Here is a 286,398-nt window from a genome sequence, read left to right on the forward strand (position 1 = left end):
CAGTTCACATAGCAGAGTTGAGACATGTGACCACTTCTCATGGTTAGTCCAAATAACTGTGCTCTTGGATCCCAGTTGCACCAAATCTCCTAGCCTTTCCAGTTTTCAAGGATCAGTAAGCTCAAAATTAAGTAGTAAATACTGACTTGATCCTGAGTACTGGACAGATTTATGGAAATAACTTGGATCTTGGAAAAGGCTACTCAAGGATCATTAAAGTTCAATAATGAATGTGTTGACAATAGTACTAAAAGCTTTGTCCTCTTGGCCATGTGCTAGCTTATCTTGGCTTCTTCATCTGTAAAATGAGAGGAATAACTTTTTTATTCCTACCTCATACGGTTGATTGTGGGTCAAATGAGGTTATATAATGACAAGTACTTTGTAAACTATAAAGAATACTACAAGTATGTCACTTGTATATTTCATGCCTCATCAAGCTTTGGTACAAAGAACTATTTCATATAATACAATGTCAGTTAAGTTAAGAACAAGTTCATTTCAACAAATGGCACTGGAACAACTGGACATCAATATGCCAAAAAAAAAAGTACAAATATGAGCATGAAATTAATCATAGACCTAAATATAAACCTAAAACTATAAGCCTTCTAGAATAAAATAGAGGAGAAAATATTTGTGAGTTAGACAAAAATTTCATAGAGAAGACATATACAGCATGAACCACAAAAGAAAAAACTGATAAATTAGACGCATTAAAATAAGAATGATGGCGGCGGGGATACCGAGTTGGCATTTTTATCGACCACAGCCTTGTCTTTCTAGGTGCTGGTAACAGTAACCTGCTTTGCTTGTCCACTCAAAGGTCCAGCACCTTCTCTGGGGCCCAAGAATGATTTGAGGGAAAGTATAAGCTGTATTTCTGCTCAACTTCAGTCTGAAGTTAGAGGTCTAAAGAACGAACAAAGCATGTATAATGGAATCCAACTCTTTGAAGACGAATTTTCAAGCAATTTCTTGTATAATCTAGCTGTTCAAATTTTCAAATAATCATTTCCGTCCTTAAAAATAAAGGTTCTTTTTATCCTTCAAAAAAAAAAAATAAAAATTTCCTTTCTTGAAAAGACACTGTTAAGAAAATGAAAATATAAGACACAGATTGGAAGAATATCCTGCAAAACACACATCTGATAAAAGATTTGTATCCAGAATATATAAAGAACTCTCACACTCAGTAATATAAAAAAAGCCCAATTAAAAAAGGGCAAAAAGGTTTGAACAGACACTTCACCAGGGAAGAGGAAAAGATAGTAAGTAAGCATATGGGGGGAAAGTTCAACATCATTAGCCATTAGGTACATGAAAAATTATAATGAGATATCACACTACATACCTATTATAATGACTAAAATAAAAATGAACAAATTGACCATATCAAATGTTGTAGAGGATACAGAACAACTGGGATGAACTCTCATGCATGCCGGTGGGAATGAAAAAATGGTACAGCTGCTTTGGAAAACAAATAGGCAGTTTAGAATAGTTAAACATACATTTATCACATGAGGCAAATATCCCACTCCTAGGTATGGAGTCCTTACAGATGAATAAAAATATATCTCTGCACAAAGACCTATATGCAAATGCCTATATCAGCATAATTTATAATTGTCAAAAGCTGAAAACAAACCAAGTATTCTTCAACTGGTGCATAGATAAAGACATATGGTATAGCCATACAGTGAAATACTATTCAGCAATAACAAGGAGCAAATTATTGATACACTGACATGGATGAATCTTAGATAAATTGTGCTGAATGAAAGAAGCCAGGCTCCAATGATTCCATTGTTGGACATTCTGGAAAAGTCAATAGTGTAGGAACGGAAATCAGATCAGCAGCTGGGAGGGGCAAGGGGTAAGAGTTTGGCACAGACTGCAGAAGAGCATGTGGGGACTTTTTGGGGTGGTATCTTCATTGTGATGGTATTTATGTGACTGCATATGTTGGAGAAAAGTCATATATCTGTGCACCTATTCCTTAATAAATCTGACTTTTTTAAAAAAAGAACAGTTTAGCAGGTCCTCAAAAAGTTAAACATAGCCCTGGCCCGTGTGGCTCAGTTGGTTGAGCATCATCCCATGCACCAAAAGGTGGCCAGTTTAATTCCTGGTCAGGGTACATGCCCAGGTTGCGGGCTCAATCTCCTGGTCAGGGTGCGTGAGGGAGGCAGCCAATAGATGTTTCTCTCTTTCTCCATCTCCCTTCCCCTCTCTCTGAAATAAATACATACATACATACATACATACATACATAAAACACATTTGGAAAGAAAAGTTAAGCTATATAGAATTAGCATATGATCTGACAATTCCACTCCTAGGTATACACTCCAAAATAGTGAAAGCAGGTACTCAAATAGGCATAGCAGCATTATTCACAATAGCCAAAAGTTGGAAACAACCCAAATGTTCATCAGAAGATTAATGAATAGCCCAAGCTGGTTTGGCTCAGTGGATAGAGTATCAGCCTGTGGACTGAGGAGCCCAGGGTTCGATTTGGGTCAAGGGCACATGCCCTGGTTGCAGACCTGATCCCCAGTAGGGGGCCTGCAGGAGGCAGCTAATCAATGATTCTCTCTCATCATTAATGTTTCTATCTCTCTCTCCCTCTCCCTTCTCTGAAATCAATAAAAATATATTTAAAAATAAAAATGGATTAATGGATTAAAAAAATTTGGTACAGCTCTGGCTGGGTGGCTCAGTTGGTTGGAGTGTTGTCCCATACACCAAAGAGGTTGTGGGTTCCATCCCCAGTCAGGGCATGTTCAGGAGGAAACCGATCGATGTTTCTCCCTCATATCAATGTTTCTCTGAAAAGAAAGAAAGAAAGAAAGAAAGAAAGAAAGAAAGAAAGAAAGAAAGAAAGAAAGAAAGAAAGAAAGAAAGAAAGAAAGAAAGAAAGGGAGGGAGGGAGGGAGGGAGGGAAATAAAAGCATTAAAAACATATCTTAGGGTGAAGATTTTAAAAAAGTGGTCTATACATTCAATGGAATTTCATTCAACCATAAAAAATGAAATTCTGATACATGCTACAACATGGATAACCCTTGAAAACATTATGCTAAGTGAAATAAGCCACACACAAAAGGAATATCATATTATATTAAATATTATAAAAGTCTATTGTGCTAATTTGATATATGACAAATGGGACTTCATAGTCCCTCTATGAATTTGTAATCACTTTTAGTTTGTTTGTTAATGTTCTTTTTTTTAAAAAAATATTTTTATTGATTGATTTCAGAGAGAGGAAAGGAGAGGAAGAGAGAAATAGAAACATTAATGATAAGAGAGAATCACTGATTGGCTGCCTCCTGCATGACCCCTACTGGGGATCAAGCCCACAACCCGGGAATATGCCCTTGACTGGAATCGAATCTGGGACCCTTCAGTCCGCAGGCCAATGCTTTATTCACTAAGCCAAACCAGCTAGAGCTTGGTGCATTTTTCTATTGCTGTATTTATCCTTTCCTTGTTGATTAGTAAGAGATATTATTTGTCTATGCATATATTACAAATATTTTCCCCAGTTTGCCATTGGCATTTTAACTTTGTGGTGGGATTTGGCATAAAGAAATATTTTGTTGTTTTTTTTCCAATCAGAACTGTTTCGTTTTTCTTCATGCTTTCTACCTTAAGGTCATATTTAGAAATTCCTTCTGCTCCCCAAGATTATAATAATATTTATTTTTTTTCTTTCTGGAACATTTATGGTTTTATTTTACACATTACTTTGTATGTGATTTAGGGTAGAAATAATAACAGCTAATATTTATGGGGCACAGTTTGTGTAATAGGTACCATGTCCTTACTTTTTAGCATCCATTATCTCTTTTAGTCCTTACAACAAATGAAGTAGGCACTTTTACTACCTTGTTTATAAATATGGGAGAAATGAGGAAGGTTAAGTATCTTACCTGCAATTACATAACTAATCAGTGTCAAAACTGGCATTCAAACCCTAAGTCTCTTTACTCTCAAAAGATCTTATTTGCTGTATGTATTTTCTTCCTTCCACAAATATCAGAGTCAAATTTTCAAATATCTTGCCCTAACCAGTTTGGCTCAGTGGATAGAGCGTCGGCCTGCGGCCTGAAGGGTCCCAGGTTCGATTCCAGTCAAGGGCATGTACCTTGGTTGTGGGCACATCCCCAGTAGGGGGTGTGCAGGAGGCAGCTGATCGATGTTTCTCTCTCATCGATGTTTCTAACTCTCTATCCCTCTCCCTTCCTCTCTGTAAAAAATCAATAAAAATATATTAAAAAATTTTTTTTTCAAATATCCTGTTATAAAATCCATCGCTGATCAAAATGCCACTCTTATCATCTAGTAGCTTTTGCTAAGTTCTTGGGTCTATTTCTGCCCTTTTCTATTCTATTGATTCTTTTGTCTATTCATGTGCCAGTGACATACTGTTCTAGTGACTGCTGAATTATTTATACATTCTATTATCTGGAAGGCCAAGTCATCCCTAAATGCTCTTCTTTTTCAAAGTTTTCTGATCTTCTCTTCATTATTTATACTTCCAGAAAAACTTTACAGCTTTGTTGCAAAGTCCCCAAGAAATTCCATTGAGATTTTTGCTGAATAAAGGCGGGGGGCTGGGGATGCCTTGCTTGCTGAGAACTGAGTTCATCAGATTCCTCAGTCATAGCATACTTGGTCTGTGCAAGGCCCTTCACTTCACTTAACCCCTCCCTTAGTCTTGGTCTACACTCTCCTTCCCTCCTTCATAAACACCCACTGTTACATGTTTGAAATGTACCCTTGGATATATATGTATTCTTGTAATATATACTGCTATTTCCAGCCTATATTTTATTTTATTTTTTAAAACATATTTTATTGATTTTTTTACAGAGAGGAAGAGAGAGGGATAGAGAGTCAGAAACATCAATGAGAGAGAAACATTGATCAGCCGCCTCCTGCACACCTCCTACTGGGAATGTGCCCGCAACTAAGGTACATGCCCTTGACCGGAATCGAACCTGGGACCTTTCAGTCCGCAGGTCGATGGCTCTATCCACTGAGCCAAACCAGTTATGGCATTTTAAATTCATAATTGGTCCAAGGATCTTTTCTGTTTTTTTTTTTTAAATTCAACACTCTATTTTTATGACCTATTATATGATGCTGCCTGTAAAAATCTAGCTCATAGGTTCTACTGCTGAGGAGCATTATACAGGACCCACCCAAATATTCCACCAATGAGAGACGCCTAGGATGCCCCCAACTCCTAATTTCCACAACAGAGATGCAGTGAACATTATCCCTTATGGACCTGAGAACTCTCTGGAGTACATACCCCAGGTTGGGATGACTGGTCGTTGGGTCTTTGAATCCTTGATGTCACCAATTCTGCCAAACTTCTTTCTAGGACATCTGTACCAGTTTGCACTATCTTAATAATGCAAGAGGATTATGCATTATGCTCCCACTGACTTTAGAGAGAGAGGAAGGGAGAAAGAGAGGAAGAGAGAGAGAGAGAGAGAGAGAGAGAGAGAGAGAGAGACATCGATTGGCCTTGACGGGAATCGAACCTGGGACCCTTTAGTTCACAGGCTGATGCTCTATCCACTGAGCCAAATTAATTTAGTTACTCTAACAAGAATAAGGTTGTCCAATTTCTCAAAAAGTCCTGATGGCATTGCATTTAATTTATAGATAAATTTTGGGAGTGGGAACTATTTCTTTACACAAACTGTCAGTTAATGCTTCTGTGCTTAGCTCTAACTTCCACTCCCATCTTGAGAGGTATTTAATGCTTCCAGCTTCCAACTTCTGAGGCTTTCTACAGCCATTGTTCACAATGAATCTACTGCGTCTTCCTTCTTGTGGCCTTATTTCTCTGGAGGATGTAGCAGAACAGAGACAGCTGAAACCTAAATCAGTTATTACTAATTCATTCTCTTTCCATCTTCCAAAATGTAGTTAAGATTTTATATGTTTCCTCTGCTACTATTCTCTTTGACCTATGGGCTTATCATAGTTTTAGTTCTTTCCTGTGACTTTAATAGGGTAACAGGAGGAACCATATAAACCTTTATTTATTTTTTTAAAGTTCTTTTTTTTTAAATGTATCTTTATTGATTTCAGAGGGGAAGGGAGAAGGAAAGAGAAATAGAAACATCAATGATGAGAGAGAATCATTGATTGGCTGCCTCCTGCACGTTCCCTACTAGGGATCAAGCCTGCAACCTAGGCACGTGCCCCTGACTGGAATCGAACCTGGGACCCTTCAGTCCACAGGCTGACACTCTATCCACTGAGCCAAACCAGCTAGGGCCATATAAACCTTTAGATTTAATTGGCATGATTAACCAGGCATCCATTATGTTTTCTATTTATCATATACCTTTTTTTTTTTTCCTTTAGTGCTTTATATTGGATAGGCTAAATTCTCTATTGTTGATTTAAAAGATATACCTATTTTTTTATTCTCCTTGTGGTTATTCCTAAATAGTACAGTGCTGGTAAATGTTTACCAATTAGTTCTCTGAGGGGGAAAAAAAACACACCCTGATTTGTAGTGTTTGCCAATTTTTATGGTATAAATCAGTGGTTCTTAACCTTGGCTGCACATTAAAATCACCTGGGAATCTTTTTAAAATCCTGATTTCTGGGCCTCATCCTCCGGAAATTCTGTTTCCTTGTTATGGGGTGGGGCCACAACATTAGTAACAAAAAAACAGAATTTCTGGAGGAGGAGGCCCAGAAATCAGGATGTTAGAAAGATTCCCAGGTGATTCTAATGTGCAGCCAAGGTTGAGAACCACTGGTATAAATACTCCCATCATGGCCAATTTCAAACCTCCAAGGCAGGATCACTGAACCTGGAGTTGGAAAGAGAGGGGCAGCAGCACACCATTATATACTATTTCTACCATACAGACATAGTAGATGTGAATAACCTCACATAGATACTAGTAAATTATAGTTACAATGCATCTTGAGTATTTATTATTTTTAAAAAATTTCCTGCCCTAACCAGTTTGGCTCAGTGGATAGAGTGTCGGCCTATGGACTAAAGGGTCCCAGGTTCGATTCGGGTCAAGGGCATGTACCTTGGTTGCGGGCACATCCCCAGGAGAGAATGAGCAGGAGGCAGCTGATCGATGTTTCTCTCTCATCGATATTTCTAACTCTCTATCCCTCTCCTTCTCCCTTCCACTCTGTAAAAAAATCAATAAAATATATTTAAAAATTTTTTCCTTAATTCTCACTCAAGGATGTGTGGTTTTTCTCCTCCAATTAATTTGAGAGAGAGAGAAAGGGGGAAAGACAGAGAGAGAGAGAGAGAGAGAGAGAGAGAGAGAGAGAGAGAGATAGTCATCGATGTGAAAGAGAAACATCAATCCGTTGCCTCCTGTAGGTGGCCCGACCAGGGATGGAACCTGCAACCTTTTGGTGTATGGAATGACGTTCCAACCAAATGAACCACCTGGCCAGGGCAAGTAGTTATTACTTTTAAAAAATTATAATTAGTTTAATTGTAAGAGTGCATAAGTTATGTTTTAATGATGGCTGTAGTTAACAACTGGCTTGCTCAAAATTTAACTATCAGCTTTCACAAGCTGGACAAGCCAGTTCCAGCACACCACTGCCCTGTATTAGTAAAATCCTAGATTATATTGATTTTTCCTATCAAATTTTTGACCATTTCATTGAGGCATAATTGACATATGCTAAGGTGTGCATGCTAGAAGTATGAAATTTTATGTTTAGACACTTGAACCCAGTGGCAGGAAGCAGCTGCAGAGCCCTGTGGTTGCCGTCTCCCGTGGGCGTGAGCCTCATCTGTGGCCCTGGCCATGCTGGGGCAGCACTCCTGGGAGCGCTTTTCATTTGGCATAAACAGCATTGCATATTAGTGTGGCATAAAGCCCATATATCCATCTGGAACTTTTGCTCAAATGTAGAAATGTGACTCACCTTGCTAGTAACTGGCCCTGACTTCATGAAATACCTAAATAATGTGATGGGACAACTAAAAGATTGGTTACACAAGTGTTCAGCTCAGAAACTGGTGGTAGTCATCTTGAATATTAAAAGTGCTGCCCAGCCGGTGTGTCTCAGTGGTTAAGCAATTGACCTATGAACCAGGAGGTCACGGTTCGATTCCTGGTCAGGGCACATGCCCAGGCTTGATCCTCAGTGTGGGGTTACAGGAGGCAGCTGATCAATGATGCTCTTTCATCATTGATGTTTCTATCTCTCTCTCCCTCTACCTTCCTCTCTAAAATCAATAAAATATATATTTTTAAAAGGTGGTGAGGTCTCTGAAAGATGGAGATTTGATACTGAGTGTGATAAGACGGCCAGAGAAGACAGTATACCCAGAGAAGTCTCAGAAAGCTATCCAAGGTGTGACATGCATTCAGTGATCAGATCACAGCTATAGTGACATTTCTGCTACTGTTGGACATTTCTTATTCATTTGATCTTCTTATTTATGCAAAGATTCATGGTTGTACCTGAAAAGTGGGAAGAGTTGGTACCACAGTTCATTGCGGATTCTGAGCAAGTCCATTGGGTTCCTTCACTACCACAATTCACAAAGTAAACAGCAGAGTAGCCCTGTCCCAGACTGAAGAAAGAGGGAAATAATGAGAAATGAAGTGGAAGAACTAGCAGCTTCTATCAGCCTTCAACCTTCAACACATTAAGTATGAAATCACAAAATTAAGATGGAAGCCTGAAGTTGAAAGAGAACAACAACAAAAAAATGCCAAGACCATTTTTCCTGAAGCTCCCCAGTGTCTCAGGCTCATCAGACTCTCCATAAAAGATCCTTTGTCGAAGTGATTTCCTAGAGGGAGGCTGTGGACAGGGTGGCTCACAGCTGTGGGTCTGGAGCCCAGTTTCTCATTTATTCTCGGCAATGCCACCCATCACAAGTTTCTGGAAGAAGGCTATGGTTGGCGTCACAGCCAAAATGCCCTAAAACGCAGCGGAAGAATGAGGAGGAAAATGTAACAGGGTCTGAAGTACACGGTGCTCAGTAAATGCTGAATTAAAAAAAAATGTTTGGAAGGAAGGATGCTCAGCAACAGTTATTTGTGTTTACCTCTGGTCTGGTCATGGAATTTAGGGGAAACGGGAACTTCCATGATTTCTTATACTGAGTTCTATATTGCTTGACTATCTTACAATCAGCAGAGAGCACTGCTAGTATTGTCAGTTTGAAGACTTTGAAAAGAAAGCCCAAGGTCTAAAACATTACCATCTCATACTATTACTCGTACCCATAAAGGAGGTTCATGGGGGGGGGGGGGGACATTTGTAATACTTTCAACAATAAAGATAAAATTTAAAAAAGAGCTCCTAGTGCAAACGTGGTGTGTGCTAAGCATTTTATAAATATTTAACACATAACTAGGCACAATCATTTTTCTTGTTTAACAAACTAGGAAACCGAGACTCAGCTAGGTTGTTTGTATAATTTGTCCAAGGTGACACAGCTAAGAAATGTCACAGCGAGAGTTTGACTCTAGGTCTTTGGCTTGGGAGTCTATTCCTAATCACTATGCTATACCAAAATACTACTATTAGCTGAGGAAAGGGACAAATATTCCTGGAAATCTGAGAGTAAGGTCCAAACCAGCAAGTGTAAGTTCTTTAAACCTTATATTTTACACTTAAACTTTATTATGTCACTTTCTGTCTCATAATGCATGTACAATTTGTTTGAAAATAAAAGCATGTGAGTTATTTCCCATCAAGTCAAATGAATGCTCCAGGAGGATGCCCCGTGTCTCTGCTAGGGCTTCACGTATCCTGGGCACATCACTGTGTATATCCACAGAGAACTGTTTGCCCCACGTTGAGGATCACAGACAAAATCCCCGTTGCTTCTGGCATTCTCTGGTAGATCAACTAGGTCAGAACGTTTTCCTAAGATCTTGAAAGACATCAAACATCAGTTAACTCTGGTCTTGTCCCCGTTCCAGTTCAGGGGATATATTCTTCCTCTTAAGTAAAGCATACCAAATGACCTGACTGGTGACAGCTGACAGATTGGCGGACCTGCTGGCCAGGGTATGACATTCCTCAGGCCGGCCCCAGCTGACCCTGACTTGGTCAACTGTTCCTCACAGCCCACAGCCCACTTTCTAGGAATTCACACACAGTGGCTGCTGCAATGATACCGTTCAATCCCACACACAGTTGTTAAATGTTTAGTCAGTGCAAAAGTTCATCCACACAAAAAAGTGGGGGGACAGATAGTGGTAATGGTTGCACAATATTGTGAATGTAATTAAAGCCACTGAATTGCACACTGAAAAACAGTTAAAGTGGCAAATTTTGTGTTACATATTCTATCACAGCAATAAAATGATTAAAACACACACACACACACACACACAAATTTATCCACCGGTAAACAATATTTTGTCTGGGCCTCAAGGATATTCTGGGGTGGGGCATGGTAGCTGTTTCAGATGAATGGAACTATTAGCCAAAGGGAGAGCAAATCTAACCCAGTAACCCCTTGCTGAAACCCCTTCAATGGCTCCCCATTATTCTTGGGATAAAGACCAAGTCTTAACAGGCCTATGAGGCCCTATGTGGTCATCTTTCTGATTTCATTTTGTGCCACTTCTCTCCTTGCTTTTCCTGTTCCAACCACCTGGCCTTCCTTCTCTTCCTTTCAACATGCCAAGCTCCCTTCCACCTCAGGGCCATTGCAAAGGGACTTTTCCCCTTTGCTTGAAACCCTTTTACATCCCACTTCATTCTTGGCTCACTCAACTGAAGCATCACTTCTTCAAAGAAGCCCCCCAGTATGGGTCAGATTCCATGTTATATATACCGATAAAACCACATATCTCCCTGTTGTTACTGAAAAATCACAGAAAAACTCCAAGTAACAGTGGCTTAAACAAAAGTAAAGCTCACATGCAGAAGTCCTGGGCTAATCCATGGTGCCTAGAACCCAGGTTTCTTCAGTCTTGTTGTTCCACTACACATGGCTTTCATTCCCAAAGTCGCCTCATGATCCAAGAAAGTAGCTGGAGCTCCAGCCATTATGTCCACATTCCCACAATCAAGAAGAAGAAAGAGGAAAAAAGGGCAAGCCCCCTCCTTTACAGACATTTTCTGGAAGTTATACATATCGTTTCTGTTACTATTGGCCAGAATTTAGCTACATGACTACATCTAGATGCAAGAAGGCTGGTAACTGTATTTGTTATTCTAGGTAATCATATGTTTACTTGAAAGTGGACATTTACCTATGCTACTCATAAAGGGAGAATGGACATTGAGGGACTACTAGAGTATCTATCACAATAGCATCAATCTTATTTTGTAATCATACATTTATTTAAGGTGATTATTCAACTGAAGTATTTTCCCTCACTAGATTATTACCTTTATGAGAGCTGGGCCTTGTCTGCTTTTGTTTATCATTGTATCCCCTGTGCCTAGCATGGTACTTGCACAATAGGCATTCCACAAAGATTTGTGGACCAAATGTGGAAAGCAGGCTATTATATATATATATATATATATCTGAGAGAGGAAAGGACAGGGAGAGAGAGAGAATCATTGATCGGCTGCCTCCTGTATGCTCCCTACAGGGGCTCGAGCCTGCAACCGAGGCATGTGCCCTTGATTTGAATCAAACCTGGGACCCTTCAGTCTCCTGGCTGGGCTCTTAGGAGAGAAGTAGGAAGAGAGAATTTGCCCAGGCAGCTTATCTTGTCTTCCTTAGGCCATCTGCCTCCAATGGGGTTGGGTGGGGAGAAGGTCCTGGATTATCTAGAATAGACATTGTGAGTTTGTCCTGGTCCTGGACTCTTTAGCAGAGGGCCCATGCAAACACCAGGTCCTGTCTGTCTCCTGTACCTCTCCCACCTCCAGCTGTGCCTGGGCAGGATAATGAATGGACAGAACCATACCCTGGGCTCCTTTCCTTCTCTACACTCCCAGCTCCATCCCCTGGCCTTAGGGTTCATGCTGCTGATCAGCCTCAGCCATTCAATTCTCTTGTGAAGCAAACCTCTGCGATGTGGCTGCCTGAGGAAGATGAGACTGTCAGAGCCAAAGGAAGGTGTTGGGAAGTCCTTCCTGATGTTGCAGTCATTCAGCCTGTGCAGGCAAGGTGTGCAACCTGGTCACCGTGCCTGACAAGAATGTGGCCCAACCTAGGCTAGACCAGGAAGCAGGGATACACTTGACATCACCAGGAGAAGAGAAAGCCAAGGTAGTGCCACACCTGTTTTTTGGTGGGTAAAAGGAATTTTTTAAAACTATTTAAAATGTGATCTCGCTCGCTTCGGTAGCACATATATTAAAATTGGAACGATACAGAGAAGATTAGCATGGCCCCTGCGCGAGGATGACACCCAAATTCATGAAGCATTCCATATTTTAAAGAAGTTATCTTTAATAAAGATTATAGATACAGATTTTTTCCTAAAATCTAAAAAGTCAAATAGAAGAAAAAGGTTAAGGAAAAACAGAAGCCCTCTGTTCGCCCTATCCTAGCCCAAATCCAGCTCCTCAGATCCAACACTTTTAACTCCTTTTAGCTGCTTTTTCTGTATTTACACCCATCACCGCCCCTCCACCCATGTCTAATAACAAACTTCTATTGGTATTCCTTCAATGTTCATTTGCAGACATTACTTACCCATGCGCTTCCTACTATGGACTGGGAGGACTTACATCTTACTTCACTCCCTTCTCAATGTCTTTTAACACAAGTTTGGTTAAAAGCCATACTTCATGCTTTTAATATTATGACTATGTAACTATCAATGACCACAGACCCAAGTACATGTCCCTTGAGTTAATTTACTCTTTTTGTCTCAGCTCAGCTTTGTTTGAATCTATGAGCTTCCCACACCCTCCCAGGACTCTGTAAACCCCCCGTAATCCAATTTTCCCCACAGATAATCCCTCACATAATCCCTCAATTTTCTTTTTCCTCGTGCAACCCCTCTCCCCACCTGGACAGGTTGCTCTCTGGTCCTCTGCAAGGCTCCCTCCCTGAGGCTTTCCTTTGCTGACATCCTGGGAATTCAAGAGAATTGTTTTATAACTATTTTTATATGATTTCAAAATTTTATATGATTTCTACTCGTTCACTAGAAAAAATGTAAAGGCACGAGAAAGAAAATAAGGTGATATATTAATTATTCATCTGCACAAACATAACCATTAACATTGTGGCATGTATCTTTGCAATCTTTTTTACACATATTAATCTACATCAAAGAGGGGGAAATACAATCTGGAAAACAAAACCCATGGCTGCTGCATTTCTGCCCCTGGGAGAGAATAGCATGATTCCTATCAGAGCCAGGATTCTCCTGTGGAGGAAAATAGCTGTTGGGCCCCATGAGCCAATGAACATCAAAAGTCCTCCCCCAGAACATGGTTTAAAAAGACAGGGAGAAAATGTTCTTTAAAAAAACAAAGACTACAGCCCTGGTTGGTGTGGCTCAGTGGTAGAGCATCAGCCATGCACCAAAGGGTGGTGGATGCGATTCCCAGTCAAGGGCACTTATGTTCATGAGGCAACCCATCAGTGTGTTTCTCTCATAATCAATGTTTCTCTCTCTTTAAAAGTCAATGGAAAAAATGTCCTCGGACAAGGATTAACAAAAAACAAAGACTACAATAAAACACTCTGTCAGTTGGAGGTGATAGGAAATAAGGCATTGAAAAATGAAATTTAAAAAATTAAGGAATTTTGCTCAGGGAGTGGCTCAGTTGGTTTCAGTCCTCCTGTGCACTGACAGGTTGCTGGTGAGATTCCTGGTCAGAGCACATGCATGCGTTGCAGGTTCCATTCCCAGGCAGGGCACATAAGGAAGACAATCAATCAATGTTTCTGTCTCTCTCTCTCCCTTCTTTTCTCTAAGCATGTCCTCAGGTGAGGATTAAAAAATAAAATAAATAATTTTTTAAAATGCTAATCATTAAAAAAAATAAGACATTGAAAAAAACTAACACAGATAGAAAAGGGTCTATAGCCATGTTACGCAGTGTAGTAGGCACTAGTCTCATGAAGCTATTTAAATGTCATAACATTAAAAATTCAGTTCCTCATATGCACTAGCCACATTTCAAATACTCAGCAGACACATGTGGCTAGTGATTACCGCATTGGACAGCACAAAATAGAACATCTCTGTCATCACAGAAAGCTCTATGGGATTGTACCTAGCTCTAACACAGATAACAAATTTGCAATGCGTGGGCCAAATTTAGTTCATAGCAGTAAAACATGATGATTAAGAGAGTAATCTCTAGAGGCAGATGCCTGAGTTCAAATCCTGCTCTGCCACTTATTAATCAGAGGATTTTGGACAACTTAATCTCCTTGCCTCAGTTTCCTCATCTGTAAAGTGAAGATAATGATAGTAACTACTGTACAGGTTGTTATACAGACCAAATAATTGATACTTACAAAGTGCTTAGGAAAGTACCTGACACATAATAAGTAGTTATTAAATATTTTGATTTGCCTGTTAGTTACTAACAAATGAAATTAAAATCTGAGCCCTAGCAGGCTTGGCTCAGTGGATAGAGCCTGTGGACCAAAAGGTCCCGGGTTCGATTCCAGTCCAGGCCACGTACCTTGGTTGCAGGTTCCTCTTTATCCCAGGCCCTGGTTGGGGCTCGTGCAGGGGCAACCAATTGATGTGTTTCTCTCACATGGATGTTTCTCTCTGTCCTTCCCTCTCTCTTCCACTCTAAAAAGATCAATGGAAAAATATTCTCGGGTGAGGATTAACAACAACAACAATAAAATTAAAATCTGGGTTTCTGGCCTTTTTTTTTTTCCTTTTAGAAGGCCTGCAAGCCTGGCTCACATCATTCTGATATACTTCAATTGGCAAGAACAGAGTGGCAGCTGCCCAGTTAAGATGGAGCATAGCCCTAGCTGGTTTGGCTCAGTGGATGGAGCATTGGCCTGGGGACTGAAGGGTCCCAGGTTCGAATCCAGTAGAAGGCACATGCCTGGGTTGTGGACTCAGTCCCCATTGGGGGCGTGCAAGAGGCAGCTGATCAATGATACTTTCTTATCATTGATGTTTCTGTCTCTCTCTCTCTCTCCCCCTTCCTCTCTGAAATCAATATATATATATATATATATATATATATATATATATATATATATATATATATATATATATATATGGTGTAGCATAAACTCCTTAGTTGCCCACATGTTCTTTTGGGGCAGGTGTTGCATCAGCACCACTCAGAGCAGGCACCTTTTTCCAATTTGCTCTAAGGCACAGATTAGGCTGGTGGGCAGCCCTGGGAAAGGTGGCAAACACAGGGACATCAAGCACTGCCTTAAGGAGGGAGAATGGCAAGTGGTTATCAGGGGCACGGATATCTAATGTTCAGTAGTCAGCTGTCACCCAAATTGTAAAGTGTTCTGATTCTGTGTTTCATATCTTCAATAAGGCCTGCTGCACACAAAGATTGGGGTTAGTAGTACAGCAAGGAACAAAAAATGATGATGAAAACACACTGAAGGCTGAACATTTTGCAGTCTCTGGAACAATGAGCCCCTTGAAAAATCTTATTTGAGGGTGGATACCAGAGTATGGGGAATAGAGGCCAGAACCCTTGCATTTGAATAATTAGGAACTCTGCGGCTGGAAATATCGGCAATCTCCCGAGGCAGATATCTGGGTTACAGACTCACACACCTTGAGGAAAGGGAGCAGAGAATCAGACAATTTGCAACTCTGTAATTTCCTTTCATTTCTGAGTATATCACAGACATCTTTTCATGTCATTCTTCTCTCACGTCAGTGATTCTCAAGGAGAGGAGAGGTCATATCAGAATCAAACCACCCAGGTGCCTCTTCAAGCCACACCGATGTATTTATCAGTCAGGAATCAGGTGAGAGAACAAAATCACTTCCAGGGTTTAAAAACAGAAGGAATTCAACACGAAGACTAGGCAATGACCAAACCCCTGGAAGGGCAGGAGGAGTAGGCTTTTACAAATAACTCCCAGAACGCTCCCAGGGAAGCCATTCCCGTTATGACCTTCAGGAAGGTTGAGCTCCAAGACATGCTGCTCTAGCTGCAATCCAGGTACCAGAAAGCTAAGACCGGAGGCTGCTGCCACCAGCCCAACCTGCACACTGGTTGAATGTGGGTTGCTGCCATAGCTGACGCCAGAATTTCCTCTCAATATCCTCGAACCTGGAGATGGGACATTGGCAATCTCATCTCAAGAATATGGCATGACTGCCTGGCCAGCGTGGCTCAGTGGTTGAGCATCAACCTATGAACCAGGAGGCCACAGTTCGATTCCGGGTCAGGGCACGTGCCTGGGTTGCAGGCTCGATCCCCAGTAGGGGGTGTGCAGGAGGCAGCCAATCAATGATTCTCTCTCATCATTGATGTTCCTATCCCTCTCTCTCCCTTCCTCTTTGAAATAAAAGAAAAAATATATATATATTTAAAAAAAGAATATGGCATGACCTCTACCTCACTTTCCCTTTTCAAATCTTGCAGAAATGCATCTATGTGGCAGAACCTAATTTGCATCCAGAATCGTAGCTGCATGCAACCTGGGAAACATAGCTTCATCTTTTCAGCCTCTGCAGCACAGGAAGACCACCGGGATCAATGCTGACGATCCATCAATCATTCTAGTATGTTGCCTCTAGGAAATCATTGTCTCTGTTTTGTGCAGAGCTATTTTTTCCTCCCTGCGGCCCATGTCCCCTTTTTCTAATAATAGTCCCTGATTTTCCTTTGGAGAATCACCCTTCTCACTTGCACTCCATGTCACTGGGTGAGGCTGAGCCCATACTCCAGTCCCAGGGGAGGGCCCATGTCCCAGCCCTGGGCAACTAGTACACTCCATCTCCTATTCTTGCTCAACGTGTCATCCCTCAGAGAACATGTGAAGGGATGGATACCATCCCCCTGGAGACATCAGGTAGAGAAGGGACAGATAGTTAGTTATCTTGGACTGTTGAGACACTTACCAACCTAGAAGCTGGGGGCAGAATACTATGATTCACTGTCACTTTCTGCTCTAAGATTTGGCAATTGCCTGGCCTATGTGATGTCTACAAAAAAAAGACAATCCTGATTTGAGATATTCTGCCCTTTAATTAAATGAAGCACTAGATCACAGTCTCAATATTTTATTTGGAAAATACGGTCTCCATAACACCTTCACATTCAGCCTAACCCCTCCCCGCCCCTCCCCGCAAGTCCCCACCTTCCCTCTGTATGTGCTTGTGCGCTCGCACACACGTTCTAGCTCCACCTCTCACTTTCTCTTAACCTATTCTTTTTTAGGTTGGGAGCTCTGTTCCTCAGCATCAACATCCACAGATGCTGGGTCACCGTCTCTCCAGGAATTGAACACAAGAACAATCAACTAAAAAATAAATACATAAATAAATAAAAAGGAGGAAAGAGCGGTAGAGATAGTTATCTGCCTAAGAAGTACCTGGTGATTGTATGTGCCTAGAGACACAAGCCTGCTTCCTATGGTGTTTAGTCTTGTTTGGCTGTGGGCCTGGGCCACCTATAATGAAAGTAGCTGTGAATGAGACCAGAGGTTTGGCTCTGAACCTGGAGTCAGGTGACCCTGAGTAATCTCTCTAGGCCTCAGTTTCTCGTTGGTAAAATAAACGGATCAGGCCCATTTATGTTCTAGTTTTGATGATTTACAGTCATACAGCGGGTCAGTGTTGATTTGAAGGTAAGATGACAAAGACACAAGACAGTTTGCTTTAGAAATACCCCACTTGTGAAGAAGATAAGCAGTATTAAAGAGCTCTAACCTAGGAGTCAGGAAACCTGGGCGCTGGTGCTTGCTACATCATACACTCTCCATCAGTGGGCAAGTCGCTTGGCTTCTCTGTGCTATAAAGGGAGATGCTTGGAGCAGATAATGTCTAATGGCCTCTCCAGCTCTGAGGACCTAGACAAGCCACACCATAATGTTTTGCGGAGGAAATAAATCAGAGGGGAATGTGAATGCCCTCAGTGGGTGAAGGGACTGTACTGGAGAGGTTTGTCCTTCTCAGGCATTCACTGGAGTCTCCCCTGCCCTTTGTGTCTCCCTCACTTCCAATGTCCAGGCTTAAGGGCAGGAGCTGGCACATCTGAGGGTCAAACCGGGGAAATGAGCAGGACCTTGAGTTCTGCTGAGTCCTCCCATGGCTGGAGTCCAAGGGTTGAAGACCAGACTTTTCAAGCAGCTTATCAGGGTACATTACTGGCCCAGCCCAGGTGACTACTTGGCAGTGGACTTTGTTTGATCTATTAAGTGTCCCAGAAGTGCCACTTTGGCTGACGCCCTCATCCACACCAGGCCCCACGCTGCAGGAGACTGGTGACCTCCAAGTCTGGCTGAAAGTCAGGAAAGGGAAACTGTCTTTGGAGATCTGCCAGGCTGAGACAGTTCAGAGAGCTGTCACAGGGGCACTTTTGAAAAGAATGTGCACTAAGGAAGCCTGGTGGGAATAGCATAGGGGCTTGTGGGAGGAAGCACAGACAATGAGGGGCGGGTGAATGAGAGTGAGGAATTCTGGAGTTGCCCACAAGGCAGAGCAAGGCTTGAGCTGAGTGAAGTGAAACAGGCCTGGAGTCCAAGAAATCTATTTCAGCACAGCTAGATCTTCAGGTGAGTAACATATTAAAATGTATAAAATAACATTCCAACTAGCCTAATTACATATGCTACCTTTCTGTGTTTCCCCCCCTGATTTTAAAGTAATCCTATATAATAAAAGCCTAATAGGCAAATCAACCAAAGAGTGGACCGACCGATGGAACAACCAGTCGCTATGATGCGCAATGACCACGAGGGGGCAGACACTCAATGTAGGAGCTGCCCCCAGCCCACAGGCCCCAGGCCAGCCAAGGCAGGTGCCAGCAGGGCCCCCCTGATTGCCCCACTGGTTGCCCCACAGAAGGAGGTGACCAGTGGTGGTGGCGGCGGCGGGGGGTGGGGCTGGCAAGCAGGCAGCGCCAGGCCAGCCAAGGTGGGTGCCAATGGGAGCCCTCCAATCGCCCTGCCAGTTGCCCCACAGATTGGCCCTGATCACTGGCCAGGCCTAGGGACCCTACCGGTGCACAAATTTTGTGCACTGGGCCTCTAGTGTAATATAAGGTAAAAAATATGAAAAAGAAGAACTGAGAACAAAAAAGCAACTATTAATTCCACCACCTAGTGATAACCACTATTAATATGTTGGTATGTTTTCTTCTGGCCTTTTTTGCATATGTATACAATATAATTTTTAGAGGGATAATATTGTATTATTGTGTTTTTTTCTAATTTGCTCTTTTCACTGAATATTTCTTCTTAGTCAATATTGATACTTGTCATAAATTTTTTAAAATATATTTTATTGATTTTGTACAGAGGGGAAAGGAGAGGTATAGAGAGTTAGAAACATCGATGAGAGAGAAACATCGATCAGCTGCCTCCTGCACACCTCCTACTGGTGATGTGCCCACAACCAAAGTACATGCCCTTGACCAGAACCGAACCTGGGACCTCTCAGTCTGCAGGCTGACGCTCTATCCACTGAGCCAAACCAGTCAGGGCCAATACTTGTCATAATTTTTAATGACTGCACAATATTTCATCATATGGAAGTACTATTTTTTAATTTAATAATCTTTTATCACTAGGTATTTAAATCATGTCTATTTTTAACCATTATAGACATGCTTCTTTGAACCTCTTGGCACATATACCCTTGCTCATGTGTCCAGTTATTCCCTTCAGATAAATTCCCAAAAGTGGAGGTGCTAGGTCAAAGTGTATTATACATGTTGACATACTGACAAATTTCCCTGCAGGAAGATTGTAGCAATTTATTCTCTACCACCAGTGTCTGATGCTTGATCACCCTGAGTTAACAGCTTTGGTACTTTCTGTATTAAAACTATGGCTGTACACCTCTTCTTTTTTTAAAATTAAATTTATTGTGGTGACATTGGTGTACATCTGTCCTTTAACATCAAAATTATACAAATTTTATTCTTTGACTCAGTAAACATTTGACTCTGGAAAAATGTTTAAAGAAAATATCTAAATTACACATACATAAAGGGGGTAGATAGATAGATTGAGGGGGTGGGGCTGTATCTGAGTAAGCTAATTGCTTTGGACAATCATTGTCCCTGTGGATTGGAAAGGGCGCCCTTAATTGTGTCAGGGCCTTCTCCCTGTCTTTGCTCACTGAAGGAGGAGGGGAGGCAATTATACCCAGTTCCTTGGACAGTGCCACTGTTGTATATAAGGTGGCCCACCTGCTTATACCCTCTCAAGCCTGAAGAACCTCCCCTCACCTTCCCTAATGAGATCAGGCCTTGGCTCATACATAGGGTTGACAGCCCTACCCTGTCTGTCAAAGGTTGCTGGTGACATGTGCCCAAGTCTTTTTGTAGCATTAGTTACAAGAAAGGATAAGATGATAACCAGGGTGATCTTTCCCCTTCTCACAATCCCTTTAAATCCAAAGCCTCCACATTCCTCCTTTTGGATTGTGAGGCTCAACCAGAGAAGAAAGTCAACAAAATCTCAGTTTTTAAACTCACAAACTATGTATTCAAGTATAATACTGAATGAGGTAGGAAGAGACATGTCAAAACAAAACAAAACAAAACAAAAAAACACAGCAGTTTCCCCCACCTCCACTCTGAAAAGATAAGACTTATTAGAGAGGGAAGATAGGTAGAAAGTTTGAAGAAGAAGCAAAACAGTAGGAACTGTGCACCTGGTTCCATCTGAAGTTTAATAAACCCCCTTTAACTGGGGATTGAAAAGACCTTGATTCTACGCAAGGCCTAGGCAGGCAGCAAGCCTCATGGGCAAATCTCCCCCCTTTATGGTGTAGATTCTATGTTGCAGAAATGACAGCGTGGCATGTCTAGGCTTGAGATCAGAAACAGATTCTCCCAGCTTCTGGGGGGAGAAGGTGAGGAGGGGACTCTCTGGGCGCAGTTAGGAGGATACCACATGGACAGATGAGGATGTGGCTACACATCAGCAGATTGTCAGCACAGAGGAGGGTCCCTGCCCAACTTCCACTCACACACCACCACTCCCGCCTTCCTAGGAGCCAGACAGGGATGACTCACCTGTTATACTACAACAGAAGGCTACCATGAGACAAGGCAGAGAAAGCTCAAGAAGTGGTTGTCACCTCCCCATTTACTCCCTCAGCATTAGAGAGGTGAAGAGCTGGGAAGAGCAGAAACATCCTGATCATAATTGAGTTAACCTAGAAGTACCTGATTATGTTTTCTTGCTTCTAGAAATCTGGGGCTTAAGAAGGAAATTAATTCAGTTATAGAAAAATAAAGGAAGTTGTTTTTTCCCCCACACCTGAATTCATGCAACTCTGGAATTTGAACTCCCTTGTACAGTAGTGAAAACACTGCAGCATCCAACAAGAGGGGAAGAGTTGCAGTGTTATACAGTCCTCTAATGTTCATAAGTACTATACAACAATATAAAAATATCTCTGATATAGTGTCAAGTGAAAAGGCAGAATACAAAAATGTGTGTCCTTTCTGATTACCACAATGTTTAAAAGAAAAACTTAAAAGAAAAAAGGAAAACTTAAAAAATATAGTTGAAGCCGAAACCGGTTTGGCTCAGTGGATAGAGCGTCGGCCTGCGGACTGAAGGGTCCCAGGTTTGATTCCGGTCAGGGGCATGTACCTGGGTTGCGGGCACATTCCCGGTGGGAGATGTGCAGGAGGCAGCTGATCGATGTTTCTTTCTCATCGATGTTTCTGACTTTCTATCTCTCTCCCTTTCTCTCTGTAAAAAGTCAATAAAATATATTAAAAAAAATATATGTGTAGTTGAAAAAAATATACAGTTGAAATAAAAACTAGGAAATAAAGGTACAAAAGTATTAAGTGGTTGTCTTTGGATGAGAAAGCTGTGGATAATTTTTTCTCCCTTTTATTTGTTCTGAATTCTCCACCATGAGCATATTTTTTATAATGAAATTTATACATTTAAATATATGTGTGTGTATATCACTTTAAGCATGGCTTGATTCATGGCATAGAGCTTTGAAGAGGTTGGAGAAAAGCGGAGGAAGGTAAAAGGGATCTTTGCAGGCCCTGTTGAACTTTGTTCAGCTCAGTGACTGAGTTGGACATCAGTTGTCGCCTTCTTCCTTCCTGTAAATTAATGTTGGGTGATGTCATGGACAGAATGAGCCAAGAAATGACCGACCATGCTGAATGAATGGGAGCCTCTGTTCATGAGAAATACAGGAAAAGTCATATAGTTTTAAATTTTATGTCAGTGGTTCTCCAAGTATAATTTTCGGATCAGCAGTCTCAGCATTGCTTGTTAGAAATGCAACTTCTCTGGCCCCTTTCCAGACCTACTTGATGATCCTCCTTAGAGAGGAACTCAGCAAGGTATATTCTAACAAGCCCTCCAAGGGATTCTGATGCCTGCCCAAGTTTGAGAACCATTTTCTTTTTCTAAGTTTTATTTATTCATTTTTTTATTTATTAAAATTTTATTTCTCACAATGTGCAGCTGGCGGGACCTGGTGCTCACGCATCTTCGCCAGCAGCTGGGGCGTCCCCACCCTCGGTGTTTCTGGTACATGACTTGAGCTCTGTGCTTTGAAGCTAGGTTAGTCAGTCCTTACTAAGGAGCCCCTAGGGCTGTCCTGGCCCAGGAACTGGGGGTCTGCAGTCTCTCAGAGACAACAGCTGGGGTCACGATAAGCCTATAGTTGGGAACTTCCTTACACAGTTTGTCGTGCGTTGCTTTGTCAAACAAGACTGGTTTTTTGAGTTTTCCCTGAACTTTTCCTTTGGAACACTCCTTCCTTTTGGCCTTGCCCCAGATTTGTTCACTGGGTCTTTGTCTTTCTTGGCCGACTTTCCAGCATCTTTCTTCTTTTTGTCATCCCTGGGCGGCCTAGAGAAACTTGAAGATCAGTTGCTGCCAATGCTGCTTTGATGAGATGTCGGATAAAAAAGTTAATTTATTTTTAAGATTAAGTTTTTTAAAAATAAATGTTTTATTTTTCCCCCAAAATACATTTCTATTGATTTCAGAGAGAGGAAGGGAGAGAAACATCAATGATGACAGAGAATGGTTGATCAGCTACATCCTGCATATCACCTACTGGGAATTGAGCCTGCAACCAGGACATGAGCCCTGACAGGAAATAGAACCCTGACCCCTTAGTTCATGGGTCGATGCTTAACCACTGGGCAACACTTGCCAGGCAAATGTTTTATTTTTAATAATTTTAGATTTAAAGAAAAATTTCAAAAATAGTACAGAGAATTCCATATACCCACCCCAGCTTTTCCTATTATTCACATTTTTACATCAATATGGTACATTTGGAGAACTGCTCTTCTAATGAATAATCACTGATGAGTTCACTTTAGGTAAGTCACTGAGGTAGGTATTAGTCCTGAGGCTGGAAGGAGCTAAGAGAGTTGCTGTGACCACCATCACCTCTGTTCACATTTGAATAAGACTTTAAAACGGGTTATTTCATTTTATCCTCAGTAGATGCCTTTGAAATAAGCTAAGGAATTTATTCCCACTTTACAGATTTAAAAAAACCTGAAGATAAAAAAAAATTAAATGATTTGCCTTTAATAACTGGTATTTATTGTACTTTTCTAATAGACCAAGTCTTATCAATAATATATGAATAGCAAGTATATATTATCTCATTTAAATCTCACACAAATCTTATAAGGTAAGTACCACTGTTATATCTTCATTTTATAGACAGTGAAATGGAGGCACAGAAAGACTAGGTAACTTACTGTTGGACACCAAGGTTTTGCTTTTTTAAAAAAAAAGAGGTTCAAATAGTGTTTCTTTGTTCGTTTTACAGTTTACATCCAATATTATTTTGTAATAGTTTCAAATGGACACACAGCTTTAAATAAAGGAACTGTAATTCAAACCCGGGAAGTCTGACTCTGGGGGAGATGTTCATAACCACCCAGCTATAAAATGTGATGCCTTTGAAATGTTTCAGCTTGGCTAGACTAAGTTACATTTCCCAGAGTTCCCTTTTCAGTATGTTTCCAGTTAGCATGAGCCACAAAAGAGTTTCTTGTGGGAGCTTAGGAAGGTGGAAATGAAGCAGGGGCTACTTTATAGCTGACATATGTTGCGGATTATCCACTGCCTCACCTCACTGACATGAGGCAGCAGCCATGCATGTCACTGCCTCACCTTCCCCTGAATCTTCCTTCAGCTTCTCTGACTTCTGGGCCAGGGCCCTGGCTTCGGCAGGACACCCACACCATCAACACGAGAGGCCACAAGAACTGACATAGGCTCCAGACGATCCTCATGGGCTCCAGATCATGCCTGTGAGTCCCAGCTTATTTTTACTCTCCTCTACTTTATATCCATTTTCTATTCCCAGCTGCCTGCTCTGTGGACTTCAAACTTCAATGTCAGACATGAAGACAACATGTGTGCCCGATGCTTCGAAAGGCCAAAACTCAAAACAATGATTTTTGAATTTGGAGTAAGGCAAGGTTTATTGATCAAGAAGTCACCAGCTGAGAAGATGGGAGACCTAATGGTGCCTTAAATCCATCTTGCTCACTGGAGTAGGTTAAGGGATTTTTAAGGGGCTAGAGCAGGGGTCCTCAAACTTTTTAAACAGGGGGCCAGTTCACTGTCCCTCAGACCGTTGGAGGGGCCGGACTATAGTTAAAAAAAACAAAAAACTATGAACAAATTCCTATGCACACTGCACATATCTTATTTTGAAGTAAAAAAACAAAACGGGAACAAATACAATATTTGTATTTGCATGTGGCCCGCGGGCCCTAGTTTGAGGACCCCTGGGCTAGAGGTAACTCTAGGCCCAGATGGCTTTATTATTGAACTCTACTAAAATATTTAAGGAGGGCCCAAACCGGTTTGGCTCAGTGGCTAGAGCATCGGCCTGCGGACTGAAGGGTCCTGGGTTCGATTCTGGTCAAGAGCATGTACCTTGGTTGCGGGCATATCCCCAGGAGGGGGTGTGTAAGAGGCAGCTGATCGATGTTTCTCTCTCATCGATGTTTCTAACTATCTGTCCCTCTCCCTTCCTCTCTGCAAAAAATCAATAAAATATATTTTAAAAAAATATTTAAGGAGGAAACAATGTTAATATTACACTAACTTCATCTCTAGGCCTCAGTTCCCTCATCGTAAAAGGCAGGTGTTGGACCAGCCAAGTTCAACGTCCATCCTTGATATCTCTCGGAGCCCCTTCTGGCAGGCTCTGGTCCCAGGGTGAAGTTGAGGATATTTGGCTTTAATGGGAAATTATTTCACAATTCTGTGGGTTAGGATCTACTGATCATCATCGGATGAAGGGAGTCACCTGGGCCCTGTTCTCCATGCTCTATAATTTGCTATCGACGTTGGCATTCGAACTGAGATGGGTTCTCTTCCAGTGGTCCCATAATGCTCACCACTGTCCTTTACTCCCAGGGGAGCGTAGGGAACTTTAAAGTGTCCTGTAAGAAGAACCCCAGGAATAAGGGTGCATAGGGTAATGGGCATATTAATTTCAAAACCTCAGACTAAAATATAACACCTCAGCTTTACCCCTGTAAGCATCAAAACTTTATTTTAACCATCTTGCTAAGAAATAGTGCTAAGGATATTATATCCAGTACTTCTTCCTAAGTATAGGTTCACAAACACACATTCTTTAGTTCTTTCTTCAGAGTATGGGGTCATAGTGATGAATATCAGTTATTGCAATCATGGAAAATAAAGCACATATATAGTTATTCCCTCCTACACAGATTAAATCTTTCTAATTTTCTATGATTTTTTATTTTTTATTTTTGCTTTTGTTGTTAATCCTCACCTGAGGCTATTTTTTCCATTGATTTTAAAGAGAGTGGAAGGAAAGGAGGGACTGTGGGGAGGGAGGGAGGAAAAGGGGAGAGAGAGAGAGAGAAAGAGAGAGAGAGAGATTAAGAGAGAGAGAGAAACATTGATGTGAGAGAGACACATTGACTGGTTGCCTCCTGCATGTGCCTGGACCAGGGCTGGGGATTGAACCTGCAACCGAGGTACGTGCCCTTGACCCGGAATCCAACCTGTGACTCTTTGATGCTCGGGCCAACGCCGGTCAGGGCTCTTGTCTACCCTTAAAAATAATGTTTTCCCTACATTTCAGGCTGTTTGCAATCACATTAGGTATTACAAATGTTTTCTTAGCAGCTACAGCTCTCTTTTCTAATGTGCTGCTTCTATTTTTCTGTGAGTTAAAAAAAGAGATTATCAGGCATGTTAATTTTGTGTGTAAACTAGGAGTAAATAAATGTCACTGAAGGTAGAAAAGTTTTAAGTTTAGATATTTACCTATGTACACACTTTCCCCCCCTTCATTCCAGCAGATAATAGGTCTTGTGCTACTAGTCTCATAGAGAATTTGTAGCTCCTGTTGAAGAAATAGGGACTGAGAGGGGTGAATTTCCTCTCACCAGGGTTGTTTTTATTTTTAAAACATATTTTTATTGATTTCAGAGTGGAAAGGAGAGGGATAGAGAGAAACATCAATGATGATAGAGAATCATTGATTGGCTGCCTCCGCAAGCCCCTACTAGGGATCAAGCCTGCAACCTGGGCATGTGCCCTTGACCGGAATCGAACCTGGGACCTTTCAGTCCGCAGGCCAACGCTCTATCCATTAAGTCAAACCGGCTAGGGCTCACCAGGGTTTTTTATGACCTAGCCCTTGAACTTGAATGGGAAAAAAATTACATCTTTATTTTCATTAACCTGTATCTGAAATGTAGCATTTCCTTCCATTATGAATGTAGGCAACCAACCATTGTTGCATTAACAGTACCCATGCCCTCTTCATAAGCAGAAATCAGCTATTTTTCATATCCTATTATGGTTGTTGCAATATGTTGAAATATTGTTTACATTTATCACTACTTCAAAAGTATGAAGTTATTAGATCCATCACCAGATCTTAGTATTCAATTTTTTAAAAAAACCAACCACCATACATTACTCTATCATATCTGTTTTTGAAGTATTTTTATAATCGTACATCAATATTTCCCCACAGGCTGGTGGAAGGAAAAGCAGCAAGAACAGAGAGGGCTGTGAGAGTGAGAGCAGGAGCACTGGGTCCTGGGGAGGACATGGCTACTCACTGCATCCAGGGACTATGTCCCAGGTCACCAAGTTGGGAATAGAAACAGTTGACTGAGCCACTGTGCCCTGTGGGGATCGATGCCTGAGGGCCTGATGCCCTGCCCCCAACAAAAGCCCTCCCAAAACTGTGCACAACTCACAGGGGACGCCCCAAAAAGCCACGGTCTATACAACTGAGTTTGACAACCGGAATCTATGGCTGTTGTGAAGGCTCCTTTAGTGACTAAAAGGCATAGCGTCAATTACGGGATTTCTGTGCATTGTAAGCATGAGCAGCATGGAAAAGGTCAAGCATCTGTCTCAGACTCTAAGGTCTAGCCTGGACTTGCTGTGTATGAACGGAAGGTAATGAAAGTTAACTCCCCTTTGTGTTAAAGTCATGCAGTCTCATATATGACAATTGAATACTTTTTAAAAAACAGCTTTAATCAGATTGTTCAGGGACCTTTGGTGGAATTCCTGAGTAGTGAGTGGCTCTGTTTCTGATGGGGGCTGATGTATGGCAGTCTGCATGTGTGCCAGGGCTGGGAGAGGCCGGGTGTTGTTCTGGTTTCTCCACTTGCTGCCTCACTGTTGAGGGGACAAAAATGGGACCCCAGACATCTCTGCATTGAGTCCAGTCTCCATTGCTCCTATTAGAGTCTATACTCCAGCCTCATGGACCAACTCAGTGCTCTGTCTCACTTTCTCCCATTTCTCCATTTCAAAGATAAATTCTCAACTCCTGGGCTGAAAGAAGGACCAGGCCAAAGATTCTTCCTCCTCCTTTCTACCTTGTCCACAAATTCCCTCCCTAAAATTAAATACCCATTTGGGGTGAGGAGGACTAGCCCTGCTCCCCTTCAACTCTTACAAAGAGCTTGCTTTCCCCCCTTGCGTCCCCTCCGCAGGCCTTTCTTACCTTCAATGTACCCCAACCTCTGCAGGGAGAGGGGGGAGGGCATGAGGGAGAGGTAGGGGTCGTGTCCAAATTTTTGTTATTCCCTGAACCCTGACTTTGGCCTTCTATAGCTGAGCCTGGTGTGGGAAGAAGAGTCTCAGGCCGCAGCTCGCCAGATTGTGCAATGGACCAACTGACAGGCGAGGCAGGCTCCTCCCCGCCCCCAGATAGTGTCAGCAATTTCAAAGGCAACATCTTCTAAGGCTGAATGTCTTGCCCTTGGGTGAAGCTCGGGCAGGGCTAAGCTAGTGGCTATAGATCCTCCTCCCTCATCTCTGCCTCAGCAAGCAACAGGGAGGCAAGGTGATGGGAGAGACAGGAGACCTGGGTTCTAGTCCAATATCTGCCAGTAAAGCATCCCTAGTCTATCCAAGTCTCCCCTCCATTTTTAATACAAGTGGGTGGAACTAGATGAACTTTAATGTCTTTTTCACCTTTTAATGGTCCTTACACATTATCTACATCCCCCAAAACAATACTCTCTATCTCTCAGGCAAACCAATAGGCTCCATGGTGATGAGGGGCCTATCCCAAGCCACACACAGTTAGGCAGGGTGAAGAGGAATTGGAACTCAACTATTTAGGATCTTAATCCACTTAACCGCGTTGTTCAAGTCTAAACCTCACCTCAGGAGCTCCACCCCTCTTCTAAAGATACATGCGAGAGGGAGAATGTTCAAGGCCCAGGACAGCCCTCCTACCTGCTGCTGAGCTCACAGCCAGTGAGGAAGGGAGCCAAAGAAGCTCATGACCAGGGATGCAAAAGGAAGCATGAACAGATGTGAGACTGGCAGATGGAAAGGAATGGGTACTAGAGATGCATTAGGATTTAAAAAAAAAATGGGTGCTAGGATAGCTTGGTTGTTCAGAAAACAATGTCCCAAGCATCACCCTGTTGTTGTCAGAGAAAAATGCCATATTATCTAAACATGCAATCAGTTTGGCTGGGAAAAGAAGCCATTACTTAGTGACAGATACAGTCTACGAGAAATAGGTTGGTAGGGGGCAGAACAGAGGGATGCCTCTATCTCTGAATCATGAGGGAGGTGGTCTGTGCAGGCCTGCCACCTTGCTTCCCGATCCACCGTGCCTGTTGGAATCCACAAAGATGGAGTTCAGAGGATCAATAACCTTGAGACCACAGTAGTGGCTAGGAGTTTCATCTTTCTATTTTTAAAATTTTGCAATACTTGATATAGTCAAAAGAATATATGCTATGATATGTAGTCATGTGCCTAATAATAAAACAAACACCTGTGACCCCCACCACCACACTTAACTACAACACTACTCCCTGTGCTCAAAGATCTCATGCCTTGCCTTAGCCAAAGGTGACTGCTATTCTAAATTTGTCCCACCATATTTTGCTTTTCTTTATATTTTTCTATACATAAAGCACCAAACACTAAATTTAGTTTTGGTTATTTTTAAATTTAACAAGAACGTATTTTGTGAATTACTTTTTTCACTCATAGCTCTCTAATTCATCCATGCTGAGGTGTGTATAATTCATTCATTTACATTAGTATTTCATTGTGTAAATAAACCACAATTAATTAATTTATCCATTCTTTTATCCAAGGGCATTTGGATTCTTTCCAATTTTTTGCTGTTTTGATGTCTGTGTTTCCTAGAGCCCAAGTAGAAGAGTTTCTCTGGGATATACACCCTGAGGTAGAATTATTGGCTCAAATTGTTTTTCAGAATGAATGGATCAATTTATGTTCCACCCATCAGAGTTCCTATTGTGCCACATCCTCACCAAGACTTGGGATTGTTCTCCCACATCCCCTAACCTTGGGTACCTCTGCCAGTGACTCTGAGGTAGGCTGCCACCTTCCCCAGCCAGAGCCTATGGCTTTTTAATGCCCCAGTGAACATGCTGAGCTGTTTTTATGTACCTACAGTCATAACTAAATAACATTGGACACAGGAAGAGGAGGAAATGACAGTTTAGGGATAGACTAGGAAACTTAGTATCTTTTGATGTGACTATCAGAATCATCGGATCCTTTTAGAGAATAAAGGCAGATTTTTAAAAAAACGTTTTTCTTCTATTTTCTTTTTTAATATTTTTATTGATTTCGGAGAGGAAGGGAGAGGGAAAGAGAGACAGAAACATCAATGATGAGAGAGAACCATTGATCGGCTGCCCCTGCGCGCCCCCACCAGGGATCATGCCTGCAACCCGGGCACATGCCCCTGACCGGAATCGAACCGGGGACCCTTCAGTCCGCTGGCTGATGCTCTATCCACTGAACCAAATGGCTAGGGCTCTTCTATTTTAAATTACAGTTAACATTCAATATTATTTTGTATTGTTTGAAGGCAGATTTGTTAGTTCTACCATAATCCAAAGCACACTGGAGCCTGGTCCCATAGGTTGACTGAAGTTGCCTAATTAATTTCCTTCCCTATCAATCCCAGCCCCGCCCCACTTGTTTCTCAGGTGAACACAATTTACCTGCCGCTACTCTCTGTTGAACTCTCTAAGTCAGTATCTCTTCCAGTGTGGTCCACCACCCATATGAGAGTCAGTTAGGGCAGTGGTCGGCAAACTCATTAGTCAACAGAGCCAAATATCAACAGTACAACGATTGAAATTTCTTTTGAGAGCCAAATTTTTTAAACTTAAACTATATAGGTAGGTACATTGTTATTAACTTAATTAGGGGACTCCTAAGGCTTAGGTCGGAAGAGCCACACTCAAGGGGCCAAAGAGCCGCATGTGGCTCGCGAGCCGCAGTTTGCCGACCACGGAGTCAGGGTGCTTGTTAAAAATGCAGATTCTCTGACCCCCTCCTCAGACTGAATCTGACTCTGGGGTGTAGCTCTGGAACCTGATGCTTAACAAGTTCCCCAGATGATCCGTGTGCTCACTGATGTTTGGGAGCTGTTGCTCTAAGCACTGCCATTAGGGAGCTCAGGTCATCTCCAGGTACATTCAGACACTCTCCCAACAGTTCCCCATAAGGAACAAGTCAAATCCCATCTTCTCATGACCTTTCCCCTATTTCCACCATCTCCCCCCTCCCCCCAGCAGGGATAGGAAGACCACTTAAATTGCAGCATCTCTGTATACAAGATGTGCATCCCAGCACTGTTTACAGTAAAGAAAAACGAAACAGCTGCCTGCCCGTGAACTTCTGCTCCAATAATGTAATGGTATATCTTTCCAACGGAATGCTCTGTAACTATTCAAAGTGACTTTTTGTTTTTTGTTATGCCAAGTGCTGAGGTCCTAGAAAGCCTCAGCGTATTGTTTGTGGATTCCAAAGTAATAACCCGGAGGACTGGCTGTGAAAGACACGGGTTTATTAGGACTTACGTGCGCACCTTTAGCCACCGACTGTGAAGTTTACTAGGTGCCACCAGTGAATTTGTCCCACTCAAGTCCCATCTGGTTTGTGGATGGGTCACACTGGCGGCGGCCTAACGGTGCTATTGTTTTGTTGCCGTTGCTCAGAATTTCCCAACGCTGAAAACAGAAAATCAGGGCATGCAGGGGGCGGGGGACGTGCCTGTGCACCAACTGTGAGATCAAAACTCTAGCTACTTACAATCCCGTTCACATCTAGAAGCAGTTTCTCTTTGGCCTTTCTTAGACTGAGTTGCTGGCCAGTTTCCCAAGCTCTCACAGCCCATTTACAGAAGGCCTTCATTATATTTCCACAGGGTGGGAGGAAGAGTTGGAACATGTGAAGGAGCCCATGTTCCCATTTATCATATATTTTTATTATTGCATCTCCACTTCCTTCTTCCTTTCTTTTTTTAATTGATTTGAGAGGGGGGAGGGAAGCATCGATTGGCTGCCCCCTGCCGGCCCCCTAGCCAGGGATCAAACCCGCAACCTGGGTATGTGCCCTGACCGGGAATCAAACCCACCTTTTCATATATACAGTTTCACACTCCAACCAATTGAGCCACACTGTCCAGGGCATTATTTTTAATGTGCCCCAGGCATGAAACAGCTCTGGCCACCAACATTGACATTAAGGTAGGATAAACTTAGGACAGTACGTCTGCCTTGCCCGACTGTTTTAAGAGCGACACCACTAATCAGGTGTCTCCTTGCCCATTGCCAGGGAATCTGTATCTCCGCTTTCACTCAATCTTTATAAAGTATGTTAAATTATACAGTTTCTACTTTTGTTTGAATTTTCTACATAAGTAGTAGCTATGTATATAAAAGCCAAGCGACTGAAGGGCGGAACGATCAGAACGACCAGTGGCTATGACACACACTGCGGCAGCCAACAGGTCTGATCGGGGGTGGGGCCAGCCAGCCAACCGCTGGAGGCCCTCCCCCCTGCCGTCCCTGCCCCCGATCGACCCCCCCCCACCCCAATCACTGAAGTGTGACCTAAGTGATTCTAAGTAAGTAAATGCTCTCCAGCCTTCATAGACCAGGAACCTGAATGACGAGTGATCAGGTGGAAAACCGCTCACAGTCTGGACGTCAGGCAGGTGTCCAGGAGAGGTGCCCAGCACAACCACCATCTTCCTGCGTTCTCTCTCCACTGCTTACTACCAAAGAGGGCAGCCATATCACACCATGGTCTCTCTTTAGAGTGTTTGTCAGCGGGGAACTAAACTGCATTACCTGTCTAGGGGGAGGCTTAGAAATGGAAGCTGTAAGTGTCTCTGACACTAAAGCGCCTTTGAAGCTTCAACTCATCCGAAAGCCAACAGCAAACATGTATACACCCTGCAAAGGTCTTTGACCCTAATAACTCCCCCTGGCCGGCCCTGCCCCCGGTCGCCCCCCTGCCCCGCCCCGCAATCAGGGGCAGGCGGCTGGACCCCACCGGTGCATGAATTCATGCCTCGGGCCTCTAGTTATCTTTATAATTGGAAAAACACAATGAAATACAAAATACAGAAACATCTAGAAGCATTTGCTGGATATTTTTAAAGGAGCTGGTTTAGATTATTCAACAAGTCCTATAACAAATATCTTTAAATTATCAAAGGAAATTCTACAGGAAAATTTTCTAGATCTAAGGGCCTGAGTTTCCAGATTAAAAGAGCTCACCAAAAGGCTAGCACAACAAACGAAAAAAAAAAGCAGATGTTTGTCATTAAATTCCAGAACACCAGGAATAAAAAGAAGATCGTAAGCACTTCCAAAGAGAAAACAGGAAAAACTGGCCAAATACAAAGTATCAAGAATCAGAGCGGTGTTTGGAACATTTGGGAAAAAGTAGTGAAATAGAGAGAAGCACACAGAAAACTAAACAAGTAAAAATATGACAAATGATAATTTCAGGGAAACCAAACAGTTGTTTAAGAAAGAAAACATAATTAGAGTACTGAAGTCAGCATAATGTAATGCCTAGAATTGATCAAATGAAATTGGAGCATATGCATATTATTTAGAAATATGGTTAAAAACAAGGGGAAAAGTTAAAGGAATTGAAAGTAATTGCCTCTGGGGAATGGGACATAGGTATGGCTAAAAGACTTGTATTTTGCCATAGGCCTTGTAGCAGTGTTTTTTTAAGCTATGCACACTCATTATTTTTATAATAAAAGTTGGAACACACATACCCTGCTGATGGAATGTAAAATGATGAAGTCATTAATTTAAAAAGTTAAACATAGTGTTACCATATGACCTGGCAATTCCACTCTTACAAATATATTCAAGAGAATTGAAAACAAGTGTTCAAACAAAAACATGTACACGAATAGTTCACAATAGCCAAAAAACAGAAACAATCCAAATGTCCATCAACTGATGAATGGATAAGTAAAATGTGGTTTCTATATCCTATAGTGGAATATTATTCAGCCATAAAAAGGAATGATTGATGCCGGGCCGCAGTGGCCGCAGTAGTTGAACGTCAACCTGTTCTAATCCAAAATTGTTGAGACCTGTTGTTCTAATGCAAAATTGCTGATTGCGGACCAATAAGAGATGCATAAAAATAACAACAAAGAACAAAATGGGGTGAGCACCTTAATAAAATGACAAACCAAGTACTATGGAGTTTCAAAGGAGGGAGAAGTCACATCTGGATGGAGGACTCAGGGAGTATGGGTGAAGTGGCAATTTGTGATGGAACATAAAGTATGTATAGGTTGTAGACAGCTGAAACAGTGGGATGGAGAAGAGGGGCAGCTTGAGGAGAGAGAGAGGGAGGGGGAGGTGAGGGGTGAGAGAGAGAGAGAGAGAGAGAGAGAGAGAACACAAAGAATGTTCAGGGACCAGAAGTACAGTGAGTTTGGCTGGAGGGTGGCTAAACATGGGAAGAAAAGGGTAGGACTCTGTTCTGAATGGTCTTGTATGCTAGGGTGAAGTCATATTAAATATAAATGGGAAGAGTCAATATTGTAGAGATGCCGATTCTCTCAGAATTGATCTTTATATTTAATGTAATAACAATAAAACATCTCGAAAGGATTTTTGTAGAAAACTTAGTAAAATGGTTCCTGAGTTTATTTGGAAGCATAAACTTGTGAGGAGAGTTAGACAATAAAAAGCTATGGTGCCCTAGCCGGTTTGGCTCAGCGGATAGGGCGATGGCCTGAAGACCAAAGGGTCCCGGGTTTGATTCCGGTCAAGGGCAGGTACCACGGTTGCAGGCTCCTCGCCGGCCCAGGGCCTGGTTGGGGCATGTGCAGGAGGCAACCAATGGATGTGGTTCTCTCACATCAATGTTTCTGTCTTTCCCTCTCTCTTCCACTCTCTCTAAAAGATCAATGAAAAAATATCCTCAGGTGAAGATGAATAAAAAAATCTATGGTAATTAAAACAAATGTGTACATGTATAGAAATAGGCAAACAGATCAATGAAACAAGCCTAGAAATAAACCCAAGCATATATGGGAACTATATAAATTACGAAGAAGACAATTCAAATTGATGGGTTAAAAACAGTGTTCAAATGAAATAGGCCAGTCACAAAAAGGTAAATGCTGTATGATTCCACTTATATAAGCTATCTAAAATGGTCAAATTCATAGAAACACAAAGTGGAATTGTGATTACCAGGACCTAGGGGGAGAGAGACAAGGGGAATTGTTGTTTAATGTATATAGAGTTTCGGTTTTGCAAGTTGAAAGTTCTGGAGATCTGTTTCACAACAATGTTCACAAAATTAACACTACTGAACTGTACAGTTCGAAATGTTTAAGATGCCCAGCCAGCATGGCTCAGTGGTTGAGTATCGACCTATGAACCAGGAGGTCATGGTTTGACTCCTGGTCAGGGCACATGCCCGGGTTGCTGGCTCTATCCCCAGTGTGGGGTGTGCAGGAGGCAGCCAATCAATGATTCTTTCTCATCATTGATGTTTCTCGCTCTCCCTTTCTGAAATCAATAAAAAATATATATGTTTAAAAAATGGTTAAGACAGTAAACTTTATGTTATGTGTATTTTACTACAATAAAAACACCTTAAGGGTAGTGAAACATTCAGCTAGCCATTTAGAAAAGGTTCATATCTCACTAGATTCCAGACAGATTAAATATAACGATAGTGAATATTTAAAGAATGAACACCAATCCTCTTCATACTCTTTCCAAAATATTGAAGAGGAAGGAACACTTTCACACTTACTCTAGATTACCCTGAAACAAAAATCAGACAATGATACCACAAAAAAAGAAATCAACACCAATATCCCTTATTAATATTAATGCAAAATCCTCAACAAAATACTAGCAAACCGAGTTCAACAGCATATTAAAATACAATATGACTAAGTGGGTCTACTCTTGGAATGCAAGGAAAGTTTAGCATATGAAAATCAATTAATATACCACATAAACCGAATGAAGGGGGGAAAACCAAATGTAGACAAAGCATTTGACAAAGCATTTAGCACCACTTTTTGATAAAAACACTCAACAAACTAGGAACAGAAGGAAACTACCTCAAGATAATAAAGGCTACACAGAAATGAAAAGCCCCAGCTAATGGCATACTCAATGGTGAAAGACCAAAAGCGTTTTCTTTAAGATGAGCAGCAATAAGACAAGAATGCCCGCTTATGCCACTTCTGTTCAACAGAGTACTGGAAGTTCTAGCCAGATCAAGTAGGCAAGGAAAAGAAATAAAAAGCATCAAAATTGGAAAGGAAGAAGTAAAATTACCTCTGTTCACAGATGACATGATTTTATATGTAGAAAACCTCAAGGATTCCAACAAAAAGAGGTAGAATAAACAGATTCTGCAAGGTTGCAGGATGCAAAATCAATACACAAAAACCAGCTCCATTTACAATAGCATGAAAAAGTATAAGATACTTTTGAATACACATAACCAAAGAGGTTTGTATAAGTTTGCTAGGGCTTCCACAACAAACTACCACAGACTAGGTAGCTTAAACAACAGAGATTTCTTTTCTCACAATTCTGGAGGCTTGGAAGGCCAAGATCCAGGCATCAGCAGGTTTGGTTTCTCCTGAGGATGGGCACCTTCTTGCTGTGTCCTTTCTTGGCCACCCCTCTGCGTTGTCTGCGACCTAATCTCCTCGCCTTATAAGAACACCAGTCATACTGTACTAGGGACGGCTCTGAAAACTTGACTTGGTCTTTTAAAATTCATTCCGTTTGGTACACAGTGAACTCTTTTAATTTGAAGACTTGTATCTTTCTCAGCTTCAGGAAATTTCTTCCATTCTTTTTCTTTTCATCCTCATCCGAGGATATGCTTTCATTGATTTAACAGAAATAGGAAGGGAGAGGGAGAGAAAAAGAAAAGCATCAGTTTGAGAGAGAAACATGGATGGGCTGCCTGACCTGGGATCCAACTGCAACTTAGACATGTGCCCGGACCAGGAACCGCGACCTGGGCAGGTAATAGACCTTTTTACGTCTATTGTAAAATGGGGAGACTAATGCTCACTCTACGTACCAGAGGGTAAAAATTAGTACAACCGCGTTGAAAAGAAAAATGAAATGTATTTAATAATGCTTCCAGCTCGAGGCAGGTAAAGATACACAAAGAACGTGGACTTGATGTCATCTGGGTGTAAGACCTTGAGCAAACGATCCCCAGCTACTCTTTCCACCTCACAGTTTATCTGTGATGTTTAAATGAGACATCCCAGTAGAGAGACCTGTTGCACAACCAACGCTAATTGCCCGCCACCAAATCTAAACGCCGTCTCCCCCGCCCCACTTCCATCCCTATATTTCCTGACCAGTCCCCGAGACTATGGTTTAGTAAGTCTAGAGTGAGGTCCAGAAAGCAATTTAAAAAAAAAAATCTACATTTGTCAAAAGTTACCTAGCAGATTCTAATGCAGGTACCTCCACCAAGGACTCAGCTTGTTACCACGCCTCCTCCCCACCCCACCCCCGCCCCGCCCCGCCTTTTTTTTTTTTTTTTTTTTGGTCAGAAGGCGCCGCTAACTCCAAGTCTCGCGACAGTTTATTCTTTCTTCAGACTCTACTAGAGATCGCGCGAGATGTTCATCGTCCAATCGCGAGGCTGGATGTCTGTCCAAGATGGCGACGCGCTGGGAGCGTAACATCTGCGTTTCTAGGAGCTTCGCGCTGCATATGGTTTGAGACTAGGGGTTAGAGGCCCGCTCCGGATTGGTGGTTTGGCTGGAACTTGGCCCGCAGAGGTAAGTCACTTACTGTCTTTCCCGATGGTGACGAGTTCACTTAGCCCATGGATCACCCAGGTTCCTCATTCTCGGGTGCTGGACTCCGGGGGTCTAGGGAGAGAGACCCGATAGGGGTCGGGGTGTGTGAGGGGTGAGGAGTTGACTAATAGGATGGAGACCACGACTGAAGTAGGGAAGGCCCCCGGGGCTGAGGAGGTTCGGAGAGATCGGAAACTGAGGCGGGAGGGCAAACCGAATGGCTAAGATGAAGGTGGGGAGCAGTGGGAGAGATGGAGAGCGGGCCGTGGCGGGACTTGGAAGGAAAAGTCGGGTTTATGAAGGAAGGCAACGAGGAAAAAGGGAGATTGGGGCTGACGTGGGAGGAATTTGTTAAGAAGGGATTCGAAATTCTGAAAGCGACATCTAGATTGCGTTAAGGTGCGTGGTAGTGGAAGAAGATTATTTAAGGCTCCAGAGAAACCAAGGGAACAAGTAGCGTCAGGGTTCGACTACTTTGGTTTTTTTTTTACGACCGACTCGGTCAGCCCGGAAGAAAAAGCCCCAACCTTAGGACTGAGCCTCTTTGGGAGTCAAGATGGGCGACTCTTCACCCGAATGAGGTGCTGTGTTTGCGTGAGAAGAGTCACACACCAGGGTTTTCAGTCAGCGAGTACCGAGTGCTTACTCTCCCAGGACCGGATTGCCTAGTTTGGTGCTGGGAAATCGCGTGAACAAGACAGACGAAAGATTTTCCCTCATGAAGCTCACTGGCATGGCAGATTTAAAAAAGAAGAAAAGGGAAATATATGGAATGTATGGAATGCCAAATGGGTAAGTTCTACGTAGAAGTTCGAAGCAAGTAAGGGCAACCAGGAGTGCGTTCACTACTGCAATTTTTAAGTAAAGATAGTAGGAAAGGCATCAGTGAGGTGACAGCTGATTCAGAGACCTGAACAAGGCCAGGGTATCTTGCATGGATGTGTTTCTGGTCGGAGAAAAGTCCACGCGGACCATACAAACACGAAAGCCCTGAGGCAGGAGTATACCAGAATTGATAAACAGCAAGGAGGCCCCTGTAGCTAAGGGCAGGATGGGCCAGGAAGAGGAAAGTAGATTAGGTTAGACTTAGAGAGAAGGAGGTGACCATGCTGATGGCGGGTGAGAGGTGACACTGAACTAAATTGAGGAACATGGTCCATTTAGCGGAGAGCCCGTTGCCTATAGGAGGAGCTTGATTCGCAAAGAAGTGGCTTTATCTATTCATTCTGTTCTGACCAAAAAGGTTGAGTAAGGTAGGAAATGAATCTGCCATATGTGAACGAAAAAGGGTCTATGCAATAAACCTGACAGGCTCATGGGGGCCACATGGCAGGCCTGATAAGCTCAGTCACCAAAATAACCACACACCATGGTCTGATCATAATAAATCCCAATTGGCCAGGTCATAGTGGGTAGTTACATCCCAGGCCTGTAGTTCTCTTTGCAAAGGTCAGTCTTTATCTTCAGTGAGCCCTGTCCATTGGTCTTATGCATTTAGGATAACATACCTTTAAAATGTCAGAGTGAATGAAGGAAAATGAAAAGGCCAGTATGCCTGGAGCACAGTGATGGAAGGGGGAAGTGGCAACAAATGAGGCTGGAAGGATAGGCAAGGCCTAGACCAGCGGTTCTCAACCTGTGGGTCGCGACCCCTTTGGCGGTCAAACGACCCGTTCACGGGTCGCCTAAGACCATCCTGCATATCAGATATTTACATTACGATTCATAACAGTAGCAACATTACAGTTATGAAGTAGCAATGAAAATAATGTTATGGTTGGGTCACAACATGAGGAACTGTATTTAAAGGGCCAGAAGGTTGAGAACCACTGGCCTAGATCTATACCAGTGATGGCGAACCGTTTGAGCTCGGCATGTCAGCATTTTGAAAAACCCTAACTTAACTCTGGTGCCGTGTCACATATAGAAATTTTTTGATATTTGCAACCATAGTAAAACAAAGTTTATATTTTTGATATTTATTTTATATATCTAAAGGCCATTTAACAAAGAAATATCAACCCAAAAAATGAGTTCACGTGTCACCTTTGACACACGTGTCATAGGTTCGCCATCACTGAATACCTTGTTAATAATTTTGGACTTTATCAGCCTAATAGCTTTAGGAAGCCACTGAGGGGATTTAGCAAAGAATATTCAGATTTGTTTGGGATGGGGTAGAGAAGACTTTCTGCTATGTGAAAAGTGGATTGCAGGGGCAAGATCGGTTATAGAGAGATCAGTTACCGTAATCCAAGAAAGATGATAATGACCTGGGTTAGTAATGTGTAGTTGTGAAGGGTGAAAAATTATCAAGAAATAATGAGGAGATAGAGAATATTCAGGACATGGTGTGTTTGGAATTGGGGGGGTGGGGTGGAGAAGATACTAAAGATTTCTGGATTGTGCACCAGAAGAAAGATAGTGGTGTCATTCAGTGAAATAGGGAAGGTCAGATGAGGACCATTTGGGGGTGGGTAGAAGTTATTTAACTTTGGACATGTTGTGCATGAAATACTTTTGAACCATTCAAATGAGAAGTCTAGCGGGCAGTTGGATATATGATTTGGAAAGGTCTGGGGTGAAGACAGTTCTTTTTTGAAAATGGTTGTTAAATTTGCAGTGTAGAAAGCTGTCAAAAAACATTTCTGAAATAGAGTGAACAGATTTACGACTATGTAAAATTACATCTCAAACAAAGCTTGCAAAGAAAAGGTGCTTGTTGCTAGGGGATATGGCTTAATAGGGGGTATGGCTTAACCGGGAGATCAAGGAAGGAAAGACATTCCTGAAGAAGAGATGCTTGAAGTGTGATAGTAAGGATGAGTAGGAATTCATCAGGTGAGGTGGGGTGGGAGGAGATGGGGGTGGGGGGGGAGACATTATAGACCAGCGATTTTTAATTGATGTGCCATGAGAATTTTTAAAATATGTAATACCTGACTATTTAGGTTAAAAAAAAAAAAAGGCAACAGCCCACACAGCAATAGCTGTCCTCTGTGAATAAATACGTAAATAATTTTTTGTCAGATCAGTAAAAAATGTAATAGGTTTTTTGGTGTACTGCAGAATTTTAGTAATTTGTTTAAGTGCCATGAGATGAACAAGGTTGAAATCGCTCTCATAGACAAAAGGAGTAATCTGTGTAAAGATCCTATTGCCAGAGTGGAGGAATAGAAGAATGAGCTCAGGGGTGTGTGTGTGTGTGAGAGAGAGAGACTTAAGCTGATAGTGAAGAAATAGGTGAATCCACACCAGGCTGGACCTAATTTGTATGCTGAAGTAAGGTTTTTTGTTTTTATCCTAAGAGTAAGGTTTTGAGCAAGTGGGCATACGAGGAGGATGTAATAAGGTTTGTGTTTAGAAATGATCACTGCAAAATGGAAAAAAGAATGGAGAGAATAAAAGTGGAGTCAGGGAGACCAATTAAGAGACTGCTATAGCAATCTAGGTAACTTGTATTTGGCTTATATTGATGGAAACGGAAAAATTGATGGATTTGGGAGATTTTTAGTGGATTAAATCCACATGACTGTTATTTCTTGGAATATGAGAGGGATAGAGAGCTATCAGGTGACTCCTAGGTTTCTGGCTTACATAATACTGTTTAGATGAATGCTCATTATAAAAAAGAGTGGAAAATGCAGAATGGTATAAAGAAAAAAAGAAAAATCACCTACCATGCAGAGATATGTAGTATTCTAAAATATTTTTTAAATTACCAACTACTTAGAGATTTACTAAACCACTGGCTTTTCTTCTAGTTTTAATTTATTGCTATAAATACATTCACTTTTTTCCTCTTTATAATCTGGTAGAAGACAAATTATGTTTGTTTTCATTTGGTTTTAGCTACCTAGAAGTGACAAGGCTGACATTTATAAAGGAAGTTGGAATAGAAGATAATTTTTGAAACTTAAGTGATTTTTGGTACACTACAAATTATCAGTCCATGCAAGGCTACTGTAAAACTAACCTCTGATTATAATATTCTTGGCTGTAGATTATAGTACCTTCTGCTACTTTGATATTTTTAAAGGCATAATTTCCAATTTTCTTTCCTTGGTTAAAAAAAAAAAGACTCATCATATGCTGTGTATATTATTGTGACAAAATATATATAACAAAATTTATCATTTTAACCACTTTTAAGTATACTATTCAGTGACGTTAAATATATTCAGTGTTGTGCGACCATCAACACTATGCATTTCTAGAAGTTTTTAATCCTAAACAGAAACCGCGTACCCATTAAAGAATGACTCATTATTTCTCCCTCTCCCAAACCCACAGAAAAATCTATTCTACGCTACCTGTATGAATTTTCCTAATCTTGGTACCTCATATAAATGGGATAATACAATATTTAACATAATACAATACCCCTTTTGGATGTGGCTTGTTACCCTTGTTTTTAAAATTTGTCCATGCTTAGCATGTATCAGAATTTCATTCTTTTTTATGGTTAAACTAGAGGCCCGGTGCACAGATTCATGCACTGGTGGGGTCCCTTAGCCAGCTCTGCACCCTTCTACAATCCGGGACCCCTTGGGGGATGTTGGACTGCTGGGATCCGGCTGAAACCGGTAGTCCAACATTCCCTGAGGGATAAAGTAGTGTGTGAAGCAGCAGGTGGCTGGGGAGGAACCTGGACCTGGCGCTGGGGTGCTCACCCTCATCCTGGCCCTGCGGACCCTGCCTCCGCTGCTTGGTAGCACTGCCACAGAGGCAGGAGAGGCTCCCAGCACTCACCAGCCGTGAGCCCAGCATTGGCACCAGTCAGTCAGTCAGCTGAGCAGCCCTCACTGTGAGAATGCACTGACCACCAGGGGGCAGCTCCTGCATTGAGTGTCTGCCCCCTGGTGGTCAGTATGCATCATAGCGACCAGTCAAACAGCCTACTGGTCGAGAGGTCACTTAGGGTTTTATATATATACAGGAGGCCTAGTGCATGAAATTCATGCACTCCAGGGGAGAGGGTCCCCTCTCAGCCTGGCCTGCACCCTCTCGCAGTCCGGGACCCCATGGGGACTGGGCCTAAGCCGTCAGTCGGACATCCTTAGCACTGCCACGGAGGCAGGAGAAGCTCTCACCACTGCCACTGTACTCACCAGCCATGAGCCAGGCTTCTGGCTGAGCGGTGCTCCCCCTGTGGGAGCGCACTGACCACCAAGGGGCAGCTCCTGCATTGAGTGTCTGCCCCCTGGTGGTCAGTGCACATCATAGTGACCAGTTGTTCCACTGTTCAGTTGATTTGCATATTAGCCTTTTATTATATAGGACTAGAGGCCCAGTGCACAGATTCGTGCACGGATGGTGTCTGGCTGCCCCACCCCAATTGGGGCCAATTGAGGCCAGCTGGCTCGGGGGAGGAGATGTGAGAGGTGGGCTGCTGGGGGAAGGGGTCAGGCGAGGTGCCCGGCCAGCCCTGCCCCAATTTGGCCAGTTGGCAGGCTGCAGTGAGCATCACAGAGACCAGTCATTCTGGTCGTTTTAGTCACTTGGCTTTTATATATAGATATAGATAATATTCCATTGTATGCATATACCACATTCTGTTTATTCATCTGTACAGTGGGGCCTTGACTTATGAGTTTAATTCATTCCGTGACGGAGCTCGTTAAGGAGCTCATTAACTCGAATTACTCTGTCAACTCAAAGCAAAAAATGGGCCGAGAGACGGCTCGTATCTCGGAAAAACTCGTTAGTCGGGACACTCATAAGTCAAGGCCCCACTGTATATGGATATTTGGGGTTGTTTCCACCTTTTGGCTGTTGTGAATATGATGCTATGAACATTGGTAAACAAATATATGTTTAAGTCCCTGCTTTTAGTTTTTTTGTGCATACTTCGGATTGGAAATGCTGGATCTTATGGTGGTTCTGTTTTTTAACTTTTTAAAGAACCACCAAATTGTTTTCCATAGTAGTTGTACTGTTTTATGTTCCCACCTGCAATACATGAGGGCTCTAATTTTTTCATATCCTTTCCAACATTTATTATTTTCTTCTAAAATTTTTTAAATAATTGCCAGCTATCCTAATGGGTAAAGTGGTATCTTATTGTGGTTTTGATTTGCATTTCTCTAATGACAGATCATGATGAGCATCTTTCATATTCTTATTTGTTATATACATTTAAAAATATATCTTCTACTTTCTCACTTGATTGGTAAGGATGTGTTGACTGTAACTGTTGACTTGGCAACCATAGGTTTTCCCCATTAATATATTTTTAAACTAAATATGTTCGTTTTTTCCTTTTTTTTTCTTTTTAAAGATGGCTCTGAGTAAATCAATGCATGCAAGAAATAGATACAAGGACAAACCTCCTGACTTTGCATATCTGGCATCCAAATATCCAGATTTTAAGCAACATATTCATATAAATCTGAATGGAAGAGTGAGGTAGGTAACAGATGAAGAATTCTGGATACTGTATTATTCTAGTGTAATCTGAATGGATACAGTGTAGTGGAAAGTGTACTGGACTGATAGTAGACCTGAATACTAATCCTAGACATTTTATTAAACATCTTATCTGACCTTGGACAAATTATGTACCGCTTTGGATTTTAACTTTTTAATCTATAAGGTGAGAGGATTGGACCAAATGTTTTTTAGTTTCCCCTGGCTTTAAAAAAAAACCCCTCTAAATGTCCAAATTATTACTTACCCATCAGAGATCCCGGAGTAACTGCAGAAACCTTAAAATTGTGCTCTGAAACTTGGTAGCTGGTGCCCTGGTTAGTGTGGCTCAGTTGGCTGGACATTGTCCCGTGCATGCAAAAGTTGCTGGTTTGATTCCCAGTCAGGGCACATGCCCAGGTTGTGGGCTCAATCCGTGATAGGGGACGTTCAGGAAGCAATCGATTGATGTTTCTCTCTCTCTCTCTGTCTCCCTCTCCCTTCCTCTCTCTGTAAAAATCAATTTTTAAAAATCTAAAAAAATAAAATCAAACTTGGTGGCTGGTGAGCGTCTAAAGTCTTTTTTTTTTTTTTAAGTGTGTTATTTTGAGGTAGGAAAATACTAGCCATGATATCAAAACTGTGATTTCACAGATATTATTACTTAGGATGTCACTACATTTAAGTTAAAAAGTTGATTTTAAAAAGTTGAGAAAATAGTATGACTGCTTCAGGAAATGACTAAGATTATAATAATGGTATGGGAGATTATAATAACTGATGTGTATGATATACCCTTGAGAAGGAAACGTTTGACTGCATTCCTAAACTCTATGGGAGTTACAGAGTGGATGGAAATTCCAAGTCAGCCTGGGGAAAGGTGTGGTGATTTAGCTATGGGTGCCGGAGAAGGAGGAACAGGATTTTTGTGGAGAAGAGACAAGGTAAGGAATAATAGGATCATTGTGCTGATCTCTTCCTTTCTCTTAGCAGTCTTCTTATGACTTTAGAAACAGAGGTCCTAGGGCAGGACTTAACCTGGGGACCAAGATACCTTAGAAATCATATAAAAGTATTTAAAAATATATTTATGTTCATTTTTCTGGGAAATAATCCTTAGTTTTCATTTGTCTACTTCATTCAGTAAAAAGTTGACTCACAGCCTCAATTATGAATGCTTGTACTACTTAATATTTATTGATTGACCATTCTGTGCTAAGTTCTAGAAGAGCCACAATAAATAAGAAAGACAAGTGGATGTGTGTTACCTGCTGTTGAGTTGGCTCTGGTTCCTGGTGTCCCTATGAATGAGTGATGTCCACAGTGTCCTGTCCTTAACAAGCCCTGCTCAACTCCACAGACTCACTTCTCTGACTTTTTAGAGTCAGTCCATCTCATATTTGGTCTCCTCTTTTCCTGCCCAGCAGTATTGTCTTTTCCAGAGAGCCTTGCCTCTCCCGATGTGCCCAGAGTAGGACAGCTTCAATTTTGTCGTTTTTGCTTCCAGCGATGTTTCAGGCTTAACTTGCTCTAGGACCCACTTGTTCATCTTTCTGTTGGTCCAGGGCCTTTAGAGCTTTCCTCTAACACCATATTTCAAATGAATCAATTTTTTTCTGTCCAACTTTCACATCCATACATAGTAATTGGGAATACGAGGGTGTGGTCTCTAATGACATTTTGCTCTTGGTGATCTTTCCTAATTCTTCCATTTCTGCCCTTTTGAGTCTCAGTCTTTTCTTGATTTCTTGGCTATAGTCTCCGTTTGAATTGATGACTGAACCAATATAAGCAAAATCTTTAACAATTCCAGGGTCTTCTTTCAAAGTTAAAGTTATGTATTTCTTCTACAGTTTTTCATCTTGATGTTCAAATACAGTCTTGCTTTGGCACTTCTTTCGTTTTCATTGGAAGTTGTTTCAAATCATTGCTACTTTCTGCCAGTAAGATGGTGTCGTCTGCACATCTTAAGTTATTCATAGTACTTCTACCAATTTTCACTCCTCCCCCTGAGTCTGGCCCAGTTTTTCATATATGTTTTGCCTACAGATTAGAATAGGAAAAGACAAAAAAAACACCTATCTTTGCAGTTTACACACCAGTGGGGAAAGTGGACAAATAAACAAGCAATTAACCTTGTTTGCCTCAGTGTGTCAGAATGTGTGGGGTTTGCAGTGGAATCACATAAAAGGGAAATCTGACCTCAGCTTTGGGATTTAGAGAATCATTTGAAAGAGAAGTGGTATCTTAGTTGAGTTCTGAAGAATGAGTAGAAGTTAGCCAGGTAGAAAGAAGAATATCACAGACTGAAGGAGCAGCATGTGCAAGGAGCACTGAGTAGTAGGGGAACTGCGAAGTTGAACATGCCTAAAATGTGGTGGACAAGTGACCGGAGATAGGGCTGGGGAGGATTATGTTTGTCCTTTATAAGGCCTAGTGAGGAGGTTGGAATTTATCTTAAGGACATGGTGTGGAGAGTTCTAGTGTCTTTAGAGTTACCCATCCCTGTTCTTATTCACTAAAGTTTTAAAGTAGGGGAATAACATATTCAGAATTGTGCTTAGGCAGATGTATTCTAGGAGTAATGTGGAGGATGGATTGCAGGGGAAATTAAGACTGGAGGTACAGAGAAGTAAGTAGAAAATGGTTTTAATAATCCAGATTAGATACATTAGTGGCCTAACTAGGTAGAGGTAGTAGGTATAGAGATTACTGGATGGATTTGAGAGAAATTCATGGATAGAATAGCAGGACATGTTGGAAATTAAGAAGTAGGAGCCCAGTATGGTGTTTAGGATTTCAAATTAGCAAGAGGATAGGTAGTAGTGCCATTGCTGAAGAAGGGACAAGGGGAAATGAGCTGATTTGGGGGAGGTGATGTTTTCAGTTTCCAGCATATAGAATATGAGAAGTCTCTGGGATATTCAAGTGGAGTATTTCGTAGGCAATTGAGAACAGAAGTCTGAAGGACACCAGTAATGTGGGGGTGTTACTAGTGAAGGTCCTGGGTCTTTGAGCTGAATGCTAAAGAATGAATAGAAGCAGAGGGAAGAATTCCAAGTATAGAGAACAGAATTTTGTGAAAGGTATGTTAAGTTTGGAGACTTGCATGTAGATAGGGCTAAAGCGAATATAAGATAGCAGATTGGGGAAGAAAAGATGAGACTAAAAGGAAAACAGAACAAGTCACAAAGAGCCTTTCGTAGCATACAAATAGAATGGCCTTGATTGCTTAGACATTGAGGAACCAGAAGAGGATTTTTAAGATGGTTAGATTTTGTAAATGGTTTAAGATTTTTTTTTTTTTTTAAATCATTCAGGCCCAGCTGGTGTGGCTTAGTGGTTGAGCGTCAACCTATGAACCAGGAGGTCCCGGTTTGATTCCCAGTCAGGGCACATGCCCGGGTTGTGGACTTGATCCATAGGCTGCTGATCAGTGATTCTCTCTCATCATAGATGTTTCTATCTTTCCTCCTCCTTTCCTCTCTGAAATCAATAAGAAATATTAAAAAAAAAATCACTTAGAGCAGACCAAACAGATCTGTTAACACATTTCTGAATAGACATTCAATAAATATTTGTTCAGTCATGAGAATAATTTCTCTATAAAATCTATTTTCCTAATCCATTTACCTAAGTCATACCTAAAATAAAAATTACACATAAATGAAAAAGGGATAGGCAAATAAGAGTTCCTTCCAAATCTGCAAAATTAAAATACAAGGCAAAAAAGCATGAAATTGGAAAAGGTGCTTGTTTATATTAATAAAAGAAATAATTTTCAATGAAAATTTTAAAATGAAGACTTAGCGTTTTAAACAATACAGCAGAAATATCTTTTAAAAAGTGTTTGACAATTTGGAGACATTTCTCTTTGTATTTCTAACCAAATAGAAATACTTGGTTAGCAGTGCTATTAACTATTAATCAGACATTATCTTAGTTAATATCAAAACAATATTTTGATTAATACCAAACAGTGTTTGGTTAATACTGTCACCAAAAATAAACTCCAGAGGATCCGTGAATGCTTCGAAGACAATTAGATACAAATACTTTTTTTTAATCCTCACCCAAGGTTATTTTTCCATTGATCATTTTAGAGGTTGGAAGAGAGAGGGAAAGACAGACAGAAACATTGATGTGAGAGAAACACATTGATTGGTTGCCTCCTGCACACACCCCTACTGGGGCTGGCAAACCTGCAACCAAGGTATGAGGTATGGGGCCCTTGAACAGGAATCCCTGGGCCAACGCTCTAACCACGGAGAAAACTGGCCAGGGCTTTTTTCCCCTTTTTATTGAATTTATTGGGGTGACACTGGTTAACAAAATTATAGAGGTTTCAGGTCTGTACACTGTATTGTGTGTTCACCCCAAGTCAAATCTCCATCCATCACCACTTATCCCCCCTATATCCTCCTAAACCTACAAAATGAATGCATATTTTATTACTAGAGGCCCGGTGCACGAATTTGTGCACAGGCGGGCCCCTCGGGGTGGCCTGCAGAGATCCGGCCCCCGCTTGTGCCCCCAGCCTCACAGCCCCAGCCTGTGCCCGCAGCCCTGCAGCCCTGCAGCCCCACAGCCCCGCAGCCCTGCCTGGCATCCCGGCTTGGCATGGTACCGCTCCTTCACCTGCTTCACCATCCTGCCTTCGGGGCCATTGATGGGGGCCGGGCCCCCCACCCAGCTCCCTCAGTGCCTGGGAGCCTGGCAGCGGCCCCGCCCCCTGCTGCCACTGCTGGTCGCTGTCTGTGGGACGATTGGTTCCCCACTCACACCCGCCTTGACCTGGCACTGCCCCCTCACCTGCTCCACCATCCCGCTGTGGTCCTGCTCTCATTGTGTCCCATCAGGGCCAGCAGCATTTCCACTGCTGCTCACTGCCAGCACTGTGTCACCGACGCCTGCCATATTCTGTGCCACCCCCTGGTGGTCAGCGCACATCATAGTGAGCTGTGAAATGACCACCCAAGGGGACAATTTGCATATTAGGATTTTATTATATAGGATTTTAAAAAAAAATTTATTTTATCATTATTTTTCTATATGAATGCATGTTTTTTTAAAAAATAACTTGTATAGATTTATAACACTAAGAGGTGACTTAGAATATGTTCTGGCTTAGTCTGCTGCTTTCCTTATTGCGTTATAATATTCGGGAGAAAAAGAAAATTATATTTTATAGATAACTTGGTTATTGTCTACCTGAAAATACATTTGAGAATTACTTAAAAAATAAACAAATAAACAAGATTGCTGAATGAAATATGCATATAAATATTTAAAACATAAAACATTTATAAGAATCCTATCTAATAAAAGAGGAACATGGTAATTAGCCGTACATCCGCTACCCTTCCCATTCGCTAATCAGGGCGGTATGCAAATTAACTGCCAGCCAAGATGGCGGCCAGCAGCCGGGCAGCTTGAATTGAACATGAGGCTTGCTTGCTTGCTTCAGTGACGGAGGACTCCAACGTTCCCCGCCTGCCGCTGCCGGCCTCTGAGCTTGTAGTTTGAAACATTGTTACAAATATAGGAGCTAAACAAAACCCCAGAAACCTACTTTCAGCCAGCCGGGATCTCAGAGCTGGAGTTGAAACAGTGTTTCGATTATAGAACCCAAACAAACCAGGTACCTGCTTTCAGCAGTGGAGGCCTAAGAGCTGGAGCCAAGCCTCAGAGCTAAAGCTGGCCCAGAATAAAAAAAGAAAAAGAAAAAAAGAAGCGGTTGGGAGCTTCAGTCACTCGCCAGCCTGAAAATAGCCCTCAGCTCCTCACCCAGACTGGCCAGGCACCCCAGTGGGAACCCCCACCCTGAAGGGTGTGTGACCAACTGCAAACAGCCATCATCCTCTCATCCAGGCTGGCCAGGCACCCCAGTGGGGACCCCCACCCTGATCCAGGACACCCTTCAGGGCAAACCAGCCGACCCCCACCCGTGCACCAGGCCTCTATCTTATATAGTAAAAGGATAATATGCCTCCCAGCACCGGGATCAGCAGAGCCACAAGGCCTCCTGGCACTGGGATCAGCGTGACAGGGGACAGCGCCCAAACCCCCTGATCGCTCTGCGGCTCTGTGTGTGACAGGGGGCAGGGCCACAACCTCCCTATTGGCCCTGCTCTGTTCGTGACAGGGGAAGGCGCCCCAACCCCCTGATTGCCCTGCAGCTCTGTGTGTGACAGGGTGTGGCGCCCCAACCCCCTGATCGGCCCTGCTCTGTGTGTGACAGGGTGCGGCGCCTCAAACCCGCCCCCCCACAGGCCCTGCTCTGTGTGTGACGGGGTAGAGCCATAACCTCCCCATGGGCCCTGCCCTGAATGTGACAGTGGCGGCGCCCCAACCCCCTGATCGGCCCTGCTCTGTGGGTGATAGAGGGTGGCGCCCCAACCGCCCCCCACGGGCCCTGCTCTGTGTGTGACGGGGTAGAGCCATAACCTCCCCATCGGCCCTGCCCTGAGTGTGACAGGGTGCGGCGCCCCAACTCCCCTATTGGCCCTACTCTGTGAGTGACAGCGGGGAGCTCCTCAAACCCCTGATCGGCCCTGCTCTGTGCATGACAGGGGGGAGCTCCCCAACCCTCAGATCGACCCTGCTCTGTGCGTGATGGTATGGATCCCCAACCCCTCTGATGTGCCCTGCTCTGTGAGTGACAGGGGCCAGTGCCCCAACCCCCTGATTGGCCCTGCTCTGTGCGTGACAGGGGGTGGCGCCACAACCTCCCCATGGACCCTGCCTTGAGTGTGACAGGGGGCGGTGCCCCAACCCCCCAATCGGCCCTACCCTGAGCATGACTGAGGGTGGCATCACAACCTCCTGATCCGCCCTGCTCTGTGCATGACAGGGGGCGGCGCCCCAACTCCCCAATCGGCCCTGCTCTGAGCCCGACCAGGGACTGCACCTAGGAATTGGGCCTGCCCTCTGCCACCTGGGAGCAGGCCTAAGTCAGCAGATCGTTATCTCCCGAGGGGTCCCAGACTACAAGAGGGCACAGGCTGGGCTGAGGGACTCCCCCTACCCCCAGTGCACAAATTTTTGTGCACCGGGCCTCTAGTCTATAATAATAAAAGCGTAATATGCTAATTAGACCCGACATCCTTCTGGACGACCTTCCAGACAAAGCTGTGGCGGCATGGGCCAAGTCAGAGGCAGCCGCCATAGTGGTGGGGGCCAAGCCCCTTGCACAAATTTTGTGCATCGGACCTCTAGTTTTACATAAAAGAAAATTGATAGTTTTCCAAATACTAGTTAGAAAATATAGTTGCAATAAAAGATTCCATTTACATTAGCAAAGGGAAATAGATTTAGCAAGAAATATGTAAAGATTATGTAAAACAACAGAATTACCATCAGGCCTGGGTTCGATTCCAGTCAAGGGCACATGCCTGGGTTGTGGGCTCAAACCCCAGTTAGGGGCATGCAGGAAGCAGCCAATCAATGATTCTCTAATCATTGATGTTTTTATCTCCCTTTCTTTATGAAATCAATAAAAATATATATTAAAGAAAAGAAAAGAAGTCATTTCATTCGATATTTGTCCTCAATTTGTTGACTGTTGCCAGTTTTGTACCATAAACTTAAACTTTATGTATCCCTATTAAAAGAAAGTCTAGTAGTACTTTTAGATAAATTTTCTTTATTCAAAGCTTAGTCTGGCTTCACCCATTATTTCAAATCAGTTAAATCTGAAAAGGAGTGAAAATTGAGTTATCAGCTGTTAAAAGTGTGTATACATTTTTGTGTGACACCCTGTATTTGAAGATGTTTATCCTAAGGCTGTTATAACAAGGAAAATTGGAAATAATCTACATACCAGTGTGTAGGTTCTTAGAATGATGAGGTTCTGTACCCTGGAATGCCATGTAGCCTTTTTATAAAACATACTTTTGTTTCAAACTAAAACTAAAATATCTGCATTGATATGTTGTGCATTGAAAGGGACTGAAAGGTTATGAGCTGGGATGAAAAATCAAATTTGTCTATGAAGGGATGGGAAAAGGGTGAGGCAAGTTTGAGGAGAACTTCCTCATCGCTTTAAAGATAGGAGCAACATGAGCTTATTTATTAGTTGGCCATATAATATATTTAGGAGGGTAGGTGTAGGAGAGAGGAGTTGTACTTTTTTAATTTTTAGATGCAAATGACCTTGTTGCTCTGAGACATCATTCTCCATCCTGCTTACTTAGGTAGGAGACTTTGATGATTTTCAGCTTTGATAGAATAGTCTTTATTTTTATAATGTTTTTTAAATTAACTCCATGAGATATAAGAAAAAGAATGGCCAAAATATAAACCCACCAAATGATGGGAAAGGAATATCAGACAAAACATTATATTTGAGATGGATTGAAGTGTCATTTGTTTGTTCAACTCTTAAGTGGTCTCGTAAGGGATGCAGGGTGTGGTATAGGAAGAATGGGCAGTCTTAGTCATCCTAAGGACCAGTCTTAAGGGTACCACTAACCAACTGTGAGGTTTTAGATAATATTCTTAGCTTTACTGAGATTGAATTTCCTCATCTAAAAAAGAGGGATAAAAGGCCATACTTTGTTTTTAATATATTTTTATTGATTTCAGAAAGGAAGGGAGAGGGAGAGAGAGAGAGAGAAACATCAATGATGAGAGAGAACCATTGATTGGCTGCCTCCTATATGCCCCCCACTGGGCATCGAGCCTGCAACCCGGGCATGTGCCCCCCACCAGAATCAAACCTGGGACCCTTCAGTACGCAGGTGGACGCTCTATTCACTGAGCCAAGCTGGCTGGGGCAAAGGCCATACTTTGGATGGTTGTCACACAGGTTAGTAATAATGCATGCAAAGTGACTGGCACATTATACTCAGTAAATGACAGGTACTTTTATCATTATTAAGCCTGGTATAATTGATAAGGTGACGAGGATTGCTGATGTGATTGATATCACTTTGTTTTTCTTCCTTGCATCTCTCACTGCTTTGTTTTAATAATTTCTGACCATTGCAGTTAGATTTTAGTTTGTGCTTTTTATAGTTACCAGCCCCATAGGGACATTTTGCAATTTACTTGAGCCCTGTCAGTTGAGTTTGAATAGAGTGTGACACTTAACTGTTTTGTTTTTAAATCAAAGACCTAGAATTGAGGGGCTTTGTCATATCTTGTGACTATACCATTTTTAGCATCTCAGTGAAGATCTAATGAATTGAAATCAATGTTGGAGTAAAATTGGAAGGCTTAGGCCTTTGTTGTTACATCAGGTTCAATGTTAGAATGATTGATATTTTAACCATGTGTCACAGAATGTATCCTTCCAAATGCTGTCTGTAATGGTAATACTGTATTCATCAGTATCTGTGCAGAAGTCATTCTGGGGAAATCTGACATGAGCCTGTTGACAATAGCCTATTTTGTGAAGCTGGGCGTGTTAAACAAACAACAAAGACTGATGGAATAAATTGCTAATTTCCACGTGAGAGCTAATTTTAGTTCCTATGATTTCAGAAATGAGAATGAAAAAGATCTTGCCTATGTTCAGGATTATTTTAATGTCCCAGAGTGCTAAAGTGACCTAGATATTTAACTAGTAAAGTCGGGTGACTAGACTTTGTCCTACAAAAAGATTTCCAACCCTGAGATTAGTGTCTGTATTTTCTTAGAAGAAAATGAACACTTGTTTTTTTTAAAAAAAGTCTAAGAATCAACTCTTGATTTTTCAGCTTACTTTCCTCAATTAGACTAGCCTCTGCTTGATGTATTTTGCTTTTTGGAGATTAGCTTATTAATAAATTGTATGCTCTAGTCCATCAAAGTGAATACATATATATACACATATATACGTATATACACACATATATATACATATATAGAGAGAGTAGCAGAACTGTTTCTATAAACTACTGTTTGAAGACACTAAGAAAAAATTACATTGCTGGTTCTTTGCTCCAGATGTTTCATGAAGCTATGTAATAATGCTCAAGCTGCAGCACTATTTTTTTGGTGATTGCTGTCACGCGGGAAATGTTCCTGTTTGGTCTCCAACAGACTTGTCCTCCTTTCATGGAAATAAAGTACTCTGGAACCAAGGACCTGTTTTCCTTTTTTGAAATTGTTTTTTATTGTACAGACATTTTAGAGCCCTTAATGTGAAAGGACAGAAATATATTTTTCCTAACTACATTTATAATGGTAATGTTACAGACATAAAAGAAAAATGTCACAATTCTTCTACCATAAAAATCTATTTGTGTTTAAGCCCTTGTCCTTATATAGTAATTTTTGTGGTTGTAATTTTGATACAGATACAATCATAGGACTTATTTTTACCACCGCTTGATGACATTATATTATAAACATTTTCCATATAGTTACAAAACACTATTATGAAGGTGATACTATATGAAATGTATTTAGATAATATAAAAATATGAGGAGAATGAAAGTCTTCATTCCTACTCATTTACCCAACCGTTATACATACAGGGTCTTTTTTACTTTGTTTTTGTTTTATTTTTACAAGAATGTTATCATAATGTACATATATGCTTTTACTCAAACTTGTGGCTTTTTGTTTTTAACTCAAGGAATCCTCTTCATACAAGAATATGTGAATCAGCCCAGTCTTATTCCTTTCAATGACTGCAGAGTATTCTCTTGTGTGGATGTATTATAACTTTTTCAATCAACTCACTATTGTTTACTTTTAGGTCATTCCTAAATTTTTTGTAATACAGAACAGATTTATGTAACTGTTTCTCTTACTGTTGGTCTTTTTTTCCTCTATTTTCTTTTTCCCATCACCATTTTTTAAAAATATATTTTTATTCATTTTTTACAGAGAGGAAGGGAGAGGGATAGAGAGTCAGAAACATCGATGAGAGAGAAACATGGATCAGCTGCCTCCGGCACACCTCCCTCTGGGGATGTGCCTGCAACCAAGGTGCATGCCCTTGACCGGAATTGAACCTGGGACTCTTCAGTCCACAGGCTGACGCTCTACCCACTGAACCAAACCAGTCAGGGCTCCCATCACCATTTATTCCCTCTATGCCAATGGTTCTCAATCTTCCTAATGCTGCGACCCTTTAATACAGTTCCTCATGTTGTGGTGACCCCCAATTTCATTGTTACAAATTGAACATAATTAAAGCATAGTGATTAATCACAAAAACAATATGTAATTATATATGTGTTTTCCGATGGTCTTAGGCGACCCCTGTGAAAGGGTCGTTCGACCCCCAAAGGGGTCGCGACCCACAGGTTGAGAACCCCTGCTCTATGCCCTCTTCCATCTCCATTCCCCCTGCCACACACACACACACACACCCTCCCCTCAGGACTTCTTTTTTTTTTTTTTTTTAAGTTTTACTGAATTTAGGGTAAGTCATTGGGTTTTGTTAGAAAATTGATATACTGTTAACTGTATTGGAAAGGATAAGGAGGTGCTTGGATGACCGAGTTTTTTTTTTTCTTATCGTTTGCTCTAGCTAGCTTGGGGAATCTACGTGTAAGAGATTAATCCAGGTAGTTTATTAATATTTTGCAAGTAGGATTTTGGGTTCTTTGGTTAATTTAGGGTTATCAATAATGGTCATTATAATTTTCATTATTTCAGGATCTTTGCTTTTGTATGTTACTATCTAATTGCTTATTTAACTGATGGAGATGTTAATGGTTTTTGGTTTTTTTTTATTCTTAAACTCAGTTGTAGAGAAGAATGAGTTGGTGGAAAACACAATAGAAGGCCATGAGTTTGGCTTTTGGTTCTGTTCAACAACCAAATATTACTACTACTATTATATTCTAATTCAATGAAGTACTCCATCTCTGCTCTGGATCTCATATCTTTCCCTCATCTCAGGAACTTTACACAGCTCAGTATTCCTTCTCTTAAATATTTAATCCCTGTCAACTAACTTCTTCCCTTTGACTTTTTAAAAAATATATATTTTTATTGATTTCAGAGAAGAAGGGAGAGAGAGAGAGATAGAAACATCAATGATGAGAGAATCATTGATCAGCTGCCTCCTGCACACCCCTTATTGGGAATCAAGTCAGCAACCCAGGCATTTTTCCTGACTGGGAATTGAACCATGACTTCCTGGTTCATAGGTCGATGCTCAACCACTGAGCCACACTGGACGGGCCACAATTTTATTTAAATGCCAGTACAAAATAACATTCAGAAGTTGCGGGACAGTAAGTCAATATATGCTGCTCTTAGGTAATATTGTTCATATTTATTTTATAATGTATATAGGTTAAGTTTTTCAATAGGAAAATTCTGAGATTTGACACTTTAGATTTTAAGGCTTTGAACATAGACATTATATTGGTATATACTTACGTATGTTTAGCAATGAAGTTTAGAAGTAGATTAAGCCTCTATTATAGAATAAAGAATGTGAATTTAGCCCAGGTAGCTCAGTTGGTTAGAGTGTCATCCTGAAACACCAAGGTTGTGGGTTCGATCCCAGTCAGAGCACATACAGGAATCAACAATGAATGCATAAATAAATGGAACAAGTCTTTTTTTTCCCTCTCTGTTTCCCTCTCTCTTCTCTCCCCTCTCTTCCCCCCTCCCCTAGAATCAATCAATTAAAAAAAAAAAAAGAATGTGAATTTATTTGAATGCTGTAGTATGATACTCAGATGTGTAAACTTTCCATGTGTAAAAATGGACTCTCATTGCCTGTTGTGTGATTTTTATTTATATGAAGTATCCACAAAAGGCAAATCTATGGAGACAAAGTACATTAGTGGTTGCCTAGATCTGAGGGTAGAAACAAGGAATGACTTGCAAATAGGCATAAGGCTTCTTTTTGGGGCTGGTGGAAGTGTTCTAAAATTGGATTATGGGGATGGTTGCGCAACTTTGTGAATATGCTAAAAACTATTGAATTGTATACTCTAGGTGAATTTTATTGTATGCAAATTGTACCTCAGTAAAGTTGCTAAAAATAGTCAAATTTTAAATTTGATGTAATATTTGTTATATTTAAGTGTCATATTCTATTTTCATTATTAAACATTTTTTCTGCTTTCTACTTTTAAGTTTAATTTTCAAAGAATGTGCTAATGTCAAATCATGTCAATTGATAATAGTAAAAACGGCCAGCATTTCTAAAATAATTAGTATGTACTGGGCATTATGCTAAGTACTTTTCAAGATTATCTCTCAGAAACACTATGATATATGTATCATTATCCCTATTTTACAGTCAAGGAAACATGTGCTCAACTTGTCCTAAGTCACATAGCTAGGTAAGGAGTCAATCAGGCAGGGATTGGAATAGAGACATTTGTCTTTTATCTTTCATGTGTGAAAATGCAATGTCATTGATGGGAATTTATACTGCCATTTGTAAACTGTGTGTTAAACACCCTTGTGTGGATATTCTACACCAAGCATGTCAAACTCAAAGGCTAACACGGGCCAGATAAACAAGGTTTAAGTTTATGTGGGCCGCAAAAAAACAAAAGCTTCAATTTTCATAGAAACGTAGGTTTATTTCGATAGAGACATGCTGAATACAAAGGGCTGAAATAAATGAGTAATTGTTAGCATAAAATAATAGAACCTTTTAATAAAAATTAATATTTTTTTCTTGAACATTAACTTACCAGACACTGAATAACTGCACAAGTTAATAAGCGTAACTCAAATAAACCTATTTTTCTTGTTCTCCGAAAGCGAAATATTTCCTGTTGCGCACACCAAACAAGTAAGTCCAAGACTGAATGACATGGCAATTGGCTGCTAAAATATTCGCTGGTAGAATTAGTGGAGAGAAATGGTGCGCCTGCATGTAAGGCGCGTACGGGAAATGAATGCAACTTGATTATAGTAATCAGTCATTAGCGAATGTTGTAGTTTGTTATTAATAACTAGAGGCCCAATGCATGAAATTCATGCAAGAGTAGGCCTTCCTTCCCCTGGCTGCCTGCACCGGCTTCCCTCCAGCACCCGGGACCCTGGGCTTCCCTCTGGGCCACCAGCAGGCACCCGGGACCCGGGCTTCCCTTGCAGCCCTGGCTTCATCCGGAAGGATGTCCAGTCTAATTATCATATTATGCTTTTATTATTATAGATCATGTATAACCGGATATTGTAAAAATTAAGTTATGAAATTTTTATTAAAACGTTTCTTACATACCGTCATATTGGCTGGGCCATTGAAATATTCGTTGTGGGCCACATGTGGCCCGTGAGCCACGAGTTTGACATGCTTGCTCTATATAGCTATTTATGTGTGATCTATTAGGAAATTCAAGTGAGTGTTCAGTATTGCCTGGCTGCCATAGAGCTTGTACAACATATTGAATCTTACTAATCTGTTTTACTTCTTTTTCTCCACCCCACAGTCTTAATTTTAAAGATCCCGAAGCAGTCAGAGCTCTGACTTGTACTCTCCTAAGGGAAGATTTTGGACTTTCTATTGATATTCCATTGGAGAGACTAATTCCCACAGTTCCCTTGAGACTCAACTATATTCATTGGGTAGAAGATCTGATTGGTCATCATGACTCTGACAAAAGTACTCTCCGAAGAGGAATTGACATAGGTATGTGGTTTCAAATTCTTCTTTTGACTATATGTAAGTCTTATAAAATTTTCAAGGTTGAATTCTTTATAAACTTCTCTTGTATTATGTGAAAGAACCTGACTATGGATATTACTGCTCTCATTTGCTACATGTGGGCTTTTCTGCCATTAATTCCTTTTGAGCACCAAATAGGGAGCAAATGGGTAAGAGAGGCAAAATGAATGAGGCTCTTGTTTTCTTAGCTTTTCAGATTACCATGTTGGTATCTGTGTCTACTGGGTATTATTTTTACTCTGAATTATTTGATATTAGTAACAGAATCTCCATATTGTGATTTTTGTGATAATGGCCAGTTGATAAAAGATTGTGTAGGTCTGAATACTTTCAAGAACCTCTTGGTTATTTGTAGAGTATTTAATCCAGAAATTAAAGATGGGGAAAATCATGAGTCAAAGTAAGATATTCTCTTAATTGCAAATATCTACAATGGAGAAAACTGTTCAATTTGATTCATTTAGGAGAACAAGTGGATATACAAAAGGAAATGAAGCCAAGGTATATTTAGCAATTATAAATGTATTATATGTTTGTAATGGCTAACGTTTTTACGTTTCTCCCATGATGGCATTTAAAAATTTTTTTAATCCTCACCTAGGATATTTTTTCCATTGATTTCTAGAGAGAGTAGAAGGGAGGAAGGAAGAGGGGGAAGAGAGAGAGAAACATCAACGTGAGAGAGACACATCCATTGGTTGTCTCCTGCACACACCCCTACAGGGGCTGGGGAACCTGCAACCCGAGGTACGTGCACTTGACCAGGAATTGAACCCAAGACCCTTTGGCATTTTATATTAAGGAAGAACAGCTCAGCCATTTTAAGTCAACAAACGAGAGTGCATGACCAAAGAGATAATCTTACCTGACAATCACCTATTTTAGTGCTAACTACTCCATGCATGTACTGCTTATCCACAGTGAGAGTAATTCCAAAACTATTTCCCATAAAGAGATTTTCAACTTTTCCTTCTGAATGGCTGATTTCTACAGTGCCATTTAAAAAATAACATACCATGAGTCAAGAGAAAAAGACAGGTTTTTAAGAATCTCTTTTTTAAAAGATAGTTAAACAAAAAAAAGAGATAGTTATATTTTAACTTGGAAAAATAATATATAGAACTTGAATAATTTAAAAAAGAAAAGGAAAGATCTGATTATATTACTAAATATTGTCAGGAACAACTAATACCTGTTTATGCGAACCATTGAAACTTATTTTACTCTTTCTTCTTTTAGTCACTACATGAGGTCCTAGGGCTGATGCTCTAACCATCGAGCCAAAACAACCAGGGTGGTTGTTGTGTTTTTAATTTTTAACTACACATTCACTTACCTGATTGATTAATGTCTTTCTCTACCATTAGCTTGCAAAGTGCAGAGCCTGTTACCTTTTTGTTTACTGTAATAACCAAGGACTAAAAACGGTCTGTTGCTTAGTAGTAGGTATCCAGTTAATAATTCGTTGAATATTGATAAGTGATTCTTTCGACTTTAAAAAATCTGAACACCCCATATAAGCTAAGCCCTATATAAAAATAATGGGGTTTAACAAAAGCTTCTGCCCTTTTATGTTCATGGCTGATGGGTTATAGAAAGCTTAAAAAGCTTGAGAGCCTATTTGGTACTAATTTATTTTAATTATGCCCTAAACCTTCTAAAATAACACTTGGGGATATAGGAGGTTAATGGATTTTAGCTTTTCATAAGGGGCACTGGTGCTGAAATCACATTCATTCTAATTAGGGTTCTATATAAATTCTTCCCCCAGACTCCATCAGTTTGCTCTAATTCCATGATTATACACTTACCATTTTTATTTATTGTTACAAGATTTTTTACCATTTAAGAATGTCATTCAGCTTTCTGAGGGGATTAGGGTTTTAAGAATTGAGAAACTTGATTTTTTTGGCAAAGGACAGGACTTTTACCTTGTTATCCTTGGGCAACTGAAGGAAAGTGGGTTTTTTTTTGTTTTTTTTTTTTTTGTTTTTGCTTTTAAATAAAATTGAAATATGAAGAGGGAGACAGTTGTATGAGAATCAAGAGCTTGGGGATGTATGTGGTCTGATTCCCTGGCAGAGACGAAAGTGCTGCTTGAAATTTCTTATTCTGCATGACTCTCTTACCACAGTGGCTAGAAGGGGTAATAACTGTGGCTTCTGAGAGGAGCTTGAGGACCCTTTACCATCCTTTCCCTCACCACATCACATGTCCCCAAGGAGGTGTTGGTCCAGAAGCATCAGGGCCTGGATGTTATTTGGCAAACATGATAGGAAGTTAGCAATCACTATGACTGTCAAAAGAGCTTAAATGTTCTGGCCATCAGTTTTCGTGTTTTTTTACTAGACTGTTCAAAATACTTAATGAGGAAGCTGTAAGATGAGCCTGGGTTTCCTCTGGGTTAGGAGGAGTTCTAGCCTCCACTCTTCCTGTGCCAGGATATGACCAGAGGAAAACAGGCCTGGCGTGGCTGGTATGGGCTAACTTCTTAGGCCTTTGGGAGAAACACTGGCTTTTTTTTCTCTTTAAGATCTTATTGGCCAAGATTAGTCAGTGGTTGTAAAAAGCAATATTTGAGATTAGTGTATAGTTAGAAGTTCTACATACAAATTTAGGACCAAACCCTGGGTGTCAAAGAATTATCTTTGCCTGGAATATTTGCCTATGAATGTCCCCTTGAAATTTTGGTGGTCAAGCCAGTGATTGATGTGTTTTTTGTTTTTATAAGATGTATTTTTTTAAAATATATTTTTATTGATTTCAGAGAAGAAGGGTGAAGGAGAGAGAGAGAAACATCAATGATGAGAGAGAATCATTGATTGGCTGCCTCCTGCACGTCCCACACAGGGGATCGAGCTTGCAACCCTGACATGTGCCTTGATCGGGAATTGAATCGTGACCTCCTGGTTCATAGGTTGATACTCAACAACTGAGTCATGTCAGCTGGGCGATGTTTTCGATCTGGATCAAATATGTTTCCATGTCTACACATCTAAGATATAAATTTTCTCTTTAAATTTTTTCCCCCTTTTAATTCTGGTTTCCTTCAAGTAACAATTCACAGATATGTGGGGAACTGGGGGAGGGGGTTAACACATTGTTTGCTGGTAGTTTTTATCGTGCGCTAACAGGTGGCACGGGCCATTTTTGCAGTTGAATAGATTGATTACCGTTATATCTGGAAGTACATACATAATTCACCATTGTATGTGTTAGAGACCCAAATTTTGTCCTTTGGAATTCGTATATCTGCATGTTAGCATCCCTTTAGAGCAATAAAAAAGTATAAAAATAAACGTATTTATACGTTACCCGCATTCTACTGCTAGTCTATAAAAAACGTATTAATACGTGTCCCGCGCTCTACTACCAGTCAACATAAAACGTATAAATACGTTTCCCGCATACAATGTGTTAATATAAAATTTCTATGCCCTATGTAATTTTTTCTACTTTTGGGGAATAGGGTATGCATTCATCTATTTTAGTACTGTGGTGATTTAACAATTAGCATTGATTTCTTTTAAGAAAATTAAGATTTGTGTGAGATTTTAAATGCAGAGATTTTATAAAGCAAATTAAATTGTTTTGACAATTTTCAGTTAATCAGTCATGTATTCCTTGATCACCAGCCAATTATACATACTTCATTTTACATACAACAAACATACAAAAAAGAGGTTAGTAAGATTTCTATCCTCTAAGAAATTTGAATCTAATTATGGGATAAGACTAACACATGAAATAACTAGTGGCCCGGTGCACGATTCATGCACATTGAAAGGAAATTAATTAGAAGAAATATTTTAATATCGCTATTTGTCCTTTCTCTATACTACAAGTGTCAAATTCACGATCGACAATGACAGATCGAAACACACACATGCGATTGGCACCAGCAAGAGCTTTATATGTATCCCACATGTGCGAGTCAATGTTTATTTTTAAATTGCCATTGTGCGTCATATGTACTGGCCAGTTGAATGATCGGATGGACGGACGGTTGGTTACTTAGCCTTTTATATTTATAGACTAGAGGCCCGGTGCACAAAAATTTGTGGACTGGGGCGGGGGGGGGTCCCTCAGCCCGCCCTGCGCCCTCTCGCAGTCTGGGACCCCTCGGGAGATAACGACCTGCTGGCTTAGGCCTGCTCCCGGGTGGCAGAGGGCAGGCCTAATCCCTAGGTGCAGCCCCTGGTCGGGCTCAGAGCAGGGCCGATTGGGGAGTTGGGGCGCTGCCCCCTGTCATGCACAGAGCAGGGCGGATCGGGAGGTTGTGATGCCACCCTCAGTCACACTCAGGGTAGGGCTGATTGGGGGGTTGGGGCGCTGCCCCCTGTCACACTCAAGGCAGAGTCGATGGGTAGGTTGGGGCGCTGCCCCCTGTCACGCACAGAGCAGGGCCCATCAGGGGGGTTGGGGCTCCGTACCCTGTCACGCACAGAGCAGGGCCAATCAGGGGGTTGGGGAGCTCCCCCCTGTCACAGAGCAGGGCTAATAAGGGAGTTGGGGCACCGCCCCTTGTCACACACAGAGGAGGGCGGATCAGGGGGTTGGGGCGCCACCCTCTATCACCCACAGAGCAGGGCCCATCAGGGGGGTTGGGGCTCCGTACCCTGTCACACACAGAGCAGGGTCAATCAGGGGTTTGGGGAGCTCCCCCCTGTCACGCACAGAGCAGGGCCAATCAGGGGGTTGGGGAGCTCCCCCCTGTCACTCACAGAGTAGGGCCAATAGGGGAGTTGGCGCACCGCCCCTTGTCACACACAGAGCAGGGCGGATCAGGGGGTTGGGGCGCCACCCTCTATCACCCACAGAGCAGGGCCGATCAGGGGCTTGGGGCGCCGCCACTGTCACAGTCAGGGCAAGGCCGATGGGGAGGTTATGGCTCTACCCCGTCACACACAGAGCAGGGCCCGTGAGGTGGGGGGGTTGGGGTGCCGCACCCTGTCACACACAGAGCAAGGCCGATCAGGGGGTTGGGGTGCTGCACCCTGTCACACACAGAGCCACAGGGCGATCAGGGGGTTGGGGAGCTCCCCCCTATCAGGCATAGAGCAGGGCTGATCAGGGGGTTGGGGCGCCTTCCCATCACGAAAAGAGCAGGGCAGATAGGGAGGTTGTAGCCCCACCCCCTGTCACACACAGAGCTGCAGGGCGATCACGGGGTTTGGGCGCTGCCACCTGTCACACTGATCCCGGTGCCAGGAGGCCTCGCGGCTCCACTGATCCCGGTGCTGGGAAGCATATTACCCTTTTACTATATAGAATAGAGGCCTGGTGCATGGGTGGGGGCTGGCTGGTTTGCCCTGAAGGGTGTTCTGGATCAGGGTGGGGGTCCCCACTGGGGTGCCTGGCCAGCCTGGGTGAGGGGATGATGGCTGTTTGCACCTGGTCACACACCCTTCAGGGTGGGGGTTCCCACTGGGGTGTCTGGCCAGCCTGGGTGAGGGGATGATGGCTGTTTGCAGCTGGTCACACACCCTTCAGGGTGGGGGTCCCCACTGGGGTACCTGGCCAGCCTGGATGAGGGGATGATGGCTGTTTGCAGCTGGTCACACACCCTTCAGGGTGGGGGTCCCCACTAGGGTGCCTGGCCAGCCTGGGTGAGGGGCTGAGTGCTGTTTTCAGGCTGGTGGGTGACGGAAGCTCCCAACTGCTTTTTTCCTTTTTTTTTTATTTTATTCTGGGCCAGCTTTAGCTCTGAAGCTCCAGCTCTGAGGCCTCAGCTGCTGAAAACAGGTATCTGGTCTGTTTTGGTTCTATAATCGAAACTCTGTACCAACTCCAGCTCTGAGATCCTGGCTGGCTGAAAGCTGGTTTCTGGGGTTTTGTTTAGCCTCTATATTTGTTACTATGTTTCTTAAACTGCAAGCTCAGAGGCTGGCAAGGCCGGCGGGGAACGTTGGTTTCCTCCGTCACTGAAGCAAGCAAGCCTCATGTTCAGTTTAAGCTGCCTGGCTGCCGGCCGCAATCTTGGCTGGCAGTTAATTTGTATATCTCGCTGATTAGCCAATGGGAAGGGTAGCGGTCGTACGCCAATTACCATGTTTCTCTTTTATTAGATAGGAGGACTAGAGAACCCAGAAGCCACTGTCAAGGCTATAAGAATTCTAAGAATGGTGTTTTTGCTTATTATTCTCTCCCTAAGGTATATGCAATGTGTTTTGAATTTTTATTTTATTAGGTACTGGAGCATCCTGCATCTATCCTTTACTTGGAAGTACCCTAAATGGCTGGTATTTTCTTGCAACAGAAGTAGATGATATGTGCTTCAACTATGCAAAGAAAAATGTGGAACAGAATAACTTATCTGATCTTATAAAAGGTTAGCTCTACAGAATAAATATTCCTTTTAAGCTTTATTTTATTAACCTGTTTTTCTAATTTAACACATCTCAGTCTTTTGCTTTAATATACAAACTTTGGTAATTTAAAAAATCTGGTACATTGTAATTGAATTTACTGTTTTGTTATCAGAATTAATTCAGAAAGAGGTATAATAAATACAATCAAGCCTCATAATCTGGATTCTGTATTTGTGAATTTCCTACTTGCTAAAATTTGCCTACATGGGGTTATTTTTAACTCCAAAATCAATACTTGTGGTTTGGTGGTTATCCATAGACATGTGCAGAGCAGCAAAAAATTTGGGTCACCCAACATGCATGTTCCCAGCTGAAGTTGAACAAGGTGATGCTCTGAGTTTCAGCTCTCAGACTGTAAACAAGTGTCCTTTTCATGGTCTGTTCAGTGCCATTTTCTTTGCACTTTTGTGCTTTTTCTTGGTGATTTTATTGTTTAAAATGGCCCTAAACATAGTGCTGAAGTCAGTGGTTCTCAGCCTTCTGGCCCTTTAAATACAGTTCCTCATGTTGTGATCCAACCATAAAATTACTTTCGTTGCTACTTTGTAACTGTAATGTTGCTACTGTTATGAATCGTAATGTAAATATCTGATATGTAGGATGGTCTTAGGCGTCCCCTGTGAAAGGGTTGTTGACCGCCAAAGGGGTCGCGACCCACAGGTTGAGAACCGCTGGCTCAAGTGCTATCTAGTGTTCCTGAGTGCAAGAAGGCTGTGATATGCCTTGCAGAGAAAATACGTGTATTAGATAAGCTTCGTTCAGACATGAGTTATAGTGCTATTGACCATGAGTTCAGTGTTAATGAATCAACAATATATATTAAATAAAGTACCTTTAAACAGAAACATAAAATAGGATATGTATTGATTGGTTGATGAAAATGTTGGACCTAACCTACCCTGTATTTCTCCCCAGAGCCAATAGTTCAGTATTCACTAATTCAGTGGTTATGATGACTTTTTATTTTTATTTTTTTAAAAAAATATATATTTTATTGATTTTTTACAGAGAGGAAGGGAGAGAGATAGTTAGAAACGTCGATGAGAGAGAAACATTGATCAGCTGCCTCCTGCACATCTCCTACTGGGGATGTGCCCGCAACCCAGGTACATGCCCTTGACCGGAATCAAACCTGGGACCTTTCAGTCCGCAAGCCGACGCTCTATCCACTGAGCCAAACCAGTTTTGGTGGTTATGATGACTTTATAGAGCATAAATATATGTTCAGATACTGCAAATAATAGAATCAATTGTATATGAAGTAACCTGGTAACCAAGATTTTATTTATTTTTAAAAAATATTTTTATTGATTTTAGAGAAGAATGGAGAGGGAGAGAGAGAAACATCAATGATGAGAATCATTGACTGGCTGCCTCCTGCATGCCCCCTACTGGGGACCAACTTCAAAACCTGGCCTGTGCCATGACCGGGAATAGAACTGTGACTCTGGTTCATAGGTCAATGCTCAAACATTGAGCCACACCAGCCGGGTGTTTTTTATTTTGTTTTATTTTTTTATTTTATTTGTTTTAAATATATTTTATTGATTTTTTTACAGAGAGGAAGGGAGAGAGATAGAGAGTTAGAAACATTGATCAGCTGCCTCCTGCACTCCCTACTGGGGTTGTGCCCGCAACCAAGGTACATGCCCTTGACCGGAATCGAACCTGGGACCCTTGAGTCCGCAGGCGGACGCTCTATCCACTGAGCCAAACTGGTTAGGGCTATTTTGTTTTATTTTTATTAATCACCAAGATTTTAAAAGTAAGAAAACCCCACTGTTGATTAAATTACACCATCTTTTTTTAATTTCAGTACATGGAACTCTGTTACAAATAGTTGAATTCCCTTAATAATCCATTACTTTTTACGTTTGTGCTTATCCTATATAATAAAAGCATAATATGCAAATTGACCAAACCACGAATGACCATTTGGCGGGGGAGCCGGGCCGGCTAGCAGGTGGCGCCAGGCCAGCCAAGGCATGTGCCAGTGGGCAGAGGGAGAGGACCATGATGGGGAGAGGCGGCAGTGACCAGCGGCAGCAGAGAGGGGTTGAGGGAGGGGGCGGGGCTGATTGGCTGCCCGGTTGCCTCCTGCAGAGGGAGGATGATGGGGGTGGCGCTGTACCCTGATCACCTGCCTAGTCGCCTCCTGCAGAGGGAGGCCAGCAGTGGTGGATTGATGGGGGCAGCACCATCACCTGATCGCCTACCCCTGATCACCTGCCTGGTTGCCTCCCACAGAGGGAGGCTGGCAGCGGCAGCAGTGGGCCTAAGTCATCAATAGGACATCCCCTGAGGGCTCCTGGACTGTGAGAGGGCACAGGCCAGGCTGAGGGACCTCCCCCATCTGCCCCCCACCCCAGTACACAAATTTTTGTGCACCGGGCCTCTAGTTTTATATATAAAGGGCTGGTGTTTATTTGTGTTCTTGATTTATTTAAGAGACTCCCATAAAGAGATTCCACAAAGTCAACTTATTATTGTAAGGGGAGATACTGAAGCCTGTATTACTGGCTTCTCCTAGAGCAAATAATTCAGGAGATGGAACAAGGACAAAGCCATATTTTTATGACCGAGCCTCAGAAGTGACATCCTGTCTGTCACTTCATCATATTCTATTCAATAAAAACGAGTCAGTGAGTGCAACGTATACTTGAGGAGAGAGAAATCAAACTCCACCTTTTGAAGGGACTATTGTCACAGAATTTGTGGACATATTTGAAAACTACTACAGCATTAATATTGGTTAACAGTCCTATTTTTTTCCCTAGTTGTAAAAGTACCACAGAAGACACTTCTGATGGATGCTCTTAAAGAAGAATCTGAGATAATCTATGACTTTTGCATGTGCAATCCTCCCTTTTTTGCCAATCAGTTGGAAGCCAAGGTAAAATATCCTCTCCTTTAAAGTAATTGAATATTTATCCAAGTTTACCGTGCTTGCAAAAATAAGAGCAAAGAACAGCTTTTGTTTTGGAAGCTGTATCTGGATGCTTTTGTAATCAAGCACCTGAAAACCCAATTCAGATTGACTTTTAACAAGAAAGAAAATTTATTGGCTTATATATCTGAGAAATCCAGCAGTAGTGTCGACTTTAGGAATAATTTGATCAAGGGGATCATAATAGTATCAAAGCTAAGGCTCAGTTTTTCCAGGTTTCTCTTGGCTCTGACCTCGCCCTTGGTTGTTTTTGTTCTTAGTCTGCTTTACTTGTGGCAGAGTAATATTTGCGGAGGGGGAGAGAGTGGGGAGAGAGCTCTTTTCTTCCCCAGACCATTACACTTTTGGGTTTCTTCTGATTGGACCAATTTAGGTCACAATATAGTCCTGCATTGGGTTTATTGCCTTCAGGAGGAGCTTAACTGTTTTTACTGCCACCTATCATTTGATAGTAAACAAATATCCAATTTAATCTTTCTGACTTCAAATGAAAAATATATTTGCTTATGAATATGGAAAGATACATTGAATTAAAAACAAAGAACCTAATAAAAACAGTACTATAAAATACGTATTTAACCTATTTTCTTTCATCTAGTATTTATTTTTGTATTATTTAATTATTGTGTTATTTTTCCATATGAACAACTGTAAACCTCCTTTTGCCTCACTTAACACTTGTTATTATTTATCTTAATTATGGCCATCCTAGTGGGTATTAAGTGGTATCTCATTTTTATTTTGCTGTGCATTTCTCTGATAGCTAATGATATTGAGAATTTTTTCATGTGCTTATTGGCCGTTTGTGTATCTCCTTTGGAGAAATAACTATTCAGATCCTTTGCCCATTAATAAATTGGGTTATTTTTTTATTATTGTGAGAATTCTTTGTGTATTCTAGATACAAGTCTCTTATTAGATATATTATTTCAAAAATATCCTTCCATTCTGTGGCTTGTCTTTCTTTTTAAGTATATTTTTATTGATTTCTGAAAGGAAGGGAGAGGGAGAGAGAGATAGAAACATCAATGATGTGAGAGAATCATTGATTGGCTGCCTCCTGCACGCCCCCTACTGGGGATTGAGCCTGCAACCTGGTCATGTACCCTTTACTGGAATTGAACCCAGGACCCTTCAGTCTGCAGACCAACGCTCTATCAACAGAGCCAAACTGGCTAGGGCCTTTTTTACTTTCTTTTTTTGTTTCCTTTATTTTTATTATTTTTTCCTTTTTTTTTATTGTTTAAAGTATTACACATATTAGTACATATATCTCCTTTTCCCCCCCCCCATTGACCTTCCCCCAGGCTCCTCTACCCCCTGTCGCCTCCCCTCATCTCCCGCCCCCCCCCCCCCCGCCCCAGTGTCTTGTGTCCATTGGTTGTGCTTATATGCATGCATACAAGTCCTTCGGTTGATCTCTTCCCCCCCCCCCCCCCCCCTCCACAACACTCCCCAGCCTTCCTGCTGTAATTTGACAGTCTGTTCGATGCTTTCCTTTTTTACTTTCTTGATGGTGTCCTTTGCAGATCAGAAGTTTTTAATGTTTAGGCAGTCCAGTTTATCTATTTTGTTGTTTTTGTTGTTGCTTGTGCTTTTGAAACCATTTAAGAAACCATTGCTTAAGCTAAGATCATGAAGATGTATTGTTATGTTTTCTTCTAAGAGTTTTAGCTTTTATATTAGACCTTAGATCCATTTGAGTTATTTTTTTTAATATGGTCTGAGGTGTAGGAGTGAATTAAATTTAAAAAGTAAAATCACGAAAGTACTAGAAGAAAACAAATATTTATCTAATCTTTGGTTGGAATATTTGCTGTACTGATATCAAGACAGAAAACATAAAGAAAAAGTGACAGAATGAGTACATAAAAAGGTAAAATTTTTGTATGTCTAATCACAAAGATGGAAGGTAAAAGATTCTAGGAAGGAATATTTGCATGAATGCAGTTTTTAAAATGTAGTATTGGAATGATTATATGATTTTTAAATCCAAAAGCTAACATGACATTTGGAAACTAGAATTTTGCCTAAGCATTCTTACTTAGAACTAGATTACAGTCAAAGATTTGGTCTTAAGGTGTAAAATTTTTTACCAGGGTTTTTTGTTGTTGTTCAGGGAGTAAACTCTCGAAATTCTCGAAGACCTCCACCTAGTTCGGTAAATACAGGAGGTATCACAGAGATCATGGCAGAAGGAGGCGAATTAGAGTTTGTTAAAAGGATCATCCATGACAGTTTACAACTTAAAAAAAGATTGCGGTAAGTTGGTTATTACAATATGGGAATATTTTCCTCCTGTGTAATTCCAAAGGAAACCATGTCACTTAGAGTAAATGTAATCACAGTTTTCTAAAGAACAAACAAAAATTGAAAAGGTAGCACATCTAACAGTATGCAGAGACCATGTTTCTAAGAATGCTCTCATGCCTTTAATTGATTTGTGTTTCCTGTAGTCATCTATACTACATGGATAGAAAGGAAGAAAATACCATATGATTGCATTGCTTTTATTTCGATACTGTGATGGAATAAAACAGATTCAAATATGGCTTTTGATTAGAAAACAGATGGGTTCAAATCTGCCCCATGAACCAGATAAATTTGTTGCTTAGTCCTTGAAGCAATTATATTCTTGGAATCAAGTCTCCCAAACAATGACAGATGTGAGTATATTGAGCTATCAAGAACTTAATGAAGGGAAACTGAGATGACTAACCAGTTCCAGAGGAGAGTTAAGGCTATTCCTTTTTAAAAGCTAATTATTTAGGGCAACACACCTGTTATTAAACAGCATAAGGTACTCAAAAAGAGCTATTTGTCTCACCTGAATTCTCACCCTGCTAAGTGTTGTTGAAATGATGGATAACGCAGTAGTTCAAAACTAAAAGGTTTTCAACCCTAGAATTTAGCTTTGGGACATAGAGAAGTGTTTTGGTTTTTTTTAAATTGTGGTAAAATGTACATAACAAAATTTAACATCTTAACCATTTTAAAAGTGTACAGTTCAGTAGTGTTAAGTACATTCATATTGTTGTGCAACTAATCTCCAGAACTCTTTCTTCTTGGAAAAGTAAAACTCTGTACACAAACAACAACTTCCCATTTCTCTCTCTTCCCAGCCTCTGGAAACCAGCATTCTACTTTTGATCTCTATGGATTTGACTATTCTAGGTACCTTATATAAATAGAATCAGATAGTTTTTGTCCTTTTATGACTGGCTTCTTTCACTTAGCATCATGTCCTCAGTGTCCATCCATGTTATAGAGTGTGTCAGAATTTCCTTTTTTTAAAAAAAATATATTTTTACTGATTTCAGAGAGGAAGGGAGAGAAAGATAGAAACATCAATGGGAGAGAGAATCATTGATTGGCTGCTTCCTGCATGCCCCACACTGGAGATCGAGCCCGCAACCCAGGCGTGTGCCCTGACCAGGAATTGAGCTGTGAATTCCTGGTTGATAGGTCGGTGCTCAACCATTGAGGCACACTGGCTGGATTTTTTTTTTTTTTTTTTTTTTTTAGAATTTCTTTTTTAAGGCTGAATAATATCCCATTGTATGTATATACTATTTTTTTTATTCCAGTCATCTGTTGATGGGCAGTTGGGTTGCTTTGGCTATTCTGGATAATGTTATTATGAACAGGGTGTTCAAGTATCTCTTAATTCTCTGCTTTCACTTCCTTTGGGTATATTCCCAGAAGTGGAATTGCTGGATAGGGAAAACATTTTTTCTTTTTACTTTTTAGGATTTATAGGTATTTAAAGTGGCTTATTTTAGTAGAAGGCCAATTTCATTTCTTTTTTAAAAATAGATTTTTATTGATTTCAGAGAGAAAGGAAGAAGGAGAGAGAAATAGAAACATCAGTAAGGAGAGAGAATCATTGATTGGCTGTCTTCCTGCATTCCCTACACTGGGGATGGAGCCTGAAATCCGGGCATGTGTCCTGACTGGGAATTGAACTGTGACCTCCTGGTTCATAGGTTCAGCCACTGAGACACGTCTGCCGAGCTAAAAGGCCAGTTTCAAAATCAGATATCCTGATTTGTTAAATGTGAGTTTATTTAAATATCTATGAAAAGCAACTGGATTATTGGATGGTCTGTTATAGAAATGTATACATTATTAAAGCCAAAAGTTAATAAATTGTTTTTTTAAATTGATTTATTAAAAGATCCATGAGTGTATGTAGAAAAAAGAGACTTAAGTAATATTGAGCATTGGGAAGAGTCTGAGTAAGTAAAATAGACTTAAAGAAAGGTAGCAGAGTCTGAAACTCATGAAAAGAGGTAAGCAGGGCCATGTGGCCATTTCAGTATTTGTTATCTTTAGAGGGGACTGGTGCTAACCAGGAAAATGGGGAAGGTTATTTTCAGGAGGCTTTTAACCAGTCTATTATTATTATTCCCAAAGTCTCATTTGACCTACAAAAATACATTATAAAGGAACACCATTCTTAGGGAGAGAAATTGGTCAGTATGTTTCAAGTCTGCCTGTACCTGGCTCTGGTAGCCCCCAAATTGAATGAAAGGTATACATTTGCTAGGAAGGGTAACTTGCTAGAGCTTGTCATGTCTCTAGAGAGTTGACTATTTTGAGGTTGGTGTCACCTTTTCTGGTTATGCTTTATTAAAAACGGGGTTCACGCCCTGACTGGTTTGGCTCAGTGGGTAGAGCGTCGGCCTGCAGAATGTTAGTTGGTGAATCTGGGTGAAGAATATACTGGAATCATTTGTACTAATCTTGCAACTCCTGTACATTTGAAATTATTTTAAAATACTTTTTCTTTTCCTTTTTTTAAAGAGATTGACCTTCAGTAGGGGACATGCAAGAGGCAGCTGAACAATGTTTCTCTCTCACTGATGTTTCTATCTCCCTTCCTTCCTCTCTCTCTAAAGTCAATAAAAACAATAGCAGCATTATTTATAATAACTAAGATCTGAAAATAGCCCAAATGCCCATCAATTGATGAATGGATTAAAAAATGTACATTTACACTATGGAATACTATGCAGCTGTAAAAAGGAAAGATCTCTTAACCTTTGAGACAGCATGGAGGGACCTGGAGAGTATTATGCTAAGTGAAATAAGTCAGTTAGAGAAAGACAAGTATATGATCTCATTTATCTTTGGAATCTAGTGAACAGAATAAACTGATGAACAACAAATATCCAGAGACATTGAAGTATGCAATAGACATGTGTATTTCAGAGGGAGGGGGGTGGGGTGGGCAGGAAGAGATTAACCAGTGAACTTATATGCATATATTCATAGCTCACGGATGAACAGACAATAGTTGAGGAAGGCCTGGAGAGGGGGAGGGAGTGGGGTGGAGGTAGTCAATGGGGGAGAAAGGGGAACATTTATAATACTTTCAACAATAAAGATAAAATTTTAAAGTAATTTTTAAAAAAATACATTTTTATTGATTTGAGAGAGAATGAGAGGAAGGGAGAAGGGAGAGAGAGAAACATTGATGAGAGGGAAACATCTATCAGCTGCCTCCTACACACACCCTACTGGGGATTGAGCCCACAACCCCGGCATGTGCCCTGACCAGGTATGGCACCTGCGACGCCTTGGTGCACAGGACCATGCTCAACTAACTGAATGAACCACACTGGCCAGGGCTCAGAATACTTTTTTTGAAACCTGCTGTTTCAGAGGAATTGCTAAATTCTATAAAGAGTAGAATGCTACTTTCATCATTAAAATAGTATAATGGGGTCAAAGTCTCTTGGGTAACTAGATCTTTCCTTTTGTTCATTTTTTTTTCTACTTGCATTTTGATTAGTTGTCACAGGATGCCTGTTGAGAGTAGCTAGGATCTATTAGAATTTTTAATACACCCAGTTACCTCTGCTTTTTCTATAATTCTTAACTGTTGCACAAAACAGTTAAGTGTATTGATGAGAGTAAATCTTAAAATATTTGTAATGTAGTATTCACCTTACACCAAGGATTTACTTAAATTTTGGTGCTTTTTTTTAAGCATGGTTATACAACCTGTTTTTTTAAATTTATTTTAAAAATATATCTATTGATTTCAGAGAGGAAGGGAGAGGTAGAGAGAGACAGAAACATCACTGAGAGACAATCATTGATCAGCTGCCTCCTGTAGACCCCACACTGGGGATCAAGCCCACAACCAGGGCATGTGCCCCGATCGGAAATCAAACCGTAACTTCTTAGCTCATAGGTCCACGCTCAACCACTGAGCCACGCTGGCCAGCCGGGCATTATTGGCTTTTCTTCATCTCCTGAGGAAATTTATAGTATCTTTGTCCTCTGTTTTAGCCTGTTTCTTGGCTTCTGGTGACTGTGATCTAATCTGTTAAGGAATGTTAATTTAAAAAGAAAGGTGTTAATTAACCTATTTTATACATTACTTTGTGAGTACTAATTGCTCTTAATTTATTTTTCTTCATCTTGTTCCTGACATACCAAAGGCTTTTAAATTCATTTTTATTCTCCATTTATACACTGTCTTAAAGGGAGCATATTCTTTTTTGTCCAAACATTTTAAAACCACCAAATGAAATTGATTATGCTCTAGGTAAATTTACCCAGGTTTTATGTTTAAAATAGTTTAGATAGAACAATTATTTCTTTGTATTTTCAAAGGGAAAAGGATTGATGAAACAAAAATAGAGGCAGTCACCTGTTGTTGAACCCACAAACAATGAAAACAAAATATTGGTTAATACTATACACTCTATTTCTAAAGCAATATAATAATATATCTCCTTAATCTGTAATTTCTCTTTTAAAATAATGTGGTCCTGACCTGTGTTGCTCAGTGGTTAGAGGGTTGGCCATTGCACCAGAGCAGAGGTCCTCAAACTATGGCCCACGGGCCACATGTTTTCTTTCTTAGCTTTTTATTTCTTCTTTTTACACCAATCCCTTTAGCATTTCTTGCATTGCTGGCTTGGTGGTGATAAACTCCCTTAGTCTTTTTTTGTCTGTGAAGCTTCTTATTTCCCCTTCAGTTTTGAATGATAGCCTTGCTGGATAGAGTATTCTTGGATTCAGTCCTTTGCTTTGCATCACTTTGTAAATTTCCGTCCATTCTTTTCTGGCCTGATGTGTTTCTGTTGAGAAATCATTTGATAATCTAATGGGAAATCCCTTGTATGTAACTTTCCGTCTCTCTCTTGCAGCCTTTAAGATTCTCTCTTTGTCTTGAACATTTGCCATGGTAATTATGATGTGTCTTGGTGTGGGTCTTTTCGGGTTCACCTTGTTTGGGAGTCTCTGTGCTTGTGTGACTTTTTTCTTCCCCACGTCAGGGAAGTTTTCTTATATTATTCCTTCGAGTAGGTTTTCTGATCCTTGTTCCTCTTTCTGTTGTTATGGCACCCCTATTATTCATATGTTGTTTCGTTTCATGTTGTCCCAAAGCTCCCTTAGGCTCTCCTCCTGTCTTTTAATTTTTTTCTCCAATTGCAGTTCAGTTTGGGTGTGTTTTGCTTCCTCGTCTTCCAGTTCACTAATTCGGTCCTCCACTTCTAGTCTACTGTTGAAACTTTCAATGGTGTTTTTTATTGCAGCTATATCGCTCTTCATTTCTTCTTGGGTCTTACATAAGTTATTGATTTTTTCATCTGTTTCTTCTTGCTTCTTGCATAAGCTGTTGATTTTTTCCTCCATCCGGTTTATGCACTCTAGGACCCTTAATCGGAATTCTTTTTCTGTCATGTTGCATGCCTCTGTATCACTTAGTTGCTTTTCTGGCGAGGCCTCCTTTTCTTTCCTTTGGGGGTTTCTTTGTCTACTCATGTTTGATCTCACCGACATATCCAGATGTTTAGTAGTTCAGTGGCTGCTCCCTGGGTGGCAGTGGCTCCTCAGGCTGTGGTTGCTCCTCGGGCAGTTGTGGTAGCAGCTGCTCCTCAGTTGGCAACAGCTCCTCTGGTGGGTGCTGTTCACAGCTGTGGTGGCTCTTCTGGCTGGTGGGGGAGGCTTCACGTACAGCTGCTGTTCCTCAGACAGAGGGTGTGGTGATCAGGAGGCTGCTGTTGCTTGGATCTGCTGCGTTGATTTAAAGGCACAAAATACAACACAACACGGCACAATGTACCAGGCACTGAACACAAATGTATTCACGATATTAATTACCCCAAATAAAGGTGACCACCCGACTACCTGAGCTAAGAGAATTAGGGGATAAGGAAGAAAGAAGAGAAAAAGATAAAAAAGAAAAAAGGGAAGAAAAAGGAGTGCAAAAATGAAATTGGGAAAAAGGAGGAAAAAAAAGTAAGAGCAAAAAGAGAGAATGAAGTAGAACAGGGAAAGAGACTATTTCTATGAGGAGAAAGCTCCGATAGAACTGCCACTAATCTCAACAAATTCCAGCAACAGATCCCTGGAGATGAATGCAAACTACAAACAACCAATAATATCAAGCGAGGCAAGGAAACACAGAAGCACAAAAATTACCTGGGGGGTGGGGGAGTGGGGCCAGCAGAAAAATAAAAAGAAAAGGCAAAACAACCTCACAAACAATCCTAAGAACAAAACCAATATACTCAACAATCAAGCAAACAACAACAAAACACTAGAAAGAGAAAAGAAAAAAAAATTTGGATAGTGAAGAAAGATAAGGGAGAGGCGTATAAGAATTTAGAGCAGGGGATTGGAAATAGGATATATAAGTAGGGTGACGTTTTGACAGGGGGTAAAAAGAAGGAATAGGGAAAATCTAAAGCAGGAATAGGGTAAGAGAAACAGGACAACAAAAGGGGAAAAGTGAGGGAGAGGGTTTTAGCAAAGAGGTAAAATTGAGGTAGAGAAAAATGATGCTAAAGGAATGATGAAAATAGAATGTAGAACACTAATCCCAAAATAAAATAAAGAGAAAATAAAATGACACTTTAAAAAATGGTAAAATGGTAGCAGTAATAATACTGGTTAAAAATAAAAATGTAATAATTAAAAAGGTAAAATCAGGTGATGGAAAAAAAGAAAAAAAATGGTTTCTTAGTTAAAAGGTGAAAAAAGAATTAAAAAAATAAATAAAATTTTGCAGTAGTGAAGGTCCTTCGGTTCTTCTACTCTTCAGTCTGGCATGCCTTAGTCCTGCCAGGTATTCAAGAGAATGTTGAATTTCCCTGCGATACACTGTTCCTCCGTGTTGTAAACCACAGTCCTGATTTTAAAGCAGGCCGTATTTTTTCCCCAGACTGTCTTAATTTGTGTTTACCTAAGAGTCAGTTTGTGGCTCAGCCTCTGGGTGGCAGTGTTTCTGGATTGACCTCCGAGGCTATACAGCCTCTCTATCCAGTAGTTAGGGTCTATTTTCTCTATTGCACTTAAACTGGTTTGGGGAAGTCCACTGCCCAGAGCTGCTTCTTTAATCGTTACCCTGCTCTGTGTTGTTGCTGGGACTGAAAGTCCCTGTATAGGCCAGACCCTGTTAACTCTCAGGGACTAATCAGATTATTTTAATCCTTCATCTAGTTCAGGGTGGAATCTGGGTGTGGCTGTGCTCCTTGCCTGGGGGCTGGAGGGAGGAATCCTAACCTCCGGAGAAAATGGCTGCCCTAGTCCTGGGTTCAGGGGTGACTCAGCACTCAATTTGCTGCCACCTCTCCTGGCCCCCCTTCTCTCCTCAGCCTCTCCCCAGATTCCACTCGTCTGCACCTTCTCCCTCTCTTCAGCACAGGTGAGTGTCTGTATCCGAAATGTCCTATGAACAGGGTTCAGTGAAAACAAACTAATAAATGCTGGCTGCAGAAATGGGGAAGGCTGAGTTTCTGTAAGCTCCTCTCTTACCGGCACTGCATGGTCTGGTCAGCGCCTCCGGCTGCCCCCTTTAGGCTCAGTCCTCCGAAATTACGGAATCCAGATCTCAAATCCCCCAGCACCAACAGTCCCGCAGCTCTCCTTTCCCCAGTCAGGGGCTGTGCCTGTCCCAAGAGATGCGGCTGTGTGCCACGCGGTCTCCCTCTGACCCTCTGGGCTCAGAGGTCTGGCAAACTTGCCTGCCCAGATCCCTAGTATTTTACATTTCCAGGGGAGCTCTGCCCTTCCCGGCTGTAAACTGTCTCACCAGCTGAGTAATTTCGCCAATTCAGAGTGGGTGTTATTTGTTTCAGCTGCTTACTCCATTTGCTCCGCGACAAGACCTGGGGCGTGTCTGCCTATACCACCGCCATCTTGAATCTCCTCCTCATTTTGTTTCTTTAAAAGAATGTTGGACTACCCTGGCTGGGTGGCTCAGTTATTGGAGTGTCCTCCTGTACACCAGAAGGCTGGGGGTTTGATTCCCAGTCTGGGCACGTACATTGATCGGTTGCCTCCTGCACGCCACCCCTGGGGATTGAGCTTACAACCTGGGCATGTGCCCTTGACCAGAATCGAACCTGGGACCCTTCAGTCTGCAGGCCCATGCTCTATCCACTGAGACAAACCAGCGAGGGTTATTCTTATGCTTTCTTAAGTTACTTGTAATTAGTTTGATCCTTTTGAGTCTTGCTTTTAAACTTCAGTGGGGTGTATAGAATAGCCTCTTAGCCCCATTACAAAACAGTATGCTTTCCAGAACTCTACCAGATCCCCCTTTTATTTTATTTTTTTTTTTTTTATTTAAAACTTAATTTTTATTTTTATTTTTCTTTTTTTATATATTTTATTGATTTTTCACAGAGAGAAAGGGAGAGAGGTAGAGAGTTAGAAACATCGATGAGAGAGAAACATCGATCAGCTGCCTCCTGCACATCTCCTACTGGGGATGTGCCGCAACCCAGGTACGTGCCCTTGACCGGAATCGAACCTGGGACCCTTCAGTCCGCAGGCCGACGCTCTACCCACTGAGCCAAACCGGTTTCGGCAGATACCCCTTTTATTAAGAAAGGCTTTCTACTCACCCTAGTAGAACCACAAACTAGTCCCAGCTCTGTCTGGGCTCCGTTCCGTTTGCTGCTGTGTGAGAGTTCTTTCTCTAGCTTCATAGAGTTCCAACCCACATGTGCAGATAATAACTATTCTGCAAAATATTCCAAGAGACTCCTCTACAGATGCCCAGAATTCTGTTTCTGTGCAGTTCTTTCCCCTTTTGTATTTTGCTATTCAGATCCTTACCTCTTTGGCCTCTCTGAACTCCAATATCTAGCTCATCAATTCAGCAACATTCTTGGGCTCTGTGTGAGTTTCCTTACCCTGCATTGCAGCTTGGAAATTTCCTTCAGTCAGTGATCTCTGGCAAAGGTAGGACTCCCCCGGATTGTTTCTCTCTGACATCATAGGTCTTTACTGCAGTTGTCCAGTGTCTGCAAAACAGTTCTTTCATATATTATGTCCAGTTCCTAGTTGTTTATGTTTAAAGGGCAATTTCCATAATAATTAATCCTTCATAAGCTACTGGTAAAGAGAAATCCTGTATAAAGTTTATACTTGTCACACTTTTTAAAAATAATCAGAAGAAATAAATTCTGTTCTTTTACTTTTAACTAGTTCACTCCATCTTCTCTGCACTTCCTTTTCTGAATTTGTATTTACTATAGAAGAAATTGATTTCATGTTCTGTTAGAACTCCAATGTAACATGTATCCTTAATTTATTTACCAGTGAGGGCATCTCAAAATACAGGTTCATGCTAGATTTTACAATTTCTCTTTTTTTTTTTAATTTTTTTAATATATTTTATTGATTTTTTTTTTTTTACAGAGAGGAAGGGAGAGAGATAGTCAGAAACATCGATGAGAAAGAAACATCGATGAGCTGCCTCCTGCACATCTCCCACCGGGAATGTGCCCGCAACCCAGGCACATGCCCTTGACCAGAATCGAACCCGGGACCCTTCAGTCCGCAGGCCAACGCTCTATCCACTGAGCCAAACCGGTCTCGGCTACAATTTCTCTTAATAGTGGGAAGGGGTGTTTATACAGCACATGTTTTTTTCTGTGTTTTTTTAATTGAGGTATAATTGATACACATTGTATTAGTTTCAGGTATACATGTCTTTATTAACTAATTTCTGTCCTAAGGCTAAATGGCCTGTTTTTTGAGCATTACAGATGAGACCTCTCTCTCTCTTTCTCTCTCTATCTCTCTCTCTTTTTTTAATCCTCACCTGAGGATATGTTATTGATTTTAGAAAAAGAGGAAGAGAGAGAGAGAGAGAAACATCAATCATTTGCCTCCGGTGCATCCTGACTGGGTATCAAAACCACAACCTAGGCATGTGCCCTGATCCGGAATCAAGGCACATACCTTTTTGGTGTATGGGACGATGCTCCAACCAACTGAATCACTCAGCTGGTACAGACCTCTCTCTCCCTCTTTCATTCACCTTACAAATATAGGGTATCCTGCCCAGTTGGTGTGGTTCAGTGGTTGAGTGTTGATCTACAAACCAGGAGATCACGGTTTGATTCCTGGTCAGGGCACATGCCCGGGTTGCAGGCTCTAGGCAGCTGATCAATGATTCTCTCTCATCATTGATGTTTCTCTCTCTCTCTCTCTCTCTCTCTCTCTCTCTCTCTCTCTCTCCCTCTCCCCCTTCCTCTTTGAAATCAATAAAAATATATTAAAACAAAACAAAGTGAAAAAACAAATAAAGGTATTCCAAAAAGTATATGCATATACTTTGAATGATTATTAAGGCAGTGTTTATTAAAATACATTTCATTTTCAGAATTGAGCTATTAGCGGTTAAGTTGTGTATACATTTTTATGGACACCCAATCACTGGAGAGGCTTAGTGGATTCATGTGTTATTGGTGTTTTTTAGTGTTTTGATTATTATTATTTTTTAGTTGCTTTGTGCTTATTTTCCTCAGCTAGATTTGTTCTTTGTCTACATATAATTCATGTTATTTTCACTTGTAACTTAACTCGGTGTTTGTTTGCTGCTAATTCTCATCTTGTTCACTTGATAATGCGTAATTTAAAAATATAACCACATGGTGGCATAGGTAAACACCTGAAATTGCTGCCTCACACAACCACTTGAAAAATAAAACTAAAAGACAAAACAGACATCATCCAGAAACCCAGGAAGGCTGAGTGGAAATTCTACAACTAGAAGGAAAGAGAAAAGCACACTGAGACTCAGAGGAAGTACGGAAGTAAAGTGCAGAGGTACGGAGGCGCACGCGGAAAGGGTTGGCAACCAAGGACGCGGTTGTCTTTTTCAATCGGGAGGGAGACACAAGCTCCTGACGGCCCTAGACTCCAATTCCAGGCGAGACTCTGGGGACCCAGACTCATACGGGGAGAAATTGGACTGTCTGGCAGCGGGCGGAACTCGAGGGCAGTTTTCTCTCAGAGGTTCTTGCAGCGATTACCGTGGGACACTGAGACCCGGGACCTCTTAGGTCAGGACTGAGGATCAGCCATAGCTGTTTGCTCCGCCCTGTTGATTCCCTGAGACCCCGCCCCACCCAAGCTGTGGCAGAGGCTTTTGCATATGAATGACCTGGCCCTTTGCAATCTACAATTACCTAACAAACTGCACCTGGGTCAGAGAGACCCAGAACATCCAAAAAAAGGCCCAAGGCCCCACAGCAGCTTGCATTGCTTCACAGCTGGGCCTCATCTGGGCACCTCCAAACCCCAAACAAAGAAGAGGAATCTGCAGATCTCTCCATAACTCCTGCTGGGTAGCCTCAGGCAGAGGCTAAATCAGCACCTCCTTAGAGATCCAAGTGCCAGTGCACCCAGTAGTCAGAGTGGGACCATCCAGATTACAACTCCTCAGATCCATAAGGGACACACTCAGGGGGCAGACTCAGTGAGCACCAAAGCCCCACTAAAGCAAGTCTTGCCCCTAAGGGTGTCTCCAGCACAGAAGTTCTCCCACTGCAGACACAGCTGATTCTCACAGCCAGTTGGCCTGCAGGTCAGTTCCTCCCAGTGATACCAACAACAGTCAGGGCTTAACTACAACAAGATTGTGCACACAGCCCACAAAGGGGTGCACCAAGAGTGTCTACCTCAGGTAATTGGGGAGGCTGAGCCACTGGGCTCTATAGGACACCTAGCACAGAAAGCCACTCTATCAACACAGGGAAGCATAAAAAATGTGGAGACAAAGAAACAGGTCACAAATGACAGAAATGGAGGAAAGCAAACGACTGGATATAGAGTAAAAACCACAGTTATAAGGTTTTTCAAGAATTTTCTAGAAACCGCCGATAAATTTAGTGAGACCCTCAATAAGTCTAGTGAGACCCTCGAGGATATGAAAAAGGACCAACTAAAAATTAAGCATACACTGACTGAAATAAAGAATATCATACAGAGATCCAACAGCAGACTAGAGGAACGCAAGGATCAAGTGAAAAGATGTGAAGTATGAAGAAGTAAAAATCACCCAACTGGAAAAGCAAAACGAAAAAAGAATCCAAAAATATGAAGATAGTGTAAGGAGCCTCTGGGACAACTTCAAGCGAACCAACATCTGAATTATGGGGGTGGCAGAAGAAGAGAGGGAGCAAGATATTGAAAACCTATTTGAAGAAATAATGACAGAAAACTTCCCCTACCTGGTGAAAGAAATAGACTTACAAGTCCAGGCAGCACAGAGAACCCCAAACAAAAGGAATCCAAAGAGGACCCCACCAAGACACATCATAATTAAAATGCCAAGAGCAAAAGACAAAGAGAGAATCTTAAAAGCAGCAAGAGAAAAACAGTTAGTTACCTAGAAGGGAGTACCCATAAGATTGTCAGCTGATTTCTCAACAGAAACTATGCAGGCCAGAAGGGAGTGGCAAGAAATATTCAAAGTGATGAATGCCAAGAACCTACAACCAAGATTGCTTTATCCAGCAAAGCTATCATTCAGAATTGAAGGTCAGATAAAGAGCTTCACAGATAAGAAAAAGCTAAAGGAGTTCATCACCACCAAACCAGTATTATATGAAATGCTGAAAGGTATTCTTTAATAAGAGGAAGAAGAAAAAGGTAAAGATAAAAATTATGAACAACAAATACATATCAACAAATGAATCTAAAAATCATGTGAATGAAAAATCTGATGAACAGAGTAAACTGGTGAAATATAATAGAATCAGGGGCATAGAAAGGGAGTAGACTGACATTTCTCGGGGATAGGGGAGTGGGGGGTGCGGGAAGAGACTGGACAAAAATCGTACACCTATGGATGAGGACAGTGGCGGGGGGGGGGGGTAAGGGCAGAGGGTGGGATGGGAACTGGGTGGAGGGGAGCTATAGGGGGAAAAAAGAGGAACAACTGTAATAATCTGAACAATAAAGATTTAAAAATAAATAAAAATATAACCACATAGCCCTGGCTGGGTGGCTCAGTTGGTTGGAGCGTCTTCCTGTACACCAAAAAATTGTTGCCAGTTCCATCCCTGGTCCGGGCAACCAATCAATGTTTCTCTCTCATCAATGTTTTTTTTCTCTCTCTCTCCCTCTCTCTATCTCTTTCTCCCTCCCTCCCTCCTTCCCTTCCTCTTGGTCTAAAATCAATAAACATATCCTCAGGTGAGGATTTAAAAAAAGTAACCACATAAACAGTGTTTTACTTGCCTGACTATCTTTTCCAGGTGGTATAGCTGTATGCTGGGAAAGAAATGCAGCCTTGCGCCTCTGAAGGAAGAACTTCGAGTACAAGGGGTAAGCCTTCTTCATTACTGTTCCTGTGTATTTACTGTTGATGGTAGTTGGAGTATAGGATTTTCCTTTACACCTTAAATCTTTAAATGGGCTTTTTGTTTTGTTTTTGCTTGTTTATTTTTTAATTTTGTGGCCAAAAGGGACTTCTCATAAATTATTTAAATAAGGCCTTGTTTGACAATTGCTTATAACAAAGAAAAAGTGGGAAAACAGGATGAGTATAATGTCAGAGAAAAACCAAAAATTTTAAAAAGCTGATGTTGCCTGGCTGATGTTGCTCAGTGGATTGAGCATCATCCCATGCACCAAGAGGTCACTGGTTCGATTCCCAGCAAGGGCACATGCGTGGGTTTCTGGCTTGATCCTCAAATGAGGGCGTGCAGGAGGCAGTAGGGGGCATGCAGGAGGCAGCCAATTGATGTTTCTCTCCCATCAATCTATCTCTCTTTTCCTCTTCCTCTCTAAAATAAATTTAAAAAAAATATAAAACAACCTGGTGTCTACCTGCCACATCTGACTTCTTTATAACTGCAGAAACTCAAGGCTACGTACCTTAAGAGAATTAAGTCTGGGTTATGCGTCTAGTTATCAAAAAAACACCTAGAACCAGGCGATCCTCAGTACAGTTTGTGTCCCTCTATGGTGCAGTCCACATGAGTTCAGCCCCTTGCTTCTGTTTTAAAAAGCATGTGGCAAATAAATACTACCCTTCTCATAGCCTGTCCCAGTTTATGGTATTTCGGCATGTGTAAGCCTTAGCAGGATGACTTTCCAGAGAGATCAGATGTGGGTCCAGGGGTAGAAGCCAAATTTCTGATTTCTGTTTTCTCTCTCACATTCTACTTACCCTATGTTCCCTACCACACTTTTTCTTTGTTAAAATTATAACAGCTACAAAGCACTTTTGTTTTCTTAAAATTTGATAGACGAAAGGGAGACTATATAGGTGTGTCTAGTCATTTGGTGGCTTGCTTTCTTACAAAAAGAAAACAAAAAACCATTCAAATGATTTTACCAATGCTTCTTTGAAGAGCTGTGTTTTGGAAGTTTCATATATTTGGATCTCAAGCCAGCACCATAAATTTTTTCTAATGGTTTGGGAAAAATGCCACAACTTTGTGAGAGATAATTTATTCATTGATTATTAGGCAGCTATGCATAATTGTTTTGGGACACAATTTCACATGAAGCAGCGGCCAGAAACATATTGGTAGAATGACTTCAATTTGATAAGATGCTGTGTTTGTTGGTTTCAGGTTCCTAAAGTCACCTACACCGAATTCTGTCAAGGTCGGACAATGAGATGGGCCTTAGCTTGGAGTTTTTATGATGATGTAACAGTTCCAGTAAGTACAGACCTTGCTTTAGCTTCTAAAAATGCCAGCACAGGGTGGGTTGTAGTAGGTCATAAATGAACTAAATCTATGCTTTCCTGTTTTTCTTAACTTTGTTCCAAATGTTTGCATCAGAATGGAAAGTGGTTGTAAACATGACAGTCCTGTAAGGCTGACGATGGTAACTGTGGAGCCTTTTTCATGGTTTGGTGCAAGACAGTGATTCTTGCTCAGCAAACATAAATTAATTGGAAATATATATTTTAGGAATTAAAAATGCAGATAATATAACTTGTAGAAATACCTGCAGATATAATTATCCTGTTGGACATTCTTCATAAATTTAAATGGGCCCTGACTGATGTTCTCAATGGTTAGAGCGTCTGGCCCATGCACCAAAGGGCTATGGGTTCGGTTCCCGGTCAAGGGCATGTACCTGGGTTGCAGGTTTAATACCTACCCCCGGTTGAGGTGTGTGCAGAAGGTAACCAATCGATGTGTCTCTCTGAGGTCAATGTTTTTGTTCTCTCTCCCTTTCCCACTCCCTTTCTCTCTCCTTCTCTCCCTTGCCCCCTCCTGCTCTCTCCCTTCCACTCTAAAAACCGGTGGAAAAAAATAAATATCCTCAGGTGAGGATTAACGACAACAAAAATATTTAAGTAGACGTCTGTTTTCCTTTATTCACTGCTGCTTTCCTACAGATCCTATCTCTTCAGGTTCCTGGTTGAATATAGAAATTTGCCATTTGGGGTTTGATGTGTAACACTTAGAACCCTTCACTAAAGTGATCCCTATCTTGGCTTTAAGATTTGCACTAGAATATTGATCAATTTTGAATCTAGATGATAGCTCATTATCCTATTCTTTCTACTTTGTGTATGCTTGAGCTTGAACATTTTTGTAATAGAATGTTTTACAGAGTGATTTGTTCCACAAACTTCTCCTTGTCCTATGTGCTGCTCTATGTAAAAGAAAAATACAAATTCACGAGACTGAGTCAATTCTCTGCGCTGAACCGTGAAGTCATAATAGAACAGCATCTGCCCAGTGGTTCAGTGGTTGAGCATCAACCTATAAACCAGGAGGTCGCGGTTTGATTCCCAGTCAGAGCATAAGCCTGGGTTGCGGGCTTGATCCCCAGTGTGGGTGTGCAGGAAGCAATTGATCAATGACCCTCTCTCCTCATTGATGTTTCTATCTCTTTGTCCCTCTCCCTTTCTCTCTGAAGTTAATAAAAATATATATATATATTAAAAAAAAGAGAGACTAGCACTTGTTTATTCTCACATTTCCCTCATAAAGTGATTGACATTGTTTTGGGGGTTTGTTTTGTTTTCATTTACCAATTCTGTCAGATTTTAATATTTTGCCATATTTGCTTCAGATTTTTTATTTAATTCTTTATTGTTGAAAGTATTACATATGTCCCCTTTTGCCCCATTGCCCTCTCCCAGCCTCTCCCCGACCCCCCCATAGCGTATAGCCTCCTGCCTTAAGTTTATGCGCATTTTGCTCTCTCTGTGCTCCTACTGCCCATAGTATTGACGGAGGCCTGGTACCTGGACCTTCAGGTCTCTAATCCCTTGCCCATACAGTAGGGTTGCTCCTCTCCAAAGGTGTTGGCTGCTCGTGGTCTCTAAAGTCATCTTAAATGTTGCTGTGTCTCTGACCCTCTTTCCCTCCTCTAATAGGGCAGAGGAGTAGAGACATGCAGAAGTACAAGCAGACAATTTGCAGCTGTTTCTGAATACATGAGCTTGAATTTGAAACTGAGCTTGTCCTTCCTAATATTCTGCTGGGTTGAAAAGTTTCCCAGTCAAGTTTGAATGGCCTGAGCCATGGAAGCCTCGACCCGCCTCTGTACAATGACTACAACAGGATATGTAGAGATTAGAGTTTGAAATATTCACTGGTTACAAAGATGTTTCTGCTTTTTGGACCTCCCTCCTTTATCTTTCATCTTCTAGCATACCAGGGCTTTAACACCAGGTTGTTAAAAATCATTACTAATGCCTTGGGTTATTCCTATGCAGACACTAACAGCTGCAGGGAAGTGGAACTGCACCTGCTCCCAAATGCTTTCTGTTTAACTTGCTTCCCACATTTGTTGGCACTGCGGGTGGAAGAGCTAATAATGAGCTCTGGCACTCTTCACATCATCTTAGAGACCAGGGTTGCCCTCGCCTTCTTGGAATAGTAGCTATTTCAGATCAGAGTATCAAAGGGCACTATGTTTCTATGTTAGCAAAACCAGCTGACTTTGAAAAGGAACCTTTTAAGCTTCCCTCCCTGCCTTTCTGTCTTTTAGGCCATTTTTGAGCCCTATTCGTAGTTTTAACCATCAAAGAATGCCTGTTGCTAAGGGTCTCAGGTTTCATCCATGCCAGGGTACTCATCCCTCCCCAGCACTAACCCAACCCAAAGCTGTTAATAATGCATTCCCAAGTGTTCCATTAGGTGCACTTAAACTGCTACAGGGAAAATGGCAATTTCTGATTTGTGGTAACCCAGCAACAGTTTCTTAGCATTGGTGCCCTTGATCAGCAACTGCTTTCCCAGGGGTAGTCCCATGGCACTCATGAGGTTTTTAGTGGCCTGTCCTCTTAGTTCACCTTCCCTCTGCTAGACCTTTCCTCACCCCTTGCTTTTTTGAAGGAGTGACTATCACCTGATTTCCCCCTTCTTGCTCCTATAGGGGTGGGCAAGGAGGAGGATGCTGCTTTAGATGAGGAGGGAAAGCCAAGAACTAGAGCTAGTTAGGCAGAAATATTGACCTACTTTCCAGCCCCCGATCCCCAGTCCGGCCTTTTTAGGGTAAATGTGTGAGTTACTATGGCAACTTCTGTTTTCACTTATCTCAGACCTAACTGACTCCTTTCTGTTGGTGCTGAATGGTGAAAAATTCTAATTCACTGCTGATTCAGTGCCTACACTAAGCCCATGCTTTCGTCTGTATTTATTTTAATAACAATAAGACGAGTCCTAGTGTTGATAGAATTTTTGTACAATCATTTTTGACTGATGATGAATGTAAGGAAGCATCTTTTAAAGACTGCTCTTTACAGAATTTTAACAAGTCACTTAGAAGTCCTCTTTGTCCCAGATTCTCTTCTAATTGCTTCAGGCGTTATTTTAGCTTTGCTTTCAGAAGCTAGACGCTTGTTAAAAGAAAAAGGAAAAATAATGTGGCTCTAGCAAGTTGTGCACTCGTGGTATAAGCATTGCAACTCTGGTTTTAAAAAATTCTTTCTCTGAATTCAAGATATTTCCTGGGACTTTCCTGTCTAGGGAGTAATAACCAGAGGGCCTTTTGGAGATCAGAGGGAGGGAAGGCGTCACATTAATTAGGTAGCCTTGTTAGTGTCAGAGTTTTGGGGTCTCCTGACAGTGCTCTACTTTTTTTTTGTTTTTTTGTTGTTGTTTTTTTTTTAACGAGCACACCAAGTTAGTGGGATGGCTCTTATTTAGAATAGAAGTCCTATGTTTAAAAAATTTATTTTTATTGACTTCAGAGAAGAAGGGAGAGAGAGATAGAAACATCAATGATGAGGAAGAATCATTAATCAGCTGCTTCCTGCACGCCCCCACTGGGGATCAAGCCCGCAACCCCAGCATGTACCCTGACTGGGAATTGAACTGTGACGCTCAACCACTGAGCCATAAAGGCCAGGCTCCATAGGTTTTCAAACTAGTTCCAGAGGGATTAGGGATTCCTTTTAGGTGTCCCAGAGGATGACAGTTGGGGGTAGACATCAGGTTGGTACTTCACACCTCACTCTCATTTTACCCAGAGCTGATCTGCTTTTAGCAATTTTATGTATTGATTATATTTGTTTAAAGGATTCGCTGTTAAGAAATGGTTTGAAAACCAGTACTGTACCAAGTTATCTACACTAATAAAAGAGAAAAATGGTAATTGGCATACGACGATACCCTTTTCATTGGCTAATCAGGGCTATATGCAAATTAACTGCCAACTAAGATTGGCAGTTAACTGCCAACAAGATGGCGGTTAATTTGCATATGTAGGCACAATGCAGGGAGGCGAAAGGGAAAGCAGGAAGAAGCCCCCTGCCACTGACAGTGATCGGAAACCCAGGGGGGAGCTAAGAACTGGGGGGCAGGGCAAAGGCGGCCCTGGGGCCGCCTTTGCCCTGCCCCCCAGCCATGATCGGAGAATCAGGCGCCTTTTCCACCCTGGCCAGTGATAGCAGGAAGTAGGGGTGGAGCCAGCGATGGGAGCTGGGCACGGTCGAAGCTGGCAGTCCCAGGAGCTAGGGGCCCCTTGCCTGGGCCTAAAGCGGAGCCCACGATCGCGGGGCCGCTGCAGCTGTGGGTCCCCGCTGCCCGGGCCGAACGCCTCAGCCAGAGGCATCCTGCAGGGGCAGGGGCGGAGCCCGCGTGATCGCGGTGCCCCCCGCTGCCACTGCAGGTCCCCGCTGCCCGGGCCAGACGCCTAGGCCAGAGGCATCAGGCCTGGGCTGGGGGCAGAACCAGTGATGGGGGGAAATGAGGGTCCCCTGTCAGAGGGTCCCCTGCCCAGGCCTGACGCCTCTGCCAGAGGCGTCAGGCCTGGGCAAGGGGCCGATCCTGCGATTGGAGGGTGATGGGGGTCAACGCCTGAGGGTTCCCAGTATGTGAGAGGGGGCAGGCTGGGCTGAGGGACACTCCCCCCCGCCCCACACCCAGTGCACGAATTTCGTGCACCGGGCCCCTAGTACATTATAAAATAGACTAGAGGCCCGGTGCACAAAAATTTGTGCACTGGGGGGGGTGGGTCCCTCAGCCCGGCCTGTGCCCTCTCACAGTCTGGGACCTCTTGGGAGATAATGACCTGCTGGCTTAGGCCTGCTCCCGGGTGGCAGAGGGCAGGCCCAATCCCTAGGTGCAGCCCCTGGTTGGGCTCAGAGCAGGGCTGATTGGGGAGTTGGGGTGCCGCCCCCTGTCATGCACAGAGCAGGGCGATCGGGAGGTTGCGATGCCACCCTCAGTCACGCTCAGGGTAGGGCCGATTAGGGGGTTGGGGCACCGCCCCCTGTCACACTCAAGGCAGGGTCGATGGGGAGGTTGCGGCACCACCCCCTGTCACACACAGAGCAGGGCCAATCAGGGGTTGGGGCACTGCCCCCTGTCATGCACAGAGCAGGGCCCATCAGGGGGTTGGGGTGCTGCCCCCGTCACACTGATCCCGGTGCCGGGAGGCCTCTCGGCTCTGCTGATACCGGTGCTGGGAGGCATATTACCCTTTTACTATATAGGATAGAGGCCTGGTGCATGGGTGGGGCTGGCTGGTTTGCCCTGAAGGGTGTCCTGGATCAGGGTGGGGGTCCCCACTGGGGTGCCTGGCCAGTCTGGGTGAGGGGCTGAGGGCTGTTTTCAGGCTGGGGGTGACTGAAGCTCCCAACCACTCCTTTTTTTCTTTTTTTTTTTTATTCTGGGCCAGCTTTAGCTCTGAGGTTTGGCTCCAGCTCTTAGGCCTCCACTGCTGAAAGTAGGTTTCTGGCCTTTGCTTACAATGCTGTGATCCTGCTGGCTGAAGCCCAGGACTAAAGCAGGTTTCTGGGGTTTTGTTTAGCTTCTATATTTGTTACATAGTTGCTTAGAGTTGCAGGTCAGAGGCCTGCAGTGGCAGGCGTGGAACGTTGGAGTCCTCTGTCACTGAAGCAAGCAAGCCTCATGTTAGTTTCAAGCTGCCTGGCTGCCGGCCGCCATCTTGGCTGGCAGTTAATTTGCATATTGCCCTGATTAGCCAATGGGAAGGGTAGTGGTCGTATGCCAATTACCATGTTTCTCTTTTATTAGATAGGATGTGATGATTAGGGAGCTGAGCTCTTGAGCAAAACCAAAGCTAAGGACCCTCTTCTTATTTACTTTTCTTATTCACTGTGGTAATACCGAAGAAATGACACCATTTTCTATTCCTTATGATGATTAGTTTTATGGGAGAGAAAAACTTGAGGGATTGATTCAGAATTGTGTGTAAGTGCAAAGATGAATGGTAGGGACCAGAATGGTTGAAAGAGTTCAGAAAAGGCAGCAGTTCAAGCTGGGCTTGTCAGAGATGACTTCATAGAGGAGAAATTGTTGTTGTCTGACTCGTAATTGGTGCTCAGTAAGTATTTTCCTGAATGTGGAAAGGAATGATGTAGAACAAGCATGTCAAACTCACGGCTCACGGGCCGCATGCGCCCCATAACAAGTATTTTTGTGACCCAGCCAATATAACGGTATGTAAGAAACATTTTAATAAAAATTTTGTAACTTAATTTTTACAATATCCTTTTATACGTAATTATTAATAACGAACTACAACATTCGTTAATGACTGATTACTATAATCATGTTGCATTCGTTTCCCTTACACATCTTACATGCAGGCGCACCATTTCTCTCCACTAATACTAGCAGCGAATATTTTAGTAGCCGATTGCCATGTCATTAGTCTTGTACTGACTTGTTTGGTGTGTGCAACAGGAAATATTTTGCTTTCAGAGAAAAAGAAAAATAGGTTTATTTGAGTTATGCTTATTAATTTGTGCAGTTATTCAGTGTCTGATAAGTTAATGTTCAAGAAAAAATATTAATTTTTATTAAAATGTTCTACTATTTTTTGTAAATATTTTATTGATTTTTTACAGAGAGGAAGGGAGAGGGATAGTTAGAAACAACGATGAGAGAGAAGCATTGATCAGCTGCCTCCTGCACACCCCCTATTGGGGATGTGTCCGCCACCAAGGTACATGCCCTTGACCAGAATCGAACCTGGGACCCTTGAGTCCGCAGGCCAACACACTATCCACTGAGCCAAACTGGTTGGGGCAAAATGTTCTATTATTTTATCATAACAATTACTCATTTATTTCAGGCCTTTGTATTCAGCATGTCTCTATTGAAATAAAACTATTAAACCTATGTTTCTATGAAAATTGAAGCTTTTGTTTTTTGTGGCCCACATAAACTTACACCTTGTTTATTTGGCCCGTATTAACCTTCGAGTTTGACATGCTTGATGTAGAACTTGTACTAAGGTGCAACATTGCAAGTAGTACATTAATAGATTTAGTAGATTTGAAACACTAGATGTAGTCTTTGTTGTTTGAATGGTTTACTTCACACACATTGTCATTTTATTGAAAACTGACAACATTAAGTAAATTAGGTGGTATTAATCCTGCTTACTAGATGAGTAACTGGAGGCTCTAAAAAGTCAGGTTGGAACCCAGATCAGTGTGATTTCACAGCCTTTGCTGGTAGTCACTCTGATACTCTGCTTTCCAAAGTACTGCTTTTTGTTTCAGTCTGGCTGTGTAATAACCTGCTCATGTCGGCCTGCATCATCTTGCTTGTAGGCCTCTCTTATAAGAGTCATTTCGGCTCACTCTTTAGCTCACCATTCTGCTCAAAAACTCCTGAGTGTCTACTTACTGCCAGTGGGAAGCATAGCTCACTTGGCTCCTTGGACTTCCCAAATCTGTCCTTTACTTTCCCTTCCATCCTAATCACTCCCTGTTTTTCTGACTGTACTGTCTTCTCCTATATTGGCCTCCGCTGACTTCTCATGATGGCAGAGTCATAGCTCATAGTCTGTTCTCTGTCTGGCCCTTCCCTCAGACTTCCCTCTACTGCAGCCCAGGTTAATTCCAATTTCTGCCTAAAACCTTCTTAACCATTCAGCCCATAGAAATCTCTGGACTTGTACTTACTTTTTTCAGTCATTTGTATTCTCCATAACCTTCTTTATGACATACTTTGTATTGGTAATTTGTTTAACTCTGGCATGGTGGATCATACCAAAACTATTGCGTGGTGTATAGAAAATGCCTTTTGTGAGCCGGCCTCTACCTAGCTTTATGTGGAGCAGGTTACTTAACTTCTCTAAGCTTCAATTTCCTCACTTATAAAATGGGAGTTAAGAAATAATACCTACCACATAGGGTTTTGAGGATTAAATGTACTTAACACAGGGCCTGTAAAATATACTGTATTGTCATTTCCCACCATTTCTTCTCACCCCCCTCCCCATATTTGATGTTCTAGTAATGTTGAGCTACTGTTTTCTGAGGTTCCTTTTTTTTTTTTTACATAAAGAGAATGTCTAGCCCAGTGGTCAGCAAACTCATTAGTCAACAGAGCCAAATATCAACAGTACAACGATTGAAATTTCTTTTGAGAGCCAAATTTTTTAAACTTAAACTATATAGGTAGGTACATTGTTATTAATTTAATTAGGGAACTCCTAAGCTGTCCTTTGCTAAAAACGTCCTCAATCTGATTGAGGTACGTTTGTTGAAGTCGACCCCTTCCAACCACTAACCACTGCACAATGAGACTGCTGAATGACTGGCTCACTCAACTCGTGCATGAATTGCGCCCGCACGCTGTGTATCCCGCAGCCCGCCTGGGCCATGTCTCCGGTCACCTGACCAATTGACACCCCCCACTTCTTCTAACACCACTTCTTCAAAATAGACTCACCCAGACCAAAAACCGACTTCTGCGCATGGGCCACGAAGTTTCAATCGCACTGTACCTGCGCACCCGCACGTGGTATTTTGTGGAAGAGCCACACTCAAGGGGCCAAAGAGCTGCATGTGGCTCGCGAGCCGCGGTTTGCAGACCACTGGTCTAGTCCATCCAGCATGGCTCAGCAGTTGAGCGTTGACCTAGGAACCAGGAGGTCACAGTTCGATTCCTGGTCGGGGCACATGCCCGGGTTGTGGGCTTGATCCCAGTGTGGGGTGTACAGGAAGCAGTCAGTCAATGATTCTCTCTCATCATTGATGTTTTTATCTCTCTTCCTCTCTGAAATCAATAAAAATATTTTTTTAAAAAGAGAGAAAGAGAATGTCCAGATAGTCACTAGATAACTAAAAATTGCCTGGAGATTCCTCTCTGACCATCAGACTCCTCATCTATCAAGTTAGTTCGAATACTACTTTCTGTAAAGCTTGCCCTGACTCTTCCTAAGCTGCTATTGGGATCCTTCTCTTGTCTTCATTATAGAACTTTGTCCATAGTCCCATCATTGTATCTTTTATGTGGCACCAACCTAGCATAGTGTCTGGTTCTCAAATAATTGTTAAATGAATGAAAATAAAAGAACAAATGATGTGGTAAAGTGATTCTCAGACTTTTCCACTGAGGTACCAGCTATAGCAGAAAACAGTTACTGACAAACCCCTGAGCATTAAGGTGGCAATAAAGAAGTTCCCAGGAAGCATTCTATGTTCATGAAGTCTCCTCTTTTTAAAATCTATTTGAATTTTGGCCCAGCCGGTGTGGCTCAGTGGTTGAGTGTTGACCTAGGAACCAAGAGGGTCACCAGTTTGATTCCCAGTTAGGGCACATACCTAAGTTGTGGGCTCTATCCCCAGTGGGGCATTGCAGGAGGTAGCCAATTGATGACTTTCTCCCTTATCAATGTTTTTATCTCTATCTCTCTCCCTTTCTCTCTCTCTAAAAATCAATAAGAATATATTTTAAAAAATAAAATCTGTTTGAATTTTGTATTCTATTCCAAAATATATGTTTTTATTTTCACTATTTAAAAGTTAAACAATTTTAATATTGAGTCAAATTGACAATCTGAGAAGATACACTATATTTATCATTTGGTTCCATTGTTATTTTTACAAAGTATGACAAATAATAAGGTTAATTTTATAAATAATAAAAATGGTTAATTCTATTTTCTTCTTTTTTTTTTAGTTTTACCTTTCTCTTCCCACAGTGCAGCTTACAGAATTAACTACAATGCTACATTAGTATGTAATCTTTTTTTTTCTTCTTGGATTGTCACTTTTTATTGAGTTACAACTTTAAATGTGCAGGTTCAGTGGCACCAGTAACCCCAAACCCTCTCCCCAGGTTAGCAGGTCTTACATTTATTCCGTTGCTGTTTATCAAACCATTTTATTTTGGCTTCAGTTTCTAATTATTTTTAATTCCTAAAGGAACTCTCTTTTTGGAGTTTAGGATTTTTGTTAAAATTGCTTTCAAAGCCCACATAGCTAATTTGAAATATTATCCAAAATAGAATACCTCTGTGCTTTAAAAGTGGGTTTGATTTCTTTTTTTAAAATAGCTGGAAGGTATTTCTTAAAACTGTTATGTGGTTTCTTAAAGTAATGTAATAACTGACCCTTCAAGGTGACTACTTTAAGGCGAAGGCCTTCCCTTAAATGTGAACATATTGCTTGACTTAAATGTTTATTTAAAAATCAAGCTTGCCCAGCCAGTGTGGCTCAACAGTTGAGCATCAACCCAGGAACCAAGAGGTGGAGGGTTCGAGTCCCATTCAGAGCATATGCCTTGGCTGCAGGCTCGATCCCCAGTAGGGGGTGTGCAGGAGGCAGTCGATTGATGATGTTCCTCTCTCATTGATATTTACATCTCTCTATGCCTCTCCCTTCCTCTCTCTCTAAAAAATCAATAAAAACATTAATAAAAATCAAGCTTGTGTGATTCGTTTATACCACAGACATCTTGATTTATCCATTAATTTAGAAGTTTTTTGAGGGCAGGAATCATACATTCATTCATTTATTCTGTAATTTTTTTGAGCAGTGTATGGTAGTTGGCACTTACTATTTACTGAACAGATGTATGTCTAAACTAGTATGCTTTTTTCCTATCCTCCTTCCTTCAGTAGAGAAGAGGGAATTTGATTCCAGGTACTGTTTTGTTTCAGCTTTTTTTTTTTTTTTTTCCAGTTTATTGATTTGAGAGAGAGAGGGGAAGAGGTGGAGAGAGAGAGACACTGATTTGTTGTTCTAGTTCAGTGATGGCAAACCTATGACACGCGTGTTAGAGGTGACACGCGAACTCATTTTTTTGGTTGATTTTTCTTTGTTAAATGGCATTTAAATATATAAAATAAATATCAAAAATATAAGTCTTTCTTTTACTATGGTTGCAAATATCAAAAAATTTCTATATGTGACACGGCACCAGAGTTAAGTTAGGGTTTTTCAAAATGCTGACACACCGAGCTCAAAAGGTTCGCCATCACTGGCCTATAGGGATGACTCTCTAACCAATTGAGCTACCTGACCAGGGCTGCTGTGTGTGTGTGTGTTTCTTTTTAAATGTTTCATTTTGGTAAACATTTTAGAAAATATGGATAATTTTTTTAAGGAAGAAGAAAAAATTACCATAAGCTCTACCACCCGAAGATAACAACTGTTAACAATTTTGAGTATGTGCTTTATATACTCAAAAGAAAGAGTAGTACATAAAGTTACACAGCAAATAGTACAAAAGAATTTATGGTAAAAGTAAACTTAGCCCCATCACAACTTTTTTATAACATCCCACTCCCCAGAGAGAACATATTTTAGTGGGTTCTGTGTCCTATAGTGGTGCCCCCATCTCTCTTGATCTGTGCTGTCCAATATGCTGGCCACAAGCGCATTGACTTTAAATTTAAATTAAATTAAATTAAGTTGAGTTAAATTAAAAATTCAGTTTCTCGACTCAGTCCCACCAGCTATATTTCAAGTGTTCCAATAGCCACATGTGGCTAGAAGCTACCATATTAACCAGCATAGATACAGAACATTTCTATCATCACAGAAAGTTCTATTGGATAACAGTGCTCTGGATAAAAATATGCTTTTATCTTTACTTCTTCATTTGTCAACTTTAGACAGTTTTAATTGCCTTGATTCTGTTTCTATTCATAAATAATTTGGTAAACTTAAAAAATGTAAGATATGTGCTTTTATAAAGTCGTATCTATGTAGATTTAAATCTTAATGACTTATTTACCAGTAACCCAGATTCCTCTCATGCTCACTCCTAATTACTAAACCCTACCTCCTGTTTATAGTATCTGGTTTCTTTTATGCAAATTAACTCTGTGGGATTCATCCACATTGGTGCAGAACAGAGTTTGTCCTTTGGAACAGTATTACTATATCATTTGAATATACTACAATTGATCCATTCTACTATTTAGAGACATTTGAGTTGTTTCTTGTGTGTAGGTATTATGAATAATCTTCTGTGAACATTCTTGTGCATGATTTTACATTTTAGTTGAGTATAAACCTAGGAGTAGAACTGTTGGGTCATAGGTTTTGGGGTATGAGTAAATTCAACTATAGTGTATGTTCCTAAAGGGGTTGTTTATACCCAGCACTTAATATTATAGCAGTAAAATCATTGTGTTTTTAATTTGCATTTCCCTGGTAATTAATGAAGTTTAACATCTTTTTAGATATCCACTATTTATTTCCTTTATGTCAAGTGTCTGCATTTCTTGTCTATTTTATTAACTACATTTTTATTATTGTACTAGAGGCCTGGTGCACGAATTCATGCAAGGGTGGGGTCCCTCAGCCTGGCTGGTGATGGGGGCCGATCCGGGCCATCTCGCCCAGTCTAGGGGGAGGGACCGCAGGAGATTGGCTGGCGGGGGCGGGGGGGAACCGCGGGAGGTCGGCCGCACTAACCACCTGGCTGGCCTCAGGGAGAGACCGCAGGAGGTTGTCTGTGGGAGCGCACTGACCATCAGGGGGCAGCTCCTACTTTGAGCGTCTGACCCTGGTGGTAAGTGAGCGTCATAGCTACCGGTTGGTCGTCAGGTTGTAATGGTTTCTTAGGCTTTTATATATATAGATTATTTTCCGTACAATAAACTGTAGTAAACCTTTTTTTGCCCTACCCTGTATGTTGCTAATCTTTTCTCCCAGGTGTTAGCTTGCCAACACCTTTTTATTTTAAAAATATCATACTTTTAATTTAACCCAGTGTACCTCTCTTTTCCTTTATGGTTTTGGTGTCTTATTTTATTTCTTTTTAAGTATATTTGTATTGATTTCAGAAAGGAAGGGAGAGGGAGAGAGATAGGAACATCAATGATGAGAGAGAATCATTGATCGGCTGCCTCCTGCACACCCCACACTGGAAATCAAGCCCTCAATCCAGTCATGTGCCCTGATCAGGAATTGAACCGTTCATGCCCATTCTTGTTTCATCTGTACTCGTTTCCTCTGCCCTGATATTCTGAAGCATAGTTATTTTATCTATAACTATTTTCATATTTATCTCTAAAGGTAAAGATTTAAAAGATAACCATAATACCATAATCATGCCTAAAATATTAACAGTAATTCGTCATGTCAGCTCTATAGTTGATCCGATGTTGTAAAATTTGTCAAACTAGAATCTTACATTTTATACAGTTCATTGATATATCCTTAAATTGATTTTACTCCATAGTGCGTCTCCCCCCCCCCCCCTTTCTCCTTCTCTCTCTCCCTCTACTTCTCCTTACCCCCTTATCTTCCTCTCTCCCTTGTTTGTTGAAGAAACTAGCCTATTTGTCTTGTGGAGTTTTTTACATCTGGATTTTTCTGAGTAGGTTTTCATGATATTAATTAATGTGTTCTCAGACCTTGTCTTTCCTGTAAATTGGTAGTTAGATCTAGAGAGTTGCTCATATACAGGTTTGATTTGGGAGAGTGGAAGGGCAAGACTGCTTTTTAGGTGGTGTGTGGTATATACTTCCATCAGGAGGCACATAATTTTGCTTGTGTCCTTTTGTAATGTGAACAGTCATTGATGATCTAAAGAGAAACTTGCCTTTATCAATTATGTTGTTACCCGAAAGTTCATCTAGTAAAGGCAAGATAAATGCTTGATTATTTTGCTTTAGTTTTCAATTTTAAGAACGATGAGTTGGTGTTTTCCCAACATCTCCAAAAGTGACCAAAGAGGGTGGTTTAGTTTTTGTCTTGAAAGTATTATAAACTAGTGGATTTTCACGTTCAATATTTTTCAATCCATTACACTTACTATTTTTATGGATGCACAGGATGTCCATCTGTGGCCTTGGGAAGTTTGCTCACGTTGACTCCTGAGTCTTCTTACTGAGACCATTGTAGGCTTTGGTAGCTTCCTTGTTTGTAGTGTGACAGGTTGTTCTGGCTCATATCTTTCTCTATCCCAGACCTGGAATCAACCATTTCTCCAAGGACCACTGGTTGATTTTAGTGGGAAATGGTATTTAGAGCTTTCTGGGCACTAGGTTGGTCATTACTGAATTGGTATTATTTCTAGGCTTTTTCAGTGGATAGAGCTAGGAATTAAAGATGAAATACATTCTAAGTTCATGCTGTACTTTCTATTCTGTTTCTACTTAATATCACCAATTGTCTATATCTCCCACTTAAAAATCCCATGTCAGCTATCTCAGTCATTAGCCATCTACACTAATAAAAGAGAAACATGCAAATTAACCATCACTTCACCACTCTGCTACACCCACAAGCCTCGCCCACTAGCCAATCAGGAGCGCGTATACAAATTAACCCAACTAAGATGGCGGCGGCCACGGAGCTGGAGTGAGCAGGAGGCTTGGGCTGCCCCCGGCGATGGGGGAAGCCAAGCTTCCTGCCTGCCCTGCGGGCCCTGGGCTCCGCTCAAGGCTACAAAGTTTCAATTATAGAAGATAAATAAATCCCAGATACCTGCTTCCAGCCCAAAAGGAGAGGCTGGGAGCTTGGGTCTCCGGGGGGGGGCGTGGCCAGCCTGAAAACGGCCATCAGCCCCTCACCTAGGCTGTCCAGGCACCCCAGCAGGACCCCCCACCCTGAAGGGGCTGTGGCTAGCCTGAAAAAGGCCCTCAGCCTCTCACCCAGGCTGGCCACACCCCCATGGGGTGAGGGGCCCCACTGGGGGGCTTGGCCAGCCTGCAAACAGCCATCAGCCCCTCACCCAGGCTGGCCAGGCACCCAGCAGGGACCCCCACCCTGAAGGGGCTGTGGCCAGCCTGCAAACAGCCCTCAGCCCCTCACCCAGGCTGGCCAGGCACCGCAGCAGGGACCCCCACCCTGAAGTGGGTATGGCCAGCCTGGAAATGGCCCTCAGCCCCTCACCCAGGCTGGCCAGGCACCCCAGCAGGACCCCCCCACCCGTGCACCAGGCCTCTATCCTATATAATAAAAGGGTAATATGCAAATTGACCCTAACAGCGGAACAACTGGGAATGACTGGTCACTATGAACACACTGACCACCAGGGGGCCGACGCTCAATGCAGGAGCTGCCCCCTGGTGGTCAGTGCGCTCCCACAGGGGGAGCTCTGCTCAGCCACAAGCCAGGCTGACGGCTGCCAGCACAGTGGTGGTGGTGGTAGCCTCTCCCACCTCCTCAGCAGCGCTAAGGATGTCCGACTGCAGCTTAGGCCTGCTCCCGCTAGCAAGTGGACATCCCCCGAGGGCTCCTGGGCTGCCAGAGGGATGTCTGACTGCCAGCTTAGGCCCGATCCCCTGGGGAGCGGTCCTAAGCCAGCAGGTGGACATCTCCCAAAGGTTCCCAGACTGCTTGAGGGCACAGGCTGGGCTGAGGGACCCCCCCCCCCCAGTGCACAAATTTTTGTGCACCAGGCCTCTAGTACTAATATAATTACTCATTTCTTTTGACCCACTGATTCACCACAGTTCTCAAAATTAACATTACCAATAACAAAAAGATTTATGAAAATAGATTTCCCCCCCCTTTGGATTTTAAAGTCATTTCTAATGTTTCCTGTTTGTGGGTTCTATTTGTTTGATTTTACTTTATATTTTTAGGGATGGCCTTTTTTGTATTACTTAATTTTGCTTTGTAATTATAAAATATATTTACATGGTTTTAATATCTAAAAGGAGATATAGTCAGAAGTTTGGCTTCTTTCTCTTGTCTCACTCTAATCCCTCACTGCTCCATGGGTTTAACAGTTTTATAATTTATCCTTCCATTGTTTATTTTTTAATATAAGAAAATACACCTGCCCAGCCGGTGTTGTTCAGTGGTTGAGCATCAACCGTGAATCAGGAGATCATGGTTGATTCCCTGTCAGGGCACATGCCGGGGTTGCGGGCTCAATCCCTAGTGTGGGGTGTGCAGGAGGCAATCAGTGATTCTCTCTCATCATTGGTGTTTCTATCCCTCTGTCTTTCTTCCTCTCTGACTGTATTCCCTGTGCTATACTTTACATCCAGTGACTATTCTGTAACTACCAATTTGTAGTTAATCCTCTCACCTTTTTCACCAGTCTCTAACCCCCCTTCCCTCTGGCAACCATCAGTCTGTTCCCTGTATCTGTGAGTCCGTTTCCGTTTGTTTATTTTGTTACGGAATCCGATTCTTGTGCCTCATCCTCCTACACACCACCATTTTTCTTCCTCCCGAGTTTAATAATCATATTTTAAGTTTCTTAATGCAAAGTGTTAGGTTCTCCGTAGACTAGAAATTATGTTTCTTATGCTGGATGATTGAATAATAGAGAAAAATACAGATTGTTACTTACAAATGCTGTCTAGTAGTTTTATAGCATAGAATAAACTGATTATTTTGTTGTTTATGTATGGGGTATGGTGTTGCTGGTTAGTTCTTATAAGACCTCACCCAGTACTTAGACCTTTCTGTGTGTGTATATGCATGTGCTCTGTCACTGTTTCTAGGTAGAATTGAAGTTAGCAGCATAATTATCAGGGACTCCTTTTTGTAGGAAAAGATCTGCAAAGCTAAACTAGGTGTTTCTTTTTTAGCCTTTTTCCTTATACTCCTCACCTGTTTATTTTTACCATGACCTTAGAATTATCTTAATTTTTCTAAAGTTTTGATAAATTTTGTCAACAAGTAGGAGTCTGTCTCTTAAAATAAAGTGCCCATAATATATCTGGTCTTAGCAGAGTCATTTAAAAAAAAAAACATTTAGGCCGAAACCGGTTTGGCTCAGTGGATAGAGCATCAGCCTGCGGACTGAGAGGTCCCGGGTTCGATTCCGGTCAAGGGCATGTACCTGGGTTGTGGGCACATTCCCTGTGGGGGATGTGCAAGAGGCAGCTGATCGATGTTTCTCTCTCATCGATGTTTCTAACTCTCTCTATCTCTCTCCCTTCCTCTCTGTGAAAAATCAATAAAAAAATATATTAAAAATAAAAAATAAAAAAACATTTAGTAAGTATTTACTTTAAAGAAATAATTCCTAGCCGTGTCTTTTGGCTTATAAAATGGAACTTGAGTCCCTCTAGTGGGTAGAGTATAATTCACTTTCCAAGCTTGAAACAGGAAGATGAACCAGCTTTCAAATCCACTGTTCTCATCTGAACTGGTGTCCTCTCTCCCCAGCTAAGAGGCAGTGCTTAGTTGGTCACTGGATTGGCTTGAACATTAGACAAAATTCACTAGTCCTTCTCTTCTGCCCATGTGATCCTGGTTGCACTGGTCATTTCTAGCATGTGATCTCACAAGCTGTGCCTCACCAGCTTCTTTCTTTCAAGCCTCAGCAAGTTTAAACAAATATGGTAGTTCAGGAGGAAGAATTGTGATTATCAGACTACAAGTTGGTGCTTTTAAGCCATGCAGTTCTTTATAGAAAAGAACACAGTGCCTCCAGGGTCTTTGAGTTGCCTTGAAGGAAATAATCATACAGGCCCATCTGGGGCACAACAAGTAGATTAAGGGTATTTACTTATGAGAGGAGTTGTTATGTACTGATCGCCAGAAGCGTGGTATGGCAGCAGAAGGAACCTGGGTTTGGGTTCACATCCTAGCTTTGCAGTTACTACCTTTGTGACCTTGGTCTGGTTATGTATCCTCTGTCTTAGTTTTCCCTTCTGTAAAATGAGGTGGTGTTAAACCTATTTTAAGTATTAAAAATAAACATGCAGCCCTAGCCAGGTGGCTCTGTTGGTTGGATGTCATCCTGTACACAAAGGGTTTCGGTTTGATCCGCAGTTGGGGCACGTGAGGAAACAACCGTTTGGTGCTTCTCTCTCACATGGATGTTTTTCTCTCTCTGTCTCTCTCCCTTACCGTCTTTCTAAAAATCAATAGAAACATAGCATTGGGTGAGGATTAATTTAAAAAAACAATAACAAACATGCCAAAGAAAAGCCTTTGTGTTTTGAGTGCTCTATGATTGATAGAAGTCATGGAAATTTCCCTGAGTTCATTATAATGTATTAAATTATTTCTGTAACTTTCCCCTCTTTTCCCACTCCTTTTTCTTTTAGTCACCACCAAGTAAGCGAAGAAAATTAGAGAAGCCAAGGAAACCCATCACATTTGTAGTGTTGGAGTCTGTGATGAAAGAATTATCCCTCAAAGCATCATCTTTGGGCTCAGGGACAGTGGAAGAAGGCATAGTAGTTGTGACGACATGGATTGAAAAAATTCTCACTGATCTTAAGGTACCTGGTTATATACATTGAAGAAGTACTTATATCTTTTATTTTATTTTCCTTTTTAAAAAAAAGTGGGGGGATGTTTTGAGGGTGATTTCCTATAAAATTCTGTTTTTTTCCTCCAAATAGGTCCAGCATAAACGAGTTCCTTGTGGAAAGGGGGAAGTTAGCCTTTTCCTAACAGCCATAGAAAACTCCTGGATTCATTTAAGGAGAAAGAAAAGAGAACGAGTGAGACAATTGAGAGAAGTTCCTCGAGCTCCTGAGGATGTCATCCAAGCCTTGGAAGAGAAAAAGTTCACCCCCGAAGAGTCTGGCAGTAGCCAAGATTTGGCCCAGGGCCCCCCAGAGAGTGGGCCTGCTCTACAGGAAGGCGAGTCAGCCACTGTTGAGGGCCATGGCCCAGTCCAGGATTCGCTTTTCCAGGAAGGAAACCCAGGACCCATGGAGGATGAAAGGAGTGAGGAAAAGGGAGACATGGAGGTCTTGGAAAGTTGTAAAGGCTCTAGCAATGGAGCCCAGGACCGAGAGGCTTCTGAGCAGCTCATCAACCCAGTGTCTGAAAAAGAGCACCCTCTCCAAGGAGTGGCTGGACGTTACCTTTTCAAGTGTTTGATAAACATTAAGAAGGAGGTAGATGATGCCCTAGTTGAAATGCACTGGGTTGAGGGTCAGAACAGGGATTTGATGAACCAGCTTTGTACCTATATACGTAACCAGATTTTCAGGCTTGTTGCCAGTTAACTCCAAACTTCTTGCACAGTTGGAAAAGTTCTATGAAGCAGCTTGCTTGGAGTGGCCTGTGGGGTGGCAAGAGGAATTCTACCATGGGTCTATTGGTAGCATTATGTGGAATTACCTTTAAAAACAAAAATAAATTAATGCATTTTTAGACCTCCCCCAACCCCCCTTTTTTAAGTTACAGGGCATTGTAGTATGGTAGTTCAGGAGGAAGAATTGTGATTATCAGCATCAACAAAAAGCCATCAGAACACTCATAATGGATTTAGACCTGAATTAAACTGATTACCTTAGCTTTAGACTGCTTCTTTGAGGCTAAAAGGATTATTTTTGGAACCTGGTCTGGGTCAGAACTGTACAGAGCATCCTGCTTTCTCATCCTCCAAATGGAGGCAGTACACCTGGGCAGATAGGCTCTGTGCCCTCTTCTAGTGTCACCTTGAAGACTGAAGACTTTCTCTGGGTACATATGATTGACTGCCCCTGAGTCAGTCCTAGGAAAAGAACTGGCCTGATGTAGATGGCGGGAGAGTCAGGGAGAGGAAGCTTAGTAATGCCAGAAGAGGGGCTGATCTGGGGAGTGCCTGGAAACGTCACATTCCTGACTCATGTCCATTTTGATGTTGCTTATTCCAGAAACAATTAGGTAAGCAAAACTCCCAGATATGAGTGACTGAGACACAACAGAATGAAGCCATACCCTTCCCTCCAACCTGTTGAAAGTACTGTTTGTAGTAGTTTTACTAGTATATGACATTTGAAATGGAGCTTTGTTTTGTTTTTAATATAAGAGTAATTCTGAATTGAAAACTGTCCATCCTGTTTGAATCCTGGGGTTGGGGAAATATACTCTTGAGTTTGAATGGGTGAATGATGATAAAAATAAGAAATGGAGCAAGATAGTTACGTTGCTTAAATTCTCATCTATTGGCAGATCAGTTGTAGCTGATCAGTTACTACTTTGGTGTTGGTTCCTTAGTAATCCCCTCTGTATTTACCTACCTGTTAGCATAGGAGAATTCTGAGGCCAGGATAACCATGTTCTTAAAACATGTTTCTAATTGGAATGTCAGGGTTCAGCAGGAATGCCTCTGGAAAAGGAGTCTCATTTTTTGTTCTCTTGGTGTTTTGGTTACTCTCTGTTGAGCTTCACTTTCAGCAGCCTAGCATTCTATTTAGACTGAATTTTTTTGAGTATGGTGCCAGACAGAGTCCCTTGTTACCTACAAAGAAGACCGGAGCAGAATAGTTAAGCCACACTTTAGAAAGGTGGCTATTGGTTAGGGCAGAATACTGATGACCTTGGCATATTTTGCCAGTAGCTAGGCCAGGCCCTCAGCAAAGATACAGGAAATGAAAATAGGATTATGTTATACCTGCCTGTAGCGATGGAAACAGCTGCAGAAGATAACATAGTAACCCATCAGTGTTCTTAACCTGGTCTGTGAGCCTCAAGAGAATCCATAAACCTCCTGGGTTGTTTGTATTTTATTAAAAAAATTTTTTAATATAATTTTATTGATGTCGGAGAGGAAGGGAATTGAACTATGACCTCCTCATTCATAGGTCGACACTCAATCACTGAGCCATGCCGGCCCAGCCTGGGTTGTTTTTAAAAGCTCTGTGAGCATATGTGTTTTGTTTCATTTTGTTCCTGGAGAGAAGGGTTCCTGACTTAGAGCAGTCAGTAACCCACTCAGGATTAGGAACCACTGTTCTAGTCCAACCTCTCATTTGACAGGTTGAGGAGACCAGTCTTGGCCCAGGGTCACACAGAACCAAGATTTAATGCATAGCCTTGGATTCCTCTGGTCCAATAATCTGTGCTCACCCACACCAGCCTGCTCTATTGACCTCTGATGACACATTTGAATCATATGCCAGACCCAAACCAAGGTAAATTTCTGTCTTGATAGAATTTTAGGGTAATTGAGTTAGGAGGCAACTAGTGGCCAATAAGTATTTATTTTTTGCTTGTTTGTGTCATTAAAAAAAGAATCTAGCATGTGCTCATTAAAGACTTGGAAAAGTGAAAGAAAACGGCAACAAAGTCACTCCAAGTCTCAGCCTTCTCAAACACAACCACTAATGGTGTTTTAGTGTTTCCTTCTAGTCTCTCTTTCTGTAGATGGGGTGTGTGATTGGGTTTAACTTTGGTTGTACTCATGCTGTGTATTTAGTTTTTTTTTTTTTTAATATATTTTATTGACTTTTTACAGAGAGGAAGAAGGGAGAGAGATAGAGAGTTAGAAACATCGATGAGAGAGAAACATCGATCAGCTGCCTCCTGCACATCTCCCACTGGGGACATGCCCGCAACCCAGGTACATGCCCTTGACCGGAATCGAACCTGGGACCCTTCAGTCCGCAGGCCGACGCTCTATCCACTGAGCCAAACCGGTTTCAGCATGTGTATTTAGTTTTATATTACGCTTTTTTCATTTTATACCTTATAAGTATTTTTCCATGTTATAACAGTAGTGCATTTATTTATACTCCTTGCCTGATCAAAATATATTTCAGGCACAGTATTAGCCTTTGTTTAGATCTAGTACTTAGAGAATCCCAGAGAATAAGCTATGTAACTGGAGGCACCAAAGATGTGTGCAAGTTTCATTGTCCCAGGTTTAAGGCTTTGTGTCATGGAGGAGGTTTTATAGGTGTTGTGAATGCACTTAGAGTTTAAAAGATACGTGACAAGGGAAGCTTCCACTGCTAGAGCTGTGTCTTCTTTGCATTTGGATATCTAACAAGAACATTGAAAACATTTTTTAAAATATATTTTTATTGATTTCAGAGAGGAAGGGAGAGGGAGAGAGAGATAGAAACATCAGTGATGAGAGAGAATCATTGATCAGCTGCCTCCTGCACGCCCCACACTGGGAATTGAGCCCACCACCTGGGCATGTGCCCTGACCGGGAATTGAACCATGACTTCCTATTCATAGGTTGACACTCAACCACTGAGCCATGCTGGCTGGGCCGTTGAAAACATTTTTAAAAGACATCTAAAAATTCTTTAGGTATGCATGTACTTTATAATTGTGTGATATGTGATGTGATAGCATATAACTTTGGTATAGGGGAAAGAGCAATTTATTTTCTTTAAACAAATAGGTGATTGCCCTGACTGGGTGGCTCAGTTGGTTGAGCTTTGTCTTGTGCACTGAAAGGTCACCAGTTCGATTCCCAGTCAGGGCACATGCTCATGTTGTGGGCTTGATTCCCTGGTCCTGGTGCATGTGGGATGCAGCCATTCTGATGTTTCTCTCTCTCTCTCCTTTCCTCTCTCTCTAACAAAATCAATAAAAAACATTTAAAAAAAAAAAGGTTATTGACCCATGTATCGTGTTGAATGATACTTGCCTTAAATGTCTGGAGGTCACGTTCATATTGATGGATTGGTATGGAATTAAATCTTTGTGGTATGATCTTAAATTCTATTCTGGTCCCTGGCACTGGCTTCTGATCTCCTATAACTCAAATGGTAACAGAAGCTGAACTTGTTTTCCAAGGAGGACTAAAGCTGCTTTTGTTCTTTGGAATCTGTTTTGCTTCCAACAGTTTGCTTCCCTGACCCCACATCCTTGCCTGATTTTTCACTTACCAGAGCAGTGCTCCATGTCCTAGCAGGGTTGGCATCTCTGTGGTAGAGTTTTCACTAATTTTAAGAGTTCATATTGATTACTTAAAACTTTGGTGTGTGTGTGTGAATATATATATATAACGAAATCTCTCCTCTTGATATAATTCAAAGCTTATGATGTGATTACACCAACTTCTACAAGTAATACAACTGCAAGGTGTGGAAAAGATGGAAAACCCAAGGCCTCTTAAAAAGAGGTAGTAGCGCCCAGCTGGCGTGGCTCAGTGGTTGAGCACTGACCTATGAACCAGGAGGTCACGGTTCGATTCCTGGTCAGGGCACATGCCCGGGTTGTGGGCTTGATCCCCAGTAGGGGGCATGCAGGAGAGGGCTGATCAATCGATCGATAATTCTCTCTCATCACTGATGTTTCTAACTCTCTGTCCCTTTCCCTTCCTCTCTCTCAAATCAACTAAAAAGAAAAAAGGTAGTAGCATTTTAAACTACAGCATTTTCCTCTGTGGCCACACGGGGGCACCTTTGGCCCTTTTTTCATTCAAGCACCTTCACTGCACTGTGGGAATGGATTAAATTGTGCGCTTGGTATTTTCTTGAAATACCCATTTGCTACCCAGATAAATATTTTTATGTAAATAAAATTTGAAAAATAAAAGTAGAAAGAAGAAAAAAATCTATTACCCTATGGTCTTTTTATCTGGACATAATTTTTCAACCTTTTAATGTTTATGGTCACAGTTGACTGTTTTTCTTTCCATCTGTCCTGCTTCTCTAGAATATATCCAAGTAGGATCAGTCCTTTGGATCAAACTTGATATCTAGTTAATTAAGGTGCTGCAGGGGAATGGTTAGTGAGCTTAAACAGTAACTTTTCAAAAGCCTTATGTTATATGAAAAGTAATACAGAGAGTTCTAAGAAAGAAACTGTTTTCAATGTTCTTTTGTCTTCATTCTTTTGGTTTATCTGGCTGGCTGACTAGCATGCATGTAATGTGTTGTTTACATCAGTAGATGGCACAGTTGGTTCTGTGTTGGTATGTATTTTATAGGTTAGCTGGGCCTTCTTTCCCACAAGGGCTGTTTCTGTATAGAACATGTATATTACTAACCCTGGGGCCTGTGTGGGCTCAAGAAGAAGTTCCATCCACTCTTATTTTTATGGCACAGGATCAGATGTTCTGGGTGGCCACCCAACAAATAGATCTGCACATTAGGAGGAAGAAGGCCCATTTTGGGAAACTGAAGAGCCCTCTGGGAGTAGGAAAGTCTCAAAGATAACAGCAGTTTTATAGCCATCCAGGAAGTACCCTAGGAAAGGGACTTGGCCACATTTTTTAGGGAAGTTGGTGCTTGAGAGATTGGATTTGCTGAATGGGCAGTAACCCCAGTAAAACTCAGAGGCGGCTTGCTAGTAGAATAAATTGGCTTCTGCCTCCTGGAGCAGGGCATTCAAGGTCCCGAACCTTTCTAATGCTCCCCAGTACAAATCTCTTGGTGCTCGTGCCAGCACAGTATTAGCCCTACATGGGTCTCACCCCGCTAGCAGCAGGGCCTCACATACATGCCAGAGAGTTCCCACTCTGCTCTGTAAAGGCATTCAGATCCTCTGCTGTGACTCACCCAAATGACTAAAGCAGCAGTTTATTATTTTAATTGCTGGTTGGAACAGCTAATGCTGCCTTTTGGAGGATATGCTTTTACTCCAGGGACTATGTTGTGACTGAGTGAAGGCCTTACACCGCCAGATGCCCTTTGAGGTATAGCCTACCCGCCCATCTCAGCTGCTGCAAAAATATCAGAGACCCTGGGCTCTCCTCTGGGAAATGGAAGAGCCAGGGAAATGAGATAAGAAGGGATGAACTAGAAAGTGCGAGTGAACTTGGCATAATTGGCTTGTTTGTATATGCTGTTCTAAAGAGGGCAAAGGATGTTTAAGTCCTAGGCTTTTTAGCCACCCTAAGGGAATGAAAAACAAAAGAGCACAGGCATCACCGTTCACCAGCCTCAGTTTACATTCCAGTTCCACTTACAGACTAAGTCAATTTCACTAAGCCTTGGCTTCCTCATTCAAAAGATGAGGAATTCTTGCTTCCCAGAGTTACAGCAGCAGTTAAGTGAGAGAAGTACGAAAACATCTGGAAGGGCAAACAAAGAGTGGGCTTCTCAACTTGTTCATTTCTTGGTATTCTTTGAGTTTTCAGTTTCTAGTCAGAAAATCTTCCAGTAACTCCAGTGAAAAGTCCCAAGGCCTCAAGTATAAAATTGCAGGTGTAGACTGTCTCTTTTTGAACAAAAGCAAAAGTGAAGCTTCCATGCACTGCAGAAGTGAACAATATTGATTGGTCGTCTTTATATAAATTGTATCATTTAGTAACCCTGCAAAATGGTATGGTTTCCTTGTGTGATAGCTTTAAAAGAGAGGGAAGCTCAGAGAACTTAAAGTGACTTGTCCTAAATTTATTCACAAAGCTAAGTAAAAAAAATGGTATTTGAACTCAGGTCCAAAGATTCAGGATAACAGATCTCAAGATTTGGAAATAATTTGACCCACCTCTAGGGAAGGAGACATCAATTATTTGACAGGGAATAGACAAAAAGTATCTCTTACCCATTCTCACCGTTTTGCCCTTTGAGGTTATATTATTTTCCAGCCTATGATCAATGAGCAAGATTTAATAAGTGAAATTACTTGTGATTAGTTCTTAATTTATGCTACCAAATTTCCATAGAATTTTGTATTTGGCAGTCGTGCAGATAATTAAGTAGTTAGTGAAACCACAAAATAAAATTCTAGCGCATGTACATGTTGGATCAGAATCAATGTAAAATAACTAAATAACTGATAATTAGGTAATGACTCCTAGACAATACCTAATTGTATAATAAGTGAAGAAGGATTTTTAAAATATTTTTAGTAGACAGCACTAAATATTTCACATGCAGAACACAGAACTGGTGTGCTTTTTAATCTTGCTGAAGAGGGTAGTAATTGTCAGAAAAACAGCAAGTCATCTTCCCTAGGTAGGGTGAGTGAACTCAAAATCTGAAGAAAAGAAAAGGCTGCCTGCCATCTGGTGGAGCTGTTCAGGGAGTGTGGCCTGGGAGTCTAGAAACCAGAGCCAGGAAATTCTCAGCTGGGGGACTTGGCTGGCTCTAGCAGCCAGTCAGCCCCTAGGGAAATGTGCTGCTGCTGCTGTCCAAAAGGGAAAGCCATCCAGAGAGCACTGCTGGGCCGGGGCCGGGGCCTGGGTGAGGCAGGCCTGCTCCCATAAATTGGCTGGGAAAAGGGGGGTTTCTAGTCTGGTCCGACAGGATCCTCAATTCCAACTTGCTTGTCCAGGATTCCTGCCTTGAGAGCCAAAATGGGCATTATGGACCAAACTCTGGCCTGTATTTCAGTGTTTCAGTGACCTAGATGAGCACTAATAAGGACTTTTTCATTCACAAAGGGAAGTACAGTACTTCCTCATCTTCTACCCCAGGGGCCAGGCAACAAGGGATAGCTCATGCTCTGACTAAAAGGAAGTAGCTTTTATTCAGTTCCTGTTGGTTATTGCCATGTAAAAATAGGTGCCCAGTGTTGTTGGATCTTTTCATTTCTTTTTTTTATTTTATTTGGAATATATATATTGTTTATAGTATTACATATAGTATTACATATGTCTCCTTTTCCCTCCATTGACTTCCCCCTGGTCACCCCCACCCCCAGCACATGTCCTCACGCTCTTAGTGTTTGTGTCCATTGGTTATGATTATATGCATGTATAAGTCCTTTGATTGATCTCTTACCTCCCCTGGATCTTTTCATTTCTTTGAGGGAAGTCAGAAATCCAGATTTGTGAGAAATTTACCTAATTGTAAATCTTAATTCAGTATTTTAGGAAAAGCTAGTATGTGACCTTTTCTACCAGCAGGTGTTAGAACTATAAATATTTGCAGCCTTCACTGTCCTAATTCTCATTTACTTCAACTACTGAACTCTAGTTCCTGCCCACCCTCCTTTTTTTTAGAGTTTTCACTCTCTCTAAAATCAGTGGGGAAACTTCAGAGCTAAGCATCAGAAAGATAAGAGTTAGATAGGTTTGAGGGGGGAGATGAAATCTGCTTTTGGGGGTAAAATGGGACAGCTTTCAGAATAAAGACTAGTAAGGGAAGTAGACCCACAGCAATAGGTCGGGTTAGTTGAGAACAAGAAGTATGAGCCCCTGGCCAGGTAGTTCAGTTGGTTGGAGCGTTGTCCTATACACCAAAAGGTTTCAGGTTCGATTTCCAGTCAGGACACATACCTAGGTTATGGGTTTGATCCCCAGTTGGAGCACATATGGGAGGCAACCGATCATTGTTTCTCTCTCACTCTCCTTTTTCTCTCTCAAATCAGTAAAAACAGTGGTTGAGCGTTGACCTATGAACCAGGAGGTCACGGTTGAGCCATCAGGGCACATGCCTGCGTTGCAGGCTCGATCTCCAGTGGGGGGGGGGGGTGTAAGAGATAGCCAATCGATGATTCTCTCTCATTATTGATGTTTCTGTCTCTCTCCCTCTCCATTCCTTTCTCTGAAATCAATAATTAGTTAACTGCCACACGTCCAAAACGGAAACCATCCCCACACGCCACAATATTTTGAATTTAATTTAAAAAATCGATTTGCAATGAATATTATAAAAATAAATATATTACAATTTGGGTGTTCTTGGATAGAAAATATGACCAAGGTCAAATTATGTTCTGTGTTCATTTTTCTATCCAGCTGAAAATTCTCATGAAAAATTATTTTAAAGTTAGGGCTGTCACTTAGGGAAATTTTTTTATTTTTTTTTAGACGCACGTGATGTGTGGGGAAGGTCTGCCGCTTGAGTCTACAGACACTTATGGCCTAAAATGGGTTAAAAAAAACCACACATTTAAAATCAATAAAAGCATATCCTCAGGTGAGGATTAAAAAAAAAGTATGAGGCCTTTCCTGATAAAACACAGGAAAACTTTTTTCCCCTTTGACATAATTTCATTTTATAAAAGTAATGCATTTTCACTATACAAAATTTATAAGATAATGAATAAAGATTTACAATTCCATTACTCAAATGGAATTATTTTACATTTTACCTATCTTAGTGTTTTTATATATGTATATATTTTTAAATAGTAAATGTGGGATCATATTGTATATTACTGTTTCATAATTTTTGCATTTAGCAAACATTATGATAACATTTGCTAATTATAAAATTAGTCTGTGTCAGAAAACTTGTGAAAATAAAAATTACCAGTAATCACACTGCCCAAAGACAATCATCATTAATATTTTGGTTTATTGACAACCTTGTTCATATGCTGTATTCGAGTGTTACTTCACTAAACCAATTGTTTCTTGTTGGAAATTTAGGTTTCCTGCTTTTCACTATTGTAAATAATGCTTTAGTGAATATCTTTATACAAATATTTATTTACTTATTGCTTTAATATAAGTTTATGTAAGAATCACTGAAGCAGCCCTGGCCAGTGTGGCTCAGTTGGTTGAGCATCGTTCCCTGCACTGGAGGGTTGCCTGTCCAATTCCGGGTCAGGGCACATGCCCAGGTTTTGGGCTCAATCCCCAGTAGGGCATGAAGGAGACAGCCAATCAATGTCTCACTCTCACATCGATGTTTTTTCTCTCTCCCTCTCCTCTAAAAATCCACTAAAAATGTTTAAAAAAAAAAATCACTGGAGCAGAGGATATGACTCTTTTAAAGGCTCTTTTAAAAATATACATTTTTTTTTTTTATTGATTTTAGAGAAGAAGGGAGAGGGGGAGCGAGAGAAACATCAGTGATGAGAGAGAATCATGGATTGGCTGCCTCCTGCACACCCTCTACTGGGGATCAAGCCCTCAACCCAGGCATGTGCCCTGACTGGGAATGGAACCATGGCCTCCTGGTTCATAGGTCAGCGTTCAACCACTGAGCCATGCCGGCCAGGCTTTTAAAGGTTCTTTATATATTTTGCTAATTTGCTCACTAAAAAGGTTGTACTAGTTTACATTTTTATAAGTGCTTGTCTTTACCACACGTTTGATAGCAGACTAATTTTTAGAAACCCTTTTAATATATAGGCGAGAATATTTTCATTGTTTTAATTTTATTGTGTTATTGGCAAGGTCAAACATTTTCATATATTTACACATATTTATGTTGTATATATTATTTCATATGTTGTTTTATAAATTTTAAATTATGTTCTGTGTTCATTTTTCTATCCAGTGTTCTTTTTATTGAATTGCAAAGGCACATCTTACCAATATTTTCCTCCATTTTATCATTAACCTTTTCCTTTTATTTATGGTGATTTTGTTTGTTTTTACAGTTAAGGAGCTTTTAGAGGGTTTATGTAATCAAATATGTCAGGCTGTCCCTTTATATTTCCTTTGTTTGCCTTTATGCGTAGACACCTCATTCACCCTAGGAGCAACAAAAATGTCTGCCTATATTATATTATGGCTCTTTTTGGCATTATTTTTTACATTTAAGACTTGATGTTGGTTTATGGTTTGAGGTTTGAGGACCTGTTTAACAAATGGTTGAGAGTTATCACAGAGTAACACATTAGAAAGATGACTGGTCAGCTCCAGCACTGCCATCTGAGGTGTCTCTGATGGGTATGGGGACTTGAGCACTGTGAGGCTGAGTGGATGTACTATCCCAGCCCCCAGCCTGGAGGGGTGGGAGAGGCACAGGCTGACAGTGGCTCCTGGAGTGTCCTGGAGTATCCCTAGCACTGCCCAGTATACACTTTCCCAATGGGCCCAGGGGCCTTGGTAAGAGTTCTGGTTGCAGGCATGGAGCTGAGCCCTGGATCTAGTCTAGGCAGTCTATTCAGGCCACTGCTCTGGACCTTGTATAGTCTTCTGAAAGGGCATCAGTTAGAGTGCAGGCAGCTGATCTCTTGGGTTTTAAAGACTTGATCCTGCAGCCTTGCTTTTAGGTATGAGCTTGGATTGCCGGGACAGTAGAACTTAGTCCTTTCTGGGGGGGCACTGATTGCATTCCAGCCCTGTACCCTGGGAGGGGCCTTCTCTATCATCAACATCCCCCACTCTAACTGATCCAGCTGGCTCTTAACTCATTTTGAAGACTTTACCTTTCTCTACTAACTTTGTCCAGTCTCACTCCATAACCTGAATTAGTTTACTCTAAAGCCACAACTTCCTTCCCCGAACCCCGCCAGAGGACTAACTGAAGCCCTCATCCTTTCCCTTGTGCCTTTTTCCACTTTATCAGCTTCCTCCTTCCTAAGTCATCCACATCCTAAGTCTCTCTGGCTGCATAGTGGCTAGCCTCTTTGGTTTCTCAGAAAAGCTCATAGTGCTGGCTCCTCCCTTTTTGCTTTTGAACTGCATATCTTTCCTTATTACTCAGTGTCCACACCCAGGGCGGTTGCCTGGATAAAAATCTGCCCCTTCCCCGAGTCACCTTTTTAGGCCAGCTCCCCCTGAAGTATCCCTGCCTACCCAGGCCCAGTTAGAAACTCCTAATTCCTCAGAGTGGCCTGAGGCAGTGCAGTGTCCTCTGAGATCCTCTGCTTTGCCTTCTCAGTCATTTGCTAACCTTGTTTATTGAGCACCACTGAGCAGAGTTAATGAGGATTCCTGTCCTTAGCCTGGAAGGAAGAGGTTATTTCCCTACCGTCATCCATTTCTGTGAGGTCTTCAGGACTCTGGACTCACTACCCCAGCTGGCCTGTTTCACACAGTCAAAGGAGAACCAGGCCACCTCTCATCCCAGCTGACACTAAGCAGCTTTGAGACCTTGGATACCTTCTCTTGGGAGTTTGGACCCAGTGATCTCAACTCTTCTAGCTGTGACACGTGTGAGGCAATGAAGAGGGGAAAGTACATAATGGCGAGGTGGAACTTGATTGTACCTGTTCCGTAGGTTCAGGAAAAGTCCTTTGACAACTCACAAGGAGTGGAGGATGGTAGGTAAAGACTTAGATGGAAACTTCGGGCGCTGGAGAGCCCACTTCATTGATGATTGAATGAGTACTCTATAGGATTCACCTCTATTAAAGTAATTCAAAACCCTGGTCATCATTCAGGGTAGGCTTATCAGGAATCAGGTTCAGCTGGCTAACCCTACTTGAAATCCACTTAGTTTTTCTTATTCCTTCTTACAAAAAATATGATTATTGGGGACCCTAACCTTCTAAAATGAGTATCTCTTTTAGTACTTTATGGGCCTTTATGTAATCATATGATCTTGTGCTACATCCAGCACTATGGTAGAGAACAAAGCTAGCCTTTTGCAGGTATTATATGGAGTTCTGCTCTGTGACCTTTACCCCACTCTGGCTTACCAAAGGATCACCTGGCCTTGGCTACAAGGATACCCAGCCCAGTGCTGGCACATGTTAGGCACACAATAAATATTTGTTAAATGAATAGTGTCTGGTGTGTCTCTGGCTGGACTAGTTGTCTGCTCCTTCCTCTTCATCTCATAGCTGACTTTCTATTTCTGGTCTTGTCTTAATTATGATAGGTGAAAAGCTCCCTAAAGCCACTTGCAAAATTTCAGAGGTCAGGCATGGAATGTTAGGACATCTGGGATCTAGTGTGAAGCCTATACATATGGCTTTGTTGGGGTAAATGGGGGGCATGGAAGACAGTGTCATTAGGAAATGTCTAGCTCAGCATATTAAAAAATTGAGGGATTTGATCTGGGCGTTAGGGTGCACACAGCTGGAGAAGGAAGACTGAAAATAGAAATCTCGTGAAAAAGCACTCATTGATGGATGATGTCCCAGGTTTCTTCTGCCTCAAAGGTATTAAACACCTAGAAGGCACAAAGAAACTTTAGAACAGATTTTCTGAGATGCCTGGGCTTTGGATCATTCTCAAAATGTGCTAACCTTTCTGCTAAAACATCAAAAATGTTTCTTTTCCCATTCCGTTGAATGAATACAATTGGCAGCTTCTACCTAAGTTCCACCCCCTTGGAACAGGAAGCTGAGGCCAAAACATTAAACAGCCCTTCTGTTCATTCCCCTCGACTTCTATTCCTCACCCATCACTTTGACAGAGATATCTGTCCATTCCCCAACTAGGGGAATCTTAGTTGATGAAAAAAAGCTGTTTGACCATTTTCAGGCTTCTGTAGGCAACTATAGGCCCAGAAAGAGCCTCCTTTCTAAACCCTTGCTTTTGCCTAACATCCCCTGGCTGCTGTCCCCACATGACCCAAATAAACAGATGATCATGTGAAGCCAGTAAGGCTGTTTGTTTTAAATAGCAAGCATCTCCACTAAGCTCTGGAGCAGATGGGGTATTGGGGGCAAGGGAGAGGCTGGCATTTGAATCTGTTCACTTTTATCTCCTGCTTCCCCACGAAAGGAATAAGTGCCTTTAGAATATTACTTTGCAAAGTGGTGCCTTCAAAATATGATAGAGCTGGCCCTGACAAGAAGAGTCAGGAAAATTGGACTTTAGCCTCTAGAAGAGACTTGAAGAGCTGTATGTGTGCCATGACTCCTTGAGGACAGAAAGGTATGGCAGGATGTAGCTCTGAGCATCCTGGGTCACTGGGCAGAATGGTCCAGTACTTACCCCAAACAAAATGAGAACTTGGTCAGCAACGTTATTTCAGGCCACTATTATATATACTGTTTACCCTCTCTCCTCCCCCACCACACACACCTATATATTGCCTTTAAATTTGCCATTTTCTTCAGTTTTGCAGTTGGCCAGGCCCAATAACACTGGTAGCAGGTTGCAGACACCTCAAAGGAAGCAATGTCAAAACCAGCACAGATGCAGCCCTTCTAGGAAAAGGGTATTTATCCATCCCACGGAAAAGAACTGGGATGTTTAATACCTGTTACTTTCCAGCTTCATCATAGAGCCAGTGGCAGGCATCCAGACATTTTTATGTGTAATGGCCTCTCTATGCTCCGGTGTAGATGCTGGGACATTAACTGTGGAAAGGTCAGAGCCCTTTGTAGACATGCTGGGAAACAACCCCTTTCCTCTTGTTGACTAGATTCTTGATTTCCAGGATCTGTGTAGATTTTTTCTTTTATTGATTGACTTGAGAGAGACATTGATTTGTTGTTCCTCTTATTTATGCATTCATTGATTGATTCTTGTATGTGTCCTGACTGGGGATCGAACCCACAACCTTGGCATATTGGAGGAAGCTCTAACCAACTGAGTCAGGGCATGTGCAGATTTTATTTCCCTAGGATGCACTGTGCCCTCAAAGGTAAGGAGCAAAGTCAGCAAGCATGCATCTGTACCAGCTTTCAATGGGTCTAGCCCTCCACTAGTCCCCAAATTAAGAATGTATTCCCTCAGTGGGGATGGAAGGGAATGGATTGGCAGGGTGGTTGGCCAGAGAGACCTCCTCATAAAGGTTTGCTTTTTGGTTTTGTGATGGTGATGCCCAGGCCGTGGGATCTTAAAACCAAATGGCATTGTCCCACTGCGCTGGTTGGCAAAGAAATAAATCTGTGGCCAGGACTGAGAGGGCCCCAGGCCTGCTGGCATTGGGACAACAGAGCTGAATGTGCACCAGGGTGCCCCAAATATGCCTTCAGCAGGCCTGTGCTTGTGACTACAAACTACCTGGGTTTCTGCAACTTCCTCCAAAGCTGAACAGCAGGGTTTCAGGTAAAGATCTTTGTGGTTCTAATCACATATTAAATGGTCAAACTCCTTCCCATGGGAGCAATTTTATATTCTTCCAGGACTTTTCTTCTAATTGGGGACCCTGCCCTAGAACTGCCTTCAAAGGAGTCATCTTGGGTCAGGAATAAATGCTCCTCCCTACGGAACAACTGGAATACTGAGTCCTTTCTAGTTTCTGGGCCTGTTTCCTTACCTGCAAGATGAGGATTTGGGCAAGCTGACCTCAAAGTTATAACTTTCTGAATGCATCCCCAAACACTAGCGCAGGAAACACCGGTAAGAAGGGTGCCCGCCAAGGTGGGGAGGTAAGGGGGTGGGGGGAAGGCCAGCCCTCTGGGCGACCCCGGTTGAGGCCGGGCCAAGAGGCCCCGCCCCCGAGCCCCGCCCGCGGTCTCTGCCCAGCCGCCAGGAGGGCCGGGCTTCCGCCCTCCACGTTGTTGTTCCCGATTTGGGCCACGCCCCCTTGGTCCGGGCTGGTGATGCCTCGCCATAATCGCCCCGCCCGGGTCCCAGAGTAATGGGTGGCTTTTGGGGTGGCACAGTTTGAGCCTCCACCCACATCAGAGACCAGTGGACAGAGTTTAGGGGAAGGAAAGGGAGATACTTTGTTTTAAAGGAAGGCTAGTGAAAAGTCAAGGCTAAGCCTCAGGGCACAACTGCGGAATTTCACTCCAACGTTCCATCTCCCATTCACACAGTGGCCCCATCCGCACCCGCGAAAGTGACCCGGCTAAACACTGGCCCTTTAAACGGAAGGCCGGCGGTGCGGGGTGTCCATGTGGAGCTGCTCCATGCCGTGTTGTCCTGCCCGCCCATTGGCCCGTGGCCCGATGACGTCGCCTAATAGAATGCTAACGCACTGCGGGGGGAGGAATGGAGACAAAACGCGGAATCGGATCGTCACTCCGCTCCTTCCAAGTTCTCTGGCAGCCTCCGGCTGTCAGCTCCGCCCAGGGGCGGATCCCGGGGCAATTGCGACAGCCGGGTGGTTGCAGGAATTAGGTCACGTGTGGGTAGGGAGCGGAGACCCAAAGATCAGGCCGGTGTCTACCATCCTAATGTTTCCCTGACCTAAAATGTCCTTATTTGAGCTTCTTAAGTGATGAATTTTCCACCTTCCCTCCAGCAGGACAAATTTCGTTGTGAATGATCCAAACACACCCTTGTTCAACTTGTGGCATACAATCGGGGCGGGGCGAGGCTGGAAAGCGGAAATGAAGGGCGCGAACCCGGCGCGAGCTTCCACCCCCACCCAGGCCACGTGTGCTAGCGCCGTAAGTGGGTGGAGACAGCTGCTCCCGACCCCGCCCCTCCCTCCGTGAGGCGCCGCGGCCCTGCGGGTGGGGGCTCCGGTCCGGGCTTTGGCTGCGGCCCCGGTGTAGTAGCGGGGGCGGCGGCCGGGGGTAGCGCGGCTCCTTCCCTTGTTGTGTGTGTCGGTGCCTCCTCGCCATCTTGTTGCAAAGCCTTTTCTTGTCGGCGGGACTCCCGGGGGCCGCGGGGCGGGAGGCAATAGAAGGAAGGAAGAGAGGGAGGGGAAGGAAGAAGGCAGTGCCGCCTCTTTTTTTCTTTGCATCAAATTATTTTAAATTTGCAAATTATATTTTGCAAATATTTTGGGAGACATTGATTTTCCTGCCCGTGCTCCCCCGTTCTTGCCTGAGGAGTGCGCTGCGCCGCCCAGCCCTGTCGCCCCCCGGAGGTGATCCCTCCCTCCTGCCTGCCCGCCAGCCTGTCCTGTGCCTGGCTCGCGGGCCGCAGTCTCGGCCCCGGCGCGCCCCCGGCAGCTCTCAGCGCGATGAGCATAGAGACGCTACTGGAGGCGGCCCGCTTCCTGGAATGGCAAGCGCAGCAACAACAGAGAGCACGTGGTGAGCGGCGGGGCTGGGCCCCTGGGGCACCCGGGAAGGGGAGGCGAGCGACCCGGGCCCCCGAACCCACGCCGAAACCACGGACAAGAAGACCCTCTCCCGGGCGGCCCGCGAAGCCAGCAGTGCAAGGCTCGGCGCAAGAGCCGCCGCCCGGGGAGGGAGGAGTGTTGTGGGCAGGGAAATTAATTAATGACTTCATTAGCATGCAGCGAGGGACCCGGCTCCTGTGAGCGCCACCCCAGCTGCCTGCCACCCCTTGTGCACCTTTTGTAGGGCTCCTTTCGCGTGGGTCAGTGGCACCCTCGGTAGCTTTGAGTATGTGAGAGCCGGGGGTGGGGTGAGCAGTGGTGTTGCGTGGGGGTGGCAGACCTGTGTGTGCGTGCGTGTGTGCACGGGGGATGTGTGATGGGAGCCTGGAGGAGAGCAGATGAACGGACGTGTACATGGGCGAGTGTACAGTGCACACGAGTGGGCGTGTGTGTAACGGAGTGTGGGGTAGAAATTACTCTACGCGGAGCAACTCCCCAGCTCCCCTGGCCCTACGGGGCGGGTGTGGGGGGCACTCCTGGCAGATCTACGCGCCACTGGGGCGGAGGCGGCCTTTGCAGAATGAAATGACATCGCGTGTCTTATGATCCTGGCCAGCCCCGCCTGACCCCGCCTCCCGGAGCTTGGGCTGGGTCTAGCGTCAGGGGTTTGGGTGAAAGCCGGCTGATTGGGTGTTGGAAAAACGGCCCGCAGGTCGCTGGGGGCAGCCCCCGGGCCCCCCTTTCTGCGCCCCACTTTAGCCGGTGTGGAATGTGGCGTGTCTGCGCGTTCCATAGCCGCTTTCGGCTGGAATGCTGCGTGTGTCTGCGTACCAAGCCCGTTGGTTACACCGGCTGGTGACGTGGACGGACCCCGCCCCCGACCACGTGCACCGGGGACACTCCCGCTAGGGACGGCGCGGCCGGCCCCTCCTCGCTGCCTCGCGCTCGACCGGAGGCGGGGTCTGGGCGGGGCTGGCCGGAGGCCTGGCGCCCGGTTGGGCCCTGGCGCTGGGCGCTGATCTCTCTCGGGGAGAGCCTTTTGCCTGCGAAGGAGGAGCCGGGCTTACCTGTCGGTTCTCGCCCCAACCTCCTGTTTTTGAGACGAGGGAAACCCTTAGAATTGCAGAGCAACGGGATATTTAGAGCTCACACGTTCCCACTGACCCCGAAACGTTCTCACCGGGATCTCCTGGCACCATCCCCGGTCACATTGTGGAATGAGCCGGGCGAAGAAGGGGCAAACTTTGGCGCTTCCTGGCCAGGGGAGAGAGACGAAGATTTCAGATGCCCCCCATCCCCACTCGCCCTTGCTGACGGCCCCTAGCTTCAGGGCGCTGCAGAAAAGGGGGCTGGGGAAAGACCTCCGTTTTCCGTGCCGCTCCTAGGGCCTCATCCTCAGCAGTCGGGGTGTGTGTGCAGCAGCGGGGGACTCCTGCCCTCCTTAAGCTTCCCCCTCCCAGCCCTTCAGGCGGGTTGGTGGTGGTGGAGATTTCGCTTCGCCCTCCTTTCCTTTCTCTCTGCCTATTGTTGCTTCAATGATGAGTCATGCAGGAGGTAGTAGTGTGTGTTGTGTGTGCGCGTGTGTGTGCGTGCGCGCGCGCCTGCTGCCGCGCCGCCAATGCTGCGGCCAGCGGGGGGAGTCGCAGCCACCCAGGGACCGGGAGCGGCGGGTCGGATGGCCTAGTTGGCTCCACCGGTCTCTCAAGGTCAAAAGTCACTCGAGATATGTGAGACTGAGATGCTTGGGTTTTTCAGAACGGATGGGCCAGGACATCAACCCAAACGCCCCTCCCCCTTTTCTTTGGGGTCCAGAGTAGGGTCAGGCGGTGGATCGTGTTGGTGGTGACCAAGAACTGCGTGCCTAGAAGCAGGGGGAGGAGCTTGCACAAGATTTGGAGAGACTGAGTCGCCTGCTGCCACCATCAATACAATGCAGTTCAAGAATACCTATTGTGTCCCCATTGTGTACCAGGCACTGTGCTAGAGGTGAACGGGATTGACCCTGACCTTGTCTCAGGGAAACACTCACTTCATCTTTACTTTACCTGCAGGCTAGTTGGTCATATGGGAAAAGGGAGAAGACCCCCACTATTGTCTGTCCACCCTTTCCAAAATAAGTAAATCCACAGCTGACCAGTAAGGACAGGGAGGATGTGTGCAACTCTGTGAAGGAACCTGGGAATGGTTCTCTCCTAAGAAGTTGCAGAGCCCTGCCCTCTCCCCCACATGGTGAGAGCTGGAGGTGAGTTGAAGCCTAGTTCAGCTGCCCAGTCACAGCTTGTTGGTGGGGCAGGTTCTTAGTGGATGGGTGGATGCCGGAAAGCCAAATCTACACCAAAACCTCATGTACAGATGGCTAGATCAGGCCACGGCAATTTACTCTCCAGTGTTCATTTTCTCCTTGATGGCCTGACCTCAGACTGGGAATGGGAAGAATGGGACAGGAGGGGGTGGTGCATGAACCTTCTGATCAACACTGCTATCCCAGGATATGTACATGATGAGCAGCTCTGAACAGGGAGCCTCTTATGCATGCCCCCATTTAACCTCAAGGGCCATTTTCTGACCTAGAGCAGCCAGACTGCTTACATGATGGACCTGAGGACGTGTGTGCCTGTGTGTGTGAGAGAGAGGAGCGGGAAGGGCAAGGCCATCGTGGTGGTTAGCAAGAGGGCTTGGCCATTTCCCAGCATTCATGGAGATGGCTGCACTGGGGGACCCTTTTCTACCTCGATTGGAGGAAGCTGGCCAAGTGTCCAAGGCTTCTGACCTAGCTGCACCCTGGGCCTGCCTTATGTGCCAAGCTCACTGTTAGCATGCAGGAGGGGAGAATGACCCCGCACATTTGGGGTCACCAGGTGTGGATGTCTCAAGCTCCAGCCCTGTGCCAGCTGAGCACCTGGGTCACAGTCACTGGGGATAGCTGAAGGGAGCATAATGCTGGTACACTCCATGGCCCTGGGGATCACCCCAGGGAGGTCATGCTAAATTCCCTGGGGTGGGGTGCGGTGGGGTACAGCCTCTGGAAAGAGCCCAGGGCAGTTACCAGAGTATGTGGGAGTGAGAAATCAGTGCACTCATGGGTGCAGCAGAGCATTATTTTAAAGAGCCTCAACCTATATGCTCCTAGGGAGGCCCCCAGGGACTGCCAGCTTGCTTCCCCTATACTGTCTTCCCCGCCACAGTGCACTGGGAGAGGGTAGCTGCTGGGCTGGGATTGAGTCAGAGGTGGTGGGGAGGAGGCAGGACGCTTTGGTGGGCTGGGTCTGGCCTGGGCTGTCCCCTGTTCTTTACCACCAGTTAAGGTTTTTCATGCTGATCCAGGTGTGATAGAGTTTGGCCTTTCACGTGGGTCCTTTCTGGCACCTGTGAGGCGAACCTGCCTGGCTTTTGAAGAGAAGGGTAGGTGAGGAGGTTGCCATCTCCTGGGTGAACTTTGGAGTTGCTTTTAAAAATGGGGAATATGAGGTTTGCCTTCAGTCTGAGGTCCCAGAGCACCTATCCTTGGGATTGGGGCCCTGTCTCCCCCTAAATATGGGAGAGTGTGATACTAACCCAAGGCCAATGAAAATCTGGGTCCTGGTTCAAAGGAATGGAGGTGGGGACTGTGTTGGGCTCTGAGTGCCAGGCTCTTGTCTTGAGTGTGGGGAGGGGAGAGGTGAAGATGGGTACAGAGAAGTGGACTAGGGATGTCCCAGGCTGGGCCTGAGAAGGGCTCCATAACTGGAACTCAGCAGGCTTCTTTCCCAGTGTGTTCCTGTGGGAAGCTGGAGCAGAGAGCTGGTTTTCTTTGGGGCTGTACCGTAAGTCAGTGCTGGCTGGAAAGGCCTGGGAGAGCAAGGCCTCCCCCAGTTGGAGTGGGCCTGCTCTGGCCCGGCAGCTCCCCTTCCTGAAGGGCAGGGGAGACAGACGCGGAAGAGGCCGGTGCTGACCTGTCCAGCTCCTGAGCTCTGGCTGCTGGGAAACCACTGACTGCTTCCCCTCTCAGAGCACATCCCCCTCTACTTCCTCCTTTGCCTCTTTGTGGCGGGGAGGGGCTCAGAGCAGGCTCTGGCTCACTCAAGTTGTTGATTGGCTAAAGGGCCCTGAGCGCTAAGGTTTTCTGGGGCCCCGGAGCCTGACAGACAAGTGGGGGTTGATGCCCTCCTGCTGAGGGAGGTGGTTTGCCAACCTCAGCCCTCAGCCCCACCCCTTGTGGGGTGGCCTGTTTGGGGCGTGTCCATGCTGTCAGCTGGGTTAGTCTGCATTGTGGTGAATCGGGGCAGGAGGGAGGGCAGGTTGACCAGCCTGCTCCCTGGCCTGGGGGCTGCAGCCGCTCCCCAGGGCCCTGGCCCAGCTCTGTAGCCAGGGGCCCCTAAATGGGGCAGGGTGGCGGTAGAGTGGGGCCTTTGGAGCAGGAGGGGCCGCTCCCCTTAACCCTGTTCCCAGCCAGCTGCTAAAGCCTTTCCTGCAAGGCTTTCTTTCAGCAGAGGTGCTGGACGATGGTGCAATGTTGCCTGAACTCGTTGCCTTGTTCAACCTCCATTAAAAAGGCCACGGCTTTCCTTTCTGCCTGCCTTGTACCTTTCTAGTTTATGCTGCTGGGGGAAGTGGGTGGCATTTGAGGGAAATGAGTTTCAGCAAGACGAAGGACAGAGAAGGACCAATTATGTTTTGTAGGGTCCCTGAGGGAACCAGAGGCTTTGGGACATAGCCTAAGAGTCCCGAGTCCTGAGCCTATTTCCTCATGTGTGAGCTGAAGGTGATGCCCTTGCCCTACCTGTGGTTGGGGGCTCTTGTGAGGACCCAAGTGTGTGTGTAGACACCGAGTGAGCATATGTTGGCACAGTAGGTGCCAGGCATCCACCCTGTGTCGAAGAGATCTGGCTGGGTCGACCCATTTTACCTGTGACTTGCTGTGGACCCTCAGCAAATCACTTTGCCTCTCTGAGCTAATTTATCTCAATCTGTGAAATGAAGGTACTCCTTGCCTTCTTTTATATATATACATTATTGCTTTCAGAGAGGGAGAGGGAGAGAGAGAAACATCTATGATGAGAATCACTGATGGGCTGCCTCCTGGACGACCCCCCTACTGGAGATCAAGCCCACAACCCGGGCATGTGCCCTCACTGGAATCGAACCCAGGACCCTTCAGTCTGCAGGCCGACGCTCTATCCACTAAGCCAAACCAGCCAGGGCGGTACTGCTTGCCTTCTGTTGGTAAATACTGTTGAAGGTCTTGCCCAGAAGCTATGATCTGTCATGGACTGGCCTCTGCCCATCTCATCTATCACCTTTGCTCCTGACCCTTGCTCATCAACTGCCTAACCCTTCAACCTTCAAGTGGCTAAGCCTCCAGCATCCTCTCTGACGCCTCCCACTCCGCCAAGGCCTGTCTGCTCTCCTGGCCGGGATTATCATCCCGTTACCTGTCCCTTCCGCCACCCTCCAGCCTTGGACTCCCCAAAGGCAGGGACTGGGTGTTTCATTTGCTCATTGCTGTGCCACCAGCACTGAGCCCAGAGCCTAGCTGGGTATGGACGGATATTTGTGGCATCTCAAGCTGAGCAGAGGTGTCACTGGGCCCTGACTGGCACAAGGTCAGGGGATGGGGTATGCTCTGCTGAAGGACAGGTGAAGCTGGAGCCCAGGGCTGTTGGTCCCGCTGAGACAATCCTTGTGTTCCCTCTGCGTAGAGGAGCAGGAGCGTCTTCGCCTGGAACGGGAACAGGAGCAGAAGGCCAGCAGCCTGGCCAGGCTGGCCCATGCCCTGCCTGTGGAGGAACCCCGCATCGAGGCACCACCCCTGCCTCTGTCGCCACCAGCACCCCCACCGGCACCCCCACCGGCACTTGCCACTCCCACCCCACTGACTGTCATTCCTATTCCAGTAGTGACCAACTCCCCTCAGCCCCTGCCCCCGCCCCCACCACTGCCCCCTGCCGCCCAGCCTCTGCCCCTGGCACCTCGCCAGCCCACCCTGGTTAACACCCCTGGACTCAGCATTAAGGATCCTGCTCCCCTGCCCACCAGGCCACAGATGCCCACCCCTGCCCCCCTACTGCCGGACTCCAAGCCCACCGGCAGCCCCAAGCCTCTGCAGCCCCTCCCCACACCCATCCTGACCATAGCGCCCCACCCGGGAGTCCAGCCACAGCTGGCCCCCCAGCAGCCACCCCCGCCCGCTCTTGGGACCCTGAAGTTGGCACCAACGGAAGAAGTCAAGTCCGGTGAACAGAAGAAGAGGCCTGGGGGGTAAGTGAGGTGTGGCCGAGGTGGGGCTGGCGGAATGGAGAGAACTGCCCGCCCCCATGGGCTGTGTGTGCCAGGGAAAGCACCCTCCCAAGCTAGCCCTTCAGAGCCATGCCCTCCCGACCTCGCCGACCAAAAAGCGCCCTCCTGAGTTTCACACAGCCTCGCTGTGCCGGCCCTCTGGCAGGGGAATGAGCATTGCCCTCTGCTCTCCGGTTCCGTCCGAGGCCGGAGCTGATGGTATTTGTAGCCTTTGGAAGGAGTGTCGCGTTATGGGTCCCCTGGGTGAGGGCTGGGGTCGGCTCCCTCCCTCTTTGAGTCGGAGGAGCCCTTGTGTCTCAGGCGGGATGGAGGGTTAAGGGGTTGTGAATTATGGGCACACATGCGCCCTCCACGGGGTGCACATCTCCCCCTGCTGCTTTGAGAGAGAGAGAGTCCGGAGGAAAAGCCCGTGGCGTTTGGCTTAGGGGTCGGGCAGGAAGGCCGCCTAATCGGGCCCTCCTCCCTGAGCCTCCGGTCTGTCTGGGTTGCAGGATCGGAACCAGAGAAGTCCACAACAAACTGGAGAAGAACAGGTGTGTGCACGGGCGATCGGGTTCTGCCCCTGGACTCCAGCTCCCCTCGCGCCCCCCACCCCCCCCCCGGCGCCCCCACGCCCCTCGCACGGGCTGACGGGCGCCCCCCTCCGCTCCGCAGGAGGGCCCATCTGAAGGAATGCTTTGAGACCCTGAAGCGCAACATCCCCAACGTGGACGACAAGAAGACCTCGAATCTGAGCGTGCTGCGGACGGCGCTGCGGTACATCCAGGTACAGCGCGCGGGAGCCTGCGGGGAGCGGCCGGCGGTGCCCCGCGCCGCGCCAGCTTCCTCCTCCCCCCGCGGCCTCCGCCCCTCGCGCAGCTCCGCCCGCCTCCACGCGGGCGCTGAGCACATGGCCGGTGACGTCAGCGGGGCTCCCCGCCCGGGAGGGGGCGGGAGGGCGCGCGCCTGCGCAGGGAGGGCGGCCCGCCGGACAGCCCCGCGGAGCCCCGCCAGCTGCCGGGCTTCGAGCCGGTGACTCACCCGCGCCCGCCCCGCTCCGCCGCCCGCCACTGGGGTGGGAAGGGCGTGGGGCGGCCCGCGCCTCCGCCCGCCCGCAGTGCCGGGGCGGAACCGGGTTCCCTCCGAGCCCGGTGGGTGGGTGGGGTCCCCTGGGCGTGGCTCCTTCCCCTCGGCGGCGCGCCGGTGAAGCCCCCGTTTTCACCCCAGAAGGATTAAGGTCAACAGTGCACGAAGGTGCACGACCCGTTCAACCTGGGGTTTGGGAAATGCGGTGACAGCCCCTGTGTCACCGAATCCTTAAAAATGACGCTTTCCTTTCGTCTGGATTGTTCAAAAGCCCTTTCCAGGCGGCCCTCCTGGCTGTGTCCCCTCCCTCCGGGCATTGGCCCTCAGTACGGGGGGTGGGGGAGCGCCCGTCAGATAAGACTGTTGCCATGACGGCCCGAGTTTCGGTTTCCTTGGAAACCGGCCGTAGGTTCGCGTGCCGGGAAGGAGGCTGTGGGGGTGGGGCGGGCCGCCACGCACGGCTGCGGCGGAGACGGAGTCGGAGTCGGAGTCGGCCGTGGGGGGAGTGGGAGGGCCTAGGGCTGCCTGCCCGCGCGGGGCGGGGGCGGAGGCGCCGCGGGTCTCCCTGTCGGCGGGCTCGGGAAGCCTGAGGGCTGGGCTGGAAGCCAGCGGGGGAGCACCCCCTCCCTCAGCCTCGGCCGCGGGGTCACAGCCCTGAGGTAACCGCTGCCTGACTCGCTGAAGGGCGGACGCACTGCCTCTCGACTGCTCCCAGCCGGCTGCCTCCCACCAGCGCGCGCCCTTCCGCCCGCCCTCCGGCAGAGGGGGCGGGGCTGGCGCGCTTCCCAGCGCCCGGGAAGGGCGGGGCCGGGCCCGCGGATTGGTCGGGCCGGGTGGGGGCGGAGCTCCTGGGCGCGCGGAGGTGGGGTGCGGGCCCCGGGTGACACAGCAAAGCCGGGTCCGCGTGGGTGCGCGCGTGCTCCTGGCGGGGCGGGGCGCGGCGCCTGGTCCCGATGGGCTCGGGAGGGGGAGGGAAGCGGCCGGGCCGTGGTTTTAGCACCGTACCCCGGAGGCTTGTTTCTGGGATGTTTTTGCAGAATTTGGGCTTGAATGTAAGCTACTGGTCTTTCAGCCATGTAGCGTGGGAGCACATTCCTGATCAAATGCTGTGTGTGTGTGTGTGTGTGAATACCAGCTTCTTCTCCTGTACTCTGGTGTCGCTAAATAGGAAAAAAGTGTCTCCGTCATGGGAATGTTAGGAGGATTGGCCTTCTATAAGTATTAATAGCAATTATTGAGAAATGGGAATGTTCCTCTTTATAGACACATACTTAGGGAAGGCAGTCTTGCTGGCATGACGTGTGGGTTTGAAAGTACATCGTAGAGATTCAGTGGAACCAGCAAAATCGGGATATTTGCTTGGGCTGAATGGGAAGCAAGTTGGGTGCAGGGTGTCCATAGAGATACTTGGCCCCTGGCTGACAGTGGAAGCAGAAACTTACAAGGCTGTCTAAACCCTCAACTTCACTCTTTTATTTATTCATTCAAGCACTACGGACAGTCCTGTGTCTGATTCTGAGGATAAAGCAGGGAGCAAAGAAAAAAGTATGGGTCTCTGTCCTCCTGGGTTGGGTCTTGTGTTAGATTATAAACAAATAAACCAGAGGACGGTGCCGGAGGGCGTAATAAGGACAGGACTGCAGGATTTGTTCTGGGTGGGGAGTTGTTGCTGAGGACAGAGCATTTGACTTGAGACCTGAGGGTCTCGGGCTGACCTAAGCAAAGCAGAGGTCAGAGAGCACAACAGGCCGAAGTTTCTCCAGCAAGAGGACTGCCATGCAGAGATGGGAGGCAGCCGGGCGCGCGATGGGAGCTGAAAGAGAAAACCGGGGAGGCCACGTAGGTAGGGCGTGTACACCGAGGGCTTCGGTGGTGTGTGAGGCAGGAAGCTGTGGGAAGATTAGTCCCCGGCCAGACCCGGAGTAGCTTGGAGGTGCTAAAGCATTTGAAAAATGACAGTTAAGTGGACAGAGACAGGAAGAGGAGGAGTAGGCAGGCACCAAACCACACATCCAGGTAGTCTTAGAAAGGAAATGGGTTGAAAATGAAGCAATGTGTGTCCAGCTGGTGTTGCTCAGTGGTTGAGCCTCAACCCGTGAACCAGGAGGTCACAGGTTTGGATTCCCGGTCGGAGCACATGCCTGGGTTGTGGGCTCGATCCCCAGTAGGGCGTGTGCAGGATGCTGATCTATTCTCTCTCATCATTGATGTTTCTATCTCTCTCTCCCTCTCTCTGAAGTCAATTTAAAAAATATTAAAATGAAGCAGACTAAAGTTATACCCTGGGGAAACTTTCAGGGGCTTCTAGGCCTGTGGGGAACTGGGCTGGGTGAGAAAAGGAGGGGTGGGCCCCTGATGTTCTCTCTCCCTGCGCCGGAAGTCTTCCTCTCCTGCTAGCACAGTGGTTCTCAACCTTCTGGCCCTTTAAATACAGTTCCTCATGTTGTGACCCAACCATAAAATTATTTTCGCTGCTACTTCATAACTGTCATGTTGCTACTGTTATGAATCGTCATGTAACTATCTGATATGCAGGATGGTCTTAGGCGACCCCCGTGAAAGGGTCGTTCAACCACCAAAGGGGTCGCGACCCACAGGTTGAGAACCGCTGTGCTAGCAGGCAGAGTCCAGGATGGCCACTTGCAGCCCGCAGCAGCCAGGTTGGAGTGAGGGTTGACTCACCACAGGCCCTGTCATTTATGCGGCCTCAACTGATGTCATGTCTAGCAGTCGCCTCTTTGGGGGAGAAGCCAGACAGGTGGGTGTGGGTAAGAGGAGGGGGTCTTTCTGGCAGAAATATGGGGAGAAGCAGGTTCATCTCAAAGCCAAGAAGATAGAGGGGGCTGTGTGGCCTGGGACGGGCTACGGAAGTGTAAAGCTACCAGGTTTCGGGCTGCTACCAAGCATGGCTGTATCTGGGCTTTGTGTTGCAGGCACGAATGGTTTGAGGTATCTCACTGGTGCGGTAAGGAATTAGGGTCTGTAGGAGGGAGTGTGGGGAAGTTGGGCCTAGTTGGTGTGTAGAGTTGAAGACATTGCTGTGCCCAAGAGGGGCAGGTGAACAGTCAAGAGGGGCTGCCCTGAGGAAATGAAATCGAGAAACTCAAATCTAATGGTGACTGTGCTTCTCCTGAGATGAAGGCAGAGGCAGGATAGAGGTGGGAGCTCACACACTCCCAGCCTCAGATTCTTCCCCTGGGCCAAGTGAGACACTGTCCACAGCTCTGTCCTGCCACCGGGGGAGCCGGGGTATGCGCCAACTACAGAGAGTCCTTGCCTTCTCTCACAGGGTCAGACAGGACAGTGTGTCTGCGGTGGAAAACTAAACATGAGATATTTTGTGATGTGAGTCATTGTCTGATTAAGTGTACCCTGACAGTTTCATTAAATGCTCAGGTATGTGGTGTTTGTCAGGAGGATGTACTATTGAGGGCCGTGGAGGAGGTGGGGCCCAAGTGTGGTCTTGGAGCCCAAGCAGATAAGACTGAGAAGGGAGGAGCCACATGTGAGCATCAGGATGCATAAGGTTGGGAGAGGCAAACCAAGACCACGTGGTGCGTTTGGTGCATGAAGAGCCAGTGAGCTCTGCACTGGCCGTGACTGGCAAGCCTGGAAGCTAGAAGCTCAAGGGCAGTTCGGGTAAGAGACCCGGGAGGCAGCAGAGCAGGACTGTCTGTCATCCGGGTGACCCAGCAGTCACGACATGCGTGGGCCGAGGAGAAGCCAGCAACAGGGAGGCCTGTGAAACTGAGGTTGGTTTAATGGTTTCAGAGTCAGGAGGTCACGGAGGATGGCTGAGACTTGGAGTGGAAGGCAGCCAAGAAATAGGACATGAGCTGGCATTTTGGAGCTGCTATGAAGCCTCATGCAAAGGGAAACTGGAGACCCTTCTGATAGGGAGCAGTGCCACAGTCTGAGAGACGGGGCATCCAGCCCCTATGTGAGGGGTCAGCCTAAGGGGCAGATGGTCGCCTGTGGCCCTGGAGAACTTGAAGGAGAGTTGGCACCTTGCATAAGGGTGTTCTTAGCGAAGTGGGTGACATCAGCTTCTCGGGTGAGAGTGACCCGGAACCTGTGGGAAAGACAGAAGCCTCTCCAGGGGTGCTCAGTCAAGTCAGCGATGCTGTGCAGCACCCCGAGAGCCACTTCTCATTGGTCATTGCAGTCAGGTACAGGTGTTAGAGGAGGAGCACATTCCAGGGCTGAGGGTGGTTCAGCAGCCCGGGGAGTCTAGGGGCTGTGAGCAGTGTGCAAACAGGGGCTCAGGGAGTGACCTAGGAGGTCAGAGAGGAGGTGCAGAGCCAGCAGCCGCTGGGGGCCAGATAGAGGCAGAACAAGAAATGTGGGGGTTTACAAAGCCTAGTGGGTCATCCTCTAAGAACACTGAAGTAGACTAGTGAATGATGAGGTGGAGAAAAGGGCTGACCCATTTGGGGTTCTATGGGGAATGGGTTCCAAGGAGGGTAGCTTCCGGCATCAGTGGGTGACATAATGGTATGAATGGTGGTATGTATAGGCCTTGGGCAATACCTGAGAAATCTGTGACACCTTTTGTCATTTGCAGAATGGAGGGAGGTGCTGCCAGGAGGGTGGATGGGGCTAGAGGCAGCGAAGCCCTTCAGACCAGAGTTGATGTGGAGAAGGGGAAGTCGCTGACCTGGATCTGTGCTTTCTCTTAATGACACCTGCCGGAGAGCCCACAGTCCTGGGACACTGGGCCTCACTGGGCAGAGCGATGGCCCAGGAGGCAGGTGTGGTCTCCAGCAGCCCCCATCAGCCCCCTAGTCACTGCAGACCTGCCCCTGTGGACCAGGTGATCTGGAAGCAAGGGTGGCTGTGGGGGGATGTTTGCGGTACTGTGGGCCCAAGGTTGCTGCTCAGGGTGTCCTGCTTTTCCTTGCCCTGCTCTCCAGTCCCTGAAGAGGAAGGAGAAGGAATATGAGCATGAGATGGAGCGGCTGGCGCGGGAGAAGATCGCCACGCAGCAGCGGTTAGCAGAGCTCAAACATGAGCTGAGCCAGTGGATGGACGTGCTAGAGATTGACCGTGTGCTCCGACAGACAGGCCAGCCCGAGGACGACCAGGCTTCCACCTCTACTGCCTCTGGTGAGCCCCACCTCTCAAACGTCAGGCTTCCTGGCCAGGCGTTTGCCTGCTGGAAAAGATGCCCTCCCATCCCAGCCCCATGATGTCCCCAGGCCCCAGGGGCATCTGTTTCTCCAGCCTTGTGTTTCCAAGCCCTCTGACCTATCCTTGTCCTGGTGTCCCCACAGAGGGCGAGGACAACATAGATGAGGATATGGAGGAGGACCAGGCCGGCCTGGGCCTACCCAAGCAGAGCCAGCGCCCCCACCCGGAGCTGCCGAAGCCGCCGCCCAGCACCGCCCCTGTGCCTCTGCCCCCCCACCCGCACCCCCACCCCCAGCCTGTGGCCCTGTCTCCGGCCCATCTGCCTGGGCAGCAGCCGCCACCACAGCAGAAGACACCTCTGCCGGCTCCTCCTCCCCCACCAGCTGCCCCTGCCCAGACGCTGGTACCAGCTCCAGCCCATTTGATGGCTGCATCTGGGGGAGGCTCCACAGTCATCGCCCACACAGCCACCACCCACGCCTCAGTCATCCAGACTGTGAACCACGTTCTCCAGGGGCCAGGCGGCAAGCACATCGCCCACATTGCCCCCTCAGCCCCCAGCCCTGCTGTGCAGCTGGCACCTGCCACACCCCCTATTGGCCACATCACAGTGCACCCTGCCACCCTTAACCACGTGGCCCACCTTGGCTCCCAGCTTCCCCTGTACCCACAGCCTGTGGCAGTGAGCCAGCCCGTGGCGGTGAGCCACATTGCCCACACCCTCTCGCACCAGCAAGTGAATGGCACAGCTGGGCTGGGGCCCCCCACCACCGTCATGGCAAAGCCAGCCGTGGGGGCTCAGGTGGTGCACCACCCCCAGCTGGTGGGCCAGACAGTGCTCAACCCTGTGACCATGGTCACCATGCCCTCCTTCCCGGTCAGCACACTCAAGCTGGCTTGAGGATGAGGCCACTCAGAGGCCCCCAGTGGGGGCAAGAAGGGGAACCTGTCCCCACACTCTCCCACCAGCTCCACACATTCCAGTCCGGCCCAGGCCCACCCCACCCACACCCACCCCCAGGCCTCCTAGGGGAAGGGGGTGCAGAGACTCTGAGCCAGGGGAGGGAGCTGGGCACAGGGCAGGGGGTTAGTTCACTGCACTAGGACTTGGTAAAGTGATGAGAGACGCTCTGGTGGACGTGCTGCCGATTCAGCCTGGTGCTGTTCCTGCCTCCCCATCCTGTCCCCTGAAACAGTTTGATGTGGATGTCATGTTCTCTGCCTTCTCCCTCCCCTGCTGCCTTCCTGTGCTGCTGCTGCTATTGCTCTGTCTGGTCATGTGGCTGAGGAGCTGGGCCCTCCCTCCTGAGCCTCAGCCTCTCTTCCCAGGCCTATGGAGGGGAAGGAGGAGGAACTGAACTGAAGCAACTTGGCTCAGAAAGTTGGGGGCGCTCTGGGCCCCATTCTGAGTGCAGGTGAGAAGTCCTAGGAAGTGGCCGGTCTGGAGTCCTACGCAGACAGGTGGGCGCCCCAGCCTGGGGCGCGCCAACCCAGTTGCAGTCACTGTGATTGCTTACAGCAGAAACTAGTTAGGATTTTCTACCAACAGTAAACCAAACCCAAGCTGTTGCCAAGTTTCTGAGCCTTTCACCCCTTACTACTGGGCTCCTGACCTCAAGAGGGCAGGCTGAGGGTGGGGTGGGGAAGGAGGGGCTTGGCTGTCCCATCGTCCCCACCATCCCCGGCCTGGGTCTGGACTGAGAGCTGCTCTGGACCTCCGTTCCCATCCCTGGCCGTGGCTTTTGGCTTCCAGAAGGCTGTCACTCCCCCGGTTCACTGGCCTCTGCTTAGTGCTCTGCACTCCCTTGCGGATGGGTACCTGGGTGCCACCTGGGAGACATGGACCACCATCTGGTCTGGGTTCCAGGAGCCTGAAGCCACACTGTTGAGGCAGGGGTTCCTCTAGGCTCCCAGCCCTTTCTCCAGTGGGCGTTACTGAGTGAACCCTGGTGGCGGCTTCTGTGTGCCACTCTGCCTTCCTCTGAGGAAAGGCCCTTAGTTGGGCCAAGGGCAGGGCTGAGCTTGGGGTGGAGAGGAGTGAGGGGAGCTGGTGTGTAGGGGATGCTGTTTTCCCTGCCTCCGCCTTGGCAGACTAAGACTTTTTTAATTTTTTTAATATATTTTTTATTGATTTTGGAGAGGGAGGGAGAGACAGAAACATCGATGATGAGAGAGAATCATTGATTGGCTGCCTCCTGCATGCCCCCCACTGGGGATTGAGCCCCAACCCAGGCATGTGCCCTGACTGGGAATCGAACCATGACCTGGTTCATAGGTCGATGCTCAACCACTGAGCCACTCCGGCTGGGCGGGGTCTCTTTTTACGTAGGTATTTATTACACGTGGCCTTGTGTCAGACACACCATTACACACGCGGGCACACTCGGCTCCCCACCTGGACACAGGCCTCTCAGTGTGGAGAGAGGACGAGAGTGTCCCTAGGTGTGAAGTTTGCACTGACAGGTGGGGGCCCAGGATCCCCTGGAGTGGCCCCCGCAGAGGTCCTGAATGGATTTATATGCCTAAGAACTCCCTTGCAGTTCCTCCCTGGTCCTGGAGACCTCCCAGGGGACTTTCTCCTGTCTCTCCCGGGGGTGGGGAAAGGGGAGGCCTTTCAGATGCCTTAGAGGCCTCCAGGAGAGTCCCGTTCCGCCCCCAGCCCACGCAGCGCTCCCACCTCACAAGCTTGCTGCCTTCCTGCACCTGCAGCCGCTAGCACCACCCGGGTCCTCTGGAGCCAGTTCCACTCCCGATGTGATTACAATGGAAAGAACAGGGAGAAGGGCAGGCCTGGTGCCCAGGGAAGAGTCCAAACCATGGGTGAACCGCCTCTCCTCAGCTCCGTTCACCTCCCTACATCCTGAGGCTGGTCCAGTTAAAACTTGTGTCAGCCAGTCGCCCCTCGGGCCTGCACAGATACCTCATCCGCCCGCTGCCCGTGCCCCTCTCCGTCCCCAGCAGTGGGGGCTCTGAATCTAGTGCCGAATGACTATGTCCAGACTGGTGACGATGGGTGTTGCTGTTCTTGTTGTTTGTGAATGCTGTGACTCTGTGCCCGAGAGGGCAGCCGCCCAGCCCTTTGGGCATCTCCCTTCTGAGAGCTATCAGGACCACATCTGTCCTCACCCCGTGGGACCGCCTGCCCTGCCCCTCCCCTCCCTAGCCATTCCAGCCTGGGGGACGTGCGCACACACATCTTACCTCTCATGCGTGTTTTACTTTTTGATGTTCAGAGTGGCTCACTGGCTGGGAATCTTTACCTCGGGGAGACGGGGAGGTTGGTTCCTTGGGGGGCGGGGGGGCCAAAGAAGGGCAGGGAATGCCTGGAGGGAAACGGGGGCGGGGGTCACCAGAACCCCTGCTCTCTCCAGGAACAGCTGCTGCTCCCCCATCCCAGGATCCCACCCCCATCCCCCAAAGAGGTGGCCCTTGTTTACAGTGAGGACTCGGTCACTGTGTCTCTGTTTCCTGAAATATAACTCGTAGTGACCCCAGACTGTAGAGATTTTTATGTGTTTGGATACATCTGCTGTGTGGGAAAAAAAATTACAAAAAACCCTACTTTTGTACATATTGTATTTTTACTATTGAACTGTATTCTAGTGGCTGTTCATGCTCCAAGACTTTAGGTATTGAGACATGAATACTATCCATGTAATAAGCACTTGCCTGGAATAAAATATAAAATTGAAATAAACCTGCACTGAAACCTGAGATGGAGCTGCCAGCCCGCAGCATCTGGGTCCTTTTGTTGGAAAAGGAGGCAGAGACCTCCAGCAAGAAGCCGCAGGTCCCTTTCCCTGTTGGTGTGTGGGGGACGGTCCTCAAGCAGCTTCGGTGCTGGTCAGTTTTAGAAGAAGGTTAGAGACCTTCCCATTCTGATCCCAAACCATTTTACAAACACTATCTTGTTTTATCTCATAACAACAGTGAAGTAAAGCCAAGAACTAGCCCCATTCTGGCAGAAAAAGTAACAGGTTTGAGATGGCTAAGTGACGTTCGAGGCACAGCTAGCCTGGACCTTGTGTAGCTTCAGTCAGACCTGGGCTCGTGCCGGGTTCTCCCTGAGCAGTGCCACCCCGCCCTGGGCCTGCTGTACAACTGGGGGATCCTAAACTCATGAAAGTTCCAATGGAGAAGGAGGTGCGGAGGGGAAGCATTCATGGGGTAGAGGTTAGGACAGGTCAGCTGGGAGTCCATGTGGCTGTCCTTTCAGGGGAGGGAACAAGAGGAGGAAGAGGTCAAAACCATGTTCTAAGGTGGCCTGCGAACAGGTTTTGGAAAATCTTTGTCCCTGTGACTACATCTTCCCAGTTTAGGGGAAACCGGCCCTTTGGCAGGCTGTCTCAGGAAGAAGTGGGGAGGTGAGGGAGCAATTAGCTGGGCCTAACTACAGACCAGGCAGGCCGCTTCATCCTGCCTTGCTTAACTCCCTGACACCTGCCCCACTCCCAGCCCCAGCCTGCGGTACTGACTCAGTTTCTCTTTGGAGGGTGAGTACAGGGATGTAGGACGCGTGTGCGCGCGGGTGTGTGTGTGTGTGTGTGTGAGATGTCATCCTCAGGGAAGGTAGTGGTGGCCATTAATGTATTGGGGCTCCATTAGTTGAAAAAAGCCAGCCTCAAAAGGCCAGACAGTGCCCCACAATTCCTCCAGCCCTTTTCACTTGTGAGATGCTGGCTCCCTCTACTGGTAGCTCCAGGGAGAGATGGGTGCCTTCAATTAAGGCAGCGGTTCTCAACCCGTGGGTCGCGACCCCTTTGGCGGTCGAGCGATCCTTTCACAGGGGTCGTCTAAGACCATCCTGCATATCAGATATTTACATTACGATTCATAACAGCAACATTACAGTTATGAAGTAACAACGAAAATAATTTTATGGTTGGGTCACAACATGAGGAACTGTATTTAAAGGGCCAGAAGGTCGAGAACCACTGATAGGGAAGGCCAACCCTTAAACTTAATCATTTCCTGCGCGCCCTCTCAGTGTCAGACACCATGCCCAGCACTGGGACAGAGATGAAGACTGCCCCTGGTAATGATGACCCAGTATCATCTGAGAGCTATCACTATATCATAACGGTTGGCAGAAACTCCCCTCCCTGCACTGAAAGCACAGACTCCCAGCCCAGCTCAGCTGGAGCCTGCAAGAGAGGGGCCTATGGCCAGAGCAATGGGAAACAAAAATCCCAAGTAAGAATCCAGGAGCTTCCATTTAGCAGCTCTGCTCGCTCTGTGAAAGAGGAAGTCTTACTCACAGAGTTGGAGGGATGATGTTTGCTCTCCTCACACTCCCTGCTCCTCCTATCCACACATGCATTCCCTTCAGCTGACCCAACCTTCTAGTTCCAGAAGCCCATTCAGGGCGTCGTCAGGGGCCCTTTCCACACTCAGCAGGTTTGACTTCTCTTGAGGCGCCCCCTAAGTTTGAAGCAGACATCTCAGAGACAGTGCTCAGTGAGCGGGGTCTTTCCCCATTGGCTGGAGGGGCTGGGAGGCTCCAGCTTATCATTGTAGCTATTCAGGAGGTCAGGCTGCGAAGGCGTGGGACAAGGACCTACACTAATCCAGGGGATGCAGAGGCCATTGGTCAGTCTGAGATGGGACTGCTGGCTCTCAGGGTTCTCTTTGGTTCTACCTATTATCCCCACCCCAACCAGCCCATCGCCGAGGTCCCCCTCTTTTGGAAATTTGGTTCTCTCTTTTCGCCATCCTTGCCTCATGGGGTTGGCCTTCCTTACTGTTCTACTGTGGAGATGACAGAATTCCCGCACACAGTCACTCGCCGTCCAGCCCCAGCCCACAAGCAGCCTCCAGAGCCTCGGGCATTGCCAAATGCTGTGTTTATTGGTTTGTTACACTGAAGAGTATAGCTTCTGAGCCAAAAATCATACACACTCTGCTCCTCAAACCACTGAGTCACTAAGGCAGGCACACAATGGCCACCGTGCTTGGTGTAGGCTGAGGACTCACAGACAAGAGTGGGCAATGGGGCGGGCTGGCCCCCAAACAGGCCGTGCAGTGCCTGGGACAGGGGTGGGCTGGGGGGGGCGGGGCTGTGCTGGATGCAGAAAAGCTGCTGGGTCCTTTTGTTTCTCAAATGCAGGAAGTCTCCAGCCCTTAGTGGTTGCTGGGCAGGCCCCAGCCCCTGTGGCAGAGTAGCCTCCTGGGCCTGGGGCAAGGCCCAGCCTGCATGTGTTGGGGGCTGGGGGCGGGATGGCAGAACAAGCAGCATGGCACCTCCCCTCATGAGTGAGGCTCTCCCATGGGGGCTTCTGGGTCCTTAGGCCTCTGGACATCTGAGAAGCATGTGGAAGGCAGAGCTAACCTTGCTTTTCACCAGCAACAAACAAGAGAGACCCGGGCACCTCCTCCTTCCAGCCTTAGGACCCAGCGGATGCCTGGGATAGACGAGGGGCTGCCCCCAAGTTTTGGGGCACCTTTGAGAGGAGGCTGTGACAGGATCCCTCCCTAAGGAATCACCTGGGATACCTCTTGAGAGAAAGTGCTCCAACCACATTCCAGATCCTCCAGCTGGCAAAGTGTCGTGTATACAGTTTTCAGGGAGGCATCTAATGCATAAAGCAAGAGTGAGGTGGCAGGAGTGAGACTGTACAGATACACGTGGGTGCACGGTACGGGCTGGGGAGGGCATGGGGTCACCTCAGGTGGCCGAAGGCAGTGGCAGTGCTGCTGAGGTGGGCTGCTCTGCCCAGTCTCAGAGGAGGACCTGGAAGGTGGGCCAGGAAACACGCCCAAACTCGCAGCCATTCTGGCTGCCCCGACTGGGATTGCTGCACACACATGCACTGGGCCTACAAAGGGACTCTCAGAAGAAATACAACAGAGTCCCCTGGCCTCACACGACCCTCACCAGCGGGGCCCAGGCAACTATAGCCCTGGTTACTCGACAGGGCCCTAGGCTGACCCAGGAGAGGGCATGGGGCACTCAGGCTGAGGCTGCAGGGGCAGTGGGGCTATTTCCAGGTGTTTGAGAAGGGAGCAGAGTAGGTGTTCCCCAGGTCAGCTGCTCCCTGAGGCTGCCCCTTCCCCTCCTGGCCCTGACCTGAGGGTACCCTGGCCCCTGACTTGCCCTTCAAGGCCAGAACTGCCCGGAGTCCGATCCCAGGCTCACACTTTGTTAGGAACACAGCTGGGCAGGCGGGGTTGGCTGAGAGGGGGGCAGTCTCTGCTGTGCGCCCTGCACCTCTCCCCGCGGAGCCCAGGCCCAGGAGCCGAGGCCTCGGCTGGCTGCCGCCTCCTGGCCCTCACTTGTTCTCTATGAGCATCTGCACCTTGTGGACGAGGTCCCGGGCAATCCGCAGGATCTCCTGGGCATCGTGATGCTCAGCTCGCTCTGGAGGAAACATGGGTAACTGTGGGGATGCCGGAGCGAGGGCAGAGGCTGGGAGGGGCCCTCTGGCTGCCCACCCTACTCCATTTCCACCTGCTGGACTCCTGACATCTGTGTACGGGGCGGGGACCCGGTATTTCTGAGCCTCTCCAACCCTGCCCAGGCCAGGAGTGGAGGCCCCTATCCCCTTGTTGGGGACAGCCAGGTGGCTGGACAAGCTCCTACCATTGAAGAACTTGATGATGTCGGTGAAGTCCATGTTGTTGTCACGGATAATCTCACGGTAGGCCTCCACCAGGGCCAGGGCAATGAATAGGACAAAGTGCTCCGATGAGATGTGCTGGGCCGCCCAGATGACCTCCCACACCGCAAACACATCCTCATATAGCAGCTCTGGGGACAAAAAAGGACTAAGGCTGAGTCTGGCCACCCACGGCCTCCAACGGGGCCACATATGGAGACAGAGCTCCAAGGGCCGAAGTTCTGGGGTTCTCTCCATTACGCAGCCGGTCCAAGAGGGGGTGGGCTCCGTGCGTCAGGCCGAGACCCTGCCCTTCTCCTTGGTAATTCCTGCAGATGAGGCCCCTGTAGACTCTACTCCTCTCTTCAGCTAAAGCAGCTCTGCTTTTAGAAACCTTGGTGCACAGAGGGGATTTGGTTGGGAAACAGTGCCAAAAGCCGTTGCCTGAGGGTGACTTTCCACCCTGTCTTCACTTTGGAGTCACCTAAGAGCTTTTAAAATCTCGATGCCCAGGCAGCCAGCCACACTAGTAGTCTGAGGCCCGGGAGAGCCTAGGGCCATGGTCGGCAAACTGCGGCTCGAGAGCCACATGCGGCTCTTTGGCCCCTTGAGTGTGGCTCTTCCTAAGCCTTAGGAGTACCTAATTAAGTTAATGACAATGTACCTACCTATATAGTTTAAGTTTAAAAAATTTGGCTCTCAAAAGAAATTTCAATCGTTGTACTGTTGATATTTGGCTGTCGACTAATGAGTTTGCCAACCCACTGGCCTAGAGCATTGGTGTTTCTAAAAAGTTCCCCAGGTTGCCCTAGCTGGCTTGGCTCAGTGGATAGAGCGTCAGCCTGCGGACTGAGGGGTCCCAGGTTTGATTCCAGCCAAGGGCACATGCCTGGGTTATGGGCTCAACCCCCATGGGGCATGCAGGAGGCAGCCGATCAATGATTTTCTCATCATTGATTTTTCTATCTCTCTTTCCTTCCCCCTTCCTCTCTGAAATCAATAAATATATTAAAAAATAAAAATAAAAAGTTCCCCAAGTGGTTCCAAAGTTCAGTTAGGGTCCAGAACCAATGACTTTGGGGCAAAAGGGTCACCCAGACCCCTGACCCTAGGCCTGCCATCCAACCCTCCTCTTACCTCTCTTAAAATCCAGCAGGAACCAGCGGTAACAGAAGTAGAAATGGGTGTAGTCTCCATTCTGATGCATCAGCTCAAACAGCTCTGAGTCCAGGATCTTGTGTGAGTGAGAAAAGAGAGAAGGACTGAGCCTATGTGCCTCTTCCCTGCTGGCCCCACCCTCCACCAGGCCCCTTCTGCTGTGGCGCCTGGCAGCTGTGCTCGAGCCCTCTCTCATCTCTTAGGGTGCACTCTGCAGCCCCACCATCTCTCTGGGTTTGTAGTCTTTTTGGACTTATACCATTTTTCTTTCTTTCTTTCTTTCTTTTTTATCCTTACCCAAGGATACGTTTATTGATTTTTTAGAGAGAGAGAGAGAGAGAGAGAGAGAGAGAGAGAGAGAGAGAGAGAGAGAAACATCAATGTGAGAGATGGTAAATTGATTGGTTACCTCCTGTATGCACACCGACCAGGGATTGAACCCTCAATCTAGGCATGTGTCCTGACTGGGATTCCAATCCGCAACCTTTTGGTGTACAATGCTCCAACCAACTGAGCCACCTGGCCAGGGCTCTGGGTGTTTGACTTCATCAACCATACTATTCACCAGAACTTTCATGAGCACAAGCATTCACATATTGACATTCCTCTCCATTTTTAACAGTGAAAACAATGTGTTTTCAGAAACAAACTCATAGATACGGAGAACAAACTGATGGTTGCCAGATGGAGGGGTTTGGGGCTGGGTGGAAAAGGTGAAGGGATTAAGAGGTACAAATTGGTAGTAACCAAACAGTCACGAGGATGTAAACTACAGCACAGGGAATATGGTCGGTAGCACTGTAATAACCACGTATGGTGCCAGGTGGGTGCCAGCCTTATGCGGGCATCACCATGCCTCATAAGTTAGGAATGTGTCTAACCACTATGCCGTACTTCTGAAACTAATATAATATTGAATGTCAAGGGGGATCCAAGATGGCAGCAGAGTAGGTGGAAGTTACGCTCACTTCCTCCCAGGTCCCAGCTGGAATTACAGCTAAATTATAAAACAATCTGAATAACCAAATGAACAGAAGTCTTATTACCAAGGACTGACAGAAGAGGCCACATGAGACTGGTAGGAAGGAAGGGCAGAGACGTGAAAAGGGCTGGCCCTGCTCCCACGTGTGGCGGCTGAGACTCTGAAGGGATATCTCAGCTGCAGAAAGAAGCTGGGAAGCATGGGGTCTCAGCCCCACGTGGGGCTTCCCAGCCTGGAACACCAGAGCCAGGAGTAGAAGCCCACATTAACCACTGTGAGCTACTATTTCAACCATTAATTGGGGGGGAAAAGTGTGTGTGTGTGGTTTTTTTTTTAATGAAAGAAATTAAGCTTATATATAAAAGAAATTTTTGGACGACTCCCTGGCCTCCTTGTGGAAGACAGACAAGCCCAGTGGTGCCTGGTCACGTGCCCAGGAGCAGCTACAGTCCTCACCTGGATGAGGGAGCGCATGTTAGCAAAGTGGGTGTCCATGGCGCCCCCATTGGGGAAGTTCTGGCTCATCCTCTTCATGAGGTGGCTGAAACAGCTGTAGGTCAGCTGATCTGAGGGGAGACAGGAATGAGGCCACAGGGCAGGAGACCCTAACACCTCACTTCACAGGGGGTGCCTGTGGCCCAGAGGACTAGGCTGGCTAATATTCCTACCCGTCTACACCTGGCAGTCTTCTTTCCTTCTCCAGCTTATGTCAACCCCGCCCCCATGCCTGAGGCGCATGCCACTGTGGGAACTCCCCCTTCCCCAGCCCTATCCCTCACCATTATCAAGGATGACGAGGAGCGGGCCCTATCCCTCACCATTATCGAGGATGACGAGGAGTGGCGCCAGCAGATCACACATGCCCTGCACGTAGCCCACGTCCAGGTGTTCCCACACGTAGCTGGAATCCCAGGGACAGAGTCGCTGCAGGTGTGCGCCAGTCCCCATCCCCTCAGGGATCCCCAGGGAGATGGGCTTAGAGTAGCCTGCTACCCAGAAGTCAGCCTTCCGGGGCCCTAAGCACTGGGAGTACCTTGGTGAACAACTAGCCCTGTCTTCAAGGCACGCAGGGGGTCAGGGACAGAGACAAGGCTGGGGCGGGGCGGGGGAGCCCCGAGTGAGGCAGAACAGGAAGGCTCCCTGAAAAACCTGTGGTGAAGAGGGCGGGGCAGGGCACTGCAGAAGGAGGTGTTCCCCCCGGAGGGAGTCCAGTGCGATTCTGGCGCAGCGAGGGGGCAGGGCACTGCTGACCTAACCTCACTGAGCGGGGTCCCCGCCGCCCACCCGGAGCCCTGCCCGACCATGGCACCTGCACATGATGTCTCTGAGCCTCTCCAGGTTGGGGGCTGTGAAGTACCAGTAGTTGCGGTCACATCGCTGCACGTCCTTGTCTATGCGGTGCAGGTTTAAGGCCACGGTGTCCAGCAGTTCTATCTGAAAGAGTGGAAGGCCCTCAGGGTAAGCTGGGGCCTGAGGTGGTGCCCACAAGGAAAGCAGGAAAGGCAGGGGGCCAGGGACTCAGCGAACAGAGTCCTCGGGGGCGCTGAGAGACGGGCTCCAGGCCCTCCAAGATAGGCACCCCACCTTCCACCCGCCAGCCCGCCCCCAAGCCTTGGGATGGCGGGAGGGCTCGGGGGCCAGCTGAGCACAGTGCCTGGGACTGTCCACGTACAGTGTAGGCAGCAGCGCACACAGCCGCCAGCTCTTCCCCTGCCTCCAGCTCGCCGGCCAGAGAGGCCTTCTCCTGGCTGGGATCTTGGGGCTCGGAGAAAGCTCGAACTGCAGGTTCCGGCCCGTCGGAGCCTTCCTCCCCACCGCAGTCCTCCTCAAAGCCCACACTCGGCCCCTCATCTATGCTCGACTGGATGCCTGAGGCCACAGAATAATTGCGAGACGAAGGCAGCCCTGAGTCTGGAGAATCGAACTCCACTGACTGCTGCTGCTCCACCAGGGCGGTGCCCGGGGGCCCCGCGCCGGGTTCCTCCTCGGGCTCTGGTCTGCGCTCCTCTGTGCCTGGGGGCTTCGGGGGCTCCAGGTCATCCACAGAGATAAACACCTGGTGGGGAGAACAGATGGTGGGGCTCATACCCGCACCCCAGCCCCTTCCCTCGGCTCAGCGTCTCCTTCCTGGGGTCAGAATAAGCGAGAGGGAGGGAGAATTCTCTTCACACCTCCTCCTCCACCCCACGGCCTCCAGCACTGCCTCCCCTTCTGACCCAGCTGGCCAGGTGGAGAAATGAGGTTCCAGGCCAACATGAAGACTTCAGCCCTATCCAGTCCCTTCCTCGGCTTCTTCCTGGGGCATGCGAAGAAGGGGAACACCCCAGGCTTCCCGTGGCTGCTGCAGGGGAGAAGGAGACTGGAGGCCTGGACACTCAGTGGTACTTGATGGCAGTGTGAGCGGTGTCATTCTACAAACACCTGAAGTCACGGGCTGCCTCAGGTCAGGAGAGCTGGTGTGTGTGTGTATAGGGGGAGGGGGTGGGGGGACAGCCTGGAGGCATTAGGAAAACCAACAAGGCAGGGACCTTTTCTAGCAAGGACCTGATCCGTTATACTGGCCTCGGACAAGCTGAGGAGAGGTCAGGAGTGAACGGAAACGTGTTGTGCTGGTTGGAAACGGGCCTCCCCATGGACCAGGACAGGGAAAAGAAGAGAGACATAGAGAGGCTGGCTTTACTTTTCTTTTTTCCTAGTTGGACTATGTAGGGAAAGGGATGCTAAAAGGAGTTTTCACTTTGGGCGAGAAGCATGACGTGTCGTTGGGTTAGTATCATTTAAGGCCATGAGGCCGAGGCAGTCGGAGCCTGGAGCAGGGCCCGCGCGGCCACTGCCGTCTGTGAGCTGAGCGGCTGGGCCCTGGCACCGACTCGGGAGCCCAAAGCCAGAGAGAGAGAACAGGCTCCCGAACAGGGAGTGAGAACAAAGCACACGGAGAGTGAGCTATGTCTCGTTCGGTCCTGCTCCAGCTCGAGTTTTCTGTTGCTATTAGGAAAGATTTAGTAAAGTGGCTAGAATACACTATGCACAGCAGCAACTTTAAAGAAAAAAAATATGTTAGTAAATGAGTGTCCTTAAGCCCGAGACTTCTCATCACTCCTGTTGGGCCCGCAGCCAGTTCAGGCTTTTCACCTAAAGCGGGGGTGATGCCGCGAGAGCAGGCAGGCGCTGAACTGCCTTTGCGCGGTCAGTTCTGTGAGATGGTGACGGACTCCAGAGGCGGGAGATCTTGCCAGTGGGCACCGATAGCACCGCTCTACGGGCTCCCCTTGCCTCTAGCAACAGCTCTCCCTAATCCCCATAAATCCATCTTTCCCGCCTAGTCCATTAAAACCGGTCACAACGCACTATCTCACTTTATCCCTGCAACACCCAGAGGAAGAAAATGAGACAGGGACACATCAAGCCCTTCTCCGAGGGCTCCACGGCAGCGAGTACTAGAGGCTGGGCTGCTGCTCAGGACTCCTGCCTGTGAATCTGTGAATCGCTGGTGGCTCTCGCCCCGCCCCCTCGCCCGCCCCCCTCCCAGGTCCCCTCCGGCTCACGTCATTGCTAATGGTGGAGTCTCGGTGGATGAGGCGCTGCACGTGGCTGTCGATGCTGCTGCCCGAGGAGAACTTGGTGAGTGTGGCTGGGTGCGCCTCCCGCTCCCGCTGCCTCACCACCACCTCGCAGGCCTTCCACTCCGCCAGCACCCGCTGGTACCTCGCTGCCACCACTGCGTCCACCTGGACTCGGACACACCGTGACCATGGGGAGGGGCGCCCAGGCCTCCTCTGCAGGAGCTGGGACAGCTGAAGACGAGGCTGGGCCCCAGCAGCGAGGACAGTGGGGTGTCTCTGTGAACCCTCCCCTGCCACGTTTCTTTCCACTGAGCTTGGATGGGTCCCTTGGCCCAACCATCCCGTCCCCCTACCCCACGGGAAAGGCTCCCCTTACCTGCTCCATCTCCTTCTTGCTCATGCCAAACTTGTAGTGGCCAAGCAGAAAGGGCCAGACGTCCTTGCGGATGTCGTGCTCCACGCCTCCGTAGTAAACCTGCCGCAGCAGCTCCAGCTCCTTGTAGTTCTGAGGGACCCAGGGAGTGGAGACTGTGCAGTCCCCGCAGTCACCCTCCGGGTGACCCACCCCAGGGCGAGCTGGGGCTGGGAACTGACTGGGTCACCACTGAAGCCCAGGGAGGCCCTGCGTTGGGCAGTCGCATCCCCCGCCCCACATCAGAGCTGGCTGGGACCTGCTTCACCCCCTCCTTCCAGGGGAGAAGCGAAGCCCAGAGAGGTGCAGAGATTTGCCCAAGGCTGTGGGGTAATGGGGAAGCAGAACGGACTCCCCGCCCAGTGCCCTTCCCAGGGAAACCCACAGCCCCCGCTGTCTGAGATTCCGCCATGACCTGGCCACTCCAAGGCCATCAGTCTTGGCCTGTCAGCCCGACCACGACGGTGATTCACCTGAATGCCCAGTGGTCCTGTGACAGCTGCGCCCAGAGCAGACACTCTGCCCCCACCGCTGCCCGCTCCAGCCCCTGACCCGGCCCGGCCCGGCCCCCAGAGTGTGCACCTTTTCATCCTTCTGATACTTGCTCCACACGTCCTTGGTGAGGCCCCCTGAGGCCCCCGGGGGGCGGGCGGGCGGGATGATGTTGTGATGCACCAGCGCTGACAGGTGGGTCCGCACCGTGGACAGGTGGCGGCAGTATGCCAGCCCTGGGGGTGGAGGGGTGAGCCAGGAGGCCGTGACCAGGACGCATCCCCCTGCCCCTGCCTCCCATGGCCCCACCTCACCCCACACTCACAGCCGTAGAAGGCCCGGGACACGATCTGCCTCTTCATGCTCTCACACAGTAGCCTGAGGGGCAACCTGTGGAATCAACCTGGCTCAGAGGGCTGTGGCTCTGGCGTTGGGAGGAGGGTGAGAAGTGAGGACACCGAGGGGAGCAGGTGCGGCTCTCGGGGTGGTGGTGGTGCGGCGAGCAGGACCCATAGCCCGGCAGCATGTCAGTGGGCTCCCTGTTGCTGCCAGCACCCTGGTCGGAGCGGCTGAGGGTCCAACCTGGCCTCCAACCCCCCAGGGGAGCTTGGGCAACTAACTTCACCTCATGTTAGTGAATTTTGGTTTCCTCAAGTGAAAAATGGAGAGAACCATCTCTGAGTCATCAGGAGTGGCAGGTAAAAAGAAGCAACAGGTCCGATCAAGCAGCTGGCAAGAGCATCAAGTGCTGGCACACAAACACCATTCCCATGCCATTCCTGGAACATGGCCGGGGCCCAGATGTCTGCTGCGTGTCCCCGGACACACAGCCTGATGACAGGATCTGTGTCCACACTGGGAAGGAGAGCTCACAAGTCCTGAGCCCCTATGTGTCAGGCACAGCTCTGGGTTCTCACATGGTTATATACCTCATTTAGTCTCACAAGGACCTTAGGAGGCAGGTGGTATGAGCCCCATTTTACAGATCAGGAAACTGAGGCTCAGAAACAGAGAGACTCATAGAGACTCAATAATTTGCCAGCCACATGGGCAGCAGGAATGAACTTCAAACCCAGGTCTGACCAACTTGAGGCCACCCTGTCAGGCAAGTGACACAGCCCCCAAGGACAGACTGGCACACACACATGGATGGACACACTCACACGGAAGTGCTCTCCCTGCCCACTCACCGGTCGGGGACACAGCTGCAGTGGTTGGGAGTTGCATATGGGGAGCTACTGGAGGAGCAGGAGAAGCAGGAGGAGCCCTGGCTACACATGGGATCTAGGTGCCAGGCTGGCAGGCTGGGCCCAAAGCCCTGCATCTCGATCATGTCACCAGCATCTGAGGACAGGAAGGGGGCCGTGTTCAGGCCCTGGCAGGCCTCCCCCCCAACAGCCACCTTGCAGCACGCCCACCTCTGTGCCCAGAGCTGCAGCATGAAATCACCCACTGGTGGAGAACCACAGGGGTAGTGTCTGCCTGGTCCAGAACCCAGAGAGGGCGATGGTCAGAGGGAGGGTGCCTGACACGTCCCAGCCTCCGCCTAACCTTTCTGCACTGATAAAATACTCTGACTGAGTTGTGCATGGTTGTGTCTGTTCTCTCCATCTTGCTATGAGTGATGGAAAACACTTGCTTTTCTAGAGTCTGGCAGAGAAAGAAAGAGAAGGAACAGCAAAAGCCCGAGCTCCCTAAAATGCTGCCGGCTGGCATGGCCTCCGATGCTCCGGCCTGGTCCTCTTAGGCCAGTGGTCGGCAAACTCATTAGTCAACAGAGCCAAATATCAACAGTACAACGATTGGAATTTCTTTTGAGAGCCAAGTTTTTTAAACTTAAACTATATAGGTAGGTACGTTGCTATTAACTTAATCAGGGTACTCCTAAGGTTTAGGAAGAGCCACATTCCAGGGGCCAAAGAGCCGCATGTGGCTCGTGAGCCAGTTTGCCGACCACAGTCTTAGACAAACTCTGAGAGGCACAGGCGGGTGCTGGACCTGGAACTGTGAACTCGGAGCAGAGTCTCCACTGATCAGAGCCCTGGAGGACCCCTGGGGGTTCCAGACCTGGTAGCCAGTGCCTGAGGGTCAGGGCTCTCGGCACAGGCCAGGCACCCTGCTGCCTGCTGCTGTGGTCCTTCCTGAGTTCTCCATCCTTGCCTAACCTGACTGCACTCAGTGTGGTGGCCTCCACAAACACACAGGAGAGCTGACAGGAAGGGCCACAGGGATGAGGGTTCCACCATCCAGAACAATGTCCCCAGGTGCGGCCTCAGAAGACAGCTCCTTGGACACATCTACACCAAAGGCACATGGAGCCCTTCAGCCTGCCCAGCTGACTGGAATCAGAACTCAAGATCATTGAGAGCTTCTGGGCCCACGTGGGGCAAGGCGCTGCTCAGGGGGGCTCCAGCAGGTCCAGTGAGCCACAAAGATGAAGCAAAGTGAGGGCAGGAAGTGAAAGGACTAGGAGATGGCACTAGGAAGGAGGAAGGGACAGAGAAGAGTAAAGAGCAGGGAAAGGCAGCTGTGTGTGTGATGGATTCTTTCAGGCAGTATTTCTTCCTGGGCCCTGGCCTGCTGAGTCTGGAGCAGATGGAGGCCTGGCTTCTGTGGGAGCCAGACTCCAGCTCTGGGGGTGCCTTGGTGGGAGGGGCTGCCCCATGTTGGCTGGGAATCTCTTCCCAGACCCTTGGTGGGATTTTTGTAGATCTGGCCCTTCAGCTCCACCAGGAGGCAAATTAAGGGAACGTACTTGGTGTGGAGGGGCTGCGGCTCTGGGAGTGAGCAGTTGCAGGCCTTGCCGAAGACTCTGGGAAGAAGGGGGCGGGCAGATGCAGGTGGGGTGGGGCAGGAGCCCAGCTCATGCCCCCACAGCAGGCAGGAGAGAGGCCAGTCTTGAGAGGAGCTGGGGTGGGAGCAGGCCCAGCCAGGCAGGCAGCAGGCAGCAGGCGGGCAGGCAGTGGGGGCAACAGGTGCAGAGGGCAGAGGGTGGGCACACAGGGAAACGAGCTCATGCCCAGAAAGCAGGGCTCAGCCAGGGCAAGTCTCCTGGGTCAATGCTCTTCACCTTAATTCTCCAGGAAGGAGCTGAACCAGCCAGCATTGAATATGCGTCTCTGAATTAACCCAGTGCAGACAGCTGGAGCTCTGGAGTGACTGGGCAAGGGGCAGCAGGCGGGGCGGGGGCGCTGCTGGGTCAGCTTTGACTCTGACTCTCTCCTCTGAGCCTGAGGGAAGTCTGAAGTAAAACAATCAGGGTGGGTGAACCCCACAGCCCCTAAGACTCCGAGTGAAAGGTGCCTGGCCTGGAGCAGAATTAGAGTGAACAGCATCTCTGCTCTGTGGGGAGGCAGCAGGAGAAGTGGGGAGGGGGAGGGGAGGAGGGTCTGGACACCCGCCACTTGATTCACATGCACAAGTCAAGCATGTTGCAGGCCTGAAAAGCAACGGCTAGCAGGATGGACTCAACAGTGTTGTCATTATGGAATGGAGTGGAGGGGGGCTCCCACACCATCTCCCCAACCACCTGCGGACTCTGCTCTCATGCCTCCTCCCCTTTCCCAAGTCTTAGAGTCCCAGGGGCTGCATATTGGTATACAGGGTAGGCTGGCCCTAGTTCCCCAAGAGAATGCCCACATAGGCCCTGAGGCCTCTGCACCCTGTGGGCCTGAAGGTTTCTCTGACCCTGGAGGCCTCAGCATGAAGACTAGTCAGGAACGGACTTCCTACCACCAAGTCTTCTAAGACAGGGGCTTGGCCGGGACCCCCCCTCATCCTGTCCCCAGCCAGTTCCTGGGGGTAAGAAGGGCCAGCCCGGGCTCTCCTAACTCACCCTTCCCACACTGTTTAAAGTCAGTCATCCTGTAATAAGCATCAGCCCCAAGCCCAGGCTTGTAAGGAACCAGATGGCAGGCCATGTGCAGGCAATAAACATCACAAGTGAGGCTCCCCTGTGTTCCCGCCCAGGCTGGCCTGCAGGTCCCACGGGAATGGCTGGGAGGGAGGACAGACATGAAGGCAGGCACGTGGTGAGTAAAGGGCAGCTGGCAGGGTGTGCTGAGGGTGTGCTAGGCCACGGACTTGGTTGCCCAGGGATGGGGAGACTTACTATTGGCACGGCGATGGGGAAGTTCCCCTAAACTCCGAGAGAGCTGGCCCTTCATAACCAATATCCCTTGAGCACCCTGGCTTAGCCCGCACAGCTTCCCTGGCTGATGTTCACACTCCAGAAAGAGAGTGGGGTTCCCTCTCCACCAGCCGAGCTCTGTGCTAAGATGGGCAATGGACAGAGTGGCTGTGAGCACTGTGCTGAGTCATTATCCATGAAGGGACCTCTGCAGCTGTGCAATCTGAGGTCCGTGAGGGTGGAACATACCTGACTTAGACTCTAGACTTCATACTAAAGCACCAGGCAGTGCCTGCTGGAACACCCAGGCCTGCTGGGTACAGAGCCCTAGGTCTCCTGCCAGGATGGCCCCACCCCTCACCTGACCCCCTGGTGGCTCCTGTCTGCAGGTGCTATCCAGCCCCTCCCTCTGCCCAGGAGGGGCCTGGTACTTCTGTCCTATTTCCGTTGAGTTAGGAGTCAGAGGCACAGGGCCCAGAGGCCAGTCTCCCCAGCCAGCAGGAGAGAAAGAGAGACACTGTCTTGGGTTTGTCCCAAGGTGGGAACAGGGCTCAGACAGCCAATCAGGGTTTCCAAGGGACAACCAGGTCATCAGGCCTTCTCACCGCGGGACCTCCTCCCTCTCCTCACAGAGCCCAGAGCCAACTGCCTTTTGCTTGGTCCCCTCTTCTTGCAGCACATCCTCCTTCTACCCTCCCAGATCTGCCTCCTGACGGACGGGAACCACCCAGGGTGCAGGTCCCATAATGCCAACACTGCAGTTCGAGCCCCTGCGGTGGGTGGCCGGTGGGCCCAGGGGGTGGGGCAGAGGGAAGGGGAAGGTCAGGGAGAAAGGGAGGGATAAAAACCTTTCATCGGATTGGGAGCTGTGAGGTTCCGCGAGCAGATCATTGAGAGCATCGCGTGTAGTTTATCCTCCTCTTCCTCATCATCGTCCACCGAGGCCGCGCGGCTGGCCGCTAGGTGGTGGTAGTTAATAGTGACTGCTCAAAGAGAACAGCGAGAGAGCAAAGCATAAGGACCCTGGTCCTGGGGCAGGAGGGACCGGATCCGTCCTCCTGGGGAGCAGAATGGAGTCCGGGTCACCCTGAGCCTGCAGGGATGGAAGAGAGGGGACCTGAGAGTCCTTTGATTTACTGGGGAGAGTATGGAAGGAAGTGGGGGGATGGCAGCAGCTACAGAGCTCCACTTTTTGAAGAAGGCCCTCTCTAGGAAGAACAGAGAAGAGAGAACTGATGGGGGAGCCAGGGTAGTGAAAGACGGGGACCAGTTGGGACAGGCCGGCAGCTCAGGAGCTCCCGGCCCTGGCTCAGGCTGGGCGTGACTGTCGGCAGAAGGATCGTGAGCACCCTTCAGCTTGTGTCATGGTCAGGCCGGGCCAAATCGGAAGATTACCCCAAAGCTCCCCCTTCAGACTATAAATCCCAACTTCTCCTCCAAGGATTTCCCAGAGCTGCTCTCGAGGAGCCTGAGTCACCCGCTGGGTTTCAGCGCCTTGGCACCCGGCTTGCCCTCCAGGGAAATGAAGTGACCGGAAATGGGCAATGCCAAGGCTTAAGAGAGGAAGTGCAGCCTGAACAACCTACGCCGAGCGACAGGCCGAGATTGAATGCCAGGTGTGCAAACACGCTCTGGCAGATGTGTCTCCTCGTCAGGCACATCGCGGGGAGGGGGATCCCCACATCTTCGCCCTTCGAGCCTGCTGGGACTCCTTGTGCTGCGGCTATGTGTTTACAGTCTGGGTAATCTGTCTGTTAATACAGAGACAACTTGTTGACAACTTATTGGCACAAGTTAGGAAATTTAGGAAGCAGGTGGTCTGGCAAATGCTCCGGGCTGGCAAATTCCCTGACCTTCTTCCCGAGATCAGCGAGTCTGGCCCGGAGAAACCTGTGGGGAGCAGAGCCCTCTGACCAGAAGGGGAACTCTGGGCTTGGTGGACATCTATTAGGATCCAGAGGGGTATGTCCAGGGGGACAGGACCCACAAGTGCCAAGCTACTTTCAGCTCCAGCCCCCCCAGCTGAAAGCCTCACCCTCTTCAGATGCACCCCTATTCCCGTTGTGGCTCCTCTCATCAGCAGCTGGTGGGAGGAGGGCTCTGGCTCTAGTGGAGCCAGTGAACAATGTGCACCATCCCAAAAGAAGCGCTGATTCCGCACCCAGGCCACCGTGTGGCGGTCAGGCAGCGGGCCGCGGTGAAATGGAGAGTCCGCCACCCTCTCTATCTAGTCTCACCACATTCCCCCCACCCCCGGGGCAGGGTGTGAATGGATGACTAAGAGAATATTGTGTAGAGACACCTGGGTCAGTTGAGCCAAGAGTCTTGGGGTGACAAGGGAAGGGAAAGACAGCAGGTAGAAGAGAAGCAAATTCTCAGGGGGATGATCTGCAGAAAAAGGTCCAATGAGAGGCTAAGTCCTGAACCCGGCCTGGTCAGTGGACCTTGCCTGCTGCCCCTCCTGGGTGATGCTGTTCTCCCCCACCCCCGAAGCATCGTTCTCTCTCCACAGCGGGAGTATGGGACACTCACTGTGCTCATGCCGGTGACCAGGGTAAATGATCCGGAACACGTAGTCTGTGGCCCAGCCTGTGCCCATCTCGTCCACATCTACGGACCGCGCGCTGCCACGTTTCCGCAGCTTGGGGAACACCTTCCCCTGGGGAGGAAGAGGTGGGTAGTTAGCCTGTGCAGGGCAGAGTCCATCCCAGGGTCCCACCCAAGGCTGCTCCTAGGAACTCTGTGTGGGGACAGGAAGGGAGGCGGGCAGAGAACTCACCTCACACATCCCTTCACCCAGAGCGTCCCAAGCCCTGCGTACCTTCCCCTGCTGGGTCCAGAGTGGGGGCTCTAGCTGTCCCCGAGGCAGAAGCCCATTCTCCAGGCAGGACAGAAAGGAGAGTAGGTGTCCTCCCTGCGGGAAGTGCAGCGGTGGCTTCTGGATGCCATCCTGGCTCACCAGTACCAGTGTGCCACCGTTTTCTGGGGGAGGGGGGTGAACATGGGTGAGCGAAGCTGGGCCTCCAAGACCTCCCAGCCATCACTGCAGCACGGCTGGCCATGCCTCCAGACTGGGTAGGAGGACAGTAGGGCTAGAGTGTGGGGGTGACCAAGTGAGGACAGACATTCACCAGGCCATGCACAGTGTGTGACTGGGAGAAGGCAGTCTCTCTTCCCCCACCCCTGTGCCCAGGACAAGGGAGGCTCACTTTGCTGGTGGCAGTGGATGCAGACGATCTGACTGAAGGGCACAACCAGGGCATAGTCCCAGTAAACGCTGGAAAGGAACCAAATTGGTGTCACTGTGTCGCCAGACCAGCCAACCTGCCTTCCTCACTTCCTGGCCCCAACACCCCTGAAACCACCCTGTAGACACGAAGACCACAGCCGAGAAGTGACCTCAGCCAGCCATGTCCCTCTGGGCTCCGTGCTGCCCTCATGGCACAGAGCCTGGCCGCCTCAGATGCCTCGAGCTTGGCTCAGGAAAACCTCTTAATGTCCAGGACTGGCTGGATCTTAGAGAGCTTGGGAATATCTCCAGGCAGCCTCTCTCTGCAATTCTTGGCACCGGGTAAGGTGTGAGCCTGCCTCTTGGAGCAGGCTGGGCCTCTCCATGCCCCCGCCTGCTGGCAAGCTCTCACTCCCTTCCGTGGCTCCTGCGGCGAGTCCCAAAGCCCCCACCTCTTTTCCAGCTCGGAGTCCCCCAGAGTCCCATTCATGAGCTGGTTTGGGGTCCACTTCAGAGTTAGGCTCTCTGCAGACTGGTGCAGGGAGAGGTAGCCGGGGACAGCCTCCATGTCCTCCTTCTGCGGGGAGGAGACACACCAGAAGATAGAGACGATGAGGGGCTGAGAGGCCCCCAGGAATGGCCTATGGAAAACGAGCTGCAGGTGGGAGTGGGGGAGGCCCAGCCAGTCCAATCCAGGGTCCTGGAATGGGGCCGGGCAGAAGCAGGGGAGGCACGAGCCACACACAGATGTAGACATAAACTCTTCCTGGTTGGCCTGGTGCCACTGGCTCCGCCCTGTCAGCTTCCTGGATGCCAGGTATGTCCTGGGCCAGCCATACCCAAGCTGCCTGCTGGCTGCCATTCCCATCCCTGGAGGCTCTGGTTCTCAGCCAGAACAGATGCCGTTTCCGGCTCCCACCCGTTCAAGACTGGGCGTGAATGAGTGAATTGGGGCGGGGCGGGGGGAGGGTTCTCTTTAGTCAAGCCCCTTAAGAAAGGGATGAATGTGGCTGGAAGGTTCCTTCCTGGGGCCCTCGGGAGAGGATGAGGGCGAGCACTAAGCCTTCCTACCGGCTGCACCAGCACGTTGTTCTTGCCGTAGAGCAGCCGCGTCCTGGAGTTCTGGTGCAGGGATTCCACATACTCCCGGGCGCAGGCCGCGAGCCTGTCCTCCGACGTGCTGCCGCTCGAGTGCCGCTTCCGGATCTGCACAAAGTCCCAGCTCAGCCCCAGCCCTGGGGAACCAGCCCTGGAGGGAGGACCCTAGGTTTCCAGGCAGATCCTCTCTAGCTGACCCCAGGAGTCCCCCTGCCCCTGGTTTGCTCTCAGCCACCCTCTGCTCTCTAGCCGCAAACCAGTGGTGTGCTCCTGGCATTAAGTGCCAGCGTGGGGAAAAGGCTCTTCTGGGATGGCCACTACCTTGGGGCATCGCCAAGGCCCAGCCTGTCTCTTCAAGGAGCACGGTGACCAGCTGCCCCTCCCTACAGGCCCCTGGGCATAACTTGGATGAGCACAAGAGGTAGGGAAGGGATGCCTACTCCTAGGGCTGGGCGCTTTGCAGGGGAGTCCTGGCGATTAGGGGGACCCCGGATACGGTGCCTCTGGACCAGCTCGTCAGCAGAAGGGTCGGTCCAGTAGTGATCGGCTGTCTTGAGCTTGGTGTACTCCAAAGCACAGGGTCCCACTGTGGAGACAGGGACAGCCCGCTCGGATGGTGCCCCCTCAGCACCTGACCCTCCGCTCCCACTGGCCCAGTGTAGGCCGCTCTGCTCTCAGCCTCACCTAGAAGAGAGGCCAAGATAGGGCCAAACACGGGGTCTGCCAGCAATGCCTCCTTCTCGTAGTACTTGCTGCCGGCGGGAGAGACAGACAGGGGGGCTGCTGGGGCTCCCGGACTCATTCCAGGGCGTCAAGCTCACCAAGTAGGGACGTTCCCACAGACACCAAATGCATGTCAGTCACCAAGAAGAAATAAACCCGTAAGAACTGAGCTTTGCGGGGGGGGGAGGGGGGTGTTAAGAGATCAACCAAAGGACTTGTATGCATACATATAAGCATAACCCATGGACACAGACAGTAAGGAGGTGAGGGCCTTTGCTGGGGGGGGGGGGGGGTGGCGGGGGCAGGAGCAGGCTGGGAGAGATCAATGGGGGAAAAGGAGACACATGTAATACTTTCAACAATAAAGAATTTTTTTAAAAAGAAAGAAAAGCAAAAAACAATAAAAAACAAACAAGAACTGAGCTTTGTGAGGTGTGTGGTGTAGCCCATGCTTTCGAGGTGCTATGGGGGAGATGGGGCATGCTCACAGGCCAAGGTGGACAGCCAAGCCTGCGGAGGCGGGGGTGCTGAAGCTGGGCCCCAGGAGGGGCATTCACCTGCAGTTCTCCACCAGGTACTGCACGACCCTGTCCAGCACCTTCTCGATGAGCGCTGTGCGGACCCATATGTGTTTCAAGGCCTGCGGGCTGAGGGCTGGGGCCTTCCCACTGGTAGAGCCCTGTCTCCGCAGGGGCTCCTGGTTACCCACCAAGGGCTTCCTGCAAAGAGGGGTGGGCTTTAAGAATGCGAGAGCCCAGGGCTGAGCCCCAGACTGGTGGCACTGGGAGGGCAGTTTGGTGCCACAAGATGAGAACCCGGAGGACGGACTAGGTGGAGGTGTGGAAGGCCTTGTGCCTGAAAGTGGCCAAGGCTCACCCTTAGGCTGGTTCTGAGAGGCCCTGCAAGAAATGAGCCCAGGGAGCCAACCTGGGAAGTAGCAGATACCAAATGGTAAGAGCAGAGGGAGCGGGGAGAGGCGGGACCAGGGCTCACCTGCCCTCTACTTGTTGCTGCAGCTCCTGGACCTTGTGGCAGATCTCCCCAGCCACTGGGCACGTCTTCCCCACCTTGGTGAACAGGGCTGCCACCTTGTCACTGCGCAGGAAGCCGGCGGCACGGCGTCTCAGCTGATGCAGGAGGCAAGCCTCCACCGCACCTAGAACACACAGGGTCCAGCACCTGAGCCCGGCTGAGGGGCAGGAAAGAGAACGCTCCCTTCCCCACACCACGCCACGGGAGGGCCGGCTGACCTAGGGCCAGGGCGTGGGGTGTCAGTTGTAGGCAGGCCAGGAAGATACACTGACCTCCTTCCAAACTCCCCTCCCTGTCCACCTGCTCCTGCCCTAAGGGCCCCATGCCAGGCCGTCCCTCTCACTCGCTTGGTGTGTACATGCCTCCTGTGTGCAGCATCGCCCTGGGGCTGTGAGGACCAAAGTTGCCAGTTCCAGTTGGCACGGGTAGCTCCACCCCTGCCCACTTACAGGACTGGACATGCAGGGAGCACCCAGCACACCGCCCTCCTGGAAAGCACGGATGCTGTGGTTGCTAAGAAACGGGTTCTGGAGAAGGAGCTGAAATATTGACGAAGCCATTGCAGAGATCAGATCCGACGGCAGCCCCTGAATTATTGATGAGCCCCGCAGCCAAGAGTGAGAGATTTCTATTTCCCATGCAGGGAGGGCTTCCCTTCATTCATTCATGTTTTAGGGGTAGACTTCCTCTCTCCATCTGGATACTGCTGACTGCAGACAGACTCCACAGGAAGGAAAGGAGCGTTGGGTGGGGGAGTGGGGAGTTCTCCTGGCCATGAATAGAATCTAAAAATATGAGTGTGTATATTCGAGGGGAAGAGGGGACTTGGCCGTTACTGAAGCCACGCTAATGGTTTTACAAGCCAGGAGGGAAAAGCCCTCGAAGGGGAAGGGATCTGATCACAGAAACACAGTGGCCTGAGCTCCCTTCACCTTCTCCAGGTGTGGTCAGAGGGCAGGAAGGCACAGGTGGGAGAAGGTGCTCCCTTCACAAGGATGGAAAACAGTGCTATGCTGGAGGCAGGGCGGCGGGCTAACAGCGTCTGAAACTGGTGGGGCCACTCATCCCATCTCCGGGAAACCTGTGTAAGTGACTTCGGCTCTGAACCTCTGTTTTAGCATCTGTGGAATGAGGAATACTTCTAAGGACTGGTATGCAACGTTACATGAGATGAAGTATGTACAATCTCTTGCACGCAGGGGGCACTTGGTCCCTGTCGGTTCCTGACTCCTCACCCTTGTTTGTCGAGACCCTGTTCTGCAGCTCACTGTCAGGACTGGGACTTGGCAAGACCTCTCCCAGGCCGGGAGAGGAGAGGATGCGCTGGAGGCAGGATCGCAGCCCGCTCAGAGGTGGGTGCAGATGCTGTCCTCTTAGAGAACAGGGGAAATGAAGCCCATCATTTATTGTGACTAGTGTTGTTAGAAACCCAGACTGAGGACATAATTGCTGAAAACAGAGGTTCTCACCTGATTTCTGCCTTCACTGTAATAACTGACAGGCAGTCACTGCTGTCCTATAAAAATGAGCTTTGTTTGGCCCTCTTGTCCTGGGGCTGTGAGGACCATAAAAAAAGGTGGAGAATCCCTGGAGGCCAGACAGCTCAGTGAGAGCGCCCCAGGGGTGGGGAAAGAGGCAGGACCCCTCCCTCTCCTGAGTGCTTCCTGCTAGAGCTCTTCCCTGCCCAGGCCTCGGAGGACTTATTTTACCAGGCTCAGCCTCTCCTTCACTCGTGTTCCTACATCTATGTTCACATGTGCATGCAGACAGATATAGCTACACATCTGATGTGTGTACGGGCATGTGGTGGAATCTCCACGTAAGGGTCCACATACTCTTTTCCATAGCTAGTCCCCTTGTCCCTGAGGTCTCGTGTGGCCCTGGGTGTACAGGGGAGAGACCCCCCTCTGTCCCGTCTCGTGGCCCTGGGGCTGGTGCAGCAACAAGTCCACACCTGTAGGAAGGTGGTGACTATTTCCTTAGGCTCGCACTCCTCACCCAGAGCACTGAAGAGGGAGAGGGGCAGCAGGTGGCACTGATCCCGCAGGGAATCAAGTGCCTTGGTGCTGTGACTAATGGCTGGGATAATCAGTCATTAACCTTCCCACTTTCCCCAGGAGAGAGAATGCAGCCACGCTGGGAGCCTGGGAATAGCAGGCAGTGGCACACCCATCCTCCTTGGCCTCACCCATCTTCCTAGGCAGCCTCTGAACACGGGCATTAGGGTTCTCTGGAGTAAGCGAAGGCATTCCCCTGCAATCACTCCAAGTAGGGAAATATTGATAAGCCCAAATATCATGCCCAGTCCCCCCTTCTCAGCCTACAGCTCCTAATTTCCTTCTGTGAAAACCAGGAAAAGCGCCCAGGCAATGTCTGGGGAAGGAGAAATCCCTCTCACCCCTCCACAGAGAATCAGGCACATGCAATGAAAAATGTTACTGTGTGCAGTATGTAGGCAAAATAATAACATAATCATAGTAATAATAACAACACTAATAAGTGAGAACTACTATCCTAAGAGGGTTAGGGGGTGGGCTTCTGGGGCTCCAGTGACCCCCTGAAATTGCTCCAGCATTGTTACAGAGAGTGCTTTTATTTTGGATGAGGATCTGTGGCTTTTAGCTTCTAAAAGGGGTACTTGACACCCAAAAGTTTAAGACCCTTGCTCTAAGATTTTTAAGTTGAGCAGAAACAGACATTCAAAACTCAAAGATGCAAATATAAAGACACACTCTCTCTCTTTTAATATACAGTGACTGCCACACTCAGAGCTGCCATGTCCAACTCAGCAACCGTGTCCAACTCTCCGGCGGTCCTTGCTCCCTGGGGAGAAGTCTACACAGAGGCCTGTGCTTCTTCTCCCCTCCTTGGCCCAGAGCACCAAGCAGTAAGAACTGGGTGCCTTACTCCTCCTCCTGCCCCAGATGGCCACCATGACTCACCCCCAGGGTGGAGGGCCTGGCAGGAGACACCCATCACAGCTAAAGCACCAGTCAGCAGGCCCATCCCCCTCTGACTGAGCTGTCTGGGCCCTGGTCACCGAGGCATAAAGGCTTCAGGACCCCCTGTTCCAGTGTGTCCAGGAACCACCTACAGCCACTCTGGATGCACCAGAATAGGGGTGAGACAGCCCTGACATCATTCAGCTCATTTCATGTGGGAAAAACACACACTAATAAAAATCAACAGTTTTCAGTCATTAGTTGGGTGGAAAGATTTGGGCGGATGAATCAAAATAGAAACAGAGACATGACTCAAGCATGACCCTTTTTACCTCCCCACCCTGGCCTTCTGAGTTATGGTGCCAGATGAGCCCAGGGTACCCTCTCTATACATCATCTGTCCCACTGATAGCAAGGCCCAAGAAACCGCAACTCTGGGCAGAAGTGGAACTAATTTTATTTTTAAAAATATTTTTATTGATGATTTTTTTTTTTTGAGAGGAAGAGAGAAAGAGAAACATTGATTGGCTGCCTCCTGCATGTCTCCTACCAGGATTTGAACCTGCAACCTTTTGGTGCATGGACGACATTCAACGGAGCCACACCGGCCAGGGCGGAGTGGAACTAATTTTAACTCTAGCACCTCACTATGGACATCTTCCTTCCCCTAAAAAGGTCTGGTACTATCTTCCCAGAGAAAGGCTAGAAGCTACAGGCCCAGACTAGCCCTGCGACTCTTCCTCACCAGCCTCTGACGTGTCCCTAAAGTCTATGAAGTTATAGGGTTAACAAATGCTAAATGGGTGGAGACCACAAGTACTAATGACATCTGATAGGGTCCCCTCCTACAAACCGCTTACTTCCTGATTTAATCATTCCAAAGAGCTCAATTTGGAATGGAAGAGGCATTGGTAGGTAGAAGTTCCTGAATCTTTTCATACCTTGCTGGAGGGAGGGTTGATTGGTACCACTCCTATGCAGGCCAGGCGGCACTGCCAACATTGCAGGTAAACTCTGACCCAGTAACCCCTCTTTAAAGAATCTAGTCTACAGATATAACTGCCAGGTTACTTAGTTAAACAGCAAGAGGATAAAAACTATCCACGTGTGTATCAATAAAAAACAGTGAAATAAACAGGGTACATTCACAGAGGAGAACGTTATACAACTCCGAAAAAGGAGGATGCCCTCTAGACACTAATAATGGAAAAGTCTCCAAGAGCAAGGTGCAGAGCAGTATGACTGATCGCATGACAACTTGATTACAAAAAGGGTGGGGTGAACAAGGAATACATTTTTTTTTATTAGTATAAAAAATTCTGTAAGGGTACACAAGAAACAAAAGTGGCAGTGGTTACCTGTGTGTGAATTTGTAGGTGGCGGAGAAGTGGGAGAATGGGAGCAGGGAAAAGAGTGAGACTTTTCACTGTATATCTTTTGTATAATTTTGCTTTTTGAACCAAGTAAATATATCACCAACTCAAAATAATAATTACAATAATTGAGTAGGTGACCATCCAAGCCAGATACCAGTATTCCATTATGAGAGGATGCCGGCGATTCTCTCCAACCTGGAGGTGAATCAAAACTCACAAAACCCAGAAAGGCTGGGTCTGTCCACGGGCACCCTTTCCTTCATCAGCTCCCTCAGCAAACAGGGTCTCCTGATTGGCTCAGTTTTCCATCCCCACAGTAGCATCTGGGCTCTGCTTAGGTCATCTGAGCTGGGCAGGGACCGGAGAAACAATTCAGTGAGCTGGGACAAACTTAGGTGTCTCAGGAGCCCACAGGAATGGACAAAAGCTATGGTTGCCCAGGAAATGCAGCTGTGGTTGAGACGGATCTTCAATCGGCTCAGGGATCCCCGTAAACAACCCTGGCTTTCGCCTGCATATCTATGTTTCAAGCTACGCTCAGGAGCCAAGGGGCCTGGACAGGCCCAAATTCAAAATAGGGTGACTTGCTGAATGACCTTCAAGGATCTAGGCCAGTTGACTGAAGTAGAGGGACACAGCACCCAGAGTTAGCACAGCATCGCATGAAGGCTGGGCCCAGGGCTCTGAGCTGGGAGGGGTTCTTTCCTAATGGGAGGAGCAGGTGTGGCAAGAGTTCTCTGCTCCCCCACCTCTGCCAGCTGCTGTCTGTGCAACGGAGCGGTTCAGTTGTAGTTGCCATAGAAAACCCAAGCGAGGAACGCCCCGGGTGGAGCAGCCAGCCACGGGTGGCTGGTGGTGGTCCTGGAGTTTTTGGGGACACTGCTCAGAGGAGAATTTTCCAAAGCCGAATGCCTTGGATAGTGGAGCCAAGACTGTCAGAAGAAGGGCAGCCTTGGCTGGTGAGAAAGGAAGGGGTGGGATGGGTGGCCTCTTTTTAAGTTAGGAACTTCCTTCAACTGCTAATGGAGGAAGTCGGTGTTTATCTGCAGCGATGAGGTGGGAGGAGCAAAGAGCCTCGGCCAGGCATCATCAGTCTGTCTCCACCCCACTTCCCTGGCTAGTACTTCCACCCAGGGATTTGTAACTGCTGCCTCACTCCGAACGAGCCTTTCTATGGTAACTAGAGTACATTTTCTCTCAGCCTACACTGGTGATGCTGGCTGTTTGCTTCAGTTTGGGAGGCAGCATTTAGCCTTGTTCAACACCCTAAACCAAGAAAGCACTGCCCTGATATTCCAGAACCAAGTAGGTAAAGGAAATGAAATTCATACCACACATACCCATCTGCCTTGCCTCACTGGGAATGTCAGGCAGGGTCAGCACACACAGTGCTCACAACAGCTTCCCAGGGAAGCAGGCCAGTGCTGGCCTCACGCAGCTTGGCAAGGGACAAACTGTCTCCCAGAATTCCCTCTTTGGAGACCTGAGCTCTGTCTCCAGGAGGGGCAACTCCACCTCAATGCCCCACCCCTCTAGGCTCCACCCCTAGACTCACCAGTGAGGCCCATCCCTGGGCAGCACGCACAGACTTTGGATCAAGACAGATATGGGTTCAAACCCTTTCCTTACTAGCTACTTGACTGTGTGCCAATTGCTAAATCTCTCTCCGCTTCAGCTACAATTGGGAGAAAGAACAGGTCCCATCCTGACGGGTGGTGAGTGACCAAAGGCAACAGTAGATGCAGAGGTGCAACAGGCTCCTTGATTCCTGCCCAGCACCCTGAAGACGATCGTGAACGCTGGTGCCTTTCCTCTGGTGCCTCAAGCCCATCCTCGGCCCTCCCTCCTGCCGATGGTCTGTCTGTGCTCCTCCCTGCGGCCATCCCTTCCACCTGTGCACTGGGTACCAGCCTCTTTCACCTCTCCAGGGCATGGCTCCAGCAATCACCCCTTCTCTTCCCTGTATCTTTAATGTTTTCCTATGAGACATTCTACATTTGTATATAAACATTCTGTAATTTTTCCAACTTAAAAAACACACACCACCACCATCCCTATCACCTCCCTTGGCCCTATATCCCCATTCAGATATGGAACCATTCAGCTGCTCCCCTTGATGTAAAATTTCTCAGGGAAGTTATCTATATTCACTATTTCTCTCTCTTCCTTCTCCCATCCTCTCATCATCCCTGTTTTTTTATTTCATTATGGAAGATTCCAAACATATACAAACAAGGACAATATAGCAAACCCTATGTATCCACCACCCTGACTTAAGCAATGATCAAGCTGTGACCAACAGTGTTTCAGTTATACCGATTCCAACCACTTTTTGTTTCCCCCCAGATTACTTTGAAATAAATTTTAGACATCGTATACTTTTATCTATAAATATGTCAGTACGTATCTCTAAAAGATGACTGTCTAAAAACATGTGCGTAATACTTATTAAATTTCCTGATTGAGTTCCTGGAGTTCAATTTCTCTGACTGTCCAGATGCTTTAAACTTCCAGAAAAACAGATTGCCAGATGGAATCCTGGAGAAAGTTCTAGGAGGCTTCATGGGGAAGGTTGTAGGATCACTTTCAAGAACAAAGTAGAAATGTCATTGGTGATGATGATAGCAACATTATTTTTTTTTAAATATATTTTATTGATTTTTTACAGAGAGGAAGGGAGAGAGACAGAGAGTTAGAAACATCGATGAGAGAGAAACATCGATCAGCTGCCTCCTGCACATCTCCTACTGGGGATGTGCCCGCAACCCAGGTACATGCCCTTGACCGGAATCGAACCCGGGACCCTTCAGTCCGCAGGCCGACGCTCTATCCACTGAGCCAAACCGGTTTCGGCGATAGCAACATTATTGAGCACCTACTGCATACCTGGCTCCATGCAGTGTGCTTTACCGACATCATTCCTTTAATCCTCACACCATCCCTCTGGGGTAGGCTCAGAATGCTGAAAACTCGCGCGCACACACACACCTAGTGACCAGGTCAGGGTGTGAACCCAGGTCTGTTGGACTCCGAAGTCTCAGCTACAGACCATCACCAAGTGCCCTCAGCCATGGCCCGAAACAGGTGAGGGGAGCCAGTTCCCCAGAGGGCCTTCTTTCCTGCTCATTCATTTCTGGAGGGAAGGCAAAAGCCAGGTATCCCAAGAATGAGCTGTTCATTCAATGCAGGGAAGAAGAGAGAAGGAATCCCTTCCACTGAAAAGAGGCACACTAAACACCGCCTGGAGTCTGACTCTCAGAATGTGCTGGAATATCCCTGGCTGCAGCATCCCCAGGGGGGGAGCAATCCCTCTGCAGCACCTGCTTCTCTCCCAGCTCATTAGCATTTCCTTGTCATTCCCCAGAGGAGCTCACTGCAGCCTGCAGCCGACCTTCCCGGCTAATGACAGCTGCTTAGCAACAGGGAGCTGGTTAATAAAGCCCTGATATTGTTCCCAGCTCCACAGACTCCACCCCTGTCTCCCATTACAGCTCATCCGCAGCCTGAAGCAGCCCCCAGGTTGACAGATCTTTGATCAGCGCAAGGAGGGCCAGGAACCTGGAGTCGGAGGGGCAGGGCTGCCCAGGCCTGGCCGGGGCCTTGCCCTCAATGCCTCCTGAGGAGAGGAGACAATTATGAGTCTGAGAACCTATGGTGCCGAGCCAGGAGCTTCTCCCAAAGGTTACCATCCAACCTCAGTGCCCAATCAGAATTAAAAAAAAAAAAAAAAAAGATAAACAGAAGTATAGGCACACCTCGTTTTATTGCACTTTGCTTTATTACGCTTCACAGATGTTGCATTTTTTTTTTTTTTTTACAAACTGAAGGCAAGACACCCCCCCCCCCCCCCCCACCAGCAAAAAGGTTATGACCTGCTTTATTGTGCCCGGTCTGAAACAGAACCCACAGTATCTTTGCGGTATTGTGGAGGCAGACACAACCCAGACCCGCAAGAGGGGAGGGCAGGTCCAGAGAAAACACCAGTCCCCATGGGCTGGTGCCTAAACTGAGTATGTCCTCTTTAAGCACATACATGATTATTGCAAACGCAAAGTTCAAAGGTGAAACTTGGGACACTTTGCTGCTTAACCCTGACCTTGAGTTGCCCACAAGCAGCTTGACCTCTGGGGGAAGGAGTGGCAGAAGGGGTTCCATAAGCCAACGGGAAAACGAGAAGCATTATTTTGAATAAACAGTACGTCGACATTAAAGTAAAAGTTTCAAAGACCATATTATGAAACAAAATGCGAAACTGACATGACTGGACAAACCATTCAGTGATAGGTTTGTGCCTACCTCCAAGCCACAGTCTTCACGCGGGGGAGGCGGGGGGGGGGGCGGGGGGGAGACTAGTCACATAGGGCCTGACCCTCTGGCCTGGGGGCTCGGCAGGGCTGCCTCAGAGCAGCACTGCAGTCACACTCTGCGGTCAGAGAACAGCACACAGAGAACCCTTCCTACGGTTTGTACCTGCCTGGGCCTGACCAGTTTCTGGACAGGCAGGTTTAGGAAAAACCACAGCCAACATATCACAAATGCATATTTCTAGCCAGTCCTGGGAGTCTCACTCCTCCCCGTGGGTAAAAGGAACCGGGGTCTGGTGCAGCTGTCCTGAGTTTGCCCAGGGCCAGGTTGATCTTGTTTTATTTTGAGAGTGTTTATGAAAGCTGGGGACAGCGAGACAAGAAAGGGCTTAGGACTGCAGAGGCAATAGGAGAGCCTGGGCGGGGCTGCTTTGGCTCCTGGAGGAGTCAGAGGAAAGCGGCCTTGGAGACAGGTTCAGGGGGTTAGCCTGGGATGAGCTGCCACTGCCCATTGCTCCCCTGGTTGCAAGTCTTGTGGGGATCCTTGAAGTTTAGGAGGTGCATGCCTGTGGGGGAGGAGAGGGGGGAAAGGAAAGGCATGGGCATGCAGAGGTCTTGACTCAAGGATTCTTCAGTTCCATTTCTAAGGCTCTCCAGGAAGGTTCTGTTTCCAGTTCAAATGTCTCTATTCTAAGGAAGTTCAGAGAAGCTCATCTTGCCCAGGCCTTGCCCTCCTCTGACAAGAACACAGGGGCCCAGGGCCCCATCACTCCCCAAAGCTCTAGATGTGAGCACTCCACCAGGTCCACAGAGAAGTTCCTGGCCTGGCACCATGGGTTCTCAGACTCATAATTGTCTCCTCCCTTCAGGACGCACTGGGGGCAGGGCTGCCCAGTCTCCAGGTTCCTGGCCCTCCCTGCCCAGAGACAAGTCTGCACAGCCTACAATCTGCTCCCCATCTCTCAGCACCTTCTCTGCACCCCCATTTCTCCCAGAACAAAGCTGACTTCTGGATGTGGCTAGACCAGCAAGACCCCAGTAAAAGACTGAATCTGCTTCAGACTGAAAATGCATTCCTGAACATTTTTTCCAGGGGATGAAAGAAACTGGCATATCAGAATCTCCAAAAAGCCAGCCGCTTGGAGTTTTCCCTCAATGGGTACCTATTCTCCCCTCTGCCTGCCCCCCAAAAATCCCTGATTATGATTCCACTGTGTGACTGTATGCAAATGGCTTGCAGGCAGAAAAAAAAAGGTTGATGATCACTGCTTTCAACCAACTCACCTCACTGAATACACCAACTCTGACAGTGTGAGGATTCCTTTTTCAGTGGCTCTCAGGTGCCCAGCTTGACTGAGCTTTATCCTGTTGGCAGCCCCCCTGCTAACGTTCCCCTCTGTGACTGTGCACTAAGCCCAAGGCAGAGGCAGCGAATTGGCAGAGGCCTGCAGATGCCTTTTGTATGGCCCACACAATTTTTTTAAAAGGAGTATTAGTTATCAGCATTTACAAAAAATTGGGAAATTTCATATAAAAGCCCAGATTTTGGGATTCTCTTAAAGTCAAATAAGCCATGGCACACCCAGGCTGGCATGCCGGCAGGAGCTGGGTGATGCCGCCTCCTTCAAACAGGGCAAGCACGTCCAGTTCAGTGCAGCCCAGCTCCCACCCTGCCAGCTGCTTTGTACCTGGACAGCTTGCTGGGTTGACCTTTCTCAGCCCACCCAGTAGGTTTGTACTCCTGGACCCAAGGCACCTCTTGCGATCCAGCAGAACAGGGTTCCTCTTTGCTCCTGGGCGGACCTTAGATCCCTGGAGACTTGGGTCTATCTCATAAATCTTTTTAGCAACTGAAACTGGTTGAGAGAAGAATCATTCCTTTTGAGAGTGATACCCTACCTGGGCTTCAGGCCGGAGAAAAGAGCGAAAGCCGTACTGGGTTAGAGTGATGAGAAGGGAGCTGACGGTTTCTTTTCACCCTAATTGGCCCAATGAGGGATGCCCATAGCTTTTCTCCCTGCTTCTTGCCCCCACTCCTCCATGGCCACCCACGCGGGGCGCCCATGCACAAGCTGTTTGTACTAATTTTTGTTTTTTGTGTTTGATGTGGGTGCTCTAGACAAAGCCTAGTACTAAACCATGCAAAATTGGGCTGCCAGCAGAGCCCTCTGGTGACAATGACAGACAGTGGCTGACGTCAGGGGAGCACAGAGCACAAGCAGAAATGAGTAGACTTCTAATATTCTTCAAAGCCACTTATTACAAGACTAGCATGCTCTCCTCCTGGCAAAGGTTCTACCCAGGAAAAGGTGAGATCAGACTGCTCCCTGAGAACCTGGGAATCATTACATCATCTCAAAGAACTGGGGAAACTTGCCCAAAGGGGAGAGGGTGGGAGCTCCAATCCAACAAACCTAGCTTCAGCCTCAACATCCAAAGGGGAAGGAAAGACAGGCATTGTCTGAGCCCTTACAACGCTACGAACATTCCCACGCATCATCTCAGTCCCACAAAAACTCCCTGAGCTGGGAACCATCATCCTATTTTTAGGGGAGCAAACTGAGGGTGGCAGATGTTAAGACACTTGACCAAGATGACTTAGAGGTAAGCAGAGCATCAGGATTTGTGTGAATCCTCAGCCTGCCACTCAGAGGCTGCCTCTCCTCGATCAGCCTCCCACCTCTCTCTGCTTTATTTTTCTTCACAGCTATTATCATACCTGTTACTGCATGATGTGCTTATGTGTGTATGCACTTCCTGTCTGTCTCCCCACAGAGTGTAAGCCTCTGTGTAACAAGGCCGCCCATCTTGTTGCTGCTGTTTCCCCACCTGGAGAACAGCATCTGGTCCCTGGCGGACCTTTGTCTTTACTGCTGGACGGATGGGAAGGACAGCTCTCCCTGCCTCTCCATGCTGCTGTCAAAAAGCATCCCCTCCCTTATCTGCTCCTTGCTTTCCTTCCCCTCAAGAATTCACAACCTCCCTTCCACAAACCTCTAACACCAATCTCAGAGGCCAAGTGAAAAAACATAGAAAAGGCAAATGGCTCTGTGTTCCTTCAGAAAGGGAGCTGTAAGGAAGGTTAAATCCCTGGAAATCCAAGAAAACCCTGCTGTGTGTAGAGACAGGCTTCCTCCTACAAAGGCAAAAGCGTTCATGTTGAGGAAGAAGTGATGGCTTATTGCAGACTTCCTTTTAAAGCGGGAGAAAGTCTGCAATAACCCATCACAGATAGCTTTGGCTATCCCTCCTATCCCACACGCATGCGGTATTGCACCCAATCAAGTACTTGGAGATTTGGGATGCTGAAGCAACACAGGTGGGACTAATTAGAAAGTAGATGTGGCACAGAAAGCATCCAAAAAGTACAAATGCATCCCCAAAGTTAACGCAAGGACAAACCAGAGCAGTGGTCCCCAACCCCAAATTATCTAACACAATGGCTCTTGAAGTGTGGTCCTTGGACCAGCAGCATCATCTGTGAGTTTGTTAGAAATGCAAATTCTCAGGCCCATCCAGACCTACCAGAATCAGAAACTCCAATGCTGGGGCCCAGGAATCTGGGTGTTTTTTAAAAATATACTTTTATTGATTTCAGAGAGGAAGGGAGAGGGAGAGAGAGACAGAAACATCAATCTGCCTCCTGCACATCCCCCACTGGGGATGGGGCCCGCAACCCAGGCATGTACCCTTGACCGGAATCGAACGTGGGACCCTTCCGTCCTCAGGCCAATGCTCTATCCACTGAGCCAAACCAGTCTTTTAGGACACCGATGTATACTAAAGTTTGAATACTACTGTTTTAGGGGACTAAACAAGTATAGATCTCTGGGTCCTGAAGATCCTGATTCAGTAGGTTTGGGATGGGGCCCAAGGAGGCTGCAAGAGCTTCTGAGTTGCTTCTGACTTGCCCCCCGATTTTAAAACTATGAAACCTGAGGTCTCATCTTTCCCTGACCCCAGGACAGTGCCTTCAGTTTTAGACCCGTCTCCCACTATCTCCCAGTCACTCACTTACCACACAGAGCAATGATGTGGCTGCTATCTTCATGCACAAACTTCCTGGTGACAGCCTCCTCCATGATTTGCTTCACCTGTGGATACATGGGCAGTATAGTCCTTTATTTTCTGGTCAAAGGCCTGTGGACAAGTAAACAGCTTGGCTCTGCCCTCCGGTCTGGGTTCAGACACTTGCAGAGTAGATGACAGGATGGGAGGGGTGAGAAAGCCAACTTTCTCCAGCACAGACAGCTCCAAGCATTTTGGAAAGGCAACCAGAAAAAGATACACCATAAACCCACCAACCAATCAGCACAGATGTTCTAGCCCAGGAGGAAATACCCTGCTGTGAGGAACAGGGATAGGATGCTGTTTGCTCATCTGTACTTCGCTGGAGAAGGGCTTCTGGGCAGACGCACTGTCCTTCAGGGACAAACTGTCTCAGTACAGGCTGCAGATAAACAACCCGCCCCTCCTCTTCCCTGCCTTCTCCGAGATTAGGGATAGGTACATCCAGGCCTTAGGGACACTCTCTCCACACGCTCACAAGCCCAGCCCCCTTTCTGTCTAGGTAAAATCCTGATGTTTGGGTTCCTCCTCACATGGAAAGCTTCCAAATATCTTGAAAATGGTCACACTTTTAAGAAAACACTTAAGCCCCCCCCCACACACAACTTAGTTTATTAACATGTACTGTAGTAGGTGTACTAGTATATCATAATTATACTTCTTTTTTTTTTTACAGAGAGGAAGGGAGAGGGAATAGAGAGTTAAAAACATCGATGATAGAGAAACATCGACCAACCGCCTCCGGCACACCTCCTACTGGGGATGTGCCCGCAACCAAGGTACACGCCCTTGACTGGAATCGAACCTGGGACCCTTGAGTCCGCAGGCCAATGCTCTATCCACTGAGCCAAACCGGTCTGGCCATAATTATACTTCTTGACGAATTTTCACAAACTGAACACACCTATGAAACCAGCATCCAGATCTAGAACCAGAGCATTTGACCTGCGCCCCAAAGCACCCTCCTCCATTCTACCAAGTTTCCTTCTAGTCCCCACTCCCTTCAAGGGTACCCACTATTCTGACTTCTAACATCATAGAGTAATTTTGTGGGGTTTTGTGCTTTTACTCGATGGAATCACGCAGTATACAGTGTTTTGTGACTGTTTCTTTTGCTTCCGGTGTGACTGTGAGATCGTTTTCCATTGTGTGAACACACCACAATTGAGTGGGCTTTAGGTAGTTTGCAGTTTGGGGCTGTTATGAATAGTGCTGCTATGAACATTCTGGACATGTCGTCTTTGGATTTATATTTTTAGGCAAGGAATTTCTGATGCCTGTTTTCTGATTTACTAGATTTTTGCCAAATTGTTTCCAAAGTGGTTGTACCATGCCCTAGCTGGTTTGGTTCAGTGGATAGAGTGTTGGCCTGCAGACTGAAGGATCCATTCCGGTCAGGGCACATGCCCAGGTTGCGTGTGCGATCCCCAGTAGGGGGCGTGCAGGAGGCGGCCTATTGGTGATTCTCTCTCATCATTGATGTTTCTATCTCTCTCTCCCTCTCCCTTCCTCTCTGATATCAATAAAAATATATTAAAAAATACACACACAACAAAGTGGTTGTACCAATCTACACTCCCGTCTGTAGTATATGAGGTTCTAGGTGCTCCCAACATTTAAGCCAAGCACTTTTGATGTCCTGGGGGAACCTGCCGGCCAGGAGACAGATACGAATCCTGGAGATTAAAGGAATAGATTACCTCAAACCCCCTGTAAAATGTTCCAGATAAAGTAAACTCCTGGCAGAGCTGGTGTTTGCCATTCTTTTGGGACCAGACATGAAATGTCCTGATGCTGCCCTGGCTCCCATGTCCCTCACCTAGGACCGTACAGTGAGAAGGGTGGTGGAGCTTCTAAAGCCTGGGGGACAGGGAGGAAGGAGATGGGGGCTCCTTCTCGCTTGAATTTGCTCATGGTTAGCAATTAGGTAAAAGGGTTCAGATCAACCCTGCACTATAATTTTTTTTTAACTAAAAATGTTTTAAAACTGATTTGAGAGAGAGGGAGAGAAACATCAACTTGTTATTCTATTTATTTCTGTATGCATTGTTGATTCTTATATTGCACTCTATACTCTTAAAAAAAGCTTCCTAGATTATTTACCAAGGCTGCTTGCATTAAACAGAGCATAGTGTCACAGCTCAGAAACCTGTGGGCATCTGACGCAGGCTGGCAGGGCAGACTTTTAGGTTAGGAGGACCTACAGATGCCCCTAGAATTTGGATGCCAGAGGTTCATTGTGAAAGGCCAGCCTTGCCTACAGCTATCCCCAATGTCTCTACTGGTAGGAGAAGAAAGGATATTCCTCTCAAAATGGAGTACTCAAACGGTAAGGGGATGAAGTTCAAAGCAGGTCAACCTTTGTGAGGTAATGTAACACAGCTGTGACATATTCTGGACATGTCTCGCATTTGTTTAGGAATCATTCTTGGAGTTTGCAGACAGCCTTCCAAATACTGAGAAAAAGAATCATTGTCTCCTCAAAAATCTTTCCTACCATCCCTGACTAACCCCAGCTTTGAATCACACCAACAATCCCAGCACCTCTGGCCACAGTTTGGGTACGCCTACTTTTTGTTCTTGCTTATACTGTTCCTATCCGTCTCTGTCACTAGACTGCTTGTTTCCTGAGGATAACCGTTGAGATTTGAGATTTCTCTTTTCCTTGGGAGAACAGAGTTGGGGCTTAAGTGCTGATCTGGTATACTCCTGGCCTAAAAAAAACAACCCTCTTTCTTGGCCACTTCACAGCAAGGGCACAATGGAGCTTCGCGCACACCTGGAAAGGTGATGGCTTCAACGACTTCTTTGCCAATTAGAGGGAAAGGAACAAATGTTAGGGCACCAAGTCAGGCCAGATAATGCAGGAGAACCACCGAGAGCCTTCCAGGATTTCATGAGAACCAGACCCTTCTCCAATCCTGAAACTCTAGGAGGGGGTAAAGAACCCAATACGGTAACTTTTATAGGTGAGGTAGATATTGTTATCTCTATTTTAGAGATGAAGAAACTAATATCCAGAGAGGTTAAGTAACTTATTCAAGATCACACTGAGATAGGTCCAGACTATTTCAAAATGTATGCATTCCCACCAGACCTTGCAGTCTTCAAGATCAGTAGATTTAGTTACCAAACAATCATTGAGTGCCTACTGTGTGCCCTGAATACAGAGTAGTGGACAAAACAGTTTTCCTGCCCCCGGGGGAACATACACATCTGGCAGACACAGAGGTAGGTCAGAGTTGTTCATGGCTCCAGAGGCCTAATCTATTTTAATCCATTCTGCGGGTTTGAGCTCTCCAGCTCTCATATGGGGGTGAGTCATTCATATGGGCACACACACCCCCCCCCCAAACTGAAATTGAAATAGGCTTTAGAGCAGAGTCAAGGTAAAAGACGTTAGTTAGTAGAGAAAAGGATTCTTTTTCTGACATGGGGCGGGGGACCCCTCAAAAGGGGGGGAAATCTGAGTCTTAAAAACCGTTCTCAAACTGGCCCTCCCACCACTTCTCTGGGTAAGGAGGTGGGCATGGATTGAGAAGCAGTGAGGTGTGAGGCGAACCCTCCCGCAGCTGCCACTCAGTTCCCAAAGGGTACCAGAGTGGGGCACAGGGCAAACAGGAGCTAAGTCCCCAAATCACCCGGTCAGCCTCACTAGGAGGCCAGCGCCGGGCCCCGCCCCCTCCCGGGTCCGCACGGGCAATGCACGGGCAGCTTCAGTTTTCCAGAAATCGCCGCCACCCCTCCCCCGACCTCGGTCTCCCAGCACAGCTGCCGTCACAGGGCGGGGAGCTGCAGGATCGCAGAGCAAAGAAGCCCGGGGGCACCGGCCTAGCCCCTCGGGCCAAGGGGCGCTGACCCCAGACCCGGGAGAGGAGTGGGAGCCGCCGCTCGTCCAGGACCCCGCCCCCGCCCGGGGCCTGCCAGCGCCCGCTCCCGCGCCCGCCGGTGGGCGCGGACCCTTCACGGGGTTCCTCGGGCAGGGACGCGAGCCCCCGGGGGTCCTTGCCCCGACTTTACCTCCTTTTTCACGTTCCACAGCAGTTTCTCTTTGAGTGCGTCTTCCGCGCTGCCCATGGTGCTGCGGGTGGCGGAGAGGCCGCGTCGAGCGTCCCCCAAAACCCCCCTCGCCGCCTCCGCGCCTCTCGGCTCAGCGCCCCACGCGCAAAGCGGAGCCCCCGTCCGCTGCGCTCCCCGCCCGCCGCCGCCGCCGCAGCCACTGCCCGGTGCTCGGCTCCGCAGCCATGTTCTGAGCCCCGCACAGACGTCAGGCAGCTGGCCCGGCCCCTTCCCACAGCCGGGGCGGGAGGCGGGGGGGGGGTGCGCTCGGAGACCGGGGGCGGCCGGCCTGGGAGCGCGCCACGCCGGCCGCTGTCATGGCAACGCGCCGGCTTCAGTCCCCAGGGCGGGAACCCGCATTGTGAGCACCTGCAGCCAGGCCGGCACAGCGACCCGGAGGCGAGGCGCACCCTGAACCCCGCGGCTGAAGAGAAACTTGCTCGCGCGGTAACTGGCCTCAGTCCACCTGGGCGCACTCCCTGATTTCTACCGGCTCGTTTTCCCGACGGGAAAGTCCGGGAGCCCCCTGCGCCTCCAGTCTGGCCACGGGAGAGGAAGCGGTGGTCCCCTGGCTGCAAGGCCAGAACTCCACCGCTGCTCTACTCCCCCTGCCCTCCCTTGCAAAGCTTGTGGGTAGCGTGGGAGTGCAGGAGACAGGAGCTAAAAGAGGCCGACCCGGCGTCGCAGGGGTCGTCGCGCCCAGTGCGGCACTTGTTGCAGCTCTGTGGGAGGTGGGGGCGCGGGTTGGGGTAACCGGGACCCGCGGGGACTGTGCGGAGCCCGTGAAAGTTAGAGAAGCGCGTTCCACGCTATTTGCTTGCCTTCAGCAGTACCACAAGGGAAATGAGGGTCGTGAAACGTTGCTCAAAGTGACACAGCGCACAGGCTGCTGCAAAGTGAGGAGCGGCGTGTGAAAAGCTGGGTGAGCGGAGGGGCTCTGCCCTCTTCCGCACGGATGGAGAAGCTGCCATTCAACATCGTCCTCAGTGATGCAACTTGTTAGAGCAAAACTGAATATACGGAGAGCACAACAGCCCTCTGGAAGAAACAGCGCAAACTTAGCGTCTACATCCGGCGTTTGAAAGCCCCCACAGGCCGACAGCCGCGTGGGAAAAGTTTACCAAGTGGTTTTGTGAAGGCGCGGGAGCGGCGGCAAGGACCCTCGCGAGAGGACGAGGAGAACCCCGCCCCGCCCCTGGGAGGACACGCCCCTAAGGGAGGGACCGGAAGTACTCGTTCCGGGCCGGAAGTAGTGCTGACTCGGTCCACGTGAGCGGCAGCATGGCCGCCCACCGCTCAGGTCCGCTCAAGCAACATAATAAAGCTCATAAAGGCGGACGGCACCGGGGTCGGGGATCCGCGCAGCGCGACGGCAAGGGTGAGAATGTAGGGTTGGAGGGAGAAGGGCTTAGTCGCTGTAACTGCTATTCTCCATGCCAGTCCAGCTCCTACCTCCGGCCTGGACCCAGCGTAAATGCTCTAAGGTGGGCGAGAAGAGGTCCCCTTTCTTGACCTTATTCTGGTCCCCTTTATGCTCTCCCTCCAGGCCGCCTAGCACTGAAAAGCCTAAGCAAGAAGGTGAGAAAGGAGCTCAGCAGAGTAGACCAGAGGCATCGCGCCAGCCAGCTTCGGAAGCAGAAGAAAGAGGCGGTGAGAGGAGTAGGGATTGGGGATGGTGTGGCTTCACCGTTGTTCTAGGCGGACAATGCCTCCAACTAGAAATGTGACCCTGCGCAGGCCGGAGACGGTGAATAACCCTGGAGCACATGTTAGTTGTGCAGGTCTAGATTCATGCTAGAGCATCCTTTGCTTTGGTCTGAGCTCCTGCCCACCCCCCAGGATAAACACGTGGCTTTTTACGAGAGAAATGGAGCGGGGTAGGGCATCCCTACGTTGGAAAGGCAATAATGGAAGGAAGTGCTGACACACTGAGATATTCTCTGGTCCTTTCTATTTGCAGGTTCTGGCAGAGAAGAGGCAGCTGGGCAGTAAAGATGGCCCTCCTCATCAGGTACTGGTGGTGCCCCTGCACGACAGGATTTCCCTGCCAGAGGCCTTTCGGCTGCTTCAGGATAGGGACACTGGAACCGTACACTTGAATGAATGGGGAAGGACCCACAGCTTTATGCTGCTATGCCCCGGCTTGAAACATCGGTGGTTTTTCACATCTGCAAGGCCAGGTTAGAGTATACAGTATTTTCTATCACTGCGTATGAGTAGTGATAATATTTTCTTAGTATTATGTGCTGATGCCAACCACCTCTTCCTACTGACTTTGTCTTCTGTCTCCAGGAGATCTGCACACTGTGCTCGACTTGGCTAAAGTGGCTGATAGCATCCTGTTCCTCCTCGACCCACTAGAAGGCTGGGACAGCACCGGGGATTACTGCCTTTCCTGCCTCTTTGCCCAGGGCCTTCCCACCTATAGTAAGTGATTTGGAAATACTGGAGGCCATGAAGGAAGTGAATTAGCCCTTAGTGTGCACCTATAACTTGCATCGATGTGCCTTAAAAATTTCTTTTCCAATACAGTTTACATTCAATATTTTGTATGAGGTGCCTTTTTATTTCTGGACTGCCCTTTGCCCAGAGGAAGAAGAGTATATATAATGTTTGATTTTACTCTGTAATTTCTTTAAGGTAGCTGAGTGTTGGGTTTCCCAGTGATCTCTGTGCTCACAACGGTTAGCTTTTTTGTGAACTTGCTTGGGAAATTTTCATGTAGTGAAGCAAGAAGTCATGAAGCCCTTTTCTCTTTTGCTCCTAGCACTAGCTGTCCAGGGGATTTCTGGCCTCCCACCGAAGAAACAAGTAGATGCCAGAAAGAAGCTAAGTAAAGTAGTGGAGAAGCGCTTTCCTGATGACAAGCTCCTTTTGTTAGACACGCAACCGGAGGCCGGGATGCTGCTCCGGCAGTTGGCTAACCGGAAGCAGCGGCACCTTGCCTTTCGAGATCGGCGGGCCTATCTTTTTGCTCATGATGCTGACTTTGTGCCTAATGAAGAGAATAACCTGGTGGGGACCTTGAAAATTTCAGGCTATGTTCGTGGACAGACTCTGAATGTAAATAGCTTGTTGCATATCATTGGACATGGTGACTTCCAGATGAAACAGATAGATGCCCCTATGGATCCTTTTCCTTTAAACCCTAGAGTGATCAAATCCCAAAAGGACTCAGGCATGGCGATGGAGGTAAGATTGATGTTCTTAAAGAGTATGTATTGTTGCTTCATGTGTAAGCTGGTGTATGATGGAAACTAACTTCAGAGAAGGTAGTCCGCATGCCCGGACAACTACCCTAGTCCCTGGGGGTGACTGCTAGTTAGAAGTGAGGCACTAGTCAATTACAAATATGTTGGTATGTTATATATTTATCCAGCACTCTGCAGGTGCCTTACACAGCAGTTGGCTCTGGGTTTATAGGAGACACAAGATGTAGTCTCGTTCCTCAGACCATTAGGTCAGGAAAAGCAAATGGCAAGCAGTTGTGAAATAAAGCTTGGGGAAGTGTGGTTGAGGTACAGACCTGCGGTGGGAGTTGAGGGAGTAGACCAATAAGCTTCACAGAGATATCAGACATCAGCTAGGTGTTGAGTAGGGTGAATGTGATTTACATGTTTTAGAGAGATGAAAGAGTATCCTAGAATATAGAGACAACATGAACCTAGCATAATGGTGGATCAAAGGATTTCTTTGAACTCTGAAGAAATCAGCTTGCTTGGGAATAAAGTAGGTAACAAAGATAGTGGGGCCAGATATTGAAAAGACTCCAGTCAAGCAGAGGTATAGGCTTAAAATGCTAGGAAACAGAACCATTTGAAAACACTTGACACATTTTGGCTTTCTCTTTCAATTTATTTCATTCATCTTCTACGTGAGGACTATGTTATTTTTTCATCTTCCTGGTTACTATGTTAGATTTAGTAGATTTTTCGTTAATATTTGACTGACCATTACCTGTTTTTTGTTTTTAGATTTGTGCTACAGATGCTGTAACTGACATGGAGGAAGACCTTAAGGTCCTGATGAAGGCAGACCCTGATAGACAAGAATCTTTGCAAACAGAGGTTATACCTGATCCAATGGAGGGGGAGCAAACCTGGCCCACTGAGGAGGAACTGAGTGAGGCAAATGGTTGGTAATGGCAGCTTATTTGTAATTCATCTGGCCTGGAATTATGGATTTTGTCTAGCTGCTCACAGTCAAGACCTATAAGGTAGAGTGGGACGAGGATTTATTTAGAGGTTTGTCTCTTCTAGTCCCCCAAATGCTTTCTGTTTGCTTACGCAAACATTGGACACAGCTTTGCCTCATTTCTCAAAATCACTTGTTACTATTTTCTGATGAAAACAACTTGGGATTCGTTGTAAGGTTTATTTAGTTAAATGTTGCTAGTTTTGAGGCAGTGGAATTAAATTTGGAAGTAGTAGTCTGTTTGCTTATTGTGTCTGCTAGAGTTTTTGGTGTTGGCAGCAACATCTGGTCTTTCCTAGGTGAGAATACCCAAAGTAATAGGGGAAAGGAGGTATATAATTTACTTCACTCATTTGGGCTTTTACAGACTTTTTGAAGGAAGGTTCCAAGGTGGTAAAGAAGGTTCCTAAAGGAACATCCAGTTACCAAGCTGAATGGATTTTGGATGAGGATGGCGAAAGTGGTGGGGAAGATGACGAATATGATGATATAGAACATGAGGATTTTATGGAAGAGGAATCTCAGGTAAGAAAATAGTCCCTTAGGCCACTTCTGTATACAGCCCCAACTGCAAGGCAAAGTGCAATCCTGACCTTAAGATATGTGTTGTCAGTTGTTTTAATTTTTATTGTTTTTTTTTTTTTTTTTTTTTTTTTAGAAAGGGGGAGAGAAAAACATCAATTTGTTGTTCCAATTATTGTTATTTTCTAATCCTCACCTGAGGACTTTTTTTTTTTTTTTTTTTTTTTTTTCCCCAGAGAGGCAGGGAGAGGGAGAGAGAGGTAGAGACATCAGTGATGAGAGAGAATCACCGATCAGCCGCCTCCTGCATGCCCCCCACTGGGGATTGAGCCCACAACCTGGGCATGTGCCCTCGACTGAATTGAACCTGGGACCCTTCAGGCCCGATGCTCCATCCACTGAGCAAAACCAGCCAGGGCCTAAGGACATTTTTTCCATTGATTTGTCAGATACAGTGGGAGGAAGGGAAGGAGGGGGAGAGGAAGAGAGAGATAGAAGGACATGGACATGAGAGAGACACATCATTGTTTCATCCTGAATGGGGACTGAGATGGAACCTGCAAAGCAGGTATGTGCCCTTGACCAGGAATCGAATCTGTGACCCTTCAATCTGCAGGCCCACAGTCTAACCACTGAGCACACTGGCCAGGGCTGTTGTTCCACTTCTTGATGCATTCATTGGTTGATTCTTGTATGTGCCCTAACTGGGATCAAACCCACAACCTTGGTGTATGCATCAGGACAGTGCTCTAACCAACTGAGCTACCCACCCAGGGCCTGTGGTCAGTTTTTTAAGAATGACTGTGGTTGCCAGGAATGAGACTTGTTTTATAACTGAGTCTCTCAGAATTAATACGGTTTGGACTAGGTGTCTGATAACTATTATTCTTAGCTTAATGGCTTTTAGGGTAGAGATAGGTGTGGGTTTCTTCTGAAACTGCAATCCTTTATTCCACAGGGTGAGAGTAGTGAAGAGGAAGAAGAGGAGGAATGTGAAACTATGACTATTGGGGAGTCTGTGCGTGATGATCTATATGATGAGAAAGTGGATGAAGAGGCTGAGGAAAAAATGCTAGAAAAATATAAACAAGAAAGACTGGAAGAGATGTTTCCAGATGAAGTAGATACGCCCCGTGATGTGGCTGCTAGAATTCGGTTAGTCAACAACTCCAAAATCAATTAATACATTTTTTATTTTAAGTTTATGTGGCTCAGAGTTGTCAGTGTGACACAAAAGAAGAAAACCATTGTTCTGCTCCTGAAGGGCTAATGTTATATGTGGGAAGATAAGACACATACAGGAAACGAATACATTACCAAGTTCTGGAGACTGTGGTGTAGACTAATAACGTTAACAGTACTTTAATAAGATTAATTAGCCATCTTCCTATGTGAACTAATACTCAATTGAATGTTTGGAGATGTGGGGGGATTTGGGTAGAACCAAAAGAATAAAAGCACGGGATTAGTCTGAAAACTCAGGGAGTTTGTTGGACGTTAGAGAAGTTAGGCTTTTATTAGGACCGTGTTCCTCAGGTTAAGGAGCCCTCCCTGATAGGCACCAGGGAGCCACTGTACATACTTTGTCCTTTGTCAGTGAGAAACTTGGGTTTGGTTCTGAAATACGTGTTCACTGTTTTGGAGTGTGCTCTTGATTTGGGCTATTAGGTTATCTTGAAGAAATAGTGATAAGAGTTCTTTTAAGTTAGAACCTTAGCCATATTATTGACTTAGTGAAAGGGTAGCACCATATAAATTAGACTATTAATTTATTTAAAATCTCCTATATTCTAGATTTCAGAAATACAGAGGCCTCAAGAGCTTCCGGACATCTCCATGGGATCCTAAGGAAAATCTTCCTCAAGATTATGCTCGGATCTTTCAGTTTCAGAACTTTACCAATACCAGGAAACGCATCTTTAAAGAAATCAAGGAAAAAGACGTTGAAGGAGCTGAGGTACTGCCCACCTGCCTTCATCCCTACAATTTGTTTTGTTTGCCAAGCTGCCCCCTCCTTTACTCCTCTTGGCAAGAGTACCTTAGTTTTGTGCTGCCCGTAGCTGAATTAGAGGAGTCACTGAGTCATTGATACGAGTGATATTGGGAGAAGGGAGGTATCAGATATGTCAACTGGAAAAGTTTAATCTGGATAGTTGAGGCATCTGTGAAAGGCAATTTTGAAGGGCAGGGGTTGGCCTTATGAAACTTTTTAACATATTTGGAGGAATGTTTCATCATTATTGCGGCCTTAAGGGAAACTGTGTGGCTGTTTCTGCTTTATCTGGCAGGTTGGCTGGTACGTCACCCTTCATGTCTCTGAAGTACCCGTCTCTGTGGTTGAGTATTTCAAGCGCGGGGCACCCTTGGCCGCGTTTTCTTTGCTGCCTCATGAGCAGAAGGTTAGTGTCTTGTGGGAAATGGGAGTTCTGAAACTTCCTGACCAGTTTTGTCTGACAGTCTAACATTTTACTTGTGCCTGGCATTTTGCTCATTGGGATGCAAAAAATAGGCCTTGAGGATTAAACCGGGGTGATAGAGAAGTCAATGATGGTTTAACCCTACGTGTCTGAACCTGTCTGAGCATCTCAGTGATGCAACCTGTGTGGTCTGAGACTTCTCTGAGATAAGTATACTTGTCAGATCAGATTTTAACCAAAGGGTGTGGATGCCAAGGTGTGGACCTTTTCTCTTGGAGGCAGTAGTCATGGAGGTTGGAGTGTATGTGAGCTCTGGCCTTTGGTCAGTGTGAGTAAGTGTTGAGGAAGAAAGGGGGCGTCATGAGTGTGATTTTGAGGTGTGTGGTGAGTGAGTGGCTTGAAGTCACTGAGCACGTGGCAGATGTCGGGCTCTTGCATGTTAGACACCGGAATGTCAGCTAGTACAGATGGGTACATGACAGCTCTGAAACCAGCCTGTGTTCGGTATAAACGCCAGTTGCTGTGCAGGTAAAAAGTGAGTCTGTGTCTCATCTGTACCACATCGGGTGTGAATCTGAACCTGTTAGTTTGGTTTGCCTTCTTTCAGGCTAAGCTGTTCGAGATAAGAAGTTCTGTTTTTCTGACTTGGTCTCTAGATGTCAGTGCTGAATATGGTGGTAAGCCGGCATCCTGGCAACACTGAACCTGTGAAAGCTAAAGAGGAGCTGATCTTCCACTGTGGGTTCAGGCGCTTCCGAGCCTCACCTTTATTCTCTCAGCACACTGCAGGTAAGCAGTGGGGAACCTCTGGGTTCTTGTCTATCCTGTTGTCCTTGGGAGACTGTAACTTTAGGTGAGGTGGTACAGAGCACACAATTTCAAATTCTAGGTCTCTGGGTTAGAGGATGTTCAGTACTCTGGTTTAGAAGCCAATGATGTTTACTCAAAATGTCTGAACCTGTCTGAAGCATCCCAGTGATGCTACCTCTGTGTGGTGCTGAGGTTTCTATGCCATGAGTATTTGTTCCAGGGTAGATTTTGAGTCAGAGGAGGCGGCTTTATAAAAATGATGTATCAAAGTGTGGAACCCTTGACATCTGATATGCCATTGGCAGTGTGGGTGAAGGCTAGTGGGTCATCCCCAGATAGATTAAGCAAGAGATGTGTGGCTTCTGAGATGTTGAGACTGGATGAGAGTTTGGAGAGTGGTGACACTTTTGTGGCAAAAATTATTGTCCTACAAATTAGGAGTGGGAAGTTTTGTACTAACTTGGGGGCTTTTGAACATGACTTACACACTCAGCTCAGCAATGGCCAGAGAAAGATGATGAAGGCGGTACTAATGGGAGCTCTGGATAATCTCTGTTCTCTCCACCAATGCTGCCTAAATGAGGGATTAACTTTTCTTTCCCTTAAAATATTTTCCTTCCCTATACTTCAGTATTTAAAAAAGAGGAGGGTTTCATTGAAGGTAAAAACAGAAATTCCAGATAGTCCCCAAGATCTGAGGCCAGTAAAATATAGCCCTTGGGCCACGTCTGTCCTACTGTTTATAAAGTTTTGTTGGAATACAGTTTTGCTTTTTAAAAAAATATATTGTCTTGGCTATTTTTGTACTACAGTGACAGTTGAGTAATTAGAACAGAGACTCCATGGTCATAAAGCCTAAAATATTTACTATCTGGCCCTTTATAGAAAATGTTTGCCAATTCTCACTCAAGACTAAGAACTGTTGATTTAGTGGACATATTCTCTATAAAGTACTGATTCCCAAATGAGGTAGGCAGGGGTGATATGTATTAGAATCACTGGAGAACTTTTTCAAACCCCAAATGTAGTCTAGGCTCAAATTATGCCTCTGAAAAATCACTGTGGTAGGGTCGGGTTGTACCTTTGAGGTGTATGGAGGCAGGAAAATATTTTGAGAACTAGTTGGGAAGAGAAACACAAGCTGTCTTGGGTGTAAGAGTTGCAGTGATACAGCTTTTCACAGGCCTCTGGATTACCTGTGGTTCCTCAAAATGTTTTTGGTTTTTACTTTTTAACCTTTATTATGGCAGCGGATAAACATAAATTTCAGAGATTCTTGACTGCTGACATGGCCCTGGTGGTGACAGTATATGCTCCAATCACTTTTCCTCCTGCATCTGTGCTGCTTTTCAAACAGAATAGCAATGGTAAGTTGAGTTCATAGAGGTAAACAGACCTACAGGTCTCTAATAGACTTAACATGGTTTTCTGTATTTAGATTTGGGAGCCAAATGGTATAGAGAAGGGGATGATAGTTTTCAGAATATCCCAGTCTCAGCCTCACAGTGAATCTAAGGCAGGGGCGGGTGACAAATGGGGTTTGATCCTTTCTTCTTTTTTTTTTTTTAAATACATTTTTAGTGATTTTTTTTTTTTTTTTAAGAGAGGAAGGGAGAGGAATAGAGAGATAGAAACATCGATGAGAGAGAAACATCATCGATCAGCTGCCTCTCACACACCCCATACTGGGGATTGAGCCTGCAACCCGGGCATATGCCCTGAATGGCAATCTAACCAATGACCTCTTGGTTCATGGATCGATGTTCAACCACTGAGCCACACCAGCCGGGCAGTGGGGTGTGATCTCGCTTGCAAACTGGAGCTAATTGGTAGAAGCTGCTCAAAGTGTTATGTTCAGGATAGGTTCTGGGGACAGGGTCAGCAGGAATATCACTTAGTGATCTTTGCCATGGATCTAGGAAGGCAGCATAGTACATCCCTATTTTAAGGTTTCTCTACGAATATCTTGCATAGGTCTTTAAATGGACTGGAGCAATAAATGCTTTGGCCTAAAGACTCTTGCTGCTCTGCTTTTGCCCCTTAGGAATGCACAGCCTCGTTGCTACCGGCCATCTCTTGTCAGTGGATCCAGACAGGATGGTCATCAAGAGAGTTGTTCTGAGTGGTCATCCTTTCAAAATTTTTACTAAGATGGCAGTAGTACGTTACATGTTCTTCAGCAGAGGTAGGTGTGAAGGGTGGGATCTGATTGCCTTTATGGGGTGAAGGTTGGGTGTACATTTTGCAGGTAAATGTATCTTGGTCTTCTGTCTGTTTCATTCTAAGAGGACGTGCTGTGGTTTAAACCGGTGGAATTGAGAACAAAGTGGGGCCGCAGGGGACATATCAAGGAGCCTTTAGGTAAGAGAAGGTGGTGTTTGGAACCTTAGCTAGATATCTCCAGTGCTACTAAGTGGCTGTTAGGGCAGAAGCCTGTGCTAAAATTTTATTTTAATCTCACCAACTTGCTGTGTTTTCTTTCTAGGTACTCATGGCCATATGAAGTGCAGTTTTGATGGGAAGCTAAAATCTCAGGACACAGTACTGATGAACCTCTATAAACGAGTTTTCCCCAAATGGACTTATGATCCATATGTACCAGAACCAGTACCTTGGGTGAAAAGTGAGATTTCAACAGTGCCAGAAATGGACATGCAGTGATGGATACAATGGGATTCTGTCTCCTTGCTACTAGCTTAGCACCCTAGGGATGGGAACCTACAGGTTGTGATTGGGCAAAGTTTGTGTTACCTATTTTAGCCTGCAAGCCTGCTGTCCCTTTTTGCAAAAGATTTTTCTTGGCCTTGACAAGGTGTCTCAGTTAAGTGGATGTTTTTTCTATTGCTACTTTATAAAAAAAAAAAAACCACCTTAAATCTTATTGATATATCTACCCTCCATTAGGATGTTGAAAGCTGTTTAAGTAGGTAAGAAGTGGGAAGTTAACATTGACTAAGAAACAAAATTTCCAAGTGTCTAGAAAAACTGAATCACATTTCTTCCTTATGCATAAATTAAACAGAAACAGATTGATAAGGGGCTGGCCTTTCAGCCTGCTTCATCCAAGTTATGGAAGTTAAATCTACATTTCCACCACTGAGCACAATACAGATGTTCTTTACTTCTGGGGAAATTGTTTGAAAATGCTGAGACAGAACAGCAGCCACTCCAACAGCAGCTGTAGGTTCAATAAGCAGTTTCATCCTCTCCCATACCAGCTGGGTTGCATACTGTTGGTAGAGAGGGAGTAAGAATTAGTGAAACGGGAGAAGGAAAGCCTAGTTGGTGGGCCTTTACACTTAAAAGCTAAATGTTATATATACATATGCTTGCCAATGAAGAGCTAGTCTTTTTTTTTTTTTTCATTCATTCTAACTCTGTTTCTGATGAGGGTTGTCCCAATATCTAGAGCACCCTCCCACGTCATGAGTCACCAAGTCAGATCCCCAGTGGATGAGTTGCTACCTGCAAGAGAAGTATCTTTTGCTTAAAAAGTTGCTCCGTTCTTTGGGTTTTTTTTTTCCTGTTGGAGCCTCACCTTAATTTCATCCTCTGTGACAGTGAAGACATCATCCACAAGGTCCCTTATAACAGGCCAGGTGTTTAGGCCAATGCTGGATTTGACACCATCTGCTATGGTTTCTGGAGGACAGGGATTGGGGGTCAGTTCCCCTTTCAGTTTGGACTTGTAGCAGTCATCTGCATTCAAGGGTTCAGCAGCATATACCTTCACAGTAGGTCTCAAAGCCTGGGAAGGGAATAGTAGACACCTTACCACTAGCCACTGCCTGCATGCCTGCAGTACAGGTAACACGTTTCTGACCAAGTAAGAGCCTTCTCTGATAGGTGTAATGAAAATATGACCTTAAAGCACTTTAAATTGTATGCCTAATACTGGCCTTCAGTTGCCTAGATCACATCTGGTTCTATTGGTAACTTGAGAAAACAGTAGCCCCTGACTTGGATAGTAGGTTGGTAAGATGGAATTCAGGGAAAGGACTGATAGGGTGCCACTCACTGTAATTGCTTTTGTGCTGTAAAGTCATAAATTAAGGAAAGGGTGGTGAGGCAGAGAAGGGCCTTTCATCTCATTTGCTAAGAAATGAGAACGGCAGTTTAGGGGGAATGTTGAGCAAGTACCACAATGTACTATGATGTGAAATAAAATCCTCTATGCCTAAAGTGGGGAGTCTTCCAGAAGTTGTTTCCTTACCTTAACTGTAATTGCTATTCCAGCAATCATTCCTCCTCCTCCTACAGGTACCACCAGTGCATCTACCAAAGGAACCTTTAGTGAAAAGAATATAAAGTATAAGTAGCCCTATTAAACACCAGTTTCATATGTACATATTAAATAGTTGATTCTACAGTCAAACATCAGATTTACCAGTAGTTCAGCAAGAACTGACTAGGCTTTTACCTGGTTCAGCACTTCCATGGCAATTGTCCCTTGCCCAGCCATCACTGCAGGTTCTTGATTGGGATGTACCATGATGCCTTCTGTTTCTTCTATAATTCTTTTGGTAATATTTTCTCTGGACTGAAAGAGTACATTATTTTAGCATACTTGATCTGTATTTAGAAGTGTTTTCAACAAATTAGATTCAAGCATCTAACACTTTATTGGCCATCTACTTTTTTGAGACTTTGGGCACTGGGAATATAACTGAACAAAACAGTCCCTGTGCTCCAGGGAGTTATGTTCTAACTAGAGGCCCAATGCCTGAAATTCGTGCAAGGGGCTTGGCCTGTCGCAGCCCAGGCTGCCTCATGGCCCTGTCCACTGGTCATTCTGCCGTCTGGTCTACTTAGCATATTAACTCTATTATATAGGATATGTTGGCGAGGGGCGGAATATAAGTAAATCTATAGTATGTCTACATGCTATGGAGAAAATTTATACAGGGTGCTCACAAAGGGCTGCTGATAAAGTGATACTTTAATAGATGTGAACCCAGAATATTCCAGGGAAAGTAATTCCAAGTGCAAAGACTGCAAAGCTCTTGGCCTTTCTGAGAAACTGCTAAGTGCGGTTGGCGTGGAGTGTTTGGGGGTGGATAACTGGGAGATGAGGTCAGAGTGATAGGACTGGGCCAGTCTGTAGGCCTTAGATGATTGAAGAACTTTGCTTCCCACTGTGTATGATGGGAAAACACTGGAGGATTTTGAGCTGACAAGAGAAGTTCTAGCTTACTAAGGATAGCTGGTTGCTCTGAAAACAGACTAGTTGGACAAGAGTGGAAGCAGAGACACCAGTTAGGCGGCTGCTGCATTTACCTGAGAACTGATGTTGGTTTGAATCAGTAGTAATGGTAGAGGCTGCTAGAAGTAGGTGAATTATGGAAATATTTTGAAAGTAGGTCCAAAATTTGGATGTGGAGTGCAAAAGTTACCAAGATGACTTCAACATTGGTTTTTAGCAACTAGTTTGCCATTTACTGAGATGAGGAAGACTGGAAGAGGAGCAATAAAGGGGGGAATGAGATCATTTGGTTTTAGACAGCAAGTTTGAAATGCCTATTAAGACATCCAAGTAGGGACACAGTAGCTGTTGGATATACAAATCTGGGTTAAGGGCAAAGTTCAGGCCTGGAGTTGGCATATAGATGGGTGATATTTCAAACTATGAGACTAATATCAGTGTAGGTAAAGAAAAGGTAAGGCATATATAAAAGAAACAGGAGGCCTGGCCTGTGTGGCTCAGTTGTTGGGCACTGTCCTGTGCACCAGAAGGTTGCTGGTTCAATTCCAGGTCAGGCTCAACCCCTGGGTGGGGGGCATGTAGGAGGCAGCTGATCAATGTTTCTTTCCCTTTCCCTTTCTTTAAAAAATAAAATCTTTAAAAGAGCAAAAAAGGAAGACAGGAGCCTGGGAAGAAGTACCCAAAAATGTAGGAAGAGAAATTTCATTTGACAGTGAAAACCGGTAAGATGTTACTGAACATTGCTTGCTCCCTTCCTCACCTCGTCGCTCTGTTCACTGTAGACTATAGAGGCTCCATAGGCTTGTATTGCCAGTTTTTTACAGTTGGGAGCTGTTTGGGGTACCACAATATAAGCAGGAATTCCTGAGATGGAGAAACACAGTTAGTACAAATCGGGAAAGTTTAGGGTAGAAATTTCTGTTCAGTTGCTTGTAATCAGATAGGGACTTAGAGAAATTCCCACAGCTATCACCCACTTCACTGAAAGTAAGGATACTTTTCTACTCTAACATCCTACCCAGGACCCGGAGAAATCAGTAAGTACCTTCCAATTGGGCAGCATAGGCGAGAGCCTGGCCGTGATTTCCACTGCTGTAAGTAACAACAGCTTTGGGCTTTTCAGAAGGGATAGGAATCAAACCTCTGATTGCATTAAGGGCACCACGAACCTTGAAAAGAGAGTGAATTCGTATTTGATTAAAGTTTCTTAAGAAAACACACACACCAAGGAGCTTTACTAGATTTTTTCTTCCTATTACTGCACATCCAGTCCCTCACTAAATCTTATCTATTCTACCTCCTAAATATCTTGTGTGTCTTCTTTGCTACTACCTTGGTGAGGCCTCATTTTTCAACCTGTGTGTTATCAAACCTCAAGTGATCCTGCTTCAAGGATCATTCTCATCTAATATTTCCACTAGATTATGAAAGTGATCTTTTAAAGACAAATGTTATTTTTTTCTTCGACTTCCCTTTTTATTTTACTTTTTAATCGTCACGTGATATTTTCCCATTGATTTTTAGAGAGAGTGGAAGAGAGAGGGAAAGACAGAAACATCGATGTGAGAGAAAAACATTGATTGGTTGTCTCCTGCACAAGCTCCAACCGGGGCACGGGCTGGGGAAGAGCCTGCAACTGAGGTATGTGCCTTTGACAGGAATCAAACCTGGGACCCGTAGGTCCACAGGTTGACGCTCTTTATTAACTGAGCAAAACTGGCTAGGGCTGAATGCCTTTTTTAGTGAAAAAAAAAAAAGGAAAAATTATAAGTTACAGCCTTTCAAATACAAATCCGCCTGTATCATTGTTGTAGCCACCCTACACTGTTTCTAGTTTCCCTCCTACCAGGTTAGCTCACACCCCTGTACCTCTGAGCATGCCATATCTCTGCCTGTCGTTCTTTCCCCCACTCCCTGATCTGGATAAAAGTACAAATCCTATAAAATTTGGATCAAACTCATCTGACTCAACTTCCTTGATCTCCCAGGCAAAATTAGTAACTTCATTCTCTCTTCTTTCATGGCACTTCGTATATATCTCTCTTAAGACATTTCTCATTAACCTATTTGTTGACCAGCCTGCCTCTCCTGCAAGTTGGATATAGGGCAAGGCCTTGGCAGAAGCAAAGGGAAAAAGAACTTTTAAAAAATATATATTTGTATTTACTTCAGAGGAAGGGAGGAGAGAGATAGAAGCATCAATGATGAGAGAGAATCATTGATAGGCTGCCTCCTGCACACCCCCTACTGGGGACCGAATGAGCCTGCAACCTGGGCATGTGCCCTTGACCAGAATCAAACCTGGGACCCTTCAGTCCATGGGCTGACACTCTATCCACTGAGCCAAACTGGGTAGGGTGAGAATTTTTTGTTTCAGTATAAAAGCTCTCAGTTAATGGTGGGAGAAAAGGTAGATTCTTGAAATCTTAAAGCTATCACTTAACAGGTACTGACACCTATCAGGTACTGCACTAAATGCAGCTTTCAGATTTTTACCTGAAGGATCTTAAAGTTCAACTAATGGTCAGAAAAGTATGGTAATGAATCAACACACACAAGTCTATATTTTTGGATAGAAAAGGCACTGACATAGTTTGTAGAAAAAGATTTTATGAGGCCCTAGCTGGTTTGGCTTAGGGATAGAGCGTCGACCCGCAGACTGAAGGGTCCCAGGTTTGATACCAATCGAGGGCATGTACCTCAGTTGCAGGCTTGATCCCAGCCCCGGTCAGGGCACTTGCAGAAGGCAACCAATCAATGTGTCTCTCACAACGATGTTGCTCTCTGTCTCTCCCGCTCCTTTCCACTCTCTCTAAAAATGAATGGAGCCCTGAGCAGTTTGGCTCAGTGGCTAGAGCGTCGGCCTGTGGACTGGAGAGTCCCAGGTTCGATTCCAGTCAAGGGCATGTACCTTGGTTGCTGGCACATCCCCAGCAGGGGGTGTGCAGGAGGCAGCTGATGGATGTATCTCATGGATGTTTCTAACTCTATCCCTCTCCCTTCCTCTCTGTAAAAAATCAATAAAATATATTAAAAAAATAAAAATCAATGGAAAGATGTCCTCTGGTGAGAATTAAAAAAAAAAGATATGAGGATTTAGCTAGGTTTAGATCTTTTATAATCATAATGAGGTATCAATAGCAAGCTGACAAAAAGTGAGTGCTTAAACTTGGATATACAGTGATCCCACTCGCCCATTTTGCCTTGCAACAGTTCAGGGTGATGTCTATTGTCTCCATTTAATCATTAGAAGTTTCCTCTTTCATTCTCATATCCTAGTTTGGACAGTAAAAAAGTGGCTTGTCAACACCTGATGCTAAGTAACCTGAACTTGATCAAAGGAAAAGTACAACCCTTTCTTCAGCTATAAGAAGATATTAATTCTATCTACCTCACTGAGTAGTCAGGAGAATCTAATAAATTTACTATGTGAAAAGGGATTGAAAAGATACATGCCACACTATTAAAAGGGATTGTTACCTTAAAAGATCCAGTTTTCTGGAAGAGTTCACATTTGAAGTAAAGATTGCGCCCTGTTACTTGATTCAAAATGGAGCTTGTTAGCACTGGTGTGAGGTGGATAAAATCTCGAATGTTGATATGAGCTTTTTCAACATCAGCAAAGGAGATGCAGTACTGAGCACACATTGTTCTGAAATCCAGGAATAAAAAAGGGGTAAAAGCAAAAGTCAACATGTTCAATGAAAAGATTTTGAAAATGCAAAATACAGACCTATTGAATATACAAGAGTGAACTACAATATAAACTATGGACTTTGGGGGATAAAGAGTTAATGTAGGTTCAGTTGTAACCAATATACCTTTCTTGTGAGCGATGTTGATAATGGGGGAGGCTATGCATATGGGGGGGGGCAGGGGTTTTATGGAAAACTCCTGCCTTTGGATCAATTTTGCTATGAACCTTAAGCTGCTCTAAAATATATATATATTTTAAAAATACAAAGAGCCCATCTGGTGTGGCTAGGTTGGAATGTTACACACACACACACACACACACACACACACACACAGGATGCAAGTTTAATTCCCTGTTGGCACATACCTAGGTTATGGGTTCATATCCCTGGCCAGGAAAGGCAACATCACATTGATGTTTCTCTCTCATTCCCTGCCTTTCTCTTGAAAATCAATAAAAAACATATCCTTGGGTGAGGATTAAAAATAAATAAAAAGCCCTGGCTGGTGTTGCTAAGTTTTTAGAGAGCCAGCCTACACACTGAAGGGTTGGGGGTTGGATTCCAGGTCAAGGGTACAGACCTGGGTTGCAGGTTCATTCCTGTACCTGCTCGGGGGCTTGTGTGCGGAAGGCAACCAATCGATGTGTCTTTCTCACACTGATGTTTCTCTCTTTCTTTCTCTATCCCTCCCTCCCTTTCTCCCCCCTCCTTCCTTCCAACTCTCTCTGTAAAGGCAATGGAAGAAATATCCTCAGGTGAGGATTAACCAAAAAAATAAATAAAAAGAAAATGCTTTATAGTAAAATAGGCCTGGGCCTGTGGTGCTAATGGGGGAACTGTCTCCATTACCAGGGCTCCAGAATCTTTGTATAGAAGGGAACTTGTCTTGAAGAAAGTTACATTTGCACTTTCTTAGTAAGTATAAGTGTGTTTTTTTTCTGATGAAGCTTTATAGGAAGTAACTGATGATGATTATGGAAGGCTTAAAGTTCACCCCTTACCCATACCATCCATCTCTTGACTGGGCTCTACATTTTCATCATTGTAATGAGCTACATTCAAATTCTGCTATAAATTTTTATTTTTAAAAATTATTTAACAATGAAAAAAATTGCCTACAATCCTACTATCTTAATAAATTATGCTCATTTTCTATGTTTCCTTTTCTTCAATATACATATATTATATGACAGTTAAAATCAGGACAAAGATAACATTTTGTTTACTCCATTTGGCTCAGTTTCTTCAAAGTTTTCATAATTATAATTTTCAATACTGCATTATGCTTCAATTTTTCACTACTTTTATAGCATTTAAAAAAGTTTTCTTTATTTTTTCTTATTAACAAACAAAAGCAATGCATGTTCAATAAAAAAAAACAGATTTAGCCCTAACCGGTTTGGCTCAGTGGATAGAGCCTCGGCCTGCGGAACCAAAGGTCCCAGGTTCGATTCCGGTCAAGGGCATGTACCTTGGTTGCGGGCACATCCCCAGTAGGGGGTGTGCAGAAAGCAGCTGATCCATTTCTCTCTCTCTCTCATCAATGTTTCTAACTACCTTTCACTCTCTCTTCCTCTATCAACTCTCTCTTCCTCTCTGTAAAAATCAATAAAGTGTATTTAAAAAACAAACAAACAAACAAACAAACAAACAAAAAAACAGATTTAATCTGCTTCCTCCCCAAAGACAAATGCTAGCTAAGGCCTGGTGCTTATCTCTCTAGGCTCACATATATATACAGACAAAACTTTAACAGGTTTGGTAACTTGCTTTTTTTCAAACAATATTATGAATAATCTATGAATCTTTGTTTATCAATACGTCTATTTATGCAACTTTTAAAATGGCTTAGTAGTACCCCTTTTTACAAAAATATCAGAGTTTTACATAACTCTATTGTTGAACATTTAGATGGGGGCGAGGGGGGGGGCTATCCTATATAATAAAGAGCTAATATGCAAATGGTCATCACGCCCTCATGCTGTCATGCCATAACGGCTCAGACGCTCAACACTAGGGAGAGAGGAATGGGGACCAGCAGGCACAAATGAGCTCATGAGAGAGGAATGGGGACCAGCTAGGCTGTGGCCCGAGAGAGGGACAAGCCACATGCTCCGCAATCCCGGGCACCTGTGGCTGCGGCCCGGGTGAAGCCACCTGCCCACGGTCCCCTGCAGCTGCAGCCAACCCAAGCGAAGCTGGCTCGGGTCCTGGGTGCCTGCAGCCGGCCAAAGGGAGGGAAGCCTGGGTCCCAGGTGCCTGTGACTGGCCAGAGGAGGGAATCCTGGGTCCCGGGTGCAGAGCAAGGTAGAGGCAGTTAGGGGCGATCAGGCCAGCAGTGGAGCAGTTATGGGCAATCAGGCTGGTAGGGGAGCAGTTAGGGGCAATCAGGCAGGCAGGCAGAGGTGGTTAGGGATGATCAAGCAGGCAGGCAGGCAAGTGGTTAGGAGCCAGCGGTCCCAGATTGCGAGAGGAGGTCGGACATCCCCCAAGGGGTCCTGAATTGGAAAGGGTGCAGGCCCGGTTCAGGGACTCCCTCTCCCCGCCCCCGTGCACAATTTTCGTGCACCGGGCCTTTAGTCCTATATAATAAAAGCCTAATATGCAAACTGTCCCCTTGACCAGGAGTTTGACCCCTTGCTATGACGTGTGTGCTGACCACCAGGGGGCGGTGCAGAACATGGTGGGCGTTGGTGACGTGGCACTGGCAGCAGGCAGCAGTGGAGGTGCTGCAGGCCCCGATGGGCCCTGATGAGAGTGGGACTGTGGTGGGATGGTGGAGCAGGTGACTAGGCGACGCCAGGCCAAGGAGGGGACAAGCGGGGCCCAATCTACCCTGCTGATTGTCCTGCAGACAGAGACCAGCAGCTGTGGCAGGGGGTGGGCCACTGCCTGGCTCCCAGGTGCTGAGGGCGGGGAACTGATATGTGGAACTGGGGGTGGGTGGCACGACCAATCTCCCGTGGTGCCTGGGCAGGAGGGTGGGGGCTGCAACCTCTCACTGGCTACCTGGGGACAAAGGTGGAGACAGAGGTGCGGTGAGAATGCAGGGTGTCTGCTGAGCTCGCTCTCACTTCCCCAGCTACCCTTCCCCAGGATGCCAGGGCTCACACCCACCGGGGAAGCCCCACACTCAGGTGCTGGGCACCCGCAAGGAGCCCGCCCTGCACCTGCATGGCCTCTTCTTCCAGGTGAGCTGAGCGGCAGCCCTGGGACCACAGGAGCTGGTCAGGCTTGTGGGTTCGTGCAGGAGCCAGTCCGGGAGGCAAGCTGGGAGAGAGCATGCTGCCCGCCCGGCTTCCATGCAGCACCATTGGGTGGCCCAGAGGCCCACGCTGCGCCCTGGCCTGTAGTGTCTGGCCGTGCTCACTGCATCTCCACATGGGGACTCCGGTGCTGGAACTCAGGCGGAGGGGGGTGTGCAGGGGCCAAGGAGCCCAGGTGCTGCCCAGGGCCCAGAGGTAGGCTGGGACTTGCCCTTCCACACCAGACGCTCATGCTTTGATTGCCAGCCAGGCCTAGGGACTGCACTTGTGCATGCATTTTGTGCACCAGGCCTCTAGTAATGAATAATGATGTAATGAATAATAGCCTTGTTACAAGATCTTTGTGTATCTCCATACATGCTTTGAGTAGATTCCACCAACTGGTATTTGCATCAAAAGGCATGCACACTTCTAAGACATTTTATACCCCTTGCCAAATTCATCTCCAAAAGGGTTGTAGATTATACCATTTTATACTCTCACAGCAGTTTCTAAGGAATGTCCATTTTTCTTCACCTTTGATATATCATTTTATCTGTTCATTTAATGAAATATCTAGTAGTTTGAATTTACTTTTTTTAAAACAGTGATTGAACACTTTTTCTGTATATCTATTGGCCACTTATTCTTTCATGAGTCTTTAACATACCAATTTACTGGCTGAATCATCTTTTTCTTCTGAAATGTTATGTTTATCAAAATTAAATTTCTATTAGTGCTTAGGGTTTTTCTGGACTTCATATTTTGTTCCATTTATGAGACTGTCAATTCATTTTCCAGTTGTTCATTGTATTATGTTCTTCCCTGATTACTCTAAAATTTATTAGCTTTTCTCACAAATAATTCTTTCAAAGAGACTTTAGAAATCCTTTATCAAGGTTGTCAGAAATACCACACTGTAAAATGAACAATGAATTGGGGGCGTATGACATTTAAGAATAAAGTCCTCCTATCCATAAACATCTGTGTCTTTCAATTTAGTAAAGTGTTTTCGTTTTAGGTTTCTCAGTAAAGTTTTTATAGTTTGTGTCCTCCAATACAGATGTGATTAAATTTATGTCTAAGTACATTTTTTGAGATAAGGTATTTACTTACATTTTTAAATTACTTACTGATAATGTATATGAAAATGTAATAGAACACTTTACTAGAGTATCTTTTAAAAAATATATATTTTTATTTTATTGATTTCAGAGAGGAAGCGAGAGGGAGAGAGAGATAGAAACATCAACGATGAGAGAGAATCACTGATTGGCTGCCTCCTGCATGCCCTATAACTGGGGATCAAGCCTGCAACCTGGACATGTGCCCTTGACCAGAATCAAACCCGGGATCTTTCAGTCCCCAGGCCGGCGCTCTATCCACTGACCCAAACTAGTTAGGACTAGACTAGAGTATCTTGTTAGAGCTAATAGTTTTCTAGTTCATTCTCCAAATAATCACGCTATCTGCAAAAAAGATAATTTGTCTTTACCTTATAAATATCCCTACGGTAACGGTAACTTTCTCAGTGACTTCATAATTATTCTTTCAATGTAGATTTCCCAACTCCTCCTGAATTTATTCCAGTAATGTATTATTTGCAAAATCATACAAAATTAGTATGAAGTTGTACATATTAATATACTTAGGTATTCTTCATATCTGTGGTATTCATTCATTTATTCATTCAGTTATGAAATAGTGAACACCTTCTATGTGTCAGATACTGTTTGGTCTGGAGATGTGTTAGAAAAGGAGACTTGTCTCTGCTCTCTAAAACTTATAATCTCATGGAGAAATGTGCAATAAGCAATCCCAAAATAGATATTTATTTACAAATAGTAATAGGTGATATTTAGGGAAGTGTATTATGATAGGATACTATAATGTTAAGCCTTATTTATATCAGGTAAGGTTCTCTATGGAGAAGTGAAATTTTAAGGTGACCCGTAAGATGAATGGGCAGGGTAGGGAAAAAAGTGTTTCAAGTAGAGGGAATAACATGTGTGAAGACTTTAAGGAGGGATGGAGGTTGGCATATTCTAGGAACTAAAAGGAGGCCAATGTATGTGAAAATAGTGATAAAAAAAGAGTAGTGTAAGAGATGAGAGTGAAGTTGGCAGGGTTAGGGACCATGATTCATGGATATGTTACTCAAGAGGAATGGAATGCCATTGGAAAATTTTGAACAGGTAAGTGACATGCTAGAATGAATATTTTCAGAAAATCACTACATTATGGTGAATGAAAAAAAGAGAAAAGAGTGGAATCAGGGGATTCAGTTAAATAGTATTAGAGTTTTCCACATGAAAGACAACAAGGACTTGGATGATGAAAGTGGAGGCAGAAAAAAATAATCATTTGATTATTTTTTTTAAAAATCACATTTTGGAAAAACAAACCTGATTAAAAAAAATGGGTGAAGGATTTGAGCAGACATGTTTCCAAAGAAGATATACAAATGGACTTGTAACAAGCATATGAAAAGATGCTCAACATTACTAATTATTAGGGAAATGCAAATCAAACAAGGAGACACCATCTTACACATATTAGAATGACTATTATTATTTTTTAAATATATTTTTTATTTATTTCAGAGAGAAAGGGAGAGGGAAAGAGAGATAGAAACATCAATGATGAGAGAGAACCACTGGGCTGCCTCCTGCACACCCTCTACTGGGGATCCAGCCGCAACCTGGGCATGGGCCCTTGACAGGAATTGAACCCGGGACCCTTCAGTCCACAGGCCGACGCTCTATCCACTGAGCCAAACCAGCTAGGGCTAGAATGACTATTATTAAACACACACACATAACAAGTGTTGGTAGGGATGTGGAGAAACTGGAGCTCTTGTGCACTGTTGGTGGAAATGTAAACTGGTGCAGCTACTATGGAAAACAGCATGGTAGTATGTCAAAAAATTAAACATAGAATCACCATATGATCTAGCAATTCTACTTCTAGATATATACGCAAAAGAACTGAGAGTCTCAAATACATATTTGTACACCTGTTCATAGCATTATTATTATTTATAGCAACATTATTCATAATAGCCAAAAATAGAAGCAACCCAAGTATCGACTGACAGACCAATAAACAAAATCTGATCTATACCAATGGAATGGATTACTATTTATCCTATCTAATAAAGGAGAAAAATGGTAATTGGCGTACGACGATACCCTTTTCATTGGCTAATCAGGGCTATATGCAAATTAACTCCCAACTAAGATTGGCAGTTAACTGCCAACAAGATGGCCGCTAATTTGCATATATAGGCACAATGCAGGGAGGCGAAAGGGAAAGCAGGAAGAAGCCCCCTGCCACTGACAGTGATAGGAAACCCAGGGGGGAGCTAAGAGCTGGGGGGCAGGGCAAAGGCGGCCCTAGGGCCGCCTTTGCCCTGCCCCCCAGCCATGATCGGAGAATCAGGTGCCTTTTCCGCCCTGGCCAGTGATAGCAGGAAGTAGGGGTGGAGCCAGCGATGGGAGCTGGGCACGGTGGAAGCTGGCAGTCCCGGGAGCTAGGGGTCCCTTGCCTGGGCCTAAAGCGAAGCCCACGATCACGGGGCCGCTGCAGCTGTGGATCCCTGCTGCCCGGGCGGGATGCCCAGGCCAGAGGCGTTAGGCCTGGGCAGGGGCGGAGCCTGCAACCACGGGGAGCTGGGGGTCCCCTGCCCAGGCCTGACACCTCTGGCGGAGGCGTCAGGCCTTGGCAAGGGGCCGATCCTGCGATTGGGGGGTGATGGGGGTCAATGCCTGAGGGCTCCCAGTATGTGAGAGGGGGCAGGCTGGGCTGAGGGACACTCCCCCCCCCCCACACACACCCAGTGCACGAATTTCGTGCACCGGGCCCCTAGTATATTATAATATGAATGTATCTTGGGGATATTATGCTAAGTGAAATAAGCCAGACAAAAAGACAAATACTTATAATTACACTTATGTGAGATACCTAGAGCAGATAAATTCATAGGAAGTAGAATGGTGGTTGCCGGAGGCTGGGGGAAAGGGTAGGGAAGCTGTTTAATGAGTATAGTTTCAATTCTGCAAGATGAAAATTATTCTGGAGATTGGTTGTACAATGTGAATGTACTTACCACTACTGGACTGTATATTTAAAATCGCTATGATGATATAGTTTATGTTATATGTATTTTACCACAATTGAAAAAAGCAGAAAAACAGTTACATTTTGAAGATTATAATTAGTTAGTTATAAATAGGCTGCAAGTAATCGAACTGCAATTTGAACTGGACACAAGATGGAGGTGATGAGATTTATTGGCTCATGGAATTGAAGAAAGAGTTAAAATATGGGATGGGCAGGGATATGGACCTTTAGGAACAATTAAAACCAGGGATTTGAGATTTTCTAGGACTCTCTGTTTCTCACCTCTGCTGCTTTCTGCATGTTAGCTTCATTCTTTTTTGTCGCAGACCAGTTCCACATGGCAGGACGCGTGGCTGCCGACAGCTCCTGTGTTTTACATTTTATGGCTTCCACACTGGAGAGGAATTTTCTTTCTCAGTTTCAGTTAAAAAAAATTCTGGGTAAGGACTCTGATTGGCCCATCTTGGCCCAGGACCAGTGGCCAAGGGTGTGAGGGTATTTAAGACAATATTACGCATCAGAAGTATTCACAGAAACATGAAAAAGAAACAGAATGATTTCTATAACATGATGTCAATTATGTACATTTAAAACATATACATACATAAGACACTATATATTATTAAAAGACATAGATATATCCAAGGACATATTTCAAACATATTAGAGCGATGACCTAAGTGAGGAGGGTAGGGACATGAGTAGTAATTGGAATGGGGAAAAGATAAGAAAGGCCTTGATGGTAATGTGAACCAAATAGTATGATTGCCTTAAATTTCTGTACCTGTGGGAAAAACAGGAGCAAATGAAGGGAGAAGAAAAAAAGGAAAGAAACAAAAGGACAAAGAGAAAATACTTCTGAGAGTGAGGGAGTTTTCAAGAGAAAAGGGGAGAATGTTGAGGTGGTGAATTCCATAGATGTCCACTACAGAGATAGAAGAGACATATCCTGATATTGGTTTGAAGGTGGGGAATGAGGGAGACAAGGATAACTCCAGGGTTTTGACTTAGATGGTGGTATAATTTATTAAGATATAAGACTGACGAAGGAACAAGTATTTTAGAGAAAATCAGTGATTTGATGAGCTAAGTTTGAATTACTTATGAGACTTCCAAAAGGAGGTTCTTTAGGTTTCTTTTTTTCCCCTCCAGAAATGTGTCTATTTTAATGTCTAATTTGTTTCTAAAAAATGAGATCTTAAATTTTTTTTTAACAAGTACTGTTCTTTTTCCCTTATTAATTTCTGATTTTATCTTTATTCCTCTATTTTCCTCTTAATTTCTATTGTTTAAAAATTAATAATAAAAGCACAGGTTACAAATTTCCCTGAGTATTGCTTTAATAATATACCATAGGTTTTGGGTGCAATATTTTCATTAACTTTTTTCTTTTTTATTGAATTTACTGGGGTGACACTTGTTAACAAAATAATACAGGTTTCAGGTGCACAATTCTACAGCACATCCTCTGTACATGGTAGTATATGTTTACCACCTCAAGTCAAGTGCCTGTCCATTACCATTTATTGCCCCTATACCTTTCTCCACCTACAGAAACCTTAATTTTTAAAGAATCCATGGTATTAGTTTTATATTTTTGACCTGAGTTATTCAAAATTGGTGTTTTTAAAAAAATTCCAAGTGATTAGAATTTTTAAGTTTGTGATTATTCATTACTCATTTTAATACTTTGCGCTCAGCAATGATGACCTGTGTAATATTTGTTTTTAGAAACTGAATTTCTCTCTCCCCCACTATCCAAATTTGCTTTGTTGTTTTATTACTCACACTAGAGGCCCAGTGCATGAAATTTGATATAGGTCTAAATACAGTTGTCTTTTCACTTATTTTTACCTGGTACTTCATGAGCCCTTTAAATCTGAGGGTTAAATTTAAATCTTAAATTCAAATTTTTCCATCAACTTAGTAAATTTTCTTGTATTATTGTTTCTCCTCAGTCAGTTCTGTTATCACCTTCTGGAGCTCATATTTGATTATTAGTTTTATGGATCTATTCTCTATATCTTCTGTCCTTACCTCTAATAGTTTTTATCTATTATATTTCCCTCTGAGTTCTGATAAATTTTCTCAAGCTGGTTTAACTTTTGGCCTATTTTACCTGTAGTTTACTGAAACTGTTGCATTGGTAACAGTGTTTTTCTTGGTTAAGCAGGTTTTCTACAGATTATTTTTCCATCTTAAAAACAACACTGATGCCGCCTGGCTGGTGTGCTCAGTGGTCAGAGAGAAGGCCTGTGCACTGAAGCCAAAGGGTTATGGGTTCGATTCCCAGTCTAGGGCATGTACCTGGGTTGCAGGTTTGATCCCCATGTGTGGGAGGCAACCACTTGATGTGAGTCATATGGATGTTTCTCTCTTTCATCCTTCCTCCCTTCCATTATCTCTAAAAATCAATGGAAAAAATATCCTCGGGTGAGAATTAAGAAACAAACAAAAAACACACCCAAAATCTTACTTACAAAAAGTATCAGTCATGGAAGACTGAAAAACAAACAAACCTGATGCAATGTTCTCTACAATTTCAATGTGAAAATGAGTTAGTTTATTTCTTCCTATTTCATGTTTTATTTTTATTTATTTATTCATTTATTTATTTTTCTATACTGTACAGCCCCCTTCAGTGCTCACAGCCCAAGGGTAAGGAGGCTGGGTAATGGTTTGAGGCTGCAACTTCCTCTGGCATGGGTCCACTCAGCCTATTTCATGTTTTAAAGATTGTCACTTGCTCTGACCACTCAAATCACTCCCCTACTTTATTTACTTATTTTAGTGAATTTATTGGGTGATATTTGTTAATAAAATTATATAGGTTTCAGGTGTATAATTCTGTAATACATCATCTATATATTGTATTGTGTTCACTACCCCAAATCAAGTCTCTTTCCCTCACCCTTTATCCCCCCTTTACTCTCTTCTACCCCCACCCCCACCCCCTTTTCCCTTTGGTATTCACCACGCTGTTGTCTGTGTCTATGAGTTTTTTTGTGTTTGTGGGTGGGTTTTTTTCTTAATTCTTTCACCATTTTCATGTAGCCCCCCGTGACTCCCTCCCCCGACAGCTGTCAGTCTGTTCTGTGTATCTGCGTCTGTTTCTATTGTGTTTGTTAGTTTTTTTGTGTTCATTAGATTCTACATACAAGTGAAATCACATGGTACTTACCTTTCTCTGACTGACTTATTTCACTTAGCATAATGCTCTCCAGGTCCATCCATGCTGTTGCAAAAGATAAGATTTCCTTCTTTTTTAGGCCCAAGTTGTATTCCACACCCCTACTTTTGGACCTTTAAATCTCCCTCTGTAACTTACTGACTTTCTACTTCTGCTTAACCTTCTGGTGGCAAGTGTCTGTCACATAATAGGAACTGAGTTCTGTCAGAGATGGTTCAAATCTTTTAGGCTCAGTCTAAGGCAGTGGTTCTCAACCTTGGCTGCACATTAGAATCACCTGGGAATCTTTTTAAAATCCTGATTTCTGGGCCTCATCTTCCAGAAATTCTGTTTCTTTGTTATGGGGTGGGGCCACAACATGAGTAACAAAGAAACAGAATTTCCGGAGGATGGGGCCCAGAAATCAGGATTTTAAAAAAATTCCCAGCTGATTCTACTGTGCAGCCAAGGTTGAGAACCACTGGTCTAAGGAATAATTCGTAACTATTCTTTGCGGGTTTGGGATTGGGAAGGAGCAACAGGTGGAGGAAAGCGGCCTTGGGGGAGGGAGTTTCACCACAGTTCTGAATAGGTGCTACTGAACAAGAAGTTAAAGTACCAGTTTTCTGATCTAGTTACATTAAAAATTTTTTTTAAATCCTCACCTGAGGATATGTTTTTATCGACTTTATTTTCTAAATGTTTATTATTATTATTATTATTGATTTTAGAGAGAGAAGAAGGGACAGGGAGAGAAGCATGGATGTGAGAAACATCCGTATGCCCAGACCGGGAATCGAACCCTCATCCCGAGTGTGTGCCCTGACTGGCAATCACACCCACGACCCTCTGTACACCAGAGGCCACTCCAACCAACGGAGCCGCTCCGGCCGGGGCTGATCCGGTTAAATTTAAAGACGGAACACAATCAACCAACCTGAGATCCAGGGACGTTAAGTCATTTTTCCAAGAATCCACAATGATACGTAAATTCCCAAACCGACGTATAGAATCCCTCCTGATTTACTGCCACCCAACCCCTTCCCTAACGAGAGCCAACTACACCGTATTTTTAAAATAGTCAGGAGGCTGGCTCTGGGGAAGCACTTTGCCGTAAAGGAGAAGACTCTGACAGTCTGGTACTTATCGACTGAGTCACCCCGGGAACTACGGTTCTCTGGGACTCCGTTTCTTCATCTCTGGGGAGTGGAGGAGAAAGCGGGGAACATAATAATGACTCTTACAAGATTTTCAAGGTTCCCAAATCGAGGCCTGGGGCACTAGTCCGGGCCTTTGGGGGAGACCCTGGCCTGCGAGGAGGGGAGGAGGCCGGATCCTGCGGTGTCTCTCGTCAACCCCAGCCCCAGCCCAGCCTCAGTGTCCTCGACGGCCGCCACCGCCCGCCTGTGGGCCGGGCCTCACCTCACCTCACAGGGGCCGCGCCTCCGACTCCGGCCTCAGCGCACCTTCCCCGACCACACCTCTGCGCATGCGCGGCGCCCGCCTCCCACGCCCAGGCTCGCGTTCGGTCTCTTCTGCTCTTCCGTGGCGGAGCGTCCGTTTAGCGCTTTTCCTCCCAGCGCGGCCACCGTCGTTCGGGGAGGAGGACGGGAGGGGGCGGGGAAAAAGGTGGGAGGTGGGTGAGCGCGCGCGCCGCCCGTCCGCCGTGGTTTCCTGGCTGCGCGCGGCGGTGGCGGCGTCGCTGCAGCTGTTGCAGCAGCGGCGAAGATGGCGGAAGGGCTGGAGCGCGTCCGGATCTCCGCGTCGGAGCTGCGAGGGATCCTGGCCACTCTGGCTCCGCAGGCCGGGAGCAGAGGTGAGTCGCACCGCCCAGCTCCTGGGCCGGGCCTGCCCGCCCCGCCTTCCTCTCCTCCTCTGCCTCCTCCCCGCTCGGTCCGTGGCGCTTCAGAGCCCCCGCCCCTTGCCCCAACAGTGGGGGCGGGGGCCCGAGGGCGGTCCTCCTGGCCGCCCTCCCAGCCCCGGGGCCGGTGTGGGGTCCCGCTCAGGCGCCTCTGGCCCCTTTCAGACGAGTCCAACCCGAGTGCCTGCCTCCGCCCCCTTTCTGACCGCGGAGGTGACTGTTCCCCCATTGCCTCCGTCTTCTCAGACCAGCTCGTGGGTCCCGAGCCGCCAGGAGACGCGGGAAGGAGGGGCGCTGGGGTCTGGCGGAGACCCCGGCGTGTATCGTTCCCCGAGGAATCCTCCCCTCCCCAGGCCCGTCATCTGTTGAGCGTTGGAGAGAAGGAACCGGGGACATTGAGGAAAGCTGAATAGGTTGGCACTCCCTTGCCGAACTTTTCCCCCCAAGGCAGGCTTCTGACGAGGGGCCACGGGAAGGGGTCCAGGACCTCAGAGAGTCGGCTCTCCTCTGGGTGGGCCTTGGCGTGTGTGGGAGCTGTTTTTCTCAGAGAAAATGCTCAACCGGCAAGTTCAGGTCTCCAGCCCCACCAGGAAAGCGCCCAGGGAAGGTTCTAGTGTCTCCCCGCCCCTTTGTTAGGCAGCGCACTTGTGTAGAATGGTAGCGAGGCTTCTGCAGACCTGTGGCCCAAGCCTGTGAGGCTGGTTCTCATGGGTCGACTGAATTGGATTTATTCAGGTTCTTTTCTCCCTCTTCCCCTTCTCTCCACTTCACCTAAGTTACAAAGGCTGCGTAGGGTGAGCTGTTCTGGAGTTAAACTGCTTTACTTTATTCAGACTTGGAACAGTCTTTTAAACTTCTGAGAACACCGGAGCAGTAATACATCAAGGTTTTTTTTTTCTTTTTCAGTTGTTTTGTTATACACACAGGTGTACATTTCTATTATAGGTTTGTTTACATTGGTGTTTCTAGAACAGTAGTAGGATTTTATATAGCATTTCATGTTATGTACTCTGTAATCTCACTAATTCCTGTCACTTTTCCACGGAAAGCTTTAGTAGCTATTTGTAGTAGTCGTCCCCCTGAATAGATAAAGATAACAGGCACAAAAAAATAGAGACTTGCTTATGTGTCATTAAGTAAGTTCATGGAGCCCAGACAGCGGTTTTTGAAGTCCTCTGCTCTTATTCTTGGGTGCCCCAGTCTTTGGTATTTTTGAGAGCCTGTCACAATATTCCCATCATCTTCCAGGGAACGCTTCCTTATGGAACTTTTTCCTTCTCATATTCCATCATCATAGTAGCACTTAGTCTCAGTATTCTAATGATGATAGTCTGAGCAGTATTTTCTTGGAATGACTCTGTTGGCTACCGTTAGAGAGTTGGTGAGCGTGAGTGGAGTTGAAGAATGTGAAAGAAACTGCTTCCAGTTTGCTTCGGCAGGAGGTATATGATTGGGTAATTGGTAGCCTAAAGAAGAGGATTGTTCTGGCCAAGTCAAAGTCTGGACTTGCCATTTTTTTCTCCAGGGATGTCCAGACCATGGTTGTTATGCATATCCCACTTTTACTTCTTTCCTACTGGTATGTTAAAAGGACTTAGCCATCCTGGAAAAACGTTAGAGGCAGAAGAAAAGACTAAGATGGATCTGAGGGCTCTATAATAGAGAACAGCCTGTTGCTGAAATGGTTGGAGATCTTTTATTCCGACAGTAATGGGGTAGTTTAGGGTCTTGGGGATCCGAATATGACTTGAGTAACACAATAAAGTTCTTTTTAAAATATTTATTATCTTTGTTGTTGAAAGTATTACAGTTGTACCCTTTTATTTCCCCATTGACCTCCTTCTCCCTGCTCCCACTTCCTCCCTTTTTTTTTTTTTTTAAAAAAAATTATCTTTATTGTTGAGAAAAAGCAACCAAGTTTCTAGGTTTAAAAGGCGAAAGATTTATGCGGTCTGAAGAGAAACCAGAACATATTGCTAGGTTTGAAAGAAAGAAGAAAGGTTTTTTTAAAACAAGCAAACAAACTATCTTTATTGTTGAAAGTATTATAGATGTCCACTCTCCCACCACTTCCCATTAGCCCCCTCCATCCACTCTGCCCCCACCTCCTCCCCAGGCCTTCACTGCACTATTGTCTGTTTCCATGAGTTCACAGTTAAGTTCTTAGCTTTGTCAGTGCTGAACAAATATTGTAAACTTAGAATTTCTGTTTCTGCAGAAATTTCCTTCCTTGTTAATCAATAATAACATTTTAAAAGTTTTATTTATTTTAGAGAGACGGGCTGGCGGGGCGGGGAGAGAAACTTCGATTTGTCATTCCACTTATTTATGCATTTATTCGTTGATACTTGTATGTGCCCCACAACCTTGGCGCATCGGGGACAACGCTCACCAACTGAGCTACCCAGCCAGGACCAATAATAGCATTTTGATGTGTAATTCTTGCTTGACTTTTCTGTTACTTCACCAGAATGACATTTTACCCCCTTCCCACCTTCTTTATTCTTTTCTTCTACTCTTTCCTCCCCAATACTCTCCAACATCACAGAAATCATGAAGGAGCCCAGGCAACGCAAAGATAATAGACGCCCTGATCTGGAAATCTATAAGCCTGGTCTTTCACGACTAAGGAACAAACCTAAAATCAAAGAACCCTCTGGGAGTGATGAATTTAAGGATGAAATTGTTAATGACAAAGATTCTTCAGCTGTTGGAAATGGTACACAGCTCATCAAAGATGTCTGCAAGGAACTCGACAACCAACAGCAAAATGGTCCTGTAGACCCAGAAAATATTCGGGCACAGGAGTCTTCTCCTAGAATTGCTGGACAAGAGGATCGAAGTCTAAGAATCATCAAGAAAACAAAGAAACCTGACATGCAGATCTATCAGCCTGGAAGGCGTATGCAGACTCTTACCAAAGAATCTACTAGCAGGATGGATGAGGAAGAAATCCTCAACCAGGTAGAACAACTGAAAGTAGAGGAAGATGAATGTAGGGAACAAATGAAAGAGGAAGTTGTGAATAAACCAGACAAAAATGAGATACAAAAGAGCCTAAATTGTGACAGAGTAAGGGCTGCAAAGGGAGAAAAAGGAAAGAGGATTGAAAAAGGGGAGGGGATGAAGAAAGTGAATGAAGACCCAGCACAGGGGAAGCCTGGTTCTGCAAAGCGCTATTCCCGCTCAGACAAACGAAGGAACCGCTACCGCACTTGCAGTACCAGCTCAGCTGGTAGCAACAACAGTGCTGAGGGGTCTGGCGTGACTGATAATGGATGTCGCCGCCGCCGCCAGGATAGGACCAAGTTGAGGTCACGACTGAAGAAGCAAGTGTCTATGTCCTCAACTGACTCCTTGGATGAGGACAGAATTGATGAGTCTGATGGGCCCAGGAGGAGCTCAGAAAGGAAGAAACATTTAGAAAGAAACTGTTCAGGACGTGGGGAGGGAGAGCAGAAAAGCAACGGTAAAGAAAATCGAGGCACTCTTCGTGTCACTTTTGATGCAGAAACCATGAACAAAGATTCCCCCATAGTGAGGCCAGCCAGAGAGGATGTGGATAGGTTAAAGCCTGATAAAGGCTTGAGCAGTGGGGGCAAAGGCTCTGAGAAGCAGGAGTCCAAAAACCTGAAACAAGAACTTCGGGGTCGTGGCCGTGGCATTCTGATTCTGCCTGCCCATACCACCCTAACTGTCAATTCAGCTGGTTCTCCAGAGTCTACACCTTTGGGACCTCGGCTATTATTTGGATCTGGTAGTAAGGGATCTCGGAGTTGGGGCCGAGGAGGCACCACTCGACGATTGTGGGACCCAAACAATCCTGATCAGAAACCTGCTCTAAAGAGCCAGACACCCCAGCTACATTTCTTGGACACTGATGATGAAGTCAGCCCTACATCTTGGGGTGACTCACGCCAGGCCCAAGCATCTTACTATAAGTTTCAAAACTCTGACAACCCTTATTACTACCCCCGGACACCAGGCCCTGCCTCCCAGTATCCTTATGCAGGCTATAGCCCTCTGCAGTACCCAGTGGGCCCTACAAATGGTGTGTACCCAGGACCTTACTACCCAGGCTACCCGACTCCATCAGGACAATATGTTTGTAGTCCTCTCCCTGCCAACACCATGAGTCCTGAGGAGATGGAGCAGCACATGAGGAACATGCAGCAACAAGAACTACATAGGCTTCTCCGGGTGGCTGATAACCAGGAACTGCAGCTCAGCAACCTGCTCTCCAGGGACCGCATCAGTCCTGAGGGCCTGGAAAAGATGGCTCAGCTTAGGTATGGTGTATTCCATCCTGGCTAGAGGGAAATGGGGATAAGCTGGGAGGTGTATAGGCTCCTATGGCTGAGGAAAGTAGAAAACTTACTAGGTAAGCTACTGGGTGTTATCTCCCTTTCACATTGATTTTTGTAAGGAAGGGACAATTGAAAAAAACAACAAAATTTTGTTTCCAGTCTTAGAAATTATTATACTTCCCACTTTCTCTTTAAGAAAAAAGAAATTAACCTTAAGAGAACATGGAATCTGGAAATGGAAAAGGAAAGACTTTCCAGAATGCCAAGAAATGAACACCATAAAACTTGTGGTGAAGATCTTATGTCAGCTGTTAAATTTAGGTTCAGGCATATGGGGGAAAAACTACTTTCCTAGACATAACTGTTTTTAAAATGGCATTATACTGTGCAGAATGGAGGCTAGAATGAGTATTATACCTGATGGCATTTTGGATTTCCTGTTAAGAAAGATATTTAATTTGCAAAAAGCTCAAATCTTGAGTCTTGCCTTTTCTGTGGTGTATTTGGAGCTAGAAGTTGCATGTATTTTATTCCAGAGCTGAACTGCTGCAGCTATATGAGCGCTGTATTCTATTAGATATTGAGTTCTCTGATAATCAGAATGTGGATCAGATCCTGTGGAAGAATGCTTTCTATCAGGTGATTGAGAAGTTCAGGCAGCTTCTCAAGGATCCGAATGTTGATAACCCAGAACAGATTCGGAACAGACTGTTGGAACTCTTGGATGAGGTAAACCATCATTTTTTGTCCACAGGAAAAAAACTTCAGCATGCTGTAGTTGTGATGGATTTTTACCACATGAAATACTACATAACAGAACATTGACCAAAAAACTGTATGCTCTTTTCTTGGGTTTAGGCCTACCTTACTCCTGTTGCTTCCTTGAGACCATAACTTACAATTGGAATTAGTTCCGAGCTTGGAAGCTTTCTGAAGATCTTAACCAGGGGTTGTGGGGATGGGAAGGTCCGGGGAAAAGAGTGTGTGTGTAGGTGTTCATATCTGTAAAATCATAGAGTGGCTTATGCTATGAGTTTATGTTTTGCTTAGTTAGTGCTGTATATGCTCCCCTTTATATCAGATGGCTGAGCATTAGTAGAACTGTGAAAAGGTCACTTGCCCAAGTTTCTGGTGGGTAGATTGGGTTAGAACTGGCTGATTCAGCTTATTTTTTAATTCCTTATTTTTTTCTCTTTACAGGGTAGTGACTTCTTTGATAGTTTGCTTCAAAAGCTGCAGGTTACTTACAAGTTCAAACTGGAGGACTACATGGATGGTCTTGCCATTCGTAGCAAGCCATTACGCAAGACAGTAAGCCAGTTTCTTTATCCTAAATTTATTCATTTATTTAGTAAGCATTTATCTAGTGTTAGTTATGTGCTAGGCACTGTGCTGGGTGTTAAGGTTACAAAAGTGAAAGATACAGCCGATTGGGGTTACGGGGCAATTAAATCAATTATTGTCATGTGATATATTCTTAGAAGTGGGATTACTGGGTCAAATGGGAGTTCCATTTTTAATTTTTTGAGGAAACTTCATACTGTTTTCCACAGTGGCTGCACCAGTCTGCATTCCCACCAGCAGTGCACGAGGGTTCCTTTCTTTCCGCATCCTTGCCAGCACTTGTTGTTTGTTGATTTGTTGATGATAGCCATTCTGACAGGTGTGAGATGGTACCTCATTGTTGTTTTGATTTGCATCTCTCGGATGATTAGTGACTCTGAGCATGTTTTCATATGTCTCTTGGCCTTCTGTATGTCCTCTTTCGAAAAGTGTCTATTTAGGTACTTCGCTCATTTTTTTTTTTTTTTTTTTACTTCGCTCATTTTTTGATTGGATTATCTTCCTTTTTTAAAGTTGTATGAGTTCCCTGTAAATTTTGGAGATTAAACCCTTATTGGAGATAACATTGGCAAATATGTTCTCCCATGCAGTGGGCTTTCTTGTTGTTTTGTTGATGGTTTCTTTTGCTGTGCAGAAGCTTTTTATTTTGATGTAGTCCCATTTGTTTATTTTCTCCTTAGTTCCATTGTCCTAGGAGCTATATCGGTAAAGATATTGCTATGACATATGTCTGATATTTTGCTGCCTATGGATTCTTCTAAGATTTTTATGGTTTCCTGTCTTATGTTTAAGTCCTTTATCCATTTTGAGTTTATTTTTGTGTATGGTGTACGTTCTAGTTGCATTTTTTTTGCATGTATCTGTCCAATTTTCCCAACACCATTTATTGAAGAGACTGTCTTGACTCCATTGTATGTTCTTGCCTCTTTTGTCAAATATTAATTGAGCATAAGGGCTTGGGTTGACTTCTGGACTCTCTGTTATGTTCCATTTGTCTATATGTCTGTTCTTGTGCCAGTACCAGGCAGGTTTGAGAACAGTGGCTTTGAAATATAGCTTGAAATCTGGTATTGTGATCCCTCCAACTTTGTTGTTCTTTCTCAGGATCGCTGCAGCTATTCAGTGATCCATATGAATTTTTGGAGAGTTTGTTCTAGGTCTGTGAAATATGCTGTTGGTATTTTAATGGGGATTGCATTGAATTTATAGATAGCTTTGGGTAGTATGGACATTTTAATGATGTTGATTCTACCAATCCATGAACATGGTATATTCTTCCATTTGTTTATGTCTTTCTCTATCTCTTATTTCAATTTTCTGTAGTTTTCCGAGTATAGGTTTTTTACCTCCTTAGTTAAGTTTATTCCTAAGTATCTTAATTTTTGTGTTGTAATGGTAAATGGAATTTTTTTTGTTTCTGTGAGTTCATTATTGGTGTATAAAAAAGCCATAGATTTCTGGGTGTTTTGTATGCTTTTTATTTATTCTTATTGTCTGATTACTGTTGCTAGCACTTCCAGTACTATGTTGAACAGGAGTGATGAAAGTTGGCATCCCTGTCTTGTTCCTGTTCTTAGGGGAAATGGTTTTAGTTTTTGCCCATTGAGTATGATGTTGGCTGTAGGTTTGTCATATAAGGCTTTTATTATGTTGAGGTATAATCCCTCTATTTCCATTTTGCTGAGAGTTTTTATCAAGAAACAGTGTTGGATTTTGTCAAATGCTTTTTCTGCATCAATGATATGTGATTTTTGTCTCTCAATACGTTTATTGATTTGCAGATATTTTACCAGCTTTGCATCCCTGGAATAAATCCCACTTGGTCATGGTGTATGATCTTTCTAATGTAATGCTGGATCTGATTTGCTAGAATTTGGTTGAGGATTTTAGCATCTATGTTCAGCAGGTATATTGCCCTGTAATTCTCTCTCTTTGTAGTGTCTATCTAGTTTTGGGATTAGGGTAATTCTGGCTTCATAGAAAGAGCTTGGAAGTGTGCCTTCCTCTTGAATTTTCTGGAATAGTCTGAGAAGGATAGGTTTTAGGTCTTTGAATGTTTGGTAAAAGTCCCCCTATGAAGCTGTACGGACCAGGGCTTTTGTTTGTTGGAAGTTTTTGATTATTGCTTCAATTTCATCAGTAGTTATCAGCCTATTCAGGTTTTTTTATTCTTCCTGATTAAGTTTTTGAAGATTGTATTTTTTTAGGAATATGTTCATTTTGTCTAGGTTGTCCACTTGGAGTAGAGTTGTTTGTAGTATTTTTTTTAAAAAATATATTTCTTTATTGATTTTAGAGAGGAAGGGAGAAGGAGAGAGAGACGGAAACATCAATGATGAGAGAGAATCACTGATCGGCTGCCTCCTGCACACCCCCCATTGGGGACCAAGCCTGCAACCCAGGCATGTGCCCTAGGCCGGAATCGAACCCGGGACCCTTCAGTCCGCAGGCTGACGCTCCATCCACTGAGCCAAGTCGGCTAGGGCTGTAGTATTTATTAATAATACTTTGTCTGTCTGTGGGGTCAGTTCTTACTTCACCTCTTTCTTTTCTGATTTTGTTTATTTGGGTCCTCTCTCTTTGTTTCTTGGTGAGCCTGGCTAGAGGTTTAGCAGTCTTGTTTATCCTTCAAAGAACTCTTGGTTTTATTGATCTTTTGTATTGGTTTTATTTATTTATTTATTTTGGTTATTGTGTCATTTATTTCAGCTCTGATCTTTATTCCTTCTTTCTGCTTACTCTGGGCTTTTCCTGTTGCTCTCTAATTCTTTGAGTTGTAGGGTTAGATAATTTATTACCATTTTTCTCGTTTTCTGAGATAGGCCTGTAGAGCTATGAACTTCGCTCTCAGGACTGCTTTCACTGTGTCCCATAAATTTTGAATTGTTATGTTTTCGTTGTCATTTGTTTCCAGGATGCTTTTTATTTCTTCTTTGATCTCTTTGGTAACCCAATCATTGTTTAATAGCATGCTTTCAGCCTCTAAGTGTTTGATTTTTTAAAATTGTTTGTATTGTAGTTATAAGTACTATGATAATGGTACATATACAGTGTCGAAGGGGCATAGGAGGAAGTGGATCTGATTTATTTTTATTTATTTATTTTAAAGTTTTTAAAAAATTAAACATGTTTTTTATTGATTTCAGAGAGAGGAAGGGGGAAGGAGAGAGTGATAGAAACATAAATGATGAAAGAGAATCATTGATCGGGTGCCTCCTGCACGCCCCCTACTGAGGATTGGGCCCACAACCCCGGCATGTGCCCTGACTAGGAAACGAACCATAACCTCCTGGTTCTTGGTTAGACGCTCAACCACTGAGCCACACTGGCTGGGCAGAAGTAGATCTGATTTAGATGGATACGGTCAAGGAAGGCTTTATAGAGACTGTCAAGTTGAGTTTCGAAACACGAGTAACAGCAGAGGGGCAGTTTCAATGCAGGGCACAGTGAGAGAGAATCAAACCTTGTTGGAAAAGTGGAAGAAGTTCAATATGCTGGTGTATGTGATGTGGAATTGGGCTGTACAGGAGATAAAGCTAATGAAGTAGAAAGGGATAAATCATAAAATCTTGCTGGAGAGTTTTTTGGTTTTTTTTCCTCTTTTTTTTTTTTATTGCTTAAAGTATTACAAAGAGTATTACGTATGTCTCCTTTTTTTTCCCCCCGCCCTTGACAATCCCCTGGCTTCCCCTACCCCCCAGTGTCTTATGTCCATTGGTTATGCTTATATGCATGATGCTGGAGAGTTTTGACTTTATTCTGAAAGCACTGAGGAAACATTGATTGATTTCTAACAAATGGATATCATAGATTCATTTTTACAGCCAGTCATTCTGGGAAATAGATGAGTTTGGGCAAGAGTGGAGGTAGGAGAGTCAAGTTGTGGCCCTGAATGAAGGTAGAGATATTGGAGGTAGAAAAGAGGAAACAGATTAGAAGAATATAAGGAAAATAGACTTGGACTACTGGATAATTTGGTGTGACTGATGAGATTAGAGACATGAGGAGTCTAGATCATCTCCCAGTTTGTGGCCTAGGAGAGTGGGTGGAAAGGAAAAGGGTAGTTCAGTTTTGGATATGTTTAGGTGGAGGAGCTTGAAAATGAACAAATGAATATTCTGGTCAGTCTGGAGCTCAGGACAAAGAGGTGGGCTGGTGATATAGATGGAGGAGTCATCAATATATAGTTGATAATTGAAGCAGAAATTGGGAGACGGAATGGCTGGACAGAGAGTTCGGTTATCAGATTTCAAGGTGGTGGATAAAATTGTCAAGTGCTATAGAGTCATCAAATACTAAGATTCCTAAAGCCGAAACTGGTTTGGCTCAGTGGATAGAGCGTCGGCCTGCGGACTGAAAGGTCCCGGGTTCGATTCCGGTCAAGGGCATGTACCTGGGTTGCGGGCACATCCCCAGTAGGAGATGTGCAGGAGGCAGCTGATCGATGTTTCTCTCTCATCGATGTTTCTAACTCTCTGTCTCTCTCCCTTCCTCTCTGTAAAAAATCAATAAAATATATTAAAAAAAAAAAAAGATTCCTAAAAAGTGTTCATTGGATTGGATGACCTTATCACCCACCAGTTATTTTAATTGGAGAGGATGGAAGCCAGATTGTAGTAAATGAGAAGTGGGGTAGTACATATAATGAGAGTAATATAGGCCATTCTTTTTAAGAGTCTTGGCTATGAAGGCAAGGAGGGGAGATAGTATTAAAAGAGAACATAGTCTCAAGAGAACTTTGTTTCTTTTTAAGTTGTGAGATACTGGAGCATATTTATGTGTAGAGAAGAAAGAGCCAGGGGAAAAGGAAGAGGTTAAAAGATTCATTAGAGAAAGAGGTGCAATTTATGGAGTAACGGCTTCTTCTTGCCTTTCTGCTCCTTCTGATGAATTACTATGCGTAAGCTCTATTACTAATCGGCAAGTATTTGGGTCCCTCCTACATGCCAGGTGCCATTCTAGGCACACACAATTAATTCAGTGTGAAACAAGAAAGCCATGATCCCAGCTCTTAAAGTTTAGAGTTTGATTAGGGGTGAGTGCAGATGTTGGATTAGTAATTGCAGATGCAGTGACTTCTGCAAAGGATTTTGTGTGTGTGTGTGTGTGTGTGTGTGTGTGTGTGTGTGTGTGTGTTGGGGCGGGGGGGGGGGGGGGCGCCGGCGGGAGGCGGTATACACTATTAAAAGGCTTAGAGCAGTGGTTCTCAACCTTCCTAATGCCGTGACCCTTAATACAGTTCCTCATGTTGTGGTGACCCCCAAACATAAAGTTATTTTCGTTGCTACTTCATAACTGTAATTTTGCTACTGTTATGAATCGTAATGTAAATATCTGATATGCAGGATGTATTTTCATTGTTACAAATTGAACATAATTAAAGCACAGTGATTAATCACAAAAACAATATGTAATTATATTTGTGTTTTCCGATGGTCTTAGGAGACCCCTGTGAAAGGGTCGTTCGACCCCCAGGGTGAGAACCGCTGGCTTAGAGGATCATGGAGGACTGAGGAAGTCACAGTTAAGCTGAGGCTAAACACCTGAGACATTAGCTAGGTGAAGGGGTATGTGAAGATGCAAGAACTACAACATTCTAGAGATAGGGAACAATATATGTGAAGGTCCTGAAGTGGGAAAGAGCATGGCGTGTTAGCGGGACTGAGAAGTTTAGTTTGATATGGCACAGAGAATAAGGAGGGTAATGGTGCTGAATAAATGAGCAGAGGCTTGATTATCTAGGATTTCATTGCGAGGATAGTGGAGAGCCTTTTCTTCCCCTCATTGAGATGGCAAAGTGGCTGTAGTATGGAGATATAACTAGTTTTCTTGGTGCTTAATCAGTTAAATACCAAGGGTTTTTAGTGTTCATTCATATAATGTGTAGGATAGTCAGGACTCTGAAGGTGGATGACAATGATATATAACTTTGCTGAGGCACATGTTTGAGTTATGTGTTAGGAGGCTGGTGTGCAGGAGCTAGTTATTTAGCTAGAAATGAGCCTTCCTGAGGGTTCGTTATGTACTTGTCCTTGAAGCTTTGTTTTTTGTTCAGGGACACCGTAATTTCTTATGTGTGGGGTGGAGTGGAATTACATGTTATGAAGTGATGTTCCTCAGGGAGGTTTTTAGGTTGGGCACATGTCTTAGGGTTGCTGAGGGTTTACTCTGTTGTAATATACATACACATACACACACACATCTATCTATCTATCTATCTATCTATCTATCTATCTATCTATCTATCTATCAAAGCCTAAGTGACCGAACGACTGGTCAACTGGTCATTATGATGTGCACTGACCACCAGAGGGAGCTGGCTTCTGGTGGTCAGTGCGCACCCACAGCCAATCTCTTGCGGGCCCTCCCCCTGCCAACCTCCTGCGGCCCTGATTGGCCTCAATCGCCGACCAAGCCGAGGGACCCCACCCATGCATGAATTCGTGCACCAGGTCTCTAGTCCTCCTATATAATAAAAGGCTAATATGCAAATTGACTGAGCGGCAGAATGACTGGTCGCTATGACACACACTGACCACAAGGGGGCAGACACTCAATGCAGGAGCTGTCCCCCAGTGGTCAGTGTGCTCCCACAGGGGCAGTTCTCTTCAGCCAGAAGCTGGGCTCACAGCTGGGGAGCGCAGTGGTGGTGGCGGGAGCCTCTCCCGCTTCGGCGGCAACACTAAAGATGTCCTACTGATGGCTTAGGCCTGCTCCCTATGCCATCAGTCAGACATCCCCCGAGGGCTCCTGGACTGTGAGAGGGCACAGGCCAGGCTGAGACCCCCCATCTCCCTGCCCGAGTGCACAGATTTTGTGCACTAGGCCTCTAGTATGTATGTAACTACACAGTACTGGCACGTTTGGTAAAGGGTAACTTACTGTTTAGGGAACTGTTATTTTGCAAAGGGGATGTAATGCAATAACACAATGTGGTGATATTAACAGTTTGAGGCGAGAAAGAGAACAGTAAGTAATTGTCTTAATATTTGTATATCACTTTATTTTTTTATTTATTGATTTGAGAGAGAGAGAAACATCAAAAAATTAAGAAAATATTTTTATTGATTTCAGAGAGGAAGGAAGAGGGAGAGATACAAACATAAATGATGAGAATCATTGATTGCCTGCCTCCTGAATGCCCCCTACTGGGGATCGAGGCATGTTCCCTGACCAGGAATCAAACAGGGGTTAAACATCAATTTTTGTTGTTCCACTTACTTATGCATTCCTGGGTTGATTCTTGTATGTGCCCTGACTGGGGATTGAACCCACAACCTTGGCATATCGGGATGACACTCTAACCAACTAAGCTATCCAGCCAGGGTCTGTATATCGCTTTAAAATTTGTGAAGTATTTTATATTTATTTCCTTCAATTACCCTATGGAATAGGTGTTTTTTACATTCAAGTGAAGAAACTGAGTCCCAAAGACCTACTTAAGATCACACAACTATTACATGGAGAGTCAGGCCTCCTGACTCTTAGTTTCAGAATATTTTCTTCCATTTGCCTGGGACTTGAAATAAGAATGAGCTCCTCTCGCCCTCGCTAGGTGGCTTAGTTTGTTGGAGTATCATCCCATACACCAAAAGGTTGCAGGCTCAATTTCCGGTCAGGGCACATACCTAGGTTTCAGGTTTGATCCTTAGTCAGGGCGTGTATGGGAGGCAGCCAATCAATGTTTCTCTCTCACATTGATGTGTTTGCCTCCCTTTGCCTCTCTCTTCTCCCTTCTCCTCTTTCTGAAATTAATAAAAACAAATCCTTGGGTGAGGATTAAAAAAAAAAAAATGGCCCCTCTCCCTTCTGTTACTTTTTCTCAGTAAATTTTTTTTATCACACTGTTGGCTATTTTCTTTTTGCTAGTCAAGGTTAGACTTGAAAACTTTTTACTTTGTTGAGGACTACTAGTGCCTTGATGCTGCTCTGTCATTTTGGCCCTGTCCCTGTACTTTGGGGTTGAAGTTAGAGTTTCTTGGGTATGCTATTAACTGATTATTTTTCCTGAAGGTAAAATATGCCTTGATCAGTGCCCAGCGATGTATGATTTGTCAAGGAGATATTGCTAGGTATCGGGAACAAGCCAATGACACAACAAACTACGGGAAAGCACGCAGGTACTTTTGCCTCTTGTTCATTTGCTTCTCTCCCTGTGTGGCTTTAAGCTAAGCCCTATTAAGAGCAATGGGTTACCTGAGCTTCTGTACGGATGTCCTTCAGGTGTCCTTTTTGGTCTCTTTAGCCAAACTTTACCACTTCAGGGTTACATCTAACAATAAAGCTTATGTCTTAAGTAGTAAGGACTATCATGTGATGAATTGGGAAAGGGTTGATATGGGACTAGCATTTTTAAAACTGTTTTTTCATTCCAGTTGGTACCTGAAGGCCCAGCACATTGCTCCCAAGAATGGGCGCCCCTATAACCAGCTGGCTCTGCTGGCAGTGTATACGGTAAGAAATCCTGTGGAGAGGGGAAGAATTTTGCAGGCAGTATCTTAGAAATACAGATTTTGACATCATCAGCTTCTGGAGCTAGATTTCATCTATTTAGCTAGAATACAAAGTATATTCCCTTATGTCTTCCATCCTCAAGCTCCTTTTGTTACTGTTACTTTTAGAGATAAGTTGTCAGGGATCTATACTTCATCTACTTTCATTGCAATTAACTTCCCTGGGGAATGTTCATGCTCCAGCCAAAGCACTGTTTTTGACCAAGGCTTCTGCTCTGAATCTTGCCTTGCTTCCCTTCCCTATCTCGTTGCACTAGGTTACTTATTTCTGGAAGGAAAATAAAGCTCCCTTTCCCTTTCCCTCTTAAAGTCCTCAAGTAGCCCAGGTTCTCAGATCCTTGTTTCCTTTCTTTAGATCATTCCCTTATTCCTCTTAGCTTTTCCCCTAAGGAGTCTCCTTAGCAGAAACACAGTAAATGCCAAATCATACTTCTCTGGATCTTACCAAACTCCTCTAAGTGTGGCTCTAACAGAGAACCTTGGGATCTGACACCTCCTAGTGAGGAAGCTGAAGGAAGGAGAAAGGGTGGGGACCAATGGTAGGTACCAAAGGTTCTAGTAAAAAAAGACCGTACCCTTTTATGTAATGATGTTTATTTTGAATTTATATTAGTTCACACAAACACTCCATCCATGCTTTTGTTCCGGCCCTCCGGTCCAGTTTAAGAACCCATTGTGGCCCTCGAGTCAAAAAGTTTGCCCACCCCTGTTCTAGTATAAGAAGCAGCTAACAAGATCATTATCAGGGAGAGTTTTGTTAATGCTGTAATTCATTGCCCAAATGCTGTAATTCATTGCTGTTAATTCATTGCCCAAATAATGTTTGAGTTAGTAATTTTTATTCCCCTTTATTTCACAAAAGATTCAAAGACATGCCTAATAATTATGGATTGAAATTATTAAGTAATGTGGTTTACTGATACACTCCTTCAGAATAGATTGAATCTCTCCTCACTTTTTACCTCTTTCCTGTTCTCTTTGTTGTTTTTGTTTGTTGATTTGTTGGTTTTTTCTTTCAGCGGGGCTTTTATGGGGAAGCTTGAGCACAGTCCAAGGAACGGTCTTCATTTGAGTGAGGTCATTTCCAGGCAGTGGTGGAAGGTCTGAAGATAGATACTTCTTTGGAAGTGTTACCGGTGGTGAAATTGGGCCTTGGTTCTTGAGACGAGCAAAGAAAGATTTCAGAGCCAAGAACTCAAATTATAAGAGAAAGTTTATTTAGAAAGTTTCAGAGGTAGTAGAACTGAGCTAGCTAAGCTGCGTAGGTTCAGGGTATAAGTTACCGAAGCAAAAGAAAGGCCCTCGAACTTAGGAGAGGGCAAGGCAAGGTAACACCCTCCCCCCATCCCCCACCCCCGCCTCCCACCCCCCTCACCCCCCGACAAAGAGTGGCACAGGAAAGTACAGGCATCTCCCAAAAGTGAGAGCATGCCTTGTTCTCTTTGTGATCTGTTTTTTTTTCCACACCCCTTTGTGGCTTTATTTTTCTCGTTTCTCATCTATCTTCTGTTTTTCCTTCTTTCTCATTTCTTGTCTTCTTTTCTAGTTTTTCTTTTTTGTAATTGAATGAATTGCTATGTTTCTTGTTAATTAGAAAATATAATCTTTCCTCAATGGCTTTAAAAATTGCAGTAAAATTAATATAACATAAAATCATTTACAGGTATTTGTAAATAATTTTTTGTCAGTCCAGTGGCATTTAGTACATTAACAGCATTGTGCAATCACTAACTCTGTCTGGTTCCAAAACATTTTCATTACCATATAAGAAAACTCCATATCCATTCCTCCCCATGCCTCCCAAGCCCCAGCCTCTGGCAATGACTAGTCTGCTTTCTGTCCCTGGATTTACCTATTCTGGATGTTTCATGTAAGTGGAATCATACAGTACATGATCTTTTATATCTGGGTTCTTTCATTTATCACCAAGTTTTTGACCATGTTGCAACATATCAATACTTAATTTTTATGGATGAATAATATCCATTGTATGGATATAACACTTTTATTTATTCAATGCTTTTACTATTCATTCATCAGTTGAACATTTTGATTGTCTCCACCTTTTAGCTGTTGTGAACAGTGTTTTTTGTGAAGTGTTTGTTTGAATATCTGTTTTCTGTTCTTTTGGGTCTGTACCTAGGAATGGAATTGCTGGGTCATATGATAATTCTATGTTTAACTTTTTTTTTTTTTTAAATATATTTTTTTATTGATTTTTTACAGAGAGGAAGGGAGAGAGATAGAAAGTTAGAAACATCGATGAGAGAGAAACATCGATCAGCTGCCTCCTGCACATCTCCTACTGGGGATGTGCCCGCAACCCAGGTACATGCCCTGACCGGAATCGAACCTGGGACCTTTCAGTCCGCAAGCCGACGCTCTATCCACTGAGCCAAACCGGTTTCGGCTGTTTAGCTCTTTTTCATAGCAGCTGTACCCTTTTACATTCTCACCAGCAATGTACCAGGGTTTTGATTTCTCCACAATCTTGACAGCATTTGTTATTTTTCTTTTCTTTTTTTGAATATGACCACCCTGTTAGGTAATATCTTTTTTTAAAAATTGATTTCAGAGAGGAAGGGAGAGAGAGAGAGAGAGAGAGAGAGAAACATCAGTGATGAGAGAGAATCATCAATCAGCTGCCTCCTGCACACCCTCCAGGAATTTAACCGTGACCACCAGGTTCATAGGTTGATGCTCAACCAGTGAGCCACGCTGGCTGGACGGTGTGAAGTAATATCTTATTGTGACTTTCCCCCTTCCCCAACTTGGGGATTTTTTTTTTCTTTAATAGCTTTTATTTTTATTTCTTTTGGTCAGTTTAACTTTATAGAAAAATTGAGCAAAAAGTACAGAGTTCCCATATATTCTCTCAACTTTCTCTTCCCCCTCAATTTTCCCTATTATTAACATCTTACATAAGTGTACTATATTTGTTATAATTGATGAGCCAGTATTGATACATTATTATTAACTAAAGTCCATAGTTTACATTAAGGTTCACTTTAACTGCTGTACTTTCTATGGGTTTGAACAAATAAATGAATAGTGACATGTATCTACCATTAATAGTATCATACAGAATAGTTTCATTGCACTAAAAATAGCCTGTGCTCCACCCTCCACCTGTTGTCCCTCTTGCATCCCCTGAACCTTTGACAATCACTGATATTTTTACTGCCTCTATAGTTTTGCCTTTTCCAGAATTCCACATAATTGGAACCATACAGGATATTATCTTTTCAGATTGGCTTCTTTCACTTACCAATATGAATTTAGGTTTATTTTCATGGCTTGATATGTCTTTTTTTTTTAAAGAAAGAGAGTGGAAGGGAAGGAGAGGGGCGGGAAGACAGAGAAAATATTGATGTGACAGAGACACATCAATTGGTTGCCTCCCACATGCACCCCGACTGGGGACGGGGATCGAACCTTCAACCCAGGTATGTGCACTTGACTGGGAATCGAACCCGTGACCTTTTGGTGTGTGGTCTGATGCTCTAACCATTGAGCCACTGACCAGGGCCATCTTACCCATTTTTAAGTGTACTGTTGAGTAATACTAAGTACACTTACATTGTTGTTCAAACGATTTTCAGAACTCTCCTCATCTTACAAAACTGGAACTCTATACCCATGAAGCAGCTACTCCCCACTCTCCCTTCCTTCCAGCCACTGGCAACTACTCTTCTACTTTCTGTTTCTATGAATTTGTCCACACTCAGTACCTTATATAAGTGGAATCATATAGTATTTATCTTTTTGTGATTGATTTATTTCACTTAGCATTATATCTTCAAGGTTCGTTCATGTTACAGCTTGTATTAGAATTTCCTCCTTAAGGCCAAATAATATTCAGTTGAATGTATATACCACATTTTGTTTATCTATTCATCTCTCAATGGACACTTCAACCTTTTGGGCATTGTGAATAATGCTGCTATGAACATGAGTGTATAAATACCTATTCAAGATCCTGCTTTCAATTCTTTTAGGTATATATCCAGAAGTGGAATTTCTAGGTCATATGATAATTCTTTTCAGTATTTGAGGAGCGTTCCCATTTCCTCATTTCTAAAATGGGAATAATATGTGGCAGTATCCTTAGGTTTTTTTTTTTTAATGTATTTATTGATTTCAGAGAGGAAGGAGAAGGAGAGAGAGAGATAGAAACATCAATGATGAGAGAATCATTGATCAGCTGCCTCCTGCACAACCCCCTACGGGGGATCGAGCCCGCAACCCAGGCATGTGCCCCTGGCCAGGATCGAACCTGGGACCCTTCAGTCCGCAGGTTGACGCTCTATCCACTGAGCCAAGCCGGCTAGGGCTATCCTTAGGTTTTGAGATAATATCTATGAAGTGCTGATCACTTGCCTCATATTTAGTTATGCTTAATATTGCCATTATTATTAATAATTTTTTAAAAAAACTATAAATTATTAGGGGAGTTGAACATTTTTTTAAAAAATATATTTTATTGATTCCTAACAGAGAGGAAGGTAGAGGGATAGAGAGTTAGAAACATTGATGAGAGAGAAACATCAATTAGCTGCCTCCTGCACACTCCCCACTGAGGATGTGCCCGCAACCAAGGTACATGCCCTTGATCGGAATCGAACCTGGGACCCTTGATTCCGCAGGCCAATGCTCTATCGGCTGAGCCAAACGGATTAAGCGAGTTGAACATTTTTTATTTAAAAACAAAACATAATTGACTTTTATATTTTATGAGCTCTTTATTTTTCCCCCCCTTATGAGTACTTGGCTCTTAGAGCACCTCCGCATATAAGGTATTGCGCAAGAAGAGATCTTTCTGATGTAATTGCCATGGCTTCTTCCATGGATAACATTCTCATTTCCTTACTGGAATTACAGCTTGGGGCACAGTTTGGGTGAGATATTAGGGTTTCTTGGGTCAGGTGATTTAGGCTGGACTCAGAAAAGAACTTGGTTGACTCAGTGTCTCTGGCCTCTTTCCACAGAGGAGGAAGCTTGATGCTGTGTATTACTATATGCGCAGTTTAGCTGCCAGCAACCCTATCCTGACTGCCAAGGAGAGTCTCATGAGCTTGTTTGAAGAGACCAAACGAAAGGTGAGTGGGGATGCAGGCAGGATCATTCCTTCCTAGGAGAATGTGTTTCTCTTAGTGCCTCTGTGTTCTTAAGGGAATGACTAAAAATTTGCTCAAGGGGGCTGTGCTGATGGGAGTCAGTCCCTATGCAGAACCAAACTCATCTTTAGAAGAACTCTCTGGGGTCCTTGAATGTGCATGTTCCATAGCATCTAGTTTATAGAATCAGTAACTTTTATGTGACAAAGCAGATGGTACTCTGCCCTCTCCCTCCCCCCCTTTTTTTAAAGCTGTGCTATTTTGGAACTATGGCAAAATTTTTACTTTTTATAGTTCTTGGTCAACATACTCAGATGAGGTGAGCACTTGCCTTTATTAACTGAATCCCAGAAGAGTCTGAGCTTGTATGTTTGTATGCTGTATAGGCAGAACAGATGGAAAAAAAGCAACACGAGGAATCGGAACTGAACCCTGACCAGTGGCGGAAAGGGAAGAAATCTACTTTCCGGCATGTTGGAGATGACACTACTCGCCTGGAGATCTGGATTCATCCATCCAATCCCCGGTCCTCTCAGGGCACTGAGTCTGGGAAGGATTCTGAGCAGGAGAATGGGCTGGGCAGCCTGAGCCCCAATGATGTAAGTTCCTGGAGGGATATAATCAGCAAGATGAGCAAACAAAGTGTGGGTGTCCTGGTACACACAGCTATGAGGCACTGTACAGTTACCTCACCACACTTGCTTTATCTCTATTATGCGCTTCCCTCTCTCACCACTATGTGGTACTATAGAATTTTGTAAAAGTAATTATTTTAAGTGAATATTTACTTAGTATAGGATAAGAATTTTTTGCTGCTTTGGGTTTGAGCCATCCTTACGATGCTTTAGGATTCTGTATGGGATTTTGGTGAAGTAAGGGGGAGAGAGCATAGTAGTTCATTGTGCCTTGAGAATAAAATTCATAGTAGAGTGGGTGGTGGCGTAAGCTGGGACCAGATCTTGAAGGATCATGCAGTAAATATTTGACCTTTATCCTAAAGGTAGTGGAGAGCTAGCTATTGAATACTTTAAGTAGGGAAATAACATGTCAGATACGTATTTTAGAAATATAACTCTGGTTGCTTGTGAAAATTTGTTGAAGAGTAAGATTAGAAATAAGAATAGTAGGAGGATGCTATAATAATCCAACATGTGAAAAGGATCTGAACCAGGAAATGGCATTGGAGATGGGGAGATGTGAGTAGATATGAGGTAAATTAAGGAGGTAGAATCCAAAGGTGAGCACTGGTCTTTATTAGCTGAATGACATGAGAAGCTAGGGGAGAAGAGGGAGTTAAAAGTAGCACCTGGCCCAGTTGGTGTGGCTCAGTGGTTGAGCATTGACCTAAGAACAAAGAGGTCACTGGTTTGATTCCTGATGGGGCACATGCCGGGGTTGCAGGCTCAGTCTTCAGTAGGGGGTGTGCAGAAGACAGCCGATGGATGATGTTTCTCTCTCATCAATGTTTCTATTTCTCTATCCCTCTCCCTTCCCTCTCTCTAAAAATCAATTTAAAAAAACTTAAAATAAAAGTAGCACCGGATGTTCTGGCTTAGAAACTGGGTGGATGATGGTCCTTTCTCTGAGACAGGGAATAAAGTTGGTTTTAGTGGAGTTGGTTTTAGGAGAAAGAGCCTAAGTTTAGTTTTGGGCATGTTGGAATTTCTGTAGGACATTGAACTAGAGAGTTTTGGAGGCTAGTGGATGTCTGAAGCTAAGGAGAATAGTCTAGGTCAGAGATAAAGATATTTGAAAGTATCTTTAAAAAAAAAAAAGCTTTTTTGATCCCAGAGAGAGGAAGGGAGAGGGAGATAGATAGAAACATCAATGATGAGAATCATTGATCAGCTGCCTACTGCACACCACCCACTGGGGATCGAGTCCAAAACCAGGAATCGAACTGTGACCTCCTGTTTCATAAGTTGACATCCAACCACTGAGCCATGCCGGTCAGGCAAAGATATCTTTTTATAGATGAGAGTTGATTCAGTTACTTGAGGAGAAAACAATGATAAATAGATTAAAGATCTCAGAAAGAAAGGAAATAGATGGCAGGGAGAGGTCCTTGCAGAGGATGGGAAGGAAGTAGGGTTCAGAGCACAAGTGAAGGGTTTAACCTGAAAGAGGGTGAGCGATTCCTCGCCAGCAGGCGGACATCCCCTGAGGGACAGTGAGAGGGCACAGGCCAGGCTGAGGGACACCCTTCCCTCTTCCCCTCACACGAATTTTGTGCAACAGGCCTCTAGTATGATTATAATGCAGTGTGCCAAGTGCTATGATACAGGCAAGTGTGAGAAGCTGCAGGAGCATGCAATTAGAGCACCTAATCTGGGCATGGTTAGGGAAGGCTGGGATGAGGAAGCATTTTGCAGCTGAAGGATGATGTAAGGGCATTTCCACTCTGAGGCTTGAAAGAGGCATGAGGGCTTAGGGAACTGCAAGTAGTTCAGTATGGCTGGAGGCTAGGATGTGAGAAGTGCTGTTGCTAGAGACTTGAGTCATTCTTTATCCCTTCCTTTCCTGTATCCCCACATCCAGTCAATACCAAGAGCTGTTGAATGTACCTACTAACAGAAGTTTGAATCCATTTACTTTTCTCTGTTTCCACTCCCACCATCCTAGTCCAGGCTATCATTTTAGTAATCCACAGGCTATTGAAAGAAGTTCCTAGTGTCATTTCCACATTTATTCCTGGCTCTCCTTAGGCCTTTCTTTTTAGACAGTAGCCCAGATGAGCTTCTGAATGCACATTTCGGATCATGTCATTTCCCTTCTTGAAAGCCTTTAATTGTATCTGTTTGCTCTTAGAATTAGGTGCAAAATTCTTTGCATGTTCTATGGGCCCCACATAATTTAGCTTCTGCTGCTTCTAACCTTATCTTATACCTCTCTTCCTTTTTCTTTTGTTCTCCAGCCATACTGACTTCTTCCTTGAAGGGCCCAAGCTCTCTTTTGGCCCTTTGGCTGTTGCACATTCTGTCTGCAATGCTCTTCCCTTTTTATCAGTCCCATTCTTAACGTATCCTAAATCCTCAGCATAAGTATCACTTCCATTTCCAGGGAGGCTTTTCCCGATCCCTGAGCCTGCCTGTTTTCCCTTTTTAATGTCACATTTCTTATTAAGCAATTTTAAGTACAGTTTTGTTATTGAAGTCTCTCCCTTGCTAGATTCTAAGTTATATGAGAGTGGGATTTGTGTCTAATTTTCACTGCTTTATCCCCAGTGCCTGCATATGGAAGATTCTAAATAAATTTTAATTGAATATATAAATGAGGGGAAGAACAGTGAGGGATGAAGCTGGAGAAGGTAGGAGGGGCCAGGTCCTTCATAAATATTGAGAACTTTGCATTCAAGTATTGAGAATTTTAATATGTTAAGCACCCAGCCTGTTTTGTCTTCCAGACGGAAAGTATAATGTCAGTCACCCGGTGACTGACTGGGTGCTTAACGTGTTAAGCAGGGCGATGATATAATCAAATGATGTAATGATCACTCTTTTCTATACTTCTAGTATTGGAAATATTGTTTGTTTTTTAAAAGGAATTTTTAAAATTACAGAAGTAATCCAAATTCATTGTATCTAAATCAAACAAAAATATACTTAAAGTTTAAAGTGACAGTCTCTCATATTCTTGCCTTCAGAGATACCACACTATTAACTGTTTGCAGGAGGTTCTTCCAGACCTTTTTGTAAGCATTGATGAATATGCATACATATCTGTAGACACATGAAATATATGTTTTTAATAAAATGGGATTATACTATATATACTAATCTGCAGTTTGCTTTTTTAAATTATCAATTGGACATAATAGTTAGTTCTGTAATGTAACACTTACATTTCTAAAAATCACTGCACTATGCAAAATCACACAATAAAAACCACAGAGCTTATGTGGAAAATGGGGTTAGGGAAATGACACTCAAGAACTTCTGCAGTGACATTAAAAAAAAAAAGATATGAATCTAATAAAACAGTTGTACAATTTTATACGTTTATTGGTTAAGAAATAATGTAAATACTACCTTGAACAAGGTAGGAAGTTTCCTTTAGAAGTGGGCTTCAGAAGGATTGCAGCTTCGGAGTTATTGTGAAGTGAAGGAAGGAGGGTTATCTGATAGTAGGTGGGCAGTTGTAACACCAAATAGGGATAGGTGTGGCTCATAACATGAGTTCATGTGATGAACTGCGATAGCTGTTTGTGTATTCCTATGCAGCTTAGTTCAGTTGGGTGCAGTTTTCTGTGTTTATCTGGTGTTTCTCATGAACAACATCACACATAAGCAAATGTAAAATTTGTGTTATGGTCATATTGTTCCCTAATACGTTGATCACAGTGGCATGAATTCACATTTTCAAAACAAGCAGGATAGCAGATACTGATTATATTTCCACTGTCTAAGAATATCTTTTCTTAGTATTTCCTTAATATGGCTACATGATATTCCATCATGAAGATGTATATCATTTATTTAACTGGTGTGTAATTTAAATATATGCTTTTCATTGTTTGTTCATTTTAGTTGTCCTTTTTGGGTGATTAGCCATAATAGGAATTGTTCCTTTGACAACTCCTATAGTTTCTAGCATAAACTACTAAAATTGAGATCTTTGATCTTTGAATAAGAAACAGAAAATTTGGTTTCAGATGGTTGTTAGTAATGCTAGTAAAACCCAACTAGTCTGTTATCTCTCTGCCAAGCATGGGCTTTGGATCTCTCTCTGAATTTGAATGCCTACAGGAGGAAAGCTTGTGGGTTGTTGGTTTTCAGCCTTGAGATGCAGTTTGGGTTGAGCATGCAACCTGGGGAGGGACTGCCAACCTCAACTGTAAGTGGCATCTTCTTAAACTATTGAGACTCCCATTTAAACTCTTACACTAGCAACTAGGCCACTCAAATCTAATGTCACCAGGGTTCCAGCTGTTCCTTATTTAGTGGATGTGCCTTCTGCTATACCTCAGTTCCCTTTGGAAATCAGAAGAGAGTACCGCTTAGCAAATGAGTTGTTGCTGATAGGAAGTTAATTAAGGATATTAAATTATAGCATCAGAAATAATTTTCACACTTGAAAAGCAAGGGTTTCTGTGAGAACTGCTGAGGATTTTCTCAGACATGATTGTTCTATTAAATTTTGGATAGTATATAATGTGTGTGTCTCCTGTGGAAGAATGAACAAATGAAAATGGGAGCTTTGGATAGATGTTTGTCTCAAACTTCTTGTGTTCTGGCATGATTTGGTTTACCATTTCTAGCATTTTCCCCAACCAACTGTGACTTTTGTACCTACAACATGCTTGGTGCTATGTGTAGAAATGTCTTCAGGCAAGAGAAATGTCATTGTATATTTGGCCAGGTTCTTACCAAACCTTCTCTTTCACTCCTCTGAATGTATGTTTTGGGGTTCATACTGGACCATACCTCAGTAGCTCCTACTGCCTGTTATTTGGCCTCTCCTTATTTAACTTTCTCAGCTTCTTTCACCCACTAAATGATATTGATTGCCTTGGTCTTTAACTTTTATTCCTTGTCATTCTGTCACATTTCATTATTTATTTTATATCCTTGCATAGTATCTGTTTTCAGGACTTGTTCAGATACGAAATTTAAGGCAGTCAGCCCTGAGTTTTTGGAGTAGTTGTGTTCTGGGTCCAGTGCTTAATGAGACTAAAGTTTAGAGTACCTGTCCTATTGTGCCAGCTCTGTGCTAGGATTGTAAAAATGAATATGACATCAGTATTTCCTTTAAGAGCTTAGAGCCCAGTGCATGGGTCAGTAAGCCTATTCTTTAAAAAGGCCAGATAGTAAATATTTTAGGCTTTGCAGGTCATACAGTCTCTGTTACAGATACTCAACTCTGCTGTTGTGGAGCTAAAGTAGCCATAGACAATACATAAATGAATAAGTATGGCTGTGTTCCAGTAAAAGTTTATTAATGAAGACAGGTGGCAGGCTACATTTGGCCAGTGGGCCTAGTTTGCCAGCATGTGGTCTAGTGGAAAAAATCAATCTATCTATCTATCTATCTATCTATCTATCTATCTATCAATCAATCAAAGCCTAAGTGACCGTTATGACTAAACAACCGGAAAGACCAGTTGACCAGTCGCTATGATGTGCACTGACCATCAAGGGGCAGATGCTCAACGCAGGAGCTGCCCTCTGGTGGTCAGTGCACTCCAGAGGGGGAGTGCTGCTCAGCCAGAAGCTGGTCTCACGGCTGGCGAGAGCAGCTGCCGCAGAGTCAGGAGCCTCTCCCAATTCCGCAGTAGCGCTACCAAGCAGCGGCAGGCGCAGCGTGCTGGGATGAGCACAAGCAGTGCGGCACCCGGCTCGGGCTCCTCCCTGGCCACCTACAGCTTGGCACACTGCTACATCCGTCCGGGGATATCTGACTGCCGGTTTAGGCCCAATCCAGCTTGCAGGGATCGGGCTTAAACCAGTAGTTGGACATCCCCTGAGGGGTCCCAGGTTGTGAGAAGGCGCAGACCAGGCTAGGGATCCCGTCCCTCCGCAAGAATCTGTGCACCGGGCCTCTAATGGCTCCATAAACGGAATATTTCAGTATACAGTTAATTATTGTTATTTGCAGCACTTAATATGTTCTATTAAGTTACCACAGACACTGAACTAGTGAATACTGAACCATTGCTCCTAAGGAAAGTACAGGTAAGATTCCTGTGAGCCTCTGGTTATAAGAATTTCATCAATATACAACCTTGTTTTATGTATGTGTTTTGTTTAACCCTACCAGACCTGAGGCCCTGAACCTAACTGTCCCCTATACCTGGGCTCCTGAGCATTAAAGAAAAAACCAACATGATATAGAAAAATGTTAGTTACATGCAAACAAGTGGTTAGAATAAGGTGGAACTTGGAGACATTGCAGAAAATAGGTCTAGGCAAAGTACTGAAAATTAGGTACAGCAGTATAGCAGCAGATTCGGAAATTACCGAAAAATCGGTACAGTGGTCTGGTAGGGTTAAAGACACCCTATTTAATACTAGGGGCCCAGTGCACGAATTTGTGCACCTTGAAAGAAACTGCGCCGTGAGGCTGTGGTGGGCACAGGGGCGGGTCTCGGCCCATCCTCCATGCCCCCACCCGGCCCCTCCTGCTGTGGCCCCCGACCCCCTGTCTCCTGGCAGCCCCACTCCCGTAGCCGCCGTTCCCAGGCGCTGATGGCGCCGGCCTCACTTGCACCCGCTGACGGTGCAGAGCAATTGGGGTGTGAGCGGGACTGGCGCTGTCAGAGGGTGCGAGCAGCAGCTGCTGCCTCAATCTCCCCTCAGGAGCAGGGGGAGGTGGAGAAGCCCTTGGGGCTGGCAGCCGCCGCTCACACCCCCCGCTCAGCTGATGGCGCTGAACAATTGGGACCAGCGCCAGGTGCTGGCAGTGGGTGCGAGAGATGGCTGCTGGCCCCAATCGCCCCTCAGGAGCAGGGAGAGGTGGAAAAACCCTAAGGGGCGATTGGGGCTGGCAGCCACCGCTTGCACTTGCTGACAGTGCCGAGCAATCAGGGCCGGTGCCAGGTGCAAGTGGTGGCTCTGGCGCTGGCAGCAGGTGTGAGCACTGGGCTGGACCGCGGCATGCAGGAGTAAAGAATTTTCAGTAACCACCAGAGGCTCACCCTGATGACAGCGACTGGCGCCCCGCCTTGGTCTGGCTCCCCCACTCACCTGCTCTACCATCCTGCCGTGGCCTACGCCCATCATGTTCCATGTTCTGCCGCCTGCTGCTGACGCCTGCCATGTTCCATATACGCCCTCTGGTGGCTTATGGTCAGCGCACATCATAGCCACCTGTTGTTCAGTTTTTCTGCCATTCGGTCTATTTGCGTATTAGGGTTTTATGTATATAGATTGATTTCAGAGAGGAAGGGAGAGGGAAAGAGATAGAAACATCAATGATGAGAATGATTGATCGGCTGCCCCTTACTGGGGAATTGAGCTCGCAACCTGGGCATGTGCCCTTGACCAGAATCGAACCTGTAACCTTTTAGTCTGCAACTGATGCTCTATCCACTGAGCCAAACCAGCTAGGGTTACCTTTGCTTTTTTTCAATTTTTTATTTATTGAATTTGGAGAGAGAGAGAGAAAAAACACACGTTGATTTGTTGTTCCACTTATTTATGCATTCACTGATTGATTCTTGTATGTCCCCTGACCAGGGCCTGAACCCAAAATCCTGGTGCTTTGGGAATGACACTCCATCCAACTGAACTACACAGCCAGGGCACCTTTGCTTCCCCTAAACCCCCAACCTCACCCCCCAATATTACTAACGGACTTGAGAGATCTTTCCGTGAACAGTTACCTGTAAGTCCATTGTATCTTTTTAGAGCAGGGGTGGGGAATTTTTTGTGTGTCAAGGGCCATTTGGATATTTTAACATCATTCTTGGACCATACAAAATTATCAACATAAAAATTAGCCTGCTGTATTTGGTCAAACATTTAACTCACCCATAATGCAGGACCAGGCCAAATGTTTTCTCCGGCCTTATATGGCCCACGGGCCAGATGTTCCCCACCCCTGCTTAAGAGACTGGCAACTTGATAGCTTTCATTAATTTTATCCAGGCAGGATAGTGCAGAGGTTAACAGCTTGGGCTTTAGAAAGTCCTAAGTTCAAGTCCTAGTTTTATCAGTTATTAGCTGTGAGATTTTGGGCATTTTCTTTAACCTGGTGGAGCTTTAGTTTCCTAATGTCTAAAATAGTGATAATGCTAGACTAAATGAGGTAATGCATGTAAAGAAGGATGAGTGGCATATTGTAACTTTGTATATATTGATGGTGGTAATTGTTACTTACATACTTATATTTTTGTTATAATGATCTTTTAAGCTATTAGACTTATTTTTGCATTTTTTACTGTCTCTGACCAAAGTGAACAATGAAAATGAACGTGTATGTAATTCACACACTGATAGCCCACATTCTAAATTCAGACCTATTTTTGACTAGAAGAGTTTTATATAATAATGAAAAAATTTATTTATTTATTTATTTTTTTAAAATATATTTTATTGATTTTTCACAGAGAGGAAGAGAGAGGGATCGAGAGTTAGAGTCTGCCTCTTGCACACCTCCTACTGGGGATGTGCCTGCAACCAAGGTACGTGCCCTTGGCCGGAATCGAACCTGGGACCTTTCAGTCCGCAGGCTGATGCTCTATCCACTGAGCCAAACCGGTCAGGGCAATAATGAAAAAATTTAAACACGTACGAGAAAGTAATGTAATGAGCCTTCATATACTTGCCACTCATTCAACAGTTATCAAGATTTTTCCACATTTGTTTCAACTTTCCCTTCTCTCCACCCCCACTGAAGTATTTTAAAGTGAACTCTAGATATCACATCACTTCACTGCAGCGCTACATATTAAATTTAAATAGACACCTTTTAAACGTAAATGGACTTTTTCTTACCACATTGCCATTACCATGCCTGTTCTTGGCATCATTCAGTATCTGATCTATATCTTCATTTCCCAGACAAACAAATGTCTTATAATAGTTGGCTTTGTTCAAATCAAGATTTACATGCTATGTTTGATTGTTTTGCCTCCTAAATCTCTTTAAAAAAATTTAAAAATATGTTTTTGTTGATTTTAGAGGTAGAGGAAGGGGGTGGGAGGAGAGTGAGAGAGAGAGAGAAACACTGATGTGAAGAGAAACATTGATCCGCTGCCTCCTGCACACTGCCCACTGGGGATCGAGCCTGAAACCCGGGTATGTGCTCAGAACAGGAATCCAACCATTGACCCCCTCATGCATGGAACAATGGTCAACCAACTGAGCAACACCAGCCAGGGCCTAAGTCTCTTTTAATCAAGACTAATCCTGCCATCTCTTTTAAAAAGTTCATGTCATTAGCTTGTTAAAGAAGCAGGTTTGTTGTCCTGTAGAATTCTTACATTCTGGACTTGTCTGTCTCCCTGTTGTGTCCCTTTCTCCCCCATATTCCCGTAAGTGAGGGTTAGCTCTAGAAACTTGGTTAGATAAGGTTCCGCTTTTTTGGCAAGAGTACTTCGTAGGTGGTGCTGTGTGCTTTATTTTGCACTGCATTAATAGGCGTCTGATTATCTTATTTTTAGTGATAATAAGACTAATGATATGGTTCAGGTGGTATAAATAGTGGATTTTTGTTTTCTGTTAAAATTTCAGTCAGTTCGTAGCTAATCACAAAATAATCAAGATCTGGCAATGATTTGCTAGATTTGAGTAGCAGCTACCCCCTTTTAAAGGGGCTTATGTTCTTTAGTTTGTCACTAGCCCCCAAAACTCTCCTGTACTCGCACATTGCTCACTTAACACCACCTATGTAGGCATTTGATCTTGTGATCCATGCCACCAAAATGGATTATTGCAGTTCAGGTTTTTATGTTTTTTTTTAAAAAGTATTTTTATCGATTTCAGAAAGGAAGGGAGAGAGAGAAAAAAAAACATCAATGATGAGAATCATTGATTGGCTGTCTCCTGCATGCCTTATTGGGGATTGAGCCTGCAACCCAGGCATGTACCCTTGACTGGAATCAAACCTGGGACCCTTCAGCCTGCAGGCCGACGCTCTATCCACTGATCCGACCAGCTATTTAAGTTCTCAGAGATTCTATTTAAGGTTGGCAGTTCCCGCAAACAGGCCTGACTTTGGACATAGAAAAGTGTCTTAACTATTGGGCCTTAGGTGTTTTGATGGGTTTCCTGTGACATTTTTATTGGTGTTGACCCAGAAACTAGTTGTCCGCATGTCGTATGCCCTGCTACCAGGCTGGCTCCCTCTTTGTCTGCTGTCCAGTAGTGAACCTAAAGAATCTGAAGGTATCCCTCTTGTTTCCTAATGAAATTTGTACCTCTGGGATTTGAGGCCTGCACACAGAGCTTGAGGGCTTGAGGACAGGTTTCCTCCCCCCTCAACATCCTGTTGCATCCAAGCTTGGTGAAAATAGAAGTTATACTGCTTAAGCCATTGAATTGAAGAACTTTAGGCTGTGTTCTGGTAAAGTCTGAATGCCACCCACCAAACCAATTGGTCAAAAATAAACTTACCTTGTCTCATACAAGATAGCCCCAGGCTCTGAAATCTTTGGCAGAGTGAGAACCTTGTTTCCCTGGATTTGTGATTTATAGTTTCTGCCTGACACTTTGCATGCTGCCCTTGCCTAAATCTCTTGTGTCCCTGTTTCCATGGTGATTTTATTCTTCAAGGCTTTACTATAAATTAAGAATGATGATTTTCTTTCTAACTCTGAATACATGGCTCTATGAGACTAGATAGTGTATGAGTATTTCTTTTTTGTTGTTGTTGCATTTAATCAAGAGTCCAGCAAAGTAAACATTGTCCAACAAAGGAGCGCAGTTTTACTATGGGAAATCCATGTCAGTTGGCCTATATAGCATAGAGTTCTCATATGCTCAACTAGTACTTGCTTAAATACTTTTTAAAAAAGTGTGTTATGCATGTGGCGTTTTCTTCAGACCCATCATTTGTCTTGCTTTCAATGCCCCTTGCATAGTTTATGTACCTGAGCTGCTGCTGCTGCCACCACCACCACTGAGCTGAATAGAAAGCTGTGATATGTGGGTTGTACATGTCTAATGTCTCTACCTTCCTCTCACTCTCCCCTACCCCCGGTCCTGTGAAAACAACTATAGGTCAAAGCATGATTTTATAACACCTGCTTCCTTAGGCAGGATGACTTGCCTTGTAGTGGAGTGAATTCTAATTCCTAGGGTTGTGAACCTTTAGGTTGACAATTCCAGAACTAAAGCTCAAAAAAGCTTTTGGCCTGATTTTTCTCTGGGTGACGTAAACATTCATTTAATCTACAGTGATGGAGAAGAATTGAGTATGCTGGTAGGTAAATGTTTTACCTGTGGTGATTTCATTGCCTTATAATGATAATAGCAGAGAAAGTTAGCTTAATTTTTCAGCCTCATGAATATAAAGATTCCATCATGATTTTTAGGGTTGCTGTGGGGATTATATTAACTTCATGTTACGTATATAGCCCTTTACTTTTATAAAATAGTTTGCAGTATGTACCTCGTGTCATACCCTTTTACCCTAGAAGCTATTGGAAGTATTCTGTGAATGGAGATTTGGCAACATGGGATGACAGGAGTTCATAAAAGCCTCTGTCTGTAGGAAGAGGCTATACATTGGCTCTGTTTTTCTTAGGCTGTAAGAAGCAGTTTAGTGCCTGATTGGCGTGGCTCAGTGGTTGAACATCGACCTATGAATCAGGAGACCATGGTTGGATTCCCAGTCAGGGCACATGCCTGGGCTGCGGGCTCCATCCACAGTGTGGGGCATGCAGGAGGCAGCCAATCAATGATTCTCATCATTGGTGTCTCTCTCTCTCCCTCTTCCTTCCTCTCTGAAATCAATAAAAATAGATTAAAAAAATAAAAGAAATAGCTTAGTGAGGTTACTCTTAAAGAAAGTCAGGACCAGGACTGGGTTTTTCAGCTATTGATAATGTGAAGTGTGCTGTGAGGAGCAGTCCATAACAGGCAAAGACTGGGGCTACTTGCCTGGATCACTGCTGGACTTTTGGGCTGGTGTCTTTGTGTCTTTGTGGTTGGCAGTGAGTGGAACTTCTCAAAGTACATTGGCCCTACCTACAAACCCTTAACACCCCACATGACCTCGGTCACCAAACCACTTCAGGGCTTTATTTTTATCCCAGCCGTTTTGTTTCAAGATGTGAGGCTGGTTTCTTTCCTCTGACAGAGCAAAGTTCTCTGAGGGAAGAAACAGTGCCAGGGTGCAGTTGAGGCTGGTTAAACACCAAAACCACACTCTCTGTCTCTCGGGGTTTGAGACGTGACATAAGCCATGCTGCAAGCACCAGCTTCCACACTGAAGAAACCTCGTCAAATACTCATTTATTTTTTGTGTGTGTTTTGTTTGTATTTTTTGACAAGCAAAATGTGGAGAAAGAAGAGGTATATCTGCACATTCTGCTTTAGCTAGAAATTCCAAGAATGGACACTTTTTAAAAGTCCAGTATTGCCCAGCTTAAGGTTTTTCATCTTCCCCAAGGGTGTTGCTGAGAACTCTAACAACTCACCAGGTCTCAGGAAACCAGATTACCAACATATCCTGTTCGCGTGCATATGTGTATTCTGTGTTACCCACAGGCCACTTTCCACCCCACGTGACCTTTAGTTACCATCCGGAAAGTCAGGACCCAGATACCAGTCAGAGTTTCCAGGCTTTGGTTTGGTTTAGACATCTTAAAAAATGTTAACAGTAGAATTTTAAAGAGACTTTTTGAGTGGCACGCATGGTGAATAGGAAGTAATACATATCTTTCAGGGAGAGGGTAAGACTGCTTGTGTTCTTTCCAATAACACGTTTGAAAATGAAAAGTCAGAAGGAAAGTTGTGACTGACATGCATAGGCAAGGAAAAGAGATGAGAGAACCATTTAATTGACGAAAAGTCAAATATATGTCCCAATTCTTATCTTTTAAGACTAAATTCTGAAGCTCTTATTGTGTTCTTTATAATTGTAGTATATACATTATTAGAGTGTATATAATACACTCCATATTTTATTTTAATAAACATCTCAATATAAACAGGCTGTACTGAGTCAGGTAATGCTCTAGAATAGATGTAGATAAAGTCTGCCAGTGACCTGCAACCTAAGATTGGTTTATGACATTCTTACATAAGGGAATGTTTAAAAAGAAGGACATACAACAAACAGATATATGTGGCCCACAAGGTCTGCACTATTTACTGTCTGACCCTTTACAGAAAAAGTTTACCCACTACTGCTCTAGAAGCTGGGAAGGGTGAAGATAGTTAATGTGGAGGTCCTTCATTTAGGGCACTAATTGTTAATGAGGGCATAACTGCCTTTTTGGGGGACAGTTCTTCATTTTGTGGACCTGTCACCTCAGGATGTTTAGCATTCCTGGCCCCGCCCACTAGGTGCCAGTAGTGGCACGCACACATTTCCAAGCACTTCCTGGGAGGGGCAGTACAATTCTGGTTGAGAACTACCAAGTGTGGAGTTTGATGAGATAAAAAACAACAACACACCTTGTTAAGGTTTCCTTCTTCCTAGAGAGAAACAGACTTGGGATTCAGCTCTTCATGACATAGGGATCAATCACAGTGAGAGTATTCGAGTCGCTAGAGGAATAGAGAGAGTTTTCAGTAGGGTCTAGAACAGGGGTGGGCAAACTTTTTGACTGGAGGGCCACAATGGGTTCTTAAACTGGACCGGAGGGCCGGAACAAAAGCATGGATGGAATGTTTGTGTGAACTAATATAAATTCAAAGTAAACATCATTACATAAAAGGGTATGGTCTTTTTTTTTTTTTTTTTAGTTTTATTCATTTCAAACGGGCCGGATCCAGCCCGCGGGCCGTAGTTTGCCCACGGCTGGTCTAGAATAAAACGGTCTTAAGGGGGCCATTTAATGAGTATATTTGTTGCTTGTTCCCCCATTTCAAGAATTGTTGAGGTTGATGAAAGGTTTGTTTTGATGTTGCCCATGCTTTGAAAAGCATGGCCTCTCTACTAGTATGTGAGGACAAGTGGCCATCTTTGGCCTTAATGACCAGATGATTTTGAGATCTGTGGGAATCTGTATTGTGTACTTGAGAGACTTGTTCAAAGCCAATGTAAAGACGTAGTTTTGGCATCTCGTGAATAACCTGATATCCAGACTTAAGCCAGAACTCTGGGGTTAGAGAGTTTCCAGCCTGGGAGAGTTGACTGAAAAAAAGTCCTCCTTTGGCTCTTTACCAAGTTAGACAAGGGAGCAATCAGCTGCTGAGTTCTAGCCAACTGGAATGTATGTGAGGGTGTACTATAAATCGTCCCTTAGGACCCAGCTCCTACTCTGTGAAGAGCCTTCCAAATATGAATGAGACCCTTACACTGGATCCTTGTTCAATCTGCAACTGCTATAGGAAGGAGTAGAGTAGTGAGGTGATGTGTCTGTGGGAGCAGCTCATTTTATATAGTAACATACTGCCTGTTGTGTGGGGTAAGAGACTGCATTGACCTTTGTTTTCCCCGTGTTGCCTTTCTCACCAATTTCCTATATTGGCTTTTGTTTCTGCCCATACTCTTGGGGGAGACATATTTGTAGTTCTATCATTCTGCATTCCCTCTCTATTCTTACAGGTTCCACAATTGCATCTGTCTACTCTATTTCACTGTCTTGGAGTCAATGTTTGGGCTAAGATAGAGAATGTGAAATAGTCGTTTTCTTGGCTTGTGATCTTTCCCCAGTCGGCAGACTGTTTGTTTGGCTCCAGGGGAAAACTCCGGGTTTTTCCCCTCTTGGAAGCCTTTCACTTTACTCATAAATATTTAATATTGAAGTTACTGCTTAGTTTTATTTTCCCAAGTATTAGTATATAGACTCTCTAGACCAGAAGGAGCTTAAAATACTATTAAGACTCCTTTTGATGTTTGAGTTTCCATAAAATGTATTTACTACACATTTTTATTTTTAAGAGCTTCAGTGATTTTTCCAGTTGTTTGTCTTCCATCTATCCACTGATCCAAAAATTTATTGAGCATGGGAATCACTAGGCATCTCTCCTGTTATTGTTCTTCTCATGCCATCTGTGCTTGGAACCGTTAGAGAACTGTTTACCTAGGTGATATATTGGTTTCTAGTAGTATTGCTTTGACTGAATTGTACTTCGGTCTAAGGTCATCAGCCTATATTAAGAAAAATAACAATAAAGAGACCTAGGGAATCGTTGCTGTATGCATTACATGGTATCTTCTTTGTGGAAACGCTTAGGAGGAATTTCTGTTTTTAGTATCAGAGATAGTTGTGCTTTTTTTTTTTTTTTAAACCTTGTGTACATTTGTGAATTTGTTATATAGAATAATTCTCTATTTTAATTGTTCCAGGGGTTAGAGCTGAACTTGTAACTTCCTTTAATAAGTATAAAGGACTTCCTGGCATGCATTTTATGTAGTGTCCTTACTAATAATGACCTCTAATTTCTTTCTCTTTGGCTCCTCTTTCTCATTTTTAATTTATTTTATCTTGTATATAACTTTGTTGCTTTAACTAAGTGGTTTCATAGTTTTATATGGTCATTTTTTCCCCTCTTGCTTGTTCAGTTGTAAAAACTCTTTCTCAGGGCAGCCAGTCATCTCTGAGGGGATCAAGCTTTTCCCTGTCCCCATTTGGGTCATTTCCATAAATATTTAGTGAGTACCTTTATATGTTAATCATTCTAGTCACTGCACATAAAATGGTATTGGTCCTTCCCTCAAAGATACTCACAACTCATAGTCTAGTAGGAAAAATGGATATGTAAATAAATACTTGCAATAAAGTGTTACAAGTGTAATAATAGAAATAATATATATTGTACAGAGGTAATACAGATGAATAGGGAAGGCTACCTAGAAAGGTGACCTATCCTTAGTTTTGAAGGATGAAAAAATTCTTTAGTTCGATGTGGGTAGCACACTTTCTGGCAGAAGGAATAACATGGATAAAAACAATGATGTGGTTAGAAACTGCAAGTGATTGCTTCTGAGATTCCTAGCCAAGAGTCTATCATTAGACTATCTTAGGCCATAGTACAGATGTCCATATTGATGCTGTCTAATTATTCAGCTGGAACTGAAGATTTATCACAAAGTTGATACTTCTGGGCTTTTGATTTGGCCCAAGCCTAGAAGTGTATCCTTCAAATAGTCCTTCTCTGCTTTATTTTATGCATTAGCAAAGGTTGAGTCATCCTAAAGTCATGCCTTCCATCATTCTGGGAAGCTTTCTGAGCCAAGCCCAGCTTGGCTTAGGAATAAGTTATGCTTTGTGTTGTAACCATTGGCAATAAGTCCTATTCTTGCCTTTCACATGCACAGTAGGATTACAGTTACTGAAGCATATGGGAAAGAGGAGTTGGGATCGTACCCTCTGTGGATTTGCATTTTTCAGGGTTGTTATTTTCTTGGTAAAGATGTAAAACCTTATTCTGTCTAATGAGATTTTGAGCTGACTTGTGCTACAAATCTTTGAGATGCTAGTCCTAATTTGTAAAGCAAACTATGTGTAAGTCAGTTGACATTCTCTCTGAGGAATTTCTTTGGCGGATTTTCTTTTAGACTTCTGGACAGATCTGTAAAACAATATGGCTTTTTAAATACTTTGAAGTGACATATATGAAAAGGTTGAATAAGGCACTAATAGATGCCCTGAGATGATGTCCCTTGTGACTATGGCAGACTAGGAGTCACAAAGGACAATAATATTGTGGATTACTATATTCCTTTTTTCCCCTCTCCCCATGCATACTTTTCTAAATCTCTTTCCTTCTTTCTACATCTGTAAAATAGGAATATAGTCTATACCCATGGTCGGCAAACTGCGGCTCACGAGCCACATGCGGCTCTTTGGCGCCTTGAGTGTGGCTCTTCCTAAGCCTTAGGAGTATCCTAATTAAGTTAATAACAATGTACCTGCCTATATAGTTTAAGTTTAAAAAATTTGGCTCTCCAAAGAAATTTCAATCGTACTGTTGAAATTTGGCTCTGTTGACTAATGAGTTTGCCGACCACTGGTCTATACTATCAACAGACCTGGTACCTAACACTAGCATTGTTTTCAGCACCTAGGTGGAGCCCCAAACTTTTAGCACAGTCACCTTCATTTCTACCACATTAGAATTAGAATCTTGGTAGAGGTTAGGGCACATGGGACAAAGAGTGTTAGTTATAGAATAAAGACTTTTTGTGGAACAGTAGGAAAGGCTGTGGTAATTAACAAAAAACACCCTACCTTAATTACAGTATACTATACACAGAGGAAAGTGTATAATATCAGCCATACAGGTTGATAAATTGTCACAAACAAACATGTGGGTAACCAGCAGAGTGATTGGTTTTTTATTTTGTGTCACTTCTGTTCTGTTCTTCCTTTTAACTCTAAACTCAAATTTTTTTTATACATTTAATAGTAATAGTGGCAGGGATGGAGCACCATTTTCCTGCTTTCTGGTATGCCTAAGATTAATTTTCATTGTTGAGAGAGAATAAGGAGAATGAAAAGGAGAATTGAATCAAAGAGATTTGAAGTTGTTTACTGTGTCTTTTGAACTAGGTATTTTGGGTCTGGGAACCAGCATAGAAAAGATATGACTGATAAAAAACTAGATGGAAGCTCCAGTCACAGTGAAACTGACTCTCACCAAAAGTGCTATGGTTTTCAGCCTTAATGTTGAACTGTCTGGCTGTTGGGGGGAAAATGACATCATGGCCTGCCTGTACCTGGAGATGCTTGGTTCCAGTTGGGATGTGGAATCCCACAAGTTCTGCATTGCCGTTTATAGCCTTGTCTTCGGTGTCCAGGTAAATGCCAGGCGGTACCAGGTCGTGCTGTCTATGTGTATTCTAACAGTTTTCTTTGCTTTCTGCTGCTAGCTGCCAGTGAAGTAGAGGTGCCTCTGTTGATAAAGAACAGATACAGAAGTTCACATCCAAACCTGAATAACCATTTTTAACTTGAAACACTTTTCTAGGAGTTGATGCACCAGAATCCTTCCCTTATTTGGTGCCTTGCTTAAATCTAAATCTTACACGAGTTTGCCAGAGCTCCCTGTACTGGTTATTTGCTTTTTGGTGCCCACAGCAGAGTGGTTTGTGAAACCTTTGTGACCACATCTTTCTCAAACTGAAGCTTTGTTCTCCTTTGGGTTCTTAGATTAGTTCTTACCCCTCCCTTTCCTGAGAGTCAGGGGTTTTCCTGTATTGTAGTAGGTGGGTAGGAAGGAGGGTAAGTTTTCAGATATTTTTTTTTTTTTTTGGACAGTGCACAGTCCCTTGATGATAGTGTGTGATTGAACGCACACACATTCTTTGACTTTTGAAGAACTGTTTCCTTATTATTAATCAGGCAGATTGTGGGTTTATTGAGAAAAATGTTAGGGGCTTTTTTTTTTTTTTTTACACTATTTTACTGTTAGGGAAAAGAAACTTTTTAAAAATATATATATATTTTATTGATTTCAGAGAGGAAGGGAGAGAGAGAGAGAGAGAGAGAGAGAGAGAGAGAGAGAGAGAGAGAGAAGCATCAGTGATGAGAGAGAATCATTGATTGGCTGCTTCCTGCATGCCTCCTACTGGGGATCGAGCCTGCAACCCAGGCATGTGCCCTTGACTGGAATCAAACCCAGAACCCTTTAGTCTGCAGGCCAGCCCTCTATCCATTGAGACAAACCAGCTAGGGAATGTCCTTTCTTAAATGGAGGTTTTCTTATGTAATTTCCCTGCTCAAAACCCTTCAGTGGCTTTAAGGTCAAACTCTTTAACAAGTACTTTGACAACTTGGTCCAGTTTATTTCTCAGGCCTCCCTTTTGCAGACTCTCCCTCCTGGCCATGCCAGTCTGTAATGTCCACTCTTGGGACCATCACATATGCTATTCCCTTTGCTTCTCTTCAAAACCAACTGATTAATTTACTCAACCTTCAGGCTTCAACTCAAGGGTCTCTTCCTTTGGAGATCTCGGTGCTCCTGTTGTGGAAATACACAGCATCCTGTACTTCCCCTGTCTTGATACTAATTGTGTCATCATCCATGGAGCAGGGATTATCTCTGCCTTGTCTGTAGTTCGTGCAGTGTCATGTACACAGAAGATGGTAAGTTTGTGTTGAATGGGGTTCTTCTCACCCTCTGTCGACCCATTCATTTTATAAGATGGGTTTGAATTTGTGTTTGTGTCTTTAGAGAACTACTTTCTGGTTGCCCACATGATTACCGATTAGAAGGTTCAGCCATTTCCTCTTCTCTTACTTTGTGCAGTTCAGACACAGGATATACCAGCTCCCCTACTTTTTGGTGGATGGGCATGAGAGTTCCCAGGCCCTGAGAAAGATGAGTCAGAAAGAAGAGTCATTCAGAAAGTAACCCAGTCAGAGCAACAGTGTTGTCCTTTGACTGAACTTTCTCTCTTCTTCTGTATACTTTGAGATGCTAAACTGGTGGCACTTTTGTACTGGTTGCTATAGATTGTCAGACCGCAGCACAGGGATTCATAAACCTTAATGTGGCACTTTCCTTTGATTAGGGATGTTTTGGGAAATGTTCAGAGGCTCTCAGGCCTAAGTGAAACTTTTATTGGACTGATTATGTTCTGTTTCCACCTGGTCACTTAGCCTCATAGTGGCTTCCAAGGTGAAAACCAGGAGCATCCCATTTATATTTCTTTGTAGGGTTTAGCATATTTGAATTCAGAATCTTTGAGAGCAGCAGTCTTTTGGCATTTGGTGGGGTTTTGTTTTTTTGCTATCATAGAATAGGATGGTGCTTACTCAGAAGCTGGCAAGAAAGGTTAGATTTAGGTAGAATTACACGTTTGTGGGCCTTTAGAATTGTAAGGAGCACTGTAGATTGATGATTCTCCTGAGGTGGTAGGAGGTAGGTAGGTAGGTATCAGAATATCCAGGAAATGGGGTTTCTCTTAAATCATACTACCCCTCACTCTTCATGCCCTTGAGAATCATTGCTGATTCCAGTACATGTGTGTGGTAGGTAGTTCTCAAGTGTTGCACAGGTAAAAACATTTTTGAGATGCCAGTGTTATAGGTGATCTAGCACAGGGATCCAACTTGATTGTGAAGGGCCAGATAGTAAATATTTTTAGGCTTTTGGACCATATATTCTCGCTGCAGCTATTCAGTTCTGCCTTTGCAGGGGGAAAACAGCTACAAACATATGTAAACAAACGTTTCAGCAGAACCATATTCATGAACACTGAAATTTAAATGTCATGGGTCATGAAATACTTTGATTTTTTATTTTAACTGTTAAAAAATATAAAATCCATTCTTAGCTCATGGGCCATACCAAAACACAAACAAGCAAACAAAAAAACAGTAGCAGGCTAGATTTGCCCTTGAGCCATAGTTTGCTGACCCATGATCTAGCCCAGTGGTCCCCAATTCTGGCTGTTTTTCAGAATTACCTGGAGACCTTTTAAAAATGCTGATTTGCAGTCTCCCCCCCCCCCCCCCCGAAGATTTGATTCTGTAGGACGGGGAATCTATTTTTTACAAAAGCTCTTGTGATGCACACACAATCAGAGTTATGGAATCACTGAACTGATCTCACTCAACCTCATTTTATAGTTGAGACAGCTTTAGAAAGATGAGGTGAACTTGGGGATGAGGTGGGGGACACACAATACAATATACAGATGATGTGTTGTAGAATTGTACACCTGAAAGCTATATAATTTTATTAACCAGTGTCACTCCAGTAAATTCAATAATATTTAAAAAAAGATGAAGTGACTTGCCAATAGTTATATAGCAAATAAATGATATAACCAAAATTTGAACCTAGATCTTCCACTCTAAGATCAGTAAGTCTTTGATCATACTCTTTTACCCTACTCTCTCCCTCCAAACAAACAAATGAACAATAAATATAGGACAGTCACAAAATTGTGGTTCCATTCTTTCTTTACCTATTGCCAATTTCCCTCCTGATAGCCTGCCGGGTACTCTAAGCTCGGCTGTCCTTCTGCTTGCTGGCTGGATTTTCTGGAACTGACTGCTGATTTGACATTTAGCCCAATTTCCCTCCAGTCTGCTGGCATTAAGTAGGAGAGATAATGAAATAATAGCCAGTAAATTGCTTTAATGTAAGACTTTGTTGAGGCAGCACTAAGCTGCAGTGTGAGGGTGAGAGCCGTGGTTTCAAGGGGTGCATTAGTTGGAAGAGGTGGTTTTAAGAGGCACATTTTACACTTGAATTCACATGGCTCAGATCCAGCTGTCTAAGTAGGACATCTCTACATGAAACTTGTGCTTAATTAGAGCTAATTGAGCTGTCATCCTGCCCAGAACAATTCAGGGGTGGAGAAACTAAAGGTGAGGAGTAATTACCATTCCTGCTTTACTTCAGCCTCAGTGTGACTCTTTATGTCCTCGAAAGAGGAATACTGAAAGTCCTAAGGAATAATTTTTATCTCTACTAAATGATTATTGCATTACTGATTAATTGATAGGGTTCCCACATTTTGTGTGCCAGGTTGTTCCCTCCCTAAACCCCTCCATGCCCCCCACGCCCCCCCCACTTTAAAAAAATAGTTTTTATTCATTTCAGAGAGAGGAAGGGAGAGATAGAAACATCATTGATGAGAAAGAATAATCCATTGGCTGCCTCCTGCACGCCCCCTATTGGGCATTGAGCCCGAAACCCAGGCATGGACCCTGACTGGGACCTCTTGGTTTCTGGGTCAACACTCAACCGCTGAGCCACACAGGCCGGGCATTTATTATCATCTTAGATCTCATCTCTCACAAAGACTTTTTTTGGCTGAGGGATAGAGACAGGGAAATGCAGTGCTCCTGGCACCTTCATAGCCCTCAGGCCTTGTCTTAGGTTTTGGAACATAAATGGGGAGTTGGCAAGTTGGTATGTTATTTGTTTATCTTTTGTTCTTGGACTATAAGTTCCTTGGCATTTGAGACCCTGTCTTCTGGTTTGCTCTTGATTCTGCCTGGCATAGGAGCTTGGGGATGAAGGTGAACAGCATAACCTCTGTGCTCACTCTCCTCTACCCTGTGATCTCAGTGCTTTAGGGAGATGATAAATGGGCTTTGATTGCCTGTTCTGAAAGTCCCAGACATTTACTAATAGGTACCATTGAAATTTGGTCTCATCTAAGAGGACAGAACCTCCTGTTAAAAACAAAGTTTTTTTAAAAAATATGTGTATGTATGTGTGTGTGTTTTTAAATACTTGATATATAAAAGAAATATTCTGGACAGATTAATTAGAGAATGATATTAATACTCCCCAAAACACTTTATAAATGCACATTAGAATTCCTTTTAATACTGAATACTCTTACTATCCTTAAAGTGATTCAGTTTTTAGAAATTTAGTTTACACACAATTATTTAGAAGCAAAAGCAACTATTTAGGAATGGAAATTGGGTATATTTCAGAATCTTCTCCTCTGTGTCATATTTTCACCTCTGAGCAGCTTCTTTCTCCTTCCTTGCTCCACAGTTCATAAAGCACTAGAGTGATAATTACCAGGGCTTGCATAAAACATTTACTCTTCAAAATGCTTTAAATTTATATTATCTATTTTTGTCCTTTCAGCTTGGAATTAGGTAATGCCAATGGTGGAAATTAAATTTTACAGTTGAGGAACAACCTAAACCATTTTACTCATAATCCCATAGTTAATGGCAGGACAGACATAATTGTGAGTGTCTAGAGCAGGGGTGGGCAAACTTTTTGACTCGAGGGCCACAATGGGTTCTTAAACTGGACCGGAGGGCCGGAATAAAAGCATGGATGGAGTGTTTATGTGAACTAATATAAATTCAAAGTAAACATCATTACATAAAAGGGTACGGTCTTTTTTTTTTTTAGTTTTATTCATTTCAAACGGGCCGGATTCGGCCCGTGGGGCGTAGTTTGCCCACGGCTGGTCTAGAGACTTAACCATCCAGCTACTGCCATTAGTGTCTCTTTGGATCATTGCTTTTAGGTGGTACAAAAGGCTCAGGAGTCCATACATAGTGACTTGGTTTTGAACTTAAAATAAAGAGTTAGGAGCCCTTTAGTAATTATAACACTGTTCCTCAGGGCTGTAACCTAAGAAGCATTTTTAGTTTCTGGTGAATAGTATGTAAATGTACAAGAAAGATCTGGAGGCAAATAGTCTCATCATTTGAGGAGTAATATTTTTTTCTCTACCTGAGTGAGACCATCTGAGTGTATTATTAAAAAACAAAAAGTTATGCCCTGGCTGGTGTGGCTCAGTTGGTTTGAGCATCATCCCGTACACCAAAAAGTGGCAAAACAGGGTCCCAAATGCACATACCTAGGTTGCGGGTCCAGGTTATGCACAAGAGGCAGCCAGTTAATGTTTCTCTCTCACATTGATGATGTCCCCCCTCCCCATTCCTCTCTAAAAACAAACAAACAAACAAACAAACAAAAACAATGCACAAAAAGTTATAAAAATGAAAGCCAGTCTATGATGTGTTGGAGAGGGAAGAAAGCTCAAATAAGACAAGACTTTCCTTATTGTGGACTTGGTATCAGTTAGTTTTTTCAAAACAGAAGACTTTATATTACATACAGTGTTGATTAGGCCCATATTGTCAATGTCTAACAAATCTACTTTCTCAATATAACATGCCTTATTTCCTCTTTCTAGAATGCATCTAAATTTTCAACTCCTTTCCTACTTGAAGTGTTGTTGGTGATTTAAAACAAAACAGTTGACCCTTGAGCAATGTGGGGGTCAAGGGCCCTGATGACCTACACTGTCCAAAATCCATGTGTAACTTTTGACTCATTTAACTACTAATAGCCTGCTTGACTCATTTAATTACTAGCTACCTGAGGCCTTACCGATAACATAAGCAGTTGATTAATACCTTATTTTGTATGTTATATGTAATAATGTTATATTCCTATAATAAAGTAATCCAGGAAAGAAGTTACTAAGAAAAACATAAGGATGTTGTTCAAAAGTCAACTATATGTTTAGGGTGACAGATACTTTCAGATTAAAAATAAAGCAGTGGTTCTCATTAACTAAGGTCAGAGAGAATGTATTTTTGCCTCTAGTTTGAAAAGTTCCTGAAGATTCCCTTTATGCTCACTGGTAGAAACAAAATGCATTGAAATTCACTTTCTACTACATATAGTAAAATACAATAATGGCCAGTGCAAATTCAGGTAATTAAGTGGGCTTCATCTATTACCCTAAGGCAGTGGCTCTCAACCTTCCTAATGCCGCGACCCTTTAATACAGTTCCTCATGTTGTGGTGACCCCCAACCATAAAATTTTTGTTGCTACTTCATAACTGTAATTTTGCTACTGTTATGAATCGTAATGTAAATATCTGATATGCAGGATGTATTTTCATTGTTACAAATTGAACATAATTAAAGCTATAGTGATTAATCACAAAAAAATATAATTATATATGTGTTTTCCGGTGGTCTTAGGCGACCTCCATGAAAGGGTCGTTCAACCCCCAAAAGGGTTGCGACCCACAGGTTGAGAACCGCTGCCCTAAAGGAAGGATCTTGGGGAAGTATAGATAGAACCACAATATTCAGAAACAGACAATGAGTGCTCTCATTTTACTCCAGGAGGCATTGTAGATCACATAGTATGAGTTTCCTATCTAATAAGTAAGGAAAACTTAAAAGTAAAACTGAGCTGCTTTTTTTTTTAAATATATTTTTTACATAGAGGAAGGGAGAAGGATAGAGAGTTAGAAACATCGATCAGCTGCCTCCTGCACACCCCCTACTGGGGATGTGCCCTTAACCAAGGTACATGCCCTTGACCGAAATTGAACCTGGGACCCTTCAGTCCGCAGGCTGATGCTCTGTCCACTGAGCCAAACCAGTTAGGGCCTGAGCTGCTTTTTAATTGCTCTTATTTTTTCATCAGCCTTTCATGAGTAAAGCTCACCAGTTCTCTTCCTGAGATAGATGCAGTATAAGGGAAGGAGTACTTTTTGGAATCAGAGGACCTAGGTTCAATTTCTAATTCTTCCATTTACTTGTTTAAGTTGTTTAAATTTTTGAGCTGCCTTGTAGCTTAGGGGATGGTATTTGCCTTGAATGAGATGGGTTAATATTGTTTTGTTTCTATCAAAGTATCCTGTATGTATAAATATAACCGGTTGTAAAGGATTTCTCCTGGTAATGGATGAGTTAACCAGTTTATGATTGACAGCTGTGGGGAAAGGGATAAAATAGGAATAGAGAATAGATATTTTACCTTATCTTGAAATAATTTCATACCTGTAGAAAAGTTTTAAGAATGATACAAAGAACTTCCATATAGCCTTTACCCAGATTCTCTAGTTGTTAACATTTTACTACTTGTTTCATCACTCATTGGGATAGAATGTTCAGCTAACAATTGAGTGTTTACAACAAGTCAAGCATGCTTTTACTTGCCTTATCTCAAGCTACCAACCCATTAGTATATGGGTACTGTTATCACCATGTATAAAAGAAAAATTTACGGGGGTTCAGCCAGTTGTCTGAGATCCCCTAGGAGGTAAATGGCAGAGATTTGACAGGAATATCCATGTTTTTCACCACTTTTCTCTACTAGTAGATCTAGAGACTTACATGTCGATGTGACAAAGACACATCGATTGGTTGCCTCCTGCACACGGCCCAACCAGGGCTAGGAATCAAGTCTGCAGCCAAGGTATGGCCTTTGACTGGAATTGAACCTGGGGCCCTTCAGTCCTCAGGCCGATTCTCTATCTACTTAGCCAAACCAGCTAGGGCATCTAGAACTTTTTAACTAGAAATCAATGTTTGATATAGTATTGCTGACTAAATGTAATTCATTTAAACAAAGATAAAGATTGAAGTTTGTATGCAGAATTTGCTGTTGAAGTCATTGGTGGGGTGAGAATGCACTCCTTTTCCCACACCTAGCTTCTGTTTGAAATAGATGGAATGGCCATAACTTGATTGGCGTTCTGTTTTACAAGGGAGTAAATCAAAAGATTTTTTTTTTCCTTGGGCAAAGTATCCAGAGGTGCTGGACTGTTCCTTGCCCTAATCACCCCCTGAGATCAAGATTCTTGACTCCTTTGAGCATATTGTTTCTAGGAGACCAGGGAAGATGACAACAAGATTTGATCTTTTATTATCTCCGCTTTCTTTGGAGTTAAATTTCCACCCTTGTTTTGCTCAGAGGAATCTCTCCCCTCAGTTTTAATAGCAGTAGGTTTTCTAGAACATGGAATTGAGATTGTAAATTTTTACTTCATGGGCCAGATGTGGCTGGCATGTTCGTGTTTTGGGCTTGCCTAATGTTTACTTTTTTTCTTTTTTTTAATTGGAAGCCAACATTTAAAAGCTAGAGGATTTCACATAAAAACCCAGCTTTCAGCTCTTCTTTAAAAGACCGGAAAAAAAAAAAAAAAAGGAAAGAAATGATAATCCTGGGTCCATAAAGAGTAGACCAGCCATGGATTACTACTGTCCCCACCAGCCTATTTCAAACCTGGCCTCCTGTAAACACTTGAATTTTCAGCTGCAGACCTTGAAATTGAACTTTAGTCTTAAAAGATGGAGAAGTATAATTTGATGAGCTAGTTAGTGGTGGGTTACTTTATCCTTGTTTACCAAAGAAGAGTCCTGCTTTCTTGGTTAGAAAGAAAAATAACTCATGAATAAGATTAGGGACTTATCCAAAATCACTATTATCCCTGTCCATGTCAGTGTTTCATTTCCATCATTATGGTGTAAGAGTGGCTCACAGATTTCAGAGAGCTGCAGGCATCTTTCCACTCAGCTTAGCTGGGATTCAACTCTTCATTCCCTGCACACAGGCACTGCTGCCAGCAGAGGGTGCTATCCACTCACTGAGGCTGCTGTCATGTTGGCTCAGTGGAGCAGCAGCTGTTGGGCATGTGCCCTGGGTCTGTGTGAGAGTTTGGGCATGTCTATTTGGTTCACATCCCTAGTGCCCACCCCTTAGACCCTGGCCAGGTTATTGTGTCACTAGGGACTCTGTTCAGTAACAGGAAACTGGGGAAAGTTTAATTGTTTTCTCCTCTCTTTTTCCCATGCAGCTGAACAAAAGGTTCATCCTCAGTTTTCTCCATGCCCATGGGAAGCTGTTTACCCGGATTGGGTAAGTGTGCAGGATGTTTATTTTATTTTCCTACATTACAAGTCATTTTGGAATTTAATATTGTTAGCAACTAGACTGTGTTTGTAACTGAGGGCACAGGGTGTGAATTCTTAGAGGCCTCCACCTTCTCTTCCCTTCACTCACTCCTACTTTGCTCATGAAGTTTGGGAAATATGATTCTCCATCCCTTTGTCATCCCTCTTTCTCTACCTTTACTAAAGCCCCCTTTAAACACAGTCTTTTCTCAACCCCCCACTCTTAATCCCTCTGGATTTCTCTTTCCTCTGCCTTCCATCTCAGCCCCCTAGGAGCTCCTTAAAGAAGTCATGCTCATTTCCTGGGTGCAACTGCCAAGGGTCCTCCTTGGGAAGAATACTGTCCACTCATTTTCCCTTAAAGAGAAGAGTAGCATTTTTTCCCCCCTCCAACATTTTCTCTTCCTCCTGAATCATACCCCTTCCTTCTATGCTCAGGTTTCTGTACCATATTGCTGATCTCAGTAAATGCTAAAACTTTTCTAGGTTTCACCATCTCCCATGGATTTACATATAAATCTCAGGGAAGGTGCTGTGTGTGCAAAACCCTGTTACTTCACCCATTAAATCCCTGGACAGAGATCAAGTTTTGAGTGTTCCTTTGGTGGATCAGAGTTGTTTTCCACTGTATAAAACTAGCGATCCTAAAGCCTGACTAACGCCTGCACACCAGAGCACGTGTGCGCTGAGTGCCTCTTCCGTCTCGGAGAGGACTAGGTGGTGGTGCTCTTAGAGAGCTCTTCTGCATTTTAATGTTTTCTGACTTGGAGGTTTTATTGTAAGCTACCCTTTGAGGTGATTTGTTTCGGATAATAGATCTCACTGTTGTCAGTGTTTTCCTTTCACTTTCTGTCATAACCTTGTAAGTTTATCTCTAATGCTTTAGAAGGTTTTCTTAGTGGGAGAGGCTGAAAGGCTTTGTCCTGCTTTGAAGAAACATTGTTCTATGGATGTTGAACTAGAAAGTATGCTTATTACATATTCATTTATTATCAAACATAGATAAGAGTAACAGTGATGATTATCACAAAGGTAGTCTTTAAATGACTTGGGAAACAAGTACTGCCAATAGATGTATCCCTATTAATAGAAATAAGTGTGAGGAGATTCACTTAGGAAAAGTAAACTAGGTGCATCATTAGCTCCCCTCTCACTACCTCTCCTACCCCCATATAAGTTCTACTTTGGCAGGAGTTTTTGCCTAACAGTGTTGTATCTTAGTGCCTATCATGTACTAGATGCTCAGTAAATATTTGTTGTATGAATGAGTGAATCATTACAGAAATGGATAGACTGTGAAAGATTGGAGAGAAGGATCTAGTTCGTATTTTAGTAGGTAGGTTATAGTAGACCCAGGTCAGTTATTAATGAGGAATGTAAAGCTGCAGTTTCAAGTGGGCAAGATGATATCAGTATCATTTTATAGCAGGAAGTACTATTGTGTGCACTTAAAATAGCTACTTCGGTTCTTTATCACTTTATCATCTTTTTTGGTTCTCATTTTTTAAATCTTTCTTTCCCTTACTACCTTTTCACTCAGTTTTCCTCTCCTTTTCTCATGTTTGTTCTTTAAATTTTCATGTACCATGTTGCTTTAAGTCAGGGTTTCTCAATCTCTATACTATTGATATTTTGAGCATTATAATTCTTTGTTGTAGGGAGCTGTCCTGTGCATCGTATGATGTTTAACAGCATCCCGGGCTTCTTCTACCTACATGCCAGTAGCATTGTGCCCCCCCCCTCCGCCCCAGTTGTGATAATTAAGACTGTCTCCAGACATTGCCAAATGTTCTCTGGGGGCAAAATTGCTCCTGATTGAGAACCACTGCTCTAGGTATTTGTTAGTTTTTTTAGAGACTTTTGGGACTAAAGAAGTTATAAATCTTGGTCCGGAATGTAGGAATATTTAGGATATATTTTTGTCAAGTTAGGCATTAATATTTTTCCCCCTCTTAAAATTCTCACATTTATTTTTATATATTTTTGGAGGAGGCTTGAGAAAGAATCACAGTAATGATTAAAAAACTAGGAAATGATTTATAGAAGAAAAATTAATCTTGAAAAAGTTAAGGTAAAAAAAGGTTTATTTAAAGACAGCTGTTTGTTCCCCTAACTGTGTTTAACTATAAAAGAGTTATAACCAGGTAGTTTTGATTTCTGTGGGAAGACAGCAAGAGAAAGTAGGCTTATGTTGCAGCTGGAGAGATTTGGGTTAGATGTAAGAAAATTTCACAGAGAAGATGTTCAGGAATTTTCTTTTCGGAAATCCTTTAAAGATTATCTCATTTGTCAGAGATGGTTTGCTGTGGTCCAGTTTATTTTTCAGTATCTCTTCCATCCCTGCATATAACATATTCTCTTGGCAAAAGATAAGGCCAGTCTAGTTGCACCTTCATAAAAAATGAGTTATAGTAGTGTTCACATGAGGAGAACGTATGTAAAGTCTAGGCGCTCCAGCCCCTTGATGACTATTCTTCCTATGCTCCCCTGGAGGTGAAAGAGAATTGAGTCCCATGTTTATTCTGGAAGGCAGAAACAGTAAAAACTTTGCTATTGGAAAAAAAAGTATAGAAGTCTGTAAGACTAGAAAAGCAATGAGCCCAAGCCACACACAACAACATGGACTGTTGCCTAATTACCAAGAAGATGTGAAATGTTGGAGGCGTTGAAAACGAATTAAGAGTGAGGAGTTTGTAATAGGGAGCAGCTGAAGACACATCCACTGTCTGGCCTGCCTTTTGAGAAAAGCCCCAATGTTGCTCTCCAATCTTCATTTTCTCTGTGCCCAGCATTGCAAATTGCATCAGCATATACTTGAATGCCTACTGTGTGCAACCCAAGCCTCCTTATTCTCAGCATCCAGTGAAAAAGAGGTGTGGAGTGTTAGATGGAATCAAGTGCCAAAGAACTTATTTTTCACCACTGACTAGTTACAAGACCTTGAGAGTGAACAAGTCAGAGCCTCTGTGGGCTTCGATTTCCTTATCAGTTGTTTAAGTAGAAGCTACCCAAGGTCCACTCCAGTCCTTATGTTCTGTAGCACTGTGATTTTCTCTCTCTCATGTCTCCCTTGTCACTCAGCTTAGTTTTATTTGTTTGCTACTGGGTTGCTTTTGTCTTGTTCAGTTTTTTAAAATTAAGAAGTTGAGAAGAGTTAGGAAGCCTGATTCTTTTCTGAAGACAATGTTGTCTAAGCTGTGTTCCTTAGCATCTAAGAGGTTGGGTCCTGCCCCGTTAGTCACTGTCTGAGTCACTCCATGTTGTCTGAAAAACTGGTTTCTTAAAACTGCCATTCAAATGAGATAAGGTGTCTCTAGAGACCACTCCAGAAAGCAGTCCCTTAAGTCAGTGAAATGCATAGCCTGAAAATGACTGTATCTTCTGCAGTTTTAAAGGATTGGGACAAAATCCTCTCAGGCACAGGAAGAGGAATCAGTCAGGGATGTAGAATGCCTCCTAACAGACACTTGCTTTCCTGGTGAGAGGCAGGCAGATCAGACCTGCCTTTGGACTCCACTGAGGGAAGTCAAGAAGCCAGCAGCCTATAGACCAGTGATGGCGAACCTATGACACGCGTGTCAGAGGTGACACGCGAATTCATTTTTTTGGTTGATTTTTCTTTGTTAAATGGCATTTAAATATATAAAATAAATATCAAAAATACAAGTCTTTGTTTTACTATGGTTGCAAATATCAAAAAATTTCTATATGTGACACGGCACCAAGTTAAATTAGGGTTTTTCAAAATGCTGACACGCCAAGCTCAAAAGGTTCGCCATAACTGCTATAGACTTTTGATTTGTGATAAGTAGAATAATTTTGCTTCCTGTTATTGTGTTGGTTAAAGTTACCAGTTTAGTTTTCACTTGCTTGCCTCATCATGCTATTTGCACTGCTTCAAGATCTCTTGGAATTTAAAAACTGATGTATTTATTTTGGACTTTGAATTGTTAAAAATATAATGTTTGTATTTTGATATACTTGTAAAATTATAATTGTTTTCTATAAAAGTCAGTAGTATGCATTGTAGGAGAAATCTTTTTATTGTACATAGTGCTTATTGTAAATCACATAAAATATTTAGAAAACCCAACAAAAAGAAGAAAGAAAAAATTAACCATATTCTCACTATCCAGAGATAATTATCCACTGTTGACATTGGATGTATATTTTTATGTTTTTTCTATATACGTCACACACACATTTATTTTTACAAATATGTGTCAAAAGGGTTCAGATTAAACTACTTTAAAACTTTCCATTTCATATATGTAAAACTTTACTAATATGATTAAAAAATCTAATATAACTTTTAAGAAATAGAATTAAATTTTACAGATGTGCCATCTTAACCAGTATCTGTAACTGGGCATTTTAGGCTACTTCCAATTTTTGCTGTTATAAATTACCATCTTTTTTAAAAAAATATATTTTTATTGATTTCAGAGAGGAAGGAAGAGGGAGAGAGAGATAGAAACATCCAGGATGAGAGAGCATCATGGATCGGCTGCCTCCTGCAAGTCCCCCACTGGGAATCAAGGCACAACCCGGGCATGTGCCCTTGACCGGAATCAAACCTGGGACCCTTCAGTTCGCAGGCCGATGCTCCATCCACTGAGCCAAACCGGCTAGAGCAAATTACCATCTTTTTATGCTTTCTCTTCTCCTGCTCCTCCTCCTCTGTTGCTACTGCTATTGCTGCATCTTGGCTAACAATTATTTAGTAATATGTAAAATCTCCTTCTAAAAACATAACATTATAGCTAAGGGCAAAATTTCTTTCAGCTCTCCCCAAGTCCCTGTGCTCCAAAGAGATAACACTAGACATCAGGTTATATAATCTTTCAGACCTTTTTACTGCATTTACATATTTACATATATATCCATCAAAACCATAATTCTATTTTGTGGGTTGTTTCTAAACATAAGTTGTATTCTGTCATTATCTCAGTTTTAGTATGATTTTTGTTCTTTAATATGGGGGTGGAGCAAAGAGGAAGACATAAAACTACTTATGGTAATTTGAAGCCAAAATCAGATAACATTTTAGCTACAAAATTGGGAACCAGAAGCCCCATTATTGAGCTCTGAGGAAGAATCTTTTATCTGCGTGTCCCTCAGTTACTTCCTGACAAAGTGATTTTGTCTGAGTAGATCCATCTTCCCTCATATCTCAGAACTGAAGTTATTCTAACTTCATTTGATTTTTTTTCTTTTGTTGATGTCGAATGAGTTGAAAGGCGAAGGGAAGATTGAAAAAACAAACAAATAAAAAAGAAGATGTGGACATTTGGCCTGGTGCTCCTTTCAGACCCCAGTCTGACCTAGGGAGCGTTAATGGATCTGTTTCAATTCCCATCCCAGGGAAGAGGTTTCCTCAGAGACAGCTTCGAAGCAAGACTGTCCCACGTGACACTCTGTCATGTCGTTCTGTGTTGGCTCTCTACCGCCTTTCAACACGGAGACACATGGCTCTGAAGCTTGCCCAGTGTGGCTGCTTTTCAAGCAGAGTGAACTCTGCTATTCTCGTAATGAGAAGTGCTAGCCCCCCCTCCCCACCTCCGACCAGAAAGAGTGCTGCACAGTGTCAGGATTTAAAATGAAACCTTTGTTATAGCCCATGGGGAAAATGGATCCAATCCAGCTCCAAACATATCATTCTGCCATTCCAAACCTACCAAGAGTTTTAATGGTTCTGAAACATTTTAGAGGAGGAAAAAGAGGGTTTTTTTGGTGGGTTTTGTGTGTGCGTGTGTGTTTTATATTTTTTTGTGGGGGATGGGGCACTTGAAATGGCATATGGGGAGGTGGGAGCAAATGCATGGTATGTTTTATGCCAGTGAAAATGAAGACAGCTCAGCAGAGAAGGGAACTGGAATATAAACTGTAATTGACCCATAGTTGTGGCATGATTTCTGGGTATCAGAAGGTCAGTAATAAGAGTTGCCATCAAGGGCAATGAATAAAGATTGTCAAAATGCCAGAAATCTCTGGAGTTTGCTAACCTGGGGAGGGTCCTACTCTGTGGAGAAGGGATCATGGTTTGGGTTACACTAGAAGCACCTTTCTCTAGGACTTGAAACTGTTTTGTCTTTTTTGAGAAGGATTTCCTTTCCTGTGGCTTTTCAGAAGCTGTTTATTAATCCAGCCTGAAGCTCTTCCTCACCCCATCACCCAGTGCACTACAAACATTTTTTTGGGGGGTGTGGGGGGGCATTGAGGATGGATAAAAGATACTTTGTTGACCACGAATTGTTCAGCATCGCCCTAAGGCTCAATGCGCCTGGCTTCTCTCTCTAGCACCAAGTTTGAATTTGCTTTTTCTTTCTGACAACTTCAGCTGTGGTTTGTTCCTATTGCCAGAGGAGCTCCAGGCATGCACCACTGTTTGGGATCCAGTGGCCACATTTGGCAGTCAGCGGTTTGAATGACCTCTCTTTAGGAGCCCTAGGTCACTGGCTAGATTTCTACCTCCCTACATTACAGGCTCTTCCTGTATTAGGAGTGGCAGTTGGCCAGGGCATTATATTTCCACTGGCCTGAAAACATGCAGACCTTGATGAGCAGAGTCTTGTGAGAGTGAGGAGGACAGCAACACAGGAAAGGCTGAAACAGATCATTGGGGCCCTCAGTCTGAGAATTCTTCCAGGGGAAGTATGGGACCCTCAGGTGGAACAGTTGGTGAGACAGTGCCTGAGAAGACGGCAGCAGAAAACTGTTTCTGGTTTCCTGAAGTAAAGCCTTGAGTAAAGAATCTTTAGATTTGTGAACCAGAGAGTTTGGGGAATATGTAGGTCTTAAAGCTTAAAGGAAATTTGTTTGCTATTTAGAAAAACCAATTGTTTCAGAGAGAAACTTTGATTTCATTTCAGCCTGAATCCAGTTATTGCCAAGGGTTAGGAAATAACATACCAAAGCATAATAACTCATAGCAATTTATCCAAAATTGAGCTGATTTATTTCCAAACCTCGAACACTTCTTTCTCTTAAATTTGTCCACAATCTTAGGATTGTAGGAAGGTTTGTGAAAGTAGCAAGGAGACACCCTATGCATTAGTTGTCTGCTTTTAGAGAGAAAGAGAGAGAGAGAGAGAGAGAGAGAGAGAGAGAGAGAGAGAGAGAGAGAGTGAGAGTGTGTGTGTGTGGACCAGTGCTCTTGGGGATGTCCCTCACTGATGGGCTGGTGTATTTGTAGGATGGAGACATTCCCTGCAGTGGCTGAGAAGGTGCTCAAGGAGTTCCAGGTATTGCTGCAGCATAGTCCCTCTCCTGTTGGAAGTACTCGCATGCTGCAGCTTATGACCATCAACATGTTTGCTGTACACAACTCCCAGTTGAAAGGTAAGGCATGTTCACTTTCTTTATTTAGACAGATAAAGATTAATATAGCTTTTTTTTCCTATGCTACCATACCACTAATTACCCCCCATCTCTCTCTCTCTCTCTCTCTCTCTCTCTCTCTCTCACACACACACACACACACACACACACACACCCTTCCCCACCATTGCATCTCACATCCTTAATTTGCTCTCTGAAATCTGTATGACTCTCTAGTGCTTGGGTGGGATGGAAGGAGGGAATCATGGGTATAGAGCTTAATTTGCAAACCCAGAGATGCTGTTGCACATCTGGCCATGCTAAAGGCAGCAGCAAGGCCTCTTGGAGTCTGCAGATCCAGAGCCTCTCCCAGGGGAGAGGCATTGCTGAAATGTTTCATCGCAGAGACCATACGCTTGGCAGGGACTGGGAATAGCTGTTTCTGGACTCATGTACCCTGTTTGTTCAATATGGAAAAGTCTAGTTCCCTGTGGGATATCCCTTGTGGGAGCCTGCCAGGGAGTAAGAACAGAGAATTGATGAGCTTTGGTGACTCAAATTGGAAGCACAAAAATCACCAGGCCCAGAGTTTGGCTAACATACTGGTGTGTATTCTGAAATGCTTTTTGGAACACTGAGGTTTTTTGAGTCAGGGGATGGGGTGGGAGGGGGCAGAGAGATGCTCATTGGCAGGATTTTTAAATGTTCTGATGACCAGGTCACAACCAAAGGATGTTACCAGGATCCCATCCTTTCCCTTTCCCTTTCCTGTTTCCCCTTCCTTCTTCCCCTTTTCCTCTTCCTCCTATCCCTTCCCCCTTCCCTTCCCTTCCCATCTAGGTAAGAATATGTGGTTTAACTTGATGGAAATATGTAATATAGGAATAACATTATTTTGTGTTTGTTTGTAAGGAAGATTTGTTCCATGATGCTAAAAAAATTGTAATTTAAAGCATTGTCAGAGAGTGAAGTTTGGTTTCCTGGCTGAAAGGTTATTATCTGAAATGCCAAGAAATAGGAATTGCCCCATGGAGACTCCATTGTAAAACAGACCTGGTGTTTCTGGACAGGTTATTACTAGTTCTCTTATTGCACTTTTTCTTTTCTTTAAAACATTTAAAAAAATGTTTATTGATTGGGGAGGGGGAGAGAAAACATTGATTTGTTGTTACACTTATTTATATATTTGTTGGTTGCTTCTTGTATGTGCCCTGACTGGGAATTGAACTCACAACCTTGGCATATTAGGATGATGCCAAGTTGCTATAACCAACTGAGCTACCCGGCTAGGGTCTTATTGCACATTTTCTTGGTGCTTTCTCTTACTCTGAAATTGATTTATTTTCCTTCCCATTTATTTTTGAGGGTTCTACATTAGCTTGCTGATGAGTGGGTATGCCACAATTTCCCTTGAAACTTGGTTCTTCCTGGGACTCTGTAAAGCCCTCTGCTAGTCTGTCTGGGTTTTCAGTCATATCTGATCTTCTCCGCTCAAGTTGGCTGCTTACAGCAGAAGGCAAGATGCAGAGGCTGAGGTGCCATTTTGAACTTGGCTAATTATTCCTGAGAACAGCTCTGAGGAAGCATGCTGTCCTGGGGGACAGGGATGGTTTCCAGGAAGGAGGAAATAAAGTTTGTCAATTCTGTCCTGGTAAGGCTGTGAAGTCCAAAGGGGCAGGAGATTGATTCCTTCTTCATGACTCTGCTGGTTTAGCTACCAAGTGGGAAGCTCAGTGGACTCAGGAAATGAGGCCTCCTGAGGTGCCCTCCTATTCATTGTCCTGCCTTCCTCTAACCTCAACCCACAGAGTTCAGTGAGCTGCTGTCACAGAGCTGCAGCCTCGGCCAAGATATTTTTCTACCATCAAGTGACCTGTAATCTTGGGAGGTGTGAATGTAAAGGGCCTGCGGCTCTGGCCTGTGAAGCATCTGTTGTCAGCAGCCTCTGCTCCATGAAAAGGAACACCTGGGCTTTTTCGTAGGCCACCAGTGAGTCCTTTTCTTGTAGCTGTTGTTTAGTAAAGGTGAAAAGAGACAGATGCAAGGAAGGTGAGATGGTGAGAACAGAGAAAGAAGGAAATAGGTGGTTTCCCCAGTTGAGGCCAGGGAACTTTTTTAGTACTCTTCTCCATGGTTGTATGAGGACCTGCTAGCCAGGAAGGACATGCCAAAGCCGGTGCCTGAGACCCTGCTACTCATTTCTGGCCTTGTCCTTTGCTCACCTCCATGAGGCAACTGGGGCCAAGAGGAGGATGATATGAGGTGGTCAGAAGTTCCTAGGGTGTTTCAGGGATAAACAGCCTGGGCCACAGGATATAACACTCAACTAGGACAGAGAGCTCTGTGGACATGCTGCCAAGTACCCGGTGTGCAGCTGAGGCGGCCGTCCAGACCCCACTGTGTGGGCTGCCATTGGGAGAGGGGTGAGCAGAGCACGCAGCGGGGCTGGTTGGTGGGAAGATGCACTTTTCCATTTCCCAGCATATGAGTCATCTTCTCTGGGCCCCTGTGCTGTGCTTGCATGGACAGTGGCAAGAAGGGGGTGTTGTGGCTGAGCAGCAGCATCTGTGCCGGGGGTGGAGAAGGAAGGGGGTTGGGGAGAGGGTAAAGGTTTAAATCCTTCACTAATCAGCAGCAGTTTGAATCACATTTTTATGAGTAAGGAAGTGATAAATCAGCCCTGAGTGTTCAGCCCCAAAGTCCTGTCAGCCAGTGCCCTTCTAAAGTCTTCTCTCCAGGCCACTCTGCTTGCTGTCAGAGTCGCCAGCCACCCAGCTGTGGGACCCTGACTGTCTGAAACCAGGAAGCAAGGGCCTGACGCTGCTTGGCCCTCCCAGGTGCTTGGGGTCTGTGGTGATTTGGCAGTCAGTGCAAGTTACAGAACATCTGGGCCATCATTTTTCTTTCCATTCCTTCTTGGACATATCCTTCTGGGTGGGTGTTTGCATCAGTCAGTTCCTGGACTCTGTGGAGAAGGAACGTTCCAGCATGAAGCAGAGGTGATCAGTGGTCCCCAAGGCAGTTGAGGTCCTCTCAATCTGTGCATGGGCTTTCCCTGTAGCTGTGGTCCTAAAGCATATGATTTGGAGAGCAGCAGGGATGTCCTTACTAAAACATATGTCCTTTATGATACCCCGAATTCATTTTATTTGTGTGTGTGTGTTAACCTTGTGGAACTGTCTTTTTTTCAAATCACCTATAATCCGGGGGTAGGAATGATATTATCACTTTAGGGTTATTACTTTTCAGATGTGTTTTCCTTGTCAAGAGAGAGAACTGTTTAAAAGCTTTGGACATCTCACAAGACAAAATGGAGGAAAAAGCTTAGATGGTGGTGAGAGAAAGGCATCTTTCCCCTTTTCCTAGGTTGTAGTTTTCCCCAGAGCTCAGGGAGGCAGAGGTTGTGAGGTCATATTTGTCCCCCTGCCCTTAGGAGACAATAAGTTGAGTTATGCCACATCATTTTACCAACTAAACTTTCCAGTCTCAGCAGTGATCTTAACACTCAGAGCTATTGGTGGGGGAGCTATTACCTCCTCCTCTAATGAATGGGCCCTATGCAAAAATCCCACATTAGTGGGACTATGAAGAATCTAGAATCCTAGTACTCTATAGTGAAGTGGTTGGGGACAGATAAATTTGAGGGATGTTTGGGGTCCCTCAGCATAGTGCCTGGAATTTATTAGGCACTCAGTAATTATTGAATGTATGGGTGAAGAAGGCAAGCCAGCTTTCATTGAATAGTATGTTTTTTACCTGGCCTGTGTCCAACATTATCTTGTGGTGGTGATAGGTGGTTCCCAGAATGATGTCACAATTGGTAATCGCTCTATGGCATTCCCAAGCCTGAAGGGAGAAATCAGGCCTTCTCCACGTGCCTCAGCATTTAACACTTCAGTAGCCATCTGATTGGCTGACGTGATGCTGGAGGATGAACTGTTGATCTAAACCACAAGCATGCCAAGAATTTTAATTTTTTAAAAATTCTGTAATTTAAGGAAATAAAACTCTAGTTTTTGAAAAGGAATAATTAAAGCAACATTTGTGGTAGAGCATCACTAAAAGCCCATTGCATCCCCCATCTGTGCCCAATTTGCTCCAATCTGCCCTCCCCCCTTTTTTTCTTTTTCTTCGTTTTTCTCTTCCCCTCTTGCTCTCTCTCCCTTTTTAAAAAATATGTTTTATAATTCCTGGAATCAAAACCATCTCATGCACACACTGTTTTATTTTACTGCATTATTGGATTATACTTCCTATAAATCATTGGATGTTATTCATTGGCCACCACTGGAATAACTTCCCTTTTCTGTGCCCTGGCCCTCCCTTTTTCCTCCTCTACCAGTTCATAGAATAGGGCTGTATTTCAGCCTTGCAGAGAAGCCCTGGTGGCAGCAAGAGGGCACCCAAGAGACACTTCTTATGTGTGCCATTGGTGTTTCCTGCCTTTAGGGAACATTTAGGGGCTGGGATTGAGGCAGGGCTAGACTGGCATTCCTTTCATAATCGTTTATGCTTGCTTTTATGGTTGGTTAGTAATCCTGAATTGCAGGAGGTAAAGTGCCACATGTGCTCCTCCAGAGAGATAGAGAATCATAGCTGTCTATATGGGACCGATAGAGCTTAACTCAGATGTGTGGGGACCTCACACCTACATGGCATTGTTGTGTATGCAGGTTGACTCGAGTTGGGAAGTTCCATTCACAACCAAAATTTCTTTGTGTTAAGCATGCAGCCGCCTTAGAGATCTTCAGTAAAGTGATTTGCTCCTCTGTGGCAGTTCACTTCTGTCTGAGTCTCTTACCCAAGCAGAATGTATGAAGTGCCTAATCCTCTGCTTGTCAGAATAGTTGTACAGGAAATCCACCTTTCATAAGAGGTTAAGCTTGAGTTTAGCTGCATAAACTGGCCCTCTCATTCCTCCTCTGTATTTCTGGTGGTAGAACCCTTGGGCTTTTTCTCCGCAAGGATCCATGGGTAGATTTCTACAGGTAATCAGCACTACCTGACCTTCATTTTCAGAGTAAATTAACAGAGAGTCAGCTTGGCCAACACATTTTGTGAGAAATAGATTCAAAGGTCAGAGAGGCTAGGCTTTAGAAAGCAGGCCAGGGGAAGATGCATCCTTCAGCTATACCCTCTGTCCCTTGGGGCAAGATATAACTATCAACAGGCTGCTTAGCATAGACTTCTTCCCTCCGAATTTTCTGGAAAAGAAGAAATAGTAAAGTTTGTCAGTGGCCTACCCAGTTCTGGATTCCAGGGTCCATGTTGTTTTTAGAATGAATCTGTTACTTTAGTCTAGGGAGGAGAAGCAGTTATGAAAAGCTAAAGAAAGGAGAAAATTCATTTATACCAATAATTAAGCCTCTTATCATGTCAATTGAAGAAATGTCTGTTTTTGCCCCAAGGTAATAGTGTGGTTTGATGTACATGGCTGCTTCTGTGTACAGTGCAGAAATGCAATATCCCATCATTGCCCAATAGTTAATGTGAGCTAGATATTTCATCTCTGTTGCCATTTTATAGCTTCTCAATTTGATTTTTTTTTTTTTTTTTTTTTGCTCCAGGATGGACTTATTCTGAAAAAGAGACAGAATTGGGTGGAATGTTGGCAGCAGGATTCCCAGCTGCCTTTTCTGAGCTCTCTTTAAGCTTTTCCTGAGGAATAGAATTCTGAATAGAGGGCTCAGGTTTGATATGTTCATTGAATACACAGAGGGAGCTGGTGTATTCTAGTGATGGGGGTTGAGGGGAGTAAGTTGTACTTTGGACCCTAACCAACTAAATGTTGGTCTGGGGAAAATTGTAGCTTCCAGAGGTAGTGGCCAATAATGACAACAGAACAACACTGTGATTGTATCTAATGACATTTTTTAGTTGCTATATGTGAATTCTCATTTGATTTCTCCTATTAGCCCTCTGAGACAGGTGAGCAGATATTTTGTGTCTTATTTTGTAGATGATGAGAAACATATCAGAAAGGTTAAGTAATGTAAGTTTGCACAGCTAGTAAATTACACTTAGGCCTCAAGTGTCCAGCCTTCTATATCAGAAGACACAAAAACTTCTCTGGACTCAATTGAGACAGATCAGCAATGCAAGCATCCCAAATCCCATATCTGAGCAGCCATTGTTCTTTGATGAAGAAAGTGATCTTTGAATCTGATCTGAGACTAGAAGAGGGACTGAAGTACAGATGAGGAATGTGGCGAAATCAGAATTCTCCCAAGTTGTTTGAGGCTCAAGTGGGCCACAGGTAAGAAGCTAGCAGAAGGATACAATTTGGGCAAATCAAGGTTTTCTGGGTTCATATTTACTGTTGTTATGGGCGAGGAGGAAACTCCCTCTCACAGTGGAAAATGTTTGTTCATGACCAGTTGGTAAAAGAATTGTTTGTATATTTGGATTTATATACTACTAGAGGCCAGGTGCACGAAATTCGCGCATGGGTAGGGTCCCTAGCTTGGCAGGCTATCAGGGCTGATTGGGGCCTTCCTTCCCTGGCTGCTGGCCGGGGCCTGCCTTCATTCTGCGTCGCCCCCTGGTGGTTAGCACATGTCATAGCTAACTCCTGAGGGGACACTTTGCATATTAGCCTTTTATATATATAGATACCAGTCAGTTTTTTAAATCAGCGTCATTGAAGTAAAGCTTATATACAATAAAATGCACCCATTTTAAGGGTGCATTTCAATACATGTGACCAATTTATATACTTAAGTAACCATCATTATAATCAAGATACAGAATATTTTCATCATCCCAAAAAGTTGTCTTTGTGCCCATCACAGTTGATCTCCATCCTTATCTCTGACTCCAGGAAATCTTATTTGCTCTCTGTCACTATGCATTGGATGTGTCTTTTCTAGAGTTTTATATAAATGGAATCATAAGTGTGCGCGGCGCTCGTTTGTGTCTGGCTTCTTCTGCTCAGCATAATGTTTCTGAGATTTGTTCATGTTGTTGTTACATGTTATCAATATTATATTCTTTTATATTTATTGTATAATATTCTGTTGTATGGATATACCACAGTTTTGTTTATCTAGTTACCTGTTGATGGAATATTTGGGTTGTTTCTAGTTTGGGGCTATTATGTATTTTAGTTGTAATTCCAGTTTGGTCCTGGGAGCATGTCCGGGTAGCATCCACTTACTCCGTTGCCATTTTTAATCCCCTTTTTGGGCTATCCTATATAGTAAAAGGCCAATATGCATATTGACCTAATGGCGAAATGACCAGTCACTATGACATGCACTGACCACCAGGAGGCAGACTCTCAATGCAGGAGCTGCCCCCTGGTGGTCAGTGTGCTCCTACAGGGGGAGTGCCACTCAGCAGAAGCTGGGCTCATGGCTGATGAACACAGTGGCAGTGGTGGGAGCCTCTCCCGCCTCCACGGCAACGCTAAGGATGTTTGTGTGGAGCGGGCCTAAGCCATCAGTCAGACCTCCCTTGAGGGCCCCCGGTTTGTGAGAGGGAGCAGGCTGGGCTGAGGGATTCCCCCAAGTGCACAAATTTTGTGCACTGCACCTCTCTATATAACTGAATATAACTGCCATGAATATAACTGCCATGAACTTTTGTATGAGTGTCTTGCGAACATATGTTTTCATCTCTCTTGGGTAAATACCTAGGAGTGGATTTCTTTGGTCATATGGTAAATGTTTAACTTTATAAGAAACTGCTAAACTATTTTTCAAAGTGTTTGAACCATTTTACATTCCTTCCAGCAGTGTCTGAGAATTCCACTTTCTTTGCATCCTTGCCAACATTTGGTATTGTCCATCTTTTTTACTTTAGCTATTCTAGTGGATATGCAGTGCTATTTCTTTTTCTTTTTATATATATATCTTTATTGATTTCGGAGAGGAAAGGAAAGGGAGAGAGAGATAGAAACATCAGTGATGAGAGAAAATCATTGACTGGCACACCCCCCACTGGGGATTGAGCCCGCAACTTGGGCATGTGCCCTTGGCTGGAATTGAACCTGGGACCCTTCAGTCTGCAGGCCGACGCTCTATCCACTGAGCCAAACCAGCTGGGGCTGCAGTGCTATTTCATTTTGGTTTTGTGTTTTCTAGGTGACTAAGGATGATGAGTGACTTTTCATATACTTAATTGCCATTTGTATATATTATTTGGCAAGTATCTGTTCAAATCTTTTGACCATTTAAAAAATCAAGTTATCTTTATTATGTTTTAAGAGTTATTTCTATAATTTGGATAAGCCCCTTATCAGATAAATGTTTTGCAAATATTTTTTCCCAGTATTTTCTCATTCTGTTTCTTTTTTTCTCTTCTTTCTTCCTTTTGGACTTTTTTCCATTCCCTCCCACCCCCCCATCCCCCGCGCGCACACACACAGACACACACACACACACACACACACACACACACGCATGCTCTAGTTTCCTTTTTTTCTTTACGTGGTTACCTTAGGAATTAAAGTATGTATACTTGTCTTGCTAAAAGTAAAAAATGTTATTCAGCATTTTCACTCTCCTCCTAAATAATACAGGGACCATGGAAGGCTTAAATTCTATTCATTCTCTTTCCATTTATTGTCCTAATTTATATGCTGCTGTTGTCATGTATTTTATTTATTTTTATTATTTTTAAAATATATATATTTTTGATTTCAGAGAGGAAGGGAGAGGGAGAGATAGAAACATCAATGATGAGAGAGAATCATTGATTGGCTGCCTCTTGCACGCCCCCTACTGGGGATCAAGCCCACAACCCGGGCATGTGCCCTTTGACTGGAATTGAACCTGGGACCTTTCAGTCTGCAGGCGGACACTCTATCCACTGAGCCAAACCGGCTAGTGCTGTTGTCATGTATTTTAATTATTCTTTTCCTCTTAAACTCTAAAGGACAAATTATTACTGGTTTTATTTTTGTTTTATTTGTTGTTGTTATTATTTTGCCAGTAAATGTTTATTTAGACTTTCCCATGTATTTACTCCGTTCTTTTAATTTCCTTTAGCATTTCAGACCCTCCACCTGATATCATTTTTTTCCTGCCTTAAGTATATTCTTTAGAGTTTATTTAGTGAAGCTCTTTTGATGACACAGTTTTTCAATTTTTATTTGTCTGAAAAGCTTTATTTTTCCTGTTCCTAAAGATCTTTTACAGGTATTCACTAGTAATAGAACTCTATTTTTTCTTTCTCTCTCTCTTTTTTAAATCCTCACCTGAGGATATTTTTTCCATTGATTTCTTTTTTTAGAGAGAGTGGAGAGTAGGGAGGAAAGAGGGAGGGAGAGAGGGAGGGAGGGAGAGAGAGAGAGAGGGAGAGAGGGAGAGAGAGAGAGAGAGAGAGAGACACAAACACACAGAGAGAGAATGAAGTGAGAGAGAAACATCAATTGGTTGCCTCCTGTCTGTGCCCTGACCAGAGCCAAGGATCAAACATGGAACGGAGGCACATGCCCTTGGCCAGGAATGGAACCCACAACTCTTTGGTCCATAGGCCGATGCTCTAACCACTGAGAAACTGGTCAGGGCTGGTAATAGATCTCTAGGTTATAGTTATTTTCCTTCAGGCCATTTAAGATAGTTTACTATCTCTGGGCTTTCACTGTTGTGATTATTTCTCTTTTAACAGTAATCCATTTTTTCTCTCTGGGTGCTTTCTAGGTCTTTTTTTTTTAATATATATTTTATTGATTTTTTTACAGAGAGGAAGGGAGAGAGATAGAGAGTTAGAAACATCGATGAGAGAGAAACATCGATCAGCTGCCTCCTGCACATCTCCCACTGGAAAAGTGCCCGCAACCCAGGTACATGCCCTTGACCGGAATCGAACCTGGGACCTCCCAGTCCCCAAGCCGACGCTCTATCTACTGAGCCAAACCGGTCTCGGCTTTCTAGGTCTTTTTAAAAACTCTTTGATGTTCTGCAGTTTTAATGATTTCTCTAGGTTTATATTTATTATTCTTTCTGCTAAGTATTTATTGTGAGTTGATTTCAGTAGTTTTGGAAGATACTTAGATCTGCATCTTTTTTTTTAAAAGATACTGCATCTACCCGTGCTTTCTCTTCTCTGTGACTGATGAGACCTACATTAGACCTTTCTCAGTCTTTAATGTCTCTTAAAGTTCTCTCTCATTTTTCTGACTTTTCTTTTTGTGTGTGCTACATTCCAGATAACTTCCATAACTCTGTCTTTCAGTTCAGTGGATCTTTCATTGACTATATCTAATCTGTTAAATATGTCCCACTGAGTTTGATATTTTAATTATAAATTTTTATTTCCAGATGTTTTGAGTTTTTTCTTCAAATCTACTTTCTTAGTAGTGTCTTGTTCCCTGAACATATTTGCAAGCTTGTCTCTTATGTCTTTAAAATATATTAAACATGGTTATTTTAAAGACTATGATGAATGGGTTCATTTAGGTGAGTTTCTGCTAATCTTGTTTCTGCTGGTTGGTCTCACGTACCTTCTAAAATTTTTCTTGTGTAATTTAAATTTTTTTCTTGTAATCTGCTTATTTTCTGTGGGATTCCATTAGTGAGACTTCTTGGAGACCCGGGGTGGAAATAGTGATAAGATTTAAGTTTGCTGTTGTTCACAGCCCAGTGTGAGTTTAAAATAACCTCTCTAAATTAAAATATCTGCTTGAGGGTTTTTATACCACCTAGGTAATATGAATTCAGACTGCACATCCCTTTGAGGACTAGTGTATAGTCCATATTTTCAGTGCAATATTTTTTTCTCTTCTAGTCAGACTCAGGGTTTGACACAGTGAATTTTCCAGCTGTCTTCTCAGGGTCCTAAGGGTTATTTTTTATTCAGTCCTATACTTTGGCTGTAGGTCTGTGGGATCCCAACTTTATGGCACAGATCTTGGGCATCCTGTCGTATTGGCTGTACCCATGAAACTTTGGAAACCAAGTTTATCAGGTCGCAAATGTTCTTAGGAGAAAGCCTGGCTATATCCCACACATATCTCTAGTTCCCCATTTTTATTCAATCCCTGACCAGAGGATTCCTTTCTAATTTACTAGCTCCTCAATGCTTTCTAAAAAGATTTTAAAAATACTTTTTCCATAGTAATTAGTTGTTGAATTGGGAGAATAATGCTAGGTACCTAGTCTGCCTAGAGGAAATGCTATGATTCCTTTTCCTTTTTTACCATCAGATTCTAGCCTTCTTTTAGTTCAGTCTCTGAGCAGTGTGGCTAGGGCACCTGTATCTAGGGGCCAAGAGCATGTAGGCTGCTCTTTCAGAGAGTAGCTCCTTTTTCTACTCATGGTTTTATGGCAGGTGGGGTTGGGTTCACCTTTTTAGATTTTTCTAAGAGGTGTTCAAGGTATGTAGACTGCTTAGAGGACTAATTGGGTGGGGAAGAAAGGCAAGGAGAGTGGGGAGAGAGGCCTGCAGCCATTTCTTACTAAAAGCGTATGAGCTAGAGGTCTGGAATAGAGTGCTCTCTAGTTTCAGTCACATTACATTACATATCTGGTGAACCCTTTTGGCCCATAAAATCCTTTCCATTAGTCAGGGTGCTCTGTGCTTTTGTTCTTGACTACTGCTGTTCTTCGTGCTGTTTGGTTTGCTTGCATGTCTCAGTTTCCTTTTTAGAAGACAGATTGTAATATATTTAGGAATTTATTTATTGTAATTGGGGTTTTCTGACTTCTTTAGTCCCCTCTTTAGACATCAGATTCCCATCTTGAGGCTTATTTCAGAAAATGCCCATGTGATTCCTTGCCCCAAGTGCCAGCAGCAGATGCAGCAATTGACACGCTGCAGGGAATTTCCAACTGCTGGGCAGGTTTCTGAAATCCAGACACGTGCTGTTCACACTTTGGCTTCTGAAGCAAGGATCAGTGGTTGAAAGAGGGGAGGGGCTGGTAGGAGACTGGAGGGAGAAAGATCTTGTAATGCCTGCCTAGGGCTTAAGGTTTTGTCAGCTTTCTTCATCCCTTCTCCAGCTGGCGTTGGCAGGGTAGAGTAAATCACTGCAGAGTGAACTCACTGGAGGCTTCTTTGAGGCATACCTGTGACGTCATCCTGTTATCACTGCTGGTACTGCATAAACTCCTTTCACTTCTCCCCTGAGAGAGGGTGATGCCCAGAACTCATGTCAGGGCAATGAGAAGAGAGAAATGTTTGGTAATTATTATTTTGAGATGCCTGCTAAGGACACAGCAGCAGGCCATTGACACATTCTTCAAGAGTCCATGTTGGAAGAGAAAACCCTCTTTGCAAACATGGCCTGAATACCTTTTGTAGATAAAACTACTTTTTAAACATGAAGAGAAAGACAATCCAGGAAAACTTGAAACTCCTTGGTAATCTCTCTGTTACTCCTGTCTCCCTACCCTCCTAACACACAGATACACAAATACACACATGCACATGCAGTGATTCTTTTAAAAGGGTCAGATCATGTCACTCTGTTCAGAATCCTCCACTGGCTTCCCATTTCCCTCAGAGTAAAAGCTATAGTCTTTACAAGTCCTTTTTACATGAAACTCCCCCTCCTCACCACCGCAACATTGTCTCTAACTTCATTCACTACTGTTCTCCCCCTGGCTAACCTTACTCTGCTTCAGACACACTGGCCTTCCTACAGTTCCTCTGATAAGCCAAGGATTCTCCCACTTTTGGACCCTTGCATTAGCAGTTTTCTATACTTGGAATACTCTGGCTTCAGCTCTCTGTAGGATAAATACCTCCCTCCTATAAGTCTTTGCTTAAATGTTACCTCCATGAGTCCTACCCTGATGTTTCTATTAACAGGCTGCACTTCCAACCTGTACTTGTGATTTCCCCTATCCTGCTCTACTTTCTTTTTCATAACACTTATTTTCTAAATACTAGGTAACTTATTTTTTGTGCATATATACATTTTTAAATATATTTTTATTTCAGAGAGGAAGGGGGAGGGAGAGAGAGAGAAATACTAATAATGAGAGAGAATCATTGATTGGCTGCCTCCTGCAAGCCCCCTACTGGGGAAATAGCCCACAACCCAGGCATGTGTCCTTGACTGGAATCGAACCTGGGACCCTTTGGTCTGCAGGCCAACGCTCTACCCACTGAGTCAAACCAGCTAGGGCTTGTGCATGTATTTTAACTTATTTTCCCCTACTACTGCTCTGCAAGAATGTAAGCTCCCTGAAGATAAGGATCCTTGACCTGTTTTATTTGCTGATGTATTGTGAGCATCCAGTACAGTGCCTAGTGTGCAGTAAGTTCTTAACACATTGTTTGCGGGTAGTTTTTATCGCGCGCTAACAGGTGGCACGGGCCATTTTTGCTAATTTTTTGCGCAAATGGCAACGTTCAGTAAAATTACGATAACTTCAGTTTACGTATTTATACGTTACCCGCGTTCTACCGCTAGTCTATAAAAAACGTATTAATCCATGTCCCGCGCTCTACTACACTGGTAGAACGTATAAATACGTAAAACGTGTAAACACGTTTCCTGCATACAATGTGTTAATATGTTTTTTTTTAAAAATATATTTTATTGATTTCTCACAGAGAGGAAAGGAGAGAGATAGAGAGTTAGAAACATCGATGAGAGAGAGAGATCGATCAGCTGCCTCCTGCACATCTCCTACTGGGGATGTGCCCGCAACCCAGGTACATGCCCTTGACCGGAATCGAACCTGGGACCTCTCAGTCCGCAGGCCGACGCTCTATTCACTGAGCCAAACCGGATTCGGCTGTTAATATGTTTTGAATTGAGTTCAGATCAATAATTAAGTTTGTCAGCAAATCAGTCTGGGCAGCGAAGATTGAATCACAAGGCTAGGAGGTTTTTGTTATCTGGGTCATTGTTCATTTTACTGTCTTTTCTTGTTTTTTTTTTTTTTTTAATTAAGGTAATATTTCTAAAAATGTAATTTCCAAATGCATGTTTTGTATCCTGGCATTAAATTAAAATACATTAAATGTGCCTTGGTATTTAGCATTAATCTTGGAGTCAATGTCTTTGGGGCTCTGGAAAGCAAAATTTCTTTGAGAACAGCATACTAATTTTTTCTGGTCTCCTAAATCTTTCATCATTTATTCTCTGTCCTTTCTTCCTGCCCATAAATATTCTTTTATTTCTCCTTCTCTACTCATTTACCATATTTTTACTGTCACCATACTGAAGGAATGCTGTCCTGTATATGAAAGCTAAATAAAAAATTTAAAAAAAGATTTAACATTTTGGGTTTTGTGGAAAGTACTAAAAAAATAAGAATAAAATCCTGGCCAGTGAGGCTCAGCAGTTGAGTGTCAACCTGTGAACCAGGAGGTCACGGTTCGATTCCCAGTCGGTGAACATACGTGGGTTGTGGGCTCGATCCTCAGTTGGGTGTGTGTAGGAGGCAGGCTATCAATGATTCTCTTTGATCATTGATGTTTCTCTCTTTCTCTCCCTCTCCCTTCCTCTCTGAAATCAATAAAACAAAACAAAATTTTTAAAGGAATAAAGGAGGAAACCAACTATAAACTAACTTCCCAGCAATGATATTCCTTCCTGTATGTATTTATGAATATCAAGGTGTTTTTTTTAATATAGTTGAAAGGATACTGAAAATGGTTGATTCTACTTTTTTCACTTAATATAAGTATTATAAATTTTTTTGTAAACTTGTTTAATGGCTGAATAATGTTCTCATATGAGTATTTTAACATTCATGTAATCATTACCCTGTTTTTGGACATTTCCCTTCCCCCTACTTTTCTAGTTTAAATAATGCTGTAATTATCTTTGTACCTAAAACCTTTGTCTGCACTTCATATTGTTTCATTATAATATATTTTTAGAAGTTCAGTTTTTAGATTAAAGGATGTTTTAAAGTGTTTTTTTTAAAAACTGATTTTAGAGAGAGAGGAAGGAGAGAGAGAAAAGCATCAATTTGTTGTTCCACTTATTTATGCGTTCATTAGTTGATTCTCGTATGTGTCCTGACTGGGGATCAAACCCACAACCCTTGACGTATCGGGACAATGTTCTAACCAACTGAGCTACCTGGCCAGGGCAGGGTCTTTAGTCTTAATGCTTTGATATGTGGTGCTAGATTACTTTCTTAAGAAGTTGTGCCAGCTTACACTCCTACAGCAGTGTTTGAGAATGTCCAGTTACCACCTCTTAATAGCACTGAGTATTTTTAAAAAATATATATTTTATTGATTTTTTTAACAGAGAGGAAGGGAGAGGGATAGAGAGTTAGAAACATCGATGAGAGAGAAACATCAATCAGCTGCCTCCTGCACACCCCCCACTGGGGATGTGCCTACAACAGAGGTACATGCCCTTGTCCGGAATCGAAACTGGGACCTTCACTCTGCAGGCTGACACTCTATCCACTAAGCCAAACCGGTTAGGGCTAGCACTGAGTATTTTTAATGTTTTATAGTCCTTGGTACAATGACTACATTCATATATTTGTTGAATAAATGATAGATGACAAACTATCTTTTTGTAATGGGTTTTATTTTTGAGAAGTTTTAGTTCATAGCAAAATTGAGTGGAAAGTACAGAGTTTCTATGTATGTCCTACCCACAAACATGCATAACCTCCCCCACTATCAATATCCAGAAACAGACTGGTACATTTGTTAAAATTGATGAACCTTTATTGACATGTCATCATTACCTAAAGTTTAGTTTATGTTGATGTTTACTTTGGGTGTTGTATATTCTGTGGTTTTTGACAAATACATAATGGCATGTATCCACCATTATAGTATCAGATAGAATAGTTTTATTGCCCTAACAATCCTCTGTGCTCTGCCTATTCATCCCTTCCTTGCCCTAACCTCTGGCAGCCTCTAATCTTTTTATTGTCTCCCTAGTTTTGCCTTTTCCAGGATGTCACGTAATTAGAATCATACAGTATGTAGCCTTTACAGATTGGCTTGTTTCACTTAATAGTTTGCATTTAAGATTCCTACATGTCTTTTCATGGCTTGATAACTCATTTCTTTTTAGTGCTGAATAATATTTCATTATCTGAATATGTCACAGTTTATTTATTTATAAATTAACCTACTGAAGGACACCTTGGTTGCTTCTAAATTTTAGCAATTATGCATAAACCTTCCATAAGCATGTGTGTGAAGGTTGTTGTGTGGACATTAGATTTTAACTCATTTGTAAATACCGAGGAGTGTGATTGCTAGATCATATAGTAAGGCTGTGTTTAGTTTTGTAAGGAACTGCTAGACCAGTGATGGCGAACCTATGACACGCGTGTCAGAGGTGACACGCAAACTCATATTTTTGGTTGATTTTTCTTTGTTAAGTGGCATTTAAGTATATAAAGTAAGTATCAAAAATATAACTCTTTGTTTTACTATGGTTGCAAATATCAAAAAATTTCTATATGTGACACGGCACCAGAGTTAAGTTAGGGTTTTTCAAAATGCTCACATGCCGAGCTCAAAAGGGTCACCATCACTGTGCTAGACTGTCTTCCAACCTATCTTGTTTTAAATTTCATTTCTTTGGTTATTGGTCAGAATGGACATTTTTTTCCTATGTTTATTAACCATTTATAATTCTGTGTAGTTTTGTACTCTGCTCATTTTTCTATCCAGCCTAATATCTTTTGTATCAATTTATTTGAGCTTTATAAATAGCAAATACAGTAAGTCCTTTCTGTATTCATTAATAATTTTCTTAATTGTATTTTATTTTAATTATGTTCATGTTTTTTATGTAGAAAAGTTTTTAGTTAAAAATGTCATTTTCCCCCCTTTGTGGTTTCTTCCATTGCTCTTAAGCTTAAAAAGGTCTTTCCACTGGAGAAATTTTTAACTGGCTCTGCAAATATATTTTCATTCCCATGAGCTGGAGGGAATTCCAGTAACATTGTTAGGTAAGAGATGTGAGGAACAGCTCCTACATGCTTAATTAATGCAACAACATATTGTGAGAGTAGATCTTTTGCATTATAAAAGTTCCCAAGCAACAGATTGGCCCATTTTTATACATTATACTTTGAATAAGGTAAGGTTGGAGTAATTATAGATTGCATTGTCAGGGTCAGACCGCTCATCTCATCTCACCTCGAGTGAAAACTCGCCCGCTAGGAATAGTTCAGGTTGGAAGTTAACATGGGTACATAGGTGAGTGGTCCTGTTGTCTTGCTATTTCAGGGAGGAAGCAGCATGGCTGCCTTTGTGGCTACCCTACTTTTCACTAATGAATGAATCATCTGTGTGTAACAGAATGTTACTGAGGAAATACATCTTTATTTTGGAGTAAAAGCTCTTGGAGTAAACCATCTATTGAGCAAGGGAGTAAGGCTGTGCCAGTGGAAGGCCCACAAGCCACCAGTGCATGGGATCATACTCTACCAGAGACACTTAGATACAGGTATTTCCCATAATCTCTGATTTGGCTTTGTAAACATTGTGGGAAGTGTACTGAGGAAAGCATTCCTGCCGAGTGAGTCAGTGCACCTGACTGTCTTGGACTTGGGGATGTGCAGGAGGCCAGAGTATAATGAGATATCTTTGAAATTTCTTTGCTTTAAGGAACTCAGAGACCAGTATAGGATGGAACAGACGTATGCTGCCCAGAGTGGGGAATCAGGTCATGATGTTTCTATTTTCTAGGTCATTGACTTTTGGGATGGGGTCTGCTGCTGAAATTATGGTCTGTCTTTTCTCTGAAGGCCATGCTTATGAACTTTGCAGGTGGTCACATTTTTGTAAAATAATACATATTATACATACATTCATAAAAGACTGACAGATAGTGATAAAAACAATCTTAATTCTCTAGGATTTTGGAATTATGGTGGACAGATAGTGATAAAAACAATCTTAATTCTCTAGGATTTTGGAATTATGGTGTTTTAAATTCTCTGTTTTCTCTCTATTTTTGTGGCTTTCTATAATGATCACAATATTTTTGTAATAAACATTTTTAGAAATTATAATGACAAAAATATTTGAAGTTAGATAAAACTAGATTCTAATTCTGGTTCCGTTATTTGCTATATCATACAAATTACATAACCACTTCTAAATCTGTTTCTACATCTAGTACCTTGTGCATAAAAGACATTTAACAAATTAAACCTCACTACAGCATATTTGCCACTGATTGGGTATTGAACTGTGACTCTTGGTTTATAGGTCAACACTCAGCCACTGAGCCACACCGGTTGGGCACAAACTTTATTTCTTAAAAAAATTAATGTATTTCTTGCAACTAAATAATTGTGCTTGGTAAAATGTTCAGTTGTTTTTTTAAAAATTTTCTTTTAAGACGGCCTTATGCAAGTTCCATGATGATAAAACCCTCAGAACCCCTTTGAGATGGTAATGCTACAACAGATGGCTTTGAGAAACCAGGATTAAAAACCTTAGATATACTTTCCCCCCTTTTAGTTTTAGCCCCAAACTATGGGCCCTCTTTCTCCCTCTGAAGACAATAGGAAGCCAAATTTATAAAGAAACCAGAGGCCTGGTGCACAAAATTTGTGCACTCAGTGTGTGTGTGTGTGTGGGGGGGTCCCTTAGCCTGGCCTGTACCCTTTGGCAGTCCAGAAGCTCTCGGGGGATGTCCGACTGCCGCAGAGGTGGGAGAGGCTCCCGCCACCACCACTGTGCCCATCAGCGGTGAGCCCGGCTTCTGGCTGAGAGGTGCTTCTGCTGTGGGAGCGCACTGACAACCAGGGGGCAGTTCCTGAGTTGAGCGTCTGCCCCCTGGTGGTCAGTGCGCATCATAGCAACTGGTCGTTCCACTGTTCAGTCAATTTGCATATTAGCCTTTTGTTATACAGGATTCCTATTAACTAATGCTATTTAGCCTATGAATGGTCCTTTCCAAGGAAGATTGGGACAGAGCTCATTGAGCCATTATGAAACTTGCTCAGTTTCACCCTTGCTTTGAGGCCCTTAAAGGCAAAGAAAGTGCTTTTGGTAAGTGTTGGAAAGACCTCCACATATGTGTGCTATTTCTTTAAAAGAAAGTCTAGCGGAAGTGATGCTGTAGGGAACATCTGCACTTGGGGCTGAGTAGAGAGAGCGAGATGCGCTGCAGCTGGTGTAAGGCCCTGGCAGGCTGAGGCGCTGCTGTCTATTGGGGTTTACTTCTGTCTACATTGAAACATGGCTTGGGAGGGGGTTGGTGGCCTGCTGCCAGCCTCAGTTAGCCTGCCTTTCTCTTTCCTCTTTCCTCCTCAACCCCCCCATCCCCCAGCTCCCCTCCCTCATGCTTTAAAGTCACATTTCCAGGCCAGACGTAGAATTAATCTCTGGGCACTTCACATTGCTGGCAGCTGAAAGCAGGATGTGGGATCTTTTTTTTTTTTCTTTCTCTCTGCGTCTTGGCTGACTTTTTTACCTCTCGAAGAATTTGGAAGGCCGTGAGATCCCCCCCTCCCTTCCAAGTACTGTGGAGTTTTTCAGCACGCTGATCACCCTGCTGCGGCTTCACCCTAATAGACTTCATATGTTGATGCAGTTGACATCAGTATCAAACTATTTTACATGTGATCTGGTGTATTTCCTGAGGAAATCTGCAAGATATTTATTAAGAACTAATAAAATAAACCTCTCCATGAGTTTTTAGGTAGTTTTCAATTTTTCATGTCTCTCTCGTTTCCTCTTATCAATGAGTTGCTATTTTCTCTTTACTCTGACCATTGCAAAAGGAAACAAAAATAAATGTTTTAAACTGTTCCTGAAGGGACAGAGAGAGAATAGTTCTGCCATGATGTATCAGCCGGGGCTGTATTTTTAGTGCAGCATTGTAGAAACTAAAAATATCCTGTTATAGTGGATCCTTTTTATAGGTCTGTGTGTGTGTATGTGTGTGTTTATAATGTTGTATGCACAAGTGCCTTTGTGCATCGGCAGCCGCTCTTCCCATTACAGCTGGACTCCATTAGTCCTTGAAAATTAATGTAATCCCAGTTAAGAAAAAAATTAATTACTCTACCAGAGCTGCATTTTATCCAAAGCTAGTGTTAGCTCCCTAGCTGGCAGCTTAGTTTGAGAGGCTCCAGGGGCCCATGGAATTGTGGCTTTGGTATCACAGCATTTGCTGCTGTGTTTTTCCCGTTGAGAGCATTCCTCCGTTCTTTAGGGTTAAACATGTGGCATGCAGAGAGTAACTGCAGATCTCTCTGCCTCAGTGAAATACCATGTTCCAGTCTGATCATCCCCAAAAGAGATGTCTGCCACGGGTTTAACTCACCTGCCATAGCAGGGTTTCTTATCAGGGTTTTTTAAAAAAGAGATTCTTTGGTAATGGTCTTCTCTGGAGGGGAAATACCGTTTATCGAAATCCAAGAGATGCATGGGATTTGCCTATAAGGGTCCTTTGTGGACCATGAAGAATGACAGCCACATTTTTTTCTTACTTTTTGTCTAAGGTTGGACTAGTTTGTTTAATACACATCCTTTATTATAAATGAGTGTGTCGGAGTTGACTGCTGGTTCCTAGTCAAACTTCTCAGCACCAGCCCTAGATGAGGGGCTGACTGCCTCAGCATGTGAGTAACGTTTCCAGCTCTGTAATCAGTGTTCTGGGATGAGGTGCAGGGCACAGCCCAGAAGTTGTTGCAGTCGGCCTCGCCTTCATGATACAGCTCTTGTGCAATTGCCTGCATTTGTTTTTGTTTTGTTTGTTTTTTCTCTTTGGGGGCTTGGATTGGGTGGAAGGATAGAGTGGGATGGGTAGGAAGGATGGCTGTTTGTTTCCTTACTGGTCAGACTCTCCCAGCTCTCTGCTGAGAGTACAGCCTGGATCCATCAGTCTTGGACTGCAGTTCTCTTTTTCTGCTGAGCTGGGCGTGGGCAGCATAGGCCTGTGTAACTCGTGACAGGCTTCCCAAAATGCCATGATGGCATGGAGCCTCACAGTGCTGTTTAGAATAAAAACAGGGTTAGTGCCCTTTTGTTTCTTTTTGGGCATGGGCTCTGAGGTCTGTGGACCTCATGTTCTCTCCTGCTGGTGACTCTTGGTTCTCCCCCGATCCCCTCCTCATCACTCCCTAGCTGACAACTGTTTGAGCCCTCGGCTTCCTGTACTTGATCCCCAGGCAGTGTAGTTCAATAAAAGTAATTAGGCCTTTTACAAATTTATTTTACTAGTGAAGAGAGTTGGTAGGTAATGGGCTGTAATTCTAACACAGCCAGTTTGGAGATTAATAAAAAATTTAAAAAGAGCAGTTTTTACCAGAGGCAGTGGGCCTGTTATTTCGAGTTCTCAGCTGAGCCGAAATTAGAGCAGCGTGGGACCCATGGCCGACTGTGCTGCTGGGAGGATGCAGAGCCACATTCGTTGTTGTTACAGTCTGTGCAGTGCCCGTCCTTGAGGGTGTTTTACCCTGGCATTGGAAAAAAGGAAACCTTGTTTTCCAAGAACTCTGCTCTCTCTCAGCTTGATAAGCATTTAAAAATAAAAGCTACACAATTGAAATTGGCAATGCGTCTTCATTCTTTTGTCTCTCTGTTTATTTTTTTCCCTCATCCCTCAACATGTGTGCTACAGCCCATGGTTATTACACCCTCAAGAATGATGGCCTGGAACTCAGCAAACTTGCACCAAGGTCTGCCCGCCCTTCCCTGTTTGAAGCTGGCTGAGGCATCAGGGCCTAGCACTGAGAGGCCTGGTGGATCAGCCTCAGCAGCTCCATCTGTGGCACATTTCCCTTTTTCCCTGAAGCTGCTGCCTGGAATTTTTAGCTTCTCCAGAATCCTGATTGTCAGCTCAATCTTTCTTGTTAGTTTTTGCAGTTAACTTAATTGATTTGTTTACCTCTCCATTGGAGAAGCTCAAAAAGAAAGTGCTTTGGCAATAATCAAGAACAGCCCTGGCTTTTTAAAATGATTCTTCTCAACTAAAATTTTATAATACTGACCTGGGAGAAGAAAAGCTACTATGGCTTAGGCTAGGGTGAAGGTAAGTCCTGGTTTGCCTAGGGATAGACCCTATTTATGAGTTATTAATAGCATACCCTTTCATTCTTACAAGTAAGGATTATAGTTTAGGACAGTGGTTCTCAACCTTCCTAATGCCACGACCCTTTAATACAGTTCCTCATGTTGTGACCCCCAATAAAATTATTTTCGTTGCTACTTCATAACTGTAATGTTGCTACTTTTATGAATCGTAATGTAAATATCTGATATGCAGGATGTATTTAGGCAACCCCTGTGAAAGGGTCATTCGACCCCCAAAGGGGTCGCGACCCACAGGTTGAGAACCGCTGGTTTAGGAGATCAATTTTAGCATCACCCTAGCTTAGATGAATTTAGTAAAAACAAAACCCCAAAACCAAACCCTCACTCACTACAACATGTCAATTCTTTGTTTAGAAATTGGCTTTGTAAGTCAGCACCAAATCCTGCCTTGAGCATTGCATGCAGATTCCAATGGAGCTGTGCATGTGACCTGAGAAAGAATTGCTATATTTCTGGCTCTGTGAGTAAGGACCAGCCTTCCTACTTGAGGTCTTGGTAAAGCCAATTTTGAAACACCATCACTTGTTTTAGCATTTCTGGTTATCATTGCCTAGTTGGTTGAGTCAGAATCTGGAGTTAGTTTTTGGTGGGGTGTGGTTTCAGGTTTGTAGACTTCCCAGTTGATGGCTGTGAAGGGTTGGTGCCTGATGTAACTGAATAGGGTGTTACTTCAGGTTAGTAGTTCTTGTTTTTGCTTGGCTGGTTAGACTGAACCTGGTATTACTGTTTCCCAAAGAATATTTTTGGTTTGAAAACTGAAGGTCAGCAGTTCGCAAGTGTTGAACTTAAAGCCAACTCTGTGGTTTGTCTTGTGCCACTGGGCCAGCAGCACTGCATCCTTGATCGATTGATCTGCAATAATATGAGACCACGAACAGCAACTGCCAGACAAAACTCCATCTCACCCCATTTCCCTGTCCAACCTGTCTCTCTGCCCACATCCCCTTTCATTTTCCTTGTATGTCTGTCTCACTCTTAGTTATATATTTTACTTTTTTGGGTCTATCTTTTTCCATCTCCCTGTCTCTTTCCATAACAGTTTTTAATAATGTTTTAGTTAGTTCCAGCCTTTTCCCTGAATGGATCCCATTGGAAAATGCATTTGAAAGGAAACAGTTATACACTTCCCTTCCTTTGAAACTCTGTTGGCACCTTTTCCAGTGCAGTAAACCATACAACATGTATTTTCAAAGTTTCCAAACACAGACACGCTGGCGTTAAATTTATGAAAAAATATTTTACTCAGCTGTATGGTAACTGTGACTCTCAGAGATGCTGATCAGATCTGAAATTGGTACTGACTTTTGGAACTCCGACAGGTTTTCAGATCTCGGCAGGAAATACAGCCACATTACGGAGTCTGCGATGTTTGGTGCCTTGGCCTTTGATTGCAGGTTGGGCAGGAGGAGTTGGGGCAAGAGATGTTGATGTGGGGATCCCCCAGCCACACCTAGAAAGAAAACACAGGGAAAGTCAATGAGTCATTGAAGAATATTGCAGAGCTGTGTTGGGCATAGGAGCAGAAGGTAAATTCTTTTCTGTTTACTCCAGCCAAGGATTGGAGGTCAAATAACATCTGTTTGTGTGCTGTATTATTTCCTTTAGGGTGCCATAGCTAAGAAGAGCTTGTATTCAAAGCACTGATGATGTTGCTAATGTCTATAGTGATTACCCCACTACTTCCTTTTTATACTTAATGGTCTGGTGCAAAAAAAAAAGTATGTTAGAATCAGTTCTATTTGAAAGTCTGTGGCTTTGACTGAGGTTTGAATTTGCTCAATATGGACAGTAATCCTTCTCAAGGATCCCAGCTGTTTGTTCAGAACATCCTTGGGAATTCTCTTGAAAGAAGCCTTTTAGAAGGGGCTTCTTCCAAATGACTCAAGCAGCTGACCTCTCTGTCTTGGCTCATTTAGGTTTATATACTATGGCATTTCAGCTTTTCTTTGCTGACCAGCCTAGCAGTGGTCTACTACAGGGCTCTGTGCCTGTTGTCTAGGACAGAGCTGTTGAAGACAAACCAACAAAAGCTGAGTATCCTGCCCTGACCGGTTTGGCTCAGTGGATAGAGCGTTGGCCTGCGGACTGAAGGGTCACAAGTTAAATTCCAGTCAAGGGCATGTACCTTGGTTGTGGGCACATCCCCAGTAGGGGGTGTGCAGTAGTCAGCTGATCGATGTTTCTCTCTCATTGATGTTTCTAACTCTCTATCCCTCTCCCTTCCTCTCTTGTAAAAATCAATAAAAGTCGGCCTGCGGACTGAAGGGTCCCAGGTTCGATTTCGGTCAGGGGCATGTACCTTGGTTGCGGGCATTTCCCCAGTAGGGGGTGTTCAGGAGGCAGCTTATCGATATTTCTCTCTCATCAATGTTTCTAACTCTCTATCCTTCTCCCTTCCTCTCTGTAAAAAAATCAATAAAATATATTTTTAAAAAAATAATAATAATTTTAAAAAGCTGAGCATCCTATATGTCCATTCAGTTCAAATAACAAGATTTGTTAAGTATTCATTGGGTGTCTCGTTCTTCTTAGATTTTGGGGTAGCATTTGCCTTTGTTGACTGCAGACTTTCTAGAAAAGTATTCAGTGATCATAGCTGGTTCCTTTGTTCTCCCCTTTCTCACTGCCTGTTTCTTGGGTCTTCCCTTTCTCATCCAGGATCCCAAATATCAGCATTTACTAAAGATATTACCTTGGCCTTCTCTCTAGTCTTTCCCCATTGGTGTATTGTAAAATCTCATGGTTTTAACTGTTTCCTCTCTGTGGATCGCTCCTAAATTTCTTTACTGCGAGATCCTTTTACTGAGGTTTAGCCCGCATTTTTAATTTCTTGTTTGACATTTTCACCTAGAATCTCAAGCTTACTAAAAATCGACTTGTGTTTTTCACATTGCAAATCAGGTTTCCTGGGAAGCAAGCTCTTAAGATGGAGATTTGCTCCCCACCCCCAGAAAACTGGTTGGGAATGCTCTCAGGGTCACTGCCTTGAGGGGGCATGAAGGAAACTAGATAGGACAGAGGGAGAAGTTAAACTGCACTGCAGCTCTAAATAGAGGCCTCAACCAGTTCTACAAGGAGCTATGGATCTGGATTAACTCTTTAGAATAGTCCCAAATTGGGTCAAAGGGGCTAAATCTTTAAAAAAAAAAAAAAATATATATATATATATATATATATATTGATTTCAGAGAGGAAGGGAGAGGGAGAGATAGAAACATCAGTGATGACAAAGAATCATTGATTGGCTGCCTCCTTTATGCCCCCTACTAAGAATTGAGCCCATAACCTGAGCATGTGCCCTTGACCAGAATCGAACCTGAGACCCTTCAGTCTGCAGGCTGATGCTCTATCCACTGAACCAAACAGGCTAGGGCTGGGTTGAATCTTTATACCCCTTTCTGCCCTCCATCAGCTAGTGAGTGGATGTGAGTTATCCCTGGGAATGAGGAGTGACATTGGGGAGGTGCTTTTCCTCAGCTGAGAGAAAATCTGGGAGAGGGATCAGCTGAGACCTGCTGCTGCCAACACTCTCAGCAGTTGGGACAGTGAGTGCTTTGGTCCTGGAGGGGACCTGGGTGGTGCACCAAATCATCTGCTGCCCCACAAGAACTGTTCCTCCTATGTACAGTATTCCTGTTATTGGTACCAGTGTCCTCCATGTGCCTCAGCTGTTTCAGCCTCACTGTTTCTATTTTTATGTTGAGGTATAATTTACATAAAACAATAATGCCAAGATTTTAAATGTTCAGTTTGATGAGTTTTGACAAATGTCAACCCAACTTTTTTTCTTCTTTACTCTGTATGTAAAGGACATTTGAAAATAATAAGAACCATCTTGAAACAGCTTAAACAAGAAAGGAAATGTATTGCAAGGAATTTGAGGACAAGGATATATAGCCAGGCCTGCTAGATTGGAACCAAGAAAGGGATGGGAACCAAGAAAGCCTTTCTTTCTGCTCCTCTGCTTCTTTCTGCATATTGTTTGCACCTCTGCCCCTCCCCTTCCTGGCACATACTAAGGAGTTAGTGAATAGTAGCTTTAATTATTATATTATTTTTGTATATATGTATTTTTACAAATAGTTATCTCACCCTTTTTAATGGCTATTTGTTCAACTCTGTATGTTCCATAATTTATTTAATGTCCTCTACTCATGGAAATTTAGGTTATTCATAGGCTTTTCCTGTTGAACTGTGTAGCAGGGAATTTACTCATTCATATAATTTCACACAGTATCTTTACCTCTAAAGATATTTTTTATTTTCTTCTTTGATACTAAATGCCTGAATCCTATTAGTCTTCAACTCCTTTAGGTCTAGTTTATATCTGATTGATCTTTGAAAGCTAAATGCCTAGAACAAGGTAAAGTAGCTGCTTAATAAACACTGACTGTGTGAATAAGGAAATGAATTAACCCAGCACTAAGTGAGGGACTACTCAGCACAGATCACCTCTGATGACTAGGCACATTTGGTAAGTTCTTGGGATTTATCAGATTCTACACTAGTGGGATTTCTAGCCTAGTAGGGAAGCTCGATGAGTTGTAAACCCTGTGCTAGTGCAGCTTTGAGCCACATGCCTGGTGTATATTATGGATAGAAATACTTGGAGTCCAGAGGAAGGATCAGGCAGCACAGGACAGGCTTATATTATGTTGGATCTTGAAGAAGGAAGGACTTAGATAATGGAGAGGAGAGAGATAGTAGCTGGGGAGTGGGGGTGGAAGAATGGCCGTTCAGGGCCACGAAGGCAGGTTATTTCTTCTTGGTTGTTGTCATTTACTATCTGGTGGTGTGGGTGCTTTTTAAGAAGCAAGGTAGTGCTCTATGAATAAATCTGTTAGGTCTTTTGAACCAGGCAGAAACAGGTCGATGCTGTCCTCTAAATGGAGGAAATTTCACCAAGAAACTGAAGTTGACTGGTGCTTAAAAACTGTTTGGCAGGGGGTGCTAATCCCGCAATTACAGAGCTTTGTTTTCTGTACCAATGTTCAAGTATAAATTTAGCTTTTAAATCTCTTTGCTTTATAACATGCTGTTGTACTTTTGTTTTAGAAATATCCCGAGTGTTCATAAATCGAATTATTTAGTTTAGACCATTTCCCTTTAATATCCATACATGTATGTTTATACATGTGTATTTTAATAGCATATATATTTTAAGATATCTTTTGCCCTTTTTAAACAAGAATCTTTTATAGTGTATGTCACTTTCTCATTTATCTAGGGTTTTTCTTTTAAGATTTTAGAATACTTCAGTCTTTAGTCATTCACTGCATATAAATTGCACTTGTACTTGGATTTTTCTGACTCTTAGTCTCTTTGTCACATACTGAATGTTGGGTAAACAAATGGATTACACATCAGGGACCTCTCTGCCTAAAGAAACCCTTCATGGATCCTTTTGAACTAAAAATTATCTCCTAATTTAGAATTATTTTAACTTAGTTTTAAAGATTTTCTTAAAGCACTGTATACCTATTAATATTTAAATATTCCTATATCTATATTTTTGGAAAAACATTCTTAGATTGTAATACATATGTATTTTGTCTAATAACACAGATAACTTTAGGATCATATTTCTTGAGTATATTTTAACAATGTGTAGTATAAGGCCATGTGTTAAAAAGACCTTTTCAAGATCATTGTTTATTTTTTTCATACAGTATCCCTTGCATAGAGTCCATATTAAAAAAAATATTTTAGAACTCAGTGCTGAGAAAAGATTTGTTTTTCCTGAGCAACTGATATACTTATTCCTTTCCAATAATGACAACTATACAATTGTTGGTGTTTCCTTTTTTCCTTTGACTGCCAGGAAAATCAGAGGCAAATTTTAAGTTCATTCATGACAGATTGTTAATCCATGTGATTGACATATTTGTATTTTCCTTTTCTTGGTTCTGGTTTTCTGTATCTACTAATGTTCTTTCATTATAGGTGATTTTGCCTTTAAATTGTCAAAAATTTTTTGTGGAATAGGTATAAAAGAGTAAATGTAAGTTAAAAATGTAAATCTAGTTCAAAATAACGTATATAGATTTCAGTAAGTATTGTTGACAACTGACCAATTAGCAAACTGAATACAAATTTGGAAGAGCTGTTACTAAAAGGGCTGTCCTATCTAGAGCTTTTGAGTTGGGACTAGTTCATGCCTTGGTGGGTTTCTAGTCACCTTCATTGAATGCTCCTTTCTTACTTTCTTCTTTGACGTAATTGCTTTATTTAGCCAATACGAGTATTCTGCTGACCTCTTTTCTATTTTAAAACTACATGTTACGTGGTGGGTGGGATTGGATGGAGTCATTACTTGCTCTAGTTTGGGCATGGATCATGAATTGTAAAGCTTTGAAAAACTTTTTAGAGTGAATTGCTAGACCAGAGCCATATGAATGTGCAGATCTGGACATTCACAAGGAATCCACCTAAGAATTATGACTTATCATTGGCCTCATTTTTCAGTACTGACTCCTCAAGATTTATTTGATGACTCTAATCTTTGCATTCTGGAAGCTTTTCAGGAGTCCAAGAGAACCCTTCCTATTCTGGGTACCTCTCTGCCATATCTATCTCAGAAGGTTGTTTTGTTTTCTTTTGTATTATTTGTAAATTCTGTCAAATTCCTTTAAAAATTCTTCAGGAAGCCATAAAATGAAAAGAAATGGATTTAATCTGTTAATATGGAAATGGTGAACCAAGATGGCGGCATAGGTTAACGCCGGAGTTTGCTGCTTTGAACAACTACTTCAAAAGTGAAACTAAAACACGGAACGGACATCACCCAGAACCCCAGGAACGCTGGCTGAGTGGAAGTCCTACAACTAGGAGGAAAGAGAAACGCATACGGACACTCAGAGGAGGCGCAGTGCTGAAGTCAAATTCTGAGGTGCGGAGTGCGTGGAGCGGGCTGGCGGCGGAGGGCGCGGTTGGCGTTTTCAATCGGGAGGGAGTCGCAGACTCTGAGCTCCAGATACGGGCCAGTCTTTAGGGACCCAGACTCAAACGGGAGAAGCGGGACTGTCTGGCTTCGGTCAGAGCGAGTGCAGCTTTCTCTCCGAGCTTTGCAGCAGGGTGCTGGGACTCAGAGAGGCAGAGCCCCTGGGGACAGGACTGAGAGCCGCCATAACTGCTCTCTCCGGCCCACCCTGTTGATCCTGTGCGACCCGCCCCGCCCAAGCCCTGCACAGAGGCATTTGCCGGATAGCCTCAGGCAAAGGCTAGATTAG

The 286,398-nt window shown here is 44.5% G+C and overlaps 6 protein-coding genes, 3 non-coding genes and 1 pseudogene across 31 annotated transcripts in view; 8 read left to right on the top strand and 2 right to left on the bottom strand.

The window, feature by feature from the left end:
• The first annotated feature begins 7,645 nt into the window (after positions 1-7,645).
• LOC132217805 (mitotic spindle assembly checkpoint protein MAD2A-like) lies at positions 7,646-9,009 on the top strand (annotated as a pseudogene).
• Positions 9,010-12,295: 3,286 nt separating this feature from the next.
• LOC132219513 (U6 spliceosomal RNA) lies at positions 12,296-12,402 on the top strand. Its single transcript, XR_009449504.1, has one exon. It is a non-coding gene; the product is annotated as a U6 spliceosomal RNA (small nuclear RNA).
• A 25,170-nt stretch (positions 12,403-37,572) lies between these two features.
• METTL16 (methyltransferase 16, RNA N6-adenosine) lies at positions 37,573-115,909 on the top strand. The gene is made up of 10 exons (XM_059669151.1): positions 37,573-37,712; positions 44,014-44,141; positions 58,488-58,687; positions 64,914-65,054; positions 67,872-67,987; positions 70,161-70,303; positions 83,566-83,635; positions 84,892-84,981; positions 102,977-103,153; positions 103,277-115,909. Exons 2-10 carry the CDS (start codon positions 44,014-44,016, stop codon positions 103,889-103,891), a joined length of 1,680 nt encoding a protein of 559 aa, XP_059525134.1. The 5' UTR covers positions 37,573-37,712; the 3' UTR covers positions 103,892-115,909.
• A 3,559-nt stretch (positions 115,910-119,468) lies between these two features.
• Positions 119,469-136,232, top strand: MNT (MAX network transcriptional repressor). Of its 2 annotated transcripts, XM_059669150.1 has the most exons (7): positions 119,469-120,018; positions 122,099-122,289; positions 125,726-126,284; positions 126,815-126,856; positions 126,978-127,089; positions 132,302-132,494; positions 132,662-136,232. In XM_059669150.1, the coding sequence occupies exons 2-7, from the start codon at positions 122,274-122,276 to the stop codon at positions 133,417-133,419; spliced, it is 1,680 nt and encodes a 559-aa protein (XP_059525133.1). In that variant the 5' UTR covers positions 119,469-120,018; positions 122,099-122,273; the 3' UTR covers positions 133,420-136,232. The 2 variants fall into 2 exon arrangements, with proteins under 2 accessions (XP_059525133.1, XP_059525132.1); XM_059669149.1 differs by lacking the exon at positions 122,099-122,289 and having other exon boundaries at positions 119,470-120,018.
• On the bottom strand, positions 128,852-173,827 carry SGSM2 (small G protein signaling modulator 2). 10 transcript variants are annotated; one of them, XM_059669141.1, is made up of 25 exons: positions 173,642-173,827; positions 169,572-169,647; positions 156,893-157,055; positions 156,457-156,618; positions 155,861-155,928; positions 155,617-155,762; positions 155,150-155,284; positions 154,531-154,655; positions 154,059-154,126; positions 153,629-153,831; positions 153,382-153,508; positions 151,698-151,832; positions 147,911-148,064; positions 147,046-147,110; positions 146,811-146,956; positions 146,193-146,321; positions 145,959-145,981; positions 145,799-145,853; positions 143,926-144,309; positions 143,563-143,687; positions 143,072-143,154; positions 142,710-142,819; positions 141,251-141,347; positions 140,098-140,265; positions 128,852-132,304 (listed from the first exon to the last, which is right to left on the bottom strand). In XM_059669141.1, exons 1-25 carry the CDS (start codon positions 173,696-173,698, stop codon positions 132,174-132,176), a joined length of 3,135 nt encoding a protein of 1,044 aa, XP_059525124.1. In that variant the 5' UTR covers positions 173,699-173,827; the 3' UTR covers positions 128,852-132,173. The 10 variants fall into 10 exon arrangements, with proteins under 10 accessions (XP_059525124.1, XP_059525127.1, XP_059525123.1 ...); XM_059669140.1 differs by adding an exon at positions 157,279-157,458 and having other exon boundaries at positions 128,853-132,304; positions 145,799-145,981; positions 173,642-173,673; XM_059669136.1 differs by having other exon boundaries at positions 128,853-132,304; positions 145,799-145,981.
• A 993-nt stretch (positions 173,828-174,820) lies between these two features.
• On the top strand, positions 174,821-185,805 carry TSR1 (TSR1 ribosome maturation factor). The gene is made up of 15 exons (XM_059669146.1): positions 174,821-175,058; positions 175,227-175,330; positions 175,641-175,860; positions 175,973-176,107; positions 176,448-176,872; positions 177,655-177,814; positions 178,242-178,399; positions 179,355-179,551; positions 180,191-180,353; positions 180,685-180,795; positions 181,470-181,602; positions 182,874-182,990; positions 183,668-183,808; positions 183,910-183,984; positions 184,109-185,805. The coding sequence occupies exons 1-15, from the start codon at positions 174,962-174,964 to the stop codon at positions 184,282-184,284; spliced, it is 2,412 nt and encodes an 803-aa protein (XP_059525129.1). The 5' UTR covers positions 174,821-174,961; the 3' UTR covers positions 184,285-185,805.
• Positions 180,930-181,020, top strand: LOC132219475 (small nucleolar RNA SNORD91 family). Its single transcript, XR_009449476.1, has one exon. It is a non-coding gene; the product is annotated as a small nucleolar RNA SNORD91 family (small nucleolar RNA).
• Positions 181,735-181,827, top strand: LOC132219474 (small nucleolar RNA SNORD91 family). Its single transcript, XR_009449475.1, has one exon. It is a non-coding gene; the product is annotated as a small nucleolar RNA SNORD91 family (small nucleolar RNA).
• Positions 183,629-202,629, bottom strand: SRR (serine racemase). 6 transcript variants are annotated; one of them, XM_059669153.1, is made up of 9 exons: positions 202,488-202,626; positions 198,174-198,285; positions 190,307-190,478; positions 187,872-187,995; positions 187,587-187,690; positions 186,044-186,163; positions 185,837-185,911; positions 185,162-185,371; positions 183,629-184,853 (listed from the first exon to the last, which is right to left on the bottom strand). In XM_059669153.1, exons 2-9 carry the CDS (start codon positions 198,200-198,202, stop codon positions 184,638-184,640), a joined length of 1,050 nt encoding a protein of 349 aa, XP_059525136.1. In that variant the 5' UTR covers positions 198,203-198,285; positions 202,488-202,626; the 3' UTR covers positions 183,629-184,637. The 6 variants fall into 6 exon arrangements, with proteins under 6 accessions (XP_059525136.1, XP_059525137.1, XP_059525138.1 ...); XM_059669154.1 differs by having other exon boundaries at positions 198,174-198,353; positions 202,488-202,581; XM_059669155.1 differs by having other exon boundaries at positions 202,483-202,536.
• A 7-nt stretch (positions 202,630-202,636) lies between these two features.
• Positions 202,637-286,398, top strand: part of SMG6 (SMG6 nonsense mediated mRNA decay factor) — a 217,688-nt gene continuing 133,926 nt past the window's right edge. For 2 of the 8 annotated variants that reach the window (XM_059669127.1, XM_059669130.1), the window contains exons 1-10: positions 202,637-202,876; positions 205,470-207,210; positions 207,765-207,957; positions 208,429-208,539; positions 216,586-216,692; positions 216,948-217,026; positions 222,074-222,184; positions 222,589-222,801; positions 249,805-249,866; positions 257,097-257,242. In XM_059669127.1, coding sequence (XP_059525110.1) covers positions 202,789-202,876; positions 205,470-207,210; positions 207,765-207,957; positions 208,429-208,539; positions 216,586-216,692; positions 216,948-217,026; positions 222,074-222,184; positions 222,589-222,801; positions 249,805-249,866; positions 257,097-257,242 — 2,851 coding nt within the window. In that variant the 5' untranslated portion in view covers positions 202,637-202,788. Of the gene's footprint in view, positions 202,877-202,978; positions 203,135-203,164; positions 203,808-205,469; positions 207,211-207,764; positions 207,958-208,428; positions 208,540-216,585; positions 216,693-216,947; positions 217,027-222,073; positions 222,185-222,588; positions 222,802-249,804; positions 249,867-257,096; positions 257,243-280,676; positions 280,696-286,398 lie in introns of those variants that run through there. The other 6 variants (XM_059669129.1, XM_059669128.1, XM_059669131.1 and 3 more) reach the window with 6 other exon arrangements.

Source organism: Myotis daubentonii, chromosome 16, assembly GCF_963259705.1.
Source record: "Myotis daubentonii chromosome 16, mMyoDau2.1, whole genome shotgun sequence".
Classification (NCBI taxonomy): Eukaryota; Metazoa; Chordata; class Mammalia; order Chiroptera; family Vespertilionidae; genus Myotis; species Myotis daubentonii.

Excerpts from the sequence above, each read along its gene's own strand:
- TSR1 (XM_059669146.1), top strand. The coding sequence starts at position 174,962 with ATGGCCGCCCACCGCTCAGGTCCGCTCAAGCAACATAATAAAGCTCAT. Across the intron at positions 175,331-175,640 it reads GGAAGCAGAAGAAAGAGGCG|GTTCTGGCAGAGAAGAGGCA; the intron begins GTGAGAGGAGTA and ends TTCTATTTGCAG. Across the intron at positions 183,809-183,909 it reads TTACATGTTCTTCAGCAGAG|AGGACGTGCTGTGGTTTAAA; the intron begins GTAGGTGTGAAG and ends TTTCATTCTAAG.
- METTL16 (XM_059669151.1), top strand. The coding sequence starts at position 44,014 with ATGGCTCTGAGTAAATCAATGCATGCAAGAAATAGATACAAGGACAAA. Across the intron at positions 67,988-70,160 it reads CCAATCAGTTGGAAGCCAAG|GGAGTAAACTCTCGAAATTC; the intron begins GTAAAATATCCT and ends GTTGTTGTTCAG. Across the intron at positions 83,636-84,891 it reads AAGAACTTCGAGTACAAGGG|GTTCCTAAAGTCACCTACAC; the intron begins GTAAGCCTTCTT and ends TGTTGGTTTCAG.
- SGSM2 (XM_059669136.1), bottom strand. The coding sequence starts at position 173,698 with ATGGGCAGCGCGGAAGACGCACTCAAAGAGAAACTGCTGTGGAACGTG. Across the intron at positions 157,056-169,571 it reads CCACATCATTGCTCTGTGTG|GTGCGGTGGAGGCTTGCCTC; the intron begins GTAAGTGAGTGA and ends TGTGTGTTCTAG. Across the intron at positions 151,833-153,381 it reads TGGTCACCGGCATGAGCACA|TCACTATTAACTACCACCAC; the intron begins GTGAGTGTCCCA and ends CTCTTTGAGCAG.
- SRR (XM_059669153.1), bottom strand. The coding sequence starts at position 198,202 with ATGAAGCTAACATGCAGAAAGCAGCAGAG. Across the intron at positions 187,996-190,306 it reads AGAAAACTGGATCTTTTAAG|GTTCGTGGTGCCCTTAATGC; the intron begins GTAACAATCCCT and ends TCTCTTTTCAAG. Across the intron at positions 185,912-186,043 it reads CCATGGAAGTGCTGAACCAG|GTTCCTTTGGTAGATGCACT; the intron begins GTAAAAGCCTAG and ends TTTTCACTAAAG.
- MNT (XM_059669149.1), top strand. The coding sequence starts at position 119,946 with ATGAGCATAGAGACGCTACTGGAGGCGGCCCGCTTCCTGGAATGGCAA. Across the intron at positions 120,019-125,725 it reads GCAACAACAGAGAGCACGTG|AGGAGCAGGAGCGTCTTCGC; the intron begins GTGAGCGGCGGG and ends CCCTCTGCGTAG. Across the intron at positions 126,285-126,814 it reads CAGAAGAAGAGGCCTGGGGG|GATCGGAACCAGAGAAGTCC; the intron begins GTAAGTGAGGTG and ends TCTGGGTTGCAG.